Here is a 288358-nt window from a genome sequence, read left to right as displayed (position 1 = left end):
TGGGGAGCCTGATGTGGGACTTGATCCACCAGAATCCTGGGATCATGACCTGAGCCAAAGCACATGCTCAACCACTGAGGCACCCACTGCCTTGCTGATTCAATTCCTTTGCTAGTTATGGGTCTGTTCACATTTTCTATTTCTTCCTATTTCAGTTTTGCTCGTGCACATTTCTAGGGATTTGTCCATTTCTTCCCGGTCTCCCAGTTTGTTAGCATATAATCTTTCATAGTATTCCCTTATAATTGTCTTATTTTTCTGGTGTTGATTGTGATCACTCTTCTCTCTTTTGTGATTTTATTTATTTAGGTGTTTTCACTTTTCTCATTCCTAAGGCTGGATAGGTTTTGATCCATTTTATTAATTATTTTGAAGAAATAGCTCTTAGTTTCATTATTCCATTCTAATGTTTTTTTATTTCTGTATTGTTTATTTCTGCTCTCATCTTTATTTTTTCCCTTCTTCTGTAGGCTGTAGGCTTTGTTTGCTATTCCTTTTCCAGCTCCTTTAGGTGTAGGGTTAGGTTGTGTATTGGAGACTTCTTGTTTCTTGAGGTAGGTCTGTATTGCTATGTACTTTCCTCTTTGGACTGCCTTTTCTACATCCCAGAGGTTTGGAGAAACATGTTTTCATTTCCATTTGTTTTAAATTTCCTCTTTAATTTCCTGGTTGCTCCATTCATTCTCTAGTAGGATGTTCATAATCTCCACGTATTTTTGGTCTGTCCAAATTTTTTCTTACTGTTGACTTCGAGTTTCATAGCATCGTGGTCTGAAAAGGTACAGGGTGTGATATCAAACTTCTTGTACCTGTTATACCTGTTGAGGGGTGATTTGTGGCCCATGATATGATCTGTTCTGGAGAATGTCCCATGTGCACTTGAAAGGAATGTGTATTCTGCTTTAAGAAGAAATGTTCAGACTATATCTGTTGAGTCCCTGTGGTCCAGTGTGTCTAGGCTATTGTTCCCCTGTATATTTTCTGCATAGACGATCAGTCCATTGCCATTACTGGGTAGGTGTTAAAATCCCCTGTCATTGTATCATTATCAGTGAGTTTCTGTACGTTTATTGGTAATTGGGTTCCATATTTAGGTACTGACATGTTGGCAGCATAAATATTTAGTTGTTTGATCCTGATTGAGAGTCTTTTTAATTATGAAATAATGCCCTCCTTCATCTCTTCTTACAGTATTTTTTCTTTCTTTTTGAGATTTAAATATTTTATTTATTTATTCATGAGAGATACACAGAGGAGAAGAGGCAGAAACATAGGCAGAGGGAGAGACAGGCTCCCCAAAGGGAGGCTGATGTGGGACTCGATCCTGGGATCCCAGGATCACCCCCTGAGCTGAAGGCAGATGCTCAACTACTGAGTCACCAGGTGTCCCCCAGTGTTTGGTTTCAAATCTAGTTTGTCTAATATAAGTATTGGTCCTCCAGCTTTCTTTTCATAACCATTAGCGTGATAGATGATTTTCCATCCCCTGACTTTCAAACTGCTGGTGTCTATAGGTCTAATGTGAGCATCTACTAGGCAGCATACTGATGGATCTTGTTTTTTTAATAACAATTTTATTTTTGAGAACATGAGAGAGTAGAGAGAGAGAGAGAGAGAGAGGCAGAAAATTAGGCAGAGAGAGAAGCATGCTCCCCACCAGGAGCACAATATGGGACTCGATCCCAGACTCCAGGATCACACCCTGAGTCAAAGGCAGAGGCTCAACCCCTGAGCCACCCAGGCATCCTGGATACTGTTTTTTAAGCCACTCTGATACCCTATATCTTTTGATTGGAGCATTTAGTATCAGTATTCAGAGTGCTTATTCAAAGATATGAACTTGTGCCTTGTTGTTAGTGGTAGAGTTGGTGTTTCTGGTGACGTTCTCTGGTCCTTTCTAGTCTTTGTTGTTTTTGGTATCTTTTTTTCCCCCCACTAGAAGAGTCCCTCTTAAAATTCCTTACTGGACTGGTTTAGTGGTCATGAACTCCTTTATACTTTGCCTGTCAGGGAAAATCTTTCTCTCCTTCCCTCCTGAATGACACACTTCCTGAAGAAAGAATTCATACAAATTGGACTCCAATAAAAAGAAATTTAAAAACATAAAATAAATTGTTGCTCGTATGACTGACGAAAATGGCATTTAGGAGGACAACCAGAAGCTGAAAGGAAGGAGGACAGATTTCATCATCCTTAGCCTTCACAGGGACCTGGTGTCCTTTCCGAAGGCCCCCCCTCCTCCATAGGATGCTTCCTGCCCCTCTGTGCTCCTTTTTGGAACCCAGCAGGCACATCTCCGTGCCTCCAGCACCTCTGCAGTCGTGGTTTATAGCGTCTTCCATGTATCCTATTGGGGACCACGGCGTCATGTATGTAACCATCCAGATGCTGTTAGCATTGGGGTGATTCTGACTTTTGTTCGTTGGGTGTGTGTGTGTGTCTATCATATGAATCTATCACATGTAGCTATCGGATCCTCTGGCTGGGTAGCCCAAACACCAAAATGGTTGGTAGAACATCATTTCTTGTGCTGGCGCTGGGTGGCTAGCTGGGCTTTCCTGGCTGATCCGGGGCTCGCTCCTGCTGTGAATTTCAGCTGGATGTTCAGCTGAGGTGGAAGGTTGGCTCGGCCAAATTACCATGTCTGACAGTGGGTCTCGCCGAGCGCCGGCTGCTTCCATTCTCGCCGATGCCTCTCCAGCAGGTAGTCAGACCTCAGGACAACCCTGGGGAGAGCTCCTGAGGAGTCGGGTACCAGTGGCGGGGAGCCCTGGGGCTGCCTGTGTGTGGAGGTCAGGGTGGGGATGGGGCTGGGGTTCTTTGGTCCCCTGTGCTGCCTGGCTTTCAGGCCGAACCCCATGCTCACCCAGCCCCTACTCACTAGGGCAAGAAGGGTGCCCTCCACACGCTCGTGTGAGAGATCCAGCACCACAAGGTGTGCATGCTGAGTCCACCTGGTGAGCATTGCCCAGGTGGGTGAGCTGCAAGTTGGGACACAGGAAATTTAATAAAAATCCCCTACCCCTGGACAAGCAGTGCAGGACTGATTCCATTTTGTGCTACACCCACCACCTCCCCTATGACCCCCACATGACCTGCTTATGGCTTAAGGCGCTGCCCCACCCGAGTCAAACCGCTGGGCACACCCTAATTGGAAATCGGCTCATAACAATGTAACCCTGCTTTGTGCCCCCCAAAACTGTGAGCCAATTCTGACCAAAGTAATAGGCCAGCTCAAGTGGATACTATAGGGTAAGGTGTAATTCAATCAGCCACTTGAGTGTGGATGAACATGACTGTGCAAATTTCTGCATATCCCACGGTCCACTGCCCCTATAAAGCTGCTATGCCTCTTAGTCTCAGGGTCCAAGTCCCTGCTCCCCTGTGTCGGGTGCACTTAGACCCAAGCTACAGCTTGTAGAGAAACCCTCGGGAGTTTGCATCGGTGTCAGCTCATCGGTGGTTTCTCAGATTCGCAGTCTTGGGCACAACACAAGGGCCTGCTGTCCTGATATCCCTTCCACGGCCACTCTGAGCACCCCACAGGCCTTCAGTGCCCCAGGCACACTGGCATGGGGATGCAGGGAGGGGAGTACCTGCCCCGGAATTGGGCCAGCCTTGGCCCCCTGGACAGAGGGAGCACAGACCTCCCAGGTCGCTTTTCACAGACCCTGGTGACCTGAGGCTCCCTGGCTGTCACTCTGTCCCAGGCCCTCCTGGCCCATGGGGCACAGGCTGAGTCCCAGTATAGTGTGTGGGGTCCTGACGCTGGCATCTCCGCCCCTGGAAGGCACATGGGGACGTCAGCTGTGCCTAGCAGTGCCCATGCAGGGGCTGTTGGGACCTGGGTGGTGCCCCCTCCTCCTCTCAGTGGGTCTCTCCACGCCCCGTACACAGAGTTCTGGGAGACACAGAAACGGGCTGGCTGTGCATTTTCACACCACAATACTTTATTGACATTCTACAGCAAACGGGCTCAGAGCCAAGGGTGCATGCCTTCCCCTGGAAAGGGAGACCATTCTGTCCTTTAGGGGAGGGCAAGAATCACATGGGTGGGGGGGCAAGTGCTGGAGTCCCCCACCGGGGAGCATGTGTGGACTCCGGGTGGGGGCGGGTGTCCTGAGGTTTCAGAATGAGAGACGGTTGTGAGGACAGCAGAGCTGACCGTGACTTGCAGCTCATGGGTTCCTGCGCTGGGTCCCCGCAGGGCAGTTGGAGCCCAGTCGTGGGGCCCCTGTGGCCCCAGCACCTGGAGGAGCCTGCCTCCTGGTGTGGGTGCGGTAGGGTCCACTGGCCTACCTCTGCTCTCCCCAACCTTGGGTGTCCTGGGATTCCCAGGGCTGCCCTAAGTCAGCGACCTGGATCTGTGGGGTACCCCCAGGGCTCAGGAGGCCACATCCAGCTGTGAGAAGGCTCGCTCAGTGTAGAGCCAGAATCCAGGGCTGGACAGGGCCATGGGGGTCTGGATCCCATTAGTCTTTTTGTTGGGCCTGGGGCGGGGTTGCAAATCACCCCCACCTTCACAGAGCCTGGGGCCAGGCCAGCCCAGATCTCCCTGGGTTATGGGCTGGTGTCCTGTGAAGGGTGTGCCGCCCTCCAGGAGGGACAGTGCATCCTATGCACCACTCACCTGCACACACCCTGTCGGGGGCTCCTTGTCTTCACTCCTCCCTGCAACCCCTAGGTACTCTATGGGACCCCCAGGCTTCTGATGGGAGCAGGGTATTGAGAGATCCCCGGGGAGGCTGAGCATGTCCCACAGGGTGCACCTGCACCGGGTCCTTGCTGGGGGCTGATGGTGTGTGGTTGCATGGTGTGGGGGCAGGGGTATGATATTGGTGGAGTGTGGGGGATGGTGTGGGGGGGATGGTGTTGTGGTATAGAGTGGGTGGGGATTATGTGGGGCTGTGTGGGTTTGAGGGGGATGGTGTAGGTGGGATCCCATTGAGGTAGATGATGTAGGTGGATGGAGTGGCAGTGGGGAATGAGGGAGATGTCGTGGGGGGCCTGCGGACACAGGGCATCCCCTTCCTCTAAGATGCACAAGGAGACGTCTACACTTAAAGGCAACTCCAGTCTGGGGTTTGCTGTGACACCTGTCCCTGGGGCGGGGTGTGGTCAGTGCAGGACCCTGGCTGGACCAGGGGCATTATCTGGGGTTCATCATACTATGTGTGTTTTCAAATTGCAAAATGTCTCAAATTAAATGCATAGAACTTAGAAATATATAAATCACCGAGAGTGGGTGTCACTCTGACCCGTCCGACCCTCATGGGATCGATGTGTGTCCTGCTCCAGCCATGGCCATGCCGCCTGGCACCCAGGTCCAGTTCCTGCCCCCAACGTCCCCCACCCCATCCCCTGCTACTCAGAGGACTGTCCCTCTCCCCTTTGGGGTTCAGCTCCCATGGCAAGCCCTGGAGACCCCATCCTAGTGGCCTCCTCATGTCCGAGGCCCCGGGGGTGGGGGCACAGAGGTCATCCCCAACACCCTACCATGGAGCGGTGTGTTGTTGGCTTCTGTTCTGCCCCCTGACTCAGAAGCCTCGTTTTCCCTACCCAGAATCCCCTGGTCCTCCACTGGGTCCTGATCGCCCCTGGCCCCTCAACCTCACCCTACCCCGTAGTAGTCCCAAAATATGATGTGACTGCTGAACGTCCTGTTGACGTCCAGGTCCACCTGCATGATGTCCCTGGAGGAGACCAGGTCCTCCTCTTTCATTTCCTGCGAGAAAACCTGGGAGGAGGAGCTGGCATCAGGGACACAGACCCCGACCTGTCACCAGGTGCTCTCCTGGGCAGGGAGCCCTGGGGCCACCATGGGAGTGTGTCCTGCCGAAACCTCCTTCCATCCCCTGGGAGGCCAGGGACGGGGGGAGTGTCCACCGTGCCCTTGGAACTGTGTGAGGGCCTGTGCCCAGCTGTGGTGGGTGGGGAGGTGACTGAGGGTCAGCCTGGGTGGGAGGGGACAGGAGGTCAGTCCAGGTGGGGAGGGTTCATGCGGGTGTTGTGTCCAAGATTGCGAATCCGAGAAACCACTAAGGAGCCGACACTTATGCAAACACACGTGGGTTGTTTTACAAACTCAAGCAAGGGTCCAGGTATACCCCACACAGTGGACCAGGGACTTGGACCCCGAGGAGGGTTTTAGCTTAGTTTTAAGGGCTGGTTGGGGACCTCCAGAAGGGCTGGAGCAATTCCTCAAGTTCTGTTTACATTTTGATATGGGTCCTTCAAGGGCATTGAGCTCTCTTCTCATTCTAATTGGAGCTTCCAGCCCTTGGCTTAGGCTCAGTTTTTATTCTATTGTGGGGCTTTCTAAGACATTAAGCTGTCAACTTTTGTTTTATTCCAGTAACTGAAGTAATGTAAATTTCAGCTCTTCTTCACAGGAGCCTGGGATTGCTGGGCCTGTGCTAATACTGAACTTAAAGTAGAATGGCCGTAATGTTCTCGGCCTCCAGGCATCCCGTCCTGTCCTATCTAGCTCAAGCCCCCCTCCCTGGAGCTCCTAGGAGAGAAATTGCAAATGACCTCAGCCTTGCAGCCTGTGTTCAGCAACAGGCCCAGGGATTTCGGATCAGGAAGACCTGGGGCGCGGGCATCCCCACAGTGCAGCAGGATTCCATGCTGCAGAATCTTATTCCCTAAGGCTATCTTGACAACTGACTTTGTACACAGAAAAGTTCTCCTTTGTCTTTAAAAGTGCAGGAGCGAGTTAAAGCATTTTTTCTCTGCCCATCTGATTGCTCAGATTCTAATCTGAGACGTATTTCCTGTTAATAAGGATAATTTACTATCCGTAGTACTATGGTTAAAATATTCTGACACAAGTAATTCAGAGGGATGAGGCTTTCTCATCTATTTCTTCACAGCTCAGTCATTCATCAGGAAATGAATCTTTATGGATTTGGAAATAATTGAGACATTAGTACCAATGGTCCTATTATTAAGTGACGGATTCTTCCGTGAGATTCTTCCCCTGTTTCAACTGACACTGAAACACTGTGAACTCTTTGGAAGACAAATGTCAAGGAAATAAATGTTATACATTGCTAATTTTAAATGCACTTGCAATATGGTGTCTATTATAATAGAAGTATTTTTATCTGATTTTTGCTATTTATTATCCTTTCCTGCTTTTCAGGTTGAAGAGGCATTATACATGTTCATAAGTGTTTTTCTTTCCTTCTGATATAAAATTCTTACTATGTTCCCATGGAAGGAACTCCTTACGAATAAGGCAAAAGTTAATTCAACGATTCTTAAAATGTCTTCACACTGGAGCCTGATTCATTTAAGTCAATTTTCAAATTAAATCTTATTTCTTAGAAAGAAAACAAAGTTTTATAGGGAAATTGAGAAGATAGTACAGAGCATTTGCATGCACTTGCACTCAATTTCTCCAATTATTGATATCTTATATCAGTACGGTACAAATATTAGCTAGTGAATCAATATTAAAATATTCGCAATAACCAAAGACCATACTTTATTCAGATTTCCTTAGTTTTTGCTAAGTCACCATCCCTTCTATCACACTCCATTTGTCCTCATGTGCTTTTAGTCTCCTCTGGATTGTGACAGTCTTTCAGCCTTTCCTTTTGGTGAACTGGAACACTTTGAGAAGTAGAGTATTTTGTAAAATTTCCCTCAGTTGAGACATGTCTGTTGTTTATCTCATGATTGAACTGTTTTTGTGGATTATATACAGGGATATACTGCCATTTTTATTATATCATATGAAGGATAGATACTATCAACATGATTTATCATTCTTGGTATCGATCTGATCATCTTGCTGAGGTAGTGTTAGGTTTCTCTGTAGTAAAGTGATTCTTTATTGTTATTAATATTATTATTATTATATTATCATTATTAAGTTTTTCATAATATATTTTGTAGAAGGAAGTTACTATGTGTATTCCACACATAAGAGTGGGAAGCTATGCTCATGAACTTGAGTGTGGAATGTCTGCACAAATTGTTTGAAAATCTTCTACATGGGAGATTTCTCATCCCTCTGGGTTTGTTTGTTTGTTTCTTTTTCAAAGATTCTATTTATTTATTTGAGAGAGAGAGGAGTGAAAAACATGTGCTAGAGGGGCAGAGGGAGAGGGAGAAGCAGGTTCCCTGCTGAACAGGGAGCCTTCCTTGGGACCTGGATCATGATCTGACCCTAAGGCAGAAGCTTAACAGACTAGGACACCCAGGTGCCACTCTTTCTTTCTTTCTTTCTTTCTTTCTTTCTTTCTTTCTTTCTTTCTTTCTTTCTTTCTTTCTTTTTTCTTTTTCTTAATAATAAATTTACTTTTTTATTGGTGTTCAATTTGCCAATATACAGAATAACACCCAGTGCTCATCGCGTCAAGTGCCCCCCTCAGTGCCCGTCACACATTCACCCCCACCCCCGCCCTCCTCACCTTACATCACCCCTAGTTCATTTCCCAGAGTTAGGAGTCTTTATGTTCTGTCTCCCTTTCTGATATTTCCCACACATTTCTTCTCCCTTCCCTTATATTCCCTTTCACTATTATCTATATTCCCCAAGTGAATGAGAACATACAATATTTGTCCTTCTCTGATTGACTTACTTCACTCAGGATAATACCCTCCAGTTCCATCCACATTGAAGGAAATGGTAGGTATTTGTTATTTCTAATGGCTGAGCAAGGCCCACCTTTTCTCTCTCTTCATCTTCTGAGTCTCCCATGATATGAATGTTATTGTTTTAATAAGTGGCTGAGTTCCGAAGTCTTCCTTTGTGGTCCATAACCTTCCTTGTTTTTAAGGCTTCTTCTTGGGACTGCATCTCAGTTATAGCATTTTGAGTACTACCTCATGTTTTTCTATGGAGGTGAATTTCTCCATCTCATTATTTTTTCCAGAAATAGAAAGAAGGAAGAAGGAAGAAAAAGAAAAACCAAGAAAAACAATAACAACTGCCCTCCCCAAAGAAAACCCACCAGATTATTTTGGCCTGGTTGTTAAAAGATTCTAAATCCCAAAATCAGAAACACAATTAAAGTACCATGAAACTAAAAATAAGAAATATATAAGGTACATACATAAAAATTAAAATAAGGCAATTTATAAAATAGAATCAAAGAAATTAAATGAAAATAAAGCACAAAGTACAAAGGAAGCTAGACCCTACTTTCCAAGCAGAGCTGAATCTCTGCAGACTCTGTGATCCGACACCTTGGTGGCAGGAAGTGGTCTGTGCGGGGTCTGAGGATTGGCCATGGCGGTGATGTCAGGTGCACATCTGACTGCTGGGTCAGAGGCGGGTTGGGTGTCAGCCCTTCTGGCCTCCAGTGGGCAGTGCTGTGCTGCTCCCTGAGACTTGTTGCTAATGGGCGGGATGCGGGTGGGGAGGCTGTGTCCTCTGGCTCTGGGGCTGAGCATTCCACCCCCCAGTCTGCATGTCCTCCACAGAAGATTCCCCAAGCCCCCGGGTCTCCGCCGCTTCTCTCAGAACCCTGCTTTCACTCTGCCCGCATCCGAGCTCCTTTTGGTTTTGTTTTTTTATCTCAGACTGTTGTGCCCAAGATTGCGAATCTGAGAAACCACCGAGAAGCCGATTCCGATGCAAACACACGTGGGATTATTTACAAGCTGGATCTTGTGTCGAAGTATACCCAACACAGCGGAGCAGGGACTTGGTCCCCGAGGAGGGTTTTAGCTTAGTTTTAAGGGCTGGACTCGGGGACCTCCAGAAGGGCTGGAGCAATTCCTCAAGTTCTGTTTACATTTTGATATGGGGCCTTCAAGGGCATTTAGCTCTGTTCTCATTCTAATAATGGCTTCCTGCCCTTGGCCTGGGCTCAGTTTTGATTCAATTGTCTGGCTTTCTAGGACATTAAGCTGTAAACAGCAAAGGTTCCACACCTGTAAGGGGGATGTCACACTGTCCCTATATGCTGAAGACATGTACTAGAAACAGGAAACCCGAGAGCCTCCACCAAAACCTGTTAGAACTAAGGAGTGAGTTCAGTAAAGTCACGGGACACAAACTGACCCTACAGAGCAGAGTAGCCTTGCTGTGTCCCGACAATGAGCACTCAGGAAGGAAATGAAGGACGTGACTCCCTTCTCAGGAGCATCAAGGAGAATAAATAATGAGACTGAACCAAAGGAGCACAAGACTTGTGCCCTGATCCAAACCATGCTGTGGGAGGCCGTCCTGGTCTTGTAGGGTAGGACTCTCATCTTGTGAAAATGTCCACAGTTCCTGAAGCCACCCTCAGTTTCAATGTCATTCCTATCAAAATCATGGTGGCAGAACTTGAAATAGGAAAAAAAACCCCATAACCTCCATCCCCCTCAACAAATGCCCCGAACAGCAAATCAGTATTGGAGAAGCATGACAGAGTGGGACCCAGCACTTTCCTATTTCAAATGATAACACAGAGACACAGGATAAAGCAGTGTGGTTCTCGGGCCCCCGGCTGGCTCCATCGGTTAAGCATCCGACTCCTGACCTCACCTCTGGTCCTGATCTCAGGGGTCTTGAGTTCTAGCCCTGGGCTGGAACATGGACGAGGCGTGGAGCCTACTTAGACAAACCAGACCCACGGGGGGGTGGTCCCGGCATAAGCTGAATGAGCAAACAAGGATTCCAGAAGGAAATGTGCTATGATACAACTGATTTTTTTTAACTTAATTTAATTTAAACCCAATTAATTAACATATAGTGTATTATACTTTCAGAGGAAGAATTCAGGGATTCACCAGTTGGAGATAACAGCAGTACCCGTGACATCACGTGCCCTCCTTCATGCCGGTCCCCTGTTATCCCCTCCCCTCCAGGGACCCTCAGTTCCTTTCCTATCGTTAATAGACTGTATTTCCTGCATCTGTTTTCATCTTATTTTTTTTCTTTCCCTTCACAGTAGTTCATCTGCTTTGCTTCTATAATTCCATCTATGAATGACACCACACGGTCATTCTCTTTCCCGACTGACTTACTTCACTTAACATGATCCCTTTAGTTCTATCCACATCATTGCAAATGGCAAGATTTCCTTCTCTTTGATAGCTGAGTACCATTCCTCTCTCTATGACCATCATCTATCTCCCATCCTCTTTATCCATCATCTGCCCGAGGGCACTGAGGCTCCTCCCACAGTCTGGCTACTGTGGACCCGGCTGCTGTGGACATTGTGGTGCAGGTGTCCCGAGTCTCACTGCATCTGTATCTTCGGAGTGAGCTCCAGGCCGTTCACCTGCTGGTCGCAGGGCGGCTCTATTTGTAACTTCCTGAGGGGCCTCCACACTGTTTCCAGAGCGGTTGCACCAACCCGCGGTCCCGCCCACAGTGGAAGAGGGGTGAGTGAGATTTGCAGGAAGTGGTAAAAGTCTGGTCCACATTTCATTTCGCGTCCTCTGGACTCCAATTCCTGTCCTTAAGTATTTCTGGGGAACCCGGGTGTTGGGCTCCTTCTCAGTGAGATGTTTCTGAAGCTAACAGCCCCAGCTGGAGCCTGAAAGGAGGCAGGTGGGGCCCATGGAGCACCCGCTGCCTCCTGCACAGCCTCCTGCAGCGCCTGAGTGTCCCACAGGGGGCGCCCGAGACCAGGACCCTCCCAAGGGGCGCAGATGTGCAATAGGCCTCCTCTGCCTGCACTAACAGGAGCCAGCCTGTGCTGGGGAGGCCTGAGGATGACGTGGGGACGTGTCTAGGCTGATGAGCTGCAGCCTCCTCAGGACCCGCGGGGAGTCTTCAGGGGGAAATTGGGCCGCGTTCCTGCTGACAGGAGCCCCGGTCTCCTCAGGACACGTGGTGAGTCTTTTGGAAAATGTGGGCCCGCATCCACCCTGACATGAGCCCCTGGGCCGCCTCAGGACCTGCGGGGAGGCTTCAGGAAATGTGGGCTCTCATCCACGCTGACAGGAGCCCTGAGCCACCTCAGGACCTGCGTCGAGGCTTCAGGAAATTGTGGGCCCGCATCCACGCTGACAGGAGCCCCTGAGCAGCCTCAGGACCTGCAGGGAGGCTTCAGGAAGATATGGGCCCTCATCCACACTGACAGGAGCCCCTGAGCCGTCTCAGGTCCTGCGAGGAGGCTTCAGGAAGATGTGGCGCTGCGTCCACTCTGGCAGGAGCTCCCGGGCCCCTCAGGACATAAGTTGAGGCTTCTGGAAGCTGGGGGCCGCATTCATGGTTACAGGAGCCCCGGCCTCCTCAGAACCCTCGGTGACGCTTCAGGAGGACTTGGGGCCACATAGACACAACAGGACGCTGACTTCCTCAGGACCCCTAGTGTAGACTTTGGTAAATATGGAGATGCATCTATGCGGACAGAAGACCCCAGCCTTGTCAGAGCCTGTGGTGAGGCCTAAGAAAGATGGGGATGCCGAATCCACACTGACAGGATTCTCCGGCCTCCTCAGGATGCACTGTGAAGGGTTGGGATGATTTGCAGCCACGTCCATGCTGACAGGAGCCCCCAGCCTCCTCAGATCTTATGGTGAGGCTGAGAAAAATGTGGGGCCACATCAAGACTGAGAGGACCCCCGTCCTCCTCAGGACCTGCACTTTGGCTTCAGGACACATGGGGCTGCGTCTAGGCTGACAGGAACCCACAGCCTCCTCAGGACCTGCAGTGAGTTTTCAGGAGACGTGGGGCCATGTCCAGGCTGACAGGAGCCCCTGGCCTCCTGAGAACCTGCTGTGAGGCTTCCAGAGGATGTGAGGCATACTCCATGGTGACAGGAGACCCGGCATACTCAGGACCCGCTGACTATGACTCTGGAACACGTGGGGCCACGTCCGCACTCACAGGATCCCGGCTTCCTCAGGAATCCCTGGAGGACTCTGGAGGCGCCAATGGGGGCCACATCCATGTCAGAAGGGACTCCTCAGAATCATAGAGTAAGTGAATAGGTAGAATGAATGGTAGGGTCAGGGGAGGGGAGGCAGTTGGTGGTTAGGCTTAGGTTAGATGTTAGGGGTTAGTGAATATGCTTATGGTTATGGATTAGAGGTTAGGGTATGGGATAAGTGTAAGGGTCAGTGGTTAGGAGTTAGGATGGGGGTTTGGGTTAGGGACAGGAGTTAGAGTTAGGGTTAGGGTTTAGACTTTAGGATTTAGGGCAGGAGGTTAGGAGTTGGGGGTTTGGATTAGAGTTAGAGTTAGGGTTGGGCTAGGTTTGCAGTTAGGGTTAGGGGTTAGGATGTGGGTTAGAGTTAACGTTAGGGGTTAGAGTTAAAGTTAGGGCTATGTTTAGGGTTAGGGCGAGGGTTTGGTTTAGTGTTTGTTTAGGGGTTAGGGTTAGGGTCAGGTCAGGGTCAGGGTACAGTTTTGGGAAAGGGTAAGAGAGGGATAGGCAGTGGGTTAGGGATTAGTTTTAGGGTACGGGTTAGGGTACACTTTGGGGTATGAGATAGGATTAGTATTAGAGGGTTAGGGTTAGGGTAGAGGTTAGGGTTAGGAATAGGATTTGAGTACATTAAGTTAAGGTTATTGTTAGAGGTTAGCATTAGGGTTAGATTTAAGGTAAGGGTCAGGGTTAAGGGTTTAGAATAGGTTTAAGAGTTAGGGTGAGGGTTGGCAGGAATATTCAGTGAATGTGTTTTGGTCTTGGGGTTTGTGTTTGGTTTTTGATTAGTGATAGTTCTTGTTTTAGGGTTAGGTTAACATTAGGCTTAAGTGTAGGGTTAGGTATGTTTGTGTATGGTTAGAATTTGTGTCTTGTCATGTGCCTGCACTGGGACTCCTAGCATCTTGGGCAGTTTAGTTTTATGCACTCTATTTAGGTTTTGGGTTCAAAGATAGCCTGACTCCACCAAGTCAGTGGCCTCCTCAGAGAATCAGTATCCAGGCTTCTGCTGGGGTCAGAATAGGCATGGCAGGCTTCTCCTGAGCTGAGCTAAGGAGGGGATTTGTGGCTCTAAAGACTCTCTGTTTGGATTATCAGTTACATTTCTGATTTTATCTCTTCTGCGCACATGTTTCCTGTATACTAACAACTATTATTTTAAAGTTTTACTTGAATTCCTCTTTGTAAACACAGTATGATATAGTTTCAGATTTACCCCATAGTGATTCAACCCTTGAATACAACGCCTGGTACTGGTCAGAGTTGACTTCCACTATCCCCATCCCCTGATTCCCCATCCCCCCCCACTTTCCCCTGGTATTTATTAGTTTATTCTCTGTGGTTAAGAGTGTGTTTCTTGGTTTGCATCTCTCATCCCCTCCTTCGCCCCTTTGCCAGTTTGTTTGGTTTCTTAAAAATTCACATGTGAATGCAATTGTATGGTATTTGGTATCTTTCTCTGACTGAGTTCCTTGAGCATAAGTCCTTTCCACTTCACCCACGTCATTGTAAATGGCTTCATTTCATCCCTTCTGATGACCAAGTGATGTCGCAGTGTGTATATTTAGCACATTGTCTCTGCCCATTCATCTGTCTATGGATATCTGGGCTGTATACACAGTTCTGCTGTTGTTGATAATGCTGCTACCAACACTGGGCTGCGTGTTCCTCTTCCAATCTACTAAACTACTTTTGTATCCTCGGGGTAAATACCTAACTGTGCAATTTTGGAATCGTAGGGTAGCTCTATTTTTAACTTTTAATTTTTTTTTTGTGATAGTCACAGAGAGAGAGGCAGAGACACAGGCAGAGGGAGAAGCAGGCTACATGCACTGGGAGCCCGATGTGGGATTCGATCCCGGGTCTCCAGGATCACGCCCTGGGCTAAAGCCAGGCGCCAAACCGTTGTGCCACCCAGGGATCCCCTATTTTTAACTTCTTGAGGACCCTCCAGACTGTTTTACACAGTGGCTGCACCTTTTTTTATGTATTAATGAGAGACACATAGAGGCAGAGGTATAGGCAGAGGGAAAATGAGGCTCCATGCGGGGAGCCTGATGTGGGACGTTATCCCCCATGACCCCGGGATCATGACCTGAGCCAAAGAAGATGCTCAACCACTGAGGCACCCAGGTGCCTTGCTGATTCAATTTCTTTGCTCATTATGGGTCTGTTCATATTTTCTATTTCTTCCTATTTCAGTTTTGCTCATTTGCATATTTCTATGGATTTGTCCATTTATTCCAGGTCTCCAAGTTTGTTAGCGTATAATCTTGCATAGTATTCCCTTATAATTGTCTACTTTTTCTGGTGTTGATTGTGATCTCTCTTCTCTCATTTGTGATTTTATTTATTTAGGTTTTGTCTTTTCTCGTTGATAAGCCTAGCTAGGGCTTGATCCATTTTATTAATTATTATGAAGAACCAGCTCTTAGTTTGGTTATTCCATTCTACTGTTTTGTTTTTTCTGCATTCTTTATTTCTGCTCTCATCTTTATTTTTTCCCTTCTTCTTAGGCTTTAGGCTTTGATTGCTATTCCTTTTCCAGCTCCTTTAGGGGTAGGGTTCGGTTGTTTATTGGAGACTTCTTGTTTCTTGACGTAGGCCTGTACTGCTATGTACTTCCCTCTTAGGATTGCCTTTCTACATCCCAGACGTTTGGAGAAACATGTTTTCATTTTCATTTGTTTTAAGTTTCCTCTTTAATTTCCTGGTTGCTCCATTCATTCTCTAGTAGGATGTTCATAATCTCCATGTAATTTTCGTCTGTCCAATTTTCTTTCTTACTCTCGACTTCGAGTTTCATAGCGTCATTGTCCCAAAATGTACAGGGTGTGATATCAACCTTCTTGTGCCTGTTGTACCTGTTGAGAGCTGATTTGTGGCCCATGATATGATCTGTTCTGCAGAATGTCCCATGTGTACTTGAAAGGAATGTGTATTCTGCTTTAGGTTGAAATGTTCAGACTATATCTGTTGAGTCCCTGTGGTCCAGTGTGTTAAGGCTATTGTTCCCCTGTTGATCTTCTGCATAGACGATCGGTCCATTGCCATAAGTGTGTGGGTGTTAAAATCCCCTGTCATTGTATTATTATAGTGAGTTCCTGTACGTTTGTTGTTAATTGGTTTCTATATTTAGGTACTCCCATGTTGGCAGCATAAATATTTAGTTATTTGAACTTTTTTAAAAATAAATTTATTTTATTGGTATTCAATTTACCAACAAACAATAACACCCAGTGCTCATCCAGGCAAGTGCCCCCCTCAGTGCCTGTCACTCATTCACCCGCACCCCCTGCCCTCCTCCCCTTCCAGCTCCCTAGTTCCTTTCTCAGAGTTAGGAGTCTTTATATTCTGTCTTCCATTCTGATATTTCCCACACATTTCTTCTCTATTCCCTTATATTCCCTTTCACTATTATTTATATTAACCAATTGAATGAGCACATATGTTTGTCCTTCTCTGATTGACTTACTTCACTCAGCATAATAACCTCCAGTTCCATCCACGTTGAAGCAAATGGTGGGTATTTGTCGTTTCTTTTTTTTTTTTTTTTTAATTTATTTTTTATTGGTGTTCAATTTACTAACATACAGAATAACACCCAGTGCCCGTCACCCATTCACTCCCACCCCCCGCCCTCCTCCCCTTCTACCACCCCTAGCTCGTTTCCCAGAGTTAGCAGTCTTTACGTTCTGTCTCCCTTTCTGATATTTCCCACACATTTCTTCTCCCTTCCCTTATTTTCCCTTTCACTATTATTTATATTCCCGAAATGAATGAGAACATATAATGTTTGTCCTTCTCCGACTGACTTACTTCACTCAGCATAATACCCTCCAGTTCCATCCACGTTGAAGCAAATGGTGGGTATTTGTCATTTCTAATAGCTGAGTAATATTCCATTGTATACATAAACCACATCTTCTTTATCCATTCATCTTTCGTTGGACACCGAGGCTCCTTCCACAGTTTGGCTATAGTGGCCATTGCTGCTATAAACATCGGGGTGCAGGTGTCCCGGCGTTTCATTGCATTTGTATCTTTGGGGTAAATCCCCAACAGTGCAATTGCTGGGTCGTAGGGCAGGTCTATTTTTAACTCTTTGAGGAACCTCCACACAGTTTTCCAGAGTGGCTGCACCAGTTCACATTCCCTCCAACAGTGTAAGAGGGTTCCATTTTCTCCACATCCTCTCCAACATTTGTTGTTTCCTGCCTTGTTAATTTTCCCCATCCTCACCGATATGAGGTGGTATCTCATTGTAGTTTTGATTTGTATATCCCTGAGGCACGTGATGCAGAGCATTTTCTCATGTGCATGTTGGCCATGTCTGTGTCTTCGTCTGTGAGATTTCTGTTCATGTCTTTTGCCCATTTCATGATTGGATTGTTTGTTTCTTTGGTATTCAGTTTAAGAAGTTCTTTATAGATCTCGGAAACCAGCCCTTTATCTGATTCGTCTTTTGCAAATATCTTCTCCCATTCTGTAGGTTGTCTTTCAGTTTTGTTGACTGTATCCTTTGCTCTGAAAAAGCTTATTATCCTGATGAAGTCACAATAGTTCATTTTTGCTTTTGTTTCTTTTGCCTTCGTGGATGAATCTTACAAGAATTTACTGTGGCCAAGTTCAAAAAGCGTGTTGCCTGTGTTCTCCTCTAGGATTTTGATGGACTCCTGTCTCACATTTAGATCTTTCATCCATTTTGAGTTTATCTTTGTGTATGGTGAAAGAGAGTGGTCTAGTTTTATTCTTCTGCATGTGGATGTCCAATTTTCCCAGCACCATCTATTGAAGAGACTGTCTTTCTTCCAGTGGATAGTCTTTCCCCCTTTATCAAATATTAGTTGACCATAAAGTTCTGGGTCTCTATTCTGTTCCATTGATCTATGTGTCTGTTTTTAGGGATCCCTGGGTGACGCAGTGGTTTGGCGCCTAGCTTTGGCCCAGGGCGTGATCCTGGAGACCCGGTATCGAATCCCACATCGGGCTCCCGGTGCATGTAGCCTGCTTCTCCCTCTGTCTGTGTCTCTGCCTCTCTCTCTCTCTCTGTTTCTGTGACTATCATAAATAAATAAAAATTTAAAAAAATTATTATGTGTCTGTTTTTGTGCCAGTACCACACTGTCTTGATGACCACAGCTTTGTAGTACAACCTGAAATCTGGCATTGTGATGCCTCTAGATATCATTTTCTTTTTTAAAAATTCCCCTGGCTATTCGGGATCTATCCTGATTTTACACAAATCTAAAAAAATAATTTGTTCTAACTCTCTGAATAAAGTCCATGGTATTTTGATAGGGATTGCATTAAACGTGTACATTGTCCTTGGTAACATTGACATTTTCATAATATTAATTCTACCAATCCATGAGCATGGAATATTTTTCCATCTCTTTGTGTCTTCCTTAATATCTTTCAGAAGTGTTCTATAATGTTTAGGGTATAGATGCTTCACCTCTTTGGTTAGGTTTATTCCTAGGTATCTTATGCTTTTGGGTGCAATTGTAAATGGGATTGACTCCTTAATTTCTCTTTCTTCAGTCTCATTGTTAGTGTATAGAAATGCCATTGATTTATGGGCATTGATTTTGTATCCTGCAACGGTACCAAATTGCTGTATGAGTTTTAGCAATCTTGGGGTGGAGGCTTTTGGTTTTTCTAGGTAGAGTATCATGTCATCTGAGAAGAGGGAGAGTTTGACTACTTCTTTGCCAATTTGAATGCCTCTAATGTCTTTTTGTTCTCTGATTGCTGAGGCGAGGACTTCCAGTACTATGTTGAATAGCACTGGTGAGAGTGGACATCCCTGTCTTGTTCCTTATCTTAGGTGAAAGGCTCTCAGTGCTTCCCCATTGAGAATGATATTTGCTGTGGGCTTTTCATTGATGGCTTTTAAGATGACGAGGAATGTTCCCTTTATCCCTACGCTCTGAAGTATTTTGATCAGGAATGGATGCTTTATTTGTCAAATGCTTTCTCTGCATCTAATGAGAGGATCATATGGTTCTTGGTTTTTCTCTTGCTGATATGATGAATCACATTGATTGTTTTACAAGTGTTGAACCAGCCTTGTGTCCCAAGGATAAATCCTCCTTGGTCATGCTGAATAATTTTCTTAATGTATTGTTGGATCCTATTGGCTAGTATCTTGTTGAGAATTTTTGCATCCATGTTCATCAGGGCTATTGGTCTATAATTCTCCTTTTTGGTGGGGTCTTTGTCTGGTTTTGGAGTTAAGGTGATGCTGGCCTCATAGAACGAATTTGGAAATACTCCATCTCTTACTATCTTTCCAAACAGCTTTAGTAGGATAGGTATAGTTTCTTCCTTAAACGTTTGATAGAATTCCCCTGGGAAGCCATCTGGCTTTGGACTTTTGTTTCTTGGGATGTTTTGGATGACTACTTCAATTACCTCCCTGGTTATTGGCCTGTTCAGGTTTTCTATTTCTTCGTGTTCCAGTTTTGATAGTTTCTGGCTTTCCAGGAATGCGTCCAATTCTTCTAGATTGCCTAATTTACTGGCATATGGCTGTTCATAATATGTTTTAAAATCGTTTTTAATTCCTTGGTGTTGGTAGTGATCTCTCCTTTCTCATTCATGATTTTATTAATTTGAGTCTTTATTCTCTCTTTTTCTTAATAGGCTGCCTAATGGTTTATGTATCTTGTTAATTCGTTCAAAGAACAAACTCCTGGTTTTGTTTATCTGTTCCACATTTCTTCTGGTATCGATTTCCTTGAGTTCTGCTCGAATTTTAATTAATTCTCTTCTGTTGGGTGTAGGATTTATCTGCTGCTTTTTTCTAGCTCCTTTATGAGTAAGGTTAGCTTTTCTATTTGAGTTCATTCAGGTTTTTGAATGGATGCTTGTACTGTGATGTATTTCCCCCTTAGAATGCTTTTGCTGCATTCCTAAGATTTTTTATGGTAGTATCTTCATTCGTATTAGTTTCCATGAATATTTTTCTTAATAAATTAATTTTTTACTTGTGGTCAATTTACCAACATACATAATAACACCCAATGCTCATCCCGTCAAGTGCCCCCCTCATGCCCATCACCCATTCACCCCCATCCCCCTTCCTCCTCCCCTTCTACCACCCCTAGTTCGTTTCCCAAGTTAGGAGACTTTATGTTCTGTCTCCATTTCTGATATTTCCCACACAATTCTTCTCCATTCCCTTATATTCCTTTCACTATTATTTATATTCCCCAATTAATGAGAACATACACTGTTTGTCCTTCTCCGATTGACTTACTTCACTCAGCATAATACCCTCCAGTTCCATACACGTTGAAAAAAATGGTGGGTATTTGTCGTTCCTATAGGCTGAGTAATATTCCATTGTATACATAAACCACATATGCCTTATCCATTCATCTTTCAATGGACTCCAAGCCTCCTTCCACATTTTGGTTATTGTGGACATTGGTGCTATAAACATCGGGGTGCAGGTGTCCCAAAGTTTCATTGCATCTGAATCTTTGAGGTAAATCCCCAACAGTGCAATTGCTGGGTCATAGGGCAGTTCTATTTTTAACTATTTGAGGAACCTCCACACAGTTTTCCAGAGTGGCTGCACCGGATCACATTCCCACCAACAGTATAAGAGGGTTCCCTTTTCTCCGCATCCTCTCCAACATTTGTGGTTTCCTGCCTTGTTAATTTTCCCCATTCTCACTGGTGTGAGGTGGTATCTCATTGTGGTTTTGATTTGTATTTACCTGATGGCAAGTGATGCAGAGCATTTTTTCATGTTCATGTTGCCCATGTCAATGTCTTCCTCTGTGAGATTTCTCTTCATGTCTTTTGCCCAATTCATGATTGGATTGTTTGTTTCTTTGGTGTTGAGTTTAAGAAGTTCTTTATAGATCTTGGAAACTAGCCCTTTATCTGATACATCTTTTTCAAATATCTTCTCCCATTCTGTAGGTTGTCTTTCAGTTTTGTTGACTGTATCCTTTGCTGTGCAAAAGCTTCTTATCTTGATGAAGTCACAATAGTTCATTTTTGCTCTTGTTTCTTTTGCCTTCATGCATGTACCTTGCAAGAAGTTACTGTGGCTGAGCTCAAAATGGGTGTTGCCTGTGTACTCCTCTAGGATTTTGATGGACTCTTGTCTCACATTTAGATCTTTCATCCATTTTGAGTTTATCTTTGTGTATGGTGAAAGAGAGTGGTCTAGTTTCATTCTTCTGCATGTGGATGACCATTTTCCCAGCACCATCTATTGAAGAGACTGTCTTTCTTCCAATGGATAGTCTTTCCTCATTTATCGAATATTAGTTGACCATAAAGTTCAGGGTCCACTTCTGGATTCTCTATTCTGTTCCATTGATCTATGTGTCTGTTTTTGTGCCAGTACCACACTGTCTTCATGACCACAGCTTTGTAGTACACCCTGAAATCTGGCATTGTGATGCCCCCAGATATGGTTGTCTTTTTAAAAATTCCCCTGGCTATTCGGGGTCTTTTCAGATTCTACACCAATCTTAAAATAATTTGTTCTAACTCTCTGAATAAAGTCCATGGTATTTAGATAGGGTTTGCATTAAACATGTACATTGCCTGGGTACAATGACATTTTCACAATGTTGATTCTGCCAATCCATAAGCATGGAATATTTTTCCATCTCTTTGTGTCTTCCTCAATTTCTTTCAGAAGCGTTCTATTGTTTTTAGGGTATAGATCTTTTACCTTCTTGGTTAGGTTTATTCCTAGGTATCTTATGATTTGGGTGCAATTGTAAATGAAATCGACTCCTTAATTTCTCTTTCCTCAGTCTCATTGTCAGTGTATAGAAATGCCATTGATTTCTGGGCATTGAGTTTTTATCTTGCAACGCTACGAAATTGCTGTATGAGTTGTACCAATCTTGGGGTGGAGGCTTTTGGGTTTTCTAGGTAGAGTATCATGTCATCTGAGAAGAGGGAGTGTTTGACTACTTCTTTGCCAATTTGAATGCCTTTAATGTCTTTTTGCTGTCTGACTGCAAAGGCTAAGACTTCCAGACTATGTTGAATAGCAGTGGTGAGAGTGGACATCCCTGTCTTGTTCCTGATATTAGGGGAAAGGCTCCCAGTGCCTCCCCACTGAGAATGATATTTGCAGTGGGCTTTTCCTAGATTGCTTTTAAGATTACGAGAAATATTCCATCTCTCCCTATGCTCTGAAGTGTTTTGATCAGGAATGGATGCCCTATTTTGTCAAATGCTTTCTCTGCATCTAATGAGAGGATCATATGGTTCTTGGTTTGTCTCTTGCTGATATGTTGAATCACATTGATTGTTTGACGAGTGTTGAACCAGCCTTGTGTTCTGAGGATAAATCCTACTTGGTCATGCTGAATAAATTTCTTAATGTCATTTTGGATCCTATTGGCTAGTATCTTGTTGAGAATTTTTGCATCCATGTTCATCAGGGCTATTGGTCTGTAATTCTCCTTTTTGGTGGGGTCGTGTCTGGTTTTGGAGTTAAGGTGATGCCGGCCTCATAGAACGAATTTGGAAGTACACTATCTCTTTCTATCTTTCCAAACAGCTTTAGTAGGATAGGTGTGGTTTCTTCTTTAAACATTTGATAGAATTCTCCTGGGAAGCCATCTGGCCCTGGACTTTTGTGTCTTGGGAGGTTTTGGATGACTGCTTCAATTTCCTCTCTGGTTATTGGCCTGTTAAGGTTTTGTATTTCTTCCTGTTCCAGTTTTCGTAGTTTCTGGATTTCCAGGAATGCGTCCATTTCTTCTAGATTGCCCAATTTATTGGTGTATGTCTGTTCATAATATGTTTCTAAAATCTTTTGTATTTCCTTGGTGTTGGTAGTGACCTCTCCTTTCTCATTCATGATTTTATTAATTTGAATATTTTCTCTCTTCTTTTTAATAAGGTTGGCTAATGGTTTATCTATCTTATTAATTCGTTCAAAGAACCAACTCCTCGTTCCATTGATCTGTTCCAGAGTTCTTCTGGTCTCGATTTCCTTGAGTTCTGCTCGAATTTTAATTAACTCTATTCTTCTGTTTGGTGTAGGATCTATCTGCTTTTTTTTTTCTCTAGCGTCTTTTTTTTTTATGATAGGCACACAGTGAGAGAGAGAGGCAGAGACACAGGCAGAGGGAGAAGCAGGCTCCATGCACTGGGAGCCTGATGTGGGATTCGATCCCGGGTCTCCAGGATCGTTCCCTGGGCCAAAGGCAGGCGCCAAACCGCTGCGCCACCCAGGGATCCCATTCTCTAGCGTCTTTATGTGTAAGGTTAGCTTTTGTATTTGTGTAGTTTCCCTTTTTGAATAGATGCTTGTATTGTGATGTTTTTCCCCCTTAGGACTGTTTTTGCTGCATCCCAAAGATTTTGAACGGTTGTATGTTCATTCTCATTAGTTTCCATGAATCTTTTTAATACTTCCTTAATTTCCTGGTTGACCCTTTCATCTTTTAGCAGGATGATCCTTCACCTCCACGTGTTTGAGGTCCTTCCAAACTTCTTGTTGTGATTGAGTTCTAATTTCAAGGCATTATGGTCTGAGAATATGCAGGGGACGATCCCAATCTTTTGGTATCGGTTCAGACCCTAATTGTGACCCAGTATGTGGTTTATTCTGGAGAAAGTTCCATGTGCACTTGAGAAGAATGTGCATTCAGTTGAGTTTGGATGTAAAGTTCTGTAGATTTCTGTGAAATCCATCTGGTCCAGTGTATCATTTAAAGCTCTCGTTTCTTTGTAGATGTTGTGCTTAGAGACCTATCTAGGGTAGAAAGAGCTAGATTGAAGTCACCAAGTATAAGTGTATTATTATCTAAGTATTTATTTACTTTGGTTATTAATTCATTTAAATATTTGGCAGCTCCCATATTCGGGGCATATATATTGAGGATAGTTAAGTCCTCTTGTTGGATAGGTCCCTTAAGTACGATTTAGTGTCCCTCTTCATCTCTCACTACAGTCTTCGGGGTAAATTTTAGTTTATCTGATATAAGGATGGCTACCCCTGCTTTCTTTTGAGGACCATTTGAATGGTAAATGGTTCTCCAACATTTAATTTTCAGATTGTACATGTCCTTCTGTCTAAAATGAGTCTCTTGTAGACAGCAAATAGATGGGTACTGCTTTTTTATCCAGTCTGAAACCCTGCGCCTTTTGATGCGGTCATTAAGCCCGTTCATGTTCAGAGTTTCTATGGACAGATATGAGTTTAGTGTCATCATGATATCTATTTAGTCCTTGTTTTTGTGGATTGTTCCACTGAACTTCTTCTTAAAGGGGAATTTTAAGAGTCCCCCTTAAAATTTCTTGCAGAGCTGGTTTGGAGGTCACATATTCTTTCAGTTCCTGCCTGTCTTGGAAGCTCTTTATCTCTCCTTCCATTTTGTTTTTTTTTTTTTTTTTTTTTTTTTTTTAAATTTTATTATTTATGATAGTCACATAGAGAGAGAGAGAGAGGCAGAGACACAGGCAGAGGGAGAAGCAGGCTCCATGCACCGGGAGCCCGACGTGGGATTCGATCCCGGGTCTCCAGGATCGCGCCCTGGGCCAAAGGCAGGCGCCAAACCGCTGCGCCACCCAGGGATCCCTCTCCTTCCATTTTGAATGAGAGCCTTGCTGGATAAAGTATTCTTGGTTGCCGGGATCTCTGTGTGGCGCAGCGGTTTGGCGCCTGCCTTTGGCCCAGGGCGCGATCCTGGAGACCCGGGATCGATTCCCACATCGGGCTCCCGGTGCATGGAGCCTGCTTCTCCCTCTGCCTGTGTCTCTGCCTCTCTCTCTCTCTGTGACTATCATAAATAAATAAAAAAATAAAAAAATATATATTTAAAAAAAAGTATTCTTGGTTGCATGTTCTTCTCATTGAGGACCCTGAATATATCCTGCCAGCCCTTTCTGGGCTGCCAGGTCACTGTGGAGAGGTCTGCTGTTACCCTAATGCTCCTCCCCATAAAGGTCAGGGATTTCTTGTCTCTTGCTGCTTTAAGGATCTTCTCTTTATCTTTGGAATTTGCAAGCTTCACTATTAAATGTCGAGGTGTTGGATGGTTTTTACTGATTTTAGGGAGGAATCTCTCTATTTCCTGGATCTGAATGCCTGTTTCCCTTCCCAGATGAGGAAAGTTTTCAGGCATGATTTGTTCAAATACTTATTCTGTCTCTCTGTCCATTTTGGTGCCCTCAGGAACCTCAATTACATGTAGGTTTTTCTTCCTCACGTTGTCGTTTATTTCCCTTAATCTGTCTTCCTGGTCTTTTAATTGTCTGTCTCTTTTTACCTCAGTTTCTCTCTTTGCCATCAACTTGTCTTCTACATCACTCACTCATTCTTCCACCTCGTTAACCCTCATTGTTAGGACTTCTAGTTTGGATTTAATCTCATTCAATGGATTTTTAATTTCGGCCTGATTGGATCTAAATTCTGCAGTCATGAAGTCTCTTGAGTCCTTTATGCTTTTTCTAGAGCCACCAGTAGCTGTATAATAGTGCTTCTGAATTGGCTTTCTGACATTGAATTGTAAATCAGATTTTGTAACTCTGTGGGAGAGAGGACTGTTTCTGATTTTTTCTTTTGAGGTGAGGTTTTCCTTCTAGTCATTTTGCTCAGTGCAGTGTGGCCAAAAACAAATTGTATTGGGAAAAGGAGAAAAAGAGAGGAGAGAAAGAAGGAAAGAAAAGAGAAAAAGAAAAAAGAATAAAGGAAGAAAGAAGAAAAAAGGGAATAAAAAGAGAAAGAAAAAGAAAGAAACGGGGGAAAAGCGTGGGGGAAGCAATCAGGAATAAAAAAAAACATGGGGGAGTATCTTCTGATTCTGTATACTTTAAGTCCCTTGACTTCCCCCTGGAACTTGTCCGTCTAGCTGGTCTTCTAGGGGAGGGTCCTGTTGTGCCGATTCCAGGTGTTAGCACTTGGGGGAGCTGCTCTGTCCCCTGCCTGGTGCAGGGCTCAGTGGGGGTAGTTTACCCTGTAAGGCCCTAGGAGGAACAACCCCAGTGACAGTGGCCACTTTTGGAAACCTGTATTCAGCCCCCACAGTAACTCGGGAGCAGTCCATCTGCAGGTCCTGGAGGCTCTGGGGTGGGGCCGCTGATCTGCTCAGCTCTGGGCAGGAGCATCCTTGTTGTCCTGGGCCCTCTGGGCCTCTGCCTGTCCCGGGGGAGGCCAAATCCTGGGATGTGTCCTGGCGCCCTGTGCTCTGGGGCCTGCGCTGTTGGATTCGCGCTCCTGGCCGTGCAGCCGCCTCTCCCCAGAGCTGCCGCCCAGCCCCTCTGAGCTGCTCCTGGTCACGCAGCCCCCTCAGGGAGCCGCCACCTGAGCACATCTGAGTTGCTCCCGGAGCCACGCAGCCCCCACTGCACGGAGCCCCTTCCTCTGCCAGAGGCACCGCCGCCAATCTGCTCCCAGGGCATGCAACCCCTTCCACGCAGAACCCTGCCCGAGACCCTCTGAGCTGCTCCCAAGTCAGTGCATGTGCCCTGCAGCCCTTAGGGAGCTTGGTGCACTCTCCTAGGAGTGCAGGTGTATGTTAGTGTCCCAGGGAGCCCGTGCGTATCCCCGCCCTCCTGGGGTCCTGCTCTGAATCCCTGCAAGCGCCATTCCGCCCAGGAAGATTGGTTCAGATCCTGCTTCTCTGGGACAGAGCTCTCCTGACCGGGGGGCACTCGCCCTGGCCTTAGCCCGGCTCCTCGTGGGCCCCCTCCCCCTTCGATGCCTTTTGTTTCTTTATTTCTTTTCCCCCCCGTTTTCCTACCTTGATAGAAGCGCGAACTTTTCTCACTGTAGCATTCGATCTGTTCTCTGTTTAAATCTCAGGCCAAATTCCTAGATTTTCAGGATGATGTGAAGGTTATCTAGGTAATTTGGTGAGGACAGGTGACTTGGGGACCCTACTCTTTCACCATCTTGCCCCTCCTCCTGTATGTTGCCTTTTAGCTTTGGTTGTTTCCTTCACTTTGCAGAATGTTTCAATTTGATGAAGTCCCAATAGGATTTTTGCTTTGTTTCCCTCACCTCAGAGGCATATCTAGAAAGAAGATCCAATGGCCAATGTCAAAGACGTTGCTGCCTATCTTTTCTTCTTTGTATGGTTTCAGATCTCACATTTAGGTCTTTCATCCATTTTGAATTCATTTTTTATATACATGGTGTAAGAAAGTGGTCCAGTTTCATTCTACTGCATTTGGCTGCCTGGTTTTCCCAACACCATTTGTTCTTATCCTGGGTTCAGGGTTAGGGTTTGTTGAAGAGACTGTCTTTGTGCCATTGGATATTCCTTCCTGCCTTGTTGTCCATTATGGGTCATAGATACATGTTTGTATCTTGTTTTGGCTTTCCATTCTGTTCTATTGATATAAGCGTCTCCTGTTGGGAGAACCCTGATTGCTGATTCAATTTCTTTGCTGGTTAACTGTTCAAATTTCTTATTTCTTCATTTTTGCTATGTTATATATTTCTAGGAATTGATCTATTTCTTCCAGGATCTAGGTTGCTGGCATATAATTTTTCATCATATTCTCTTATAATTGTTTGTATTTCTGTAGTGTTGGTTGTTATTTCTCTTTTCTCATTTGTGATTTTATTTGGGTCCTTTCTCATCTTTTTTATCTTTTTTTCTTTTTTAAAGATTTTATTTATGTATTCATGAGAGTCACAGAGATGCATAGGTATAGGCACAGGGAAAATGAGGCTCCATGCGGGGAGCCTGATGTGGGACTTGATTCCCTAGGACCCCAGAATCATGACCTGAGCCAAAGCACATTCTAGACCACTGAGGCACACAGTTGCCTTTCTGATTCAATTCCTTTGCTAGTTATGGGTCTGTTCACATTTTCTATTTCTTATTTCAGTTTTGCTCGTTTGCACATTTCTAGGGATTTGTCCATTTCTTCCAGGTCTCCCAGTTTGTTAACATATAATCTTTCATAGTATTCCCTTATGATTGTCTTATTTTTCTGGTGTTGATTGTGATCTCTCATCTCTCTTTTGTGATTTTATTTATTTAGGTCTTTTCTCGTTTCTTGTTCATTTGGCTGGCTAGGGCTTGATCCATTTTATTAATTATTTTGAAGAAACAACTCTTAGTTTCGTTATTCCATTCTACTGTTTCTGTATTGTTTATTTCTGCTCTCATGTTTATTTTTTCCCTTCTGTAGGCTTTAGGCTTTGCTTCCTATTCCTTTTCCAGCTCCTTTAGGTGTAAGGTTAGGTTGTGTATTAGAGACTTCTTGTGTCCTGAGACACGCCTGTATTGCTATGTACTTCCCTCTTTGGACTGCCTTTGCTACATCCCAGAGGTTTGGAGAAACATGTTTTCATTTCCATTTGTTTTAAATTTCCTCTTTAATTTCCTGGTTGCTCCATTCATTCTCTCGTAGGATGTTCATAATCTCTACGTATTTTTGGTCTGTCCAAGTTTTTTCTTACTGTCGACTTCAAGTTTCATAGAGTCGTGGTCGAAAATGTACAGGGTGTGATATCAACCTTCTTGTACCTGTTGTACCTGTTGAGGGCTGATTTGTGGGCCATGATATGATCTGTTCTGGAGAATGTCCCATGTGCACTTGAAAGGAATGTGTATTCTGCTTTATGAAGAAATGTTCAGACTGTATCTGTTGAGTCCCTGTGGTCCAGTGTGTCTAGGCTATTTTTCCCCTGTATATTTTCTGCATAGATGATCAGTCCATTGCCATTACTGGGTAGGTGTTAAAATCCCCTGTCATTGTATTATTATCAGTGAGTTCCTGTATGTTTATTGGTAATTGGGTTCCATATTTAGGTACTCCCAGGTTGGCAGCATAAATATTTAGTTGTTTGATCCTGATAGAGAGTCTTTTTAACTATGAAATAATGCCCTTCTTCATCACTTCTTACAGTATTTGTTCTTTCTTTTTTGAGATTAAATATTTTATTTATTTATTCATGAGAGATACACAGAGGAGCAGAGACAGAAACATAGGCAGAGGGAGAGAGGCTCCCCAATGGGATGCCGATGTGGGACTCGATCCTGGGATCCCAAAAACACACCTTGAGCTGAAGGCAGATGTGCAAGTACTGAGCCACCAGGTGACCCCCAGGGTTTGGTTTCAAATCTTGTGTGTCTAATATAAGTATTGGTCCTCCAGCTTTCTTTTCATAACCATTTTCGTGATAGATGATATTCCATCCCCTGACTTTCAATCTGCTGTTGTCTATAGGTCTAAGGTGAGCATCTACTAGGCAGCATACTAATGGACCTTGTTTTTTTAATATCAATTTTATTTTTGAGAGCATGAGAGAGAGAGAGAGAGAGAGAGAGAGAGAGAGAGACAGAAAATTAGGCCAAGAAAGAAGCAGGCTCCCCACCAGGAGCCCAATATGGGACTCGATCCCAGACTCTAGGATCACACCCTGAGTCAAAGGCAGAGGCTCAACCCCTGAGCCACCCAGGCATCCTGGATCCTGTTTTTTAAGCCACTCTGATACCCTATATCTTTTGATTGGAGCATTTAGTCTATCAGCATTCAGAGTGCTTATTCAAAGATATGAACTTTGTGCCTTTGTGTTACCAGTAGAGTTGGTATTTCTGGTGACGTTCTCTGGTCCTTTCTAGTCTTTGTTGCTTTTGGTCTCTTTTTCCCCCCACTAGAATAGTCCCTCTTAAAATTCCTTACTGGACTGGTTTAGTGGTCATGAACTCCTTTATACTTTGTCTGTCTGGGAAAATCTTTCTCTCTATCCTGAGTGACACCCTTGCTGAAGAAAGAATTCATACAAATTGGACCTCAATAAAAAGAAAGTTTAAAACATAAAATAAATTTTTGCTATTATGATTGAGGAAAATGGCATTTAGGAGGAAAAGCAGAAGCTGAAAGAGAGGAGGACAGATTTCACCATCTGTAGCCTTCACAGGGACCTGGTGTCCTTTCCTAGGAGGCCCCCCCCCCCGTAGGATGCTTCCTGCCCCTCTGCGCTCCTTTTTGGAACACAGCAGGCCCATCTCTGTACGTCCAGCACCTCTGCAGTCATGGTTTATAGCGTCTTCCAGGTATCCTATTGGGGACCAGAGCGTCGTGTATGTAACCATTCAGCTGCTGTTTGACAACATTGGGGGGATTCTGACTTTTGTTGGTTGTGGGGTGTGTGTGTGTGTGTCTATCACATGAAGCTATCACATGCAGCTATCGGATCCTCTGGCTGGGTAACCCAAACGCCAAAATGGTTGGTACAACATCATCTCTGGTGTTGATGCTGGGTGGCTAGCTGGGCTCTCCTTGCCAACCCGGGGCTCACTCCTGTAGTGAATTTCAGCTGGAGGGTCAGCTGAGGTGGAAGGTCTGGCTTGGCCACATTCCCATGTCCGGCAGTGGGTCTTGCTGAGCGCCGGCTGCTTCTCTTCTCCCCGATGCCTCTCCAGCAGGGAGTCAGACCTCGGGGCTGCCCTGGCAGGAGCTCCTGAGGAGCCCGGTGCCCATGGCAGGGAGCCCTGAGGCTGCCTGTGTGTGGAGATTGGGGTGGGGAAGGGCTGGGGTTCCTCAGTTCCCTGTGCTGCCTGGCTTTCAGGCCGAGCCCCATGCTCACCCAGCCCCTACTCACTAGGGCGAGGAGGGTGTCTTCCACAAGCTGGTGTGATAGATCCAGCACCACAAGGTGTGCACGCTGAGTCCACCTGGTGAGCGTTGCCCAGGTGGGTGAGCTGCAAGTTGGGACACAGGTTATTTAACAAAAATCCCCTACCCCTGTACAAGCAGAGCAGGACTGATTCCATTTTGTGCTATACCCGCCACCTCCGCTATGACCCCCAAATGACCAGCTTATATCTTAAGGTGCTGTCCCACCCAAGTCAAGCTGCTGGGCACACCCTAATCGGAAATCGGCTCATAAAAATGTAACCCTGCTTTGTGTCCCCCAAAACTGTGCACCGATTCTGACCAAAGTAATAGGCCAGCTCAAGTGGATACTATAGGGTAAGGTGTAATTCAATCAGCCACCTGCGTGTGGACCGACATGACTGTGCAAATTTCTGCATATCTCACAGTCCACTGACCCTATAAAGCTGCTATGCCTCTTAGTCTCGGGGTCCAAGTCCCTGCTCCGCTGTGTCAGGTGCACTTGGACCCAAGCTCCAGCTTGTAGAGAAACCCTCGGGAGTTTGCATTGGTGTTGGCTCCTAAGTGGTTTCTCAGATTCGTAGTCTTGGGCACAACACAAGGGCCTGCTGTCCTGACATCCCTTCCAGGGCCACGCTGAGCGCCCCACAGGCTCTCTGTGCCCCAGGCACACTGGCATGGGGATGCGGGGAGGGTAGTAGGTGCCCCGGAACCGGGACAGCCCCGGCCTCCTGGACAGAGGGAGCACAGACCTCACAGGTCGCTTTGCATGGACCCTGGTGACCTGAGGTTCCCTGGCTGTCAGTCTGTCCTAGTCCATTCTGGCCCACGGGGCACAGGATGAGTCCCAGTATTGTCTGTGGGGTCCTGATCCTGGCGTCTGTCCGCCCCTGGAAGGCACATGGGGACGTCAGCAGTGTGTGCCTTGCGGTGCCCCTGCAGGGGCTGTTTGGGGCCTGGGTGATGCCCCCTCCTCCTCTCTGTGGGTCTCTCCACACCCCGTGCACAGAGTTCTGGGAGACCCAGAAAAGGGCTGACTGTGCATTTTCGCACCACAACACTTTATTGAGTTTCTACAGTAAACAGGCTCAGAGCCATGGGTGTGCGCCTTCACCTGGGGAGGGAGACCTTTCTGTCCTTTACGGGAGGAAAAGAATCACATGGGTTGGGGGTCGAGTGCTGGAGTCCCCCACCTCGGTGCATGTGTGGACTCCGGGTGGGGGCGTGTGTCCTGAGGTTTCAGCCCGAGAGATGGTTCTGAGGACAGCAGAGCTGAACTGGACCTGCAGCTCATGGGCATTTGTGCTGGGTTCCTGCAGGGCAGCTGGAACCCGGCCTCGGGCCCCCGGGGCCCCAGTATCTGGAGGAGCTTGCCTCCTGGTGTGGGTGCGGGTGGGGCCCACTGGCCTATCCCTGCTCTCCCCACCCTGGGGTGTACCAGGATCCCCAGGGCTGCCCTAGTTCCATGACCTGGATCTGTGGGTCACACCAGGGCCCAGGAGGCCACATCCAGCTGTGAGAGGGCTCGCTCAGTGTGGGGCCAGAATGCAGGGCTGCCCAGGGCCATGGGGGGCTGGAACCCATTAGTCTTTTTTTGGGCATGGGGGGGGCCCAAATCAACCCAGCTCCCACAGATCCTGGTGCCAGGGCAGCCCAGGTCCCACTGGGTTAGGGGCTGTTTTCCTGTGCAGGGTGTGTTGCCCTCCAGGAGGGAGAGTGGGCAGAGGCAGGGCACAGTGGGTCCTTTGCACCACTCACTTGCACCCACTCTGTTGGAGACTCCGTGCCTCCCTCCTCCCTGCAACCCCTGTGTGCTCTATTGAACACCTGGTCTTCTTATGGGAACAGCGTATCCAGAGAACCCCAGGGAGGCTGAGCATGTCCCACAGGGGGCACCTGCACCGGGTTTGCTGGGGGCTGATGGTGTGGGGTAGATGGTGTGGGACCAGGGGTATGATGGTGATGGAGTGTGGGGGATGGTGTAGGGGGGATGGTGTTGTGGTGTAGTGTGGGTTAGGATTGTGTGGGGCTGTGTGGCTGTGAGGGGGATGGTGTTTTGTGGAATGCCATTGGGGATTATGATGTAGGGGAATGATGTGGGGGTGGGGAATGAGCAGGATGCCAAGGTGGGCCTGTGGACACAGGGCATCCCCTTCCTCTAAGATGCACAAGGAGACATCTACAGTTAAAGGCGACCCCAGTCTGGGGTTTGCTGTGACACCTGCCCCTGTGGCACCGTGTGGTCAGTGCAGGGCCCTGGCTGGACCAGGGTCATTATCTGGGGTTCATCATACTATGTATGTTTTCAAATTGCAAATTGTCTCAAATTAAATGCATAGAATTAGAAATATATAAAGCACCGAGAGTGGGTGTCACTCTGACTCGTCCTACCCTCATGGGATTGATGTGTGTCCTGCTCCAGCCGCAGCCATGCCGCCTGGCCCCCAGGTCTGGTTCCTGCCCCCATGTCCCCCACCCCATCCCCTGCTTCTCAGGGCGCTGTACCTCTCCCCTTTGGGGTTCAGCTCCCATGGCAACCACTGGAGGCCCCATCCAATTGGCCTCCTCATCCCTGAGGCCCCAGGGTTGGGGGCATGTGGGTCATCCCCATCACCCTACCATGGAGCGGTGTGTTGTTGGTTGCTGTTGCTCCCCCCGGCTTCAGAAGCCATGTTTTCCCTACCCAGAAGCCCCCATGCCTCCCCTGGGGCTCCTAAGCCCCCTGGCCCAGCAGTCTCACCGGACCTGCTAGCAGGCCCAAAACATAGTGTGGCTGCCGAACGTCCTGTTGACGTCCAGGTCTACCTGCGTGATGTCCCTGGAGGAGACCAGGGCCTCCTCCTTCATTTCCTGTTGGAAAACCGGGTAGCAGGAGCCCACGTCAGGGACACAGACCCCAACCTGTCACGAGCTGCCATGCTGGGCAGAGAGCCCTGGGGCCATCATGGGAGTGGGTCTGCTGAAACCTCCTGCCTTTCCCTGGGAGGCCGAGGATGGCGGGAGTGCCCACCGAGCCCATGGGAACTGTGTGAGGTCCTGTCCAAGCTGTTGTGGGCGAGGAGGTGACTGAGGGTCAGCCTGGGGTGTAGGGGATGTGGGGTCAGCCCAGGTGGGGAGGGGACATGGAGGTGTTGTGCCCAAGATTGCAAATCCGAGAAACCACTGAGGAGCTGACACCGATGCAAACACACGATGGTTGATTTCCAAACTCGAGCTTGCATCCAAGTACACCCGACACAGCGGAGCATGGCTTTGGCCCCCGAAGTGGGTTTTAGCTTAGTTTTAAGGGCTGGACTCGGGGACCTCCAGAAGGGCTGGAGCAATTCCTCAAGTTCTGTTTACATTTTGATATGGGGCCTTCAAGGGCATTGAGTTCTGTTATCATTCTAATATGGGGCTTTCTGGGACTTTAAGCTGTAAGCTGTTTTTTTCTTTTTTTCCTGTAACTGAAATAATGTAAATTTTAGCTCTTATTCACAGGGGCCTGGGATGGCAGTACTTGTGCTAACAGTGAACTTAAAGTGGAACCACCTCAATTTTGTCAGCCTCTACACAGACAAGTTACTGCAGTTTAAAACTCCAAATTTTAGGGGCTGCTCTGGTGGAGACCTGTGCTCTTCCTGCCTGGGAGGGTGTCCTCCCACTCCTGGCCTTTGCTGGCCTGTCCCAGGAACGCAGCCCGGTGACTGCACAGGGGTTTGCAGCTTATGGCCACACAGAGCAGACAGCTGGCCCGAGTCCCGCTGCTCTCAGCCGCGTTCCCGCTCCTGTGCCTGGGAACAGTTGGTGCCACCATCCTTGGGACCCGTGGGGTCCTGAGCCCACCCTGTCGCTCCAGGGACTGTCCCTGACTTCTCCACCTGAACACCTTAAGGCTGGTTTGTCCCCCACTCTAGGAGACTTCTGAAAGTTCACATTTTGTGCTCTGCTGCATATAATATTGTGCGTAGAACCATCAGCTGGCTCCCTGCCCTTGTGGGATCCGGGGATATGTCTCCCCAAGATAAACTGATTGATTTTTTTAAAGATTTTATTTTTCTGTAATCTCTACAGCCAACATTGGGCTTGAACATGCTACCCCAAGAACAAGAGTCCCATGTTCTTACGAACCACACCGAGCCAGTTAGGCTCCCTTTGATTGAATGATACATGTTAATTGAAGCAGGGGTGTTGCATGTGTCAGGGCAGAAACTGAGCCCACGCTTTGAGGTGTGGTGGAGTCATTTGGACCTTGATCAATGTTAAAGAAACCATAGCTTCCCTGGGAGCCCAGGGAGCAAGGACCACATATGTGAAAATTTGATAATTTCCTTTTCTGTAGTAGTTATTTTACTGACTATTTATTTAAAGTGCTATTCAATGGTAAATGTCAATCTAGGATTGGGATACAGTGAGAACGTTCTAGGATTCGGAGGTTACTAAAGCTCCCCGTCATGGACTCAATGTTCCAGTTCGATGCAGAGATAGGCAAGGAAGCAAAGTGTTATAAAACATGGGACTGGGGTGCCTGGCTGGCCTGGTTGGGGTATCTTGAACTCAGGGTTATGAGTTTGAACACCGTATTGGGTATAGACAGGACATAAAATTAAAATATTTAACAAATAATAAATGGATGAACAAATAAAGCATGATATCAAAGGTAAGTGCTTGCTTATGTCTCACCTGAGACCTATTCTTGATCACCCCACTTGCACTACATGGCCCAGATGACGTCCTCCACAAGGGACAGTCCCGCCTGAGTGGAAGTGGGCGTCTTTCATTGTAAGACCTGTGGTTCCCCTCGTTCTGCAGGGAGAGAAGAGTCATGAAGGCACGAGTTCGGGGGATCAGCATACACCTAGATAATGATCATTTCTGAACCCGTTAACCAGAGCTCAGCCTCCTTTTAGGACCGGATATCATAAAGAAGCCTCTTTGCTCATTGGTTTGGATGGAGGGTGGAGGGTAAACTAGAATTAGGAAGAACAAAGGAGGAGGAAATCCAGAAGCTGAAAGAGAGGAGGAAAGATTTCACAATCCGTAGCCTTCACAGGGACCTGGTGTCCTTTCCTAAGAGGGGCCCCCCCATTGAAGTATGCTTCCTTCCCCTTTGCTCTCCTTGTTGGAACCCAGCAGGCACATCTCCGTGCCTCCAGCACCTCTGCAGTCGTGATTTATAGCGTCTTCTATGTATCCTATTGGGGAGCACAGCGTCGTATATGTAACCATTCGACTGCTGTTTGACAACACTGAGAGATTCCGACTTTTGTTAGTTTCAGGGTGTGTGTGTCTCTATCATATGCAGCTATCACGTGCAGCTATCGGATCCTGTGGCTGGGTCACCCAAACACCGAAATGGTTGGCACAACATCATTTCTGGTGCTGGCGCTGGGCAGCTTGCTGGACTCTCCTGGACGACCTGGGGCTGGCTCGTGCAGTGACTTTCTGCTGGAAGGTCAGCTGAGCTGGAAGGTCTGGCTCGGCCACATTCCCATGTCCAGTAGTGGTTCCCGCTGAGTGCCAGCTGCTTCTCTTCTCCCCGATGCCTCTCCAGCAGGGAGCCAGACCACAGGGCTGCCCTGGGGGGATCTCCAGAGGCGCCGGGTGCCCATTACGGGGAGCCATGGGGCAGCCTGTGTGTGGGAGTAGGGGTGGTAATGGGGCTGGGGTTCCTCGGTCCCCTATGCTGCCTGGCCTTCATGCCGAGCCCCATGCTCACTCAGCCCCTACTCACTAGGGCGAGGAGGGTACCCTCTACACGCTGGTGTGAGAGATCCAGCACCAGAAGGTGTGCACACTGAGTCCACCTGGTGAGGGTGGCCGGGTGCATGAGCTGCAAGTGTGGGACCCAGGAAATTTAACAAAAATCCCCTACCCCTGGACAAGCAGAGCAGGACTGATTCCATTTTGTGCTACACCTGCCACCTCCCCTATGACCCCCACATAACCTGCTTATGTCTTAAGGCGCTCCCCAACCCAGTCAAGCGGTTGGGCACACCCTAATCGGAAAGCGGCTCATAACAATGTAACCCTGCTTTGTGCCCGCCAAAACTGCATGCCGATTCTGACCAAAGTAATAGTCCAGGTCAAGTGGATCCTATAGGGTAAGGTGTAATTCAATCGGCCACCTGCGTGTGGACCGACACGACTGTGCAACTTTCTGTGTATCCCATGGGCCACTGGCCCCTTTAAAGCTGCTGCGCTTCTTAGACTCAGGGTCCAAATCCCTGCTCCACGGCCATGCCGCCTGGCCCCCAGGTCCGGTTCATGCCCCTCACGTCCCCTACCCCATCCCCTGCTTCTCATGGGGGCAGTCCCTCTCCCCTTTGGGGTTCAGCTCCCAGGGCAAGCCCTGGAGGCCCCATCCTAGTTGCCTCCTCATCCCCGAGGCCCCAGGGGTGTGGGCATAGAGGTCATCCCCAACACCCTACCATGGAGCGGTGTGTTGTTGGCTGCTGTTTTGCCCCCTGCCTCAGAATTTTTTCCCTACCCAGAATCCCCTGGTCCTCCCCGGGTCCTGATCCCCCCTGGCCCCTCAACCTCACCCTACCCCGTAGTAGTCCCAAAATTTGATGTGACTGCTGAGCATCCTGTTGACGTCCAGGTCGACCTGCGTGATATCCCTGGAGCAGACCAGGGCCTCCTCCTTAATTTCCTGTGGGAAAACCGGGGAGGAGGAGCTGTCGTCAGGGACACAGACCCTGACCTGTCACCAGGTGCTCTCCTGGGCAGGGAGCCCTGGGGTCACCATGGGAGTGTGTCCTGCCAAACCCTCCTTCCTTCCCCTGGGAGGCTGTGGATGGCTGGAGTGCCCACTGTGCCCGTGGAACTGTGTGAGGGCCTGTGCCCAGCTGTTGTCAGTGGAGAGGTGACTGAGGGTCAGCCTGAGTGGGAGGGGACAGGAGGTCAGTCCAGGTGGGGAGGGGTTATGGGGGTGTTTTTCCAAAGATCGCGAATCCGAGAAACCACTAAGGTGCTGACACCGATGCAAACACACGAGGGTTGATTTCAAAACTCGAGCGTGGGTCCAGGTATACCCCACACAGTGGAGCAGGGACTTGGACCCCGAGGAGGGTTTTAGCTTAGTTTTAAGGGCTTGTCTTGGGGACCTCCAGAAGGGCTGGAGCAATTCCTCAAGTTCTGTTTACATTTTGATATGGGTCCTTCAAGGGCATTGTGCTCTCTTCTCATTCTAATTGGGGCTTCCAGCCTTTGGCTTAGGCTCAGTTTTTATTCTACTGTGGGGTTTTCGAAGACATTAGCTGTCAACTTTTGTTTTATTCCAGTAACTGAAGTAATGCAAATTTCAGCTCTTCTTAACAGGGGCCTGGGATTGCTGAACCTGTGCTAATACTGAACTTAAAGTAGAATGGCCGTAATGTTCTCGGACTCCACACATCCTGTCCCGTCCTATCTAGCTCATGCCGCTCTCCCTGGAGCTCCTAAGAGAGAAATTGCAAATGACCTCAGCGTGGCAGCATGTGTTGGGGGACAGGACCAGGTATTTGGGATCAGGAAGACCTGGGGCACGGGCGTCCCGGCAGTGCAGCAGGATTCCATGCTGCAGACTCTTTTTTCCCTAAGGCTATCTTGACAACTGACTTTGTACATAGAAAAGTTCTCCTTTGTCTTTAAAAGTTGAGGAGCAAGTTAAGCATTTTTTCTCTGCCCATCTGATTGCTCAGATTCCAATCTGAGACATATTTCCTGTTAATAAGTATAATTTATTCTCTGTAGTACTTGGTTAAAATATTCTGACACAAGTAATTCAGAGGGATGAGGGTTTCTCATCTCTTTCTTCACAGTTCAGTCACTCATCAGGAAATGCATCTGTATGGATTTGGAAATAATTGAGAGACATTTGTATCAATGGTCCTATTATTATGTGAAGGATTCTTCCCTGAGATTCTTCCCCTGTTTCAACTGACACTGAAACACTGTGAACTCTTTGGAAGACAAATGTCAAGGAAATAAATGTTATACATTGCTAATTTTAAGTGCACTTGCAATATGGTGTCTATTATAATAGAAGTATTTTTATCTGATTTTTGCTATTTATTATCCTTTCCTGCTTCAGGTTGAGGAGGCATTATACATGTTCATAAGTGTTTTTCTTTCCTTCTGATATAAAATTCTTACTTTGTTCCCATCGAAGGAACTCTTTAAGAATAAGGCAAAAGTTAATTCAACGATTCTTAAAATGTCTTCACACGGGAGCCTGATTCATTTAAGTCAATTTTCAAATTAAATCTTATTTCTTTGAAAGAAAACAAAGTTTTATAAGGAAATTGAGAAGATAGTACAGAGAATTCTCATGCACTTGCACTCAATTTCTCCAATTATTGATATCTTATATCAGTAAGGTACAAATATTAGCTAATGAATCAATATTAAAATTTTTCCAATAACCAAAGACCATACTTTATTCAGATTTCCTTAGTTTTTGCTAAGTCTCCATTCCTCATATTACACTCCATTTGTCCTCATGTTTTCTTAGGCTCCTCTGGATTGTGACAGTCTTTCAGCCTTTCCTTGTTGTTGTTGCACTGGAACACTTTGAGAAGTAGAGTATTTTGTAAAATTTCCCTCAGTCAGGACATGTCTGTTATTTATCTCATGATTCAACTGTTTTTGTGGATTTTATACAGAGATATACTGCCATTTTTATTATATCATATAAAGGTTAGATACTATCAACATGATTTATCAGTCTTGGTATCGATCTGATCATCTTGCTGAGGTAGTGTTTGTCAGATTTCTCTGTATTAAAGTGATTCTTTTTTATTATTATTACTACTAATATTATTATTATATTATCATTATTATTTTAAGTTTTTCATATTATATTTTGTAGAAGGAAGTTATTATGTGTATTCCACACATAAGAGTGGGAAGCATGCTCATGAACTTGACGGTGGAATGTCTGCACAAGTTGTTTGAAAATCTTCTACATGGGAGATTTCTTTTCCCTCTGGGTTTGTTTGTTTCTTTTTCAAAGATGCTATTTATTTATTTGAGAGAGAGAGGAGTGAAAAACATGTGCTAGAGGGGCAGAGGGTGAGGGAGAAGCAGGTTCCCTGCTGAACAGGGAGCCTTCCTTGGACCTGGATCATGATCCGACCCTAAGGCAGAAGCTTAACAGACTGAGCCACCCAGGTGCCACTCTTTCTTTCTTTCTTTCTTTCTTTTTTTTTTCTTTCTTTCTTTCTTTCTTTCTTTCTTCTTTCTTTCTCTCTTTCTTTTTTTTCTTAATAATAAATTTATTTTTATTGGTGTTCAATTTGCCAACATACAGAATAACACCCAGTGCTCATCCCATCAAGTGCCCCCCTCAGTGCCCGTCACACATTCACCCCCACCACCGCCCTCCTCCCCTTCCATCACCCCTAGTTCGTTTCCCAGAGTTAGGAGTCTTTATGTTCTGTCTCCCTTTCTGATATTTCCCCCACATTTCATCTCCCTTCCCTTATATTCCCTTTCACTATTATCTATATCCCCCAAGTGAATGAGAACATATAATATTTGTTCTTCTCTGATTAACTTACTTCACTCAGCATAATACCTTCCAGTTCCATCCACTTTGAAGCATATGCTGGTTATTTGTCGTTTCTAATGGCTGAGCAAGGCCCACCTTTTCACTCTCTTCATCTTCTGAGTCTCCCATGATATGAATTCTGTTGTTTTAATAAGTGGCTGAGTTTCCAAGTCTGCGTTTGTGGTCCATAAACTTCCTTGTTTTTAAGGCTTCCACTTGGGACTGCATCTCAGTTATAGCATTTTTAACGTTGGCCTGACTAGATTTCAGTTCTTTTATTTCTACAGTAAGGGATTCTCTAGTTTTCTTCTGTGCTCTTTTTCTAGCCCAGATGCTCTCTTTATAATCATTGTTTTAAACTGTAGACATCATATATTTGTATTGATGGACTTCCTGGCTGTGAGTACTACCTCATGTTATTTTATGGAGACGAATTTCTCCATCTCATTATTTTTTCCAGAAAAGAAAGAAGGAAGAAAATGAAAAACCAAGAAAAACAATAACAACTGCCCTCCCAAAAAAACCACCAGATTATTTTTGCCTGGTTGTTAAAAGATTCTAAATCCCAAAATAAGAAACAAAATTAAAGTACCATGAAACTAAAAATAAGAAATATATAAGGTACATACATAAAAATTAAAATAAGGCAATTTATAAAATAGAATCAAAGAAAATAAATGAAAACAAAGCACAAAGTACAAAGGAAGCTAGACCATACTTTCCAGGCAGAGCTGAATCTCTGCAGCCTCTGTGGTCCGACACCTTGGTGGCAGCAAGTGGTCTGTGCGGGGTTGGGGATTGGCCATGGCGCTGATTGTCAGGTGCACATCTGCCTGGGAGATGCACCTGCGGGGTCAGAGGCGGGGTGGGCGTCAGCACTTCTGGCCTCCAGTGAGCAGTGCTGTGCTGCTCCCTGAGACTTGGCGCTGATAGGCGGGATGTGGGTACAGACGCTGGGTCATCTGGCTCTGGGGCTGAGCATTCCGCCCCCCAGTCTGCATGTCCTCCACAGAAGATTCCCCAAGCCTCCGGGTCTCTGCCGCTTCGCTCAGAACCCTGCTTTCTCTCTGCCCGCGTCTGAGCTTCTTTTGGTTTTGTTTTTTTAATCTCAGACTGTTGTGCCCAAGATTGCGAATCTGAGAAACCACCGAGAAGCTGATTCCGATGCAAACACACGAGGGACTATTTACAAACTCAATCTTTTGTCCAAGTATACCTGACACAGCGGAGCAGAGAATTGGACCCTGAGGTGGGTTTTTGCTTAGTTTTAAGGGCTGGTCTCGGGGACCTCCAGAAGGGCTGGAGCAATTCCTCAAGTTCTGTTTACATTTTGATATGGGGCCTTCAAGGGCAGTGAGATCTTTTCTAATAGGGGCTTTCTGCCGTTGGCCTGGGCTCAGTTTTTATTCTATTGTGGGGCTTGCTGTGTCCAGACAATGAGCAATCAGGAAGGAAATGACGGACGTGAATCCCTTCTCAGGAGCATCACAGAGAATAAATAATGAGACTGTACCAAAGGAGCACAAGACATGTACACTGAGTCACACTAGGCTCTGGGAGGCTGTCCTGGACTCATTGGTTTGGAGCCTCATCTTGTGAAAATATCCGCAGTTCCTGAAGCCACCCTCAATTTCAATGTCATTCCTGTCAAGTCATGTTGGCAGATCCTATACATAGGAAAAAAAAAAAAACCAAAACATCCATCCGCCCCCACAAATGACCCCGGAGAGCAAATCAGTATTGGAGAAGCAGGACAGAGCGGGACACAGTACTTTCCTATTTCAAACGATGTCACAGGGATCCCTGGGTGACGCAGCGGTTTGGCACCTGCCTTTGGCCCAGGGCGCGAACCTGGAGACCCAGGATCGAATTCCACGTTGGGCTCCCGGTGCATGGAGCTTGCTTCTTCCTCTGCCTGTGTCTCTGCCTCTCTCTCTGACTATCATAAGTAAATTAAAAAATTTAAAAAATATTAAAAAAATAATAAAACAAACGATGTCACAGAGACAAAGGATAACGCAGTTTTGTCTTCGGGACTCCGACTGGCTCTGTTGGTTAAGCATCCGACTCTTGACCTCACCTCCGGTCCTGATCTCGGGGCCATGAGTTCTAGCCCGGGGATGGTCCATGACGAGGCCTGACGCCTACTTAAACCAGACCCACGAGGGTGGTCCCAGCATAAGCTGAAGGAGCAGAACAGAGAGTCCAGAAGGAAACGTGCTCTGATACAACTGATTTTTTAACTTAATTTAATTTAAACCCAATTAATTAATGTATAGTGTATTATACTTTCAGAGGAAGAATTCAGGGATTCACCAGTTGGAGCTAACAGCAGTCCTCGTGACATCACGTGCCCTCCTTCATGCTGGTCCCCTGTTATCCCCTCCCCCGTCCCCTCCCTTGCAGCGACACTCAGTTTGTTTCCTATATATAAGAGTCTGTATTCCCTGTATCTGTTTTCATCTTATTTGTTTTTCCTTCCCTTCAAAGATGTTCATCTGCTTTGCTTCTTTAATTCCACCTATGAATGACACCACACGGACATTCTCTTTTCCGACTGACCTATTTCACTTAAGATGATCCCTCTAGTTCTATCCACGTCATTGCAAATGGCAAGATTTCCTTCTCTTTGATAGCTGAGTACCATTCCTCTCTCTATGACCCTCTTTATCCATCATCTGGCAGAGGGCACCGAGGCTCCTCCCTCAGTGTGACTACTGTGGACACGGCTGCTGTGGACATTGGGGTCCTGGTGTCCCGAGTCTCACTGCATCTGTATCTTCGGAGTGAGCTCCAGGCCGTACACTTGCTGGTTGCAGGGCGGCTCTATTTGTAACTTCCTGAGGGGCCTCCACACTGTTTCCAGGGCAGCTGCACAAGCCCGCTGTCCCACCCACAGTGGAAGAGGGTTGAGTGAGTTTTACAGGATGTGGTAAAAGTCTGGTCCACATTTCATTTCGTGTCCTTTGGGCTCCAATTCCTTCTCCTTAAGTATTTTTGAGGAAACCGGGTGTTGGGCTCCTTTTCAGTGAGATGTTTCCGAAGCTAACAGGCCCCAGCTGGAGCCTGGAAGGAGGCAGAGGTGGGCCTGGGGATGGGCACGTGCCTCCTGCACAGCCTCCTGTAGCCTCTGAGCATCCCGCAGGGGGCGCCCGAGCCCAGGCACTGCACAGGGGGGACGCATGTGCAGTAGGCCTCCTCTGCCTCCAGTAACAGGAGCCAGCCTGTGCTGGGGAGGCCTGAGGAAGACGGGGGGACACATCCACGCTGATGAGCCACAGCCTCCTCAGAGCATGTGGGGAGTCTTCAGGGGGATATTGCTCAGCGTTCACGCTGACAGGAGTCCCAGTCTCCTCACGACACACGGTGAAGCTTCAGGAAGATGTGGGTCCACATCCATCCTGACAGGAGCCCCTGGACCACTTCAGGACCTCCCGGGAGGCTTCAGGAAATAGTTGGCCCGCACCCACCCTGACAGGAGCTCCTGGCCTGCCTCAGGACCTGTGGGAAGGATTCAGTAAGATGTGGGCCCGCATCCACGCTGACAGGAGCCCCTGGGCCACCTCAGGACACGCGGGGAGGCTTCTGAAACATGTGGCGCCACGACCACTCTGGCAGGAGCTAACGGGCCCCTCAGGACATAAGTTGAGTCTTCTGGAAGCTGGGGGCTGCATCTACAGTGACAGGAGCCCCGGCCAGCTCAGAACCTGCAGTGACGCTTCGGGAGGACATGGGGCCATGTCCACACAACCGGACGCTGATGTCCTCAGGACCCCCGGTGTAGACTTCGGGAAATATTGGGATGTGTCCATGCAGACAGAAGACCCCAGCCTTGTCAGAGCCTGTGGTGAGGCCTAAGAAAAATGGGGATGCCGAATCCACACTGACAGGAGTCTCTGGCCTCCTGACACACTGTGAACAATTGGGATGATTTGGGGCTATTTCCATTCTGACAGGAGCCCCCAGCCTCCTCAGGTCTTATGGTGAGGCTGAGGAAATTCTGGGGCCACATCAAGACTGAGAGGACCCCCGTCCTCCTCAGGACCTGCACTCTGGCTTCGGGACACATGGGGCTGCGTCTAGGCTGACAGGAACCCACAGCCTCCTCAGGACTTGCGGTGAGTTTTCAGGGGACATGGCACCATGTCCAGGCTGACAGGAGACCCCGGCCTCCTGAGAACCTGCTGTGAGGCTTCCAAAGGATGTGAGGCATACTCCACAGTGACAGGAGACCTCTCGTACTCAGGACCCGCTGACTATGACTCTGGAACTCGTGGAGCCACGTCCGCACTCACAGGAGCCCGGCGTCCTCAGGACCCCCTGGAGGACACTGGAGGCGCCGTTGTGGGCCTCGTCCATGTCAGAAGGGACTCCTCAGAACCATAGGGTAAGTGAATGGGTAGAATGAATGGTACCGTCAGGGGAGGGGAGGCAGTTTGTGGTTAGGGTTAGGTTACATGTTAGGGGTTAGTTATTATGCTTATGGTTATGGATTAGAGGTTAGGATGAGGGATAAGGGTAAGAGTCAGTGGTTAGGAGTTACGATGGGGGTTTGGGTTAGGGACAGGAGTTAGGGTTAGGGTTTAGACTTTAGGGATTATGGCAGGAGGTTAGGAGTTGGGGTTTGGGTTATGGTTAGAGTTAGTGTTGGGCTAGATTTGCGTTAGGGTTACGGGTTAGGGTGTGAGTTAGGGTTAGTGTTTAGGGTTAGGGGTTAAAGTTAAAGTTAGGGCTAGGTTTAGGGTTAGGGTGAGGGTTAGGTTTAGGATAGGGGTTAGGGCTAGGGTTAGATTTAGTGTTTCTTTAGGGGTTAGGGTTAGGGTCAGGTCAGCGTCAGGGTACGGTTTTAGAAAAGGGTAAGAGAGGGTTAGGCAGTGGGTTAGGGATTAGTTTTAGGGTACAGGTTAGTGTGCAGTTTGGGGTATGAGATACTATTGGTATTATAGGGTTAGGGTTAGTGTACAGGTTAAGGTTAGGATTAGGAATTGAGTACATTAAATAAGGTTAGGGTTAGAGGTTAGGGTTAGGGTTAGATTTAAGGTAAGGGTCAGGGTTAAGGGTTTAAAATAGGTTTAAGAGTTAGGGTGAGGGCTGGCAGGAAGGTTCAGTGAATGTGTTTCGGTCTTGGGGTTTGTGTTTGGTTTTTGATTAGTGATAGTTCTTGTTAAGGATTACCTTAACATTAGGCTTAAGTGTATGGTTAGGGTTATGTCTGTGTATGGTTAGAGTTTGTGTCTTGGCATGTGCCTGCACTGGGACTCCTAGCATCTTGGGCAGTTTAGTTTTATGCCCTCTATTTAGGTTTTAGGTTCAAAGATAGCCTGACTCCACCAAGTAAGTGGCCTCCCCAGAGAATCAAAATCCAGGCTTCTGCTGGGGTGAGAATAGGCATGGCAGGCTTCTCCTGAGCTGAGCTAAGGAGGGGATTTGTGGCTCTAAAGACTGTTTGGATTTTCAGTTGCCTTTCTGATTTTATCTCTTGTGTGCACATGTTTCCTGTATACTACTAATTATTATTTTAAAGTTTTACTTGAATTCCTCTTTGTAAACACAGTATGATATAGTTTCAGGTTTACCACATAGTGATTCAATCCTTGAATACAACGCCTGTTACTGGTCAGAGGTGACCTCCACTATCCCCATCCCCTGATTCCCCATCCCCCCCACCTTCCTCTGGTATTTATTAGTTTATTCTCTGTGACTATGAGTGTGTTTTTTTTGTTTGCTTCTCTCATCCCCCCCTCTGCCCCTTTTCAGTTTGTTTGGTTTCTTAAAATTCACATGTGAATGCCATTGTATGGTATTTGGTATCTATCTTTCTCTGACTGAGTTCATTTAGCATAAGTCTCTTCCACTTCTCCCACGTCATTGTAAATGGCTTCATTTCATCGCTTCTGATGACCGAGTGATGTCTCAGTGTGTATATTTACCACATCGTCTTGGCCCATTCATCTGTCGATGGACATCTGGGCTGTATACACAGTTTTGCTGTTGTTGATAATGCTTCTACCAACACTGGGCTGCGTATTCCTCTTCAAATCTACTAAACTACTTTTGTATCCTCGGGGTAAATATCTAGCTGTGCAATTTTGGAATAGTAGGGTAGCTCTATTTTAACTATTTTTTTAAAAAAATTTTTGTGATAGTCACAGAAGGAGAGGCAGAGACACAGGCAGAGGGAGAAGCAGGCTACATGCACTGGGAGCCCGATGTGGGATTCGATCCCGGGTCTCCAGGATCACGCCCTGGGCCAAAGGCAGGTGCCAAACCGCTGCGCACCCAGGGATCCCCTATTTTTAACTTCTCGAGGACCCTCCAGACTGTTTTCCACAGTGGCTGCACCTTTATTTATGTATTCATGAGAGACACAGAGAGTCAGAGTTATAGGCAGAGGGAAAATGAGGCAGCATGGGGGGAGCCTGATGTGGGATGTGATTTCCCCAGGATCATGACATGAGCCAAAGCAGATGCTCAAACACTGAGGCACCCAGGTGACTTGTTGATTCAATTTATTTGCTAGTTATGGGTGTGTTCATATTTTCTATTTCTTCCTATTTCAGTTTTGCTCATTTGCACATTTCTAGGGATTTGTCATTTCTTCCAGGACTCCCAGTTTGTTAGTATATCATCTTTCATAGTATTCCCTTATAATTGTCTAATTTTGCTGGTGTTGATTGTGATCTCTCTTCTCTCATTTGTGATTTTATTTATTTAGGTCTTTTCTCTTTTCTCGTTGATAAGGCTGGCTAAGGCTTGATCCATTTTATTAATTATTTTGAAGAACCGGCTCTTAGTTTCTTTATTCCATTTTACTGTTTTGTTTTTTCTGCATTCTTTATTTCTTCTCTCATCTTTTTTTTTCCCTTCTTCTGTAGGCTTTAGGCTTTGTTTGCTATTCCTTTTCCAGCCTATAGGGCGTAGGGTTAGGTTTTGTATTGGAGGCTTCTTGTTTCTTGAGATAGGCCTGTATTGCTATGTACTTCCCTCTTAGGATTGCCTTTGCAACATCCCAGAGATTTGGAGAAACATTTTCTTTTTCATTTGTTTTCAATTTGATCTTTAATTTCCTGGTTGCTCCATTCATTCTCTAGTAGGATGTTCATAATCTCCACATATTTTTGGTCTGTCCAATTTTTTTTCTTACTGTCGACTTCGAGTTTCATAGAGTCATGGTCCGAAAATGTACAGGGTGTGATATCAACCTTCTTGTACCTGTTGTACCTGTTGAGGGCTGATTTGTGGGCCATGATATGATCTGTTCTGGAGAATGTCCCATGTGCACTTGAAAGTAATGTGCATTCTGCTTTAGGTTAAAATGTTCAGACTATATCTGTTGAGTCCCTGTGGTCCAGTGTGTCAAGGCTATTGTTCCCCTGTTGATTTTCTGCTAGACGATCGGTCCATTGCCATAAGTGAGTGGGTGTTAAAATCCCCTGTCATTGTATTATTATCAGTGAGTTCCTGTACATTTGTTGTTAATTGGTTTCTATATTTATGTACTTCCATGTTGGCAGCATAAATATTTAGTTGTTTGAACTATTTTTAAAATAAATTTATTTTTTATTGGTGTTCAATTTACCAACAATCAGAATAACACCCAGTGCTCATCCTGACAAGGGACCCCCTCAGTGCCCTTCACCCATTCACCTGCACCCCCTGCCCTCCTCCCCTTCCAGCATCCCTTGTTCCTTTTTCAGAGTTAGGAGTCTTTATCTTCTGTCTCCGTTTCTGATATTTCCCACACGTTTCTTCTCCATTCCCTTATATTCCCATTGACTGTTATTTATATTAACCAATTGAATGAGAACATACGTTTGTCCTTCTCCGATTGACTTACTTCACTCAGCATAATACCCTCCAGTTCCATCCACGTTGAAGCAAATGGTGGGTATTTGTCGTTTCTAATGGCTGAATAATATTCCATTGTATACAAAAACCACATCTTCTTTATCCATTCATCTTTCGATGGACACCATGGCTCCATCCACAGTTTCGGTATTGTGGACATTCTTGCTAAAAACATCGGGGTGCAGGTGTCCCGGCATTTCATAGCATCTGAATATTTGGGGTAAATTCCCAACAGTGAAATTGCTGGGTCATAGGGCAGGTCTATTTTTAACTCTTTGAGGAACCTCCACACAGTTTTCCAGAGTGGCTGCACCGGATCACATTGCCACCAACAGTGTAAGAGGGTTCCCTTTTCTCTGCATCCTCTCCAACATTTGTGGTTTCCTACCTTGTTCATTTTCCCCATGCTCACTGGTGTGAGGTGGTATCTCATTGTGGTTTTGATTTGTATTTCCCTGAGGCAAGTGATGCACAGCATTTTCTCATGTGCATGTTGGCCATGTCTATGTCTTTGTCTGTGAGATTTCCATTCATGTCTTTTGCCCATTTCATGATTGGATTGTTTGTTTCTTTGGTGTTGATTTTAAGAAGTTTTTATAGATCTAGGAAAGTAGCCCTTTATCTGATACGTCATTTGTAAATATCTTCTCCAATTCTGTAGGTTGTCTTTTAGTTTTGTTGACTATATTTTTGCTGTGCAAAAGCTTCTTATCTTGATGAAGTCACAATAGCTCATTTTTGCTTTTGTTTCTTTTGCCTTTGTGGATGAATCTTGCAAGAATTTACTGAGGCCGAGTTCAAAAAGGGTGTTGCCTGTGTTCTCCTCTAGGGTTTTGATGGACTCTTGTCTCACATTTAGATCTTTCATCCATTTTGAGTTTATCTTTGTGTATGGTGAAAGAGAGTGGTCTAGTTTCATTCTTCTGCATGTGGATGTCCAATTTTCTTACCACCATCTATTGAAGAGATTGTCTTTCTTCCAATGGATAGTCTTTCCTCTTTTATCGAATATTTTTTGACCATAAAGTTCTAGGTCCACTTCTGTGTTTTCTATTCTGTTCCATTGATCTATGAGTCTGTTTTTGTGCCAGTTCCACACTGTCTTGACGACCACAACTTTTAATACATCCTGAAATCTGCCATTGTGATGTCCCCAGATATGGTTTTCTTTTTTAAAATTCCCCTGGCTATTCGGGGTCTTCTCTAATTCCACACAAATCTTGAAATAATTTGTTCTAACTCTCTGAAAACTCCATAGTATTTTGATAGGGATTGCATTAAACGTGTACATTGCCCTGCGTAACACGACATTTTCACAATATTAATTCTGCCAATCCATGAGCATGGTATATATTTCGATCTCTTTGTGTCTTCCTCAATTTCTTTCAGAAGCGTTCTATAGTGTTTAGGGTTGAGATCCTTTACCTCCTTGGTTAGGTTTATTCCTAGGTATTTTATGCTTCTGGGTGCAATTCTAAATGAGATTGACTCCTTAATTTCTCTTTCTTCAGCCTCATTGTGTATAGAAATGCCATTGATTTCTGGGCATTGGTTGTGTATCCTGCAATGCTACCAAATTGCTGTATGTGTTCTAGCAATCTTGGCGTGGAGGCTTTTGGGTTTTCTAGGTAGAGTATCATGTCATCGGTGAAGAGGGAGAGTTTGACTACTTTTTAGCCAATTTGAATGCGTTTAATGTCTTTTTTTTTGTCTGATTGCTGAGGCTAGGACTTCCAATACTATTTTGAATAGGAGTGGTGAGAGTGGGCATCCCTGTCTTGTTCCTTATCTTAGGGGAAAGGCTCCCAGTGCTTCCCCATTGAGAATGATATTTGTTGTGGGCTTTTCGTAGATGGCTTTTAAGATGTCGAGGAATGTTCCCGCTATCCCTATGCTCTGAAGGGTTTCGATCAGCGATGAATGCTCTATTTTGTCAAATGTATTCTCTGCATCTAATGAGAAGATCATATGCTTCTTGGTTTTTCTCTTGGTGATATGATGAATCACATTGATTGTTTGACTAGTGTTGAACCAGCCTTGTGTCCCTGGGATAAATCCTACTCGTTCATGTGAATAATTTTCTTAATGTACTGTTGGATCCTATTGGCTAGTATCTTGTTGAGAATTTTTGCATCCATGCTCATCAGGGATATTGGTCTGTATTCTCCTTTTTGGTGGGGTCTTTTTCTGGTTTTGGAATTAAGGTGATGCTGGCCTCATGGAACGAATTTGGAAGTACTCCATCTCTTTCTATCTTTCCAAACAGCTTTAGTAGGATAGGTATGGTTTCTTCTTTAAACGTTTGATAGAATTCCCCTGGGAAGCCATTTGGCCCTGGTCTTTTGTGTCTTGGGAGGTTTTGGATGACTGCTTGAATTTCCTCTCTGCTTATTGGCCTGTTCAGGTTTTCTATTTCTTCCTCTTCCTGTTTTGGTAGTTTCTGGCTTTCCAGGAATGCGTCCATTCCTTTCTTCTAGATTGCCAATTTGTTGGCATATGGCTGTTCATAATATGTTTTTAAAATCATTTGTATTTCCTTGGTGTTGGTAGTGATCTCTCCTTTCTTATTCATGATATTATTAATTTGAATCTTCTCTCTCTTCTTTTTAATAAGGCTGGCTAATGGTTTATGTATCTTATTAATTCGTTCAAAGAACCAACTCCTGGTTTTGTTGATCTGTTCTACAGTTCTGGTCTCGATTTCGTTGAGTTCTGCTCGAATCTCAAATAACTCTCTTCCTCTGCTGGGTGTAGGATCTATCTGCTGTTTTTTTCCCTAGCTAGTTTATGTGTAAGGTTAGCTTTGTATTCGAGTTCTTTACAGTTTTTGAATGGAGGCTTCTATTGTGATGTATTTCCCCCTTAGGACTGCTTGTGCTGCATTCCAAAGATTTTGAACGGTTGTATCTTCATTCTCATTAGTTTCCATGAATCTTTTTATAATAAATTAATTTTTTATTTGTGTTCAATTTACCAACATACATAATAAGACCCAGTGCTCATCAGGTCAAGTGCCCCCCTCAGTGTCCATCACCATTATCCCCACCACCCACCCTCCAACCCTTCTACCACCCCTAGTTCGTTTCCCAGAGTTAGATGTCTATATGTTCTGGCTCCAATCTCATGTGGAATCGTTGTTCCTGACCTTACGTGTATCTGAGTTGAATACAGCGATTTCCAAAGACCTTCTTCAATCAGAGTGTAGCTAATTTCCAACTCGCATGTACGAGTGGGTAGCAGATATCTGCCTCCCATGAATACACACTTCTGAGAGTTGAGCTTATGGCCTGTACCTGCACATCCAGCCTGCTGGTACCCTTCGCTTCTAAAAGGCCTAGGCTCGCTGCTTGACGGAAGTGTTGGGAGAGGTAATTGGAATCTCCCGGCACACAACACTAGTACCTCCAAGCTCAATCCAGCGATTTCCTAGTAATTCCTGTGGTAGACGGGTGCTACATACGAAGTTGCATACGTGAGAAGGTAGTTGAACGCCTTGTCCAAAAGCATCTTACTTCTGAGAGTTGAGCTTACCCTCAGTCCCTCACAGTTCCACACTGCCTGCAGAGTGAGTTTCGCAGGTCTTCACCAGAGACGTTTGCCAAAGGCTTGTGAGACGCAACTTATCAATGCAGACAAGGAGGGTATCTCCAGGTGCAGTAGAGTGGTAATTTTGGAACCTCCTGACTCAGAATACTGCTACCTTCTCACTGCCATAAGAAGGCAGCTAGGTGAGAGCTGGCTTCTAGGCATGCTTCCCTGTGAGAGCTGAGGTCAGGGCAGAACCCTCCCGCATCCTGCCTGAGTGTAGACATAACTGCTAACATCCTTATGTTAGGTGCTGGGAGAGGTTGGGGGAATAGCATGTGTCAGCATTTGGCCTGAACTCACGTGTATCTGAGTTGAATACACCGTTTTCCAATGGCTTTCTTCAATCAGGGTGTAGCTAGGTACCAACTCCCATGTATTAGTGGGTAGCAGACATCTGCCTCCCATGCTTACTTCTGAGAGTTAAGCTTACGGCCTATACCTCTACATCCTGCTTGCAGATACACTTCGCTTCTAAAAGGCCTAGATCTGCTACGTGACGGAAGTGTTGGGAGAGGTAATTGGAGTCTCTAGGCACACAAGACTAGTGCCTCCAAGTTCAATCCAGCGATTTCCTAGTAATTCCTGTGGTATACTGGTGCTACATACTAAGTTCCATATGTGAGAAGGTAGCTGAATGCCTTGTCCAATAGCATCTTACTTCTGAGAGTTGAGCTTACCCTCAGTCCCTCACAGTTCCACACTGCCTGCACAGTGAGTTTCGCACGTCTTCACCAGAGACGTTTGCCAAAGGCTTGTGAGACGCAACTTATCAATGCACACAAGGAGGGTATCTCCAGGTGCAGTAGAGTGGTAATTTTGTAACCTCCTGACTCAGAATACTGCTACCTTCTCACTGCCATAAGAAGGCAGCTAGGTGAGAGCTGGCTTCTAGACATGCTTCCTGTGAGAGCTGAGGTCAGGGCAGAACCCTCCCGCATCCTGCCTGAGTGTAGACATAGCTGCTAACATCCTTATATTAGGTGCTGGGAGAGGTTGCGGGAATAGCATGTGTCAGCATTTGGCCTGAACTCACGTGTATCTGAGTTGAATACAGCATTTTCCAACGGCCTTCTTCAATCAGAGTGTAGCTAGGTTCCAACTCCCATGTACTAGTGGGTAGCAGACATCTGCCTCCCATGCTTACTTCTGAGAGGTTAGATTACGGCCTGTACCTCCACATCCTGCCTGGAGGTACACTTCGCTTCGAAAAGGCCTAAGCCTCCTGTGGGACGGAAGTGTTGGGAGAGGTAATTGGAGTCTCCAAGGCACACAAGACTAGTGCCTCCATTTAATTCCAGCGATTTCCTAGTAATTCCTGTGGTAGACTGGTGCTACATACTAAGTTCCATATGTGAGAAGGTAGTGAACGCCTTGTCCAAAAGCATCTTACTTCTGAGAGTTGAGCTCACCCTCAGTCACTCACGGTTCCACACTGCTACAGTGTGAGTTTCGCATGTCTTCACCAGTGTCGTTTGCCAAAAACTAGTGAGACGCAACTTAACAGTGCAGACCTGGACGGTATCTCCAGGTGCAGTAGAGTGGTAATCTTGGAACCTCCTGACTCAGAATACTGCTACCTTCTCACTGCCATGAGACGCAGCTAGGTGAGAGCAGGCTTCTAGGCATGCTTCCCTTTGAGATCTGAGGTCAGGGCAGATCCCTTCCGCATCCTGCCTGAGTGTAGACATAGCTGCTTACATCCTTATGTTAGGTCTGGGACAGGTTGGGGAAATAGCATGTATCAGCATTGGGCCTGAACTCACGTGTATCTGAGTTGAATACAGCATTTTCCAATGGTCTTCTTCAATCAGAGTGTAGCTAGATTCCAACTCCCATGTCCGAGAGGGTAGCAGACATCTGCCTCCCATGCATACACACTTCTGAGAGTTGAGCTTATGGCCTGTACCTCCACATCCTGCCTGCAGGTACACTTCGCTTCGAAAAGGCCTAAGCCTGCTGCATGACGGAAGTGTTGGGAGAGGTAATTGGAGTCTAAACGCACACAAGACTTGTGCCTCCAATCTCAATCCAGCGATTTCCTAGTAATTCCTGTGGGAGACTGGTGCTACATACTAAGTTCCATATGTGAGAAGGTAGCTGAACACCTTGTCCAAAAGCATCTTACTTCTGAGAGTTGAGCTCACACTTAGTCCCTCACAGTTCCACACTGGGAGCAGAGTGAGTTTCGCACGTCTTCACCAGAGACATTTGCCAAACCGTTGTGAGACACAACTGAACAATGCAGACCTGGACCATATGTCCAGGTGCAGTAGAATGGTAATCTCGGAACCTCCTGACTCACAATATTTCTACCTTCTCACTGCCATAAGAACGCAGCTAGTGGAGAGCTGGCTTCTAGGCATGCTTCTCTGTGAGAGCTGAGTTCAGTGCAGAACCCTCCCGCATCCTACATGACTATAGACGTAGCTGCTAACATCCTCATGTTAGGTGCTGGGAGAGGTTGGGGGAATAGCATGTGTAAGCATCGGGCCTGAACTCACGTGTATCTGAGTTGAATACACCGTTTTCCAACGTCCTTCCTCAATCAGAGTGTAGCTAAGTTCCGTCTCCCATGTACTAGTGGGTTGCAGACATCGGCCTCCCATGCTTACTTCTGAGAGTTGAGCTTACGGCCTGTACCTCCACATCGTGCCTGCAGCTACCCTTCGCTTCTAAAAGGCCTAGCCCTGCTGCGTGACGGAAGTGTTGGGAGAGGTAATTGGAGTCCAGGCACACAAGACTAGTGCCTCCAACCTCAATCCAGCGATTTCCTAGTAATTCCTGTGGTAGACTGGTGCTACATACTAAGTTTCATATGTGAGAAGGTAGCTGAACGCCTTGTCCAAAAGCATCTTACTTCTGAGAGTTGAGCTCACCCTCAGTCCCTCACAGTTCCACACTGCCTGCAGAGTGAGTTTCGCACGTCTTCACCAGAGAAGTTTGCTAAGGCTTGTGAGACGCAACTTAACAATGCAGACCTGGACGGTATCCCAGGTGTAGTAGAGTGGTAATCATGGAACCTCCTGACTCAGAATACTTCTACCATCTTACTGCCATGAGAACGCAGCTAGGTGAGAGCTGGCTTCAGGCATGCTTCCCTGTGAGAGCTGACGTCAGTGCAGAACCCTCCCACATCCTGCATGACTGTCGACGTAGCTGCTAACATCCTTATATTAGGTGCTGGGAGAGGTTGCGGGAATAGCATGTGTCAGCATTGGGCCTGCACTCACGTTTATCTGAGTTGAATACAGCGTTTTCCAATGGCCTTCTTCAATCTTAGTGTAGCTAGGTTCCAAATCCCATTTCCGAGTGGGTAGCAGACATCTGCCTTCCATGCATACACACTTCTGAGAGTTGAGCTTATGGGCTGTACCTCCACATCCTGCCTGCAGGTACTCTTCGCTTCTAAAAGGCCTAAGCCTCCTGCGTGACGGAAGTGTTGGGAGAGGTAAATGGAGTCTCCAAGGCACGCAAGACTAGTGCCTCTTATCTAATACCAGCGATTTCCTAGTAATTCCTGTAGTAACCGGTGCTACACACTAAGTTCCATATGTGAGAAGGTAGCTGAACGCCTTGTCCAAAAGCATCTTACTTCTGAGAGTTGAGCTCACCCTCAGTCCCTCACAGTTCCACACTGCCTGCAGAGTGAGTTTCGCACGTCTTCACCAGAGATGTTTGCCAAAGGCTTGTGAGACGCAACTTAACAAGGCAGACCTGGACGGTATCTCCAGGTGCAGTAGAGTGGTAATCTTGGAACCTCCTGAATCAGAATACTGCAACCTTCTCACTGCCATAAGAACACAGCTAGTTGAGAGCTGGCTTCTACGCATGCTTCACTGTGAGAGCTGATGTCAGGACAGAACCCTCACGCATGCTGCCTGAGTTTAGACATAGATGCTAACATCCTTAATTGAGATGCTGGGAGAGGATGGGGGAATAGCATGTGTCAGCATTGGGCCAGAACTCACGTGTATCTGAGTTGAATACATCGTTTTACAACGACCTTCTTCAATCAGAGTGTAGCTAGGTTCCAACACCCATGTATAACTTGGTTGCAAACATCTGCCTCCCATGCATACACACTTCTGAGAGTTGAGGTTACGGCCTGTACCTCCACATCCTGCCTGGAGGTACCCTTCGCTTCGAATCCTACTTCTGAGAGTTGAGCTCACCCTCAGTCCCTAACAGTTCCACACTGCCTGCAGAGTGAGTTTCGCACATCTTCACCAGAGACGTTTGCCAGAGGCTTCTGAGATGCAAGTTAACAATGCAGGCCTGGAGGGTATCTCCAGGTGCAGTAGAGTGGTATTCTTGGAACCTCCTGACTCAGAATACTGCTACCTTCGCACTGCCATAAAAATGCAGCTAGTAGAGAGCTGGCTTCTAGGCATGCTTCCCTGTGAGAGCTGAGGACAGGGCAGAACACTCCCGCATCTTGCCTGACTCTAGGCGTAACTGCTAACATCCTTAGGTTAGTGGCTGGGAGAGGTTGCGGGAAAAGCATGTGTAAGCATTGTGCCTGAACTCACGTGTATCCCAGTTGAATACAGCGATTTCCAAAGGCCTTCTTCAATCAGAGGTAAGAGGTTCAAAATCCCATGTCCGTGTGAGTAGCTGACACCTGCATCCCATGCATACACACTTCTGAGAGTTAGGCTTATGGCCTGTACCTCCATATCCAGCCTGCTGGTACCCTTCGCTTCTAAAAGGCCTAGGCTCTCTGCTTGACGGAAGTGTTGGGAGATGTAATTGGAATCTCCCGGCACACAAGATTAGTGCCTCCAAGCTCAATTCAGCGATTTCCTAGTAATTCCTGTGGTAGACTGGTGCTACATACTAAGTTCCATACGTGAGAAGGTAGCTGAACGCCTTGTCCAAAAGCATCTTACTTCTGAGAGTTGAGCTCACCCTCAGTCCCTCAAAGTTCCACACTGCCTGCAGAGTGAGTTTCGCACGTCTTCACCAGAGACGTTTGCCAGAGGCTTCTGAGACGAAAGTTAGCAATGCAGACCTGGAGGGTATCTCCAGGTGCAGTAGAGTGGTAATCTTGGAACCAACTTACTCAGAATACTGCTACCTTCTCACTGCCATAAGAACGCAGCTAGGTGAGAGCTGGCTTCTAGGCCTGCTTCCCTGTGAGAGCTGAGGTCAGGGAGAACCCTCCCGCATCCTGCCTGACTGTAGACCTAGCTGCTAACATCCTTATGTTACGTGCTGGGAGAGGTTGGAAGAATAGCATGCGTTAGCATTGGGTCAGAACTCACGTGTATCTGAGTTGAATACAGCGATTTACAAAGGCCTTCTAAGATCAGAGTGTAGCTAGGTTCCAACTTGCCTAAACGGGTGGGTAGCAGACATCTGCCTCTCATGCATACACACTTCTGAGAGTTGAGCTTTTGGCCTGTACCTCCACATCCTGCCTGCAGGTACACTTCGCTTCGAAAAGGCCTAAGCCTGCTGCGTGACGAAAGTGTTGGGAGAGGTAATTGGAGTCTCCAGGCACCCAAGACTAGTGCCTCCAATCTAAATCCAGCGATTTCCTAGTAATTTCTGTGGTTGACTGGTGCTGCATACTAAGTTCCATATGTGAGAAGGTAGCTGAAAGCCTTGTCCAAAACCATCTTACTTCTGAGAGTTGGGCTCACCCTCAGTCTCTCACAGTTCCACACTGCCTGCAGAGTGAGTTTCGCACGTCTTCACCAGAGACTTTTGCCAAAGGCTTGTGAGACGCAACTTAACAATGCAGACCTGGACGGTATCTCCAGGTGCAGTAGAGTGGTAATCTTTGAACCTCCTGACTCAGAATACTGCTACCTTCTCACTGCGATATGAACGCAGCTAGATGAGACCTGGCTTCTAAGCATGCTTCCCTGTGAGAGCTGAGTTCAGGGCAGAACCCTCCCGCATCCTGCCTGACTGTAGACGTAGCTGCTAACATCCTTATGTTAGGTGCTGCGAGAGGTTGGAGGAATACCATGTGTAACCATTGAGCCTGAACTCACGTGTATCTGAGTAGAATACAGCGTTTTCCAACGACCTTCTTCAATCAGAGTGTAGCTAGGTTCCAACTCCCATGCCCGAGAGGGTAGCAGACATATGCCTTCCATGCATACACACTTGTGAGAGTTGAGCTTATGGCCTGTATTTCCAAATCCTGACTGCAGGTAACCTTCGCTTCTAAAAGGCCTAAGCCTGCTGCGTGACGGAAGTGTTGGGAGAGGTAATTGTAGTCTCCAGGGACACAGGACTAGTGCCTCCAAGCTCAATCTAGCGATTTCCTAGTAATTCCTGTGGTAGACTGGTGCTGCATCTAAGTTCCATATGTGAAAAGGTGGCTGAACGCCTTGTCCAAAAGTATCTTACTTCTGAGAGTTGAGCTCACCCTCAGTCCCTCACAGTTCCACACTGCCTGCAGAGTGAGTTTCGCACGTCTTCACCAGAGACGTTTGCCAAAGGCTTGTGAGACGCAACTTAACAATGCATACCTGGGCGCTATCACCAGGTGCAGTAGAGTGGTAATCTTTTAACCTCCTGACTCAGAATACTGCTACCTTCTCACTGTGATAAGAACGCAGCTTGTTGAGAGCTGACTTCTAGGCCTGCTTCCCTGTGAGAGCTGAGGTGAGGGCAGAATCCTCCCGCATCCTGCCTGACTGTAGACGTAGCTCCTAACATCCTAATGTTAGGTGCTGGTAGAGGTTTGGGGAATAGCATGTGTAAGCATTGGGCTTGAACACACGTGTGTCTGAGTTGAATACAGCATTTTCAATGGCCTTCTTCAATCAGAGTGTAGCTAGGTTCCAACTCCCATGTCGATTGGGTAGCAGACATCTGCCTCCCATGCATACAACTAGTGAGAGTTGAGCTTATGGCCTGTACCTCCACATCCAGCCTGCTGGTACCCTTGGCTTCTGAAAGGCCTAGGCTCGCTGTTTGACGGAAGTGTTGGGAGAGGTAATTGGAATCACCCGGCACACAAGACTAGTGCCTCCAATCTCAGTCCAGTGATTTCCTAGTAATTCCTGTGGTAGACTGGTGCTACATACTAAGTTCCATACGTGACAGGGTAGCTGAACGCCTTGTCCAAAAGCATCTTTCTTCTGAGAGTTGAGCTCAGCCTCAGTCCCTCACAGTTCCACACTGCCTGCAGACTGAGTTTCGCACGTCTTCACCAGAGACATTTGCCAGAGGCTTCTGAGACGCAGGGTAACAATGCAGACCTGGAGGGTATCCCCAGGTGCAGTAGACTGGTAATCTTGGAACCTCCTGACTCAGAATACTGCTACCTTCCCACTGCCATAGGAATGCAGCTAGTTGACAGCTGGCTTCAAGACATGCTTCCCTGTGAGACCTGAGGACAGGGCAGAACCCTCCCGCATCCTGCCTGACTGTAGGAGTACCTGCTAACATCCTAATGTTAGTGGCTGGGAGAGGTAGCGGGAAAAGCATGTGTGAGCACTGGGCCTGAACTCCCGTGTATCTGAGTTGAATACAGCGCTTTCCAACGGCTTTCCTCAATCATAGTGTAGCTAGGTTCCAAATCCCATGTCCGAGTGGGTAGCAGATATCAGCGTCCCATGCATACACACTTCTGAGAGTTGAGCTTATGGCCTGTACCTCCACATCCAGCCTGCTGGCACCCTTGGCTTCTAAAAGGCCTAGGTTCGCTGTTTGACGGAAGCGCTGGGAGAGGTAATTGGAATCTCCCGGCACACAAGACGAGTGCCTCCAAGCTCAATTCACGATTTCCCAGTAATTCTTGTGGTAGACAGGTGCTACATACTAAGTTCCATATGTGAGAAGGTAGCTGAACGTCTTGTCCAAAGGCATCTTACTTCTGAGAGTTGAGCTCACCCTCAGTCCCTCACAGTTCCACACTGCCTGCAGAATGAGTTTCATATGTTCACCAGAGACGATTGCCAGAGGCTTCTGAGTACAAGTTAACAATGCAGACCTGGAGGGTATCTCCAGGTGCAGTAGACTGGTAATCTTGGAACCTACTGACTCAGAATACTGCTACCTTCTCACTGCCATAGGAATGCAGTTAGTTGACAGCTGGCTTCAAGACATGCTTCCCTGTGAGAGCTGAGGACAGGGCAGAACCCTCCCGCATCCTGCCTGACTGTAGGAGTAGCTGCTAACATCCTTATGTTAGTGGCTGGGAGAGGTTGCGGGAAAAGCATGTGTGAGCACTGGGCCTGAACTCCCGTGTTTCTGACTTGAATACAGCGATTTCCAACGGCTTTCTTCAATCAGAGTGTAGCCAGGTTCCAAATCCCATGTCCGAGTGGGTAGCAGACATCTGCCTCCCATGCATACACACTTCGGAGAGTTGAGTTTTTGGCCTGTACCTCCACATCCAGCCTGCTGGTACACTTGGCTTCTAAAAGGCCTAGGCTCGCTGTTTGACGGAATTGTTGGGAGAGGTAATTGGAATAAACCGGCACACAAGACTAGTGCATCCAAGCTAAGTCCAGCGATTTCCTAGTAATTCCTGTGGTACACTGGTGCTACATACTAAGTTCCAAATGTGAGTGGGTAGCTGAACGCCTTGTCCAAAAGCATCTTACTTCTGAGCGTTCAGCTCACCCTCAGTCCTTCACAGTTCCACACTGACTGCAGAGTGAGTTTCATACGTCTTCACCAGAGACTTTTGCCACAGGCTACTGAGACGCAGGGTAACAATGCAGACCTGGAGTGTATCTCCAGGTGCAGTAGACTGGTAATCTTGGAACCTCCTGACTCAGAATACTGCTACCTTCTCACTGCCATAGGAATGCAGCTAGTTGACAGCTGGCTTCAAGACATGCTTCCCTGTGAGAGCTGAGGACAGGGCAGAACCCTCCCGCATCCTGCCTGACTGTAGGAGTAGCTGCTAACATCCTTATGTTAGTGGCTAGGAGAGGTTGCGGGAAAAGCATGTGTGAGCACTGGGCCTGAACTCCCGTGTATCTGAGTTGAATACAGCGATTTCCAATGGCTTTCCTCAATCAGAGTGTAGCCAGGTTCCAACTCCCATGTCCGAGTGGGTAGCAGACAACTGCCTCCCATGCATACACACTTCTGAGAGTTGAGCTTATGGCCTGTACCTCCACATCCAGCCTGCTGGTACCCTTGGCTTCTTAAACGCCTAAGCTCAGTGTTTGACGGAAGTGCTGAGAGAGGTAATTGGAATATCGCGGCACACAAGACGAGTGCCTCCAAGCTCAATTCACGATTTCCCAGTAATTCTTGTGGTAAACTGGTGCTACATACTAAGTTCCATACGTGAGAAGGTAGCTGAACGCCTTGTCCAAAAGCATCTTACTTCTGAGAGTTGAGCTCACCCACAGTCCCTCACATTTCCACACTGTCTGCAGACTGAGTTTCACACGTCTTCACCAGAGACGATTGCGAGAGGCTTCTGAGTACAAGTTAACAATGCAGACCTGGAGGGTATCTCCAGGTGCAGTAGAGTGGTAATCTTGGAACCTCCTGACTCAGAATACTGCTACCTTCTCACTGCCATAGGAATGCAGCTAGTTGACAGCTGGCTTCAAGACATGCTTCCCTGTGAGAGCTGAGGACAGGGCAGAACCCTCCCGCATCTTGCCTGACTGGAGGAGTAGCTGCTAACATCCTTATGGTAGTGGCTTGAGAGGTTGCGTGAAAAGCATGTGTGAGCACTGGGCCTGAACTCCCGTGTTTCTGACTTGAATACAGCGATTTCCAACGGCTTTCCTCAATCAGAGTGTAGCTAGGTTCCAAATCCCATGTCCGAGTGGGTAGCAGACATCTGCCTCCCATACATACACACTTCTGAGAGTTGAGCTTATGGCCTGTACCTCCACATCCAGCCTGCTGGTACCCTTGGCTTCTAAAAGGCCTAGGCACGCTGTTTGACGGAAGTGTTGGGAGAGGTAATTGGATTCTCCCGGCACACAAGACGAGTGCCTACAAGCTCAATTCACGATTTCCCAGTAATTCTTGTGGTAGACAGATGCTACATACTAAGTTCCATATGTGAGAAGGTAGCTGAACGCCTTGTCCAAAAGCATCTTACTTCTGAGAGTTGAGCTCACCCTCAGTCCCTCACAGTTCCACACTGCCTGCAGAGTGAGTTTCACAGTCTTCACCAGAGACGATTGCCAGAGGATTCTGAGTACAAGTTAACAATGCAGACGTGGAGGGTATCTCCAGGTGCAGTAGGTGGTAATCTTGAAACCTCCTGACTCAGAATACTGCTACCTTCGCACTGACATAGGAATGAGCTAGTTGACAGCTGGCTTCAAGACATGCTTCCCTGTGAGAGCTGAGGACAGGGCAGAACCCTCCCGCATCCTGCCTGACTGTAGGAGTAGCTGCTAACATCCTTATGTTAGTGGCTAGGAGAGGTTGCGGGAAAAGCATGTGTGAGCACTGGGCATGACCTCCCGTGTATCTGAGTTGAATACAGCGATTTCCAACGGCTTTCTTCAATCAGAGTGTAGCCAGGTTCCAAATCCCATGTCCGAGTGGGTAGCAGACATCTGCCTCCCATGCATACAACTAGTGAGAGTTGAGCTTATGGCCTGTACCTCCACATCCAGCCTGCTGGTACCCTTGGCTTCTGAAAGGCCTAGGCTCGCTGTTTGACGGAAGTGTTGGGAGAGGTAATTGGAATCACCCGGCACACAAGACTAGTGCCTCCAATCTCAGTCCAGTGATTTCCTAGTAATTCCTGTGGTAGACTGGTGCTACATACTAAGTTCCATACGTGAGAGGGTAGCTGAACGCCTTGTCCAAAAGCATCTTTCTTCTGAGAGTTGAGCTCAGCCTCAGTCCCTCACAGTTCCACACTGCCTGCAGAGTGAGTTTCGCACGTCTTCACCAGAGACGTTTGCCAGAGGCTTCTGAGACGCAGGGTAACAATGCAGACCTGGAGGGTATCCCCAGGTGCAGTAGACTGGTAATCTTGGAACCTCCTGACTCAGAATACTGCTACCTTCCCACTGCCATAGGAATGCAGCTAGTTGACAGCTGGCTTCAAGACATGCTTCCCTGTGAGACCTGAGGACAGGGCAGAACCCTCCCGCATCCTGTCTGACTGTAGGAGTACCTGCTAACATCCTAATGTTAGTGGCTGGGAGAGGTAGCGGGAAAAGCATGTGTGAGCACTGGGCCTGAACTCCCGTGTATCTGAGTTGAATACAGCGCTTTCCAACGGCTTTCCTCAATCATAGTGTAGCTAGGTTCCAAATCCCATGTCCGAGTGGGTAGCAGATATCAGCGTCCCATGCATACACACTTCTGAGAGTTGAGCTTATGGCCTGTACCTCCACATCCAGCCTGCTGGCACCCTTGGCTTCTAAAAGGCCTAGGTTCGCTGTTTGACGGAAGCGCTGGGAGAGGTAATTGGAATCTCCCGGCACACAAGACGAGTGCCTCCAAGCTCAATTCACGATTTCCCAGTAATTCTTGTGGTAGACAGGTGCTACATACTAAGTTCCATATGTGAGAAGGTAGCTGAACGTCTTGTCCAAAGGCATCTTACTTCTGAGAGTTGAGCTCAGCCTCAGTCCCTCACAGTTCCACACTGCCTGCAGACTGAGTTTCGCACGTCTTCACCAGAGACGTTTGCCAGAGGCTTCTGAGTACAAGTTAACAATGCAGACCTGGAGGGTATCTCCAGGTGCAGTAGAGTGGTAATCTTGGAACCTACTGACTCAGAATACTGCTACCTTCTCACTGCCATAGGAATGCAGTTAGTTGACAGCTGGCTTCAAGACATGCTTCCCTGTGAGACCTGAGGACAGGGCAGAACCCTCCCGCATCCTGCCTGACTGTAGGAGTAGCTGCTAACATCCTTATGTTAGTGGCTGGGAGAGGTTGCGGGAAAAGCATGTGTGAGCACTGGGCCTGAACTCCCGTGTTTCTGAGTTGAATACAGCGCTTTCCAACGGCTTTCCTCAATCATAGTGTAGCTAGGTTCCAAATCCCATGTCCGAGTGGGTAGCAGATATCAGCGTCCCATGCATACACACTTCTGAGAGTTGAGCTTATGGCCTGTACCTCCACATCCAGCCTGCTGGCACCCTTGGCTTCTAAAAGGCCTAGGTTCGCTGTTTGACGGAAGCGCTGGGAGAGGTAATTGGAATCTCCCGGCACACAAGACGAGTGCCTCCAAGCTAAGTCCAGCGATTTCCTAGTAATTCTTGTGGTAGACAGGTGCTACATACTAAGTTCCATATGTGAGTGGGTAGCTGAACGTCTTGTCCAAAGGCATCTTACTTCTGAGAGTTGAGCTCACCCTCAGTCCCTCACAGTTCCACACTGCCTGCAGAGTGAGTTTCATAAGTTCACCAGAGACGATTGCCAGAGGCTTCTGAGTACAAGTTAACAATGCAGACCTGGAGGGTATCTCCAGGTGCAGTAGAGTGGAAATCTTGGAACCTACTGACTCAGAATACTGCTACCTTCTCACTGCCATAGGAATGCAGTTAGTTGACAGCTGGCTTCAAGACATGCTTCCCTGTGAGAGCTGAGGACAGGGCAGAACCCTCCCGCATCCTGCCTGACTGTAGGAGTAGCTGCTAACATCCTTATGTTAGTGGCTGGGAGAGGTTGCGGGAAAAGCATGTGTGAGCACTGGGCCTGAACTCCCGTGTTTCTGACTTGAATACAGCGATTTCCAACGGCTTTCTTCAATCAGAGTGTAGCCAGGTTCCAAATCCCATGTCCGAGTGGGTAGCAGATATCTGCCTCCCATGCATACACACTTCGGAGAGTTGAGTTTTTGGCCTGTACCTCCACATCCAGCCTGCTGGTACACTTGGCTTCTAAAAGGCCTAGGCTCGCTGTTTGATGGAATTGTTGGGAGAGGTAATTGGAATAAACCGGCACACAAGACTAGTGCATCCAAGCTAAGTCCAGCGATTTCCTAGTAATTCCTGTGGTACACTGGTGCTACATACTAAGTTCCAAATGTGAGTGGGTAGTTGAACGCCTTGTCCAAAAGCATCTTACTTCTGAGCGTTAAGCTCACCCTCAGTCCCTCACAGTTCCACACTGACTGCAGAGTGAGTTTCATACGTCTTCACCAGAGACGTTTGCCACAGGCTACTGAGACGCAGGGTAACAATGCAGACCTGGAGTGTATCTCCAGGTGCAGTAGACTGGTAATCTTGGAACCTCCTGACTCAGAATACTGCTACCTTCTCACTGCCATAGGAATGCAGCTAGTTGACAGCTGGCTTCAAGACATGCTTCCCTGTGAGAGCTGAGGACAGGGCAGAACCCTCCCGCATCCTGCCTGACTGTAGGAGTAGCTGCTAACATCCTTATGTTAGTGGCTAGGAGAGGTTGCGGGAAAAGCATGTGTGAGCACTGGGCCTGAACTCCCGTGTATCTGAGTTGAATACAGCGATTTCCAATGGCTTTCCTCAATCAGAGTGTAGCCAGGTTCCAACTCCCATGTCCGAGTGGGTAGCAGACAACTGCCTCCCATGCATACACACTTCTGAGAGTTGAGCTTATGGCCTGTACCTCCACATCCAGCCTGCTGGTACCCTTGGCTTCTTAAACGCCTAAGCTCACTGTTTGACGGAAGTGCTGAGAGAGGTAATTGGAATCTCGCGGCACACAAGACGAGTGCCTCCAAGCTCAATTCATGATTTCCCAGTAATTCTTGTGGTAGACTGGTGCTACATACTAAGTTCCATACGTGAGAAGGTAGCTGAACGCCTTGTCCAAAAGCATCTTACTTCTGAGAGTTGAGCTCACCCACAGTCCCTCACATTTCCACACTGTCTGCAGACTGAGTTTCACACGTCTTCACCAGAGACGATTGCGAGAGGCTTCTGAGTACAAGTTAACAATGCAGACCTGGAGGGTATCTCCAGGTGCAGTAGAGTGGTAATCTTGGAACCTCCTGACTCAGAATACTGCTACCTTCTCACTGCCATAGGAATGCAGCTAGTTGACAGCTGGCTTCAAGACATGCTTCCCTGTGAGAGCTGAGGACAGGGCAGAACCCTCCCGCATCTTGCCTGACTGGAGGAGTAGCTGCTAACATCCTTATGGTAGTGGCTTGAGAGGTTGCGTGAAAAGCATGTGTGAGCACTGGGCCTGAACTCCCGTGTATCTGAGTTGAATACAGCGATTTCCAACGGCTTTCCTCAATCAGAGTGTAGCTAGGTTCCAAATCCCATGTCCGAGTGGGTAGCAGACATCTGCCTCCCATACATACACACTTCTGAGAGTTGAGCTTATGGCCTGTACCTCCACATCCAGCCTGCTGGTACCCTTGGCTTCTAAAAGGCCTAGGCACGCTGTTTGACGGAAGTGTTGGGAGAGGTAATTGGATTCTCCCGGCACACAAGACGAGTGCCTACAAGCTCAATTCACGATTTCCCAGTAATTCTTGTGGTAGACAGATGCTACATACTAAGTTCCATATGTGAGAAGGTAGCTGAACGCCTTGTCCAAAAGCATCTTACTTCTGAGAGTTGAGCTCACCCTCAGTCCCTCACAGTTCCACACTGCCTGCAGAGTGAGTTTCACAGTCTTCACCAGAGACGATTGCCAGAGGATTCTGAGTACAAGTTAACAATGCAGACGTGGAGGGTATCTCCAGGTGCAGTAGAGTGGTAATCTTGGAACCTCCTGACTCAGAATACTGCTACCTTCGCACTGACATAGGAATGAGCTAGTTGACAGCTGGCTTCAAGACATGCTTCCCTGTGAGAGCTGAGGACAGGGCAGAACCCTCCCGCATCCTGCCTGACTGTAGGAGTAGCTGCTAACATCCTTATGTTAGTGGCTAGGAGAGGTTGCGGGAAAAGCATGTGTGAGCACTGGGCATGACCTCCCGTGTATCTGAGTTGAATGCAGCGATTTCCAACGGCTTTCTTCAATCAGAGTGTAGCCAGGTTCCAAATCCCATGTCCGAGTGGGTAGCAGACATCTGCCTCCCATGCATACAACTAGTGAGAGTTGAGCTTATGGCCTGTACCTCCACATCCAGCCTGCTGGTACCCTTGGCTTCTGAAAGGCCTAGGCTCGCTGTTTGACGGAAGTGTTGGGAGAGGTAATTGGAATCACCCGGCACACAAGACTAGTGCCTCCAATCTCAGTCCAGTGATTTCCTAGTAATTCCTGTGGTAGACTGGTGCTACATACTAAGTTCCATACGTGAGAGGGTAGCTGAACGCCTTGTCCAAAAGCATCTTTCTTCTGAGAGTTGAGCTCAGCCTCAGTCCCTCACAGTTCCACACTGCCTGCAGACTGAGTTTCGCACGTCTTCACCAGAGACGTTTGCCAGAGGCTTCTGAGACGCAGGGTAACAATGCAGACCTGGAGGGTATCCCCAGGTGCAGTAGACTGGTAATCTTGGAACCTCCTGACTCAGAATACTGCTACCTTCCCACTGCCATAGGAATGCAGCTAGTTGACAGCTGGCTTCAAGACATGCTTCCCTGTGAGAGCTGAGGACAGGGCAGAACCCTCCCGCATCCTGCCTGACTGTAGGAGTAGCTGCTAACATCCTTATGTTAGTGGCTGGGAGAGGTAGCGGGAAAAGCATGTGTGAGCACTGGGCCTGAACTCCCGTGTATCTGAGTTGAATACAGCGCTTTCCAACGGCTTTCCTCAATCATAGTGTAGCTAGGTTCCAAATCCCATGTCCGAGTGGGTAGCAGATATCAGCGTCCCATGCATACACACTTCTGAGAGTTGAGCTTATGGCCTGTACCTCCACATCCAGCCTGCTGGCACCCTTGGCTTCTAAAAGGCCTAGGTTCGCTGTTTGACGGAAGCGCTGGGAGAGGTAATTGGAATCTCCCGGCACACAAGACGAGTGCCTCCAAGCTCAATTCACGATTTCCCAGTAATTCTTGTGGTAGACAGGTGCTACATACTAAGTTCCATATGTGAGAAGGTAGCTGAACGTCTTGTCCAAAGGCATCTTACTTCTGAGAGTTGAGCTCACCCTCAGTCCCCCACAGTTCCACACTGCCTGCAGAGTGAGTTTCATAAGTTCACCAGAGACGATTGCCAGAGGCTTCTGAGTACAAGTTAACAATGCAGACCTGGAGGGTATCTCCAGGTGCAGTAGAGTGGTAATCTTGGAACCTACTGACTCAGAATACTGCTACCTTCTCACTGCCATAGGAATGCAGTTAGTTGACAGCTGGCTTCAAGACATGCTTCCCTGTGAGAGCTGAGGACAGGGCAGAACCCTCCCGCATCCTGCCTGACTGTAGGAGTAGCTGCTAACATCCTTATGTTAGTGGCTGGGAGAGGTTGCGGGAAAAGCATGTGTGAGCACTGGGCCTGAACTCCCGTGTTTCTGACTTGAATACAGCGATTTCCAACGGCTTTCTTCAATCAGAGTGTAGCCAGGTTCCAAATCCCATGTCCGAGTGGGTAGCAGACATCTGCCTCCCATGCATACACACTTCGGAGAGTTGAGTTTTTGGCCTGTACCTCCACATCCAGCCTGCTGGTACACTTGGCTTCTAAAAGGCCTAGGCTCGCTGTTTGACGGAATTGTTGGGAGAGGTAATTGGAATAAACCGGCACACAAGACGAGTGCCTCCAAGCTCAATCCAGCGATTTCCCAGTAATTCCTGGGGTAGACTGGTGCTACATACTAAGTTCCATATGTGAGAGGGTAGCTGAACGCCTTGTCCAAAATCATCTTACTGCTGAGAGTTGAGCTCACCCTCAGTCCCTCATAGTTCCACACTGCCTGCAGAGTGAGTTTCCCACGTCTTCACCAGAGACTTTTGCCAGAGGCTTCTGAGACGCAAGGTAACAATGCAGACCTGGACGGTATCTCCAGGTGCATTAGAGTGGTAATCTGGGAACCTCCTTACTCAGAAATCTGATACCTTCACCCTGCCATAAGAATGCAGCTAGTTGACAGATGCCTTCTAGGCATGCTTCCCTGTGAGAGCTGAGGACAGGGCAGAACCCTCCCGCATCCTGCCTGACTGTAGACGTGCCTGCTAACTCCTTATGTTAGTGGCTCGGATAGGTTGTGGGAAAAGCATGTGTAACCATTGGGCCTGAACTCCCGTGTATCTGAGCTGAATACAGCGATTTCCAACATCCTTCTTCAATAGGAGTGTAGCTAGGTTCCAACTCCCATGTCCGAGTGGGTAGCAGACATCTGCCTCCCATGCAAACACACTTCTGAGAGTTGAGCTTACGGCCTGTAACCCTACATCCTGCCTGCCGCTACCTTTCGCTTCCAAAAGGCCTAGGCTCGCTGCTTGACGCAAGTGTTGGGAGAGGTAATTGGGATCTCCCGGCACATAAGACGAGTGCCTCCAAGCTCAATCAAGCGATTTCCTAGTAATTCCTGTGGTAGACTGGTGCTACATACTAAGTTCCATACGTGAGTAGGTAGTTGAACGCCTTGTCCAAAAACATCTTACTTCTGAGAGTTGAGCTCACCCTCAGTCCCTCACAGTTCCACACTGCCTGCAGAGTGAGTTTCGCACGTCTTCACCAGAGACGTTTGCCAGAGGCTTCTGAGACGCAAGTTAACAATGCAGACCTGGAGGGTATCTCCAGGTGCAGTAGAGTGGTAATCTGGGAACCTCCTGTCTCAGAATACTGCTACCTTCACCCTGCTATAAGAATGCAGCTAGGTGACAGCTGGCTTCAAGGCATGCTTCCCTGTGAGAGCTAAGGACAGGGCACAACCCTCCGGCATCCTGCTTGACTGTAGAAGGAGCTGCTAACATCCTCATGTTAGTGGCAGGGAAAGGTTGTGAGAAAAGCATGTGGAATCGTTGTGCCTGAACTCACGTGTATCTGAGTTGAATACAGCCATTTCCAAAGACCTTCTTCATCAGAGTGCAGCTAGGTTCCAACTCGCATGTACGAGTGGGTAGGGACATCTGCCTCCCATGCATACACACTTCTGAGAGTTGAGCTTATGGCCTGTAACCCTACATCCTGCCTGCAGCTACCTTTCGCTTCCAAAAGGCCTGGGCTCGCTGCTTCACCGAAGTGTTGGGAGGTAACTGGAATCTCCTGGCACACAAGACGAGTGCCTCCAAGCTCAATCCAGCGATTTCCCAGTAATTCCAGGGGTAGACTGGTGCTACATACTAAGTTCCATATGTGAGAAGGTAGCTGAACGCCTTGTCCAAAATCATCTTACTGCTGAGAGTTGAGCTCACCCTCAGTCCCTCATAGTTCCACACTGCCTGCAGAGTGAGTTTCCCACGTCTTCACCAGAGACTTTTGCCGAGGCTTCTGAGACGCAAGTTAACACTGCAGACCTGGACGGTATCTCCAGGTGCATTAGAGTGGTAACCTGGGAACCTCCTACTCAGAAATCTGATACCTTCACCCTGCCATAAGAATGCAGCTAGTTGACAGATCCCTTCTAGGCATGCTTCCCTGTGAGAGCTGAGGACAGGGCAGAACCCTCCCGCATCCTGCCTGACTGTAGACGTGCCTGCTAACATCCTTATGTTAGTGGCTCGGATAGGTTGTGGGAAAAGCATGTGTAAGCATTGGGCCTGAACTCCCGTGTATCTGAGCTGAATACAGCGATTTCCAACATCCTTCTTCAATAGGAGTGTAGCTAGGTTCCAACTCCCATGTCCGAGTGGGTAGCAGACATCTGCCTCCCATGCAAACACACTTCTAAGAGTTGAGCTTACGGCCTGTAACCCTACATCCTGCCTGCCGCTACCTTTCGCTTCCAAAAGGCCTAGGCTCGCTGCTTGACGCAAGTGTTGGGAGAGGTAATTGGGATCTCCCGGCACACAAGACGAGTGCCTCCAAGCTCAATCAAGCGATTTCCTAGTAATTCCTGTGGTAGACTGGTGCTACATACTAAGTTCCATACGTGAGTAGGTAGTTGAACGCCTTGTCCAAAAACATCTTACTTCTGAGAGTTGAGCTCACCCTCAGTCCCTCACAGTTCCACACTGCCTGCAGAGTGAGTTTCGCAGGTCTTCACCAGAGACGTTTGCCAGAGGCTTCTGAGACGCAAGTTAACAATGCAGACCTGGAGGGTATCTCCAGGTGCAGTAGAGTGGTAATCTTGGAACCTCCAGTCTCAGAATACTGCTACCTTCACCCTGCTATAAGAATGCAGCTAGATGACAGCTGGCTTCAAGGCATGCTTCCCTGTGAGAGCTAAGGACAGGGCACAACCCTCCCGCATCCTGCTTGACTGTAGAAGGAGCTGCTAACATCCTCATGTTAGTGGCAGGGAAAGGTTGTGAGAAAAGCATGTGGAATCGTTGTGCCTGAACTCACGTGTATCTGAGTTGAATACAGCCATTTCCAAAGACCTTCTTCATCAGAGTGCAGCTAGGTTCCAACTCGCATGTACGAGTGAGTAGTAGACATCTGCCTCCCATTCATACACACTTCTGAGAGTTGAGCTTATGGCCTGTAACCCTACATCCTGCCTGCAGCTACCTTTCGCTTCCAAAAGGCCTAGGCTCGCTGCTTCACCGAAGTGTTGGGAGGTAACTGGAATCTCCGGGCACACAAGACTAGTGCCTCCAAGCTCAATCCAGCGATTTCCCAGTAATTCCTGGGGTAGACTGGTGCTACATACTAAGTTCCATATGTGAGAAGGTAGCTGAACGCCTTGTCCAAAATCATCTTACTGCTGAGAGTTAAGCTCACCCTCAGTCCCTCACAGTTCCACACTGCCTGCAGAGTGCGTTTCCCACGTCTTCACCAGAGACTTTTGCCAGAGGCTTCTGAGACGCAAGGTAACAATGCAGACCTGGACGGTATCTCCAGGTGCAGTAGAGTGGTAATCTGGGTAACTCCTTACTCAGAATACTGCTACCTTCACACTGTCATAAGAATGCAGCTAGTTGAGAGCTGGCTTCTAGGCATGCTTCCCTGTGAGAGCTGAGGACAGGGCAGAACCCTCCCGCATCCTGCCTGACTGTAGACGTACCTGCCAACATCCTTATGTTAGTGGCTGGGATAGGTTGTGGGAAAAGCATGTGTAAGCATTGGGCCTGAACTCCCGTGTATCTGAGCTGAATACAGCGATTTCCAACATCCTTCTTCAATAGGAGTGTAGCTAGGTTCCAACTCCCATGTCCGAGTGGGTAGCAGACATCTGCCTCCCATGCATACACACTTCTGAGAGTTGAGCTTACGGCCTTTAACCCTACATCCTGCCTGCCACTACCTTTCGCTTCCAAAAGGCCTAGGCTCGCTGCTTGACGCAAGTGTTGGGAGAGGTAATTGGAATCTCCCGGCACACAAGACGAGTGCCTCCAAGCTCAATCAAGCGATTTCCTAGTAATTCCTGGGGTAGACTGGTGCTACATACTAAGTTCCATACGTGAGTAGGTAGTTGAACGTCTTGTCCAAAAACATCTTATTTCTGAGAGTTAAGCTCACCCTCAGTCCCTCACAGTTCCACACTGCCTGCTTAGTGAGTTTCCCACGTCTTCACCAGAGACCATTGCCAGAGGCTTCTGAGACGCAAGGTAACAATGCAGACCTGGAGGGTATCTCCAGGTGCAGTAGAGTGGTAATCTGGGTAACTCCTTACTCAGAATACTGCTACCTTCACACTGTCATAGGAATGCAGCTAGTTGAGAGCTGGATTCTAGGCATGCTTCCCTGTGAGAGCTGAGGACAGGGCAGAACCCTCCCGCATCCTGCCTGACTGTAGACGTACCTGCCAACCTCCTTATGTTAGTGGCTGGGATAGGTTGTGGGAAAAGCATGTGTAAGCATTGGGCCTGAACTCCCGTGTATCTGAGTTGAATACAGCGATTTCCAACATGCTTCTTCAATAGGAGTGTAGCTAGGTTCCAACTACCATGACCGAGTGGGTAGCAGACATCTGCCTCCATGCATACACACTTCTGAGAGTTGAGCTTATGGCCTGTAACCCTACATCCTGCCTGCCGCTACCTTTCGCTTCCAAAAGGCCTAGGCTCGCTGCTTGACGCAAGTGTTGGGAGAGATAATTGGAATCACCCGGCACACAAGACGAGTGCCTCCAAGCTCAATCAAGCGATTTCCTAGTAATTCCTGTGGTAGACTGGTGCTACATACAAAGTTCCATACGTGAGTAGGTAGTTGAACGCCTTGTCCAGAAACATCTTACTTCTGAGAGTTGAGCTCACCCTCAGTCCCTCACAGTTCCACACTGCCTGCAGAGTGAGTTTCGCACGTCTTCACCAGAGACGTTTGCCAGAGTCTTCTGAGACGCAAGTTAACCATGCAGACCTGGAGTGTATCTCCAGGTGCAGTAGACTGGTAATCTTGGAACCTCCTGTCTCAGAATACTGCTACCTTCACACTGCTATAAGAATGCAGCTAGATGACAGCTGGCTTCAAGGCATGCTTCCCTGTGAGAGCTAAGGACAGGGCACAACCCTCCCGCATCCTGCTTGACTGTAGAAGGAGCTGCTAACATCCTCATGTTAGTGGCAGGGAAAGGTTGTGAGAAAAGCATGTGGAATCGTTGTGCCTGAACTCACGTGTATCTGAGTTGAATACAGCGATTTCCAAAGACCTTCTTCATCAGAGTGCAGCTAGGTTCCAACTCGCATGTACGAGTGGGTAGCAGACATGTGCCTCCCATGCATACACACTTCTGAGAGTTGAGCTTATGGCCTGTAACCCTACATCCTGCCTGCAGCTACCTTTCGCTTCCAAAAGGCCTGGGCTCGCTGCTTCACCGAAGTGTTGGGAGGTAACTGGAATCTGCGGGCACACAAGACTAGTGCCTCCAAGCTCAATCCAGCGATTTCCCAGTAATTCCTGGGGTAGACTGGTGCTACATACTAAGTTCCATATGTGAGAAGGTAGCTGAACGCCTTGTCCAAAATCATCTTACTGCTGAGAGTTGAGCTCACCCTCAGTCCCTCACAGTTCCACACTGCCTGCAGAGTGAGTTTCCCACGTCTTCACCAGAGACTTTTGCCAGAGGCTTCTGAGACGCAAGGTAACAATGCAGACCTGGAGGGTATCTCCAGGTGCAGTAGAGTGGTAATCTGGGTAACTCCTTACTCAGAATACTGCTACCTTCACACTGTCATAGGAATGCAGCTAGTTGAGAGCTGGATTCTAGGCATGCTTCCCTGTGAGAGCTGAGGACAGGGCAGAACCCTCCCGCATCCTGCCTGACTGTAGACGTACCTGCCAACATCCTTATGTTAGTGGCTGGGATAGGTTGTGGGAAAAGCATGTGTAAGCATTGGGCCTGAACTCCCGTGTATCTGAGTTGAATACAGCGATTTCCAACATGCTTCTTCAATAGGAGTGTAGCTAGGTTCCAACTCCCATGTCCGAGTGGGTAGCAGACATCTGCCTCCCATGCATACACACTTCTGAGAGTTGAGCTTATGGCCTGTAACCCTACATCCTGCCTGCCGCTACCTTTCGCTTCCAAAAGGCCTAGGCTCGCTGCTTGACGCAAGTGTTGGGAGAGGTAATTGGAATCTCCCGGCACACAAGACGAGTGCCTCCAAGCTCAATCAAGCGATTTCCTAGTAATTCCTGTGGTAGACTGGTGCTACATACAAAGTTCCATACGTGAGTAGGTAGTTGAACGCCTTGTCCAAAAACATCTTACTTCTGAGAGCTGAGCTCACCCTCAGTCCCTCACAGATCCACACTGCCTGCAGAGTGAGTTTCCCACGTCTTCACCAGAGACCATTGCCAGAGGCTTCTGAGACGCAAGTTAACAATGCAGACCTGGAGGGTATCTCCAGGTGCAGTAGAGTGGTAATCAGGGAACCTCCAGTCTCAGAATACTGCTCCCTTCAGTCGGCCATAAGAATGCAGCTAGATGACAGCTGGCTTCAAGGCATGCTTCCCTGTGAGAGCTAAGGACAGGGCACAACCCTCCCGCATCCTGCTTGACTGTAGAAGGAACTGCTAACATCCTCATGTTAGTGGCAGGGAAAGGTTGTGAGAAAAGCATGTGGAATCGTTGTGCCTGAACTCACGTGTATCTGAGTTGAATACAGCGATTTCCAAAGACCTTCTTCATCAGAGTGCAGCTAGGTTCCAACTCGCATGTACGAGTGGGTAGCAGACATCTGCCTCCCATGCATACACACTTCTGAGAGTTGAGCTTATGGCCTGTAACCCTACATCCTGCCTGCCGCTACCTTTCGCTTCCAAAAGGCCTAGGCTCGCTGCTTGACGCAAGTGTTGGGAGAGGTATTTGGGATCTCCCGGCACACAAGACGAGTGCCTCCAAGCTCAATCAAGCGATTTCCTAGTAATTCCTGCGGTAGACTGGTGCTACATACTAAGTTCCATACGTGAGTAGGTAGTTGAACGCCTTGTCCAAAAACATCTTACTTCTGAGAGTTGAGCTCACCCTCAGTCTCTCACAGTTCCACACTGCCTGCAGAGTGAGTTTCGCACGTCTTCACCAGAGACGTTTGCCAGAGGCTTCTGAGCCGCAAGTTAACAATGCAGACCTGGAGGGTATCTCCAGGTGCAGTAGACTGGTAATCTTGGAACCTCCTGTCTCAGAATACTGCTACCTTCACCCTGCTAAAAGATTGCAGCTAGATGACAGCTGGCTTCAAGGCATGCTTCCCTGTGAGAGCTAAGGACAGGGCACAACCCTCCCGCATCCTGCTTGACTGTAGAAGGAGCTGCTAACATCCTCATGTTAGTGGCAGGGAAAGGTTGTGAGAAAAGCATGTGGAATCGTTGTGCCTGAACTCAAGTGTATCTGAGTTGAATACAGCGATTTCCAAAGACCTTCTTCATCAGAGTGCAGCTAGGTTCCAACTCGCATGTACGAGTGGGTAGCAGACATCTGCCTCCCATGCATACACACTTCTGAGAGTTGAGCTTATGGCCTCTAACCCTACATCCTGCTTGCAGCTACCTTTCGCTTCCAAAAGGCCTAGGCTCGCTGCTTCACCGAAGTGTTGGGTGAGGTAACTGGAATCTCCGGGCACACAAGACGAGTGCCTCCAAGCTCAATCCAGCGATTTCCCAGTAATTCCTGGGGTAGACTGGTGCTACATACTAAGTTCCATATGTGAGAAGGTAGCTGAACGCCTTGTCCAAAATCATCTTACTGCTGAGAGTTGAGCTCACCCTCAGTCCCTCACAGTTCCACACTGCCTGCAGAGTGAGTTTCCCACGTCTTCACCAGAGATTTTTGCCGAGGCTTCTGAGACGAAAGTTAACAATGCAGACCTGGACGGTATCTCCAGGTGCATTAGAGTGGTAATCTGGGAACCTCCTTACTCAGAAATCTGATACCTTCACCCTGCCATAAGAATGCAGCTAGTTGACAGATGCCTTCTAGGCATGCTTCCCTGTGAGAGCTGAGGACAGGGCATAACCCTCCCGCATCCTGCCTGACTGTAGACGTGCCTGCTAACATCCTTATGTTAGTGGCTGTGATAGGTTGTGGGAAAAGCATGTGTAAGCATTGGGCCTGAACTCCCGTGTATCTGAGCTGAATACAGCGATTTCCAACATGCTTCTTCAATAGGAGTGTAGCTAGGTTCCAACTCCCATGTCCGAGTGGGTAGCAGACATCTGCCTCCCATGCATACACACTTCTGAGAGTTGAGCTTATGGCCTGTAACCCTACATCCTGCCTGCCGCTACCTTTCGCTTCCAAAAGGCCTAGGCTCGCTGCTTGACGCAAGTGTTGGGAGAGGTAATTGGAATCTCCCGGCACACAAGACGAGTGCCTCCAAGCTCAATCAAGCGATTTCCTAGTAATTCCTTTGGTAGACTGGTGCTACATACAAAGTTCCATACGTGAGTAGGTAGTTGAACGCCTTGTCCAAAATCATCTTACTTCTGAGAGTTGTGCTCACCCTCAGTCCGTCACAGTTCCACACTGCCTGCAGAGTGAGTTTCGCACGTCTTCACCAGAGACGTTTGCCAGAGGCTTCTGAGACGCAAGTTAACAATGCAGACCTGGAGGGTATCTCCAGGTGCAGTAGAGTGGTAGTCTTGGAACCACCTGTCTCAGAATACTGCTACCTTCACCCTGCCATAAGAATGCAGCTAGATGACAGCTGGCTTCAAGGCATGCTTCCCTGTGAGAGCTAAGGACAGGGCACAACCCTCCCGCATCCTGCTTGACTGTAGAAGGATCTGCTAACATCCTCATGTTAGTGGCAGGGAAAGGTTGTGAGAAAAGCATGTGGAATCGTTGTGCCTGAACTCACGTGTATCTGAGTTGAATACAGCGATTTCCAAAGACCTTCTTCATCAGAGTGCAGCTAGGTTCCAACTCGCATGTACGAGTGGGTAGCAGACATCTGCCTCCCATGCATACACACTTCTGAGAGTTGAGCTTATGGCCTCTAACCCTACATCCTGCCTGCAGCTACCTTTCGCTTCCAAAAGGCCTGGGCTCGCTGCTTCACCGAAGTGTTGGGAGGTAACTGGAATCTCCTGGCACACAAGACTAGTGCCTCCAAGCTCAATCCAGCGATTTCCCAGTAATTCCTGGGGTAGACTGGTGCTACATACTAAGTTCCATATGTGAGAAAGTAGCTGAACGCCTTGTCCAAAATCATCTTAGTGCTGAGAGTTGAGCTCACCCTCAGTCCCTCACAGTTCCACACTGCCTGCAGAGTGAGTTTCCCACGTCTTCACCAGAGACGTTTGCCAGAGGCTTCTGAGACGCAAGTTAACAATGCAGACCTGGAGGGTATCTCCAGGTGCAGTAGAGTGGTAATCTGGGAACCTCTGTCTCAGAATACTGCTACCTTCACCCTGTCATAAGAATGCAGCTAGTTGACAGCTGGCTTCAAGGCATGCTTCCCTGTGAGAGCTGAGGACAGGGCAGAACCCTCCCGCATCCTGCCTGACTGTAGACGTACCTGCTAACATCCTTATGTTAGTGGCTGGGATAGTTTGTGGGAAAAGCATGTGTAAGCATTGGGCCTGAACTCCCGTGTATCTGAGCTGAATACAGCGATTTCCAACATGCTTCTTCAATAGGAGTGTAGCTAGGTTCCAACTCCCATGTCCGAGTGGGTAGTAGACATCTGCCTCCCATGCATACACACTTCTGAGAGTTGAGCTTACGGCCTGTAACCGTACATCCTGCCTGCCGCTACCTTTCGCTTCCAAAAGTAGTAGGCTCGCTGCTTGACGCAAGTGTTGGGAGAGGTAATTGGAATCTCCCGGCACACAAGACGAATGCCTCCAAGCTCAAACAAGCGATTTCCTAGTAATTCCTGTGGTAGACTGGTGCTACATACAAAGTTCCATACGTGAGTAGGTAGTTGAACGCCTTGTCCAAAAATATCTTACTTCTGAGAGTTGAGCTCACCCTCAGTGCCTCACAGTTCCACACTGCCTGCAGAGTGAGTTTCGCACGTCTTCACCAGAGACGTTTGCCAGAGGCTTCTGAGACGCAAGTTAACAATGCAGACCTGGAGGGTATCTCCAGGTGCAGTAGAGTGGTAATCTTGGAACCTCCTGTCTCAGAATACTGCTACCTTCACCCTGCCATAAGAATGCAGCTAGATGACTGCTGGCTTCAAGGCATGCTTCCCTGTGAGAGCTAAGGACAGGGCACAACCCTCCCGCATCCTGCTTGACTGTAGAAGGAGCTGCTAACATCCTCATGTTAGTGGCAGGGAAAGGTTGTGAGAAAAGCTTGTGGAATCGTTGTGCCTGAACTCACGTGTATCTGGGTTGAATACAGCGATTTCCAAAGACCTTCTTCATCAGAGTGCAGCTAGTTTCCAACTCGCATGTACGAGTGGGTAGCAGATATCTGCCTCCCATGCATACACACTTCTGAGGATTGAGCTTATGGCCTGTAACCCTACATCCTGCCTGCAGCTAACTTTCGCTTCCAAAATGCCTAGGCTCGCTGCTTGACGCAAGTGTTGGGAGAGGTAATTGGAATCTCCCAGCACACAAGACGAGTGCATCCAAGCTCAATCCAGCGATTTCCCAGTAATTCCTGGGGTAGAGTGGTGCTACATACTAAGTTCCATATGTGAGAAGGTAGCTGAACGCCTTGTCCAAAATCATCTTACTGCTGAGAGTTTAGCTCACCCTCAGTCCCTCACAGTTCCACACTGCCTGCAGAGTGAGTTTCCCACGACTTCAACAAAGACTTTTGCCAGAGGCTTCTGAGATGCAAGTTAACAATGCAGACCTGGATGGTATCTCCAGGTGCATTAGAGTGGTAATCTGGGAACCTCCTTACTCAGAAATCTGATACCTTCACCCTGCCATAAGAATGCAGCTAGTTGACAGATGCCTTCTAGGCATGTTTCCCTGTGAGAGTTGAGGACAGGGCAGAACCCTCCCCCATCCTGCATGACTGTAGACGTACCTGCTAACATCCTTATGTTAGTGGCTGGGATAGGTTGTGGGAAAAGCATGTGTAAGCATTGGGCCTGAACTCCCGTTCATCTGAGCTGAATACAGCGATTTCCAACATCCTTCTTCAATAGGAGTGTAGCTAGGTTCCAACTCCCATGTCCGAGTGGGTAGCAGACATCTGCCTCCCATGCATACACACTTCTGAGAGTTGAGCTTACGGCCTGTAACCCTACATCCTGCCTGCCGCTACCTTTCGCTTCCAAAAGGCCTAGGCTCGCTGCTTGACGGAAGTGTTGGGAGAGGTAATTGGAATCTCCCGGCACACAAGACGAGTGCCTCCAAGCTCAATCAAGCGATTTCCTAGTAATTCCTGTGGTAGACTGGTGCTACATACAAAGTTCCATACGTGAATAGGTAGTTGAACGCCTTGTCCAAAATCATCTTACTTCTGAGAGTTGTGCTCACCCTCAGTCCGTCACAGTTCCACACTGCCTGCAGAGTGAGTTTCGCACGTCTTCACCAGAGACGTTTGCCAGAGGCTTCTGAGACGCAAGTTAACAATGCAGACCTGGAGGGTATCTCCAGGTGCAGTAGAGTGGTAGTCTTGGAACCACCTGTCTCAGAATACTGCTACCTTCACCCTGCCATAAGAATGCAGCTAGATGACAGCTGGCTTCGAGGCATGCTTCCCTGTGAGAGCTAAGGACAGGGCACAACCCTCCCGCATCCTGCTTGACTGTAGAAGGATCTGCTAACATCCTCATGTTAGTGGCAGGGAAAGGTTGTGAGAAAAGCATGTGGAATCGTTGTGCCTGAACTCACGTGTATCTGAGTTGAATACAGCGATTTCCAAAGACCTTCTTCATCAGAGTGCAGCTAGGTTCCAACTCGCATGTACGAGTGGGTAGCAGACATCTGCCTCCCATGCATACACACTTCTGAGAGTTGAGCTTATGGCCTCTAACCCTACATCCTGCCTGCAGCTACCTTTCGCTTCCAAAAGGCCTGGGCTCGCTGCTTCACCGAAGTGTTGGGAGGTAACTGGAATCTCCTGGCACACAAGACTAGTGCCTCCAAGCTCAATCCAGCGATTTCCCAGTAATTCCTGGGGTAGACTGGTGCTACATACTAAGTTCCATATGTGAGAAAGTAGCTGAACGCCTTGTCCAAAATCATCTTAGTGCTGAGAGTTGAGCTCACCCTCAGTCCCTCACAGTTCCACACTGCCTGCAGAGTGAGTTTCCCACGTCTTCACCAGAGACGTTTGCCAGAGGCTTCTGAGACGCAAGTTAACAATGCAGACCTGGAGGGTATCTCCAGGTGCAGTAGAGTGGTAATCTGGGAACCTCTGTCTCAGAATACTGCTACCTTCACCCTGTCATAAGAATGCAGCTAGTTGACAGCTGGCTTCAAGGCATGCTTCCCTGTGAGAGCTGAGGACAGGGCAGAACCCTACCGCATCCTGCCTGACTGTAGACGTACCTGCTAACATCCTTATGTTAGTGGCTGGGATAGTTTGTGGGAAAAGCATGTGTAAGCATTGGGCCTGAACTCCCGTGTATCTGAGCTGAATACAGCGATTTCCAACATGCTTCTTCAATAGGAGTGTAGCTAGGTTCCAACTCCCATGTCCGAGTGGGTAGTAGACATCTGCCTCCCATGCATACACACTTCTGAGAGTTGAGCTTACGGCCTGTAACCGTACATCCTGCCTGCCGCTACCTTTCGCTTCCAAAAGTAGTAGGCTCGCTGCTTGACGCAAGTGTTGGGAGAGGTAATTGGAATCTCCCGGCACACAAGACGAATGCCTCCAAGCTCAAACAAGCGATTTCCTAGTAATTCCTGTGGTAGACTGGTGCTACATACAAAGTTCCATACGTGAGTAGGTAGTTGAACGCCTTGTCCAAAAATATCTTACTTCTGAGAGTTGAGCTCACCCTCAGTGCCTCACAGTTCCACACTGCCTGCAGAGTGAGTTTCGCACGTCTTCACCAGAGACGTTTGCCAGAGGCTTCTGAGACGCAAGTTAACAATGCAGACCTGGAGGGTATCTCCAGGTGCAGTAGAGTGGTAATCTTGGAACCTCCTGTCTCAGAATACTGCTACCTTCACCCTGCCATAAGAATGCAGCTAGATGACTGCTGGCTTCAAGGCATGCTTCCCTGTGAGAGCTAAGGACAGGGCACAACCCTCCCGCATCCTGCTTGACTGTAGAAGGAGCTGCTAACATCCTCATGTTAGTGGCAGGGAAAGGTTGTGAGAAAAGCTTGTGGAATCGTTGTGCCTGAACTCACGTGTATCTGGGTTGAATACAGCGATTTCCAAAGACCTTCTTCATCAGAGTGCAGCTAGTTTCCAACTCGCATGTACGAGTGGGTAGCAGATATCTGCCTCCCATGCATACACACTTCTGAGGATTGAGCTTATGGCCTGTAACCCTACATCCTGCCTGCAGCTAACTTTCGCTTCCAAAATGCCTAGGCTCGCTGCTTGACGCAAGTGTTGGGAGAGGTAATTGGAATCTCCCAGCACACAAGACGAGTGCATCCAAGCTCAATCCAGCGATTTCCCAGTAATTCCTGGGGTAGAGTGGTGCTACATACTAAGTTCCATATGTGAGAAGGTAGCTGAACGCCTTGTCCAAAATCATCTTACTGCTGAGAGTTTAGCTCACCCTCAGTCCCTCACAGTTCCACACTGCCTGCAGAGTGAGTTTCCCACGACTTCAACAAAGACTTTTGCCAGAGGCTTCTGAGATGCAAGTTAACAATGCAGACCTGGATGGTATCTCCAGGTGCATTAGAGTGGTAATCTGGGAACCTCCTTACTCAGAAATCTGATACCTTCACCCTGCCATAAGAATGCAGCTAGTTGACAGATGCCTTCTAGGCATGTTTCCCTGTGAGAGTTGAGGACAGGGCAGAACCCTCCCCCATCCTGCCTGACTGTAGACGTACCTGCTAACATCCTTATGTTAGTGGCTGGGATAGGTTGTGGGAAAAGCATGTGTAAGCATTGGGCCTGAACTCCCGTTCATCTGAGCTGAATACAGCGATTTCCAACATCCTTCTTCAATAGGAGTGTAGCTAGGTTCCAACTCCCATGTCCAAGTGGGTAGCAGACATCTGCCTCCCATGCATACACACTTCTGAGAGTTGAGCTTACGGCCTGTAACCCTACATCCTGCCTGCCGCTACCTTTCGCTTCCAAAAGGCCTAGGCTCGCTGCTTGACGGAAGTGTTGGGAGAGGTAATTGGAATCTCCCGGCACACAAGACGAGTGCCTCCAAGCTCAATCAAGCGATTTCCTAGTAATTCCTGTGGTAGACTTGTGCTACATACAAAGTTCCATACGTGAGTAGGTAGTTGAACGCCTTGTCCAAAAACATCTTACTTCTGAGAGTTGAGCTCACCCTCAGTCCCTCACAGTTCCACACTGCCTGCAGAGTGAGTTTCCCACGTCTTCACCAGAGACGTTTGCCAGAGGCTTCTGAGACGCAAGTTAACAATGCAGACCTGGAGGGTATCTCCAGGTGCAGTAGAGTGGTAATCTGGGAACCTCCAGTCTCAGAATACTGCTCCCTTCAGTCTGCCATAAGAATGCAGCTAGTTGACAGCTGGTTTCAAGGCATGCTTCCCTGTGAGAGCTAAGGACATGGCACAACCATCCCACATCCTGCTTGACTGTAGAAGGAGCTGCTAACATCCTCATGTTAGTAGCAGGGAAAGGTTGTGAGAAAAGCATGTGGAATCGTTGTGCCTGAACTCACGTGTATCTGAGTTGAATACAGCGATTTCCAAAGACCTTCTTCATCAGAGTGCAGCTAGGTTCCAACTCGCATGTACGAGTGGGTAGCAGACATCTGCCTCCCATGCATACACACTTCTGAGAGTTGAGCTTATGGCCTGTAACCCTACATCCTGCCTGCCGCTACCTTTCGCTTCCAAAAGGCCTAGGCTCGCTGCTTGACGCAAGTGTTGGGAGAGGTATTTGGGATCTCCCGGCACACAAGACGAGTGCCTCCAAGCTCAATCAAGCGATTTCCTAGTAATTCCTGCGGTAGACTGGTGCTACATACTAAGTTCCATACGTGAGTAGGTAGTTGAACGCCTTGTCCAAAAACATCTTACTTCTGAGAGTTGAGCTCACCCTCAGTCTCTCACAGTTCCACACTGCCTGCAGAGTGAGTTTCGCACGTCTTCACCAGAGACGTTTGCCAGAGGCTTCTGAGCCGCAAGTTAACAATGCAGACCTGGAGGGTATCTCCAGGTGCAGTAGACTGGTAATCTTGGAACCTCCTGTCTCAGAATACTGCTACCTTCACCCTGCTAAAAGATTGCAGCTAGATGACAGCTGGCTTCAAGGCATGCTTCCCTGTGAGAGCTAAGGACAGGGCACAACCCTCCCGCATCCTGCTTGACTGTAGAAGGAGCTGCTAACATCCTCATGTTAGTGGCAGGGAAAGGTTGTGAGAAAAGCATGTGGAATCGTTGTGCCTGAACTCAAGTGTATCTGAGTTGAATACAGCGATTTCCAAAGACCTTCTTCATCAGAGTGCAGCTAGGTTCCAACTCGCATGTACGAGTGGGTAGCAGACATCTGCCTCCCATGCATACACACTTCTGAGAGTTGAGCTTATGGCCTCTAACCCTACATCCTGCTTGCAGCTACCTTTCGCTTCCAAAAGGCCTAGGCTCGCTGCTTCACCGAAGTGTTGGGTGAGGTAACTGGAATCTCCGGGCACACAAGACGAGTGCCTCCAAGCTCAATCCAGCGATTTCCCAGTAATTCCTGGGGTAGACTGGTGCTACATACTAAGTTCCATATGTGAGAAGGTAGCTGAACGCCTTGTCCAAAATCATCTTACTGCTGAGAGTTGAGCTCACCCTCAGTCCCTCACAGTTCCACACTGCCTGCAGAGTGAGTTTCCCACGTCTTCACCAGAGATTTTTGCCGAGGCTTCTGAGACGAAAGTTAACAATGCAGACCTGGACGGTATCTCCAGGTGCATTAGAGTGGTAATCTGGGAACCTCCTTACTCAGAAATCTGATACCTTCACCCTGCCATAAGAATGCAGCTAGTTGACAGATGCCTTCTAGGCATGCTTCCCTGTGAGAGCTGAGGACAGGGCATAACCCTCCCGCATCCTGCCTGACTGTAGACGTGCCTGCTAACATCCTTATGTTAGTGGCTGTGATAGGTTGTGGGAAAAGCATGTGTAAGCATTGGGCCTGAACTCCCGTGTATCTGAGCTGAATACAGCGATTTCCAACATGCTTCTTCAATAGGAGTGTAGCTAGGTTCCAACTCCCATGTCCGAGTGGGTAGCAGACATCTGCCTCCCATGCATACACACTTCTGAGAGTTGAGCTTATGGCCTGTAACCCTACATCCTGCCTGCCGCTACCTTTCGCTTCCAAAAGGCCTAGGCTCGCTGCTTGACGCAAGTGTTGGGAGAGGTAATTGGAATCTCCCGGCACACAAGACGAGTGCCTCCAAGCTCAATCAAGCGATTTCCTAGTAATTCCTTTGGTAGACTGGTGCTACATACAAAGTTCCATACGTGAGTAGGTAGTTGAACGCCTTGTCCAAAATCATCTTACTTCTGAGAGTTGTGCTCACCCTCAGTCCGTCACAGTTCCACACTGCCTGCAGAGTGAGTTTCGCACGTCTTCACCAGAGACGTTTGCCAGAGGCTTCTGAGACGCAAGTTAACAATGCAGACCTGGAGGGTATCTCCAGGTGCAGTAGAGTGGTAGTCTTGGAACCACCTGTCTCAGAATACTGCTACCTTCACCCTGCCATAAGAATGCAGCTAGATGACAGCTGGCTTCAAGGCATGCTTCCCTGTGAGAGCTAAGGACAGGGCACAACCCTCCCGCATCCTGCTTGACTGTAGAAGGATCTGCTAACATCCTCATGTTAGTGGCAGGGAAAGGTTGTGAGAAAAGCATGTGGAATCGTTGTGCCTGAACTCACGTGTATCTGAGTTGAATACAGCGATTTCCAAAGACCTTCTTCATCAGAGTGCAGCTAGGTTCCAACTCGCATGTACGAGTGGGTAGCAGACATCTGCCTCCCATGCATACACACTTCTGAGAGTTGAGCTTATGGCCTCTAACCCTACATCCTGCCTGCAGCTACCTTTCGCTTCCAAAAGGCCTGGGCTCGCTGCTTCACCGAAGTGTTGGGAGGTAACTGGAATCTCCTGGCACACAAGACTAGTGCCTCCAAGCTCAATCCAGCGATTTCCCAGTAATTCCTGGGGTAGACTGGTGCTACATACTAAGTTCCATATGTGAGAAAGTAGCTGAACGCCTTGTCCAAAATCATCTTAGTGCTGAGAGTTGAGCTCACCCTCAGTCCCTCACAGTTCCACACTGCCTGCAGAGTGAGTTTCCCACGTCTTCACCAGAGACGTTTGCCAGAGGCTTCTGAGACGCAAGTTAACAATGCAGACCTGGAGGGTATCTCCAGGTGCAGTAGAGTGGTAATCTGGGAACCTCTGTCTCAGAATACTGCTACCTTCACCCTGTCATAAGAATGCAGCTAGTTGACAGCTGGCTTCAAGGCATGCTTCCCTGTGAGAGCTGAGGACAGGGCAGAACCCTCCCGCATCCTGCCTGACTGTAGACGTACCTGCTAACATCCTTATGTTAGTGGCTGGGATAGTTTGTGGGAAAAGCATGTGTAAGCATTGGGCCTGAACTCCCGTGTATCTGAGCTGAATACAGCGATTTCCAACATGCTTCTTCAATAGGAGTGTAGCTAGGTTCCAACTCCCATGTCCGAGTGGGTAGTAGACATCTGCCTCCCATGCATACACACTTCTGAGAGTTGAGCTTACGGCCTGTAACCGTACATCCTGCCTGCCGCTACCTTTCGCTTCCAAAAGTAGTAGGCTCGCTGCTTGACGCAAGTGTTGGGAGAGGTAATTGGAATCTCCCGGCACACAAGACGAATGCCTCCAAGCTCAAACAAGCGATTTCCTAGTAATTCCTGTGGTAGACTGGTGCTACATACAAAGTTCCATACGTGAGTAGGTAGTTGAACGCCTTGTCCAAAAATATCTTACTTCTGAGAGTTGAGCTCACCCTCAGTGCCTCACAGTTCCACACTGCCTGCAGAGTGAGTTTCGCACGTCTTCACCAGAGACGTTTGCCAGAGGCTTCTGAGACGCAAGTTAACAATGCAGACCTGGAGGGTATCTCCAGGTGCAGTAGAGTGGTAATCTTGGAACCTCCTGTCTCAGAATACTGCTACCTTCACCCTGCCATAAGAATGCAGCTAGATGACTGCTGGCTTCAAGGCATGCTTCCCTGTGAGAGCTAAGGACAGGGCACAACCCTCCCGCATCCTGCTTGACTGTAGAAGGAGCTGCTAACATCCTCATGTTAGTGGCAGGGAAAGGTTGTGAGAAAAGCTTGTGGAATCGTTGTGCCTGAACTCACGTGTATCTGGGTTGAATACAGCGATTTCCAAAGACCTTCTTCATCAGAGTGCAGCTAGTTTCCAACTCGCATGTACGAGTGGGTAGCAGATATCTGCCTCCCATGCATACACACTTCTGAGGATTGAGCTTATGGCCTGTAACCCTACATCCTGCCTGCAGCTAACTTTCGCTTCCAAAATGCCTAGGCTCGCTGCTTGACGCAAGTGTTGGGAGAGGTAATTGGAATCTCCCAGCACACAAGACGAGTGCATCCAAGCTCAATCCAGCGATTTCCCAGTAATTCCTGGGGTAGAGTGGTGCTACATACTAAGTTCCATATGTGAGAAGGTAGCTGAACGCCTTGTCCAAAATCATCTTACTGCTGAGAGTTTAGCTCACCCTCAGTCCCTCACAGTTCCACACTGCCTGCAGAGTGAGTTTCCCACGACTTCAACAAAGACTTTTGCCAGAGGCTTCTGAGATGCAAGTTAACAATGCAGACCTGGATGGTATCTCCAGGTGCATTAGAGTGGTAATCTGGGAACCTCCTTACTCAGAAATCTGATACCTTCACCCTGCCATAAGAATGCAGCTAGTTGACAGATGCCTTCTAGGCATGTTTCCCTGTGAGAGTTGAGGACAGGGCAGAACCCTCCCCCATCCTGCCTGACTGTAGACGTACCTGCTAACATCCTTATGTTAGTGGCTGGGATAGGTTGTGGGAAAAGCATGTGTAAGCATTGGGCCTGAACTCCCGTTCATCTGAGCTGAATACAGCGATTTCCAACATCCTTCTTCAATAGGAGTGTAGCTAGGTTCCAACTCCCATGTCCGAGTGGGTAGCAGACATCTGCCTCCCATGCATACACACTTCTGAGAGTTGAGCTTACGGCCTGTAACCCTACATCCTGCCTGCCGCTACCTTTCGCTTCCAAAAGGCCTAGGCTCGCTGCTTGACGGATGTGTTGGGAGAGGTAATTGGAATCTCCCGGCACACAAGACGAGTGCCTCCAAGCTCAATCAAGCGATTTCCTAGTAATTCCTGTGGTAGACTGGTGCTACATACAAAGTTCCATACGTGAGTAGGTAGTTGAACGCCTTGTCCAAAATCATCTTACTTCTGAGAGTTGTGCTCACCCTCAGTCCGTCACAGTTCCACACTGCCTGCAGAGTGAGTTTCGCACGTCTTCACCAGAGACGTTTGCCAGAGGCTTCTGAGACGCAAGTTAACAATGCAGACCTGGAGGGTATCTCCAGGTGCAGTAGAGTGGTAGTCTTGGAACCACCTGTCTCAGAATACTGCTACCTTCACCCTGCCATAAGAATGCAGCTAGATGACAGCTGGCTTCAAGGCATGCTTCCCTGTGAGAGCTAAGGACAGGGCACAACCCTCCCGCATCCTGCTTGACTGTAGAAGGATCTGCTAACATCCTCATGTTAGTGGCAGGGAAAGGTTGTGAGAAAAGCATGTGGAATCGTTGTGCCTGAACTCACGTGTATCTGAGTTGAATACAGCGATTTCCAAAGACCTTCTTCATCAGAGTGCAGCTAGGTTCCAACTCGCATGTACGAGTGGGTAGCAGACATCTGCCTCCCATGCATACACACTTCTGAGAGTTGAGCTTATGGCCTCTAACCCTACATCCTGCCTGCAGCTACCTTTCGCTTCCAAAAGGCCTGGGCTCGCTGCTTCACCGAAGTGTTGGGAGGTAACTGGAATCTCCTGGCACACAAGACTAGTGCCTCCAAGCTCAATCCAGCGATTTCCCAGTAATTCCTGGGGTAGACTGGTGCTACATACTAAGTTCCATATGTGAGAAAGTAGCTGAACGCCTTGTCCAAAATCATCTTAGTGCTGAGAGTTGAGCTCACCCTCAGTCCCTCACAGTTCCACACTGCCTGCAGAGTGAGTTTCCCACGTCTTCACCAGAGACGTTTGCCAGAGGCTTCTGAGACGCAAGTTAACAATGCAGACCTGGAGGGTATCTCCAGGTGCAGTAGAGTGGTAATCTGGGAACCTCTGTCTCAGAATACTGCTACCTTCACCCTGTCATAAGAATGCAGCTAGTTGACAGCTGGCTTCAAGGCATGCTTCCCTGTGAGAGCTGAGGACAGGGCAGAACCCTCCCGCATCCTGCCTGACTGTAGACGTACCTGCTAACATCCTTATGTTAGTGGCTGGGATAGTTTGTGGGAAAAGCATGTGTAAGCATTGGGCCTGAACTCCCGTGTATCTGAGCTGAATACAGCGATTTCCAACATGCTTCTTCAATAGGAGTGTAGCTAGGTTCCAACTCCCATGTCCGAGTGGGTAGTAGACATCTGCCTCCCATGCATACACACTTCTGAGAGTTGAGCTTACGGCCTGTAACCGTACATCCTGCCTGCCGCTACCTTTCGCTTCCAAAAGTAGTAGGCTCGCTGCTTGACGCAAGTGTTGGGAGAGGTAATTGGAATCTCCCGGCACACAAGACGAATGCCTCCAAGCTCAAACAAGCGATTTCCTAGTAATTCCTGTGGTAGACTGGTGCTACATACAAAGTTCCATACGTGAGTAGGTAGTTGAACGCCTTGTCCAAAAATATCTTACTTCTGAGAGTTGAGCTCACCCTCAGTGCCTCACAGTTCCACACTGCCTGCAGAGTGAGTTTCGCACGTCTTCACCAGAGACGTTTGCCAGAGGCTTCTGAGACGCAAGTTAACAATGCAGACCTGGAGGGTATCTCCAGGTGCAGTAGAGTGGTAATCTTGGAACCTCCTGTCTCAGAATACTGCTACCTTCACCCTGCCATAAGAATGCAGCTAGATGACTGCTGGCTTCAAGGCATGCTTCCCTGTGAGAGCTAAGGACAGGGCACAACCCTCCCGCATCCTGCTTGACTGTAGAAGGAGCTGCTAACATCCTCATGTTAGTGGCAGGGAAAGGTTGTGAGAAAAGCTTGTGGAATCGTTGTGCCTGAACTCACGTGTATCTGGGTTGAATACAGCGATTTCCAAAGACCTTCTTCATCAGAGTGCAGCTAGTTTCCAACTCGCATGTACGAGTGGGTAGCAGATATCTGCCTCCCATGCATACACACTTCTGAGGATTGAGCTTATGGCCTGTAACCCTACATCCTGCCTGCAGCTAACTTTCGCTTCCAAAATGCCTAGGCTCGCTGCTTGACGCAAGTGTTGGGAGAGGTAATTGGAATCTCCCAGCACACAAGACGAGTGCATCCAAGCTCAATCCAGCGATTTCCCAGTAATTCCTGGGGTAGAGTGGTGCTACATACTAAGTTCCATATGTGAGAAGGTAGCTGAACGCCTTGTCCAAAATCATCTTACTGCTGAGAGTTTAGCTCACCCTCAGTCCCTCACAGTTCCACACTGCCTGCAGAGTGAGTTTCCCACGACTTCAACAAAGACTTTTGCCAGAGGCTTCTGAGATGCAAGTTAACAATGCAGACCTGGATGGTATCTCCAGGTGCATTAGAGTGGTAATCTGGGAACCTCCTTACTCAGAAATCTGATACCTTCACCCTGCCATAAGAATGCAGCTAGTTGACAGATGCCTTCTAGGCATGTTTCCCTGTGAGAGTTGAGGACAGGGCAGAACCCTCCCCCATCCTGCCTGACTGTAGACGTACCTGCTAACATCCTTATGTTAGTGGCTGGGATAGGTTGTGGGAAAAGCATGTGTAAGCATTGGGCCTGAACTCCCGTTCATCTGAGCTGAATACAGCGATTTCCAACATCCTTCTTCAATAGGAGTGTAGCTAGGTTCCAACTCCCATGTCCAAGTGGGTAGCAGACATCTGCCTCCCATGCATACACACTTCTGAGAGTTGAGCTTACGGCCTGTAACCCTACATCCTGCCTGCCGCTACCTTTCGCTTCCAAAAGGCCTAGGCTCGCTGCTTGACGGAAGTGTTGGGAGAGGTAATTGGAATCTCCCGGCACACAAGACGAGTGCCTCCAAGCTCAATCAAGCGATTTCCTAGTAATTCCTGTGGTAGACTGGTGCTACATACAAAGTTCCATACGTGAGTAGGTAGTTGAACGCCTTGTCCAAAAACATCTTACTTCTGAGAGTTGAGCTCACCCTCAGTCCCTCACAGTTCCACACTGCCTGCAGAGTGAGTTTCCCACGTCTTCACCAGAGACGTTTGCCAGAGGCTTCTGAGACGCAAGTTAACAATGCAGACCTGGAGGGTATCTCCAGGTGCAGTAGAGTGGTAATCTGGGAACCTCCAGTCTCAGAATACTGCTCCCTTCAGTCTGCCATAAGAATGCAGCTAGTTGACAGCTGGTTTCAAGGCATGCTTCCCTGTGAGAGCTAAGGACATGGCACAACCATCCCACATCCTGCTTGACTGTAGAAGGAGCTGCTAACATCCTCATGTTAGTAGCAGGGAAAGGTTGTGAGAAAAGCATGTGGAATCGTTGTGCCTGAACTCACGTGTATCTGAGTTGAATACAGCGATTTCCAAAGACCTTCTTCATCAGAGTGCAGCTAGGTTCCAACTCGCATGTACGAGTGGGTAGCAGACATGTGCCTCCCATGCATACACACTTCTGAGAGTTGAGCTTATGGCCTGTAACCCTACATCCTGCCTGCAGCTACCTTTCGCTTCCAAAAGGCCTAGGCTCGCTGCTTGATGCAAGTGTTGGGAGAGGTAATTGGAATCTCCCGGCACACAAGACGAGTGCCCCCAAGCTCAATCCAGCGATTTCCCAGTAATTCCTGAGGTAGACGGGTGCTACATTCTAAGTTGCATACGTGAGAAGGTAGTTGAACACCATGTCCAAATCCATCTCCCTTTTGAGAGTAGAGCTAACTCTCAGTCCCTCACAGTTCCACAGTGCCTGCAGAGTGAGTTTCGAAAGTCTTCAGAAGAGACGTTTGCCAGAGGCTTCTGAGACGCAAGTTAACAATGCAGACCTGGGCGGTATCTCCAGGTGCAGAAGAGTGGTAATCTTGAAACCTCCTTACTCAGAATACTGTTACCTTTACTCTGCCATAATAATGCAGCTAGTTGAGAGCTGGCTTCCAGGCATGCTTCCCTGTGAGAGCTTAGTTCAGGGCAGAACCCTCCCGCATCGTGCCTGACTGTAGAAGTAGCTGCTAACATCCTCATGGTAGTGGCTGGGAGAAGTTGTGAGAAAAGCATGTGGAATCGTTGTTCCTGACCTTACGTGTATCTGAGTTGAATACAGCGATTTCCAAAGACCTTCTTCAATCATAGTGTAGCTAAGTTCCAACTCACATGTACGAGTGGGTAGCAGACTTCTGCCTCCAATGAATACAAGGTTTCAAGGGTTTATTTACAAGCTGGAGCGTGGGTCTAAGTATACCTGATACAGCGGAGCAGGGACTTGGACCCTGAGACTAAGAGGCATAGCAGCTTTATAGGGGCCAGTGGCCCATGGGATACACAGAAAGTTGCTCAGACATGTCGGTCCACACGCAGGTGGCCGATTGAATTACATCTTACCCTATAGTATCCATTTGAGCTGGCCTATTACTTTGGTCAGAATTGGCGCGCAGTTTTGGCGGGCACAAAGCAGGGTTACATTGTTATGGGCCGATTTCTGAGTAGCGTGTGCCCAAAAGCTTGAGTAGGGTGGGGCAGCACCTTAAGCAATAAGCAGTTTATGTAGGGGTCATACAGGGGGTGACAGGTGTAGCACAAAATGGCATCTGTCCTCCTCTGCTAATCCCCAGGAGTAGGGGATTTTCGTTAAATTTCCTGGGTCCCAGGATCCATGGGTGGCGCAGCGGTTTAGCGCCTGCCTTTGGCCAGGGGCGTGATCCTGGAGACCCGGGATCGATCCCATGTCGGGCTCCCGGTGCATGGAGCCTGCTTCTCCCTCTGCCTATGTCTCTGCCTCTCTATATCTCTCTTGCTGTGTGACTATCATAAATAAAAAGAAATTTCCTGGGTCCCACACTGCATGTACACTGCGCTTCTAAGAGGCCTAGGTTCGTTGCATGACAGAAGTGGTGTGAGAGGCAATTGGAAGGTGCAGGTCAGGGGACAAGTGTCTTGAAGCTCAATCCAGCGACTACCAAGGAATTCCTCTCATACATTGGCACTACATACTAACTTCTATACAAAAGAAGCTAGTTGAAAGCAGTGTCCAGGGGAACTTGATTCTGAGAGGTGAGACCACACGCAGTCACTCACAGTTCCACACTGACTGCAGATACAGTTTCGAACATCCTCACTAGAGATGTATGCCAGAAGCTCATGGTACGCAGGGGGCAAGTCGAAGGCTTCAGTGGTTGTGTCTCCAGGTGCAGTAGAGCAGTATTCATTGAACCTCCTGAACTACAGCTTTGAGCCATGCTTCCTTTTGAGACCTGAGCTCAAGACAGGACCCTCCCGCATCCTGCCTGCCTGTAGATGTAGCTGCTAACCTCCTAATGTTAGGTGCTGGGAGCGGTTGTGAGAAAAGCATGTGGAAGCGACAGGCCTGTACTCACGTGTATCTGCGTTGAATACGGCGATGTCCAACGGCCTTCTTCAATCAGAGTGTAGCTAGGTTCTTTTTTTTTAATTAATTAATTTATGATAGTCACACACACACACACATACACACACACACAGAGAGAGAGAGAGAGGCAGAGACATAGGCAGAGGGAGAAGCAGGCTCCATGCACTGGGAGCCCGATGTGGGATTTGATCCCGGGTCTCCAGGATCCCACCCTGGGCCAAAGGCAGGCGCTAAACCACTGCGCCACCCAGGGATCCCTGTAGCTAGGTTCTAACTCCCATGTATGAGTGGGTAGCAGACCTCTGCCTCCCAGGCATACACACTTATGAGAGTTGGGCTTATGGCCTGTACCTCCCACATCCTGCCTGCAGGTACACTTCGCTCTTTACAAGCCTAGGCTTGATGCATGACTGAAGTGTTGTGAGAGGTTAAGTGGAAGGTGCCGGCCCACAAGACTAGTGCCTCCAAGCTCAATCCAGCGATTTCCTAGTAATTCCTGTCTTAGACTGGTGCTACATACTAAGTTCCATACGTCAGAAGCTATCTGAACCCCGTGTCCAAAGGCAACTTACTTCTGAGAGTTCAGCTCACACCCAGTCCCACAGTTCCACACTGCCTGCAGAATGAGTTTCGAACATCTTGACCAGAGACGTTTGTCAGAAGCTGGTGAGACGCAAGTGGAATAATGCAGGCCTGGAAAGTGTCTCCAGGTGCAGTAGAGTGGTATTCTTGGAACCTCCTGACTCAGAATGCTGCTATGTTCTCACTGCCATAAGAACGCAGCTAGTTGTAACCTGGCTTCTAGACATGCTTCGTTGTGAGAGCTGAGGTCAGGGCATGACCCTCCCGCATCATAACTGCCTGTAGACATAGGTCCTAGCATCCTTATGTTAGGTGCTGGCAGAGGTTGTGTGAAAAGCATGTGGAAGTGACGGGTTTGTACTCTCGTGTATCTCAGTTCAATACAGCGATTGCCAACGTCCTTGTTCAATTAGAGTGTAGCTCGGCTTCTAGCTCCCATCAATAAGTGTCTAGCAGACATCTGCCTGCAAAGCATACACACTTCTGAGAGTTGAACTCATGCCCTGTACCTCCCACATGCTGACTGCAGATACACTTCGCTCCTATCAGGCCTAGCCTAGATGTGTGACAGAAGGGTTGTGAGAGGTTAGTGGAAGGTGCCGGCCCACACGACTAGTGTCTCATATCCCAATCCAGAGATATTTGAGGAACTGCTCTCTTAGTTTGGTGCTACATACTAAGTTCCTTACATGAGAAGCTAGTTGAACGCAGTGTCCAATGGGTACTTGCTTCTGAGACTTGAGCTCACCTCCAGTCCCTACAGTTCCACACAGCCTTCAGATGGAATTTCGAACCTCCTCTCTAGACAAGTTTGTCAGAAGCTCATAGGACACAAGGGCCTAGCTCAGGCTTCAATGCTTGTGTCTCCAGGTGCAGTAGAGCGGTGTACATGGAACCTTCTGACTTACAATGCTGCTATGTTCTCATGGCCATAAAAACGCAGCTAGTAGAAAGCTGGCTTCGAGGCATGCTTCCTTTTGAGAGCTGAGCTCAGGGCAGGACCCACCCGCATCCTGCCTGCCTGTAGACTTAGCTGCTAACATCCTGATGGTAGGTGCTGGGAGAGGTTGTGAGAAAAGCATGTGGAAGCGTCAGGCCTATACTCCCGTGTATCTGAGTTGAATACAGCGATTTCCAATGGCCTTCTTCAATTAGAGTGCAGCTAGGTTCTAACTCCCATGTAGGAGTGGGTAGCAGACATCTGCCTCCCAAGACTGATAAATCATGTTGATAGTATCTATCCCCTATATGATATAATAAAAATGGCAGTATAACTCTGTATATGATTCACAATCACAGTTCAATCATGAGATAAACAGACTTGTCCCAACTGAGGGAAATTTTACAAAATACTCTACTTCTCAAAGTGTTCCAGTTCAACAACAATAAGGAAAGACTGAAAAACTGTCACAATCCAGAGGAGCCTAAGAAAACATGAGGACAAGTGTAATGTGATGTGAGGGATGGTAACTTAGCAAAAACTAAGGACATCTGAATAAAGTATGGTCTTTGGTTAATGCGAATATTTTAATATTGATTCATTAGCTAATATTTGTACCATACTAATATAAGATATTGATAATTGGAGAAACTGAGTGCGAGTCCATGAGAATTCTCTGTACTATCTTCTCAATTTCCCTATAAATCTTTGTGTTTTTTTTTTCTAATAAATAAGATTTATTTTGAAAATTGACTTAAATGAATCAGGCTCCAAGTGTGAAAACATTTTTAGAATAGTTTAATTAATTTTTGCCTTATTCTTAAAGAGTTCCTTAGATGAGAACAAAGTAAGAATTTTATATCAGAAGGAAAGAAAAACACTTATGAACACGTATAATGCCTCCTCAACCTGAAAAGCAGGAAAGGATAATAAATAGCAAAAATCAGATAAAAATACTTCTTTTATATTAGACACCATATTGCAAGTGCATTTAAAATTAGCAATGCATAACATTTATTTTCTTGACATTTGTCTTCCAAAGAGTTCACAGTGCTTCAGTGTCAGTTAAGAAATGATTCATGTGAAATTTTTATTAAACCAAATTTACTGGGAAATTACTGCCCAGATAATACTTTATTTTGATTTTATTGAGTTCCTTCCTAATCACTGAGCCTTTTAGTTAGAGCTTTCAACTATAGCAAATGCCTTAGAAGGCCAATTTTTAAGTTGCTATTATAATACCCTAATGGAATCACGTATCGTTTTCCTTCGCTCAGATATGGCACACAGTAGGCACCTGATAAAATACTGAATGAGTGAATGGATAAAATTGCTTTTTACCATTTCATTCAGCAATTTCATTCTTATCTTTGTCCATTTCATGTTCTAATGTTTATCAACATCAACTCAAGAAGGTTAGTGATCCATTAATTTATTAAGTATTTGGTGCATAGCTACTATGTGCAAGGTGCTAGGAATACCAAGTTAACCTGACACAGATGCAGTCCCTAGCTCCCTCCAGGCCATGCTGGTGGGAGAGACGGATACTAACCAAAAAGTGACCGAAAGACAACTAAACAAGATTATAGTAGCCAATATAAAGGTAAATATACAGCTTACTACAAGTACATATATAAGAAGGCTTAGTCTAACTGGGGCCTCAGAGAAGATGACTAGAAGAAGCAACATTTATATTAAGACTTAGAGAAAGGAGAAGGTAAGTGGTGGAAGGAGAATATTATGAGGAAAAGGAAGGTTTCTGCCTCTGAATTGTAGGGCTCTGGGCAAGTCCCTTGAGCTTAGGCTCTGAACCTACTTCTTTCTCTGCAAAACTGTGACAGTAATAATGCCTGTGCCATAGAGCTCTAATGAGTAAAGAGTTGGACTTTATTTGTACAATACCTAGGACGTTAGTAAGTACTTAATAAATATTTTCTGGTGGCCATAACGGCCTGGAGCCAGGCTTCCTGAGTTCGAATCCTTTAGTTGGCCCATCAAGATAACAGTATCTGCCCATAGGGTTGTTGGAGGATCCCATGAGTTCTTTTATGTGAAACATGACACAATTCTTGGCACATAATATGTGCCATATGAATGTTAACCTATATTAGCAATAAAGAAATCCTACAACAGTCTAATGAGGTGTTTAGAAATTATTCTATAGCTTTTTTTTTCCTTTTTTTTTAAAATTTTTATTTATTTATGATAGTCACAGAGAGAGAGAGAGAGAGAGAGGCAGAGACACAGACAGAGGGAGAAGCAGGCTCCATGCCCGGGAGCCCGATGTGGGATTCGATCCCGGGTCTCCAGGATCCCGGGTCTCCAGGATCGCGCCCTGGGCCAAAGGCAGGCGCTAAACCACTGCGCCACCCAGGGATCCCTATTCTATAGCTTTTAAGAGAATTGAAATTCAAAAAGAACCTAAGTGCCTGTCCGTGTTTATGTAGCTAACCAGTTCATTATCTGAAACCCAAACTCACAATTTCTGATTTTAACCTCACTCCAAGAGGCCTCCTCAAGCCCGAGGAAAAATTGTCTTCTTGGGATCTCAGGGAAGAATCCTTAATCTAATAATATGACCATTGGTAATAATGTCTCTTGGTTCTTTCCAAATCCATAAAGATGCATTTCCTGATGAGTGACTGAGCTGTGAAGAAAGAGATGAGAAACCCTCATCTCTCTGAATTACTCGTGTCAGAATATTTTAACCATATACTATGGATAGTAAATTATCCTTATTAACAGGAAATATGTCTCAGTTTGGAATCTGAGCAATCAGATGGGCAGAAAAAACTGCTTTGACTTGCTCTTCATCTTTTAAAGACAAAGGAGAGCTTTTCTATGTACGAAGTCAGTTGTCAAGATAGCCTTAGGGAATAAGAGTCTGCAGCATCTAATCTGGCTGCACAGCCTGGATGCCTGAGCTCCAGGTCTTCCTGATCCCAAATCCCTGGGCCTGTCCCCCAACACAGGCTGCCACCAGAGGTCATTTGCAATTGCTCTCTTAGGAGCTCCAGGGAAGGGGGAAGGAGCTAGATAGGAAGACGGGATGCGTGGAGGCCGAGAAAATTAAGGCCATTCCACTTTAAGACCAGTGTTAGCACACGTCCCAGCAAAGAAGAGCTGAAATTTCCATTACTTCAGTTACAGCAAAAAAACAAAAGTTTACAGCTTAATGTCTTTGAAAGCCCCACATTAGCATAAGAACTGAGCCCAGGCCTAGGGCAGGAAGCCCCTATTAGAATGAGAACAGAGCTCAATGCCCTTGAAGGCCCCATATCAAAATGTAAACAGAACTTGAGGAATTGCTCCAGCCCTTCTGGAGGTCCCTGAGACCAGCCCTTAAAACTCAGCTAAAACCCACTTCGGGGTCCAAGTCCCTGCTCCGTTGTGTCGGGTGTACTTGGACGCAAGCTTGAGCTTGTAAATAAACCCTGGTGCGTTTGCATCGGTGTCGGCTTCTCAGTGGTTTCTCGGATTCGCAATCTTGGGCACAACAGTCTGAGATAAAAAAAACAAAACCAAAAGAAGCTCGGAAGCAGGCAGAGTGAACGCAGGGTTCTGAGAGAAGCGGCAGAGACCCGGGGGCTTGGGGGCTCTTCTGTGGAGGCCCCTGCAGACTGGGGGGGCGGGATGCTCAGCCCCAGAGCCAGAGGACCCAGTGTCCCCACTCGCATCCCGCCCATCAGCGCCGAGTCTCAGGGAGCAGCACAGCGCCACCCGCTGGAGGTCAGAGGCGCTGACGCCCACCCCGCCTCTGAGCCCACAGATGTGCACCTGAGAATCAGTGCCAAGGCCCATCCCCAGACCCCGCACAGACCACTCGCTGCCACCAAGTTGTCGGACCACAGAGGCTGCAGAGCTTCAGCTCTGCCTGGAAAGTAGGGTTTAGCTTCCTTTGCACTTTGTGCTTTATTTTCATTTATTTACTTTGATTCTTTTTTATTAATTGCTTTATTTTAATTTTTATTTATGTACCTTATATATTTCTTATTTTTACTTTCATGGTACTTTAATTGTGTTTCTTATTTTGGGATTTAGAATCTTTTAACAACCAGACCAAAATAATCTGGTGTTTTTTGGGGGAGGGCAGTTGTTATTGTTTTTCTTGTTTTTTCTTTTTCTTCCTTCTTTCTTTTCTGGAAAAAATAATGAGATGGAGAAATTCACCTCCATAAAATAACATGAGGTAGTACTCACAGCCAGGAAGTTCATCAATACACATATATGATGTCTAACTACAGTTTAAAACAATGATTAGAAAGATAGCAGCTAAGGATCCCTGGGTGGCGCAGCTGTTTGGGGCCTGCCCTTGGCCTAGGGCACGATCCTGGAGACCCGGGATCGAATCCCACATCGGGCTTCCGGTGCATGGAGCCTGCTTCTCCCTCTGCCTATGTCTCTGCCTCTCTCTCTGTGACTATCATAAATAAATAAAAATTAAAAAAAAAAAAGAAAGAAAGATAGCAGCTGGGCTGGAAAAAGAGCATAGAAGAAAACTAGAGAATCCCTTACTGTAGAACTAAAAGAACTAAAATCTAGTTAGGCCAACGTTAAAAATGCTATAACTGAGATGCAGTCCCAAGTGGAAGCCTTAAAAACAAGAAAGGTTATGGACCACAGAGGCCGACTGAGGGAACTCAGCCACTTATTAAAACAATAACATTCATATCATAGGAGACTCAGAAGATGAAGAGAGAGAAAAGGGGGTAGAAGTTTTATTTGAATGAATTATGTAAACTTCTATAACCTGAGGAAGGACACAGACACTGAAATCGAGAGACAGAGAACTCCCAATAAATTCTACATAAGCTGACCATCACCCAGGCACCTCAGAGTCAAAGTCACAAAATACACAGACAAGAAAAGAATCCTGAAAGCAGTGGAGGTGGGGCTTGGGGGAGGTAGTCCTTAACCTACAAGGGAAGATGAATCAGTTTGCAGCAGATCTGTCCACAAACTTGGCAAGCCAGAAGGAAGTGGAAGGAAATATTCAATATGCTGAATGGGAAAAGTATGCAGCCAAGAATCCTTTCTTTTGTTTTCTTTTAAGAATAATCATCAAAATTTATTTAATCTCCCTAGGAAGAAATTAAAAATTTCTGAACATAAAATGCCGTTTTCCTCAATCATAATAGCAAAAATTTATTTTATGTTTTTAATTTTTTTTAAATTGGAGTTCAATTTGTAAGAATTCTTTCTCCAGCAAGGCTGTCATTCAGCATAGAAGGAGAGATAAAGAGTTTCTCAGACAGGCAAAAAATAAAGGAGTTCATGACCACTAAACCAGTCCAGTAAGGAATTTTAAGAGGGACTCTTCTAGTGGGGGAAAAAAAGAGACGAAAAGCAAAAAACTAGAAAGGACCAGAGAACATCACCAGCAACACCAACTCTACAGGTAACACAAAGGCACTAAGTTCATATCTTTCAATAATCACTCTGAATGTTGATAGACTAAATGCTCCAATCAAAAGATATAGGGTATCAGAGTGGCTTAAAAAACATGATCCGGGATGCCTGGGTGGCTCAGGGGTTGAGCCTCTGCCTTTGACTCAGGGTGTGATCCTGGAGTCTGGGATTGAGTCCCATATTGGGCTCCTGGTGGGGAGCCTGCTTCTCTCTCTGCCTAATTTTCTGCTTCTCTCTCTCTTAAATAAAATCTTTATTAAAAAAACAAGATCCATCTGTATGCTGCCTACAAGATGCTCACCTTAGACCTATAGACACCAGCAGATTGAAAGCCAGGGGATGGAAAATCATCTATCACGCTAATGGACAGCAAAAGAAAGCTGGAGGACCCGTACTTATATCAGACAAACTAGATTTGAAACCAAACCCTGGGGGACACCTGGTGGCTCAGTGGTTGAGCATCTGTCTTCGGCTCAGGGTGTGATCCTGGGATCCCAGGATCGAGTCCCACATTGCCCTCCCTTTGGGGAGCCTGCTTCTACCCCTAACCCTAACTGCAAACCTAAGCCCAACCCTAACTCTAACCATAACCCTAACCCCAACTCCTAACCTCCTGCCCTAATCCCTAAAGCCTAAACCCTAACCCTAACTCTAAATCCTGTCCTAACCCTAACCCCTTTCCCTAATCCCTAACCCTCATCCTAACTCCTAACCACTGACCCTTACCCTTATCCCTCACCCTAACCTCTAATCTGTAACCATAAGCCTAATCACTAACCCCTAACTTCTAACTTAACCCTAACCACTAACTGCCTCCCTTCCCCTGACCCTACCATTCATTCTACCCATTCACTTACCCTGTGGTTCTGAGTAGTCCCTTCTGATGTGGACGTGGCCCCCAACGGCGCCTCCAGAGTCCTCCAGGATGTCCTGAGGAAGCCGGGCTCCTGTGAGTGCGGACGCGGCCCCATGTGTTCCTGAGTCATAGTCAGCAGGTCCTGAGGACGACGGGACTCCTGTCACTGTGGACTATGCCTCACATCCTCTGGAAGCCTCACAGCAGGTCCTCAGGAGGCCGGGGGCTCCTGTCACCCTGGACATGGCCCCACGTCCCCCCGAAAACTCACTGCGGGTCCTGAGGAGGCTGTGGGCTCCTGGCAGCATAGACGCAGCCCCATATGTCCCGAAGCCAAGTGCATGTCCTGAGGAGAACGGGGGTCCTGTCAGTGTTGATGTGGCCCCACATTTTCCTCAAGCCTCACCATAAGACCTGAGGAGGTTGGGGGCTCCTGTCAGCATGGACGTGGCCCCAAAACTTCCCAAAACTTCAGAGGGGGTCCTGAAGAGGCCGGAGACCTGTCAGTGTGGATGCGGTCCCCATATCTTTCTTAGGCCTCACCACGGGCCCTGACAAGGCTGGGGTCTTCTGTCGGCATGGACACATCCCCATATTTCCCGAAGTCTACACCGGGGGTCCTGAGGAGGTCAGCGTCCTGTCAGTGTGGACGTGGCCCCACATCCTCCCGAAGCCTCACCGTGGGTTCTGAGGAGGCCGGGGCTCCTGTCAACATGGATGTGGCCCCCATCTTCCAGAAGCCTCAACTTGGGTCCTGAGGAGCCCGGGAGCTCCTGCCAGAGTGGACGCGGCGCCACATCTTCCTGAAGCCTCCCCGCGGGTCCTGAGGAGGCCCAGGGGCTCCTGTCACGTGGATGCGGGCCCACAGCTTCCTTTTTTTTTTTTTTTAATTTTTATTTATTTATGACAGTCACACACAGAGAGAGAGAGAGAGAGAGAGGCAGAGACACAGGCAGAAGGAGAAGCAGGCTCCATGCACCGGGAGCCCGACGTGGGATTCGATCCCGGGTCTCCAGGATCGCGCCCTGGGCCAAAGGCAGGCGCCAAACCGCTGTGCCACCCAGGGATCCCGGCCCACAGCTTCCTGAAGCCTCACCGCGGGTCCTGAGGAGACCGGGACTCCTGACAGCGTGAACACGGCCCAATGTCCTACTGAAGCCTCACCGCGGGTCCTGAGGAGGCTGGGGCTCATCAGCGTGGACGCGACCCCACGTCCTCCTCAGGCCTCGCAAGCACAGGCGGGTTCCTGTTAGTGCAGGCGGAGGAGGCTTACTGCGCATGCACGCTCCTTGGGCGGGGCCTGGAGTCGGGCGCCATCTGCGGGACACTTACGCACTGCAGGAGGCCATGCAGGAGGCGGCCTCCCCGTCCCTAGGGCCGCACCTGCCTCCTTCCGGGCTCCAGCTGAGGCCTGTGAGCTTCGGAAACGTCTCACTGAAATGGAGCCCAACACCCGGACAGAGTCACCAGGTCCGGGTGAGGACCAGGCAAGGACCAGAATCACCAGGTCCAAGTGAGGTCCACATGGGGACCTAAGTCACCAGGTATGGGTGAGGCTCCGGTGGGGACCAGAATCACCAGGTCCAGGTGAGGTGCAGGTGGCAACCACACTCAGCAGGTCCCAGTGAGGCCCAGGTGGGGACCAGAAGCACCAGGTACAGGGGAGGCCCTTGAAAGAACCAGAGTCAACAGTTCGAGGTGAGGCGCAGGTGGCAACCAGAGTCAGCAGGTCCAAGTCAGGCCAAAGTGGGGTTCACAGTCACCAGGTCAGCGTGAGACCCAGAGGGGAACCAGAGTCACCTGGTCCAGGTGAGGTCCAGTTGTGGAACACAGTCACCGGGTCCCAATTATGCCCAGTTGAGGACCATGGTCAACAGAGCCAGGTGAGGCCCAGATGGGGATCAGAGTCACCAGGTCCAAGTGAGGCCCAGGTGGGGACCACAGTCACCAGATCCAGGGTAGTCTCAGGTGCCGACCAGAATCACCAGGTCCAGGTGAGGCCCAGGTAAGGACCAGAGTTACCAGGTCGAGGTGAGTCCCAGGTGGGGAACACAATAACCATGTCCCAATGATATCCACCTCAGGACCAGAGTCACCAGGTCCTCTTGAGGACCAAGTGGGGACCAGATTCACCAGGTCCAGGTGAGGCCCAGGTGGAGACCAGAGTTACCAGTTAAAGGTGAGTCTAGAAGGACAGCACGGTCACCAGGTCTAGGTGTGGTCCATGTGAGAACCAGATCACCAGGTACAGGTGAGGCGCAGGTGGGAACCAGAGTCAGCAGGTCTGGGTGAGGCCAAGGTGGGGACCACAGTCACCAGGTCCAGATGAAACCAAGCTGAGGACCAGAGTCACCAAATCCAGCTGAGGCCCGGGGGGAGTGGGACTGGAGTCACCAGGTACAGGTGAGGCTAGAAGAACAGCAGAGACACCAGGTACAGGTGAGGTTCATGTGGGAAACAGAGTCACCAGGTCCAGGTGAGACCCAGGTGAGGACCAAAGTTAAATGTTCCAGAGTCTCACTTGGGAAACAGACTAAACATATCCCGATGATGCCCAGGTGGGTACAAGAGTCACCAGGTCCAGGTGGGGCGCACGTGAGGACCAGAGTCACCAGGTCCTGGTGATACCCAGGAGGGGACCAGATTCACCAGGTCCAGGTAAGACCCAGGTGGAACTCAGTCACCTGGTCTGGGTGAGGCCCAGGTGGGGACAAAAGTCATAAGACCAGTTGAGGACCAGGTGGGAACACAGTCACCAGGTCCAGGTGAGACCAAACTAAGTACCGGAGGCACCAGGTCCAGCTGAGGCCCAGTTGGGGACTGGAGTGACCAAGTATAGATTAGGTTAGAAGGACACCACAGTCATAAAAATGCAGCTAGTTGAAACCTGGCTTCTAGGGATGCTTTCTTGTGAGAGCTGAGCTCAGGGAAGGACCCTCCCGCATCCTGACTGCCTGTAGACATAGCTCCTATCATCCTTAAGTGAGGTGCTGGAAGAGGTTGCGTGAAAAGCATGTGGAAGTGTCAGGCCTGTACTCACGTGTATCTGAGTTCAATACAGGGATTTCCAACAGCCTTGTTCAATTAGAGTCATGCTACGTTTTAACTCCCATGAACGAGTGGCAAGCAGCCATCACCTGCAAGGCATACACATTTCTGAGAGTTGAGCTTATGCCCTGGACCTCCCCCATCCTAACTGCCTGTACGGTCTACTTCCACAGCATTTCGTTGTATGCGGGACAGTAGCGAAGTGAGAACCAACTGTCTGCCTTGTCAATTTCGCGCTAGGGGACAGCTGCCTCCAAGGCATGCACACTCCTTTGGATTGAGCTTATGGCTTGTACCTCCCACATGCTGAACGCCTGTACGCTTCGCTTCCAAAGGATTTCGTTCAATACGGGACGCAAGTTTTGTGAGAGGCAAGTGTCTCTTAGCTCAATCCAGCGACTTCGGAGGAATTCCTCCCTCAGAAGGGAGCTACATACTAACTTCCAAACCTGAGTACCTAGTTGAAAGCTGTCACTCTGGGGAACTTCCTTCTGCGAGGTGAGCTGACACACGGTCCTTCCCAGTTCCACACTGCCTGCACATGGAGTTATGAACAACCTCACTAGACAGGTTTGTCAGAAGCTCATGGGACGCAAGGGGCAAGCTGCAGGCTTCAATGGTTGCGTCTCCAGGTGCGGTAGAGCGGTATTGACGGAAAGTCCTGACTTACATTGCTGCTACGTTCTCACGGCCATAACAACGCAGCTAGTGGAAAGCTGGCTTCGAGGCATGCTTCCTTGTGAGAGCTGAGGTCAGGACAGGACCCTCCCGCATCCTGACTGCCTGTAGACATAGGTCCTAGCATCCTTATGTTAGGTGCTGGGAGAGGTTGTGAGAAAAGCATGTGGAAGCGTCGGACCTGAACTCACGTGTATCTGAGTTGAATACAGTGATTTTCAATGGCCTTCTTCAGAGTGTAGGTAAGTTTTAACTACCATGTACGAGTGGGTAGCAGACATCTGCCTCCCAGGCATACACACTTATGAGAGTTGGGCTTATGGCCTGTACCTCCCACATCCTGCCTGCAGGTACACTTCGCTTCTAAAAGGCCTAGGCTCGATGCGTGACTGAAGTGTTGTGAGAGGTAAGTGGAATGTCCCGGCACAGAAGAGTAGTGCCTCCAAGCTCAATCCAGCGATTTCCTAGTAATTCCTGTCTTAGACTGGTGCTACATACCAAGTTCCATAGGTGAGAAGCTAGCTGAACGCCTTGTCCAAAAGCAACTTACTTCTGAGAGTTGAGCTCACACTCAGTCCCTCACAGTTGTACACTGCATGCAGAGTGAGTTTCGAACGTCTTCACCAGAGACGTTTGTCAGAGGATTCTGAGACGCAAGTGGAATGGCGACCTGGAAGGTGTCCCCAGGTGCAGTAGAGTGGTAATCTTGGAACCTCCTGACTGAGAATACTGCTACATTCTCACTGCCATAAGAATGCAGCTAGTTGAAACCTGGCTTCTAGGCATGTTTCGTTGTGAGAGCTGAGGTCAGGGCAGGACCCTCCCGCATCATAACTGCCTGTAGACATAGGTCCAGGCATCCTTATGTTAGGTGCTGACAGAGGTTGTGTGAAAAGCACGTGGAAGTGACAGGCCTGTACTCTCGTGTATCTCAGTTCAATACAGCGATTGCCAACGTCCTTGTTCAATTAGAGTGTAGCTCGGCTTCTAGCTCCCATCAATAAGTGTCTAGCAGACATCTGCCTGCAAAGCATACACACTTCTGAGAGTTGAACTCATGCCCTGTACCTCCCACATGCTGACTGCAGATACACTTCGCTCCTATCAGGCCTAGCCTTGATGCGTGACAGAAGGGTTGTGAGAGGTTAGTGGAAGGTGCCGGCCCACACGACTAGTGTCTCATATCCCAATCCAGAGATATTTGAGGAACTGCTCTCTTAGTTTGGTGCTACATACTAAGTTCCTTACATGAGAAGCTAGTTGAACTCAGTGTCCAATGGGTACTTGCTTCTGAGACTTGAGCTCACCCCCAGTCCCTCACAGTTCCACACAGCCTTCAGATGGAATTTCGAACCTCCTCTCTAGACAAGTTTGTCAGAAGCTCATAGGACACAAGGGCCTAGCTCAGGCTTCAATGCTTGTGTCTCCAGGTGCAGTAGAGCGGTGTACATGGAACCTCCTGACTTACAATGCTGCTACGTTCTCATGGCCATTAAAACGCAGCTAGTAGAAAGCTGGCTTCGAGGCATGCTTCCTTTTGAGACCTGAGCTCAGGGCAGGACCCATCCGCATCCTGCCTGCCTGTAGACTTAGCTGCTAACATCCTGATGGTAGGTGCTGGGAGAGGTTGTGAGAAAAGCATGTGGAAGCGTCAGGCCTATACTCCCGTGTATCTGAGTTGAATACAGCGATTTCCAATGGCCTTCTTCAATTAGAGTGCAGCTAGGTTCTAACTCCCATGTAGGAGTGGGTAGCAGACATCTGCCTCCCAAGACTGATAAATCATGTTGATAGTATCTATCCCCTATATGATATAATAAAAATGGCAGTATATCTCTGTATATGATCCACAATCACAGTTCAATCATGAGATAAACAACAGACATGTCCCAACTAAGGGAAATTTTACAAAATACTCTACTTCTCAAAGTGTTCCAGTTCAACAACAAGAAGAAAAGGCTGAAAAACTGTCAAAATCCAGAGGAGCCTAAGAAAACATGATAAGTTTAATGTGATATGAGGGATGGTAACTTAGCAAAAAAAAAAAAAAGGAAATCTGAATAAAGTATGGTCTTTGGTTAATGCGAATATTTTAATATTGATTCATTCGCTAATATTTGTACCGTACTAATATAAGATATCGATAATTGGAGAAATTGAGTGCGAGTGCATGAGAATTCTCTGTACTATCTTCTCAATTTCCCTATAAATCTTTTTTTTTTCTAATCAATAAGATTTATTTTGAAAATTGACATAAATGAATCAGGCTCCAAGTGTGAAGATTTTAGAATAGTTTAATTAATTTTTGCCTTATTCTTAAAGAGTTCCTTCAATGGGAACAAAGTAAGAATTTTATATCAGAAGGAAAGAAAAACACTTATGAGCACGTATAATGCCTCCTCAACCTGAAAAGCAGGAAAGGATAATAAATAGCAAATATCAGATAAAAATACTTCTTTTATATTAGACACCATATTGCAAGTGCATTTAAAATTAGCAATGCATAACATTTATTTCCTGGACATTTGTCTTCCAAACAGTTCGCAGTGTTTCAGTGTCAGTTAAAACAGGGGAAGAATCTCAGGGAAGAATCCTTCACATAGTAATAGGACCATTGGTAATAATGTCTCTCAGTTCGTTCCAAATCCATAAAGATGCATTTCCTTATGAGTGACTCAACTGTGAAGAAAGAGATGAGAAACCCTCATCCCTCTGAACTACTTGTGTCAGAATATTTTAACCATAGTACTACGGATAGTAAATTATCCTTATTAACAGGAAATACGTCTCACATTGGAATCTGAGCAATCAGATGGGCAGAGAAAAAATGCTTTGACTGGCTCTTCATCTTTTAAAGACAAAGGAGAGGTTTTCTATGTACAAAGTCAGTTGTCAAGATAGCCTTAGGGAATAAGAGTCTGCAGCATGGAATCCCACTGCACAGCCACCCAGGAGGCCCGAGCTCCAGGTCTTCTTGATCCCAAATCCCTGGGCCTGTCCCCCAACACATGCTAGCACCAGAGGTCATTTGCAATTGCTCTCTTAGGAGCTCTGGGGAAGGGGGAAGGAGCTAGATAGGATGGGACATGTGGAGGCCAAGAAAATTAAGGCCATTCCACTTTATGTTCAGCGTTAGCACATGTCCAGCCATCCCAGGTCCCTGTGAATAAGAGCTGAAATTTACATTACTTCAGTTACTAGAAAAAAAAACAAAAGTTTACAGCTTAATGTCCTAGAAAGCCCCACATTACAATAAAAACTGAGCCCAAGCCAAGGGCAGGAAGCCCCTATTAGAATAAGAACAGAGCTCAATGCCCTCCAAAGCCCCATATCAAAATGTAAACAGAACTTGTGGAATTGCTCCAGCCCTTCTGGAGTTCCCTGAGACCAGCCCTTAAAACTAAGCTAAAAAAAACCCAAAACAACAAAAAAACAAAACTAAGCTAAAACCCACCTCGGGGTCTAAGTCTTGCTCCACCCTGTCGGGTATACTTGGACGCAAGCTCGAGTTGGTAAATCAACCCTCCTGTGTTTGAATCGGTGTTGGCTCCTTAGTGGTTTCTCGGATTCACAATCTTGAGCACAACACCCCCATGTCACCTCCCCCCCTGGGCTGACCCCCTGTCCCCTCCCACCCAGGCTGACCCTCAGTCACCTCCCAGCCTACAACAGCTGGGCACAGGCCCTCACAGAAGTCCCATGGGCATGGTGCGCACTGCCGCCATCCCCGGCCTCCCACGGGAAGGAAGGAGGTTTTGGCAGGACACACTCCCATGGTGGCCCCAGGGCTCCCTGCCCAGGACTGCAGCTGGTGACAGGTCGGGGTCTGTGTCCCTGATGCCGGCTCCTCCTCCCCGGTTTTCCCGCAGGAAATGAAGGAGGAGGCCCTGGTCTCCTCCAGGGACATCACGCAGATAGGCCTGGACGTCAACAGGACGTTCGGCTGCCACACCATGTTTTGGGCCCGCTATGGGGTCCGGTGAGGCTCCTGGGCCGGGGGGGTTCCAGGCCCCAGGGGAGGCCTGGGGGCTTCTGGGTAGGAAACACGGGGCTTCTGAGGCCAGGGGTAGCAACAGCAGCCAACAACACACCGCCGCATGGTAAGGTGCTGGGGATGACCCCCGTGCCCCCACACCCGGAGTTCGGGGATGAGGAGGCCACTAGGATGGGGCCTCCAGGGGTTGCCATGTGAGCTGAACTCCAAAGGGTTGAGGGACAGCCGCCTGAAAGGCAAGGGGCTGGGGTGGAGCCGTGGGGAGCAGTAAGGGGACCTGGGGGCCAGGCGGCATGGCCGTGGCTAGAACAGGACACACATCGATCCGATGAGGGCCGGACGGGTCAGGGTGACACCCACCCTCGATGCTTTATATATTTCTAAAGTCTATGCATTTCATTTGAGACAATTTGCAATTTGTAAACATACATAGTATGATGACCCCCAGATAATGCCCCCGGTCCAGCCAGGGCCCTGCACTGACCATACGGGGCCCCTGGGGCAGGTGTCACAGCAAACCCAAGACTGGGGTCGCCATTATCTGTAGACGTCTCCGTGTGCATCTTAGAGAAAGAGGATGCCCTGTGTCTGCAGGCACCCTGAGCCATCCTGCTCATTCCCCACCCCCACACCATCCCCTACATCATCATCCCCCATGGCATTGTCCCCATACGATCCCCCCTACACCATCCCCCTCACACCCCCACACAATCCCTGACCACACTATACCCCCACACCATCCCCCCTACACCATCCCCCACACTCCACCACCATCATACCTCTGCCCAACACCATCGGCCCCCAGCAAGCACCCAGTGCAGCTGCCCCCTGTGGGACATGCTCAGCCTCCCCGGGGTTCTCTGGACAGCCTACTCCCATCAGAAGCCCTGGTGTCCCACAGAGTACCCAGGGGTTGCAGGGAAGAGGGAAGGCCGGGAGCCCCTGACAGGGTGGGTGCAGGTGGATGGAACACAGGATGCACTGTGCCCTGCCTCCTCCCACTGTCCGTCCTGGAGGGCGGCACACCCTGCACAGGACACCAGCCCCTAACCCAGAGGGACCTGGGCTGGCCTGGCCCTGGGCTCTGTGGGGGCTGGGGTGATTTGAGCCCTCCCCAGGCCCAACACAAAGACTAATGGGATCCATTAGTCTGGCCGGGCCTGGATTCTGGCTCTAGGCTGAACGAGTCCTCCCACAGCTGGATGTGTCCTCCTGGGCCCTGGGCGTGCCCCACAGATCCGGGTCGCTGACCTAGGGCAGCCCTGGGGATCCCGGGACACCCGAGGGTGGGGAGAACAGGGGTAGGCTGGTGGGCCCCACCAACACCCACAGCAGGAGGCAGGCTCCTCCAGGTGCTGGGGCCCCAGGGGGCCCGAGGCCGGGGTCCAGCTGCCCTGAAGGGACCCAGCGCAGGAGCCCATGAGCTGCAGGTCCAGGTCAGCTCTGCTGTCCTCAGAACCGTCTCTCAGGCTGAAACCTGTGTTTGGGGGACACACGCCCCCAAACGGAGTCCACACATGCTTCCAGGTGGGGGACTCCAGCCCCCGCCCCCCCACCCCGTGTGATTCTTGCCCTCGCCTGAAGGACAGAAAGGGCTCCCTCCCCAGGGGAAGGTGGGCACCCTCGGCTCTGAGCCCGTTTGCTGTAGCAAGTCAAGAAAGTGTTGTGGTGCGAAAATGCACAGCCAGCCCATTTCTGTGTCTCCAGGAACTCTGTGCACGGGGCGTGGAGAGACCCCCAGAGAAGAGGAGGGGCACCACCCAGGCCCCAACCAGCACCTGCAGGGGCGCCGCCAGGCATACACACAGCTGACGTCCCCACGTGCCTACCAGGGGCGGCCAGACACCAGGGTCAGGACCCCACGGACTTTACTGGGACTCAGCCCGTGCCCCCGGGCCAGGAGGGGCTGGGACAGAGTGACAGTCTGGGAGCCTCAGGTCACCAGGGTCTGTGCAAAGCGACCTAGGAGGTCTGTGCTCCCTCTGTCCTGGGGGCCCGGGCTGGCCGGGTTCCGGGGCACTTCCTCCCCTCCCCGCATCCCCGTGCCTGTGTGCCTCGGGCACAGAGGGCCTGTGGGGCGGTCAGTGTGGCCCTGGAAGGGAGGTCAGGGCAGCAGGCCCTGGTCTTGTGCCCAAGATTGCAAATACGAGAAACCACCAAGGAGCTGACACCGATGCAAACACACGAGGGTTTATTTACAAGCTCCAGCATGGGTCCAAATATACCCGACACTGCGGAGCAGGGACTTGGACCCCGAGACTAAGAGGCGGCGTATCAGCTTTATAGGGGCCAGTGGCCCATGGGATTAACGAAAGGTGCACATTCATGTCGGTCCACACGCAGGTGGCCGATTGAATTACATCTTACCCTATAGTATCCATTTTAGCTGGCCTATTACTTTGGTCAGAATTGGCACGCATTTTTGGCGGGCACAAAGCAGGGTTACATTGTTCTGAGCCGATTTCCGATTAGGGTGTGCCCAGTGGCTCGACTAGGGTGGGGCAGCGCCTTAAGCAATAAGCAGGTTATGTGGGGGTCATACAGGAGTGGCAGGTGTAGCACAAAATGGAATCAGTCCTCCTCTGCTTGTCCAGGGGTAGGGGATTTTTGTTAAATTTCCTGGGTCCCACATTCCCCCCTTTTTCAGAGGATCCTATGCAGGATCCAATCAAGGGTCCAGGTTGCTCTTAGGGTGAGCCAGGTGGAATGATTAAACCAGGATTTTAACCAACCTTGTTGCTGTTCTCGCTGCCATTTATATTCCAGCGAAGAAGCAGCATTCTACGTTTAAGGCAGCACATACCCCCCACACACACCACACACACACCCTTTGTTGTAAGAAGACTAAGTCTAATCCCTTTCTATTTTGAAGGACAACCTCAGACTAGGGAGTCTTGGAGGTGTGAAATTAGTGAGAACGGTGCACTCTTAGCTTTAGGGGATTGTCCTTGTCCGGGTGGCTTTTCCATTCTGGAACAAAGTTCTTGAGAACGGTATGTGGGTCAGCTGGCTGGACGTGGGTGTAGTGGACCAGGGAGTAATCCCGTCGACCTTGAGAGCATTGGGAGTGGTCAGGATCAGGGTGTAGGTCCCTTGCAGCGAGGTTGAAGTGTCCGGTGTTGGTATCTCCACACGTACACATGTACACCCAGTCACCTGGCTGATATCGATGGGGATCCGGGGGTGGCCCAGTCTCATAGAGGGCCCTCAGCTTAGGCCACACCTGCTCATGGGTTCATGACATTTGGAGGGAGAAAAGAAGTTGGTGATCATCAAATTCAGCAAGCACCTCAAGTTTTAAAATGGGGATAACAGGTGGAGGAAGACCGAACATGATCTCGTAGGGAGTCAGTCCCATCTTATATGGGGAGTTCCTCACCCGATATAGGGCGAAGGGGAGGAGAGTCACCCAGTCCCCGCCAGTCTCCAGGGCTAATTTAGTTAAGGTCTCCTTTAATGTTCTGTTCATCCTCTCTACCTGTCCTGAGCTCTGGGGCCTATATGCACAATCTAATTTCCAATCTGCCCCAAGTACTAGTGCCACTCCCTGTGTTACCTTAGAGAAGAATCCTGGGCCCTTGTCTGACCCAATCTTAACAGGAAAGCCATACCTCGGTAAGATGTTTTCCAGTAGTTTCTTGGTCACGGTCTGTGCCGTTTCATGTTTGGTGGGAAATGCCTCTGTGCATCCTGAAAAAGTATCTACAAACACTAATAAATACCTGTATCCATATTTTCCAGGTTTTACCTCAGTGAAGTCCACTTCCCAGTAGGCTCCTGGGCGGTCCCCCCGGAGCCAGGTGCCTGGGTTAGATCCATGGGCGGTGGCATTAGTAACTGGCATGAGTGGCAGCTTGCCACGATCTGCTCGATCTTTGTTCGAGAGTCTTTAATAGTGATCTTTGCATGTCGTACGAGGTCTTCCATCTTCCTTGTTCCCGTGTGAGTACTCCGATGCGTTTTGGATAGGACTCGCCGTCCCAGTTCCTCTGGCAAGATGATGCTGGAGTCTGTGGCCCTCCACCAGCCACACAATCACTGGGTCATAGGCAAGCGTTTGATCCAGTGTAAGTCAGCATCACTATAGTTGGGGGTGTCCGGCAGGTTCCGTTCCCCTGGATCAGGTAGCGTGGTTGCTAAGACCTGGGTCACCAAAAGGGACACCTCCTTTGCTTTTAAATCGGCTAGCCGGTTTCCCCTGGCTACTGGTGTGTCTGCCTTTTGGTGCCCCGGACAGTGGATGATGGCTAGGGCCTTGGGCAGCCAGAGGGTCCTCAGGAGTTCAAGAATCTCCGTTTTGTTTTTAACAGTCTGCCTCTGCTGTCAGAAGCTCTCTCTCTCTCTGTAAAGGGCTCCGCGAATGTGAGCGGTGGCAAAGGCGTACCTGCTGTCGGTGTAGATGTTTATTCGTTTACCTTCCTCCATGGTCAGTGCCTTGGCCAGTGGGATCAGTTCTGCCCATTGAGCCAACATTTAGGCTGTCAATGGCTCCGCCCAGACGGTCTCTGTCTCCGTGGTTATGGTATGGCTGCCCCCGCAAATCGGACTCCTTCTCGGACAAAACTGCTGTCGTCCGTGTACCAGGTGGCATTGGCGTTCGGCAGTGGCTGGTCCTGGAGATCAGCTCTGATTCCGTACACCTGTGCCAAAATTTCTTGACAGTCATGCAGAGGGGGGTCCCAGTCTGGGTTAGGGAGTAGCGTTGCCAGATTCAGGGTTGTCGGTGGCTTAAATAAAATTCTGGTGGGGTTTAGCAGTAGGCTCTGATAATGGGTCAGATGGGCATTGCTGATCCAGCTGTCTGGGGGCTGTTTGAGTACCCCTTTAATAGCGTGTGGGGTGGTAACATGCAGTTCTTCCGGACTTTTTCTATTATAGACTCGTTCTGCTATTGTCACTAAGTCCTGCAAGCTCTTCTCTCCCAGTCTCTCTACTCTTTGCAATTTCTTTTTAATGTTCAGAACGGCCTGGTTAACAAAAGCTATGATAATTGCGGCCTTTGTTTCCGGGGCTTCTGGGTTCATAGGGGTGTACTGCCTAAAAGCCTCTATTGCTCCCTCTAAGAAGGCTGCTGGACTCTCATCCTTACCCTGTCTCACATCATAGACCTTGGCCAGATTGGTAGTCTTGCACGCGGCAGCCTGGAGACCTGCCATTAGAGTCTTGCGGTGGACCCGGAGTCTCTCCTTACCTTCAGGCGAGTTGTGTGCTTTGGGGAGTAAAAACGGGTTTTAGCCAAGGAGGGGAATTCTCGATCATGTCCTGACAGGCCAGGATGTTGGGCATCTGGTCAGGGTGGCCATCTGGTTTGTCCCTGAAGTTCACGGCCTTAACCTGTAAGATAATAGGTAGGTGAAAATTTCCTTCTCGGGGCCATCCCACGTCAAAGGTTGGCCATTCTGATATGCAATAAATTTGGAATCTCTCTCTCTGTATGTCTATGCTCACAATAAGAGTTCTTTCCCTAACATCCGAGAAGTGGGAGAGCATAAGAGACAAGGGTATGGTTTGCATCTGTCCCATTATGTCCCCCGTCCACACCAAGGCACAGACAGTTATGACAGTTCACAAATAACACAGTCAAACACACAGTTAACAAGAACACAGTAACACAGACCAGCACACAAACAGGTAACACAGACCAGCGTGCAAAGAGGTAAGAAGAGCACAGTAACAGACAAACGTTCTAGTGCGGCTGCGGAGACAAGACAGAAAGTAATCCGAAGGGCTGGCAGCCAGCCCTCCTTACAGATGAGGACCCCCGTCCTCCATACAGACGAGGACCCCCATCCTCCTTACGGATGAGGACCCCCTGTCCTCCTTACGGATGAGGACCCCCGTCCTCCTTACAGATGAGGACCCCCGACCTCCATACAGAGGAGGACCCCCATCCTCCTTACGGATGAGGACCCCGTCCTCCATACAGATGAGGACCCCCGTCCTCCATACAGAGGAGGACCCCCGTCCTCCTTACAGATGAGGACCCCGTCCTCCATACAGATGAGGAGCCCCGTCCTCCTTACAGATGAGGACCCCCGTCATCCATACAGATGACGACCCCATCCTACTTACATATGAGGACGCTCATCCTCCATACAGATGAGGACCTCCATCCTCCTTACAGATAGGACCTCCATCCTCCAGGCAGGGGCAAGGGACGTCTCCTCAAGACCCCCGGTTGATGGCCCACCAGCGCATCCGCCTAAGTCAATGCTGACCTAATACAGATTGGAATTCCTACAGGTTAGAGCTCTTAGAGAATATGCACGCAAAAGGTGGAAAAAGTTGAGTGCACTCACCACGCGTGAAATCCTCCGGATAAGGTCCTGGAGGTCTCTCAGATCCCGGACGAGCCCCCAAATGTTGTGGCCAAGATTGTGAATCCTAGAAACCACCGAGAAGCCGACACCGATGCAAACACAAGAGGGTTTATTCACAAGCTGGAGCGTGGGTCTAAGTATACCTGACACAGCGGAGCAGGGACTTGGACCCCAAGACTAAGGCATAGCAGCTTTATAGGGGCAGTGGCCCATGGGATACACAGAAAGTTGCACAGTCATGTCGGTCCACACGCAGGTGGCCGATTGAATTACATCTTACCCTATAGTATCCATTTGAGCTGGCCTATTACTTTGGTCAGAATTGGCGCGCAGTTTTGGCAGGCACAAAGCAGGGTTACATTGTTATGGGCCGATTTCTGAGTAGCGTGTGCCCAAAAGCTTGACTAGGGTGGGGCAGCACCTTAAGCAATAAGCAGGTTATGTAGGGGTCATACAGAGGGTGACAGCTGTAGCACAAAATGGCATCTGTCCTCCTCTGCTTGTCCAGGAGTAGGGGATTTTTGTTAAATTTCCTGGGTCTCAGGATCCGTGGGTGGCTCAGCGGTTTAGCGTCTGCCTTTGGCCAGGGGCGTGATCCTGGAGACCCGGGATCGATCCCATGTCGGGCTCCCGGTGCATGGAGCCTGCTTCTCCCTCTGCCTATGTCTCTGCCTCTCTATCTCTCTCTCGCTGTGTGACTATCATAAATAAATAAAAAGAAATTTCCTGGGTCCCACACTGACTGCATGTACACTTCGCTTCTAACAGGCCTAGGTTTGTTGCGGGACAGAAGTTGTGTGAGAGGCAATTGGAAGGTGCAGGCCAGGAGACATGTGTCTTGAAACTCAATCCAGCGACTACCGAGGAATTCCTCTCATACATTGCTACTACTTCCATACAAGAGAAGCTAGTTGAACGCAGTGTCCAGGGGAACTTGATTCTGAGAGGTGAGACCCCACGTAGTCCCTCACAGTTCCACACTGCCTGCAGATAGAGTTTTGAACATCCTCACTAGAGATGTATGCCAGAAGCTCATGGGACGCAAGGGTCAAGTTGAAGTCTTCAATGGTTGTGTCTCCAGGTGCAGTAGTGCGGTATTCATTGAACCTCCTGACTTTCGGCTTCGAGGCATGCTTCCTTTTGAGAGCTGAATTCAAGACAGGACCCTCCCGCATCCTGGCGGCCTGTAGACATAGCTGCTAACATCCTTATATTAGGTGCTGGGAGAGGTTGTGAGAAATGCATGTGGAAGCATGAGGCCTGTACTCACGTCTATCTGAGTTCAATACAATGATTGCCAACGTCCTTGTTCAATTAGAGTGTAGCTCAGGTATACCTCGCCTCGATAACTGTCTAGCAGACATCGGCCTGCAAAGCATACACACTTCTGAGAGTTGAGCTTTTGGCCTGTACTTTCCACATCCTGCCTGCAGGTACACTTCACTGCTAACAGGCCTAGGCTCGATGCGTGACTGAAGTGTTGTGAGAGGTAAGTGGAAAATCCCGGCATACAAGACTAGTGCCTCCAAGCTCAATCCAGCGATATCCTAGTAATTCCTGTAGTAGACAGGTGCTACATACTAAGTTCCATACGTGAGAAGCTAGCTGAACCTCGAGTCCAAAAGCATCTCTCTTCCGAGAGTTGAGGTCACACCCTGTCCCTCACAGTTCCACACTGCCTGTAGAATGAGTTTTGAACATCTTCACCAGAGACGTTTGTCAGAAGCTTGTGGGACACAAGTGGAATCATGCAGGCCTGGAAGGTGTCTCCAGGTGCAGTAGAGTGGTATTCTTCGAACCTCCTGAGTTAGAAGACTGCTATGGTCTCACGGCCATTAGAACGCAGCTAGTTGAAAGCTGGCTTCTAGGCATGCTCTCTTGTGAGAGCTGAGCTCAGGGCAGGACCCTCCCGCATCCTACCTGCCCATTGTCATAGCTGCTAACATCCTTAAGTGAGGTTCTGGGAGATGTTGGAGAATTGCGAGTGGAAGTGTCAGAACTGTACTCATGTGTATCTGAGTTCAATATAGCGATTATGAACGTCCTTGTTCAATTAGAGTGTAGCTCGGGTATACCTCGCCTCGATAAGTGTCTAGCAACGTCGGCCTGCAAAGCATACACACGTCTGAGATTTGAGCTTATGGCCTGTACCTCCCCCATCTGACTGCCTGTGCGTTCCGCTTCCACAGCATTTCGTTGTATGCGAGAGAGTAGCGGAGTGAGAACCAAGCGTCTGCCTTGTTAATTTGGCTCCCAGCGGACAGCTGCCTGCAAGGCATGCACACACCTTTGGATTGAGCTTAGGACTTGAACCTCCCACATGCTGACCGCCTTTACGCTTAGCTTCCAAAGGATTTTGTTCTATACGGGACGCAAGTTTTGCGAGAGGCAAATGTGTGTTAGTTCAATCCAGCAACTTCTGAGGAATTCCTCCCTCAGATGGGAGCTACATACTAACTTCCAAACCTGAGTAGCTAGCTGAAAGCTGTCTCTCTGGGGAACTTCCCTCTCAGAGTTGAGCTGAAACGTGGTCCTTCCCAGTTCCACACTGCCTGCAGATACAGTTACGAACATCCTCACTAGACATGTTTGTCAGAAGCTCATGGGACGCAAGGGGCAAGCTGCAGGCTTCAAGGTTGTGTCTCCAGGTGCAGTAAAGCGGTATTCATGGAACATCCTGAATTACAATGCTGCCACGTTCTGATGGCCATCAGAACGCAGTAAGTAGAAAGCTTGCTTCGAGGCAGGTCTCCTTTTGAAAGCTGAGCTCAGGGCAGGACCCTCCTGCATCCTGCCTGCCCATAGTCATAGCTGCTAACGTCCTTATCTTAGGTGCTGGGAGAGGTTGGAGAAATGCAAGTGGAAGTGTCAGGATGGTACTCACGTGTATCTGAGTTCAATACAATGATTGCCAACGTCCTTGTTCAATTAGAGTGTAGCTAGTTTCTAACTCCCATGTACGAGTGGGTAGCAGACATTTGCCTCCCAGTTGTACACACTTTTGAGAGTTGAGCTTATGGCCTGTACTTCCCACATCCTGCCTGCAGGTACACTTTGCTGCTAACAGGCCTAGGCTTGATGCGTGACTGAAGTGCTGTGAGAGGTAAGTGGAAAATCCCCGCATACAAGACTAGTGCCTCCAAGCTCAATCCAGCGATTTCCTAGTAATTCCTGTCTTAGACAGGTGCTACATACTAAGTTCCATACGTGAGAAGCTAGCTGAACTCTGAGTCCAAAAGCATCTCTCTCCCGAGAGTTGAGCTCACACCTAGTCCCTCACAGTTCCACACTGCCTGCAGAATGAGTTTTGAACATCTTCACCAGAGACGTTTGTCAGAAGCTTGTGAGAAGCAAGTGGAATAGTGCAGGCCTGGAAGGTGTCTCCAGGTACAGTAGAGTGGTATTCTTCAAACCTCCTGAGTTAGAAGACTGCTATGGTCTCACGGCTATTAGAACGCAGCTAGTTGAAAGCGGGCTTCTAGGCATGGTCTTTTGTGAGAGCTGAGATCAGGGCAGGACCCTCCCGCATCCTGCCTACCCATAGTCATAGCTGCTAACTTCCTTACATTAGGTGCTAAAAGAGGTTGGAGAAATGCGAGTGGAAGTGTCAGGACTGTACACGTGTATCTGAGTTCAATATAGCGATTGCCAACGTCCTTGTTCAATTAGAGTGTAGCTCGGGTATTCCTCATCTCGATAAGTGTCTAGCAGTCATCGGATGCAAAGCATACACACTTCTGAGAGTTGAGCTTATGGCCTGTACCTCCCCCATCCTGACTGCCTGTACGTTCTGCTTCCACAGCATTTCATTGTATGCGCGAGTGTGGCGGAGTGTGAACCAAGTGTCTGCCTTGTCAATTTGGCTCCCAGCGGACAGCTGCCTCCAAGGCATGCACACTCCTTTGGTTTGAGCTTAGGACTTGAACATCCCACATGCAGACCTTCTGTAAGCTTCGCTTGAAAGGATTTCGTTCGATAGGGGCGCAAGTTTTGCGAGAGGCAAATGTGTCTCCGGGCCTCCTCTCCGGGCCTCTGTGGTCTGACAACTTGGTGGCAGCGAGTGGTCTGTGTGGTGTCTGGCGATGGGATGTGGTGCTGATTGTCAGGTGCACATCTGCCTGGGAGATGCACCTGCGGGGATCAGTGACGGGGTGGGCATCAGCACCTCTGGCCTCCAGCGGGCAGTGCTGTGCTGCTCCCTGAGACTCGGGTCTGATGGGGGGGAGGCGGGTGGGGACGCTGGTCCTCTAGCTCTAGGACTGAGGATTCCGCCCCCCAGTCTGCAGGCCCACCACAGAAGAGCCGCCAAGCCCCCCGTTCCCTGCCGCTTCTCTCAGAACCCTGCTTTCACTCTGCCCGCGTCTGAGTTTCTTTTGGTTTTGTTTTTTATCTCAGACTGTTGTGCCCAAGATTGCGAATATGAGAAACCACCAAGAAGCCGATTCCGATGCAAACACACGAGGGATTATTTACAAGCTCGATCTTGTGTCCAAGTATACCCGACATTGCAGATCAGGGACTTGGACCCGAGGTAGGTTTTAGCTTAGTTTTAAGGGCTGGTCTTGGGGACCTCAAGAAGGGCTGGAGCAATTCCTCAAGTTCTGTTTACATTTTGATATGGGGCCTTCAAGGGCATTGAGCTCTGTTCTCATTCTAATAGGGGCTTCCTGCCCTTGGCCTGGGCTCAGTTTTGATTCAATTGTGGGGCTTTCTAGGACATTAAGCTGTAAACAGCAAAGGTTCCACACATGGAAGGGGGACGTCACACTGTCCCTATTTGCTGAAGACGCGGTACTAGAAACAGGAAACCCAAGAGCCTCCACCAAAACCTGTTAGAACTAAGGAGTGAGCTCAGTAAAGTAAAGGGACACAAACTGACCCTACAAAGCAGAGTAGCCTTGCTGTGTCCCGACAATGAGCACTCAGGAAGGAAAGGAAGGACGTGAAGGCCTTCTCAGGAGCATCAAGGAGAATAAATAATGAGACTGAACCAAAGGAGCACAAGTCTTGTGCACTGAGCCATACCAGGCTCTGGGAGGCCGTCCTGGGCTCGTGGGGTCGGAGCCTCATCTTGTGAAAATGTCCGCAGTTCCTGAAGCCACCCTCAGTTTCATGTCATTCCTATCAAAATCATGGTGGCAGATCTTAGAAATAGGAAAAAAAAACAAAACCCATAACATCCAACCCCCACAACAAATGACCCCGGAGGTCAAATCAGTATTGGAGAAGCATGACAGAGTGGGACGCAGCACTTTCCTATTTCAAAAGATGTCACAGAGACACAGGATAAAGCAGTGTGGTTCTCGGGCCCCCGGCTGGCTCCGTCGGTTAAGCATCCAACTCCTGACCTCACCTCCAGTCCTGATCTCAGGGGTCGTGAGTTCTAGGCCTGTGTTGGGCCATGGACGAGGCGTGGAGCCTACTTAGACAAACCAGACCCACGGGGGTGGTCCCGGCATAAGCTGAATGAGCAAAACAGAGAGTACAGAAGGAAATGTGCTCTGATAGAACTGATTTTTTTAACTTAATTTAAACCCAATTAATTAACGTATAGCGTATTACACTTTCAGAGGAAGAATTCAGGGATTCACCAGTTGCTGTTATAGTGCTCGTGACATCACGTGACCTCCTTCATGCCGGTCCCCTGTTATCCGCCCCCTCCAGCGACCCTCAGTTTGTTTCCTATCATTAAGAGTCTGTATTTCCTGCATCTGTTTTCATCTTATTTGTTTTTCCTTCCCTTTACAGTTGTTCATCTGCTTTGCTTCTTTAATTCCACCTATGAATGAAACCACACGTCATTCTCTTTTCCGAGTGAGTTACTTCACTTAACATGATCCCTTTAGTTCTATCCACATCATTGCAAATGGCAAGATTTCCTTCTCTTTGATAGCTGAGTTCCATTCCTCTCTCTATGACCATCATCTATCTCCCATCCTCTTTTTTTTTTTTTTTTTAAATCTTTTTTTTTTTAATTTTTATTTATTTATGATAGTCACAGAGAGAGAGAGAGGCAGAGACATAGGCAGAGGGAGAAGCAGGCTCCATGCACCGGGAGCCTGATGTGGGATTCGATCCCGGGTCTCCAGGATCGCGCCCTGGGCCAAAGGCAGGCGCCAAACCGCTGCGCCACCCAGGGATCCCTCTCCCATCCTCTTTATCCATCATCTGGCAGCGGACACCGAGGGTCCTCCCACAGTGTGGCTACTGTGGACCCGGCTGCTGTGGACATTGGGGTGCAGGTGTCCCAAGTCTCACTGCATCTGTATCTTCGGAGTGAGCTCCAGGCCGTTCACCTGCTGGTCGCAGGGCGGCTCTATTTGTAACTTCCTGAGGGGCCTCCACACTGTTTCCAGGGCGGCTGCACCAACCCGCAGTCCCGCCCACAGTGGAAGAGGGTTGAGTGAGTTTTGCAGGATGTGGTAAAAGTCTGGTCCACATTTCCTTTCACGTCCTGTGGGCTCCAATTCCTTGTCCTTAAGTATTTCTGGGGAAGCCGGGTATTGGGCTCCTTTTCAGTGAGATGTTTCCAAAGCTAACAGGCCCCAGATGAAGCCTGAAAGGAGGCAGGTGCAGCACAGAGAGCACCCGCTGCCTCCTGCACAGTCTCCTGTAGCGCCTGAGCATCCCGCAGGGGGCGCCTGAGCCCAGGCCCCTCCCATGGGGCATGCATGTGCAGTAGGCCTCCTCTGCCTGCACTAACAGGAGCCAGCCTGTGCTGGGGAGGCCTGCGGAAGACATGGGGACGCGTCTATGCTGATGAGCTGCAGCCTCCTCAGGACCCGCGGGGAGTCTTCAGGGGGAAATTGGGTCACATTCATGCTGACAGGAACCCCGGTCTCCTCAGGACGGGCAATGAGGCTTTAGGAATATGTGGGCCCACATCCACCCTGACAGGAGCCCTGGGCCGCCCCAGGACCCGCAGGGAGGCTTCTGGAAGATGTGGGCCCACATTCACGCTGACAGGAGCCCTGAGCACCTCAGGACCCGCAGGGAGGTATCAGGAAATTGTGGGCCCGCATCCACGCTGAGAGGCACCCCTGAGCAGCCTCACGACCCCCGGGGAGGCTTCAGGAAGATATGGGCCTGCATCCACACTGACAGGAGTCCCTGAGCTGCCTCAGGACCTGTGGGGAGGCTTCAGGAAGATGTGGCGACGCGTTCACTCTGGCAGGAGCTCCCGGGTCCCTCAGGACATAAGTTGAGGCTTCTGGAAGCTGGGGGCTGCATTCATGGTTACAGGAACCCCAGCCTCCTCAGAACCCTCGGCGACACTTCGGGAGGATTTGGGGCCACATGGACACAGCAGGACGCTGACTTCCTCAGGACCCCTGGTGTAGACTTGGGGAAATGTGTGGATGCGTCCATGGGGACAGAAGACCCCAGCTTTGTCAGGGTCTGTGGTGAGGCCTAAGAAAAATGTGGGTGCCGCATCCATAGTGACAGGAGTCTCCAGCCTCCTCAGGACCCACTGTGAAGTTTTGGGAAGATTTGGGGCCACATCCATGCTGACAGGAGCCCCAGCCTCCTCAGGTCTTATGGTGAGGCTTGAGGAAAATGTGGGGCCACGTCAATGCTGACAGGTACCCTGTCTTCCTCAGGACCTGCACTTTGGCTTCGGGACATAAGGGGCTGCGAGTATGCTGACAGGAGCCCACAGCCTCCTCAGGACCCGAGGTGAGTTTTCTGGGGGACATGGGGCCATGTCCAGGGTGACAGGAGCCCCCGGCACCCTGAGGACCTGCTGTGAGGCTTCCAGAGGATGTGAGGCATAGTCCACAGTGACAGGAGACCCAGCGTCCTCAGGACCCGCTATGACTCAGGAACACGTGGGGCCACGTCCGCACTCACAGGAGCCTGGCTTCCTCAGGACCCCTTGGAGGAATCTGGAGGAGCTGTTGGGGGCCACTTCCACATCAGAAGGGACTCCTCAGAACCACAGGGTAAGTGAAAGTGTAGAATGAATGGTAGGGTGAGGAGAGGGGAGGAAGTTGGTGGTTAGCCTTAGGTTAGATGTTAGGGGTTAGTGATTATGCTTATGATTACGAATTAGAGGTTAGGTGAAGCATAAGGGTATTTGTCAGTGTTAAGAATTAGGATGGGGGTTAGGGTAAGGGACAGGATTTAGTGTTAGGGTTAGGGTTTAGGCTCTAGGGATTAGGGCAGGAGGTTAGAGGTTGGGGTTAGGGTTATGGTTAGAGTTAGGGTTGGGCTTAGGTTTGCAGTTAGGGTTAGGGGTGAGGGTGTGAGTTATGGTTAGGGGTTAGAGTTAGGGGTTAGAGTTAAGGGTTACAGTTAAACTTAGGGCTAGGTTTAGGGTTAGAGTGAGGGTTAGGATTAGGATAGGGGTTAGGGCTAGGGTTAGGGTTAAGGTTTGGTTACAGGTTAGGGTTAGGGTCAGGTCAGGGTCAGGGTACGGTTTTGGAAAAGGGTAAGATATAGGGTTAGGGAGTGGGTTAGGGGTTGGTTTTGGGTACGGGTTAGGGTACAGTTTGGGGTATGAGATAGGATTAGTATTAGAGGGTTAGGGTTAGGGTACAGGTTAAGGTTAGGAATAGGATTTGAATACCTTATATTAAGGTTAGGGTTAGAGGTTAGGGTTCGGGTTAGATTTAAGGTAGGGGTCAGGATTAAGGAAACCTAAGTTTAGGTGAACCTACGTTTAGGAGTTAGGGTGAGGGTTGGCAGAAAGGTTCAGTGAATGTGTTTTGGTCTTGGGGTTTTTGTTTTTTGATTAGTGATGGGTCTTGTTTAAGGGCTAAGTTAACATTAGGATTAAGTGTAGGGTTAGAGTTATGTCTGTGTATGGTTAGAGTTTGGGTCTGGCATGTGCCTGCACTGGGACTCCTAGCATCTTGGGCCGCTTAGTTTTATGCACTCTATTTAGGTTTTGGGTTCAAAGATAGCCTGACTCCACCAAGTCAGTGGCCTCCCCAGAGAATCAAAATCCAGCCTTCTGATGGGGTCAGAATAGACATAGCAGGCTTCTCCCGAGCTGAGCTAAGGAGGGGATTTGTGGCTCTAAAGACTCTTTACTTGGATTTTCAGTTGCCTTTCTGATTTTATCTCTAGTGCGTACATGTTTCATCAATACTACCTATTATTATTTTAAAGTTTTACTTGGGGATCCCTGGGTGGCGCAGCGGTTTGGTGCCGCCTTTGGCCTAGGGCGCCTTCCTGGAGACCCAGGATCGATTCCCACGTCGGGATCCCGGTGCATGGAGCCTGCTTCTCTCTGCCTGTGTCTCTGCCTCTCTTTCTCTCTCTGTGACTATCATAAATAAATAAAAATTAAAAAAAAATAGTTTTACTTGAATTCCTGTTTGTATACACAGAATGATATAGTTTCAGGTTTACCACATAGTGATTCAACCCTTGAATACAACGCCTGGTACTGGCCACAGGTGCCCTCCACTATCCCCATCCCCTGATTCCCCATCCCCCTCACCTTCCTCTGGTATTTATTAGTTTATTCTCTGTGGTTAAGAAAGTGTTTTTTTGTTTGCTTCTCTCATCCCCCCTGTGTCCCTTTGCCAGTTTGTCTGGTTTCTTAAAATTCACATGTGAATGCAATTGTATGGTATTTGGTATCTTTCTCTGACTGACTGAGTTCCTTGAGCATAAGTCCTTTCCACTTCTCCCACGTCATTGTAAATGGCTTCATTTCATCGCTTCTGATGACCCGGTGATGTCGCAGTGGGTATATTTACCACATCGTCACTGCCCATTCATCACTCGATGGACATCTGGGCTGTATCCACAGTTTGGCTGTTGTTGATAACGTTGCTACAAACACTGGGCTGCGTGTCCCACTTGGAATCTACTAAACGACTTTTGTATCCTTGGGGTAAATACCTAGCTCTGCAATTTTGGAATCGTAGGGTAGCTCTATGTTTAACTTCTTTTTTTAATTTTTTTATGATAGTCACAGAGAGAGAGGCAGAGACACAGGCAGAGGGAGAAGCAGGCTCCGTGCACTGTGAGTCCGACGTGGGATTCGATCCCGGTTCACCAGGATCGCGACATGGGCCAAAGGCAGGTGCCAAACCGCTGCACCACCCAGGGATCCCCTATTTTTAACGTCTCGAGGACCCCCCACAGTGTTTTCCACAGTGGCTGCACCTGTTCGCATGTCCACCAGGAGTGTAAGGGGGCTCCCTCTTCTCTATAGCCTCAACAACACCTGTTGTTTCTTCTGTTGTTAATTTTAGCCATTCTGACGGCTGTCAGTTGACATCTTATTGTGGTTTTCATTTGCATTTCCCTGATGATGGGTGACGCTGAGTGTCTGTCCGTGTGTCTGGTGGCCATCTGGATGTCTTGTCAGAGACAAAGTCCATTCATGTCTTCTGCCCATCTGCAGTTGGATAATTTGTGTTTAGGATGCTGAGATTTATATTTGCTTTACGTATTTTGCATACTGTTTATTGGATGTGTTGTTTACAAATATCTCCTTTCATTTTGTATGTTGCCTTTTAGCGTTGGTTGTTTCTTTCACTTTGCAGAAGGTTTTGAATTTGATGAAGTCTCAATAGTATTTTTGCTTTTGTTTCCCTCACCTCAGAGGCATATCTAGAAAGAAGATCCAATGGCCAACGTCAAAGATGTTGCTGCCTATCTTTTCTTCTTTGTATGGTTTCAGGTCTCACATTTAGGTCTTTCATCCATTTTGAATTTATTTTTTATATATATGGTGTAAGAAAGTGGTCCCGTTTCATTCTTCTGCATGTGGCTGCCTGGTTTTCCCAACACTATTTGTTCTTATCCTGGGGTCAGGGTTAGGGTTTTTTGAAGAGACTGTCTTTGTGCCATTGGATATTCCTTGCTGCCTTGTTGTCGATTAATGGATCCTAGAGTTACAGGTTTGTTTCTTGTTTCGGCATTCCATTCCATTCTATTCTATTGATCTTAGCGTCTCCTGTTGGGAGATTCTTGATTGCTGATTCAATTTCGTTGCTGGTTATCTGTCTGTTCAAGTTTCTTATTTCTTCCTTTTTCATTTTTGCTATGTTATATATTTCCAGGAATTGATCTATTTCTTCTAGGTTCTAGGTTGCTGGCATATAATTTTTCATAATGTTCTCTTATAAATGTTTGTATTTCTCTAGTGTTGATTGTTATTTCTCTTTTTTTCATTTGTGATTTTATTTGGGTCCTTTCTCATCATTTATCTTTTTTCTTTTTTAAAGATTTTATTTATGTATTCATGCGAGACACAGAGAGGCAGGGGTATAGGCAGGGGGAAAATGAGGCTCCATGCAGGGAGCCTGATGTGGGACATGATTCCCCAGGACCCCGGGATCATGACCTGAGCCAAAGCAGATGCTCAACCACTGAGGCACCCAGGTTCCTTTGCTAGTTATGGGTGTGTTCACATTTTCTATTTCTTCCTATTTCAGTTTTGCTTGTTTATACATTTCTAGGGATTTGTCCATTTATTCCAGGTCTCCCAGTTTGTTAGTGTATAATCAGAATGTGTATTCTGCTTTAGGAAGAAATGTTCAGACTATATCTGTTGAGTCTCTTTGGTCCAGTGTGTCAAGGCTATTGTTTCCCTGTTGATTTTCTGCATAGACGATTGGTCCATTGCCATAAGTGGGTGTTAAAATCCCCAGTCATTGTATTATTATCAGTGTGTTCCTGTACGTTTGTTGTTAATTGGTTTCTATATTTCGGTACTCCCATGTTGGCAGCATAAATATGTAGTTGTTTGATCATTTTTTAAAAATAAATTTATTTTTTATTGGTGTTCAATTGACCAACATACAGAATAACACGCAGTGCTCATCCCGTCAAGTGTCCCCCTCAGTGCCAGTCACCCATTCACCCCCACCCCCTGCCCTCCTCCCCTTCCAGCACCCCTAGTTCTTTTCCCAGAGTTAGGAGTCTTTATGATCTCTCTCCCTTTCTGATATTTCGCAAACGTTTCTTCTCTATTCCCTTATGTTCCCTTTCACTATTATTTATATTCCCTGAAGGAATGAGAACATACACTGTTTGTCCTTCTCCGATTGACTTACTTCACTCAGCATAATGGTGGGTATTTGTCGTTTCTAATGGCTGAGTAATATTCCATTGTATACATAAACCACATCTTCTTTATCTATTCATCTTTCGATGGACACCGAGGCTCCTGCCACAGTTTGGCTATTGTGGACATTCTGCTATAAACATCGGGGTGCAGGTGTCCCGGCGTTTCATTGCATCTGAATCTTTGGTGTAAATCCCCAATAGTGCAATTGCTGAGTCGTCGGGCAGGTCTATTTTTAACTCTTTGAGGAACCTCCACACAGTTTTCCAGAGTGGCTGCACCAGTTCACATTCCCACCAGCAGTGTAAGAGGGTTCCCTTTTCTCTGCATCCTCTCCAACATTTGTGGTTTCCTGCCTTGTTAATTTCCCCCATTCTCACTGTGTGACATGGTATCTCATTGTGGTTTTGATTTGTATATCCCTAAGGGCAAGTGATGCAGAGCATGTTTTCATGTGCATGTTGGCCATGTCAATGTCTTCCTCGGTGAGATTTCTCTTCATGTCTTTTGCCCATTTCATGATTGGATTGTTTGTCTCTTTGGTGTTGATTTTAAGAAGTTCTTTATAGATCTTGGAAACTAGCCCTTTATCTGATACATCTTTTGCAAATATCTTCTCCCATTCTGTAGGTTGTCTTTTAGTTTTGTTGACTGTATCCTTTGCTGTGCAAAAGCTTCTTATCTTGATGAAGTCACAATAGTTCATTTTTGCTTTTGTTTCTTTTGCCTTCATGGATGTACCTTGCAAGAAGTTGCTGTGGCCAAGTTTAAAACGGGTGTTGCCTGTGTTCTCTATGATTTTGATAGACTTGTCTCACATTTAGATTTTTCATCCATTTTGAGTTTATCTTTGTTTATGGTGAAAGAGAGTGGTCTAGTTTCATTCTTCTGACTGTGGATGTCCAATTTTCCCAGCACCATCTATTGAAGAGACTGTCTTTCTTCCAATGGATAGTCTTTCCTCCTTTATCGAATATTAGTTGACCATAAAGTTCAAGGTCCACTTCTGGGTTCTATTCTGTTCCATTGATCTATGTGTCTGTTTTTGTGCCAGTACCACACTGTCTTGATGACCACAGCTTTGTAGTACAAGCTGAAATCTGGCAATGGTGCCCCCAGATATAGTTTTCTTTTTTAAAATTCCCCTGACTTGGGATCCCTGGGTGGCGCAGTGGTTTGGCACCTGCCTTTGGCCCAGGGCACGATCCTAGAGACCCGGGATGGAGTCCCACAGCGGGCTCCCGGTGCATGGAGCCTGCTTCTCTCTCTGCCTGTGTCTCTGCCTCTCTCTCTCTCTGTGTGTCACTATCATAAATAAATAAAAAATAAAATAAAATAAATTTCCCCTGGCTTTTCGGGGTCTTTTCTGATTCCACACAAATCTTAAAATAATTTGTTTTAACTCTCTGAAGAAAGTCCATGGTATTTTGATAGGGATTGCCATTAAACGTGTACATTGCCTGGGTTACATTGACATTTTCACAATATTAATTCTGCCAATCCATGAGCATGGAATATTTTTCCATCTCTTTGTGTGTTCCTCAATTTATTTCAGAAGTTTTCTATAGTTTTTAGGGTATAGATCATTTACCTCCTTGGTTAGGTTTATTCCTAGGTATCGTATGATTTGGGTGCAATTGTTAATGAGATTGACTCCTTAATTTCTCTTTCTTCAGTCTCATTGTTAGTGTATAGAAATGCCTTTGATTTCTGGGCATTGATTTTGTATCCTGCAACGCTACCAAATTGCTGTATGAGTTCTAGCAATCTTGCGGGGGAGGGTTTTGGGTTTTCTAGGTAGAGTATCATGTCATCAGCAAAGAGGGAGAGTTTGACTTCTTCTTTGCCAATTTGAATGCCTTTAATGTCTTTTGTTGTCTGATTGCTGAGACTAGGACTTCCAGTACTATGTTTTTTTTTTTCCAGTACTATGTTGAATAGCAGTGGTGAGAGTGGATATCCCTGTCTTATTCCTGATCTTAGGTGAAAGGTTCCCAGTGCTGTCCCATTGAGAATGATATTTGCTGTGGGCTTTTCGTAGATGGCCTTTTTTTTTTTAATTCCTAATTCTTTTTTTTTAATTTTTTAAATTTATTTATGATAGTCACAGAGAGAGAGAGAGAGGCAGAGACACAGGCAGAGGGAGAAGAAGGCTCCATGCACCGGGAGCCTGATGTGGGATTCGATCCCGGGTCTCCAGGATCGCGCCCTGGGCCAAAGGCAGGCACCAAACCGCTGCGCCACCCAGGGATACCTCGTAGATGGCTTTTAAGATGTCGAGGAATGTTCCCTCTATCCCTACGCTCTGAACTGTTTTGATCAGGTATAGATGCTCTATTTTGTCAAATACTTTCTCTGCTTCTAATGAGATGATCATATGGTTCTTGGTTTTTCTCTTGCTGATATGATGAATCACATCGATTGTTTTACGAGTGTTGAACCATCCTTGTGTCCCGGGGATAAATCCTACTTGGTTATGGTGAATAATATTCTTAATGTATTGTTGGATCCTATTGGCTAGTATCTTGTTGAGAATTTTTGCATCCATGTTCATCAAGGATATTGGTCTGTATTTTCCTCTTTGGTGGGGTCTTTGTCTGGTTTTGGAATTAAGGGGATGCTGGCTTCATAGAACGAATTTGTAAGTACTCCATCTCTTTCTATCTTTCCAAACAGCTTTAGTAGGATAGGTATGGTTTCTTTAAACGTTTGATAGATTTCCCCGGGGAAGCCATCTGGCCCTGGACTTCTGTGACTTGGGAGGTTTTGGATGACTGCTTCAATTTCCTCCCTGGTTATTGGCCTGTTTAGGTTTTCTATTTCTTCCTGTTCCAGTTTTAGTAGTTTGTGGCTCCAGAAATGCATCCATTTCTTCTAGATTGCCTAATTTATTTCCGTATAGCTGTTCATAATATGTTTTTAAAATCGTTTGTATTTCCTTGTGTTGGTAGTGATCTCTCCTTTCTCTTTCATGATTTTATTAATTTGAGTCTTCTCTCTCTTCTTTTTAATAAGACTGGCTAATGGTTTATGTATGTTATTAATTCTTTTAAAGAACCAACTCCTGGTTTTGTTGATCTGTTCCACATTTATTGTGGTCTCAATTTCCTTGAGGTCTGCTCAAATTCTAATTAAGTCTCTTATTCTTTTGGGTGTAGGATCTAGCTGCTGTTTTTTTCTCTAGCTCCTTTATGAGTAAGGTTAGCTTTTGTATTTGAGTTCTTTCCAGTTTTTGAATGGATGCTTGTATTGTGATGTATTTCCCCCTTAGGACTGCTTTTGTTGCATGCCAAAGATTTTGAACATTTGTATCTTCATTCTCATTAGATTCCATGAATCTTTTTAATTCTTCCTCAATTTCCTGGTTGTCCCTTTCATCTTTTAGCAGGATGGTCCTTAACCTCCACGTGTTTGAAGTCCTTCCAAACTTCTTGTTATGATTTAGTTCTAATTTCAAGGCATTATGGTCTGAGAATATGCCGGGGATGATCTGAATCTTTTGGTATTGGTTCAGACGCGATTTGTGATCCAGTATGTGGTCTATTCTGGAGAAAGTTCCATGTGCACTTGAGAAGAATGTTTATTTAGTTCAGTTTGGATGTAAAGTTCTGTAGATATCTGTGAAATCTATCTGCTCCAGTGTATCATTTAAAGCTCTCGTTTCGGGATCCCTGGGCGGCGTAGCGGTTTGGCGCCTGACTTTGGCCCAGGGCGCGATCCTGGAGACCCAGGATCGGATCCCACATCGGGCTCCCGGTGCATGGAGCCTGCTTCTCCCTCTGCCTGTGTCTCTGCCTCTCTGTCTCTCTCTCTGTGACTATCATAAATAAATAAATAAATAATTAAAAAAATAAATAAAGCTCTCGTTTCTTTGGAGATGTTGTGCTTAGAAGACCTATCGAGGGTAGAAAGACCTAGATTGAAGTCACCAAGTATAAGATAATTATTATCTAAGTATTTCTTCACTTTCGTTATTAATTGGTTTAAATATTTGGCAGCTCCAATATTCGGGGAATATATATTGAGGATTGTTAAGTCCTCTTGTTGGATAGATCCTTTAAGTATGATTTAGTGTCCGTCTTCATCTCTCACTATAGTCTTCGGGGTAAATTTTAGTTTATCTGATATAAGGATGGCTACCCCTGCTTTCTTTTGAGGACCATTTGAATGGTAAATGGTTCTCCAACCCATTATTTTCAGATTGTAGGTGTCCTTCTGTCTAATATGAGTCTCTTGTAGACAGCAAATAGTTGGGTCCTGCTTTTTTATCCAGTCTGAAACCCTGCGCCTTTGAAGGGGTCATTAAGCCCATTCACATTCAGAGTTACTATCCACGGATATGAGTTTAGTGTCATCATGATATCTATTCAGTCCTTGTTTTTGTGGATTGTTCCACTGAACTTCTTCTTAAAGGGGAATTTTAAGAGTCCCCCTTAAAATTTCTTGCAGAGCTGGTTTGGAGGTCACATATTCTTTCAGTTCCTGCCTGTCTTGGAAGCTCTTTATCTCTCCTTCCATTTTGAATGAGAGCCTTGCTGGATAAAGTATTCTTGGTTGCATGTTCTTCTCATGGAAGACCCTGAATATATCCTGCCAGCCCTTTCTGGCCTGCCAGGTCGCTGTGGAGAGGTCTGCTGTTACCCTAATGATCCTCCCCATAAAGGTCAGGGATTTCTTGTCTCTCGCTGCTTTAAGGATCTTCTCTTTATGTTTGGAATTTGCAAGCTTTACTATTAAATGTCGAGGTGTTGGACGGTTTTTATTGATTTTAGGGGGGGATCTCTCTATTTCCTGGATCTGAATGCCTGTTTCCCTTCCCAGATTAGGATTGTTTTCAGCTAGGATTTGTTCAAATACATATTCTGGCCCTCTGTCCCTGTCGGTGCCCTCAGGAACCCCAATTACAAGTAGGTTTTTCTTCCTCAGGCTGTTGTTTATTTCCCTTAATCTGTCTTCTTGCTCTCTTGTCTGTCTCTTTTTTCCTGAGTTTCCTTCTTTGCCATCAACTTGTCTTCTATGTCACTCACTCGTTCTTCCACCTCCTTAACCCTCGTCGTTAGGACTTCTAGTTTGGATTGCATCTCATTCAATTGATTTTTAATTTCTGCCTGATTGTATCTAAATTCTGCAGTCATGAAGTCTCTTGACCCCTTTATGCTTTTTTCTAGAGCCACCAGTAGCTGTATAATCATGCTTCTGAATTGGCTTTCTGACATTGAATTGTAATCTAGATTTTGTAACTCTAAGGAGAGAGGACTGTTTCTGATTCTTTGTTTTGAGGTGAGGTTTTCCTTCTATTCATTTTGCTCAGTGCAGAGTGGCCAAAAAAAATTGTATTGGGAAAAGGAGAAAAAGAGAGGAGAGAAAGAAGGAAAGAAAAGAGATAAAGAGAAAAGGAAGAAAAAAGAAAAAGAGAAAGAAAAAGAAAGAAAGGAATAAAGGGTGGGGGATGCAACAAATCAAAAAGAAAGAAGAAAAGAAAAGAAAAGAAAAGAAAAGAAAAGAAGAGAAGAGAAAAGAAAAGAAAAAAGAAAAGAAAAGAAAAAACCACGGGAGAGTATCTTTTGATTCTGTATACTTTAAGTCCGTTGACTTCCCCTGGAACTTGTCCGTCTAGCTTGTCTTCTGGGGGAGGGGCCTGTTGTGCTGATTTTCAGGTGTTAGCTCTTGAGGGAGCTGCTCTGCCCTCTGCCTCGTGCAGGGCTCAGTGGGGGTTGTTTAACCCGTGAGGCCCCAGGAGGAACCATCCCAGTGACGCCGGCAGCTCTGGAACCCTGGATTCAGCTCCCACAGTAACTATGGAGCTCTCCCTCTGCAGGACCTGGAGGTGCCAAGGCTGGGACGCTGACCTGCTCAGCTCTGGGCAGAAGCGTCCTAGCTGTCGTGGGCCTTCCTGGGCTCTGCCTGTCCCAGGGGGAGGCCAAATCCTGGGCTGTGTCCTGGCACCCTGTGCTCAAGTGCCTACGCTGTTGGATTCCCCCTCCCGGCCACACAGCCGCCTCCACGGCGCTGCCGCCCGAGCCCCTCTGAGTTGGTCCCAGAGCCCCGCAGCCCTCTCCGCAGAGATCCTCTTCCTCTGCTGGAGCCCTCTCCGAGCTGCTCCTGGCCTTGCAGCCCCCTCCATGCGGAGCCGCCACCCAAGCCCCTCCGAGCTGCTCTGGGTCCTGCAGCTCCGTGGGCCCTGCAGCTCCGTGGGCCCTGCAGCTCCGTGGGCCCTGCAGTCTTTTAGGGAGCTCGGCCGCGGGGTATGGTGCAGTTTCCTGGGTGCGCAGGTGTCTGTTAGTGTTCCAGGGAGCCCGAGGGCATCCCCGCCATCCTGGCGTCCTGCTCCAACTCCCTGCAGTGCCTTTCCACCCAGGAAGATTGGTGAAGCTCCTGCTTCTCCGGGACAGAGCTTTCCTGTCCTGGGGGCACTCGCCCCGGCCTTAGCCCGGCACCTCGTGGGGCCCCTCCCCTTGGATGCCTTTTGTTTCTTTATTTCTTTTCCCCCCTCTTCCTACCTTGAGAGAAGTGTGAACTCTTCTCACTGTAGCATTCCAGCTGGTCTCTCTTTAAATCTCAGGCCGAATTCATAGATTTTCAGGATGATGAAGATTATCTAGGTAATTTGGTGGGGACAGGTGATTTGGGGACACTACTCTTCTGCCATCTTGCCCCTCCCTCCACTTTCCTATTTCAAACAATGTCACAGAGACACAGGATAAAGCAGTGTGGTTCTCGGGCCCCGGCTGGCTCCGTTGGTTAAGCATCTGACTCCTGACTTCACCCTTGGTTTTGATCTCGGGGTCATGAATTCTAGCCCTGTGCTGAACTGTGGACGAGGCATGGAGCCTACTTAAACAAACCAAACCCACAGGGGTGTGGTTCTGGCATAAGCTGAAGGAGCAGAATAGAAAGCCTGGAAGAAAATGCACTCGGATACCGTCAACTGATTTTTTAAACTTAATTTAATTTAAACCCAATTAATTAAGAGTATAGTGTATTATACTTTCAGAGGTAAAATTCAGGGATTCACCAGTTGGAGATAACACCAGGGCTCATGACATCACGTGCCCTCCTTCATGCCCATCTACCAGTTACCCTGTCCCTCCACTCCCCTCCCCTCCAGCGACCCTCAGTTTGTTTCCTGTGATTGAGTCTTTTTTTCCTCCATGTCTGTTTTCATCTTATTTGTTTTTCCTTCCCTTCACAGATGCCCATCTGCTTTGCTTCTTTAATTTCACCTATGAATGCAACCATACGGTAATTTTCTTTCCTGACTGACTTATTTCACTTAACATGATCCCTCTAGTTCTATCCACATCATTGCAAATGGCAATATTTTCTTCTCTTTGATAGCTGAGTACCATTCCTATCATCTAACTATCTATCATCTATGACCATCATCTATCTTCCATCCTCTTTATCCATCATCTGCCTGAGGGCACCAAGGCTTCTCCCACAAGGTGGCTACTGTGGACCCTGCTGCTGTGGACATTGGGGTGCAGGTGTCCCCGAGTCTCATGCATCTGTATCTTCGGGCTGAGCTAAGGCCGTGCACCTGCTGGTCCCAGGGCGGCTCTATTTGTAACTTCCTGAGGAGCCTCCACACTGTTTCCAGGGCGGCTGCACCAGCCTGCGGTCCCGCCCACAGAGGAGGAGGGTTGAGTGAGTTTTGCAGGGCGTGGTTAAAGTCTGGTACACATTTCTTTTTGTGTCCTGTGGGCTCTAATCATTGTCCTTAAGTATTTCTGAGGAAGCCGGGTATTGGGTTCCGTTTCAGTGAGTCGTTTCCGAAGCTCATAGGCCTCAGCTGGAGCCTGGAAGGAGGCAGTTGTGGCCCCGTGTACGGGGACGCTGCCTCCTGCATGGCCTCCTGCAGTGCCTGAGCGTCCCGCAGGAGGCGCCCGAGCCCAGGCACTGTCCAAGGGCCGCGAGGGTCAGTAGGCCTCGTCCACCTGCACTAACAGGAGCCCACCTGAGCTGGGGAGGCCTGAGGAGGACATGGGAACGCATCCACGCTGATGAGCCCTGGTCTTCTCAGGAACCGCGGTGAGGCTTCAGGAAGATGTGGGCCCGCATCCACCCTGACAGGAACACCTGAGCTGCTTCAGGATCTGCAGGGAGGCTTCAGGAAGCTGTGGTGCCGCGTCCACTCTGGCAGGAGTTCCCGGGCCGCTCAGGACATAAGTTGAGGCTTCTGGAAGGTGGGGGCCGCATCCACGGTGTCAGGAGCCCTGGCCTCCTCAGAACCCGCAGTGACGTTATGGGAGGACGTGGGGCCACGCCCACACAACAGGACGCTGATGTCCTCCGAACCCCCGGTGTAGACTTCGGGAAATATGGGGATGCTTCCATGCAGACAGAAGACCCCAGCCTTGTCAGCGCCTGTGGTGAGGTGTAAGAAAGATGTGGGTGCCGAATCCACACTGAGAGGAGTCTCTGGCCTCCTCAGGACCTGCCCTTTGGCTTCGGGATATATGGGGCTGTGTCTATGCTTACAGGAGCCCACAGCCCCCTAAGGACCCGCGGTGAGTTTTCTGGGGGACATGGGGCCATGTCCAGGCATACAGGAGCCCTCGGCCTCCTGAGGACCTGCTGTGAGGCTTCCAGAGGATGTGAGGCATAGTCCACAGTGACAGGAGACCCAGCGTCCTCAGGACCCGCTGACTATGACTCAGGAACACGTGGGGCCACGTCCACACACACAGGATCCTGGCTTCCACAGGACCCCCTGGAGGACTCTGGAGGCGCCATTGGGGGCCACGTCCACATCAGAAGGGACTACTCAGAACCACAGGGTAAGTGAATGGGTAGAATGAATGGTAGTGTCAGGGGAGGGGAGGCAGTTGGTGGTTACGTTAGGTTAGATGTTAGGTGTTAGTGATTATGCTTATGGTTACGGATTAGAGGATAGCGTGAGGGATAAGGGTAAGGGTGAGTGGTTAGGAGTTGGATGGGGGTTAGGGATTAGGGAAAGGGGTTAGGGTTAGTGTTAGGGCAGGATTTAGAGTTAGGGTTAGGGTTTAGGCTTAGGGATTAGGGCAGGATGTTAGGAGTTGTGGTTAGCGTTATGGTTAGTGTTAGGGTTGTGATTAGGTTTGCAGTTAGGGTTAGGGGTTAGGGAGTGAGTTAGGGTTAGTTGTTAGGGTTAGGGGTTAGGGTTAAAGTTAGTGCTAGGTTTAGAGTTAGGGTGAGTGGTAGGGTTAGGATTAGGGTTAGTGTTTGGTTAGGGGTAATGGTCAGGTCAGGGTCAGGGTAGGGTCAGTGTACGGTTTTAGAAAAATGGTAAGAGATAGGGTTAGGCAGTGGGTTAGGGTTTAGTTTTAGGGTACGGGTTAGGGTACAGTTTGGGGTATGAGATAGGGTTAGTATTAGAGGGTTAGGATTAGGGTACAGGATAAGGTTAAGAATAGGATTTGAATACATTAAGGTTAGGGTTAGAGGTTAGGGTTAGAGTTAGATTTAAGGTAGGGGTCAGGGTTAAGGAAACCTAAGAATAGGTTTAGGAGTTAGGGTGAAGCTTGGCCTGTAGGTTCAGTGAATGTGTTTCGGTCTTGGGGTTTGTGTTTGGTCTTTGATTAGTGATAGGTCTTGTTTAAGGTTTAGGTTAACATTAGGCTTAAGTGTAGGGTTAGGGATATGTCTGTGTATGGTTAGAGTTTGGGTCTTGGCCTGTGCGTGCACTGGGACTCCTAGTATCTTGGGCAGTTTAGTTTTATGCACACTATTTAGGTTTTGGTTTCAAAGATAGCTTGACTCCAACAAGTCAGTGGCCTCCCCAGAGAATCAAAATCCAGGCTTCTGCTGCGGTCAGAAAAGACATGGCAGGCTTCTCCCGAGCTGAGCTAAGGAGGGGATTTGTGGCTCTAAATACTCTTTATTTGGATTTTCAGTTGCCTTTCTGATTTTATCTCTTGTGCACACATGTTTCATCAATACTAACAATTATTATTTTAAACTTTTATTGAATTCCTGTTTGTAAACACAGTATGATATAGTTTCAGGTTTACCACATACTGATTCAACCCTTGGATGCAACGCCTGGTACTGGTCACAGGTGCCCTCCACTATCCCCATCGCCTGATTCCCCATCCCCCCCACATTCCTCTGGTATCTATTAGTTTATTCTCTGTGGTTAAGAGTGAGTTTCTTGGTTTGCTTCTCTCATCCCACCCCATCGATCCCCTTGCCAGTTTGTTTGGTTTCTTAAAATTCACATGTGAATGCAATTGTATGGTATTTGGTATCTTTCTCTGACTGACTGAGTTCCTTGAGCATAAGTCCTTTCCACTTCTCCCACGTCATTGTAAATGGCTTCATTTCATCCCTTGTGATGACCGAGTGATGTCGCAGTGTGTATATTTACCACATCGTCTCTGCCCATTCATCTGTCGATGGACATCTGGGCTGTATCCACAGATTGGCTATTGTTGATAACGTCACTACAAACACTAGGCTCTGTGTCCCTCTTTGAATCTAAGAGACTACTTTTATATCCTCGGGATAAATACCTAGCTGTGCAATTTTGGAATCATAGGGTACTTCTACTTTTAACTTCTTGAGGACCCTCCACACTGTTTTCCACAGTAGCTGCACCTGTTCACATGACCACGAGGAGTGTAAGGGGGCTCCCCCTTCCCCATAGCCTCACCAACACCTGTTGTTTCTTGTGTTGTCAATTTTAGCCATTCTGTCGGCTGTCAGGTGACATCTCATTGTGGTTTTGGTTTGCATTTCCCTGATGATGGGTGACGCTGAGTGTCTGTCCGTGTGTCTGGTGGCCATCTGGATGTCTTGACAGAGACAAAGTCCATTCATGTCTTCTGCCCATCTGCAGTTGGATAATTTGTGTTTAGGATGCTGAGATTTATATTTGCTTTACGTATTTTGCATACTGTTTATTGGACGTGTTGTTTACAAATATCTCCTCTCATTTTGTATGTTGCATTTTAGCGTTGCTTGTTTCCTTCACTTTGCAGAAGCTTTTCAATTTGATGAACTCCCAATAGGATTTTTGCTTTTGTTTCGCTCACCTCAGATGCATATTTGGAAAGAAGATCCAATGGCCAATGTCAAAGATGTTGCTGCCTATCTTTTCTTCTTTGTATGGTTTCAGGTCTCACATTTAGGTCTTTCATCCATTTTGAATTTATTTTTTATATATATGGTGTAAGAAAGTGGTCCAGTTTCATTCTTCTGCATGTGGCTGCCTGGTTTTCCCAACACCATTTGTTCTTATCCTGCGGTCAGGGTTAGGGTTTGTTGAAGACACTCTCTTTGTGCCATTGGATATTCCTTCCTGTCTTGTTGTCGATTAATGGACCATAGAGTTACAGGTTTGTATCTTGTTTCGGCTTTCCATTCTATTCTATTGATATAAGCATCTCCTGTTGGGAGATTCTTGATTGCTGATTCAATTTCTCTGCTGGTTATCTGTGTGTTCAAGTTTCTCATTTCTTCATCATTTTTGCTATGTTATATATTTCCAGGAATTGATCTATTTCTTCCAGGTTTGGGGTTGCTGGCATATAATTTTTCATAATGTTCTCTTATAAACGTTTGTATTTCTAGTGTTGGTTGTTATTTCTTTTTTCTCGTTTGTGATTTTATTTGGGTCCTTTCTTATCTTTATATCTTTTTCTTTTTTAAAGATTTTATTTATGTATTCATGGGAGACGCAGAGAGGCAGAGGTATAGGCAGAGGGAAAATGGGGCTCCATGTGTGGAGCCTGATGTGGGACTTGATGCCCCGGGATCCTGGGATCGTGACCTGAGCCAAAGCAGGTGCTCAACCACTGAGGCACCCAGGTGCCTTGCTGAATCAATTCCTTTGCTACTTATGGGTCTGTTCACATTTCTATTTCTTCCTATTTCAGTTTTGATTGTTTGCACATTTCTAGGGATCTCTCCAATTCTTCCTGGTCTCCCAGTTTGTTAGCGTATAATCTTTCATAGTATTCCCTTATAATTGTCTTATTTTTCTGGTGTTGATTGCGATCTCTCTTCTCTCATTTGTGACTTTATTTATATAGGTCTTTTCTCTTTTCTCATTGATATGACCGGCTAGGGCTTTGTCTATTTTATTAATTATTTTGAAGAACCAGATCTTAGTTTCGTTATTCCATTCTACTGTTTTGTTGTTTCTGCATGTTTATTTCTGCTCTCATCTTTATTTTTTCCCTTCTTCTGTAGGCCTCAGGCTATGTTTGCTATTCCTTTTCCAGCTCATTTAGGTGTAGGGTTAGGTTGTGTATTGGAGACTTCTTGTTTCTTGAGGTAGGCCTGTATTGCTATGTACTTCCCTCTTAGGACTGCCTTTGCTACATCCCAGATGTTTTGAGAAACATGTTTTCATTTTCATTTGTTTTAAATTTCCTATTTAATTTCTTGGTTGCTCCATTCATTCTCTAGTAGGATGTTCATAATCTCCAAGTATTTTTGGTCTGTCCAATTTTTTTTTCTTACTGTCGACTTCCATTTTCATAGCGCCGTGGTCCGAAAATGTACACGGTGTGATATCAACCTTCTTGTACCTGTTGTACCTGTTGAGGGCTGATTTGTGGGCCATGATATGATCTGTTCTGTAGAATGTCCCATGTGCAGTTGAAAGGAATGTGTAGGGATCCCTGGGTGGTGCAGCAGTTTAGCGCCTGCCTTTGGCCCATGTCGCGATCCTGGAGACCCGGGATCGAATCCCACGTCGGCCTCCAGGTGAATGGAGCCTGCTTCTCCCTCTGCCAATGTCTCTGCCCCTCTCTCACTCTCTCTCTCTCTGTGACTATCATAAATAATAAAAAATGAAAGGAATGTGTATTCTGCTTTAGGATGAAATGTTCAGACTATATCTGTTGAGTCCCTGTGGTCCAGTGTATCAAGGCTATTGTTCCCTTGTTGATTTTCTGTATAGATGATCGGTCCATTGCCATAAGTGGGTGTTAAAATCCCCTGTCACTGTATTATTATCAGTGAGTTCCTGTACGTTTGCTGTTAATTGGTTTCTATATTTAGGTACTCCCATGTTGGCAGCATAAATATTTAGTTGTTTGATCTTGATAGTCTTTTTAATTATGAAATAATGCCCTTCTTCATCTCTTCTTATACTATTTGTTCTTTCTTTTTTGAAATTTAAATATTTTATTTATTTATTCATGAGAGATACACAGAGAAGTAGAGGCAAAACATAGGTAGAGGGAAAGGCAGGCTCCGCAAAGGGAGCCCGATGTGAGACTTGATCCTGGGATCCCAGGATCACACCCTGAGCCGAAGGCAGATGCTCAACCACTGAGCCAAGAGGTGTCCCCCAGGGTTAGGTTTCAAATTTCGTTTGTCTGATATAAGTATGGGTCCTCCAGCTTTCTTTTGATATCCATTAGCGTGATAGATGATTTTCCATCCCCTGACTTTCAATCTCCTGGTGTCTATAAGTCTAATGTGAGCATCTTGTAGGCAGCATACAGATGGATCTTGTTTTTTAAATAATGATTTTATTTATGAGAGAGAGAGAGAGAGGCAGAAAATTAGGCAGAGAGAGAAGCAGGCTCCCCACCAGGAGCAGAATATGGGACTTGATCCCAGACTCCAGGATCACACCCTGAGTCAAAGGCAGAGGCTCAACCCCTGAGCCACCCAGGCATCCCAGATCCTGTTTTTTAAGCCACTCTGATACTCTATATCTTTTGATTGGAGCATTTAGTCTATCAGCATTCAGAGTGATTATTCAAAGATATGAACTTTGTGCCTTTGTGTTTCTGGAAGAGTTGGTGTTTCTGGTGATGTTCTCTGGGCCTTTCTAGTCTTTGTTTCTTTTGGTCTCTTTTTCCCCCCCCACTAGAAGAGTCCCTCTTAAAATTCCTTACTGGACTGGTTAAGTGGTCATGAACTCCTTTATATGTTGCCTGTCTAGGAAAATCTTTATGTCTCCTTCTCTCCTGAATGACACCCTTGCTGAAGCAAGAATTCATACAAATTGGACTCCAATAAAAATAAATTTAAAAACATAAAATAAATTCTTTCTAATATGATTGAGATAAATGGCATGTAGGAGGAAAACCAGAAGCAGAAAGAGAAGAGGAGAGATTTTACCCTCTGTCGCCTTCACAGGGACCTGGTGTCCTTTCCTAGGAGGTGCCCCCTGTCCATAGGATGCTTCCTTCCCCTCTGTGCTCCTTGTTGGAACCCAGCAGGCACATCTCCGTGCCTCCAGCACGTCTGCAGTCATGGTTTATAGCGTCTTCCATGTATCCTATTGGGGATCACAGCGTCTTGTATGTAACCATCCGGCTGCTGTTTGACAACACTGGGGGGATTACGACTTTTGTTGGTTTTGGGGTGTGTGTGTCTCTATGACATGCAGCTATCACGTGCAGCTATTGGATCCTATGGCTGGGTAACCCAAAATCCCGAAATGATTGGCAAAACTTCATTTCTGGTGCTGGTGCTGGGTGGCTGCCAGCTGGGCTCTCCTGTCCACCCCAGGGCTGGCTCATGCAGTGACTTTCCGCTGGAGGGTCAGCTGAGCTGGAAGATCTGGCTCGGCCACAATCCCATGTCCGGCAGTGGGTCCTGCCAAGCGCTGGCTGCTTCTCTTCTCCCCAACGCCTCTCCAGCAGGGAGCCAGACATTTGGGCCACCCTTGGGGGGAGCTCCTGAGGAGCCGGCTGTCCATGGTGGGGAGCCATGGGGCTGCCTGTATGTGGGAGTCAGGGTGTGGATGGGGCTGGGATTGTTGGTCCCCTGTCCTGACTGGCCTTCAGGCCGAGCTCCATGCTCACCCACCCCCTACTCACTCGGGCAAGGAGGGTGCCCTCCACACGTTGGTGTGAGAGATCCAGCACCACAAGGTGTGCACACTGAGTCCACCTGGTGAGGGTGGCCCAGGTGCATGAGCTGTAAGTGTGGGACCCAGGAAATTTAACAAAAATCCCCTACCCCTGGACAAACAGAGCAGGACTCATTCCATTTTGTGCTACACCCGCCACCTCCCCTATGACCCCCAAATGACCTACTTATAGCTTAAGGCGCTGCCCCACCCTAGTCAGGCCGCTGGGCACACCCTAATTGGAAATCGGCTCATAACAATGTAACCCTGCTTTGTGCCCGCCAAAATCGTGCACCAATTCTGACCAAAGTAATAGACCAGCTCAAGTGGATACTATAGGGTAAGGTGTAATTCAGTCGGCCAACTACATGTGGACCGACATGACTGTGCAACTTTCTGCGTATCCCATGGTCCACTGGCCCCTATAAAGCTGCCTCACCTCTTAGTCTCGGGGTCCAAGTCCCTGCTCCAATGTGTCTGGTGCACTTGGACCCAAGCTCCAGCTTGTAAAGAGACCCTCAGAAGTTTCATCAGTGTCGGCTCCTTGGTGGTTTCTTGGATTCGCAATCTTGGGCACAACACAAGGGCCTGCTGTCCTGATATCACTTCCACGGCCACGCTGACCGCCCCGCAGGCCCTCTGTGCCCAAGGCACCCAGGCACGGGGATGCGGGGAGTGGAGGAAGTGCCCCGGAATCCTGCCAGGTCCGGCCCCCTGGACAGAGGGAGCAGTGACCTCTCAGGTCACTTTGCACAGACCCTGGTGACCTGAGGTTCCCTGACTGTCACTCTCTCCCGCCCATTCTGGCCCACAGGGCACAGGCTGAGTCCCAGTAAAGTCTGTGAGGCCTGACCCTGGCGTCCGGACACCCCTGGATGGCACGTGGGGACGTCAGCTGTGTGTGCCTAACGGCGCCCCTGCATGGGCTGGTTGGGGCCTCGGTGGTGCCCCCTCCTCCTCTCTGGGGGTCTCTCCAAGCCCCGTGCACAGTGTTCTGGGAGACACAGAAACGGGCTGGCTGTGCATTTTCGCACCACAACACTTTATTTAATTTGTACAGGAAATGGGCTCAGAGCAGAGGGTGTGCGCCATCCCCTGGGGAAGGAGACCTTTTTGTCTTTAGGGAAGGGCAAGAATCACACAGGGTGGGGGGGTGAGTGCTGGAGTCCCCACCTGGGAGCATGTGTGGACTCTGGTTGGGGGCATGTGTCCTGAGGTTTCAGCTTGAGTGACGGTTCTGAGGACAGCAGAGCTGACCTGGAACTGCAGCTCATGGGCTCCTGTGCTGGGTCCCTGCAGGGCAGCTGGACACCGGCCTCGGGACCCCTGGGGCCCCAACACCTGTAGGAGCCTGCCTCTTGGTGTGGGTGTGGGTGGGGCCCACCGGCCTACCCCTGCTCTCCCCACCCTGGGGTGTCCCATGATTCCCTGGTCGGCCCTAGGTCAGTGACCTGGATCTGTGGGGCACGCCCAGTGCCCAGGAGGCTACATTCAACTGTGAGAAGGCTTGCTCAGCCCGGGGCCAGAATCCAGGGCTGGCCAGGGCCATGGGGGGCTGGATCCCATTAGTCTTTGTGTTGGGCCTGTTGGGGGCTCAAATCAACCCAGCTCCCCAGAGCCTGGTGCCCAGTCAGCCCAGGTCCCTCTAGGTTAGGGGCTGGTGTCCTGTGCAGGGTGTGCCGTGCTCCAGGAGAGACAGTGGGCGGAGGCAGGGCACAGTGGGTCCTCTGCACCACTCACCTGCACACACCGTGTCGGGGGCTCCCTGTCTTCCCTCCTCCCTGCAACCCCTGGGTACTCTATGGGACACCCGGGCTTCTGATGGGAGCAGGGTATCCAGAGAACCCCGGGGAGGCTGAGCATGTCCCACAGGGGGCAGCTGCACCGGGTCCTTGTTCAGGGCCGATGGTGTGGTGGTGGATGGTGTGGGGGCATGGGTATGATGGTGGTGGGGTTGGGGGCTGGTGTAGGGGGGGATAGTGTTGAGGTATAGTGTGGGTGGGGATTGTGTGGGGCTTTGTGTGTGTGAGGGGGATGATGTAGGGGCAATGCCATGGGGGATGATGATGTAGGGGGATGATGTGTTTCTGGGAAATGGGGGGATGGGGTGGGGGGCTGGTAGACACACGGCAAACCCTTTCTCTAAGATGCATGGAGAGACATCTACAGATAAAGGCGACCCCAGTCTGGGGTTTGCTGTGACACCTTCCCCTGGGGCCCCGTGTGGTCAGTGCAGGGCCCTGGCTGGACTGGGGGCAATATCTCGGGTCATCATACTATGTATGTTTACAAATTGCAAATTGTCTCAAATTAAATGCATAGAATTTAGAAATATATAAAGCACTGAGAGGGAGTGTCACCCTGACCCGTCCGACCCTCATCGGATCGATGTGTGTCCTCCTCCAGTCACATCCATACACCCAGCCCCCAGGTCCCCTTACTGCCCCCCACGGCCCGCAACCCCACCCCCTGCTTTTCAGAGGGCCGTCCCTCACACCTTTGGGGTTCAGCTCACATGGCAACCCCTGGAGGCCCCATCCTAGTGGCCTCCTCATCCCTGAGACCCCGGGGGAGGGGGCACGGGGTTCATCCCCAGCACCTTACCATGCAGCTGTGTGTTGCTGGCTGCTGTTCTTCTCCCGGCCTCGGAAGCTCTGTGTTCCCGACCCAGAAGCCCCTGGTCCTCCCCCGGAGCCCGATCCCCCCTGGCCCCTCAGCCTCACCCTACCCTGTAGTAGTACCAAAACATGATGTGACTGCTGAATGTCCTGTTGACGTCCAGGTATACATGCGTGATGTCCTAGGAGGAGACCAGGGCCTCCTCCTTCATTTCCTGTGGGAAAACCGGGGAGGAGGAGCAGGCATCAGGGATACAGACCCTGACCTGTCTCAAGCTGCTGTGCTGGGCAGGGAGCCCTGGGGCAACCATGGGAGTGTGTCCTGCAGAAACCTCCTTCCTTCCTCTGGGAGGCCGTGAATGGTGGGAGTGCCCACCGTGCCCATGGAACTGTGTGAGGGCCTGTGACCAGCTGTTGTGGGCGGTGAGGTGACTGAGGGTCAGCCTGGGTGGGAGGGCATAGGGGTTCAGCCCAGGTGGGAGGGGACATGGGGTGTTGTGCCCAAGATTGCCAATCTGAGAAACCACTACGGAGTTGACACCAATGCAAACACATGAGGGTTGATTTCCAAACTCGAGCTTGCGTTCAAGTACCCCCAAACCCAACACAGCGGAGCAGGGACCTGGACCCCGAGTTGGGTTTTAGCTTAGTTTTAAGGCCTTGTCTCATGGCCCTCCAGAAGGGCTGGAACAATTCCTCAAGTTCTGTTTACATTTTGATATGGGGCCTTCATTGGCATTGAGCTCTGTTCTCATTCTAATAGGCGCTTCCAGCCCTTGGCGAGGGCTCAGTTCTTATTCTATTGTGGGGCTTTCCAGGGCAATAAGCTGTAAACTTTTGTTTTTTTCCTGTAACTGAAGTAATGTAAATTTCAACTCTTCTTCACAGGGTTCTGGGATGGCTTGACTGTTCGAACGCTGAACTTAAAGTGGAAAGGCCTTCATTTTCTCGGCCTCCTTGCATCCATTCCCATCCTATCTAGCTCCTTCCCCCTTCCCCAGAGCTCCTGAGAGAGCAATTGCAAATGACCTCAGTCTGGCATTGTGTGTTGTGGGACAGGCCCAGGGATTTGTAATCAGGAAGACCTGGCTCCTGGGCGTCCCAGCTGTGTAGTGGGATTCGATGCTGCAGACTCTTACTCCCTGAGGCTATCTTGACAACCGACTTTGTACATAGAAAAGCTGTCCTTTCTCTTTATAAGATGAAGAGCGAGTCAAAGTGTTTTTTTCTCTGCACTTCTGATTGCTCAGATTCCAATCTGAGACGTATTTCCTGTTAATAAGGATAATTTACTATCCGTAGTACTATGGTTAAAATATTCTGACACAAGTAAATCAGAGAGATGAGGGAATGTCTTCTCTTTCTTCACAGCTCAGTCACTCATCATCTTTATGGATTTGGAAAGAACTGAGAGACATTATTACCAATGGTCCTATTATTATGTGAAGGATTCTTCCCTGAGATTCTTCCCCTTTTTCAACTGACACTGAAACACTATGAACTCTTTGGAAGACAAATGTCAGGGAAATAAATGTTATGCATTGCTAATTTTAAATGCACTAGCAATATGGTGTCTATTATACTAGAATTATTTTTATCTGATTTTTGCTATTTATTATCCGTTCCTGCTTTTCAGGTTGAGGAGGCATTATACGTGTTCCTAAGTGTTTTTCTTTCCTTCTGATATAAAATTCTTACTTTGTTCCCATCGAAGGAACTCTTTAAGAATAAGGCAAAAGTTAATTCAACGATTCTTAAAATGTCTTCACACTTGGAGCCTGATTCATTTAAGTCAATTTTCAAAATAAATCTTATTTATTAGGAAAAAAACAAAGATTTATAGGGAAATTGAGAAGATAGTACAGAGCATTTGCATGCACTTGCACTCAATTTCTCCAATTATTGATATCTTATATTAGTACGGTACAAATATTAGCTAATGAACCAATATTAAAATATTCACATTCACCAAAGACCATACTTTATTCAGATTTCCTTAGTTTTTGCTAAGTTACCACCCCTCATATGACATTCTATTTGTCCTCCTGTTTTCTTAGGCTCCTCTGGATTGTGACAGTCTTTCAGCCTTTCCTTGTTTTTGTTGAACTGGAACACTCTGAGAAGTAGAGTATTTTGTAAAATTTCCCTCAGTTGGGACATGTCTGTTGTTTATCTCATGATTGAACTGTTTTTGTAGATTATATACAAAGATATACTGCCATTTTCATTATATCATATAAAGAATAGATACCATCTACATGATTTATCAGTCTTGGCATCGTTCTGATCATCTTGCTGAAGTACGGTTTGTCAGCTTTCTCCGTAGTAAACTGATTCTTTTATTATTATTATTATTATTATTATTATTATTATTATTTTATCATTATTATTTTAAGTTTCTCATAATATATTTTGTAGAAGGAAGTTACTATGTGTATTGCACACATAAGAGTGGGAAGATATGCTCATGAACTTGACGGTGGAATCTGCACAAATTGTTTGAAATTCTTCTACATGGGAGATTTCTCTTCCCTCTAGGTTTGTTTGATTGTTTTTATTCAAAGATGTTATTTATTTATTTGAGAGAGAGAGGAGAGAAAAAGCATGAGCGAGCGGGACAGAGGGAGAGGGAGAAACAGGTTCCCAGCTGAACAGAGAGCCTGCCTTGGGACCTGGATCATGATCCGAGCCTAAGACAGAAGCTTAACTGACTGAGTAACCCAGGTGCCACTCTTTGTTTCTTTCTTTTTTATAATAATAAATTTACTTTTTATTAGTGTTCTATTTGCCAGCATACAGAATAACACCCAGTTCTCATCCCGTCAAGTGGCCCCCTCAGTGCCCGTCACCCATTCACCCCCACCCACCGCCCACTTCCCCTTCAATCACCCCTAGTTCTTTTCCCAGAGTTAGGAGTCTTTATGTTCTGTCTCCCTTTCTGATATTTCCCACTCATTTCTTCTCCCTTCCCTTATATTCCCTTTCACTATTATCTATATTCCCCAAATGAATGAGAACATACAATGTTTGTCCTTCTCCAATTGACTTACATCACTCAGGATAATACCTTCCAGTTCCATCCATGTTGAAGCAAATGGTTGTTATTTGTCGTTTCTAATGGCTGAGCAAGGCCCACCTGTTCTCTCTCTTCATCTTCTGAGTCTCCTAAGATATGAATGTTATTGTTTTATTTTTTTTTTAATTTTTTTTATTTATTTATGATAGGCACACAGTGAGAGAGAGAGAGGCAGAGACACAGGCAGAGGGAGAAACAGGCTCCATGCACCGGGAGCCCGACGTGGGATTCGATCCCGGGTCTCCAGGATCGCGCCCTGGGCCAAACGCAGGCGCCAAACCGCTGCACCACCCAGGGATCCCCTGAATGTTATTGTTTTAATAAGTGGATGAGTTCCCAAAATCTGCCTCTATGGTCCATAACGTTTCTTGTTTTTAAGGCTTCCACTTGGGACTGCATCAGAGTTATAGCATTTTTAACGTTGGCCTGACTAGATTTTAGTTCTTTTATTTCTACAGTAAGGGATTCTCTAGTTTTCTTCTGTGCTCTTTTTCCAGCCCAGCTGCTATCTTTAATATCATTGTTTTAAACTGTAGTTAGACATCATATATGTGTGTTGATGAACTTCCTGGCTGTGAGTACTACCTCATGTTATTTTATGGAGGAGAATTTCTCCATCTCATTAGTTATTCCAGAAAAGAAAAAAGGAAGAAAAAGAAAAACCAAGAAAAACAGTAACAACTGTCCTCCACCCCCCCCCAAAAAAAAAAACAGATTATTTTGGCCTGCTCATTAAAAGATTCTAAATCCCAAAATATGAAACACAATTAAAGTACCATGAAAGTAAAAATAAGAAATATATAAGGTACATACATAAAAGTTAAAATAAGGCAATTAATGAAATAGAATCAAAGAAAATAAATGAAAAAAGAGCACAAACTACAAAGGAATCTAGACTCTACTTTCGAGGCAGAGCTGAAGCTCTGCAGCCTCTCTGGTTTGACAACTTGGTGCAGCGAATGGTCTGTGTGGGGTCTGGGCATGGGCCTTGGCGCTGATTGTCAGGTGCACATCTGCCTGGGAGTTGCACCTGTGGGGGTCAGAGGCGGGGTGGGCGTCAGCGCCTCTGGGCTCCAGCAGGCAGTGCTGTGCTGCTCCCTGAGACCCGGCCCTGATGGGCAGGATGCGGGTGGGGTGTCTGGGTCCTCTGGCTCTGGGGCTGAGCATCCTGCCCCCCAGTCTGCTGGGGCCTCCACAGAAGAGCTCCCAAGCCCCCGGGTCTCCGCCGCTTCTCTCAGAACCCTGTGTTCACTCTACCTGCGTCCGAGCTTCTTTTGGTTTTGTTTTTTTATCTCAGACTGTTGTGCCCAAGATTGCGAATCCGAGAAACCACCGAGAAGCTGACACTGATGCAAACACACGAGGGTTTATTTACAAGCTTGAGCTTGTGTCCATGTATACCCGACACAGTGGAGCAGGGACTTGGACCCCGAGGTGGGTTTTAGCTTCGTTTTAAGAGCTGATCTTGGGGAACTCCCGAAGGGCTGGAGCAATTCCTCAAGTTCTGTTTACATTTTGATATGGGGCCTTCAAGGGCATTGAGATCTGTTCTAATAGGGGCTTCCTGCATTTGGCCTGTGCTCAGTTTTTATTCTATTGTGGGGCTTGCTGTGTCCTGACAATGAGCACTCAGGAAGGAAATGACGGATGTGACTCCCTTCTCAGGAGCATCACAGAGAATAAATAATGAGACTGAACCAAAGGAGCACAAGTCTTGTGCACTGAGCCATACCAGGCTCTGGGAGGCCATCTTGGGCTCGTGGTTTGGGAGCCTCATCTTGTGAAAATGTCCGCAGTTCCTGAAGCCACCCTCTATTTCAATGTCATTCCTGTCAAATCATGGTGGCAGATCCTATAAATAGGAAAAAAACCCCATAACATCCATCCGCCCCCACAAATGACCCCGGAGAGCAAATCAGTATTGGAGAAGCAGGACAGAGCGGGACGCAGCACTTTCCTATTTCAAAAGATGTCACAGAGACACAGGATAAAGCAGTGTTGTCCTCGGGACCCCGCCTGCCTCCGTCGGTTAAGCATCTGACTCCTGACCTCACCATCGGTCCTGATCTCGGGTTCGTGAGTTCTAGCCCTGGGCTGGTCATGGACGAGGCCTGACGCCTACTTAAACAAACCAGACCCATGAGGGTTGGTCCCAGCCTAAGCTGAAGGAGCAGAACAGAGAGTCCAGAAGGAAACGTGCTCTAATACAACTGATTTTTTAACTTAATTTAATTTAAACCCAATTAATTAACGTATAGTGTATTATACTTTCAGAGGAAGAATTCAGAAATTCACCAGTTGGAGAAAACCGCAGTGCTCGTGACATCACGTGCCTTCCTTCATGCCGGTCCCCTGTTATCCTCTCCCCCGTCCCCTCCCCTGCAGCGACACTCAGTTTGTTTCCTATAATTAAGAGTCTGTATTTCCTGCATCTGTTTTCATCTTATTTGTTTTTCCTTCCCTTCACAGATGTTCATCTGCTTTGCTTTTTTAATTCCACCTATGAATGACACCACATGGTCATTCTCTTTTCCGACTGACCTATTTCACTTAAGATGATCCCTCTACTTCTATCCACATCATTGCAAATGGCAAGATTTCCTGCTCTTTGATAGTTGAGTACCATTCCGCTCTCTATGGCCATCATCTATCTCCCATCCTCTTTATCCATCATCTGGCAGAGGGCACCGAGGGTCCTCCCACATTGTGGCTACTGTGGACCCGGTTGCTGTGGACATTGGGGTGCAGTTGTCCCACGTCTCACTGCATCTGTATCTTCGGAGTGAGCTGCAGGCTTTACACATGCTGGTCGCAGGTCGGCTCTATTTGTAACTTCCGGAGGAGCCTCCACACTGTTTCCATGGTGTCTGCACCAGCCCGCAGTCCCGCCCACAGTGGAAGAGGGTTGAGTGAGATTACAGGACGTGGTAAAAGTCTGATCCACATTTCATTTCGCGTCCTTTGGGCTCCAATTCCTTCTCCTTAAGTATTTTTGGTGAAGCTGTGTGTTGGGCTCCTTTTCAGTCAGACGTTTCCGAAGCTAACAGGCCATAGCTGGAGCCTGGAAGGAGGCAGAGGTGGGCCCCGGGATGGGCACGGCCTCCTGCACAGCCTCCTGTAGTGCCTGAGGATCCCGCAGGGGACGCCCAAGCCCAGGCACCGCCCAAGGGGCACGCATGTGCAGTAGGCCTCATCTGCCTGCACTAACAGGAGCCAGCCTGTGCTGGGGAGGCCTGAGGAAGACATGGGGACATGTCCACGCTGAAGAGCCACAGCCTCCTCAGAACCTGCGCGGAGTCTTCAGGGGGATATTGGGCAGCGTTCACGCTGACAGGAGCCCCGGTCTCCTCAGGACACACAGTGAGGCTTCAGGAAGATGTGGGCCCACATCCACCCTGACAGGAGCCCTTGGGCCGCTTCAGGACCTGCGGGGAGGCTTCAGGAAATTGTGGGCCCGCACCCACCCTGACAGGAGCCCCTGGGCTGCCTCAGGACCCGCGGGGAGGCTTCAGTAAGATGTGGGCCCCCATCCACGCTGACAGGAGCCCCTGGTCCGCCTCAGAACATGTAGGGCGGCTTCTGAAAGATGGGGCGCCACGTCCACTCCGGCAGGAGCTAAAGGGCCCCTCAGGACATAAGTTGAGTCTTCTGGAAGCTGGGGGCCGCATCCACAGTGACAGGAGCCTCGGCCACCTCAGAACCTGCAGTGATGCTTCGGGAGGACGTGGGGCCACGTCCACACAACTGGACGCTGATGTCCTTAGGACCCCCGGTGTAGACCCGGGGCTCGCGCCTGTAGTGAATTTCAGCTGGAGGGTCAGCTGAGGTGGAAGGTCTGGCTCGGCCACATTCCCATGTCCGGCAGTGGGTCTCCCCGAGCGCCGCCTGCTTCTCCTCTCCCTGATGCCTCTCCAGCAGGGAGCCGGACCTCGGGGCTGCCCTGGGGGGATCTCCAGAGGCGCCGGGTGACTATTACAGGGAGCCATGGGGCAGCCTGTGTTTGGGAGTAGGGGTGGTGATGGGGCTGGGGTTCCTCGGTCCCCTGTGCTGCCTGGCCTTCAAGCCGAGTCCCATGCTCACCCAGCCCTTACTCACTAGGGAGAGGAGGGTGCCCTCTACACGCTGGTGTGAGAGATCCAGCACCTCAAGGTGTGCACACTGAGTCCACCTGGTGAGGGTGGCCCACGTGCGTGATCTGCAAGTGTGGGACCCAGGAAAGTTAACAAAAATCCCCTACCCTTGGACAAGCAGAGCAGGACTAATTCCATTTTGTGCTACAACCGCCACCTCCCATATGACCCCCACATGACCTACTTATGTCATAAGGTGCTGCCCCAACCCAGTCAAGCCGCTGGGCATACCCTAATCGGAAATCGGCTCATAACAATGTAACCCTGCTTTGTGCCCGCCAAAACTGCACGCCGATTCTGACCAAAGTAATAGGCCAGGTCAAGTGGATCCTATAGGGTAAGGTGTAATTCAATCGGCCACCTGCATGTGGACCGACACGACTGTGCAACTTTCTGTGTATCCCATGGGCCACTGGCCCCTATAAAGCTGCTACGCCTCTTAGTCTCAGGGTCCAAATCCCTGCTCCGCTGTGTCGGGTGCACTTGGACTCAAGCTTCAGCTTGTAAAGAAATCCTCGGGAGTTTGCATCAGTGTGGGCTCATCGGTGGTTTCTTGGATTTGCAATCCTGGGCACAACACAAGGGCCTGCTCTCCTGACATCCCTTCCAGGGTCATGCTGACAGGCCCACAGGCCCTCTGTTCCCCAAGCACACAGGCACAGAGATACGGGGAGGGGAGGAAGTACCCCAGAAACCAGCCAGCCCCAGCCCCCTTGACAGAGGGAGCACAGACATCCAAGGTCGCTTTACAGAGACCCTGGTGACCTGAGGCTCCCTGGCCATCACTCTGTCCCAGGCCCTCCTGGCCCGTGGGACACAGGCTCAGTCCCAGGATAGTTTGTGGGGTCCTGACCCTGGCATCTGGCCGCCCCTGGAAGGAATGTGGGGACGTCAGCTGTGTGTGCCTTGCAGTGCCCATGCAGGGGCTGTTTGGGGACTGGGTGGTGCCCCCTCCTCCTCTCTGTGGGTCTATCCACGCCCTGTGCACAGAGTTCTGGGAGACACAGAAACGGTCTGGCTGTGCATTTTCGCACCACAACACTTTATTAACATTCTACAGCAAACGGGCTCAGAGTGGAGGGTGTGCACCTTCCCCTGTGGAGGGAATGTCTGTCCTTTAGGGGAGGGCAAGAATCACATGGGTGGGGTGCGAGTGCTGGAGTCCCCCACCTGGGAGCACGTGTGGACCTCGGGTGGGGGCGTGTGTCCTGAGGTTTCAGCCTGAGAGACGGTTCTGAGGACAGCAGAGCTGACCTTGACCTGCAGCTCATGGGTTCCTAGCTGGGTCTCCGCAGGGCAGCTGGACCCCAGCCACGGGGCCCCTGGGGCCCCAGCACCTGGAGGAGCCTGCCTCCTGGTGTGGGTGTGGGTGGGGCCCACCGGCCCACCTCTGCTCTCCTCAACCTTGGGTGCCCCGGGATCCCCAGGGCTGCCCTAGGTCAGCGACCTGGATCTGTGGGGTATGCCCAGAGCCCAGGAGGCCACATCCAGCTGTGAGAGGGCTCGCTTAGCATGGCGCCATAATCCAGGGCTGGAGAGGGCCATGGGGGGCTGGATCCCATTAGTCTTTTTATTGGGCCTAGGGCGGTGGCTCAAATCACCCCCGCCCTCACAGAGCCCAGGGCCAGGCCAGCCCAGATCCCCCTGGGTTAGGGGCTGGTGTCCTGTGCAGTGTGTGCCGCACTCCAGGAAGGACAGTGGGCAGAGACAGGGCACAGTGCGTCCTTTGCATCACTCACCTGCACACACCCTGTTGGGGCTCCCTGTCTTCCCTCCTCCCTGCAACCCCTGAGTACTCTATGGGACACCCGGGCTTCTTCTTTTTTTTTTTTTTTATTTGCTATTGCTTTTATTTTTATTTATTTATTTTTTTTTTATGACACCCGGGCTTCTGATGGGAGCAGGTATCCAGAGAACCCCGGGGAGGCTGAGCATGTCCCACAGGGGGCACCTGTACCGCATCCTTGCTGGGGGCCGTTGGTGTGGGGGTGGATGGTGTGGGGGCAGGCGTATGATAGTGTTGGATTGTGGGGGATGGTGTAGGGGGGATGGTGTTGGGGTATAGTGTGGGTGGGGATTGTGTGAGGCTGTGTGGGTTTGAGGGGGTTGGTGTAGGTGGGATGGCATGGGGAATGATGATGTAGGGGGATGGAGTGGGTGTAGGGAATGAGTGGGATGTCGTGGTGGACCTGCGGACACAGGGCATCCCCTTCCTCTAAGATGCACTAGGAGACGTCTACACTTAAAGGTGACTCCAGGCTGAGGTTTGCTGTGACACCTGCCCCTGGGGCACGGTGTCGTCAGCGCAGGACCCTGGCTGGACCGGGGACATTATCTGAGGTTCATCATACTATGTGTGGTTGCAAATTGCAAATTGTCTCAAATTAAATGCATAGAATTTAGAAACATGTAAAGCACCGAGAGTGGGTGTCACTCTGACCCATCCAACCCTCATGGGATAGAAGTGTGGCCTGCTCCAGCCGCACCCATTCTGCCTGGCCCCCAGGTCCGGTTCCTGCCCCCCACGCCACCAACCCATCCCCTGCTTCTCAGGGGTCGTCCCTCTCCCCTTTGGGGTTCAGATCCCATGACAAGTCCTGGAGTCCCCATCCTAGTGGCCTACTCATCCCCGAGGCCCCGGGGGTGGGGGCACAGAGGTCATCCCCAACACCCTACCATGGAGCGGTGTGTTGTTGACTGCTGTTCTGCCCCCCGCCTCAGAAGCCCCGTTTTCCCTACCCAGAATCCCCCAGTCCTCTCCTGGGTCCTGATCCCCCCTGGCCTGTCAACTTCACCCTATCCTGTAGTAGTCCCAAAATATGATATGACTGCTGAACGTCCTGTTGACGTCCAGGTCCACCTGCGTGATGTCCCTGGAGGAGACCAGGGCCTCCTCCTTCATTTCCTATGGGAAAACCGGGGAGGAGGAGCTGGCGTCAGGGACACAGTCCCCGACCTGTCACCAGGTGCTGTCCTGGGCAGGGAGCCCTGGGGCCACCATGGGAGTGTGTCCTGCCGAAACCTCCTTCCTTCCCTTGGGAGGCTGGGGATGGCGGGAGTGCCCACCGTGCCCGTGGAACTGTGTGAGGGCCTGTGCCCAGTTGTTGTGGGTGGAGAGGTGAGTGAGGGTCAGTTTGGGTGGGAGGGGACAGGAGGTCAGTCCAGGTGGGGAGGGGTCATGGGGGTGTTGTGCCCAAGATGGCGAATCCGAGAAACTACTAAGGAGCCGACATGAATGCAAACACCCGAGGGTTGTTTTACAAACTCGAGCATGGGTTCAAGTATACGCCACACAGTGGAACAGGGACTTGGACCCCGAGGAGGGTTTTAGCTTACTTTTAAGGGCTGGTCTCGGGGACCTCCAGAAGGGCTGGAGCAATTCCTCAAGTTCTGTTTACATTTTGATATGGGGCCTTCAAGGACATTGAGCTCTCTTCTCATTCTAATTGGGGTTTCCAGCCCTTTGCTTAGGCTCAGTTTTTATTCTATTGTGGGGCTTTCTAAGACATTAAGCTGTAAACTTTTGTTTTTTTCCAGTAAGTGAAGTAATGCAAATTTCAGTTCTTCTTCACAGGGGCCTGGGATTGCTGGACCTGTGCTAATACTGAACTTAAGGTAGAATGGCCATAATGTTCTCAGCCTCCAAGCATCCGGTCCCATCCTATTGGCTCATGCCCCCCTCCCTGGAGCTCCTAAGAGAGAAATTGCAAATGACCTCAGCGTGGCAGCCTGTGTTGGGAGGACAGGCCCAGGGATTTGAGATCAGTAAGACCTGGGGCACGGGGTCCCGGCAGTGCAGCAGGATTCGATGCTGCAGACTCTTATTCCCTAAGGCTATCTTGACAACTGACTTTGTACACAGAAAAGTTCTCCTTTGTCTTTAAAAGTGCAGGAGCGAGTTAAAGCATTTTTTCTCTGCCCATCTGATTGCTCAGATTCTAATCTGAGATGTATTTCCTGTTTATAAGGATGATTTACTATCCATAATACTATGGTTAAAATATTCTGACACAAGTAATTCAAAGGGATGAGGGTTTCTCATCTCTTTTTCACAGCTCAGTAACTCCTCAGGAAATGCATCTTTATGGATTTGGAAATAATTGAGAGACATTAGACCCAATGGTCCTATTATTATGTGAAGGATTCTTCCCCTGTTTCAACTGACACTGAAACACTGTGAACTCTTTGGAAGACAAATGTCAAGGAAATAAATGTTATACATTGCTAATTTTAAATGCACTTGCAATATGGTGTCTATTATAATAGAAGTATTTTTATCTGATTTTTGCTATTTATAATCCTTTACTGCTTTTCAGGTTGAAGAGGCATTATACGTGTTCATAAGTGTTTTTATTTCCTTCTGATATAAAATTCTTACTTTGTTCCCATCGAAGGAACTTTTTAAGAATAAGGCAAAAGATAATTCAACGATTCTTAAAATCTTTTCACACTGGAGCCTGATTCATTTATGTCAATTTTCAAATTAAATCTTATTTCTTAGAAAGAAAACAAAGATTTATAGGGAAATTGAGAAGATAGTACAGAGAATTCTCATGCACTTGCACTCAATTTCTCCAATTATTGATATCTTATATCTGTACGGTACAAATATTAGCTAATGAGTCAATATTAAAATTTTTGCAATAACCAAAGACCATACTTTATTCAGATTTCCTTAGTTTTTGCTAAATCACCATCCCTCATATCACACTCCATTTGTCCTCATGTTTTCTTAGGCTCCTCTGGATTGTGACAGTCTTTCAGCCTTTCCTTGTTGTTGAACTGGAACACTTTGAGAAGTAGAGTATTTTGTAAAATTTCCCTCAGTTGGGACATGTCTGTTGTTTATCTCATGATTGAACTGTTTTTGTGGATTATATACAGAGATATACTGCTATTTTTATTATATCATATAAAGGATAGATACTATCAACATGATTTTTCAGTCTTGGTATCGATCTGATCATCTTGCTGAGGTAGTGTTTGTCAGGTTTCTCCGTAGTAAAGTGATTCTTTATTATTATTGTTATTTATTATCATTATTATTTTAAGTTTTTCATAATATATTTTGTAGAAGGAAGTTACTATGTGTATTGCACACCTAAGAGTGGGAGGCTATGCTCAGGAACTTGAGGGTGGAATGTCTGCACAAATTGTTTGAAAATCTTCTACATGGGAGATTTCTCTTCCCTCTGGGTTTGTTTGTTTCTTTTTCAAAGATGCTATTTATTTATTTCAGAGAGAGAGGAGTGAAAAACATGTGCTAGAGGGGTAGAGGGCGAGGGAGAAGCTGGTTCCCTGCTGAACAGGGAGCCTTCCTTGGGACCTGGATCATGATCTGACCTTAAGGCAGAAGCTTAACAGACTGAGCCACACAAGTGCCACTCTTCTTTCTCTCTTTCTTTCTTCTTTCTTTCTTTCTTTCTTTCTTTCTTTCTTTCTTTCTTTCTTTCTTTCTCTTTCTTTCTTTCCTTCCTTCCTTCCTTCCTTAATAATAAATTTACTTTTTATTGGTGTTCAATTTGCCAACATACAGAATAACAACCAGTGCTCATCGCGTCAAGTGCCCCCCTCAGTGCCCGTCACACATTCACCCCCACCCCTGCCCTCCTCCCCTTACATCACCCCTAGATCATTTCCCTGAGTTAGGAGTCTTTATGTTCTGTCTCCCTTTCTGATATTTCTCACACATTTCTTCTCCCTTCCCTTATATTCCCTTTCACTATTATCTATATTCCCCAAGTGAATGAGAACATACAATACTTGTCTTTCTCTGATTGACTTAATTCACTCAGCATAATACCTTCCAGTTCCATCCACGTTGAAGGAAATGGTGGTTATTTGTCGTTTCTAATGGCTGAGCAAGCCCACCTTTCCTCTGTCTTCATCTGAGTCTCCCATGATATGAATGTTATTGTTTTAATAAGTGGCTGAGTTCCGAAGTCTTCCTTTGTGGTCCATAACCTTCTTTGTTTTTAATGCTTCCACTTGGTACTGCATCTCAGTTATACCATTTTTTTTAGTTATACCATTTTTAACGTTGGCCTGAGTAGATTTTACTTCTTTTATTTCTACAGTAAGGGATTCTCTAGTTTTCTTCTGTGCTCTTCTCCAGCCCAGATGCTATCTTTATAATCATTTTTTTAAACTGTAGTTAGACATCATATATTTGTATTGATGGACTTCCTATCTGTGAGTACTACCTCATATTGTTTTATGGAGGTGAATTTCTCCATCTCATTATTTTTTGCCAGAAAAGAAAGAAGGAAGAAAAAGAAAAACCAAGAAAAACAATAACAACTGCCCTCCCCCCCAAAAAAACTACCAGATTATTTTTGCCTGGTTGTTAAAAGATTCTAAATCCCAAAATAAGAAAAACAATTAAAGTACCATGAAACTAAAAATGAGAAATATATAAGGTACATACATAAAAATTAAAATAAGGCAATTTATAAAATAGAATCAAAGAAAATAAATGAAAATAAAGCCCAAAGTACAAAGGAAGCTAGAGCTACTTTCCAAGCAGAGCTGAAGCTCTGCAGCCTCTGTGGTCCGACACCTTGGTGGCAGCGAGTGGTTTGTGCGGGTTCTGGGGATGGCCATGGCGCTGATTGTCAGGTGCACATCTGCCTGGGAGATGCACCTGTGGGGTCAAGGAGGGGTGGGCGGCAGCGCGTCTGGCCTCCAGCGGGTGGCGCTGTGCTGCTCCCTCACACCCGGCCCAGATGGGCGGGAATGCGGGTGGCTCTCTGGGTCCTCTGGCTCTGGGGCTGAATATCCTGCCCCCCAGTCTGCAGGGGCCTCCACAGAAGAGCCCCCAAGCCCCCGGGGCTCCGCCGCTTCTCTCAGAATCCTGCGTTCACTCTACCTGCGTCCGAGCTTCTTTGGTTTGTATTTTTATCTCAGACTGTTGTGCCCAAGATTGCGAATCTGAGAAACCTCTGAGAAGCCAACAGTGATGCAAACACACGAGGGTTTATTTACCACCTTGATCTTGTGTCCAAGTATACCCGACAGAGCGGAGCAGGGACTTGGACCCTGAGGTGGGTTTCAGCTTAGTTTTAAGGGCTGGTCTCGGGGACCTCCAGAAGGGCTGGAGCAATTCCTCAAGGTCTGTTTACATTTTGATATGGGGCCTTCAAGGGCATTGAGCTCTGTTCTCATTCTAATAGGGGCTTCCTGCCCTTGGCCTGGGCTCAGTTTTGATTCAGTTGTGGGGCTTTCTAGGACATTAAGCTGTAAACAGCAAAGTTTCCACACCTGGAAGGGGGACGTCACACTGTCCTTATATGCTAAAGATGCGGAACTAGAAACAGGAAACCCCAGAGCCTCCACCAAAACCTGTTAGAACTAAGGAGTGAGTTCAATAAAGTAACAGGACACAAACTGACCCTACAGAGCAGAGTTGCCTTGCTGTGTCCTGACAATGAGCACTCAGGAAGGAAATGAAGGACGTGACTCCTTTCTCAGGAGCATCAAGGAGAATAAATAATGAGACTGAACCAAAGGAGCACAAGACTTGTGCACTGAGCCATACCAGGCTCTGGGAGGCTGTCCTGGGCTCGTGAGGTGGGAGCCTCATCTTGTGAAACTGCCCGCAGTTCCTGAAGCCACCCTCAGTTTCAATGTCATTCCTATCAAAATCATGGTGGCAGACCTTAGAAATAGGAAAAAAGAAACCCATAATATCCATCCCCCTCCAGAAATAACCCCGGACAGCCGGTCAGTATTGGATAAGCAGGACAGAGCAGGACGCAACACTTTCCTATTTCCCCTGTTATGCCCCCACCCCTCCAGCGACCCTCAGTTCGTTTCCTATCGTTAAGAGTCTGTATTTCCTGCATCTGTTTTGATCATTTGTTTTTCCTTCCCTTCACAGTTCATCTTCTTCGCTTCTTTAATTCCACCTATGAATGACACCACACCGTCATTCTCTTTCCCGACTGACTTACTTCACTTAACATGATCCCTTTAGTTCTATTCACATCATTGCAAATGGCAAGATTTCCTTCTCTTTGTAGCTGAGTACCATTCCTCTCTCTATGACCATCATCTATCTCCCATCCTCTTTATCCATCATCTGCCACAGGGCACTGAGGCTCCTCCCACAGTGTGGCTACTGTGGAAACGGCTGCTGTGGACATTGGGGTGCAGTTGTCCCATGTCTCACTGCATTTGTATCTTCGGAGTGAGCTTCAGGCTGTTCACCTGCTGGTCGCAGGGCGGCTCTATTTGTAACTTGATGAGGGGCCTCCACACTGTTTCCAGGGCGGCTGCACCAACCCGCGGTCCCGCCCACAGTGGAAGAGGGTTGAGTGAGTTTTGCAGGACGTGGTAAAAGTCTGGTCCACATTTCATTTCGCGTCCTGTAGGCTCCAATTCCTTGTCCTTAAGTATTTCTGGGGAAGCCAGGTTTGGGCTCCTTTTCAGTGAGATGTTTCCAAAGCTAATAGGCCCCAGCTGGAGCCTGAAAGGAGGCAGGTGCAGACAATGGAGCACCCGCTGCCTCCTGCACAGCCACCTGCAGCGCCTGAGTGTCCCGCAGGGGGCGCCCGAGGCCAGGCCCTGCCCATGGGGCACGCATGCGCAGTAGGCCTCCTCTGCCTGTACTATCAGGAGCCAGCCTGTGCTGGGGAGGCCTGAGGGGGAAGTGGGGAGGCGTCTATGCTGATGAGCTGCAGCCTCCACAGGACCCGCGGGAAGTCTTCAGGGGGAAATTGGGTTGCGTTCATGCTGACAGGAGCCCCGGTCTCCTCAGGACCCGCGGTGAGGCTTTAGGAAGATGTGGGCCCGCATCCACCCTGACAGGAGCCCCTGGGCCACCTCAGGGCCCGTGGGGAGTCTTCAGGAAGATGTGGGCCCACATCCACACTGACAGGAGCCCTGAGCCACCTCAGGACCCGCGGGGAGGTTTCAGGAAATTGTGGGCCTGCATCCACGCTGACAGGAACCCCTGAGCAGCCTCAGGACCTGCGGGGAGGCTTCAGGAAATGTGGTGCCACGTCCACTCTGGCAGGAGCTCCCGGACCCCTCAGGACATAAGTTGAGGCTTCTGGAAGCTGGGGCCGCATTCATGGTTACAGGAGCCCCAGCCTCCTCAGAACCCTCTGTGACGCTTCGGGAAGACTTGGGGCCACATGGACACAGCAGGACGCTGACTTCCTCATGACCTCCGGTGTAGACTTGGGGAAATATGGGGATGCGTCCATGCGGACAGAAGACCCCAGCCTTGTCAGGGCCTGTGGTGAGGCCTAAGAAAAATGTGGGTGCCGCATCCACACTGACAGGAGTCTCCAGCCTCCTCAGAACCCACTGTGAAGGTTTGGGAAGATTATGGGCCACATCCATGCTGACAGGAGCCCCGAGCCTCCTCAGGTCTTGTGGTGAGGCTTGAGGAAAATGAGGGGCCACGTCAACCCTGACAGGAACCCCGTCCTCCTCAGGACCAGCACTTTGGCTTCAGGACATATGGGGCTGCGTCTATGCTGACAGGAGCCCACAGCCCCCTCAGGACCCGCGGTGAGTTTTCTGGGGGACGTGGGGCCATGTCCAGGCTGACAGGAGCCCCCAGCTTCCTGAGGAACTGCTGTGAGGCTTCCAGAGGATGTGAGACATAGTCCACAGTGACAGGAGACCCGGCGTCCTCAGGACCCGCTGACTATGACTCAGGAACACGTTGGGCCATGTCTACACTCACAGGAGCCCGGCTCGCTTGAACCCCCTGGAGGACTCTGGAGGAGCTGTTGGGGGCCACGTCTACATCAGAAGGGACTCCTCAGAACCACAGGGTAAGTGAAAGTGTAGAATGAATGGTAGGGTTAGGGGAGGGGAGGCAGTTGGTGGTTAGCGTCAGGTTAGATATTAGGTGTTAGTGATTATGCTTATGGTTACGGATTAGAGGTTAGTTGAGGCATAAGGGTAATGGTCAATAGTTAAGAGTTAGGATGGGGGTTAGGGTAAGGGACAGGATTTAGTGTTAGGCTTAGGGTTTAGGCTCTAGGATTAGGGCAGGAGGTTAGGAGTTGGGGTTAGGGTTATGGTTAGAGTTAGGGTTGGGCTTAGGTTTGCAGTTAGGGTTAGGGGTTAGGGTGTGAGTTAGGGTTATGGTTTAGGGTGAGGGGTTAGGTTTATAGGTAAGGCTAGCTTTAGGGTTAGGGCAAGGGTTAGAATTAGGATAGTGAGTAAGGCTAGGGTTAGGGTTATTGTTTGGTTAGGGGTTAGGGTTAGGGACAGGTCAGGGTCAGGGTACGGTTTAGAAGAGGGTAAGAGATACGTTTAGGGAGTGGGTTAGGGGTTAGTTTTAGGGTACGGGTTAGGGTATAGTTTGGGGTATGAGATGGGATTAGTATTAGAGGCTTAGGGTTAGGGTATAGGTTAAGGTTTGGAATAGGATTTGAGTACATTAAGAAAAGGTTAGGGTTAGAGGGTAGGGTTAGGGTTAGATTTAAGGTAAGGGTCAGGGTTAAGGGTTTAGAATAGGTTTAGGAGTTAGGGTGAGGGTTGGCAGGAAGGTTTAGTGCATGTGTTTCGGTCTTGGGGTTTGTGTTGGGTTTTCGATTAGTGATAGGTCTTGTTTAAGGGTTAGGTTAACATTAGGCTTAAGTGTAGGGTTAGGGTTATGTCTGTGTATGGTTAGAGTTTGGGTCTTAGCATGTGCCTGCCCTGGGACTCCTAGTATCTTGGGCAGTTTAGTTTTATGAACTCTATTTAGGTTTTGGGTTCAAAGATAGCCTGACTCCAGCAAGTCAGTGGCCTCCCCAGAGAATCAAAATCCAGGCTTCTGCTGGGGTGAGAATAGACATGGCAGGCTTCTCCGGAGCTGAGCTAAGGAGGGGATTTGTGACTCTAAAGACTCTTTATTTGGATTTTCAGTTGCCTTTCTGATTTTATCTCTAGTGCGCACATGTTTCATCAATACTACCAATTATTATTTTAAAGTTTTACTTGAATTCCTGTTTGTAAATACAGTATGATATAGTTTCAGGTTTACCACATAGTGATTCAACCCTTGGATACAACGCCTGGTACTGGTCACAGGTGCCCTCCACTATCCCCATGGCCTGGTTCCCCATCCCCCCCACCTTCCTCTGGTATTTATTAGTTTATTCTCTGTGGTTAAGAGTGTGTTTATTTATTTGCCTCTCTCATCCCCCCCTCCGCCCCTTTGCCAATTTGTTTGGTTTCTTAAAATTCACATGTGAATGCAATTATGTGGTATTTCTTATCTGTCTTTCTCTGACTGAGTTCATTTAGCACAAGTCCTTTCCACTTCTCCCATGTCATTGTAAATGGCTTCATTTTATCCCTTCTGATGAACGAGTCATGTTGCAGTGTGTATATTTACCACATCGTCTCTGCCCATTTTTCTGACAATAGACATCTGGGCTGTATCCACAGTTTGGCTCTTGTTGATAATGCTGCTACAAACACTGGGCTGCGTGTCCCTCTTCGAATCTACTAAACAACTTCTGTATCCTTGGGGTAAATACCTAGCTGTGCAATTTTGGAATCGTAGTGTAGCTCTATTTTTAACTTCTTTTTTTAAAATTTTTTTTATGATAGTCACAGAGAGAGAGGCAGAGACACAGGCAGAGGGAGAAGCAGGCTCCATGCACCGGGAGCCCAAAGTGGGATTCGATCCCGGGTCTCCAGGATCGCGCCCTGGGCCAAAGACAGGCACCAAACCACTGCAACACCCAAGGATCCCCTTTTTTTAACTTCTGGAGGACCTTCCACACTGTTTTCCACAGTGGCTACATCTGTTCGCCTGCCCACCAGGAGTGTAAGGGGGCTACCCTTTCTCCATTGCCTCACCAACACCTGTTGTTTTTGTGTTGTTAATTTTAGCCATTATGACGGCTGTCAGGTGACATATCATTGTGCTTTTGGTTTGCATTTCCCTGATGATGGGTGATGCTTTGTGTCCTTCCGTGTGTCTGGTGGCCATCTGGCTGTCTTGTCAGAGACAAAGTTCATTCATTTTTCTGCCCATCTCCAGTTGCATAATTTGTTTTTAGGATCTTGAGATTTATATTTCCTTTATGTGTTTTGCATACTAACTCTTTATTGGATGTGTTGTTTACCAATATCTCCTTTCATTTTGTATGTTGCCTTTTAGCTTTGGTTGTTTCCTTCACTTTGCGGAAGCTTTTCATTTTGATGAAGTCCCAATAGCATTTTTGCTTTTGTTCCCTCACCTCAGAGGCATATCTAGAAAGAAAATCCAGTGGCCAATGTCAAAGACGTTGCTGCATCTTTTCTTCTTTGATTGGTTTCAGGTCTCACATTTAGGTCTTTCATCCATTTTGAATTTATTTTTTATATATATGGTGTAAGAAAATGGTCCAGTTTCATTCTTCTGCATGTGGCTGCCTGGTTTTCCCAACACTATTTGTTCTTATCCTGGGGTCAGGGTTAGGGTTTGTTGAAGAGACTGTCTTTGTGCCATTGGATATTCCTTCCTGCCTTGTCGATTAATGGATCATAGAGTTACAGGTTTGTATCTTGTTTTGGCTTTCCATTCTATTCTATTGATCTAAGCGTCTCCTGTTGGGAGATTCTTGATTGCTGATTCAATTTCATTGCTGGTTATCTGTTCAAGTTTCTTATTTCTTCCTTTATCATTTTTGCTATGTTATATATTTCCAGAATTGATCTATTTCTTCCAGGTTTTAGGTTGCTGGCATATAATTTTTCATAATGTTCTCTTATAATCGTTTGTATTTCTCTAGTGTTGGTTGTTATTTCTCTTTTTTCATTTGTGATTTTATTTGGGTCCTTTCACATCTTTGTATCTGTTTTCTTTTTTAAAGATTTTATTTATGTATTCATGTGAGACGCAGAGAGGCAGAGGTATAGGCAGAGTGAAAATGAGGCTCCATGCGGGGAGCCTGATGTGGGACTTGATCCCCCAGGACCCCAGGATCATGACCTGAGCCAAAGCAGATGCTCAACCACTGAGGCACCCAGGTGCCTTAGTGATTTAATTCCTTTGCTAGTTATGGGTCTGTTCACATTTTCTATTTCTTCCTATTTCAGTTTTGCTCATTTGCACATTTCTGGGGATTTGTCCATTTCTTCCAGGTCTCCCAGTTTGTTAGCGTATAATCTTTCATAGTATTCCCTTATAATTGTCTAATGTTTCTGGTGTTGATTGTGATCTCTCTCATTTGTGATTTTATTTATTTAGGTCTTTTCTCTTTTCTCGTTGGTAAGGCTGGCTAGGGCTTGATCCATTTTATTAATTATTTTAAAGAACCAGCTCTTAGTTTTGTTATTCCATTCTACTGTTTTTTGTTTCTGTATTTTTTATTTCTGCTCTCATCTTAATTTTTTCCCTTCTTCTGTAGGCTTTAGGCTTTGTTTGCTATTCCTTTTTTAGCTGCTTCAGGTGTAGGTTTAGGTTGTGTATTGGAGACTTCTTGTTTCTTGAGGTAGGCCTGTATTGCTATGTACTTCCCTCATAGGACTGCCTTTGCTACATCCTAGAGGTTTGGAGAAACATGTCTTCATTTTCATTTGTTTTAAATTTCCTCTTTAATTTTCTGGTTGCTCCATTCATTCTCTAGTAGGATGATCATAAACTCCACGTATTTTTGGTCCAATTTTTTTCTTACTGTCGACTTCCATTTTCATAGCGCCGTGGTCCGAAAATGTACATGGTGTGATATCAACTTTCTTGTACCTGTTGTACCTGTTGAGGGCTGATTTGTGGGCCCTGATATGATCTGTTCTGGATAATGTCCCATATGCAATTGAACGGAATGTGTATTCTGCTTTTGGATCTAATATTCTAACTGTATCTGTTGAGTCCCTGTGGTCCAGTGTGTCAAGGCTATTGTTCCCTTGTTGATTTTCTGCATAGATGATCAGTCCATGGCCATAAGTGGGTGTTGAAATCCTCTGTCAGTGTATTATTATCTGTGAGTTCCTGTACGTTTGTTGTTAATTGGTTTCTATATTTCGGTACTCCCATGTTGGCAGCATAAATATTTAGTTGTTTGATCTTGATAGTCTTTTTAATTATGAAATAATGTTCTTCTTCATCTCTTCTTACAGTATTTGTTCTTTTTTTTTGAGATTTAAGTATTTTATTTATTTATTCATGAGAGATACACAGAGAAGCAGAGGCAGAAACATAGGCAGAGGGAGAGGCAGGCTCCCCAAAGGGAGGCCGATGTGGGACTCGATCCTGGGATCCCTGCTGACTGCAGATGCTCAACCACTGAGCCACCAGGTGTCCCCCAGGGTTTGGTTTCAAATCTCGTTTGTCTGATATAAGTATGCGTCCTCTAGCTTTCTTTTGATATCCATTAGTGTGGTAGATGATTTTCCCTCCCCTATCAATCTGCTGGTGTCTATAGGTCTAAGGTGAGCATCTTGTAGGCAGCGTACAGATGGATGTTGGTTTTTAATAATATTATTTAAGATAGTGAGAGAGAGAGAGAGAGGGGGGCAGAAATTTAGGCAGAGAGAGAAGCAGACTCCCCACCAGGAGCCCAATATGGGACTTCATCCCAGACTCCAGGATCACACCCTGAGTCAAAGGGAGATGCTCAACTCCTTGATACACTCAGGCATCCCGGATCCTGTGTTTTAAGCCACTCTGATACCCTTTATCTTTTGATTGGAACATTTAGTCTATCAGCATTCAGAGTGATTATATAAACATATGAACTTTGTGCCTTTGTGTTACCAGAAGAGTTGGTGTTTCTGGTGACGTTCTCTGGTCCTTTCTAGTCTTTGTTGCTTTTGGTCTCTTTTTTTCCCCCACTAGAGGAGTCCCTTTTAAAATTCCTTACTGGGGAACCCTAGGTGGTGCAGCGGTTTATAGCCTGCCTTTGGCCCAGAGCGCGATCCTGGAGACCCGGGATCGAGTCCCACATCGGGCTCCCAGTGCATGGAGCCTGCTTCTCCCTCTGCCTATGTCTCTGCCTCTCTCTCTCTCTGACTATCATAAATAAATAAAAATAAAAAAAAATAAAATTCCTTACTGGACTGGTTAAGTGGTCATGAACTCCTTTATATGTTGCCTGTCTGGAAAATCTTTCTCTCTCCTTCTCTCTTGAATGACACCCTTGATGAAGCAAGAATTCATACAAACTGGACTACAATAAAAAGAAATTTAAAAACATAAAATAAATTTTTGGTCTTATGATTGAGGAAAATGGCATTTAGGAGGAAAACCAGAAGCTAAAAGAGAGGAGGACAGATTTCACCATCCTTAGCCTTCACAGGGACATGATGTCCTTTCCACGGAGGGGCCTCCCCTCCGTAGGATGCTTCCTGCCCCTCTGTGCTCCTTGTTTGAAACCAGCAGGCACATCTCTGTGCCTCTAGCACCTCTGCAGTCATGGTTTATTGCGTCTTCCATGTATCCTATTGGGGACAACAGCGTCGTGTATGTAACCATCTGGCTGCTGTTAGACAACATTGGGGGGATTCTGACTTTTGTTGGTTTTGGGGTGTGTGTGTGTCTATCACATGTAGCTATCACGTGCAGCTATCGGATCCTCTGGCTGGGTCACCCAAATGCCCAAATGTTTGGCACAACATCATATCTGGTGCTGACACTGGGTGGCTATCTAGGCTCTCCTGGCAGACCCAGGGCTTGCTCTTGCAGTGACTTTCCGCTGGAGGGTCAGCTGAGCTGGAAGGTCCGCCTTGGCCATATTCCCATGTGGGGCAGTGGGTCCTGCCATGCGCTGGCTGCTTATCTTCTCCCCAATACCTCTCCAGCAGGGAACCAGACCTCAGGGCCACCCTGGTGGGAGCTCCTGAGGAGCCAGCTGCCCATGGGGGGGAGCCCTGGTGCTGCCTGTATTTGGGAGTCTGGGTGGGGATGGGGCTGGGGTTCCTCGGTCCCCTGTGCTGCCTGGCCTTCAGGCCGAGTCCCATGCTCACCCAGCCCCTACTCACTAGGGCGAGGAGGGTGCCCTCCGCACCCTGGTGTGAGAGATCTAGCATCACAAGGTGTGCACGCCGAGTACACTTTGTGAGGGTGGACCACGTGCGTGAGCTGAAGTGTGGGATATAGGAAATTAACAAAAATCCCTTACCCCTGAACAAGCAGAGCAGGACTGATTCCATTTTGTGCTCAACCTGCCATCTCCTCTATGACCCCACATGACTTGCTTTTGGCCTAAGGTGCTGCCCCACCCAACTCAAGCCGCTGGGCACTCACTAATCCGAAATCGGCTCATAACAATGTAACCCTGTTTTGTGCCCCACAAAACTGCGTGCTAATTCTGACCAAAGTAATAGGCCAGTTCAAGTCGATACTATAGGGTAAAGTGTAATTCAATCGGCCACCTGCGTGTAGACCGACATGACTATGCATCTTTCAACATTCCCATGGGCCATTGGCTCCTATAAAGCTGCTACGCCTCTTAGTCTTGGGGTCCAAGTCCCTATTCCTCTGTGTCGGGTGCACTTGAACCCAAGCTCCAGCTTGTAAAGAAACCCTTGGGAGTTTGTATCGGTGTGGGCTCCTTGGTGGTTTCTCAGATTTGCAACCTTGGGCACAACACAAGGTACCGCCCCGCAGGCCCTCTGTGCCCCAGGCACACAGGCACAGAGATGCAGGGAGTGGAGGAAGTGCCCCGGAACCCGGCCAGCCCCGGCTCCCTGGACAGAGGGAGCACAGACCTCCCAGGTTGCTTTCCACAGACCCTGGTGACCTGAGGCTCCCTGGCTGTCACTCTGTTCCAGCCACTCCTGGCCTGCAGAGCACAGGCTGAGTCCCAGTAAGTCTGTGGGGCCTGACCCTGGCGTCTGGCCGCCCTGGAATGCACATGTGGACGTCAGCTGGGTGTGCCTGGCAGCGCCTCTGCAGGGGCTGTTTGGGGCGTGGATGTACCCCCTCCTCCTCTCTCGGGGTCTCTCCACACCCTCTACACAGAGTTCTGGGAGACGCAGAAATGGGCTGGCTGTGCATTTTCGCACCACAACACTTTATTGACTTTCTACAGCAAACGGGCTCAGAGCCAAGGGTGCGTGCCTTCCCCTGGGGAAGGAGACCTTTCTGTCCTTTAGGGGAGGGCAAGAATCACATGTGGGGCGTGGGCTGGTGCTGGAGTCCCCCACCTGGGAGCATGTTTGGACTCAGGGTGGGGACGTGTCCTGAGGTTTCAGCATGAGAGACAGTTCTGATGACAGCAGAGCTGACCTGGACCTGCAGCTCATGGACTCCTGCGCTGGGTCCCCGCAGGGAAGCTGGACCCCGGACTTGGGCCCCCTGGGGCCCCAGAAACTGGTGGAGCCTCTCTCCTCATGTTGGTGTGGGTGGGGTCCACCAGCCTACCCCTCCACTCCCCTACCTGGGGTGTCCCGGGATCCCCAGGCCTGCCCTAGGTCAGCGACCTAGGCACGTGTTGGGCACACCCAGGAGGGCTAATACATCAGCTGTGGGAGGGCTCTCTCAGCCTGGGGCCAGAATCCAGGGCTGGCCAGGGCCATGGGGGGCTGGATCCCGTTAGTCTTTGTGTTGGGCCTGGGGGGACTCAAATCCCCCCAGTCCCCACAGAGCCCGGGGCCAAGCCAGCCCATGTCCCTCTGGGTTAGGGGCTGGTGTCCTATGCAGGGTGTGCCGCTCTCCAGGAGGGACAGTGGGTTGAGGCAGGGCACAGTGGGTCTTCTGCACCACTCACCTGCACCCACCCTGTCGGGGGCTCCCTGCCTTCCCTCCTTCCTGCAACCCCTGGGTACTCTATGGGAAACCCGGTCTTCTGATGAGAGCAGGGTATCCAGAGAACCCTGGTGAGGCTGAGTATGTCCCACAGGGCGCAGCTGCACTGGGTCCTTGCTGGGGGCAGATGGTGTGGGGGTGGATGTTGTGGGGGCAGGGGCATGATGGTGGTGGAGTGTGGGGGATGGTGTAGGGGGGGATGGTGGGTGGTATAGTGTGGGTGTGAGGGGGGTGGTATAGGTAGGATGCCATTGGGGATGATGATGAAGGGGGATGGTGTGGGGGTGGGGAATGAGGGGGATGGCGTGGGGGGCCTGCAGATACAGGGCATCCACATTCTCTCGGACGCACACGGATATGTCTACAGATAAAGGCAACCCCAGTCTGGGGTTTGCTGTGACACCTTCCCCTGGGGCCCCGTGTGGTCAGTGCAGGGGGCTGGCTGGACCGGGGGCATTATCTGGGGGTCATCATACTATGTATGTTTACAAATTGCAAATTGTCTCAAGTTAAATGCATAGAATTTAGATATATATAGAACACCAAGTGTGGGTGTCACCCTGACCTGTCTGACCCTCATCGGATCGATGTGTGTCCTGCTGCAGCCATGGCCATGACACCTGTCCCCAGGTCTGGTTACTGCCCTCCACGGGCCCCACTGCAGCCCCCTGCTTTTCAAGGGGCCATCCCTCGCCCCTTTGGAGTTCAGCTCCCATGGAAACTCCTAGAGGCACCAATGTAGTGACCTCCTCATCCCCGAAGCCCTGGGGGTTGGGGCACAGGGGTCATCCCGGCACCCTACCATACAGTGGTGTGTTGCTGGCTGCTGTTGCTTCTCCCGGCCTCTTAAGCCCTGTGTTCCCTACCCAGAAGCCCCTGGGCCTCCCCAGGGGCCCTGAAGCCCCCTGACTCAGCAGCCTCACCCCACCCCCTAGCAGTCCCAAAACATGATTTGGCTGCCGACGTCCTGTTGATGTCCAGGTCTATCTGCGTGATGGCCCTATAGGAGACGAGGCCTCCTCCTTCATTTCCTGCAGGAAAACCGAGGAGGAGGAGCCGGCATCAGGGACACAGACCATGGCCTGTCACCAGCTGCCATCCTGGACAGGGAGCCCTGGGGCCACCATGGGAGTGTGTCCTACCGAAACCTCCTTTCTTCTCCTGGGAGGCCGGGGACAGACAGAGTGCCAACCGTGGCCGTGGGACCTCTCTGAGGGCCTGTGCTGAGCTGCTGTGGGCGGGAGGTGACTGAGGGTCAGCCTGGGTTGGAGGGAACAGGGGATCAGCCCAGGTGGGGAGGGGACTTGGGGGTGTTGTGCCCAAGATTGCGAATCGGAGAAACAACTAAGGAGCTGACACCGATGCAAACACACGAGGGTTGATTTACAAACTCGAGCTTGAGTCCAAGTATACCCCACACAGCGGAGCAGGGACTTGGACCCCAAGGTGGGTTTTAGCTTAGGTTTAAGGGCTGGTCTCAGGGACCTCCAGAAGGGCTGGAGGAATTCCTCAAGTTCTGTTTACATTTTGACATGAGGCCTTCAAGGGCATTGAGCTCTATTCTCATTCTAATATGGGGCTTTCTGGGACCTTAAGCTGTAAGCTGTTTTTTTCTTTTTTTCCTGTAACTGAAGTAATGTAAATTTTAGCTCTTATTCACAGGGTCCTGGGATGGCAGTACTTGTGCTAACAGTGAACTTAAAGTGGAATGGCCTCAATTTTCTCAGCCTCCCCACAGACAAGTGACTGAATTTTAAAACTCTAAATTTTAGGGGCTGCCCTGGTGGAGCCCTGTGCTCTTCCTGCCCAGGAGGGTTTCCTCGCACTCCTGGTCTTTGCTGGCCTGTCCCAGGAACTGGGCCCCGTGACTGCACAGGGGTTTGCAGCTTATGGCCACACAGGGCAGACAGCTGGCCCGAGTCCTGCTGCTCTCAGCCAGGTTCCTGCTCCTATGCCTGGGAACAGTTGGCGCCACTGTCCTTGGGACCCCTGGGATCCTGAGCCCACCCTGTCGCTCCAGGGATTGCCCCCCACTTCTCCACCTGAACACCTTAAGGCTGGTGTGTCCCCCACTCTAGGAGACTTCTGAAAGTTCAGATTTTGTGCACTGCTGCTTATAATATTGTGCTTAGACCCGTCAGTTGGCTCTCTGCCCTTGTGGGATCCGGGGCTGTGTCTCCCCAAGATCAACTGATTGATTTTTTTTAAGATTTTATTTTTCTGTAATCTCTACAGCCAACATGGGGCTAGAACTTGTTACCCCAAGAACAAGAGTCCCATGTTCTTACGAACCACACCAAGCCAGTCAGGCTCTCTTTGATTGATTGATACATGTTAATTGAAGCAGCGGTCTTACATGTGTCAGGGCCGAAACTGAGCCCACGCTTTGAGGTGTGGTGGAGTCATTTGGACCTGATCAATGTGAAAGAAACCATAGCTTCCCTGGGAGCCCAGGGAGCAGGGCCCACACACGTGAAAAGTTGATAATTTCCTTTACTGCAGTAGTTATTTTACTATTTATTTAAAGTGCTATTCAATGGTAAATGTCAATCTAGGATTGAGATACAGTGAGAACGTTCTAGGATTCGGAGGTAACTAAAGCTTCCCGTCAAGGACTCAATGTTCCAGTTCGATGCAGAGATAGGCAAGGAAGCAAAGAGTTATGAAACATGGCACTGGGGTGCCTGGCTGGTCTGGTTGGGGGATCTTGATCTCAGGGTTGTGAGTTTGAACTCCATGTTGGGTATAGAGAGGACATGAAACGAAATTATTTAACAAATAATAAATGGATGAACAAATAAATCATGACATCAAAGGTAAGTGCTTATGTCTCACCTGCGAACTATTCTTGATCACCCCGCTTGTACTACTTGGCCCAGATGACGTCCTCCACAAGGGATAGTCCCACCCGATGGGAAGTGGGCATCTTTCATTGTAAGACCTGTGGTTCCCCTCGTTCTGTAGGGAGAGAAGAGCCACGAAGCCACAAGTTCGGGGGATCAGCATACACCTAGGCAATGACCATTTCTGAACCCGGTAGCCAGAGCTCAGCCTCCTTTTAGGACGCGATGTCATAATGAAGCCCCTTTGGTCATTGTCTTGGATGCAGGGTGGAGGCTAAACTAGAATTAGGAAGAACAAAAGAAGAGGAAAGCCAGAAGCTGAAAGAGAGGAGGACAGATTTCACCATCTGTAGCCTTCACAGGGACATGGTGTCCTTTCCTAGGAGGGGCACCCCCTCTGTAGGATGATTCCTGCCTCTCTGTGCTCCTTTTTGAAACCCAGCAGGCACATCTCCGTGCCTCCAGTACCTCTGCAGTCATGGTTTATAGCGTCTTCCATGTATCCTATTGGGGACCACAGCGTGGTGTATGTAACCATCCGGCTGCTGTTTGACAACATTGGGGGGATTCCGACTTTTGTTGGTTTTGGGCTGTGTGTGTGTCTATCACATGCAGCTATCTGATCCTCTGGCTGGGTCACCCAAACGCCGAAATGGTTGGCACAACATCATTTCTGGTGCTGGCGCTGGGCAGATAGCTGGGCTCTCCTTGCCGACTCGGGGCTCGCTCCTGCAGTGACTTTCTGCTGGAGGGTCAGCTGAGCTGGAAGTTCCCTCTCAACCAAATTCCCATGTCCGGCAGTGGATCCCGCTGAGCACCAGCTGTTTCTCTTCTCTCCGATGCCTCTGCAGCTGTGAGTCAGACCTCAGCACCACCCTGGGGGGAGAGCCTGAGGAGCTGGCTGCCCATGATGGGGAACCCTGTTGCTGCCTGTGTGTGGGAGTCGAGTTGGGGTCAGGGCTGGGGTTCTCGGTCCCCTGTGCTGCCTGGCCTTCTGGCGAGTCCCATGCTCACCCAGCCCCTACTCACTAGGGCGAGGACGGTGCCCTCCACACACTGGTATGTGAGATCCAGAACCACAAGGTGTGCACGCTGAGTCCACCTAGTGAGGGTGACCCAGGCTCGTGAGCTGTAAGTGTGGGACCCAGGAAAGTTAACAAAAATTCCCTACCCCTGGACAAGCAGAGCAGGACTGATTCCATTTTGTGCTACACCTGCCACCTCCCCTATGACCTCCACATGAGCTGCTTATTGCTTAAGGCGCTGCCCCACCCTAGTCACGCCACTGGGCACACCCTATTCGGAAATCGGCTCATAACAATGTAACCCTGCTTTGTGCCCCCCAAAACTGTGCGACAATTCTGACCAAAGTAATAGGCCAGCTCAAGTGGATACTATAGGGTAAGGTGTAATTCAATCGGCCACCTGCGTGTGGACCGACATGACTGTGCAACTTTCTGCATATCCCATGGGCCACTGGCCTCTATAAAGCTGCTATGCCTGCCTCTTAGTCTCAGGATCCACGTCCCTGCTCTGCTGTGTTGGGTGCAATTACACCCAAGCTCCAGCTTGTAAAGAAACCCTCGGGAGTTTCCATCGGTGTGGGCTCCTTGGTGGTTTCCCTGATTTACAATCTTGGGCACAACACCAGGGCGTGGTGTCCTGACATCCCTTCCAGGGGCACGCTGAACGCCCCGCAGGCCCTCTGTGCCCCAGCCACACAGGCATGGGGATGCGGGGAGGGTAATAAGTGCCCCAGAACTCGGCCATCCTCGGCCCTCAGGACAGAGGGAGCACAGACCTCCCAGGTCGCTGTGCACAGACCCTGGTGACCTGAAGCTCCCTGGCTGTCACTCTGTCCCATCCCCTCCTGGCCCGGGGGACACAGCCTGAGATCAAGTAAAGTCTGTGGGGTCCTGACCCTGGCGTCTGGCTGCCCCTGGAAGGCACGTGGGGATGTCAGCTCTGTGTACCTGGCGGCGCCCCTGCAGGGGCTGTTTGGGGCCTGGATGGTGCCCCATCCTCCTCTCTGGGTGTCTCTCCACACTCCATGCATAGAGTTCTGGGAGACACAGAAACGGGCTGGCTGTGCATTTTCGCACAACACTTTATTGACTTTCTACAGCAAAGGGGCTCAGAGCCTAATATGTGCCTTCCCCTGGGGAGGGAGACCTTTCTGTCCTTTAGGGGAGGGCAATAATCACACGGTGTGGAGGGGCGGGTGCTAGAGTCCACATCGTGGGAGCATGTGTGGACTCCGGGTGGGGGCGTGTGTCCTGAGATTTCAGCCTGAGTGACTGTTCTGAGGACAGCAGAGATGACCTGGACCTGCAGCTTATGGGCTCCTGCACTGGGCCCCCGCAGGGCAGCTGGACCCCTGCTTTGGGCCCTCTGGGGCCCCAATACCTGGAAGAGCCTGCCTCCTGGTATGGGGTCGGGTGGGGCCAACTGGCCTATCCATCCTCTCCCCACCCTGGGGTGTCCCGGGAACCCAAGGCCTGCCCTAGGTTAGCAACCTGGATCTGTGGGGCATGCCCAGGGCCCAGGAGGCCACATCCGGCTGTGAGAGGGCTTGCTCAGCTTGGGGCCAGAATCCAGGGCTGGCCAGGACCTTGGGGGCCTGGATCCCATTAGTCTTTGTGTTGGGCCTGGGAGGAGCTCAAATCAACCTAGCCCCCACAGAGCACAGAGCCAGGTCAGCCGAGGTCACTCTGCGTTAGGGCCTGGTGTCCTGTGCGGGGTGTGCCGCCCTCCAGGAGGGACAGTGGGCGGAGACAGGGTCCAATGTGTCCTCTGCACCACTCACCTACAACCAGCCTTTCGGGGATCACTGCCTTCTCTCCTCCCTGCAATCTCTGGGTTCTCTATGGGACAATCGGGCTTCTGATGGGAGCAGAGTATCCTGAGAACCCCGGGGAGGCTGAGCATGTCCCACAGGGGGCAGCTGCACTGGGTCCTTGCTGGGGGCTGATGGTGTGGGGGTGGATGTTGTGGGGTAGGGATATGATGGTGGTGGTATATTAGGAAGGTACAAATATTAGCCTTGAATCAATATTAAAATATTCGCATTAACCAAAGACCATACTTTATTCAGATTTCCTTAGTTTTTGCTAAGTTACCATCCCTCATATCACATTCCATTTGTACTCATGTTTTCTTAGGCTCCTCTGGATTGTGAAGTCTTTCAGCCTTTCCTTGTTGTCGTTGAACTGGAACACTTTGAGAAGTAGAGTATTTTGTAAAATTTACCTCAGTTGGGAAATGTCTGTTGTTTATCTCATGATTGAACTCTTTTTGTGGATTATATACAGATATATAATGCCATTTTTAGTATATCATATAAAGGATAGATATTATCAACATGATTTATCAGTCTTGGTATCGATCTGATCATCTTGCTGAGGTAGTGTTTGTCAGCTTTCTCCGTAGTAAAGTGATTCCTATTATTATTAGTATTATTAGTATTATTATTATATTATCATTTTTATATAAATATTTTCATATTATATTTTGTAGAAGGAAGTTACTATGTGTATTCCATACATAAGATTGGGAGGCTATGCTAATCAACTTGAGGGTGGAATGTCTGCACAACTTCTTTGAAATTCTTCTACATGGGAGATTTCTCTTCCTTCTGAGTTTGTTTCTTTTAAAAGATATCATTTATTTATTTGAAAGAGAGAGGAGAGATAAACCATGAGCGGGAGAGGCAGATGGAGAGGGAGAATCAGGTTCCCTGCTGAACAGGGAGCCTGCCTTGGGACCTGGATCATGATCTGACCCTAAGGCAGAAGCTTAACAGACTGAGCCTCACAGATGCCACTTTTTCTTCCTTTTTTTTTTAATAATAAATTTACTTTTTATTGGTGTTCAATTTGCCCACATACAGAATAACACCCAGTGCTCAGCCTGTCAGTACCCGTCATGGATTCACCCCACCCCCGCCCTCCTCCCCTTCCATCACCCCTAGTTCATTTCCCTGAGTTAGGAGTCTTTATGTTCTGTCTCTATTTCTGATATTTCCCACACATTTCTTCTCTGTTCCCTTATATTCCCTTTCACTCTTATTTATATTCCCCAAGTGAATGAGAACATGCAATGTTTGTTCTTCTCCGATTGACTTACTTCACTCAGCATAATACCTTCCAGTTCCATCCACTTTGAAGCAAATGGTGAGTATTTGTCGTTTCTAATGTCTGAGCAAGGCCCACCTTTTCTCTCTCTTCATCTTCTGAGTCTCCTATGATATGAATGTTATTGATTTATAAGTGGCTGACTTCCCTACGTCTGTCTCTGTGGTCCATAACCTTTCTTGTTTTGAAGGCTTCCACTTGGGACTACATCTCTGTTATAGCATTTTTAACGTTGGCCTGACTAGATTTTACTTCTTTTATTTCTACAGTAAGGGATTCTCTAGTTTTCTTCTGTGCTCTTTTTCCAGCCCAGCTGCTATCTTTATAATCATTGTTTTAAACTGTAGTTAGACATCATATATGTGTATTGATGAACTTCCTGGCTGTGAGTAGAACCTCATGTTATTTTATTGAGGTGAATTTCTCCATCTCATTATTTTTTCCAGAAAAGAAAGAAGGAAGAAAAAGAAAAAACAAGAAAAACAAGAGCAACTGCCCCCCCCAAAAAAAAACCCCACCAGATTATTTTGGCCTGTTTGTTAAAGATTATAAATCCCAAAGTAAGAAAAACAATTAAAGTACCATGAAAGTAAATATAAGAAATATATAAGTACATACATAAAAATTAAAATAAGGCAATTTATAAAATAGAATCAAAGAAAATACATGAAAATAAAGCACAAAGTACAAAGGAAGCTAGACCCTACTTTCCAGGCAGAGCTGAAGCTCTGCAGCCTCTGTGGTCCAACAACTTGGTGGCAGCGAATGGTCTGTGCAGGGTCTCGGGATGGGTCTTGGTGCTGATTCTCAGGTGCACATCTGTGTGGTAGATGCAACTGCGGGGTCAGAGGCAGGGTGGGCGTCAGCACCTCTGGCCTCCAGTGGGCGGCGCTGTGCTGCTCCCTGAGTCTCCCTGCTGATGGGCGGGATGCGGGTGGGGACACTGGGTCCTCTGGCGCTGGGGCTGAGCATCCCACCCCCCCCATCTGCAGGGGCCTGGACAGAAGAGCTGCCAACCCCCCGGGTCTCTGCTGCTTCTCTCAGAACCCTGCTTTTACTCTGCCTGCGTCCGAGCTTCTTTTGGTTTTGTTTTTTTATCTCAGACTGTTGTGCCCAAGATTGCGAATCCGAGAAACCACCGAGAAGCCAACACCAATGCAAACACACGAGGGTTTATTTACAAGCTCAAGCTAGTGTCCAAGTACACCCGACATAGCGGAGCAGGGACTTGGACCCCGACGTGGGTTTTAGCTTAGTTTTAAGAGCTCGTCTCGGGGACCTCCAGGAGGGCTGGAGCAATTCCTCAAGTTCTGTTTACATTTTGATATGGGGCCTTCTAGGGCATTGAGCTCTGTTCTCATTCTAATAGGGGCTTCCTGCCCTTGGCCTGAACTCAGTTTTGATTCTATTGTGGGGCTCTCTAGGACATTATGATGTAAACAGTAAAGGTTCCACAACTGGAAGGGGAACTCACACTGTCCCTATATGCTGAAGACGTGGTACTACAAACAGGAAACCTGAGAGCCTCCACCAAAACCTGTTAGAACTAAGGAGTGAGTTCAGTAAAGTCAGGGGACACAAACTGACCCTACAGAGCAGAGTAGCCTTGCTGTGTCCCGACAATGAGCACTCGGGAAGGAAATGAAGGACGTGACTCCCTTCTCAGGAGCATCACAGAGAATAAATAATGAGACAGAACCAAAGGAGCACAAGACTTGTCCAGTGATCATACCAGTCACTGGGAGGCCGTCCTGGGCTCGTGGGGTGGGAGTCTCATCTTGTGAAAATGTCCACAGTTCCTGAAGCGACCCTCAGTTTCAATGTCATTCGTATCAAAATCATGGTGGCAGGTCTTAGAAATAGGAAAAAAAAACCCATAACATCTATCCGCCCCCACAAATGACCCTGGACAGCAAATCAGTATTGGAGAAGCAGGACAGAGCGGGACACAGCACTTTCCTATTTCAAACGATGTCACAGAGACACAGGATATAGCAGTGTTGTTCTGGGGCCCCTGGCTGGCTCTGTTGGTTAAACATTCGACACCTGACCTCACCTCCAGTCCTGATCTCGGGGTCGTGAGTTCTAGCCCTGGGCTGGGCCATGGACGAGGTGTGGAGCCTACTTAAACAAACCAGACCCATGGGGGGGTGGTCCCGGCATAAGCTGAAGGAGCAGAACAGAGAGTCCAGAAGGAATTGTGCTCTGATACCACTGATTTTTTTTAACTTAATTTAATTTAAACCCAATAATTAACGTATAGTGTATTATACTTTCAGAGGAAGAATTCAGGGATTCACCAGTTGGAGATAACAGCAGTGCATGTGACATCACGTGCCCTTCTTCATGCCCGTCCCCTGTTATCCCCTCGCCCGTCCCCTACCCTCCAGCGACCCTCAGTTTGTTCCCTATAATTAAGAGTTGGTATTTCCTGCATCTGTTTTCATCTTATTTGTTTTTCCTTCCCTTCACAGATGTTCATCTGCTTTGCTTCTTTAATTCCACCTATGAATGACACCACATGGTCATTCTCATTCCCGACTGACTTATTTCACTTAACATGATTTCTCTAGTTCTATCCATGTCATTTCAAATGGCAAGATTTCCTTCTCTTTGATAGCTGAGTACCATTCCTCTCTCTATGACCGTCATCTATCTCCCATCCTCTTTATCCATCATCTGCCTGAGGGCACCGAGACTTCTCCCACAGTGTGGCTACTGTGGACCCGGCCATTGTGGACATTTGGGTGCTGGTGTCCCGAGTCTCACTGCATCTGTATCTTTGGAGTCAGCTCCAGGCCCTGCACCTGCTGGTCGCAGGGCGGCTCTATTTGTAACTTCCTGAGGAGCCTCCACACTGTTTCCAGGGCGGCTGCACCAGCCCGTGGTCCCGCCCACAGTGGAAGAGGGTTGAATGAGTTTTGCAGGACATGGTAAAAGTCTGGTCCACATTTCATTTTGCAGTCTGTGGGCTCCAATTCCTTGTCCTTAAGTATTTCTGGGGAAGCAGGGTGTTGGGCTCCGTTTCAGTGAGACGTTTCCGATGCTAACAGGCCACAGCTGGAGCCTGGAAGGAGGCAGGTGCTGCCCCCTGCACCAGCAAGCTGCCTCCTGCACAGCCTCCTGCAGCGCCTAGTGGCCCGAAGGGGGCGCCGGAGCCCAGGCCCCACCCAGGGGGCCTGCATGTGCAGTAGGCCTCCTCTGCCTGCACTAACAGGAGCCAGCCTGTGCTCGGAAGGCCTGAGGAGGACATGGGGACGCGTCCACCCTGATGAGCCACAGCCTCCTCAGGATGCGCAGGGAGTCTAAAGGGGGACATTGGGCCGCGTTCACGCTGACAGGAGCCCCAGTCTCCTCAGGACACGCGGTGAGGCTTCAGGAAGATGTGGGCCCGCATACACCCTGATAGGAGACCCTGGGCTGCCTCAGGACCCACGGGGATGATTCAGAATATTGTGGGCCCACATCCACGCTGACAGGAGCCCCTGGGCCACCTCAGGATCCGCGGGGAGGCATCAGGAAGATGTGGCACCGCGTCCACTCTGGTAGGAACTCCCAGGCCCGTCAGGATATAAGTTGAGGCTTCTGGAAGCTGGGGGCCGCATTCAGGGTGACAGGAGCCGCGCCCTCCTCAGAACCCTCGGTGACAATTTGGGTGTACGTGTGGTCACGTCCACACAACAGGACGCTGACTTCCTCAGGACCCCTGGTGTAGTCTTCGGGAAATATGGGGATGCGTCCATGCGGACAGAAGACCCCAGCATTGTCAGGGCCTCTGGTGAGGCTTAAGAAAGATGTGGGTGCCTCATGCACACTGACAGGAATCGCCAGCCTCCTCAGGACACACTGTGAAGGTTTGGGAAGATTTGGGGCCAGGTCCATGCTGACAGGAGACCCCAGCCTCCTCAGGTCTTATGGTGAGGCTTGAGGAAAATGTGGGGCCATGTCAACACTGACAGGACACCCGTCCTCCTCAGGATCTGCACTTTGGCTTTGGTATATATGGGGCTGCGTCTATGCTGACAGGAGCCCACAGCTTCCTCAGGACCCGCAGTGAGTTTTCTGGGGGGCGTGGGGTCATGTCCAGGCTGACAGGAGCCCCCGGCCTCCTGAGGACCTGCTGTGAGGCTTCCAGAGGATGTGAAGCATACTCCACAGTGACAGGAGACCCGGCGTCCTCAGGACCCGCTGACTATGACTCAGGAACACGTGGGGCCATGTCCGCACTCACAGAGCCCGGCTTCCTCAGGACCACCTGGAGGACTCTGGAGGTGCCGTTGGGGGCCACGTCCATATTAGAAGAGACTCCTCAGAACCACAGGGTAAGTGAATGGGTAGAATGAATGGTAGGGTCAGGGGAGTGGAGGCAGTTGGTGGTTAGCCTTAGGTTAGATGTTAGGTGTTAGTGATTATGCTTATGGTTATGGATTAGAGGTTAGAGTGAGGGATAAGAGTAAGGGTCAGTGGTTAGGAGTTAGGATGTGGGTTAGGGGTAGGGGCAGGATTTAGAGTTAGGGTTAGGGTTTAGGCTTTAGGGATTAGGGCAGGAGGTTCGGAGTTGGGGTTAGGGTTATGGTTAGAGTTAGGGTTGGGCTTAGGTTTGCAGTTAGGGTTAGGGATTAGGGTGTGAGTTAGGGTTAGGGGTTAGAGTTAAGGGTTAGAGTTAAAGTTAGGGCTAGGTTTAGGGTTAGGGTGAGGGTTAGGATTAGGATAGGGGTTAGGGCTAGGGGTAGTTTTAGTGTTTGGTTAGGGGTTAGGGTCAGGTCAGGGTCAGTGTACGGTTTTGGAAACGGGTAAGATATAGGGTTAGGGATTGGGTTAGGGGTTGGTTTTAGGGTACGGGTTAGGGTACAGTTTGTGGTATGAGATAGGATTAGTATTAGAGGGTTAGGGTTAGGGTACAGATTAAGGTTAGGAATAGGATTTGAGTACATTAAGTTAAGTTTAGGTTTAGAGGTTAGAGTTAGGGTAGATTTAAGGTAGGGGTCGGGGTTAAGGGTTTAGAATAGGTTTAGGATTTAGGGTGAGGCTTGGCAGGAAGGTTTAGTGCATGTGTTTTGGTCTTGGGTTTGTGTTTGGTTTTCGATTAGTGATAGGTCTTGTTTAAGGTTTAGGTTAACATTAGGCTGAAGTGTAGGGTTAGGCTTATGTCTGTGTATGGGTAGAGTTTGGGTCTTGGCATGTGCCTGCACTGGGACTCCTAATATCTTGGGCAGTTTAGTTTTATGAACTCTATTTATGTTTTGGGTTAAAGGTAGCCTGACTCCACCAAGTCTGTGTCCTCCCCAGAGAATCAAAATCCAGGCTTCTGCTTGGGTGAGAATAGGCATGGCAGTCTTCTCCTGAGCTGAGCTAAGGAGGGGTTTTATGGCTCTAAATGCTCTTTATTTGGATTTTCAGTTGCCTTTCTGATTTTATCTCTAGTGCGCTCATGTTTCATCAATACTACCAATTATTATTTTAAAGTTTTACTTGAATTCCTGTTTGTAAACACAGTATGATATAGTTTCAGGTTTACCACATAGTGATTCAACCCTTGGATACAACGCCTGGTAGTGGTCAGAGGTGACTTCCACTATCTCAAACCCCTGATTCCCCTTCCACCCACCTCCCTCTGGTATTGATTAGTTTATTCACTGTGGTTAAGAGTGTGTATCTTGGTTTGCTTCTCTCATCCCCCCCTCCGCCCCTTTGCCAGTTTGTTTGGTTTCTTAAAATTCACATGTGAATGCAATTGTATGGTATGTGGTATCTGTCTTTCTCTGACTGACTGAGTTCATTTAGCATAAGTCTTTACAATTCTCCCACGTCATTGTAAATGGCTTCATTTCATCCCTTCTGATGACCCAGTGATGTCGCAGTGTGTGTATTTACCACATCGTCTCTGCCCATTCATCTGTTGATGGACATTTGGGCTGTATCCACAGATTGGCTGTTGTTGATAACGCTGCTACCAACACTGGGCTGCGTGTCACTCTTTGAATTTACTAAACTACTTTTGTATCCTCAGGGTAAATACCTAGCTGTTTAATTTTTGAATCAGAGGGTAGCTCTATTTTTAACTACTTTTTTCAAATTATTTTTATATAGTCACACAGAGAGGTTGAGACACAGGCAGAGGGAGAAGCAGGCCCAATGTACCAGGCTCCCAATGTGGGATTCGATCCCGGTTTTCCAAGATCACGCCCTGGGCCAAAGGCAGGCACCAAACCGCTACGCCACCAGGGATCCCCTATTTTTAAATTTTTGAGGACCCTCCACACTGTTTTCCACAGTGGCTGCACATTTTCGCATGCCCAGCAGGAGTGTAAGGGGGCTCCCCCTTCTCCATAGCCTCACCAACACCTGTTGTTTCTTGTGTTGTTACTTTTAGCCATTATGACGGCTGTCAGGTGACATCTCATTGTGGTTTTGGTTTGCTTTTCCGTGCTGATGAGTGATGCTGATGGTCTTTCTGTGTGTCTGGTGGCCATCTGGATGTCTTGACAGAGACAAAATTCATTCATGTCTTCTGCCCATCTGCAGTTGGATAATTTGTGTTTAGGATGCTGACATTTATATTTGCTTTATGTATTTTGGATACTAAATCTTTATTGGATGTGTTGTTTACAAATATCTCCTCTCATTTTGTATGTTGCCTTTTAGGTTTGGTTGTTTCCTTCACTTTGTGGAAGCTTTTTCAATTTGATGAAGTCCCAATAGTATTTTTGCTTTTGTTTCCCTCACTTCAGAGGTATATCTAGAAAGAAGATCCAATGGCCAATGTCAAAGACGTTGCTGCCTATCTTTTCTTCTTTGTTTGGTTTCAGGTCTCACATTTAGGTCTTTCATCCATTTTGAATTCATTTTTTATATATATGGTGTAAGAAAGTGGTCCAGTTTCATTCTTCTGCATGTGGCTGCCTGGTTTTCCCAACACGATTTGTTCTTATCCTGGGGTCAGGGTTAGGGTTTGTTGAAGAGACTGTCTTTGTGCCATTGGATATTCCTTCCTGCCTTGTTGTCGATTATCGGATCATAGAGTTACAGGTTTGTATCTTGTTTCGGATTTCCATTCTGTTCTATTGATCTAAGCGTCTCCTGTTGGGAGATCCTTGATTGCTGATTCAATTTCTTTGCTGGTTATCTGTCTGTTCAAGTTTCTTATTTCTTCATCATTTTTGCTATGTTATATATTTCCAGGAATTGATCTATTTCTTCCAGGTTCTTGGTTGCTGGCATATAATTTTTCATAATGTTCTCTTATAATCCTTTGTATTTCTGTAGTGTTGGTTGTTATTTCTCTTTTCTCATTTGTGATTTTATTTGGGTCCTTTCTCATCTTTTTATCTTTTTTCTTTTTTTAAGTTTTTATTTATGTATTCATGAGAGACACACAGAGGCAGAGGTATAGGCAGAGGTTAAATGAGGCTCCATGCGGGGATCCTGATGTGGGACTTGATCCCCCAGGACCCCGGGTTCATGACCTGAGCCAAAGCAGATGCTCAACCACTGAGGCACACAGGTGCCTTGCTGATTCAATTCCTTTGCTACTTATGGGTCTGTTCACATTTTCTATTTCTTCCTATTTCAGTTTTGCTCGTTTGCACATTTCTAGGGATTTGTACATTTCCTCCAGGTCTCCCAGTATGTTAGCGTATAATCTTTCATAGTATTCCCTTATAATTGTCTTATTTTTCTGGTGTTGATTGTGATGTTTCTCATTTGTGATTTTATTTATTTAGGTTTTCTCTTTTCTCGTTGATAAGGCTGTCTAGGGCTTGATCCATTTTATTAATTATTTTGAAGAACCAGCTCTTAGTTTCGTTATTCCCTTCTACTGTTTTGTTTTTTCTGTATTGTTTATTTCTGCTCTCATCTTTATTTTTTCCCTTCTTCTGCAGGCTTTAGGCTTTGTTTGCTATTCCTTTTCCAGCCTCTTTAGGTGTAGGGTTAGGTTGTGTATGGGAGACATCTTGTTTTTGAGGTAGGCCTGTATTGTTATATACTTCCCTCATAGGACTGCCTTTGCTACATCCTAGAGGTTTGGAGAAACATTTTTTCATTTTCATTTGTTTTAAATTTCCTATTTAATTTCCTGGTTGCTGCATTCATTCTCTAGTAGGATGTTCATAATCTCCATGTATTTTTAGTCTGTCCAAATTTTTTCATACTTTTGACTTAGCGTTTCATAGCGTCGTGGTCCGAAAATGTACATGGTGTGATTTCAGTCTTCTTGTACCTCTTGTACCTGTTGAGGGGTGATTTGTGGGCCATGATATGATCTGTTCTGGTGAATGTCCCATGTGCACTTGAAAGGAATGTGTATTCTGCTTTAGGAAGAAATGTTCAGAGTATATCTGTTGAGTCCCTTTGGTCCAGTGTGTCAAGGTTATTGTTCCCCTGTAGATTTTCTGCATAGATGATTGGTTCATTGCCATAAGTGGGTGTTAAAATCCCCTGTCATTGTATTATTATCAGTGAGTTTCTGTACGTTTGTTGTTAATTGGTTTGTATATTTAGATACTCCCATATTGGCAGCATAAATATTTAGTTGTTTGATCTTGATGGAGAGTCTTTTTAATTATGAAATAATGCCCTTCTTCATCGCTTCTTAAAGTATTTGTTCTTTCTTTTTTGAAATGTAAATATTTTATTTATTATTCATGAGAGATACACAGAGAAGCAGAGGCAGAAATATATGCAAAAGGAGAGTCAGGCTCCCCAAAGGGAGGCCGATGTGGGACTCGATCCTGGGATCCCAGGATCACCCCCTGAGCCGAAGGCAGATGCTCAACCACTGAGCCACCAGGTGTCCCCCAGGGTTTCGTTTCAAATCTAGTTAGTCTGATATAAGTATGGGTCCTCCAGCTTTCGTTTGATATCCATTACATTTATAGATGGTTTTCCATCCTCTGACTTTCAATTTCCTGGTGTCTAAAGGTCTAACGTGAGCATCTTGTAGGCAGCATACAGATGGATCTTGTTTTTTTAATAATGATTTTATTTATGAGAGAGAGAGATAGAGAGGCAGAAAATTAGGCAGAGAGAGAAGCAGGCTCCCCACCAGGAGCCCAATATGGGACTTGATCCCAGACTCCAGGATCACACCCTGAGTCAAAGGCAGAGGCTCAACCCCTGAGCCACCCAGGCATCCCGGATCCTGTTTTTTAAGCTACTCTGATACCCTATATCTTTTGATTGGATCATTTAGTCTATCAGAATTCACAGTGATTATTGAAAGATATGAACTTATTGCCTTTGTGTTACCGGTAGAGTTGGTGTTTCCAGTGACGTTCTCTTGTCCTTTCTAGTCTTTGTTGCTTTTGGTCTCTTTTTTTCGCCCACTGGAACAGTCCCTCTTAAAATTCCTTACTGGACTGGTTAAGTGGTCCTGAACTCCTTTATATTTTGCCTGTCTGGGACAAGCTGTCACTCTCCTTCTATCTTGAATGACACCCCTGCTGAAGAAAGAATTCATACAAATTGAACTCCAATAAAAAGAAATTTAAAAACATAAAATAAATTTTTGCTATTATGATTGAGGAAAATGGCATTTAGGCGGAAAACTAGAAGCTGAAAGGGAGGAGGACAGATTTCACCATCCATAGGCTTCACAGGGACCTGGTATCCTTTCCTAGGAGGGCCCCCCCCCCCCGTAGGATGCTTCCTGACCCTCTGTGCTCCTTGTTGGAACCCATCAAGCACATCTCCATACCTCCGGGACCTCTGCAGTCGTGGTTTATACCGCCTTCCATGGATCTTATAGGGGACCACAGCGTCATGTATGGAATCATGTAGCTGTTTTTTGACAACAATAGGGGGATTCTGACTTTTGTTGGTTTTGGGGTGTGTGTGTATATCACATGCAGCTATCACGTGAATCTATCAGATCCTCTGGCTGGGTCACCCAAATGCCGAAATGGTTGGCACAACATCATTTCTGTTGCTGGAGCTGGGCGGCTAGCTGGGGTCTCCTGGCTGACCCGGTGCTCGCTTGTGCAGTGACTTTCTACTGGAGGGTCAGCTGAGCTGGAAGTTCCAGCTCGGCCACATTCTCATGTCTGGCAGTGGGGCCCACCATGTGTCGGCTGATTCTCTTCTCCCCGATGCCTCTCCAGTAGGGAGCCAGATATCGGGGCCACCCTGGGGAGGCCCTCAATGCCCCAGGCACACAGTCACGGGGATGATGGGTGGAGGAAGGGCCCCGGAACACAGCCAGCCCAGGCCCCCTGGACAGAGGGAGCACAGACCTCCAGGTGGCTTTGCACAGATCCTGGTGACCTGAGGCTTCCTGGCTGTCACTCTGTCCCAGCCCCTCCTGGCCTGCGGGGCACAGCCTGAGTCCCAGTAAAGTCTGTCAGGTCCTGACCCTGGCATCTGGCCACCCCTGAAGGCACATGGGGACGTCAGCTGGGTGTGCATGGTGGCGCCCCTTTCAGGGGCTGATGGGGCCTGGTTGGTGCCCCCTCCTCCTCTCTGGGGGTCTCTCCAAGCTCCGTGCACAGTGTTCTGGGAGACACAGAAATGGGCTGGCTGTGCATTTTCGCACCACAACACTTTATTGACTTTCTACAGCAAACGGGCTCAGCGCCGAGGGTGCGTGCCTTCCCATGGTGAGAGAGACCTTTCTGTCCTTTAGGGGAGAGGACAAGAATGACACAGGTTGTGGGTGTGGGTGCTGGAGTCCCCCACCTGGGAGCATGTGTGGAATCCGGGTGGGGGGCGCATGTCCTGAGGTTTCAGCCTGAGAGACCGTTCTGACTACAGCAGAGCTGACCTGGACCTGCATCTCATGGGCTCCTGTGCAGGGTCCCCGCAGAGCAGCTGGACCCCGGCCTCGGGCTCCCTGGGGCCCCAGCACCTGGAGCAGCCTGCTTCATGGTGTGGGTGCGAGTTTGGCCCACCGGCCTACCTCTGCTCTCCCCACCCTGGGGTGTCCCAGGATCCAAAGGGTGCCCTAAGTCAGCGACCTGGTTCTGTGGGGTACACTCAGGGCCAAAGAGGCCACATCCAGCTTTGAGAGGGCTCACTCAGCCCGGGGCCAGAATCCAGGGCTGGCCAGGGCCATGGGGGCCTGGATCCCATTAGTCTTTGTGTTGGGCCTGGGGGGGGGGCTCAAATCAACTCAGCCAGGTCAGCCCAGGTCCCTCTGGGTTAGGGGCTGGTGTCCTGTGCAGGATGTGCCGCCCTCCAGGAGGGGCAGTGTGTGGAGGCAGGGCACGGTGCATCCTCTGCACCACTCATCTGCACCCACCCTGTCGGGGGCTCCATGTCTTTCCTCCTCCCTGCAACCCCTGGGTACTCTATGGGACACCTGGGCTTCTGATGGGATTAGGGTATGCAAAGAAAGCAGGGGAGGCTGAGCATGTCCCACAGGGGGCACCTGCACGGGGTCCTTGCTGGGGGTAAATCGTGTGGGGGTCGATGGTGTGGAGGCAGGAGTATGATTCTGGTGGAGTGTGGGGGTTGGTGTAGGGGGGATGGTGTTGTGGTATAGTGTGGGTGGGGATTGTGTGGGGCTGTGTGGGTGTGAGGGGGATAGTGTAGGTGGGATGCCATTGGGGATGATGATGTAGGGGGATGATGTGGGAGTGGGGAATGAGGGGGGCCTGCAGACACAGGGTATCTCTTCCTCTAAGATGTACAAGGAAACATCTACAATTAAAGGCTACCCCAGTCTGGGGTTTGTTGTGACACCTGCCCCTGGGGCGCGGTGTGGTCATTGCAGGCCTTGGCTGCACTGGGGGCATTATCTGTGGGTCATCATATTATGTGTGTTTACAAATTGCAAATTGTCTCAAATTAAATGCATAGAATTTAGAAATATATAAAGCACCAAGAGTGGGTGTCACTCTGACCCGTCCGACCCACATGGGATCGATGTGTGTCCTGCTCCAGCCGCAGCCATGCCGCTTGGCCCCCAGGTCCGGTTCCTTCCCCCCACGTCCTCCACCCTGTCCCCTGCTTCTCAAGGGGCCATCCCTCTCCCCAGTGGTGTTCAGCTCCCATGGCAACCCCTGGAGGCCCCATCCTAGTGGCCTCCTCATCCCTGAGGCCCGGGGGTGTGGGCACGGGAGAGATCCCAATCACCCTACCATGGAGGGGTGTGTTGTTGGCTGCTGTTTCTCCCCCTGGCCTCAGAGTCCCCATTTTCCCTACCCAGAAGCCCCCAGGGCCCCAAAGCCCCCTGGCCCAGCAGCCTCACCCGGTCCTTAGCAGTCATAAAACATGATGTGGCTGCCGAACGTCCTGTTGACCTCCAGGTCTACCTGTGTGATGTCCTAGGAGGAGACCAGGGCCTCCTCCTTCATTTCCTGTGGGAAAACCAGGGAGGAGGAGCAGGCGTCGGGGACACAGACCCCGACCTGTCACGAGCTGCCGTGCTGGACAGGGAGCCCTGTGGTCACCATGGGAGTGTGTCCTGCCGAAACCTCCTTCCTTCCTCTGGGAGGCCAGTGACAGCGGGAGTGCTCACCGCACTCCTGGGACCTGTGTGACGGCCTGTGCCCAGCTGTTGTGTGCGGGGAGGTGATTGAGTGTCACCCTGGGTGGGAGGGGATACAGGTTCAGCCAAGGTGGGAGGGAACACGGGGGTGTTGTGACCAAGATTGCGAATCCCAGAAACCACAGAGAAGCCGACACTGATGCAAACACACGAGGGTTTATTTATAAGCTCAAGCTTGTGTCCAAGTATACCCAGCACAGCGGAACAGGGACTTGGACCCCGAGGAGGGTTTTACCTTAGTTTTAAAGGCTGGTCTCAGGGACCTCCAGAAGGGCTGGAGCAATTCCTCAAGTTCTGTTTACATTTTGATATGGGGCCTTCAAGGGCATTGAGCTCTGTTCTCATTCTAATAGGGGCTTCCTGCCCTTGACCTGGGCTCAGTTTTGATTCTATTGTGGAGCTTTCTAGGACATTAAGCTGTAAACTTTTGTTTTTTTCCTGTAACTGAAGTAATGTAAATTTCAGCTCTTCTTCACAGGGGCCTGGGATGGCTGGGCATGTGCTAATGCTGAATTTTAATTGGAATGACCTTAATTCTCTAGGCCTCCATGCATCCTGTCCCATCCTATCCTAGCTAGGCCTCTTAGCTCCTTCCCCCTTCCCCAGAGCTCCTAAGAGATCAATTGCAAATGATCTCAGCGTGGCACCCTTTGTTGGGGGACAGGCCCAGTGATTTGGAATCAGGAAACCTGGAGTGCGGGCATCCCAGCTGTGCAGCAGGATTTGTGATTCGATGCTGCAGACTTATTCACTAAGGCTATCTTGACAACTGACTTTGTACATAGAAAACCTCTCCTTTGTCTTTAAAAGATGAGGAGCGAGTCAAAGCGTTTTTTCTCTGCACATCTGATTGCTCAGATTCCAATCTGAGACGTATTTCCTGTTAATAAGGATAATTTACTACTATCCGTAGTACTATGCTTAAAATATTCTGACACAAGTAGTTCAGAGGGATGAGGGTTTCTCATCTCTTTCTTCACAGTTCAGTCACTCATCAGGAAATGCATCTGTATGGATTTGGAAAGAACTGAGAGACATTATTACCAATGGTCCAATTATTGTGTGAAGGATTCTTCCCTGAGATTCTTCCCCTGTTTCTTTTTTTTTTTTCCCCTGTTTCAACTGACACTGAAACACTGTGAACTCTTTGGAAGACAAATGTCCAGGAAATAAATGTTATGCATTGCTAATTTTAAATGCACTTGCAATATGGTGTCTATTATACTAGAATTATTTTTATCTGATTTTTGCTATTTATTATCTGTTCCTGCTTTTCAGGTTGAGAAGGCATTATACGTGTTCATAAGTGTCTTTCTTTCCTTCTGATATGAAATTCTTACTTTGTTTCCATCAAAGGAACTCTTTAAGAATAAGGCAATAGTTAATTCAACTATTCTTAAAATGTCTTCACACTTGGAGCCTGATTCATTTAAGTCAATTTTCAAAATAAATCTTATTTATTAGGAAAAAAACAAAGATTTATAGGGAAATTGAGAAGATATTACAGTGCATTCACATGCACTTGTACTCATTTTCTCCAATTATTGATATATTACTACGGTAGAAATATTAGCTAATGAATCAAATTTAAAATAGTCGCATTAACCAAAGACCATAGTTTATTCAGATTTCCTTAGTTTTTGCTAAATCACCATCCCTCATATCACATTCCATTTGTCCTCCTGTTTCCTTAGGCTCATCTGGATTATGACAGTCTTTCAGCCTTTCCTTGTTGTTGTTGAACTGGAACACTTTGAGAAGTAGAGTATTTTGTAAGCTTTCCGTCAGTTGGGACATGTCTGTCATTTATCTCATAATTGAACTGTTTTTGTGGATTATATACAGACATATACTGCCATTTTCATTATATCATATAAAGGATAGATACTATCAACATGATTTATCAGTCTTGGTATCGATCTGATCATCTTGCTGAGGTAGTGTTTGTCAGGTTTCTCCGTAGTAAACTGATTCTTTATTATTATTATTAATTTTTATTATTACTATTATATTATCAATATTATTTTAACTTTTTCATATTATATTTTGTAGAAGGAAGTTACTATGTGTATTCCACACTTAAGAGTGGGAAGCTATGCTCATGAACTTGACGGTGCAATGTCTGCACAAATTGTTTAAAATTCTTCTGCATGGGAGATTTCTCTTCCTTGTGGGTTTGTTTGTTTCTTTTTCAAAGATGTTTTTTATTTATTTGAGAGAGAGAGGAGAGAAAAACATGAGCGAGAGGGGCAGAGGGAGAGGGAGAAGCAGGTTCCCTGCTGAACAGGGAGCCTGACTTGGGACCTGGATCATGATCATGATCTGAGCCTAACGCAGAAGCTTAACTAACTGAGCCACACAGGTGCCACTCTTTCTTTCTTTCTTTCTTTCTTTCTTTCTTTCTTTCTTTCTTTCTTTCTTTCTTTCTTTTTATAATAATTTTATTTTTTTATTGGTGTTCAATTTGCCAACCTACAGAAAAACACCCAGTGCTCATCCCATCAAGTGCCCCCTTCAGTGCCCATCACACAATCACCACCACCGTCCGCCCTCCTCCCCTTACATCACCCTTAGTTTGTTTCCCTGAGTTAGGAGTCTTTATGTTCTGTCTCCATTTCTGATATTTCCCACACATTTCTTCTCCCTTACCTTATATTCCCTTTCTCTATTATCTATATTCTCCAAGTGAATGAGAACATACAATGTTTGTCCTTCTCCGATTGAGTTACTTCACTCAGCATAATACCTTCCAGTTCCATCCACGTTGAAGCAAACGGTGGGTATTTGTCGTTTCTAATGTCTGAGCAAGGCCTACCTTTTCTCTCCCTTCATATTCTGAGTCTCCTATGACATGAATGTTATTGTTTTAATAAGTGGTTGACTTCCCTACTTCTGTGTCTGTGGTCCCGAACCTTCCTTGTTTTTAAGGCTTCCACTTGGGACTGCATCTCAGTTATAGCATTTTTAACATTGGCCTGACTAGATTTTAGTTCTTTTATTTCTACAGGAAGGGATTCTCTAGTTTTCTTCTGTGCTCAGTTTTTATTCTATTGTTGGGCTTTCTGTGTCCTGACAATGAGCACTCAGGACGGAAATGATGGACGTGACTCCCTTCTCAGGAGCATCACAGAGAATAAATAATGAGACTGAGCCAAAGGAGCACAAGACTTGTGCACTGAGCCATACCAGGCTCTGGGAGGCCGTCCTGGGCTCTTGGGTGGGAGCCTCATCTTGTGAAAATGTCCGCAGTTCCTGAAGCCACCCTCTATTTCAATGTCATTCCTGTCAAATCATGGTGGCAGATCCTATAAATAGGAAAAAAAAAACCCTGTAACATCCCTCCGCCCCCACAAATGACCCCGGACAGCAAATCAGTATTGGAGAAGCAGGAGAGACCAGGATGTAGCACTTTCCTATTTCAAAAGATGTCACAGAGACACAGGATAAAGCAGTGTGGTTCTCGGGCCCCTGGCTGGCTCCGTTGGTTAAGCATCCGACTCCTGACCTCACCTCCTGTCCTGATCTAAGGGGTCGTGAGTTCTAGCCCAGGGCTGGGCCATGGACGAGGCATGGGGCCTATTTAGACAAACCACACCCACGGTGGGTGGTCTCGGTATAAGCTGAATGAGCAAAACTGAGAGAAGGAAATGTGCTCTGATACAAATGATTTTTTAACTTAATTAAATTCAATTAATTAAGTAATGTATAGTGTATTATACTTTCAGAGGAAGAATTCAGGGATTCACCAGTTGGAGATAACAGCAGTGCACGTGACATAATGTGCCCTCCTTCATGCCAGTCCCCTGTTATCCCCAACCTCCAGCGGCCCTCAGTTTGTTTCCTATCATTAAGAGTCTGTATTTCCTGCATCTGTTTTTATCATATTTGTTTTTCCTTCCCTTTACAGTTGTTATCTGCTTTGCTTCTTTAATTCCACCTATGAATGACACCACACGGTCATTCTCTTTCCCGACTGATTTATTTCACTTAACATGATCCCTCTAGTTCTATCCACGTCATTGCAAATAGCAAGATTTCCTTCTCTTTGATATCTGAATACCATTCCTCTCTCTATGACCGTCATCTATCTCCCATCCTCTTTATCCATCATCTGCCCGAGGGCACCAAGCCTCCTCCCACAGTGTGGCTACTGTGGACCCGGCTGCTGTGGAAATTGGGGGGCAGTTGTCTCGAGTCTCACTGCATCTGTATCTTCGGAGTGAGCTACAGGCTGTTCACCTGCTGGTCGCAGGGTGGCTCTATTTGTCACTTCCTGAGGAGCCTTCACACTGTCCAGGGCGGCTGCACTAGCCCGCAGTCCCACCCACAGTGGAAGAGGGTTGAGTGAGTTTTGCAGGACGTGGTAAAAGTCTGGTCCATATTTCATTTCGTGTCCTGTGGGCTCCAATTCCTTGTTCTTAAGTATTTCTGGGGAAACTGGGTGTTGGGCTCCATTTCAGTGAGATGTTTCTGAAGCTAACAGGCCACAGCTGGAGTCTGGATGAGACAGGTGTGGCCTCTGGAGCACCCGACTCCTCCTGCATGGCCTCCTACAGCACCTGAGCGTCCCGCAGGGAGCACCCGAGCCCAGGCCCCACCCAGGGGTGCGCATGCGCAGTAGGCCTCCTCTGCCTTCACTAACAGGAGCCAGCCTGTGTTGGGGAGGCCTGAGGAGGACATGGGGACGTGTGTCCACGCTGATGAATCCCAGCCTCTTCAGGACCTTGGAAGTCTCAGGGAGAAATTGGGCCGCGTTCATGCTGACAGGATCCCTTGTCTCCTCAGGACCAGAAGTGAGGTTCAGGAAGATGTGGGCCCGCATCCACACTGCCAGGAGGGCCGCCTCAGGTCCACCTCAGGTCCCGCGGGGAGGCTTCAGGAAATTGTGGGCCCGCATCTACGCTGACAGGAGCCCCTGAGCTGCCTCAGGACCTGTGGGGACATTTCAGGAAGATGTGGCACCGCTTCCACTCTGGCAGGAGCTCCCGGCCCCCTCAGGATATAAGTTGAGGCTTCTGGAAGCTGGGTGCTGCATTCACGGTGACAGGACCCCCATCCTCCTCAGAACCTGCACTTTGGCTTTGGGACGTATGGGAATGTGTCTATGCTGACAGGAGCCCACAGCCTCCTCAGGACTCGCGGTGAGTTTTCTGGGGGACGTGGGGCCATGCCCAAGCTGACAGGAGCCCCCGGCCTCCTGAGGACCTGCTGTGAGGGTTCCAGAGGATGTGAGGCATAGTCCACAGTGATAGGAGACCCGGTGTCCTCAGGACCTGCTGACTATGACTCAGGAACATGTGGGGCCACGTCCGCACTCACTGAGCCTGGATTACTCAGGACCCCGTGGAGGACTCTGGAGGTGCCATTGGGGGCCACGTCCACATCAGAAGGGACTACTCACAACCATAGGGTAAGTGAATGTGTAGAATAAATGGTAGGGTCAGGGGAGCAGAGGCAGTTGGTGGTTAGGCTTAGGTTAGATGTTAGGAGTTATGATTATGCTTATGGTTACAGATTAGAGGTTAGGTGAGGCATAAGTGTAAGGGTCAGTAGTTAAGAGTTAGGATGGGGGTTAGGGTTAGGGACAGGATTTAGAGTTAGGGTTAGGGTTTAGGCTCTAGGGATTAGGGCAGGAGGTTTGGAGTTGGGGATAGGGTTATGGTTAGAGTTAGGGTTGGGCTTAGGTTTGCATTTAGGGTTAGGGGTTAGGGTGTGAGTTAGGGTTAGGGTTAAGGGTTAGTGGTTAGAGTTGAAGAAGGGCTAGGTTTAGGGTTAGGGCAAGGGTTAGGGTTAGGATAGGGATTAGGGCTAGGGTTAGCGTTAGTGTTTGGTTAGGGGTTAGGTTTAGGATCAGGTCAGGGTACGGATTTGAAAAGGGTAAGAGATACGGTTAGGGAGTGGGTTAGAGGTTAGTTTTAGGGTACGGGTTAGGGTACAGTTTGGAGTATGGGATAGGATTCGTATTAGAGGGTTAGGGTTAGGGTACTGGTTAAGGTTAGGAATAGTATTTGAGTACATTAAGTTAAGGTTAGGGTTAGAGGGTAGGGTTAGGGTTAAATTTAAGGTAGGGGTCAGGCTTAAGGGTTTAGAATAGGTTTAGGAGTTAGGGTGAGGGTTGGCAGGAAGGTGAGGGTTGGCAGTGAATGTGTTTCGGTCTTGTGGTTTGTGTTTGGTTTTCCATTAGTGATGGATCTTGTTTAAGGTAGGTTAATATTAGGATTAAGTGTAGGGTTAGGGTTATGTCTGTGTATGGTTAGAGTTTGGGTCTTGGTATGTGCCTGCACTGGGACTCCAGCATCTTGGGCAGTTTAGTTTTATGCACTCTATTTAGGTTTTGGGTTCAAAGATAGCCTGACTCCAGCAAGTCAGTGGCCTCCCCAGAGAATCAAAATACAGGCTTCTGCTGGGGTCAGAAAAGACATGGCAGGCTTCTCCCGAGCTGAGCTAAGGAGGGGATTTGTGGCTCTAAATACTCTTTATTTGGATTTTCAGTTGCCTTTCTGATTTTATCTCTTGTGCGCACATGTTTAATCAATCCTACCAATTATCATTTTAAAGTTTTACTTGAATTCCTGTTTGTAAACACAGTATGATATAGTTTCAGGTTTACCACATAGTGATTCAGTCCTTGGATACAATGCCTGGTACTGGTCACAGGTGCCCTCCAGTATCCCCATCCCTTGATTCCCCATTCCCCCACCTTCCTCTGGTGTTGATTAGTTTATTCACTGTGGTTAAGAGTGTGTATCTTGGTTTGCTTCTCTCATCCCCCCTCTGCCCCTTTGCCAGTTTGTTTGGTTTTTTAAAATTCACATGTGAATGCCATTGTATGGTATTTGGTATCTGTCTTCTCTGACTGACTGAGTTCATTTAGCATAAGTCCTTTCCACTTCTCCCACGTCATTTTAAATGGCTTCATTTCATCTCTTCTGATGACCCAGTGATGTCACAGTGTGTATATTTACCACATTGTCTCTGCCCATTCTTCTGTCGATGGACATCTGGGCTGTATCCACAGACTGACTTTTGTTGATAACGCTGCTACAAACACTGGGCTGCGTGTCCCTCTTCCAATCTACTAAACTACTTTTGTATCCTCGTGGTAAATACCTAGCTGTGCAATTTTGGAATCATAGGTTAGCTCTATTTTTAACTTCTTTTTATTTTATTTTTTTATGATAGTCACAGAGAGAGAGGTAGAGACAGAGGCAGAGGGAGAAGCTGGCTCCATGCACCAGGAGTCCGAAGTATGATTCAAACCTGGGTCTCCAGGATTGCGCCATGGGCCAAAGGCAGGTGCCAAACCACTGCGCCACCCAGGGATCCCCTATTTTTAAAATTTCGAGGACCCTCCACACTGTTTTCCACAGTGGTTGTACATTTTCGCATGCCCACCAGGAGTGTAAGGGGGCTCCCCCTTCTCCATAGCCTCACCAACACCTGTTGTTTCTTCTGTTGTTAATTTTAGCCATTCTGATGGCTGTCAGGTGACATCTCATTGTGGTTTGCATTTCCCTGATGATGGGTGATGCTGAGTGCCTCTCCGTGTGTCTGGTGGCCATCTGGATGTCTTGTCAGAGACAAAGTCTATTCATCTCTTCTGCCCATCTGTAGTTGGATAATTTGTGTTTAGGATGCTGAGATTTATAATTGCTTTATGTATTTTGCATGCTAACTCTTTATTGGACGGGTTGTTTACAAATATCTCCTCTCATTTTGTATGTTGCCTTTTAGGTTTGGTTGTTTCCTTCACTTTGCAGAAGCTTTTAAATTTGATGAAGTCCCAATAATATTTTTGCTTTTGTTTCCCTCACCTCAGAGGCATATCTAGAAAGAAGATCCAATGGACAATGTCAAAGACTTTGCTGCCTATCTTTTCTTCTTTGTATTGTTTCAGGTCTCACATTTAGGTCTTTCATCCATTTTGAATTTATTTTTTATATATGGTGTAAGAAAGTGGTCCAGTTTGATTCTTCTGCATGGGGCTGCCTGGTTTTCCGAAAACCATTTGTTCTTATCCTGTGATCAGGGTTAGGGTTTGTTGAAGAGACTGTCTTTGTGCCATTGGATATTCCTTGCTGCCTTGTTGTCGATTAATGGATCATAGAGTTACAGGTTTGTATCTTGTTTCGGCTTTCCATTCTGTTCTGTTGATCTAAGCGTCTCCTGTTGGGAGATTCTATATTGCTGATTCAATTTCTTTGCTGGTTATCTGTCTGTTCAAGTGTTTTATTTCTTCCTTTTTCATTTTTGCTATGTTATATATTTCCAGGAATTGATCTATTTCTTCCAGGTTCTAGGTTGCTGGCATATAATTTTTCATAATGTTCTTGTATAATTATTTGTATTTCTCTAGTGTTGGTTGTTATTTCTCTTTTCCCATTTGTGATTTTATTTGGGTCCTTTCTCATTTTTTATCTTTTTTCTTTTTTAAATATTTTATTTATGTATTCATGTGAGACACAGAAAGGCAGAGGTAAAGGCAGAAGGAAAATGAGGCTCCAGTGGGCCCTGTGTTGGACATGATTCCCCAGGACCCCGGGATCATGATCTGAGCGAAAGCAGATGCTCAACCCCTGATTCACCCAGGTTCCTTGCTGATTCAATTCCTTTGATCATTATGGGTCTGTTCACATTTTCTATTTCTTCCTATTTCAGATTTGCTCGTTTGCACATTTCTAGGGATTTGTCCATTTCTTCCAGATCCCCCAGTTTGTTAGCGTATAATCTTTCATAGTATTCCCTTATAATTGTCTAATTTTGCTGGTGTTGATTGTGATCTCTCTTCTCTCATTTATGATTTTATTTATTAAGTCTTTTCTCTTTTCTCATTGATAAGGGTGGCTAGGGCTTGATCCATTTTCTTAATTATTTTGAAGAACCATCTCTTTGTTTCATTATCCCATTCTACTGCTTTGTTGTTTCTGTATTGTTTATTTCTGCTCTCACTTTTTTTCCCTTCTTCTGTAGTCTTTAGGCTTTGTTTGCTATTCCTTTTTTAGCTCCTTCAGATGTAGGTTTAGGTTGTGTATTGGAGACTTCTTGTTTCTTGAGGTAGGCCTGTATTGCTATTCTACTTCCCCCTTAGGACTGCCTTTTCTACATCCTAGAAGTTTGGAGAAACATGTTTTCATTTTCATTTGTTTTAAATTTCCTCTTTAATTTCCTGGTTGCTCCATTCATTCTCAAGTAGGATGTTCATAATCTCCACGTATTTTTGGTCTGTCCAAATTTTTTCTAACTGTCGAGTTCGAGTTTTATAGCGTTGTGGTCCGAAAATGTGCAGGGTGTGATATCAACCTTCTTGTACCTGTTGTACCTGTTGAAGGCTGATTTGTGGCCCATGGTATGATCCTTTCTGGAGAATGTCCCATGTGCACTTGAAAGGAATGTGTATTCTGCTTTAGGAAGAAATGTTCAGACTATATCTGTTGAGTCCCTGTGGTCCAGTGTGTCAAGGCTATTGTTCCCTTGTTGACTTAATGCATATATGATCGGTCCATTTCCATAAGTGGGTGTTAAAATCCCCTGTCATTGTATTATTATCAGTGAGGTCCTGTATGTTTGTTGTTAATTGGTTTGTATATTTAGATACTACCATGTTGGCAGCATAAATATTTAGTTGTTTAACTTTTTTTTTAAATAAATTTATTTTTTATTGGTGTTCAATTGACCAACATACAGAATAACACCTAGTGCTGTTCCCGTCAACTGTCCCACTCAGTGCCCGTCACCCACTCACCCTCTCTTCCTGCCCTCCTTCCCTTCCAGCACACCTTGTTCATTTCCCAGAGTTAGGAGTCTTTATGTTCTATCTCCCTTTCTGATATTTCCCACACGTTTCTTCTCCATTCCCTTATATTCCCTTTCACTATTATTTATATTCCCCAAATGAATGAGAACATACACTGTTTGTCCTTCTCCGATTGACTTACTTCACTCAGCATAATACCCTCCAGTTCCATCCACGTTGAAGCAAATAGTGGGTATTTGTCTTTTCTAATGGCTGAGTAATATTCCATCGTATACATAAACCACATCTTCTTTATCCATTCATGTTTAAATGGACACCAGGCTCCTTCCACGGTTTGGCTATTGTGGACATTCCTGCTATAAACATCGGGGTGCAGGTGACCCGGCATTTCATTGCATCTGAATCTTTGGGTAAATCCCCACCAGTGCAATTGCTGGATTGTAGGGAAGGTCTATTTTTTTTCTTTTTAAAATTTATTTATGATAGCCACACTGATATAGAGAGATAGATAGATAGAGAGGGAGGCAGAGACATAGGCAGAGGGAGAAATAGACTCCATGCACTGGGAGCCCGACATGGGATTCGATCCCGGGTCTCCAGGATCACGCCCTGGGCCAAAGACAGGCGCCAAACTGCTGTGCCACCCAGGGATACCTTTGTTTTAATTTCAAGGCATTATGGTCTGAGACTATGCAGGGGACGATCCCAATCATTTGGTATCTATTCAGACCGGATTTGTGACCCAGTATGTGGTCTATTCTGGAGAAAGTTCCATGTGCACTTGAGAAGAATGTGTATTCAGTTGAGTTTGGATGTAAAGTTCTGTAGATTTCTGTGAAATCCATCTGCTCCAGTGTATGATTTAAAGCTCTCGTTTCTTTGGAGATGTTTTGCCTAGAAAACCTATAGAGTGTAGAAAGAGCTAGATTGAAGTCACCAAGTGTAAGTGTATTATTATCTAAGTATTTCTTCACTTTGGTTATTAATTGGTTTAAATATTTGGCAACTCCCACATTCGGGGCATATATGTAGAGGATTGTTAAGTCCTCTTGTGGATAGATCCCTTAAGTATGATTTAGTGTCCCTCTTCATCTCTCAATACAGTTCGGGGTAAATTTTAGATTATCTGATATACGGATGGCTACCCCTGCTTTCTTTTGAGGACCATTTGAATGGTAAATGGTTCTCCAATATTTTATTTTCAGGTTGTAGGTGTCCTTCTGTCTAATATGAGTCTCTTGTAGACAGCAAATAGATGGGTCCTGCTTTTTTATCTAGTCCGAAACCCTGCGCCTTTTGATGGGGTCAATAAGCCCATTCACGTTCAGAGTTACTATCGACAGATATGAGTTTAGTGTCATCATGACATCTATTCAGTCCTTGCTTTTGTGGATTGTTCCACTGAACTTCTTCTTAAAGGGGAATTTTAAGAGTCCCCCTTAAAATTTCTTGCAGAGCTGGTTTGGAGGTCACATATTCTTTCAGTTCCTGCCTGTCTTGGAAGCTCTTTATCTCTCCTTCCATTTTGAATGAGAGCCTTGCTGGATAAAGTATTCTTGGTTGCATGTTCTTCTCATGGATGACCCTGAATATATCCTGCCAGCCCTTTCTGGCCTGCCATGTCACTGTGGAGAGGTCTGCTGTTACCCTAATGCTCCTCCCCATAAATGTCAGGGATTTCTTGTTTCTTGCTGCTTTAAGGATCTTCTCTTTATCTTTGGAATTCGCAAGCTTCACTATTAAATGTCGAGGTGTTGGATGGTTATTATTGATTTTAGGGGGGGATCTCTCTATTTCCTGGATCTGAATGCCTGTTTCCCTTCCCAGATTAGGATTGTTTTCAGCTATGATTTGTTCAAATACATATTCTGGCCCTCTGTCCATTTTGGCGCCCTCGGGAACCCCAATTACGCGTAGGTTTTTCTTCCTCAGGGTGTCGTTTATTTCCCTTAATCTGTCTTCCTGTTCTTTAATTGTGTGTCTCCTTTTTCCTCAGTTTCCCTCTTTTTTTTTAAATTTATTTTTTATTGGTGTTCAATTTACTAACATACAGAATAACACCCAGTGCCCGTCACCCATTCACTCCCACCCCCCGCCCTCCTCCCCTTCTACCACCCCTAGTTCGTTTCCCAGAGTTAGCAGTCTTTACGTTCTGTCTCCCTTTCTGATATTTCCCACAAATTTCTTCCCCCTTCCCTTATATTCCCTTTCACTATTATTTATATTCCCCAAATGAATGAGAACATATAATGTTTGTCCTTCTCCGACTGACTTACTTCACTCAGCATAATACCCTCCAGTTCCATCCACATTGAAGCAAATGGTGGGTATTTGTCATTTCTAATAGCTGAGTAATATTCCATGTATACATAAACCACATCTTCTTTATCCATTCATCTTTCGTTGGACACCAAGGCTCCTTCCACAGTTTGGCTATCGTGGCCATTGCTGCTATAAACATCGGGGTGCAGGTGTCCCGGCGTTTCATTGCATTTGTATCTTTGGGGTAAATCCCCAACAGTGCAATTGCTGGGTCGTAGGGCAGGTATATTTTTAACTGTTTGAGGAACCTCCACACAGTTTTCCAGAGTGGCTGCACCAGTTCACATTCCCACCAACAGTGTATGAGGGTTCCCTTTTCTCCGCATCCTCTCCAACATTTGTTGTTTCCTGCCTTGTTAATTTTCCCCATTCTCACTGGTGTGAGGTGGTATCTCATTGTAGTTTTGATTTGTATTTCCCTGATGGCAAGTGATGCAGAACATTTTCTCATATGCATGTTGGCCATGTCTATGTCTTCCTCTGTGAGATTTCTGTTCATGTCTTTTGCCCATTTCATGATTGGATTGTTTGTTTCTTTGGTGTTGAGTTTAATAAGTTCTTTATAGATCTTGGAAACTAGCCCTTTATCTGATATGTCATTTGCAAATATCTTCTCCCATTCTGTAGGTTGTCTTTGAGTTCTGTTGACTGTATCCTTTGCTGTGCAAAAGCTTCTTATCTTGATGAAGTCCCAATAGTTCATTTTTGCTTTTGTTTCTTTTGCCTTCGTGGATGTATCTTGCAAGAAGTTACTATGGCCGAGTTCAAAAAGGGTGTTGCCTGTGTTCTTCTCTAGGATTTTGATGGAATCTTGTCTCACATTTAGATTTTTCATCCATTTTGAGTTTATCTTTGTGTATGGTGAAAGAGAGTGGTCTAGTTTCATTCTTCTGCATGTGGATGTCCAATTTTCCCAGCACCATTTATTGAAGAGACTGTCTTTCTTCCAATGGATAGTCTTTCCTCATTTATCGAATATTAGTTGCCCATAAAGTTCAGGGTCCACTTCTGGATTCTCTATTCTGTTCCACTGATCTATGTGTCTGTTTTTGTGCCAGTACCACACTGTCTTGATGACCACAGCTTTGTAGTACAACCTGAAATCTGGCATTGTGATGCCCCCAGATATGGTTTTCCTTTTTAAAATTCCCCTGGCTATTCGGGGTCTTTTCTGATTCCACAGAAATCTTAAAATAATTTGTTGTAACTCTCTGAAGAAAGTCCATGGTATTTTGATAGGGATTGCATTAAACGTGTATATTGCCCTGGGTAACATTGACATTTTCACAATATTAATTCTGCCAATCCATGAGCATGGAATATTTTTCCATCTCTTTGTGTCTTCCTCAATTTCTTTCAGAAGTGTTCTATAGTTTTGAGGGTATAGATCCTTTACATCTTTGGTTAGGTTTATTCCTAGGTATCTTATGCTTTTGGGTGCAATTGTAAATGGGATTGACTCCTTAATTTCTCTTTCTTCAGTCTCATTGTTAGTGTATAGAAATGCCACTGACTTCTGGGCATTGATTTTGTATCCTGCCACGCTACCGAATTGCTGTATGAGTTCTAGCAATCTTGGGGTGGAGACTTTTGGGTTTTCTATGTAGAGTATCATATCATCGGCGAAGAGGGAGAGTTTGACTTCTTCTTTGCCAATTTGAATGCCTTTAATGTATTTTTGTTGTCTGATTGCTGAGGCTAGGACTTCCAGTACTATGTTGAACAGCAGTGGTGAGAGTGGACATACCTGTCTTGTTCCTGATCTTAGGGGAAAGGTTCCTAGTGCTTCCCCATTGAGAATGATATTTGCTGTGGGCTTTTCGTAGATGGCTTTTAAGATGTCGAGGAATGTTCCCTCTATCCCTACACTCTGAAGAGTTTTGATCAGGAATGGATGCTGTATTTTGTCAAATGCTTTCTATGCATCCAATGAGAGGATCATATGGTTCTTGGTTTTTCTCTTGCTGATATGATGAATCACATTGATTGTTTTACGGGTGTTGAACCAGCCTTGTGTCCCAGGGATAAATCCTACTTGGTCATGGTGAATAATTTTCTTAATGTACTGTTGGATCCTATTGGCCAGTATCTTGTTGAGAATTTTTGCATCCATGTTCATCAGGGATATTGGTCTGTAATTCTCCTTTTTGGTGGGGTCTTTGTCTGGCTTTGGAATTAAGGTGATGCTGGCTTCATAGAACGAATTTGGAAGTACTCCATCTCTTTCTATCTTTCCAAACAGCTTTAGGAGAATAGGTATGATTTCTTCTTTAAACGTTTGATAAAATTCCCCTGGGAAGCCATCTGGCCCTGGACTCTTGTGTCTTGGGAGGTTTTTGATGACTGCTTCAATTTCCTCCCTGGTTATTGGCCTGTTCAGGTTTTCTATTTCTTCCTGTTCCAGTTTTGGTAGTTTGTGGCTTTCCAGGAATGCGTCCATTTCTTCTAGATTGCCTAATTTATTGGCGTATAGCTGTTCATAATATGTTTTTAAAATCGTTTGTATTTCCTTGGTGTTGGTAGTGATCTCTCCTTTCTCATTCATGATTTTATTAATTTGAGTCTTCTGTCTCTTCTTTTTAATAAGGCTGGCTAATGGTTTATCTATCTTATTAATTCTTTCAAAGAACCAACTCCTGGTTTTGTTGATCTGTTCCACAGTTCTTCTGGTCTCGATTTCGTTGAGTTCTGCTCGAATCTTTATTAACTCCCTTCTTCTCTTGGGTGTAGGATCTATTTGCTGTTTTTTCTCTAGCTCCTTTATGTGTAAGGTTAGCTTTTGTATTTGAGTTCTTTCCAGTTTTTGAATGGATGCTTGTATTGCGATGTATTTCCCCCTTAGGACTGCTTTTGCTGCATCCCAAAGATTTTGAACGGTTGTATCTTCATTCTCATTAGTTTCCATGAATCTTTTTAATTCTTCCTTAATTTCCTGGTTGACCCTTTTATCTTTTAGCAGGATGGTCCTTAACCTCCACGTGTTTGAGGTCCTTCCAAACTTCTTGTTGTGATTTAGTTCTAATTTCAAGGCATTATGGTCCGAGAATATGCAGGGGACAATCCCAATCTTTTGGTATCGGTTCAGACCCGATTTGTGTCCCAATATGTGGTCTATTCTGGAGAAAATTCCATGTGCACTTGAGAAGAATGTGTATTCAGTTGAGTTTGGATGTAAAGTTCTGTAGATATCTGTGAAATCCATGTGGTCCAGTGTATCATTTAAAGCTCTCGTTTCTTTGGAGATGTTGTGCTTAGAAGACCTATCGAGTATAGAAAGAGCTAGATTGAAGTCACCAAGTATAAGTGTATTATTATCTAAGTATTTCTTCACTTTGGTTAATAATTGATTTATATATTTGGCAGCTCCCACATTCGGAGCATATATATTGAGGATTGTTAAGTCCTCTTGTTGAATAGATCCTTTAAGTATGATATAGTGTCCCTCTTCATCTCTCAGTACAGTCTTTGGGGTAAATTTTAGTTTATCTGATATAAGGATGGCTACCCCTGCTTTCTTTTGAGGACCATTCGAATGGTAAATGGTTCTCCAACCTTTTATTTTCAGGCTGTAGGTGTCCTTCTGTCTAAAATGAGTCTCTTGTAGACAGCAAATAGATGGGTCCTGCTTTTTTATCCAGTCTGAAACCCTGCGCCTTTTGATGGGGTCATTAAGCCCGTTCACATTCAGAGTTACTATTGAGAGATATGAGTTTAGTGTCATGATGATATCTATTCAGTCTTTGTTTTTGTGGACTGTTCACTGAACTTCTTCTTAAAGGGGAATTTTAAGAGTCCCCCTTAAAATTTCTTGCAGAGCTGGTTTGGAGGTCACATATTCTTTCAGTTCCTGCCTGTCTTGGAAGCTCTTTATTTCTCCTTCCATTTTGAATGAGAGCCTTGCTGGATAAAGTATTCTTGGTTGCATGTTCTTCTCATTTAGGACCCTGAATATATCCTGCCAGCCCTTTCTGGCCTGCCAGGTCTCTGTGGAGAGGTCTGCTGTTACCCTAATACTCCTCCCCATAAAAGTCAGGGATTTCTTGTCTCTTGCTGCTTTAAGGATCTTCTCCTTATCTTTGGAATTTGCAAGCTTCACAATTAAATGTCGAGGTGTTGAACGGTTTTTATTGATTTTAGGGGGGGATCTCTCTATTTCCTGGATCTGAATGCCTGTTTCCCTTCCCAGATTAGGAAAGTTTTCAGCTAGAATTTGTTCAAATACATATTCTGGCCCTCTGTCCCTTTCGGCGCCCTCGGGAACCCCAATCAAACGTAGGTTTTTCTTCCTCAGGCTGTCGTTTATTTCCCTTAATCTGTCTTCATGGTCTTTTAATTGTTTGTCTCTTTTTTCCTCAGTTTCCCTCTTTGCTATCAACTTGTCTTCTATGTCACTCACTCGTTCTTCCACCTCGTTAACCCTCGTCGTTAGGACTTCTAGTTTGGATTGCATCTCATTCAATTGATTTTTAATTTCTGCCTGATTAGCTCTAAATTCTGCAGTCATGAAGTCTCTTGAGTCCTTTATACTTTTTTCTAGAGCCACCAGTAGCTGTATAATAGTGCTTCTGAATTGGCTTTCTGACATTGAATTGTAATCCAGATTTTGTAACTCTGTGGGAGAGAGGACTGTGTCTGATTCTTTCTTTTGAGGTGAGGTTTTCCTTCTAGTCATTTTGCTCAGTGCAGAGTGGCCAAAAGCAAGTTGTATTGGGAAAAAGAGAAAAAGTGAGGAGAGAAAGAAGGAAAGAAAAGTGAAAGAGAAAAAAAAGGGAAGAGAAAAAAAAACGAAAGAAAAAAAAAGAAGAAAAAGAGAAAGAAAAAGAAAGGAGAAAAAAAGGGGGGTGGGGGAAGGAAACAAATCAAAAAGCAAAACAAAATAAAACAAAAACAAACAAACAAACAAACAAAACAACAAAACAAACAAACAAACAAAAAAAGAACCACAGGGGAGTATCTTCTGATTCTGTGTTCTTTAAGTCCCTTGGCTTCTCCTGGAAGTTGTCCGTCTAGCTGGTGTTCTGGGGGAGGGGCCTGTTGTGCTGATTTTCAGGTGTTAGCAGTTGGGGGAGCTGCTGTGCCCCTGCCTGGTGCAGGGCTCAGTGGGGGCAGCTCTCCGTCTGCAGGGCCTGGAGGCTCCGGGGCGGGGCCGCTGATCTGCTCAGCTGGGGCAGGAGCGTCCTTGCTGTCCTGAGCCCTCCCGGCCTCTGCCTGTCCCGGGGGAGGCCGGATCCTGGGCTGTGTCCCGGCGCCCTGTGCTCCGGAGCCTGAGCTGGTGGATTCGCGCTCCCGGGCCTCGCAACCCCCTCCGCGGAGCCACCGCCCGAGCCCCTCCGAGCTGCTCCTGGAACCGCGCAGGCCCCTCTGCACGGAGCCTTTTCCTCTGCCCGAGCCCGGCCGAGCTGCTCCCGGGGCCGCGCAGCCCCCTCTGCGCAGCCCCCTCCGCGGAGCCGCCGCCCGAGCCCCCCGAGCTGCTCGGGTCCCGCTGGGCGCGCTGCAGCCCTTAGGGAGCTCGGCGCACTCTCCTGGGCGCGGAGTTGCTGTTACTGTCCCGGGGAGCCCGAGGGCATCCCCTCCCTCCTGGGTCCTGCTCCAACTCCCCGCGAGCCCCTTTCCGCCCGGGAAGGTCGGTGCAGCTCCTGCTCTTCCGGGACGGGGCTCTCCTGTCCTGGGGACACTCGCCCCGGCCTCAGCCCGGCTCCTCGCGGGGCCCCTCCCCCTTGGAGGCCTTTGTTTCTTTCTTTTTCCCCGTCTTCCTACCTTGATAGAAGCGCGAACTCTTCTCACTGTTGCATTCCAGCTGGTCTCTCTTTAAATCTCAGGTCGAATTCATAGATTTTCAGGATAATTTGAAGGTTCTCTAGGTAGTTTGGTGGAGACAGGTGATTTGGAGACCCTGCTCTTCCGCCATCTTGCTCCTCCCTCAGTTTCCCTCTTTACCATCAACTTGTCTTCTATGTCACTCACTCGTTCTTCTACCTCGTTAACCCTCATCGTTAGGACTTCTAGTTTGGATTGCATCTCATTCAATTGATTTTTAATTTCGGCCTGATTGGATCAAAATTCTGCAGTCATGAAGTCTCTTGAGTCCTTTATGCTTTTTCTAGAGCTACCAGTAGCTGTATAATAGTGCTTCTGAATTTGCTTTCTGACATTAAATTGTTATCCAGATTTTGTAACTCTGTGGGAGAGACTACTGTTTCTGATTCTTTCTTTTGAGGTGAGGTTTTCCTTCTAGTCATTTTCCTGAGTGCAGAGTGGCCAAAAAGAAATTGTATTGGGAAGGGATCCCTGGATGGCGCAGCGGTTTGGCGCCTGCCTTTGGCCCAGGGCGCGATCCTGGAGACCCGGGATCGAATCCCACATCGGGCTCCCGGTGCATGGAGCCTGCTTCTCCCTCTGCCTGTGTCTCTGCCTCTCTCTCTGTGACTATCATAAATAAATAAATACCTTAAAAAAATTAAAAAAAAAAAAGAAATTGTATTGGGAAAAGGAGAAAAAGAGAGGAGAGAAAGAAGGAAAGAAAAGAGAAAAACGAAAAAGAATAAAGGAAGAAAGATGGAAATAGGGAATAAAAAGAGAAAGAAAGGGATCCCTGGATGTGCAGCGGTTTGGCGCCTGCCTTTGGTCCAGGGCGCGATCCTGGAGACGCGGGATCGAATCCCACATCGGGCTCCTGGTGCATGGAGCCTGCTTCTCCCTCTGCCTGTGTCTCTGCCTCTCTCTCTCTCTGTGACTATCATAAATAAATAAATAAATAAATAAATAAATAAATAAATACCTTAAAAAATTAAAATGAAAAAGAAAAAGAAAGAAAGGGGGGGAAAAGGGGAGGGCGAAGCAATCAGAAATAAAAAAAAAACATGGAGGAGTATCTTCTGATTCTGTATACTTTAAGTCCCTTGACTTCCCCTGGAACTTGCCTGTCTAGCCGGTCTTCTGGGGGAGGGGCCTGTTGTGCTGATTTTCAGGTGTTAGTACTTGGGGGAGCCGCTCTGTCCCCTGCCTCGTGCAGGGCTCAGTGGGATTAGTTTCCCCCATGAGGCCCCAGGAGGAACAACTCCAGTGGTAGCGGCCAGCTCTGGAAACCTGTATTCAGCCCCCGCAGTAACTCAGGAGCAGTCCTTCTGCAGGTCCTGGAGGCTCTGAGGCGGGTCCGCTGATCTGCTCAGCTCTGGACAGGAGCGTCCTTGCTGTCCTGGGCCTTGCGGGCCTCTGCTTGTCCCTGGGGAGGCCGAATCCTGGGCTGTGCCCCGGCGCCCTGTGCTCCGGGGCCTGTGCTGTTGGATTCTCGCTCCCGGCTGCATAGCCACCTCACTGCAGAGCCACCGCCTGAGCCCCTCTGAGTTGCTCCTGGAGCTCCGCATCCCCCTCTGAATGGAGCCTCTTCCTCTGCAGGAGGCGCTGCTGCCAAGCTGCTCCTAGGGCCGTGAAAACCCCTTTGTGCAGAGCTGCCACCCGATCCTGACAGAGCTGCTCCCCGGTCAATGCATGTGCCCTGCAGCCCTTAGGGAGCTCGCAGCACTCTCCCGGGAGTGCAGGTGTCTATTAGTGTCCCAGGGATCCCTAGGGCATCCCCGCCCTCCTGGGTCCTGCTCTGACTCCTTGAAGGTGCCATTCTGCCCTGGAAGATTGGTGAAGCTCCTCCTTCTCCCAGGACAGAGCTCTTCTGTCCTGTGGGCACTTCCCCGGCCTTAGCCAGGCTCCTCACAGGGCCCCTCACCCTTGGATGCCCTTTTTTTCTTTATTTCTTTTTCCCGTCTTCCTACCTTGATAGAATCACGAACTTTTCCACTGTAGCATTCGGTCTGGTCTCTGTTTAAATCTCAGGCCGAATTAATAGATTTTCAGGATGATTTGAAGGTTATCTAGGTAATTTCGTGGGGACAGGTGATTTGGGGACCCTACACTTCCGCCATCTTGCCCCTCCTCCTGTATGTTGCATTTTAGCTTTGGTTGTTTTCTTCATTTTGCGGAAGCTTTTCAATTTGATGAAGTCCCAATAGTAATTTTGGTTTTGTTTCCCTCACCTCAGAGGCATATCTAGAAAGAAGATCCAATGGACAATGTCAAAGACTTTGCTGCCTATCTTTTCTTCTTTGTATTGTTTCAGGTCTCACATTTAGGTGTTTCATCCATATTGAATTTATTTTTTATATATATGGTATAAGAAAGTGGTCCAGTTTCATTCTTCTGTATGTGGCTGCCTGGTTTTCCCAACATCATTTGTTCTTATCCTGGGGTCATGGTTAGGGTTTGTTGAAGAGACTATCTTTGTGCCTTTGGATATTCCTTGCTGCCTTGTTGTCGATTAATGGATCATAGAGTTACAGGTTTGTACCTTGTTTTGGATTTCCATTTTGTTCTATTGATCTAAGCATCTCCTGTTGGGAGGTTCTTGATTGCTGACTCAATTTCTTTGCTGGTTATCTGTCTGTTCAAGTTTCTTATTTCTTCCTTTATCATTTTTGTTATGTTATATGTTTCCAGGAATTGATCTATTTCTTCCAGGTTCTAGGTTGCTGGCATATAATTTTTCATAATGTTCTCTTATAATCATTTGTATTTCTGTAGTGTTGGTTGTTATTTCTCTTTTCTCATTTGTGATTTTATTTGGGGCCTTTCTTATCTTTTTATCTTTTTTCTTTTTTAAAGATTTTATTTATGGATTCATGCGAGACATAGGGAGAGAGAGGGATAGGCAGAGGGAAAATGAGGCTCCATGCGGGGACCTTTGATTCCCCAGGTCCCCGTGATCATGACCTGAGCCAAAGCAGATGCTCAACCACTGAGGTACCCAGGTTCCTTGCTGATTCAATTCTTTTGCTAGTTATGGGTCTGTTCACATTTTCTATTTCTTCCTATTTCAGGTTTGCTCGTTTGCACATTTCTAGGGATTTGTCCATTTCTTCCAGTTCTCCCAGTTTGTTAGCATATAATTTCATAGTATTCCCTTATAATTGTCTTATTTTTCTGGTGTTGATTGTGATCTCTCTTCTCTCATTTGTGATTTTATTTATATAGGTCTTTTCTCTTTTCTCATTGATAAAGCTGGCTATGGCTTGATCCGTTTTATTTATTATTTTGAAGATCCAGCTCTTAGTTTCGTTATTCCATTCTACTGTTTTGTTGTTTCTGTATTTTTTATCTCTGCTCTCATCTTTATTTTTTCCCTTCTTCTGTAGCCTTTAGGCTTTGTTTGCTATTTCTTTTCCAGCTCCTTTAGGTGTAGGGTTAGGTTGTGTATTGGAGACTTCTTGTTTCTTGAGGTAGGCCTGTATTGCTATGTACTTCCCTCTTAGGACTGCCTTTGCTACATCCCAGAGTTTTGGAGAAACATATTTTCATTTTCATTTGTTTTAAATTTCCTCTTTAATTTCCTGGTTGATCCATTCATTCTCTAGTAGGATGATCATAATCTCCACGTGTTTTTTGTCTGTCCAATTCTTTTTTCTTACTGTCGACTTCGAGTTTCATAGCATCGAGTTCCAAAAATGTACAGTGTGTGATATCAACCTTCTTGTAACTGTTGTACCTGTTGAGGGCTGATTTGTGGCCCATGATATGATCTGTTCTGGAGAATATCCCATGTGCACTTGAAAGGAATGTGTATTCTGCTTTAGGAAGAAATATTCAGACTATATCTGTTGAGTCCCTGTGGTCCAGTGTGTCAAGGCTATTGTTCCCCTGTTGATTTTCTGCATAGACAATCGGTCCATTGTCATAAGTGGGTGTTAAAATCCCCTGTCATTGTATTATTATCAGTGAGTTCCTGTACGTTTGTTGTTAATTCGTTTCTATATTTAGGTACTCCCATGTTGCAGCATAAATATTTAGTTGTTGGATCTTTTTTTTTAAATAAATTTATTTTGTATTGGTGTTGAATTGACCAACATTCCGAATAACACCCAGTGCTCATCCCATCAAGTTCCCTCTCAGTGCCCATCACCCATTCACACACACTTCTGCCCTCCTCCCCTCCCAGCACCCCTAGTTCATTTCGCAGAGTTAGGAGTCTTTATGTTCTGTCTCCCTTTCTGATATTTCCTATACAATTCTTCTCCATTCCCTTATATTCTCTTTCAGTATTATTTATATTCCACAAATGAATGAGAACATACACTGTTTGTCCTTCTCCGTTTGACTTACTTCACTCAGCATAATACCTTCCAGTTCCATTCACGTTGAAGCAAATGGTGGGTATCTGTCATTTTTAATGACTGAGTAATATTCCATTGTATATATAAACCACATCTTCTTTATCCATTCAACTTTGATGGACAGGGAGGCTCCTTCCACAGTTTGGCTATTGTGGACATTCCTAATATAAACCTCAGGGTGCAGGTGTCCCGGCGTTTCATTGCATCTGAATCTTTGAGGTTAATCCCCAACAGTGCAATTTCTGGGTCGTTGTACAGGTCTATTTTTATCTCATTGTGGAACCTCCACAGAGTTTTCCAGAGTGGCTGCACCAGTTCACATTCCCACCAACAGTGGTTTCTATATTTAGGTACTCCCATGTTGGCAGCATAAATATTTAGTTGTTTGATCTTGATAGAGAGTCTTTTTAATTATGAAATATTGCCCTTCTTCATTTCTTCTTACAGTATTTGTTCTTTCTTTTTGAAATTTTAATTACTTATTTATATATTCATGAGAGATACACAGAGAAGCAGAAGAAGGAACATAGCAGAGTGAGAGGCAGGCTCCCCAAAGGGAGGCTGATGTGGGACTCGATCCTGGGATCGCAGGATCACACCCTGAGCCGAAGGCAGATGCTCAACCACTGAGCCACCATGTGTCCCCCAGGGTTTGGTTTCAAATCTCGTTTGTCTGATATAAGTATGGGTCCTCCAGCTTTCTTTTGATATCCATTAGCGTGATATATGATTTTCCATCCCCTGACTTTCAATCTGTTGGTGTCTATAGGTCTAAGGTGAGCATCCTTTAGGCAGCGTACAGATGGATGTTGTTTTTTAATAATAATATTATTTATGATAGTGAGAGTGAGAGAGAGAGAGAGAGAGAGGCAGAAAATTAGGCAGAGAGAGAAACAGGCTCCCCACCAGGAGCCCAATATGGGACTCGATCCCAGACTCCAGGATCACACCCTGAGTCAAAGGCAGAGGCTCAACCCCTGAGTCACCCAGGCATCCCGGATACTGCTTTTTAAGCCACTCTGATACCCTATATGTTTTGATTGAAGCATTTAGTCTATCAGCATTCAGAGTGATTATTCAAAGATATGAACTTTGTGCATTTGTGTTACCGGAAGAGTTGGTTTTTCTGGTGACGTTCTCTGGGCCTTTCTAGTCTTTGTTGCTTTTGATCTCTTTTTTTCCCCCACTAGAAGAGTCCCTCTTAAAATTCCTTACTGGACTGGTTAAGTGGTCATGAACTCCTTTATATGTTGCCTGTCTGGGAAAATCTTTATCTCTCTTTCTCTCCTGAATGACACACTTGCTGAAGAAAGAATTCATACAAATTGGACTCCAATAAAAAGAAATTTAAAAACAAAAAATAAATTCTTGCTAAAATGATTGAGGAAAATGGCATTTAGGAGGAAAACCAGAAGCAGAAAGATAGGAGGATAGATTTCACTCTCCGTAGCCTTCACAGGGACCTGGTATCCTTTCCTAGGAGGGCCCCCCTTCGAAGGATGCTTCCTGCCCCTCTGCCCTCTTTGTTGGAACACAGCAGGCACATCTCCATGCCTCCAGCACCTCTGCAGTCATGGCTTATAGCGTTTTCCATGTATCCTATTGGGGACCACAGCGTAGTGTATGTAACCATCTGGCTGCTGTTTGACAACATTGGGGGGATTCTGTCTTTTGTTGGTTTTGAGGTGCGTGTGTGTCTATCACATGCAGCTATCCCGTGCAGCTGTCGGATCCTCTGGCTGGGTCATCCAAAACCCCAAAATCGTTGGCAGAATATCATTTCTGGTGCTGGCTCTGGGCGGCTAGCTGGGCTCTCCTGGCTACGCCGGGGCTCACTCGTGCAGGACTTTCAGCTGGAGGGTCAGCTGAGCTGGAAGTTCCGGCTTGGCCACATTCCCATATCCAGCAGTGGGTTCGGCCTCCCCTGGAAGGCACGTGGGGACGTCAGCTGTGTTTGCCTGGCGGCGCCCCTGCAGGGGCTGGTTGGGGCCTTGGTGGTGCCCACTCCTCCTGTCTGGGGGTCTCTCCATGCCCCATGCAAAGAGTTCTGGGAGACACAGAAATGGGCTGGCTGTGCATTTTCCCACCACATCACTTTATTGACTTTCTACAGCAATCGGGCCCAGAGCCGTGGGTGCGTGCCTTCCCCTGGGGAAGGAGACCTTCCTGTCCTTTAAGTGGGGGCAAGAATCAAACGGGGTGGGTGGGCTGGTGCTGGAGTTCCCCACCTGGGAGCATGTGTGGACTCCGGGTGGGGGCGTGTGTCCTGAGGTTTCAGCCTGAGTGACGATTCTGAGGACAGCAGAGCTGACCTGGACCTGCAGCTCATGGGCTCCTGTGCTGGGTCCCCGCAGGGCAGCTGGACCCCGGCCTCGGGCCCTCTGGAGCCCCAGCACCTGGAGGAGCCTGACTTATCGTGTGGGTGTGGGTGTGGCCCACCAGCTTACCCCTCCACTCCCCACACTGGTGTGACCCCGGATCCCCAGGGCTGCCCTAGATAAGCGACCTGTATCTGTGGGGCATGCCCAGGGCCCAGGAGGCCACATCCAGCTTTGAGAGGGCTCACTCAGCCTGGGGCCAGAATCCAGGGTTGGCCAGGGCTATGGGGGCCTGATTCCATTAGTCTTTGAGCTGGGACTGGTGGGGCCTCAAATCAACCCAGCCCCCACAGAGCATGGGCCCAAGTCAGCCCAGGTCCCTCTGGGTTAGGGGCTGCTGTACTGTGCAGGGTGTCCCACCCTCCAGGAGGGACCGTGGATGGAGGCAGGGCACAGTGTGTGCTCTGCACCACTCTCCTGTACACAAACTGTCTGGGGCTCCCTGCCTTCCCTCCTCCCTGCAACCCCTGGGTACTCAATGGGACACCCGGGCTTCTGATGGGAGCAGGGTATCCAGAGAACCCCAGGGAGTTTGAGCATGTCCCACAGGGTGCAGCTGCACTGGGTCCTTGTTAGGGGCCAATGGTGTGGGGGTGGATGGTGTGTGGGCATGGGTATGACGGTGGTGGGGTGTGGGGGATGGTGTAAGGGGGATGGTGTTGGGGTATAGTGTGGGTGGGGATTGTGTGAGGCTGTGTGTGTAAGGAAGATTGTGTAGGGGCTATGCCACGGGGGATGATGATGTTAGGGGATGGTGTGGGTCTGGGGGATGGGAGGATGGTGTGGGGGGCTGGTGAACACAGGGCATCCCCTTTCTCTAAGATGCACACGGAGACATCTACAGATAAAGGCGACCCCAGTCTGGGGTATGCTGTGTCACCTTCCCCTGGGGCCCCGTGTGGTGAGTGCAGGGCCCTGGCTGGACCAGGGGCATTATCTGGGGGTCATCATACTATGTATGTTTACAAATTGCAAATTGTCTCAAATTGAATGCATAGAATTTAGAAATATATAAAGTGCTGATGGTGGATATCACCCTGACCCTTCCGACCCTCATCAGATCGATGTGTGTCCTCCTCCAGTCACGGCCATGCACCCTGCCCCCAGGTCCCCTTACTTGCCCCATGGCCTCCACCCCAGCCCCCTGCTTTTCAGGGGCTGTCCCTCACCCCTTTGGGGTTCAGCTCACATGGCAATCCCTGGAGGCCCCGTCCTAGTGGCCTCCTCATCCGTGAGACCCCGAGGGTGGGGGCACGGTGTTCATCCCAAACAACCTACAATGCAGCTGTGTGTTGTTGGCTGCTGTTCTTCCCCCGGGCTCTGAAGCCCGGTGTTCCCTACCCAGAAACCCCCGGTCCTCCTGGGTCCCGATCCCCCTGGCCCCTCAGCCTCACCCTACCCCATAGTAGTCCCAAAACATGACGTGACTGCTGAACATCCTGTTGACATCCAGGTCCCCCAGCGTGATGTCCCTAGAGGAGACCAGGGCTTCCTCCTTCATTTCCTGTGGGAAAACCGGGGAGGAGGAGCTGACGTCAGGGACACAGACCCCAACCTGTCTGTCCTGGGCAGGGAGCCCTGGGGCCACCATGGGAGTGTGTACTGCCAAAACCTCCTTCCTTCCTCTGGGAGGCCAGGGATGGCAGGAGTGCCCACCATGCCCATGGGACCTGTGTGACGGCCTGTGCCCAGGTGTTGTAGGCAGGGAGGTGACTGTCACCCTGGGTGGCAGGGGATAGAGGTTCAGCCAAGGTGGGAGGGGACATGGGGGTGTTGTGCTCAAGATTGCGAATCTGAGAAACCACTAAGGAGCTGACACCAATGCAAACACACAAGGGTTGATTTCCAAACTTGAGCTTGCGTCCAAGTACACCCAACACAGCGGAGTAGGGACTTGGACCCCGAGGTGGGTTTTAGCTTAGTTTTAAGGGCTTGTCTCAGGGTCCTCCAGAAGGGGTGGAGCAATTCCTCAAGTTCTGTTTACATTTTGATATGGGGCCTTCAAGGGTATTGAGCTCTGCTCTCATTCTAATAGGCGCTTCCAGCCGTTGGCATGGGCTCAGTTTCATTCTATTGTGGGGAATTCTAGGACATTAAGCTGTAAACTTTTGTTTTTTTTTTTCCTGTAACTGAAGTAATGTAAATTTCAGGTCTTCTTCACAGGGGCCTGGGATGGCTGGACTTGTTCGAACACTGAACTTAAAGTAGAAAGGCCTTCATTTTCTCGGCCTCCTTGCGTCCAGTACCATCCTATCTAGCTCTTTCCCCTTCCCTGGAGCTCCTAAGAGAGCAATTGCAAATGACCTCAGCTTGGCAGCATGTGTTGGGAGAAAGGCCCAGGGATTTGGGATCAGGAAGACCTGGGTTGTGGGCGTCCCAGCTGTGCAGCAGGATTCCATGCTGCAGACTCTTATTCCGTAAGGCTATCTTGACAACTGACTTTGTACATAGAAAAGCTCTCCTTTATCTTTAAAAGATGAGGAGCGAGTCAAAGTTTTTTTTTCTCTGCCCATCTAATTGCTCAGATTCCAATCTGAGACATATTTCCTGTTAATAAGGATAATTTACTATCCGTAGTACTATGGTTAAAATATTCTGACACAAGTAATTCAGAGGGATGAGGGTTTCTCATCTCTTTCTTCACAGCTCAGTCACTCATCAGGAAATGCATCTTTATGGATTTGGAAAGAACTGAGAGATATTATTACAATGGTCCTATTATTATGTGAAGGATTCTTCCCTGAGATTCTTCCCCTATTTCAACTGACACTTAAACACTGTGAACTCTTTGGAAGACAAATGTCAAGGAAATAAATGTTATGCATTGCTAATTTTAAATGCACTTGCAATATGGTGTCTATTATAATAGAATTATTTTTATCTGATTTTTGCTATTTATTATCCGTTCCTGCTTTTCAGGTTGAGGAGGCATTATACGTTCATAAGTGTTGTTCTTTCCTTCTGATATAAAATTATTTCTTTGTTCACACCGAAGGAACTCTATAAGAATAAGGGAAAAGTTAATTCAACAATTCTTAAAATGTCTTCACACTTGGAGCCTGATTCATTTAAGTCAATTTTCAAAATAAATCTTATTTATTAGGAAAAAAACAAAGATTTAGAGGGAAATTGAAAAGATAGTACAGAGCATTCGCATGCACTGGCACTCAATTTCTCCAATTATTGATATCTTATATTAGTACGGTACAAATAGGAGCTAATGAATCAATATTAAAATATTCGCATTAACCAAAGTCCATACTTTTTTTTTTATATTTTATTTTTTTATTTTTTATTTTTTTTGTTATTTATTTGTTTTATTGGTGTTCAATTTACTAACATACAGAATAACACCCAGTGCCCGTCACCCATTCACTCCCACCCCCCGCCCTCCTCCCCTTCTACCACCCCTAGTTCGTTTCCCAGAGTTAGCAGTCTTTACTTTATTCAGATTTCCTTAGCTTTTGCTAAGTTACCATCCCTCATATCACATTCCATTTGTGCTCCTGTTTTCTTAGCCTCCTCTGGATTGTAACAGTCTTTCAGCCTTTCCTTGTTGTTGTTGAATGGAACACTTTGAGAAGTAGAGTATTTTGTAAAATTTCCCTCAGTTGGGACATGTCTGTTGTTTATCTCATGATTGAACTGTTTTTGTGGATTATATACAGAGATATACTGCTATTTTTATTATATCATATAAAGGATAGATACTATCAACATGATTTTTCAGTCTTGGTATCGATCTGATCATCTTGCTGAGGTAGTGTTTGTCAGCTTTCTCCGTAGTAAAGTGATTTATTATTATTATTATTATTATTATTATATTATCATTCTTATTTTAGGTTTTTCATAATATATTTTGCAGAAGGAAGTTACTATGTGTATTGCACACATAAAAGTGTGAAGATGTGCTCATGAACTTGAGTGTGGTATGTCTGCACGAATTGTTTGAAATTCTTCTACATGGGAGATTTCTCTTTCTTGTGGGTTTCTTTGTTTGTTTCTTTTTCAAAGATGTTATTTATTTATATGAGAGAGAGAGAGGAGAAAAAGCATGAGCGAGAGGGGCAGAGGGAGAGGGAGAAGCAGGTTCCCTGCTAAACAGGGAGTCTGCCTTGGGACCTGGATCATGATCTGAGCCTAAGGCAGAAGCTTAACTGACTGAGCCAACCAGGTGCCAATCTATCTTTTTTTCTTTCTTTTTTTCTTTCTTTCTTTCTTTCTTTCTTTCTTTCTTTCTTTCTTTCTTTCTTTTTTTTTTTTTTCTTTTTTTATTTTTTTTTTTATTTTTTTATTTTTTTTTTTTAATTTATTTTTTTATTGGTGTTCAATTTACTAACATACAGAATAACACCCAGTGCCCGTCACCCATTCACTCCCACCCCCCGCCCTCCTCCCCTTCTACCACCCCTAGTTTGTTTCCCAGAGTTAGCAGTCTTTATGTTCTGTCTCCCTTTCTGATATTTCCCACACATTTCTTCTCCCTTCCCTTATTTTCCCTTTCACTATTATTTATATTCCCCAAATGAATGAGAACATATAATGTTTGTCCTTCTCTGACTGACTTACTTCACTCAGCATAATACCCTCCAGTTCCATCCACGTTGAAGCAAATGGTGGGTATTTGTCATTTCTAATAGCTGAGTAATATTCCATTGTATACATAAACCACATCTTCTTTATCCATTCATCTTTCGTTGGACACCGAGGCTCCTTCCACAGTTTGGCTATCGTGACCATTGCTGCTAGAAACGTCGGGGTGCATGTGTCCCGGCGTTTCATTGCATTTGTATCTTTGGGGTAAATCCCCAACAGTGCAATTGCTGGGTCGTAGGGCAGGTATATTTTTAACTCTTTGAGGAACCTCCACACAGTTTTCCAGAGTGGCTGCACCAGTTCACATTCCCACCAACAGTGTAAGAGGGTTCCCTTTTCTCCGCATCCTCTCCAACATTTGTTGTTTCCTGCCTTGTTAATTTTCCCCATTCTCACTGGTGTGAGGTGGTATCTCATTGTAGTTTTCATTTGTATTTCCCTGATGGCAAGTGATGCAGAGCATTTTCTCATATGCATGTTGGCCATGTCTATGTCTTCCTCTGTGAGATTTCTGTTCATGTCTTTTGCCCATTTCATGATTGGATTGTTTGTTTCTTTGGTGTTGAGTTTAATAAGTTCTTTATAGATCTTGGAAACTAGCCCTTTATCTGATATGTCATTTGCAAATATATTCTCCCATTCTGTAGGTTGTCTTTGAGTTTTGTTGACTGTATCCTTTGCTGTGCAAAAGCTTCTTATCTTGATGAAGTCCCAATAGTTCATTTTTGCTTTTGTTTCTTTTGCCTTCGTGGATGTATCTTGCAAGAAGTTACTATGGCCGAGTTCAAAAAGGGTGTTGCCTGTGTTCTTCTCTAGGATTTTGATGGAATCTTGTCTCACATTTAGATCTTTCATCCATTTTGAGTTTATCTTTGTGTATGGTGAAAGAGAGTGGTCTAGTTTCATTCTTCTCCATGTGGATGTCCAATTTTCCCAGCACCATTTATTGAAGAGACTGTCTTTCTTCCAATGGATAGTCTTTCCTCCTTTATCGAATATTAGTTGCCCATAAAGTTCAGGGTCCACTTCTGGATTCTCTATTCTGTTCCACTGATCTATGTGTCTGTTTTTGTGCCAGTACCACACTGTCTTGATGACCACAGCTTTGTAGTACAACTTGAAATCTGGCATTGTGATGCCCCCAGATATGGTTTTCTTTTTTAAAATTCCCCTGGCTATTCGGGGTCTTTTCTGATTCCACACAAATCTTAAAATAATTTGTTCTAACTCTCTGAAGAAAGTCCATGGTATTTTGATAGGGATTGCATTAAACGTGTATATTGCCCTGGGTAACATTGACATTTTCACAATATTAATTCTGCCAATCCATGAGCATGGAATATTTTTCCATCTTTTTGTGTCTTCCTCAATTTCTTTCAGAAGTGTTCTATAGTTTTGAGGGTATAGATCCTTTACATCTTTGGTGAGGTTTATTCCTAGGTATCTTATGCTTTTGGGTGCAATTGTAAATGGGATTGACTCCTTAATTTCTCTTTCTTCAGTCTCATTGTTAGTGTATAGAAATGCCACTGACTTCTGGGCATTGATTTTGTATCCTGCCACGCTACCAAATTGCTGTATGAGTTCTAGCAATCTTGGGGTGGAGACTTTTGGGTTTTCTATGTAGAGTATCATGTCATCGGCGAAGAGGGAGAGTTTGACTTCTTCTTTGCCAATTTGAATGCCTTTAATGTCTTTTTGTTGTCTGATTGCTGAGGCTAGGACTTCCAGTACTATGTTGAATAGCAGTGGTGAGAGTGGACATCCCTGTCTTGTTCCTGATCTTAGGGGAAAGGCTCCCAGTGCTTCCCCATTGAGAATGATATTTGCTGTGGGCTTTTCGTAGATGGCTTTTAAGATGTCGAGGAATGTTCCCTCTATCCCTACACTCTGAAGAGTTTTGATCAGGAATGGATGCTGTATTTTGTCAAATGCTTTCTCTGCATCCAATGAGAGGATCATATGGTTCTTGGTTTTTCTCTTGCTGATATGATGAATCACATTGATTGTTTTACGGGTGTTGAACCAGCCTTGTGTCCCAGGGATAAATCCTACTTGGTCATGGTGAATAATTTTCTTAATGTACTGTTGGATCCTATTGGCCAGTATCTTGTTGAGAATTTTTGCATCCATGTTCATCAGGGATATTGGTCTGTAATTCTCCTTTTTGGCGGGGTCTTTGTCTGGCTTTGGAATTAAGGTGATGCTGGCTTCATAGAACGAATTTGGAAGTACTCCATCTCTTTCTATCTTTCCAAACAGCTTTAGGAGAATAGGTATGATTTCTTCTTTAAACGTTTGATAAAATTCTCCTGGGAAGCCATCTGGCCCTGGACTCTTGTGTCTTGGGAGGTTTTTGATGACTGCTTCAATTTCCTCCCTGGTTATTGGCCTGTTCAGGTTTTCTATTTCTTCCTGTTCCAGTTTTGGTAGTTTGTGGCTTTCCAGGAATGCGTCCATTTCTTCTAGATTGCTTAATTTATTGGCGTATAGCTGTTCATAATATGTTTTTAAAATCGTTTGTATTTCCTTGGTGTTGGTAGTGATCTCTCCTTTCTCATTCATGATTTTATTAATTTGAGTCTTCTCTCTCTTCTTTTTAATAAGGCTGGCTAATGGTTTATCTATCTTATTAATTCTTTCAAAGAACCAACTCCTGGTTCTGTTGATCTGTTCCACAGTTCTTCTGGTCTCGATTTCGTTGAGTTCTGCTCGAATCTTTATTAACTCCCTTCTTCTCTTGGGTGTAGGATCTATTTGCTGTTTTTTCTCTAGCTCCTTTATGTGTAAGGTTAGCTTTTGTATTTGAGTTCTTTCCAGTTTTTGAATGGATGCTTGTATTGCGATGTATTTCCCCCTTAGGACTGCTTTTGCTGCATCCCAAAGATTTTGAACGGTTGTATCTTCATTCTCATTAGTTTCCATGAATCTTTTTATTTCTTCCTTAATTTCCTGGTTGACCCTTTTATCTTTTAGCAGGATGGTCCTTAACCTCCATGTGTTTGAGGTCCTTCCAAACTTCTTGTTGTGATTTAGTTCTAATTTCAAGGCATTATGGTCCGAGAATATGCAGGGGACAATCCCAATCTTTTGGTATCGGTTCAGACCCGATTTGTGACCCAATATGTGGTCTATTCTGGAGAAAGTTCCATGTGCGCTTGAGAAGAATGTGTATTCGGTTGAGTTTGGATGTAAAGTTCTGTAGATATCTGTGAAATCCATCTGGTCCAGTGTATCATTTAAAGCTCTCGTTTCTTTGGAGATGTTTTGCTTAGAAGACCTATCGAGTATAGAAAGAGCTAGATTGAAGTCACCAAGTATAAGTGTATTATTATCTAAGTATTTCTTCACTTTGGTTAATAATTGATTTATATATTTGGCAGCTCCCACATTCGGAGCATATATATTGAGGATTGTTAAGTCCTCTTGTTGAATAGATCCTTTAAGTATGATATAGTGTCCCTCTTCATCTCTCACTACAGTCTTTGGGGTAAATTTTAGTTTATCTGATATAAGGATGGCTACTCCTGCTTTCTTTTGAGGACCATTCGAATGGTAAATGGTTCTCCAACCTTTTATTTTCAGGCTGTAGGTGTCCTTCTGTCTAAAATGAGTCTCTTGTAGACAGCAAATAGATGGGTCCTGCTTTTTTATCCAGTCTGAAACCCTGCGCCTTTTGATGGGGTCATTAAGCCCATTCACATTCAGAGTTACTATTGAGAGATATGAGTTTAGTGTCATCATGATATCTATTCAGTCTTTGTTTTTGTGGACTGTTCCACTGGACTTCTTCTTAAAGGGGAATTTTAAGAGTCCCCCTTAAAATTTCTTGCAGAGCTGGTTTGGAGGTCACATATTCTTTTAGTTGCTGCCTGTCTTGGAAGCTCTTTATCTCTCCTTCCATTTTGAATGAGAGCCTTGCTGGATAAAGTATTCTTGGTTGCATGTTCTTCTCATTTAGGACCCTGAATATATCCTGCCAGCCCTTTCTGGCCTGCCAGGTCTCTGTGGAGAGGTCTGCTGTTACCCTAATACTCCTCCCCATAAAAGTCAGGGATTTCTTGTCTCTTGCTGCTTTAAGGATCTTCTCCTTATCTTTGGAATTTGCAAGCTTCACAATTAAATGTCGAGGTGTTGAACGGTTTTTATTGATTTTAGGGGGGGATCTCTCTATTTCCTGGATCTGAATGCCTGTTTCCCTTCCCAGATTAGGAAAGTTTTCAGCTAGAATTTGTTCAAATACATATTCTGGCCCTCTGTCCCTTTCGGCGCCCTCGGGAACCCCAATTAAACGTAGGTTTTTCTTCCTCAGGCTGTCGTTTATTTCCCTTAATCTATCTTCATGGTCTTTTAATTGTTTGTCTCTTTTTTCCTCAGTTTCCCTCTTTGCTATCAACTTGTCTTCTAGGTCACTCACTCGTTCTTCCACCTCGTTAACCCTCGTCGTTAGGACTTCTAGTTTGGATTGCATCTCATTCAATTGATTTTTAATTTCTGCCTGATTAGCTCTAAATTCTGCAGTCATGAAGTCTCTTGAGTCCTTTATACTTTTTTCTAGAGCCACCAGTAGCTGTATAATAGTGCTTCTGAATTGGCTTTCTGACATTGAATTGTAATCCAGATTTTGTAACTCTGTGGGAGAGAGGACTGTTTCTGATTCTTTCTTTTGAGGTGAGGTTTTCCTTCTAGTCATTTTGCTCAGTGCAGAGTGGCCAAAAGCAAATTGTATTGGGAAAAAGAGAAAAAGAGAGGAGAGAAAGAAGGAAAGAAAAGAGAAAGAGAAAAAAAAAGGGGAAGAAAAGAAAAAAAAACGAGAAAAAAAAAGAAGAAGAAAAAGAGAAAGAAAAAGAAAGGAGAAAAAAAGGGGGTGGGGGAAGGAAACAAATCAAAAAGCAAAACAAAACAAAAACAAAAAAAAAAAAAAAAAAAAAAAAAGAACCACAGGGGAGTATCTTCTGATTCTGTGTTCTTTAAGTCCCTTGGCTTCTCCTGGAAGTTGTCCGTCTAGCTGATCTTCTGGGGGAGGGGCCTGTTGTGCTGATTTTCAGGTGTTAGCAGTTGGGGGAGCTGCTGTGCCCCTGCCTGGTGCAGGGCTCAGTGGGGGTTGTTTACCCCGTGAGGCCGCAGGAGGAACAGCCCCAGTGGCGGGGCAGCTCTGGAAACCTGGATTCAGCTCCGGAGCTCTCCGTCTGCAGGGCCTGGAGGCTCCGGGGCGGGGCCGCTGATCTGCTCAGCTGGGGCAGGAACGTCCTTGCTGTCCTGGGCCCTCCCGGTCTCTGCCTGTCCCGGAGGAGGCGGGATCCTGGGCTGTGTCCCGGCGCCCTGTGCTCCGGAGCCTGCGCTGGTGGATTCGCGCTCCCGGGCCGCGCAGCCCCCTCCGCGGAGCCGCCGCCCGAGCCCCTCCGAGCTGCTCCTGGAACCGCGCAGCCCCCTCCGCACGGAGCCTCTTCCTCTGCCCGAGCCCCTCCGAGCTGCTCCCGGGGCCGCGCAGCCCCCTCCGCGGAGCCGCCCCCGAGCCCCTCCGAGCTGCTCCGGTCCCGCCGTGCGCGCTGCAGCCCTTAGGGAGCTCGGCGCACTCTCCTGGGCGCGCAGTTGCTCTGTTACTGTCCCCGGGAGCCCGAGCGCATCCCCGCCCTCCTGGGTCCTGCTCCAACTCCCCGAGAGCCCCTTTCCACCCGGGAAGGTTGGTGCAGCTCCTGCTCCTCCGGGACGGGGCTCTCCTGTCCTGGGGACACTCGCCCCGGCCTCAGCCCGGCTCCTCGCGGGGCCCCTCCCCCTTGGAGGCCTTTGTTCCTTTATTTCTTTTTCCCCGTCTTCCTACCTTGATAGAAGCGCGAACTCTTCTCACTGTTGCATTCCAGCTGGTCTCTCTTTAAATCTCAGGCCGAATTCATAGATTTTCAGGATAATTTGAAGGTTTTCTAGGTAGTTTGGTGGAGACAGGTGATTTGGGGACCCTACTCTTCCGCCATCTTGCTCCTCCCCTCTCTTTCTTTCTTTCTTTCTTTCTTTCTTTCTTTTTCTTTCATTTCTTTCTTTTTTTTAATGTTTGTTTATTTTTTTAAATTTTTATTTATTTATGATAGTCACAGAGAGAGAGAGAGAGGCAGAGACACAGGCAGAGGGAGAAGCAGGCTCCATGCACTGGGAGCCTGACGTGGGATTCTATCCCGGGTCTCCAGGATCGCACCCTGGGCCAAAGGCAGGCGCTAAACCATTGCGCCACCCAGGGATCCCTCTTTCTTTCTTTTATTTTAATAATAATTTTATTTTTTATTGGTGTTCAATTTGCCAGCATACAGAATAACACCCAGTGCTCATCCCGGCAAGTGCCCCCCTCAGTGCCCATCACCCATTCACCCCCACCGTCCGCCCTCCTCCCCATCCATCACCCCTAGTTCATTTCCCTGAGTTAGGAGTCTTTATATTCTGTCTCCCTTTCTGATATTTCCCACATATTTCTTCTCCGTTCCCTTATATTCCCTTTCACTATTATCTATATTCCCCAAATGAATGAGAACATACAATGTTTGTCCTTCTCCGATTGAGTTACTTCACTCAGCATAATACCTTCCAGTTCCATTCACATTGAAGCAAATGGTGGGTATTTGTCGTTTCTAATGGCTGAGCAAGGCCCACCTGTTCTCTCTCTTCATCTTCTGAGTCTCCTAAAATATGAATGTTATTGATTTATAAGTGGCTGACTTCCCTACGTCTGTCTCTGTGGTCCATAACCTTTCTTGTTTTTATGGCTTCTACGTGGGACTGCATCTCAGTTATAGCATTTTTAACGTTGGCCTGACTAGATTTTAGTTCTTTTATTTCTACTGTAAGGGATTCTCTAGTTTTCTTCTGTGCTCTTTTTCCAGCCCAGCTGCTATCTTTATAATAATTGTTTTAAACTGTAGTTAGACATCATATATGTGTATTGATGGACTTCCTGGCTGTGAGTACTACCTCATATTATTTTATGGAGGTGAATTTCTCCATCTCATTACCTTTTCCAGAAAAGAAAGAGGGAAGAAAAAGAAAAACCATGGAAAACAATAACAACTGCCCTCCAAAAAAAAAAAAAACAAAAACACACCAGATTATTTTGGCCTGCATTTTCAAAGACTCTAAATCCCAAAATATGAAACACAATTAAAGTACCATGAAAATAAAAATAAGAAATATATAAGGTACATACATAAAAATTAAAATAAGGCAATTAATAAAAAAATAAAATAAATAAATGAAAATAAAGCACAAAGTACAAAGGAAGCTAGATCCTACTTTCCAGGCAGAGCTGAATCTCTGCATCTTCTGTGGTCCGACAACTTGGTGGCAGTGAGTGGTCTGTGCAGGGTCTGGGGATGGGCTCTGGCGCTGATTATCAGGTGCACATCTGCTTGGTAGATGCAACTGCGGGATCAGAGGCAGGGTGGGCATCAGCACCTCTGGCCTCCAGTGGGCGGTGCAGTGCTGCTCCCTGAGACCCCCCCTGGTGGGCAGGATGCGGGTGGGGTCTCTGGTTCCTCTGGATCTGGGACTGAGCATCCTTCCCCCCCAGTCTGCATGGGCTTCCACAGAAGAGCTCCCAAGTCCCCGGGTCTCCGCCGATTCTCTCAGAACCCTGCGTTTACTCTACCTGTGTCCGAGCTTCTTTTGGTTTTGTTTTTTTATCTCAGAGAAGCTGACACTGATGCAAACACAGGAGGGTTTATTTACAAGCTCGAGCTTGTGTCCAAGTATACCCAACAGAGTGAAGCAGGGACTTGGAGATGGGTTTTAGCTTACTTTTAAGGGCTGGTCTTGGGGACCTCCAGAAGGGCTGGAGCAATTCCTCAAGTTCTGTTTACATTTTGATATGGGACATTCAAGGGCATTGAGCTCTGTTTTCATTCTAATAGAGGCTTCCTGTCCTTGGCCTGGGCTCAGTTTTGATTCTATTGTGGGGCTTTCTAGGTCATTAAGCTGTAAACTTTTGTTTTTTTTCCTGTAACTGAAGTAATGTAAATTTCAGCTCTTCTTCACAGGGACCTGGGATGGGTGGACTTGTGCTAAAGCTGAATTTAAATTGGAATGGCCTTAATTTTCTTGGCCTCCACGCTTCCCATCCCATCCTATCTAGCTCCTTCCGCCTTCCCCAGAGCTCCTAAGAGAGCAATTGCAAATGACCTCAGCTTGGCAGCCTTTGTTGGGGGACAGGTCCAGGGATTTGGGATCAGGAAGACCTGGGGCATGGGCTTCCCAGCTGTGCAGCAGGATTCCATGCTGCAGACTCTTATTCCATAAGGCTATCTTGACAACTGACTTTGTACATAGAAAAGCTCTCCTTTATCTTTAAAAGATGAGGAGCGAGTCAAAGCTTTTTTTCTCTGCGCATCTAATTGCTCAGATTCCAATCTGAGACATATTTCCTGTTAATAAGGATAATTTACTATCCGTGGTACTATGGTTAAAATATTCTGACACAAGTAATTCAGAGGGATGAGGGCTTCTCATCTCTTTCTTCACAGCTCAGTCACTCATCAGGAAATGCATCTTTATGGATTTAGAAAGAACTGAGAGACATTATTACCAATGGTCCTATTATTTATGTGAAGGATCCTTCCCTGAGATTCTTCCCCTGTTTCAACTGACACTGAAACACTTTGAACTCTTTGGAAGACAAATGTCAAGGAAATAAATGTTATGCATTGCTAATTTTAAATGCACTTGCAATATCGTGTCTATTATACTAGAATTATTTTTATCTGATTTTTGCTATTTATTATCCGTTCCTGCTTTTCAGGTTGAGGAGGCATTATGCATGTTCATAAGTGTTTTTCTTTCCTTCTGATCTAAAATTCTTACTTTGTTTCCATCAAAGGAACTCTTTAAGAATAAGGCAAAAGTTAATTCAACTATTCTTAAAATGTCTTCACACTTGGAGCCTGATTCATTTAAGTCAATTTTCAAAATAAATCTTATTTATTAGGAAAAAAACAAAGATTTATGGGGAAATTGAGAAGATAGTACAGAGCATTCGCATGCACTCGCACTCAATTTCTCCAATTATTGATACCTTATATTAGTACGGTACAAATATTAGCTAATGAATCAATATTAAAAACTTTGCATCCAAAAAAGACCAAAAAAAGACCCGGGATCGAATCCCACCTCGGGCTCCCGGTGCATGGAGCCTGCTTCTCCCTCTGCCTGTGTCTCTGCCTCTCTCTCTCTCTGTGACTATCACAAATAAATAAATAAATACCTTAAAAAAAATTTCAAAAAAGACCAAAAAAAAAAAAAAAAGAAAAACAAAGGCCATAGTTTATTCAGATTTCCTTAGTTTTTGCTAAGTTACAATCCCTCATATCACATTCCATTTGTCCTCCTCTTTCCTTAGGCTCAACTGGATTGTGACAGTCTTTCTGCCTTTCCTTGTTGTTGTTGAACTGGAACACTTTGAGAAGTAGAGTATTTTGTAAAATTTCCCTCAGTTGGGACATGTCTGTTGTTTATCTCATGACTGAACTGTTTTTGTGGATTATATACAGAGACATACTGCCATTTTCATTATATCATATAAAGGATAGATACTATCAACATGATTTATCAGTCTTGGTATCGATCTGATCATCTTGCTGAGGTAGTGTTTGTCAGCTTTCTCAGTAGTAAACTCATTCTTTATTATTATTAATTATTATTATTATATTATCAATATTATTTTAAGTTTTTCATATTATATTTTGTAGAGGAAGTTACTATGTGTATTCCACACAGAAGAGTGGGAAGCTATGCTCACCAACTTGAGGGTGGAATGTCTTCACAAATTGTTTGAAATTCTTCTACATGGGCGATTTCTCTTCCTTGTGGGTTTGCTTGTTTGCTTCTTTTTCAAAGATGTTTTTTATTTATTTGAGAAAGTGAGGAGAGATAAAGCATGAGCGAGAGAGGCAGAGGGAGAGGGAGAAGCAGGTTCCCTGCTGAACAGGGAGCCTGCCTTGGGACCTGGATCATGATCTGAGCCTAAGGTAGAAGCTTAACTGACAGAGCCACACAGGTGCCACTCTTTCTTTCTTTCTTTCTTTCTTTCTTTCTTTCTTTCTTTCTTTCTTTCTTTCTTTCTTTCTTTCTTTCTTTTTTCTTTCTTTCTTTTTTCTTTCTTTCTTTCTTTTTTCTTTCTTTCTTTCTTTCTTTCTTTCTTTCTTTCTTTCTTCCTTCCTTCCTTCCTTCCTTCCTTCCTTCCTTCCTTCCTTCCTTTTTTCTTTCTTTCTTTCTTTCTTTCTTTCTTTCTTTCTTTCTTTCTTTCTTTCTCTTTCTTTCTTTCTTTCTTTCTTTCTTTCTTTCTTTCTTTCTTTCTTTCTTTCTTTCTTTCTTTCTTTCTTTCTTCTTTCTTCTCAAGCCAGCAACTTCTTAGGAATTCCTCCCTCAGATGGGAGCTACATACTAACATCCAAACCAGAGTACCTAGCTGAAAGCTCTCTCTCTGGGGAAATTCTCTTTCAGAGATGAGCTGAAACGTGGTCCTGCCATGTTCCACACTGCCTGCAGATACAGTTATGAGCATCCTAAATAGACATGTTTGTCAGAAGCTCATGGGACGCAAGGGGCAAGCTGCAGGCTTCAACATTGTGTCTCCAGGTGTAGTAAAGCGGTATTCATGGAACATCCTGAATTACAATGCTGCCACATTCTCATGGCCATTAGAATGCAGTTAGTAGAAAGCTGGCTTCAGGCATGCCTCCTTTTGAAAGTTGAGCTCAGGGCAGAACCCTCCCGCATCCTGCCTGCCCATAGTCCTAGCTGCTAACATCCTTATGTTAGGTGTTGAGAGAGGTTGGAGAAAAGCAAGTGGAAGTGTCAGGACTGTCCTCACGTGTATCTGAGATCAATACAGCGATTGCCAACGTCCTTATTCAATTAGAGTGTAGCTCCGGTATACCTCGCCTCGATAAGTGTCTAGCAGACATCGGCCTGCAAAGCATACACACTTCTGAGAGTTCAGCTTATGTCCTCTAACTTCTCCATCCTGACTGGCTGTATGTTCCACTTCCACAGCATTTCATTGTATGCAGGACAGTAGCGGAGTGAAAACCAAGTGTCTGACTTGTCAATTTCGCGCCTAACGTACAGCTGCCTGCAAGGCATGCACACTCCTTTGGATTGAGCTTATGGCTTATGCCTCCCACATGCTGACCATCCGCACACTTCAGTTCCAAAGGATTTCTTTCAATATGGGACGCAAGTTTTGCGAGAGGCAAATGTGTCTTAGTTCAATCCTGCGACTTCTGAGGAATTCCTCCCTCAGATGGGAGCTACATACTAACTTCCAATCCTGAGTACCTAGCTGAAACCTCTCTCTCTGGGGAATTTCCTTCTGCGAGATGAGCTGACACGCGGTCCTTCCCAGTTCCACACTGCCTGCAGATGCTGTTATGAACATCCTCACTAGACATGTTTGTCAGAAGCTCTTGGGATGCAAGGGCCAGCTGTAGGCTTCAATGGTTGTGCCTCCAGGTGCAGTAGAGCAGTATTCATGGAAGGTAGCGCTTTACAATTCTGCTACATTCTCACGGCCATCAGAACGAGCTAGTAGAAAGCTGGCTTCTAGGCATGCTTTCTTTTGAGAGCTGAGCTCAGTGCCGGACCCTCACATATCCTTCCCGCCCGTAGACATAACTGCTAATATCCTTATATTAGGTGCTGGGTGAGGGCGGCGAAATGCATGTGGAAGTGTCAGGCCTGTACTCACGATTATCTGAGTTGAATACAGCGATTTGAAACGGCCTTCTTCAAAGAGTGTAGCTAGTTTCTAACTCCCATGTATGAGTGGGTAGCAGACATCTGCCTTCCAGGCATACACACTTTTGAGAGTTGAGCTTATGGCCTGTGCTTCCCACATCCTGCCTGCAGGTACATTTTGCAGCTAACAGGCATAGGCTCGATGCGTGACTGAAGTGTTGTGAGGGGTAAGTGGAAAGTCCCGGCACACAAGACTAGTGCCTCCAAGCTCAATCCAGCGATTTCCTAGTAATTCCTGTCTTAGACACATGCTACATACTAAGTTCCATACGTGAGAATCTAGCTGAACCCCGAGTCCAAAAGCATCTCTCTTCTGAGATTTGAGCTCCCACCCAGTCCCTCACAGTTCCACACTGCCCGCAGAATGAGTTTTGAACATCTTCACCAGAGACGTTTTTCAGAAGCTTGTGAGATGCAAGTGGAATAATGCAGGCCTGGAAGGTGTCTCCAGGTGCAGTAGAGTGGTATTCTTCAAACCTCCTGAGGTAGAAGACTGCTATGGTCTCACGGCCATTAGAACGCAGCTATTTGAATGCTGGCTTCTAGGCATGCTCTCTTGTGAGAGCTGAGCTCAGGGCAGGACCCTCCCACATCTTGCCTGCCCATTGTCATAGCTGCTAACATCCTTACGTGAAGTGCTGGAAGAGATTGGAGAAATGCGAGTGGAAGTGTCAGGACTGTACTCATGTGTACCTGAGTTCAATACAGCGATTGCCAACGTCCTTAATCAATTAGAGTGTTGCTCGTGTATACCTCACCTCGATGAGTGTCTAGCAGACATCGGCCTGCAAATCATACAGACTTCTGAGAGCTGAGCTTATGGCCTGTACCTCCGCATCATGACTGCCTGTACGTTCCTCTTCCACAGCATTTTGATGTATGCGGGAGAGTAGCCGAGTGAAAACCAAGTGTCTGCCTTGTCAATTTCGGACCTAGCAGACAGGTGCCTCCCAGGCATGCACACTCCTTTGGATTGAGCTTATGGCTTGTACCTCCCACATGATTACCGCCTGTATATTTCACTTTCAAAGGATTTCCTTCGATATGGGTCGCAAGTTTTGCGAGAGGCAAGTGTCGCTTAGTTCAATCCAGCGACTTCTGGGGAATTCCTCCCTCAGGTGGGAGCTACATACTAACTTCCAAACCTGAGTTACTAGCTGAAAGCTCTCTCTCTGGGGAACTTCCCTCTCGGAGATGAGCTGAATTGTGGTCCTTCCCAGTTCCACGCTGCCTGCAGGTGCAGTTACGAACATCCTCACTAGACATGTTTGTCAGAAGCTCATAGGACGCAAGGGCCAGCTGCAGGCTTCAATGGTTGTGTCTCCAGGTGCAGTAGAGCGGTATTCATGGAATGTCCCATCTTATAATGCTGTTACGTTCTCACGGCCATCAGAAAGAGCTAGTAGAATACTGGCTTCTAGGCATGCCTCCTTTTGAGAGCTGAGCTCAGGGCAGGACCGTCCCGCATCCTGGCTGCCTGTAGTCGTAGCTACTAACATCCTTATGTTAGGTGTTGGCAGAGGTTGGAGAAATGCAAGTGGAAGTGTCAGGACTCTACTCACGTGTATCTGAGTTCAATACAGGATTGCCAACGTCCTTGTTCAATTAGAGTGTAGCTCGGGTATACCTCTCCTCGATAAGTGTCTAGCAGACATCGGCCTTCAAAGCATACACACTTTTGAGAGTTGAGCTTCTGGTCTGTACCTCCCCCCTCCTGACTGCCTGTACGTTCCACTTCCACAGCATTTCATTGTATGCGGGATAGTAGCAGAGTGAAAACCATATCTGCCTTGTCAAATTCGTGCCTAGTGGACAGCTGCCTGCAAGGCATGCACACTCCTTTGGCTTGAGCTTATGGCTTGTACCTCCCATATGCTGACCGCCTGTACGCTTCACTTCCAAAGGATTTCGTTCGATATGGGATGCAAGTTTTGCGAGAGGCAAGTGTCTCTTAGTTCAATCCAGTGACTTCTGAGGAATTCCTCCCTCAGATGGGAGCTACATACTTACTTCCAAACCTGAGTGCCTAGCTGAAAGCTCTCTCTCTGGGGAATTTCCTTCTGCGAGATGAGCTGACACGCAGTTCTTTCCTGTTCCACACTGCATGCAGATGCAGTTACGAACATCCTCACTAGACATGTTTGTCAGAAGCTTATGGGGTGCAAGGGCCAGCTTCAGGCTTCAATGGTTGTGTCTCCAGGTGCAGTAGAGTGGTATTCATTGTATTCGTACCGCCTACAATTCTGCTACATTCTCACGGCCATCAGAACGAGCTAGTATAAAGCTGGCTTCTAGGCATGCTCTGTTGTGAGAGCTGAGCTCAGGGCAGGACCCTCCCACATCTTGCCTGCCCATAGTCATAGCTGCTAACATCTTTACGTGGAGTGCTAGGAGATGTTAGAGAAATGCGACTGGAAGTGTCAGGACTATACTCACGTGTATCTGAGTTCGATACATCGATTGCCAACATCCTTGTTCAATTAGAGTGTAGCTCGGGTATGCCTCACCTCGATAAGTGTCTAGCAGACATCGGCTTGCAAAGCATACACACTTCGGAGATTTGAGCTTATAGCCTGTACCTCCCCCATCCTGACTGCCTGTACGTTCTGCTTCCACAGCATTTCGTTGTATGCGTGAGAGTAGCGGAGTGAGAACCAAGTGTCTGCCTTGTCAATTTCGCGCCTAGCGGACAGCTGCCTCCAAGGCATGCACACTCCTTTGGATTGATCTTAGGACTTGAACCTCCCACATGCTGACCGCATGTACGCTTCGCTTCCAAATGATTTCATTTGATACGGGACAAAAGTTTTGAGAAATAAATGTTTCTTAGTTCAATCCAGCAACTTCTGAGGAATTCCTCCCTTAGATGGGAGCTACATACTAACTTCCAAACCTGAGTTACTAGCTGAAAGCTCTCTCTCTGGGGAACTTCCCTCTCGGAGATGAGTTGAAACGTGGTCTTTCCCAGTTCCACACTGCCTGCAGATACAGTTACAAACATACTCACTAGACATGTTTGTCAGAAGCTCATGGGATGCAAAGGGCAAGCTGCAGACTTCAAGGTTGTGTCTCCAGGTGCAGTAAAGCGGTATTCATGGAACATCCTGAATATCAATGCTGCCACGTTCTCATGGCCAACAGAACGCAGTTAGTAGAAAGCTGGCTTCGAGGCATGCCTCCTTTTGAAAGCTGAGCTCAGGGCAGGACCCTCCCGCATCCTGACCTCCCATAGTCATAGCTGCTAACATCCTTATTTTAGGTGTTGGGAGAGGTTGGAGAAATGCAAGTGGAAGTGTCAGGACTGTACTCACGTGTATCTCAGTTCAGTACAGTGATTACCAGCATCCTTGTTTAATTAGAGTGTAGCTTGGGTATACCTTGCCTCGATAAGTGTCTAGCAGACATCGGCCTGCAAAGCATACACACTTCTGAGAGTTGAATTTATGCCTTGTACCTCGCACATGCTGACTGCAGGTACACTTCACTCCTATAAGGCCTAGGCTCGATGCGTGACAGAAGTTTTGTCAGAGGTTAGTGGAAGGTGCTGGCCCACACAATTAGTCTCCAAGCCCAATCCAGAGATATGTGAGGAACTGCTCTCTAGGATTGGTGCTACACACTAAGTTCCATACATGAGAATCTAGTTGAACACAGTGTCCAAAGGGTACTTGCTTCTGAGACTTGAGCTCACCTCCAGTCCCTCACAGTTCCACACGGCCTTCAGATGAAATTTTGAACATCCTCACTAGACGTGTTGGTCAGAAGCTCATAGGACAAAAGGAGCTAGCTGCAGGCTTCAATGCTTGTGTCTCTAGGTGCAATAGAGCGGTATACATGGAAACTCCTGACTTACAAATTAGCTACATTCTCATGGCCATAAGAACGCAGCTAGTGGAAAGGTGCATTCGAGGCATGCTGCTGAGGATCAGAGTCACCAGTTCCAGGTGAGGGACAGGTGGGGCCAGAGTCACTGGTACAGAAGAGGCCAAAGTGAGGACCAGAGTTACCAGGTCCAGGTGAGTCCCGGTGTGGAATAGAGGAACCATGTCCCGATGATGCCCAGGTAGGGACCAGAGTCACCAGGTCCAGATGAGGCCCAGGTGGGGAGCATATTCACTAGGTTCAGGTGAGGCCCAGTTGAGGACCACAGTCACCAGGTCTCGTTGAGGCCTAGAGGGGTACCAGAATCACCTGGTCCAGGTGACATCCAGATGGGGACCAGAGTCACCAGGTCAGGGTGAGGCCCAGAGGGGTTCAAGAGTCATCATGTCAAGGCGAGGCTCAGGTGTGGAACAGAGTAACCAGGTCCCAATGATGCCAAGGTGAGGACCAGAGTCACCAGATCTGGGTGACGCCTAGATAGGATCAGAGTCACAAGTTCCAGGTGAGGTCAAGAAGGAGTCCACAGCAATCAGGTCCAGGTGGGGAACAAGGTCACCAGGAGTGGGTGAGGCCCAGATGGGGACTAGATTCACCAGGTCCAGGTGAGGCCCAGGTGGTGACCAGAGTCACCGGGTCCGGGTGAGGGCCAGGTAAGGACCAGATTCACCAGGTCCAAGAGGCCCACGTGGGGACCTGAATCACCAGGTATGGGTGAGGCCCAGGTGGCAACCCCACTCACCAGGTCCAGGTGAAGCCAACCTGCAGGCCATAGTCACCAGATCCAGGTGAGGCCCTGGTGGGGACCAGAGTCCCCAGCTAAATGTGAGGCTAGAAGGACACCACAGTCACCAGGTCCAGGTGTGGTTCATGTGGGAACGAGAGTCACCAGGTCCAGGTGAAACCCAGGTGGGGACCACAGTCACCAGGTCCAGATTGAGGCCTAGGTGGGGGGCCCAGAGTCATCAGGGCCAGGTGAGGCCAAAGTGTGGAGCAAAGTTATCAGGTCCAGGTGAGTCCCAGGTGGGAACCAGTCACCTCGTCCAGGTGAGGCCCACAAGTGTAGTGCCTCCAAGCTCAATCCCTCGATTTCCTAGTAGTTCCTGTCTTAGACTGGTACTACATACTAAGTTCCATACTAGCTAATAGAACCCTGCATCCAACGGCAACTTACATTCGAGAGTTGGGCTCACACGCAGTCCCTCACAGTTCCACACTGCCTGCAGAATGTCTTTCCAACGTCTTCACCGGAGGTGCTTGTCAAAAGCTTGTGAGACGCAAGTGGAATAATGCAGGCCTGGAAGGTGTTTCCAGGTGGAGTAGAGTGGTATTCTTGGAACCTCCTGAGTTAGAATACTGCTGCGTTCTCAGGGCCAGAAGAATGCAGCTAGTTGAAAGCTGGCTTCTAGACATGCTTCCTTGTGAGAGTTGAGGTGAGGGCGGGCCCCTCCCGCAACCTGACTGCCTGTAGACATAGGTCCTAACATCCTTATGTTAGGTGCTGGAAAAGGTTGTGAAAAGCATGTAGACGTTTCAGGCTTGTAGTCACGTGTAACTGAGTTCAATACAGCGATTTCCAACAGCCTTGTTCAATTAAAGTGTAGCTAGGTTCTAACTCCCATAAAAGAGTGGCTAGCAGACATCTGCCTGCAAAGCATACACGCTTCTGAGAGTTGAGCTTATGGGCTGTACCTCCCACAATCTGACGGCCTGTACGGATCGCTTCCACAGCATTCCCTTCTATGCGGGACAGTAGCGGAGTGAGAACCAAGTGTCTGCATTGTCAATTTCGCGACTACCGGACACCTGCCTCCAAGTGCTGCACACTCCTTTGAATGAGCTTATGGCTTGTTCCTCCCACGTGCTGACCGCCTGTACCTTTCACTTCTAAAGGACGTCGTTCGATACGGGACACAAGTTTTGTGAGAGGCAAGTGTCTCCCAGCCCAATCCAACGACTTCTGAGTAATTCCTCCCTCAGAAGGTAGCTACATACTAACTTCCAAACCTGAGTACCTAGTTGAAAGCTGTCTCTCTGGGGAACTTCCTTCTGCAAGGTGAGCTGACACGCGGTCCTTCCCAGTTCCACACTACCTACAGATGGAGTTACGAACATCCTCACTAGACATGTTTGTCAGAAGCTCATGGGACGCTAGGGGCAAGCTGCAGGCTTCAACGGTTGTGTCTCCAGGTGCAGTAGAGTTTTATTCATGGAACGACCTGACTTCCAATGATGTAAAGTGTGGGTTAGGTTACGGGTTAGGGTTAGGGTTAGGGTCCTGTTTAAGCTTAGGGTTAGGGTTAGGGTTCAGGTTAGGTTAGGGGTAGGTTCAGGGTTAGGGGTAGGCTACGGGTTAGGGTTAGAGTTAGGTTATGGGTTAGGTTATGGGTTAGGGTACGGGTTAGGTTATGGATTAGGGTATGGGTTAGTGTTAGGGTTAGGGTTAGGGTACGGGTTAGGGTTAGGTTTAGGGTACGGCTTAGGGTTCGGTTTAGGTTTATGGTTAGGGTTAGGGTACAGGTTAGGGTTAAAGTTAGGTTACTGTTTAGGGTTAGGGTTAGGTTACGGGTTAGGGTTAGGGATAGGGTAAGGGTTAAGGTTAGGATTAGGTTAGGGTTAGGGTTAGGGTTAGGATTAGGGATTGGGTTTCGTTAAGTTTAGGGTTGGGGTAAGGTTAGGGTTAGGGTACGGGTTAGAGTTTGGGTTAGGGTACGGGTGAGGGTTAGGGTAAGCGTTAGGGTAAGCGTTAGGGCACGGGTTAGGATTAGGGTACGGTTTAAGGTTAGGTTTAGGGTTAGGTTTAGGGTTAGGGTATGGGATAGGGTTAGGTTTAGGGTACTGTTTAGTGTTAGGGTTAGGGTTAGGGTTAGGTTACAGGTTAGGGTTACGGTTAGGGTTAGAGTACGGGTTAGGGTTAGAGTTAGAGTTCGGGTTATATTTAGGGTTAGGGTTAGGCTACGTGTTAGGGTTAGTGTTAGGTTTATGATTAGGGTTCGGTTTAGGCTTAGGTTTAGGATACAGATTAGGGTTAGAGTACAGGTTAGGGTTAGGGTTTGGGTACGGTTTAGAGTTATGGTATGGATTATGGTATGGGTTAAGGTATGGGTTAGGGTACTGTTAACAGTTAGGGTTTGGGTTAGGTTTAGGGTACGGGTTAGGGTTAGGGTTAGGGTTAGGGTACAGGATAGGGTTAGGTTTAGGGTTAGTGTTAGGGTTTGGGTTAGGGTACGGGTTAGGGTTAGGTTTAGGGTACTGTTTAGGGTTAGGGTTAGGGTTAGGTTATGGTTTAGGGTTAGTGTAGGTTATGGGTTAGGGTTAGTGTTAGGGTTAGGTTTCTGTTAGGGTTAGGGGTAGGGTTAGGGTTTAGGGTTAGGGTTAGGGTACTGTTTAGGGTTAGGTATAGTGTTAGGTTTAGTTTACGGGTTAGGGTTAGGGTTAGGTTATGGGTTAGGGTTCGGGTTAGGATATGGGATACGTTTAGGGGTAGGGTTAGGGAATGGGTTAGGGTTAGGGTTGGGGTTAGGCTTAGGTTATGGGTTCAGGTTAGGGTTAGGGGTGGTGTATGGGTTTGTTTATGGGTTAGGGTACGGGTACGGTTATGGGTTAGTGTACAGGTTAGTGTTAGGGTTTGGGTTAGGGAACAGGATAGGTTTAGGGTTTGGGTATGGGTTAGGGTACAGGTTAGGTTACAGTTTAGGGTTAGGGTACGGGTTAGAGTTAGGGTTCAGGTTAGGGTTGGGGTTAGGGTTAGGTTTAGGGTAGGGTTAGGTTTAGGGTTACGGTACGGGTTAGCGTACGCATTAGGGTTAGGGTTAGGGTACGGGTTAGGATTAGGGTACGGGAGAGTTAGTGTTAGAGTTAGGGTACGGGTTTGGGTTAGAGTTAGGGTTAGGGTACGGCTTAGGGTTAGGTTTAGTGTTAGGGTTAGGTTAAGGTACACGTTAGGGTTAGGGTTAGGGTACTGTTTAGGGTTAGGTTTAGTTTACGGGTTAGGGTTAGGGTTAAGGTTAGTTTACGTGTTAGGGATAGGGTTTGGGTGAGGTTTAGGGTTAGGTTAGGGTTAGGGTTAGGTTTAGAGATAGGGTTAGGGTTATGATTAGTGCTAGGGTTAGGTTAGGGGTAGTTTTAGTGTGAGGGTACGGGTTATGGTTAGGGTTAGGGTAGGGTACGGTTTAGGGTTAGGGTACGGGTTAGGGTTAGTGTACGGGTTAGGGTTAGTGTTAGGGTTAGAGGTTAGGGTTAGGGTTATAGTTATGGTTAAGGATTAGGGTTTAGGATTAGGGTTAGGGGTTAGGGGTTCGGGTTAGGGTTAAGGGTTAGGGGTTAGGGTTAGGGGTTAGGGTTATGGTTAGGGTTAGGAGTTAGGGTTAGGTTTTGGGTTAGGGTTAGGGTTATGGTTATGGTACGGCTTAGGGTTAGGTTTAGCGTTAGTGTTAGGGTTAAGGTACACGTTTGGGTTAGGGTTAGGGTACTTTTTAGGGTTAGGGTTAGGTTTAGTTTATGGGTTAGTGTTAGGATCAGGGTTAGGTTTAGTTTACGTGTCAGGGATACGGTTAGGGTGAGGGTTAGGGTTAGGTTAGGGTTAGGGTTAGGGTTTGGTTTAGAGATAGGGTTAGGGTTATGATTAGAGTTAGGGTTAGGTTTAGGGGTAGTTTTAGTGTTAGGGTACGGGTTATGGTTAGGGTTAGGGTAGGGTACGGTATAGGGTTAGGGTACAGGTTAGGGTTAGTTTTAGGGTTAGTATTAGGGTACGGGTTAGGGTTAGTGTTAGGGTACCATTTAGGGTTAGTGTACGGGTTAGCGTTAGGGTTGGGGTTAGCGTAAGGGTTAGGGCACGGGTTAGGATTAGGGTTAGGGTATTGTTTGGGTTAGGTTCAGGGTTAGATTTAGGTTATGTGTTAGGGTACGGGTTAGGGTTAGGATACGGGTTAGGGTTAATGTACGGGTTAGGGTTGGGGTTAAGGTATGGTTTAGGGTTAGGGTACGGGTTAGGGTTAGAGTACGGGTTACGGTTAGGGTTAGGTTACGGGTTAGGGTAAGGGTTAGGGTTAGGTTTAGGGTTAAGTGTTGAGGTTAAGGGTTACGGATAGCGTTAGGGGTCATGGTTAGGGGTTAGGGTTAGGGTACTGGTTACGGTACGGGTTAGGGTTAGGGTTAGGTTACGGGTTAGTGTATGGGTTAGGTTTCAGGTTAGGTTTAGGGTTAAGGTTAGGGTTAGTGTTAGGGTTAGGTTTAGGGTTAAGGTTAGGGTGAGGGGTTAGGGTTAGTGTTAGGGTTAGGGGTTAGGGTTAGGGTACGGGTTACGGTTAGAGTACGGGTTACGGTTAGGGTTAGGGTACGGGTTAGGGTTAGGGTATGGTTTAGGATTAGGGTACTGTTTAGGGTACGGGTTAGGGTTAGGGTACAGGTTATGATTAGTGTAAGGGTTAGGGGTAGGATTACTGTACAGGATAGGGTTAGGGTACGGGTTAGGGTTAGGTTTAGGGTACGGGTTAGAGTTAGGGTATAGGTTAGGGTTAGGTTTAGGTTACGGGTGAGTGTTAGGGTTAGGGTATGGGTTAGTGTATGGGTTAGGTTTCAGGTTAGGTTTAGGGTTAGTTTTAGAGTTAGGGGTTAGGGTTAGTGTTAGGTTTAGGGTTAGGGTTAGGGTTAAGTGTTAGGTTTAAGGGTTAGGGATAGTGTTAGGGTTAGGGTTAGGGGTTAGGGGTAGGGTTAGGGTTAAGGGTAGTGTTAAGGGTTAGGGTTAGGGGTTAGGGTTAGTGTTAGTGTTAGGGTTAAGGTTAGGGCTTAATGTTAGGGTTAGGGTTAGGGTTTGGGTTAGTGTTAGGATTAGGGTTAGAGTTAGGGTTTAGGGTTAGGGTTAAGGCTTAGGGTTAGGTTTAGGGTTAGTGGTTAGGGGTTCAGTTTAGGGGTAGGGGTAGGGGTTAAGGTTTGGGTTAGGGGTTAGGGTTAGGTTTTGGTTTGGGGTTAGGGTTAGGTTTTGTTTTAGGGTTAGGTTTATGGGTTAGGGTTAGGGTTAGGTGTTAGGGTTAGGGTTAGAGGTTAGAGGTTAGGGTTATGGTTATGGTTAGGTATGTGTTAGGGTTAGGGTTAGGATATGGCTTAGGGTACAGGTTAGGTTATGGGTTACTGTTAGAGTACTGGTTAGGGTTAGGGTTAGGGGACAGGTTAGTGTACGGGTTAGGGTAAGTGTTAGGGTACGGGTTAGGGTTGGGGTACAGTTTAATGTTAGGGTACCTGTTAGGGTTAGGGTACTGATTAGGGTTACGGTACAGCTTAAGTTAGGGTTAGTGTTCGGGTTAGGGTTAGGGTTTAGGGTTTAGGGTTAGGGTTAGTATTACGATTAGGGTTAAGGGTTAGGGTTAAGGGTTAGGGTTAGGATAGGTTTAGTGTTAGGGGTTAGGGGTTAGGGTTAGGGATTTGATTCGAATCAATTCTTTTTTTTTATTTTTTTAAATATTTTTTTATTTATTTATGATAGACATAGAGAGAGGCAGAGACACAGGAGGAAGGAGAAGCAGGCTCCATGCAGAAGCCCGATGTGGGACTCGATCCCAGGTCTCCAGGATCATGCCCCGGGCTGCAGGCAGCGCTAAACCGCTGCGCCACCGGGGCTGCCCTCGATTCTTTTTGATTCGATTCGATTGGATTCATTTCTTTTCAATTCGATTCTTTTCGATTCGATTATTTTAGATTCGATTCGATTATTTTCGATTAAATTCGATTATATTCGATTCAAATCGATTAGATTATTTTCGATTCGATTGGATTATTTTAGATTTGATTAGATTATTTTTGATTCAATTCGATTGGATTATTTTTTATTCGATTTGATGCAAATCGATTCTTTTCGATTTGATGCAATTAATTTCGATTCGATTTGATTATTTTCGATTCGATTCGATTTGATTCGATTCAAATAATGTTTATTAATTTTTATTTATGATTTATGATAGTCACAGAGAGAGAGAGAGAGGCGCAGAGACACAGGCAGAGGGAGAGGCAGGCTCCATGCACCGGGAGCCCGATGTGGGATTTGATCCCGGGTCTCCAGGATCGCGCCCTGGGCCAAAGGCAGGCGCCAAACCGCTGTGCCACCCAGGGATCCCCGATTCGAATAATTTCAATTCGATTCAATAATTTTTGATTCATTTCAATTCAATTTGATTATTTTCGATTCAATTTGATTGGATTCGTTTTGATTATTTTCGATTCGATCCAATTATTTTTGATTCGATCAATTCTTTTCGATTCGATTCGATTATTTTCGATTCAATTCGATTCGCTTATTTTCGATTCAATTCGATCGATTCGGTTTGATTATTTTCAACTCAATTCAATCAATTCGGCTCAATTATTTTCGATTTGATTCGATTATTTTTGATTCGATAAGATTACTTTTGATTCGATTATTTTCGATTCGATTTCATTATTTTCAATTCAATTCAATTAGATTATTTTCGATTCGATTCAATGCGAATCGATTATTTTCGATTAGTTTCGATTCAATTATTTTCGATTTGATTTGATTCGATTATTTTCAATTCGATTCAATTTGATTATTTTCATTTTGATTCGGTTCAATTCAATTCTATTATTTTCGATTCGATTCGTTTCGTATTGATTCGAATCGTTTTGATTCAATTTGATTATTTTCGATTTGAATCGATTCTTTTCGATGCGATTCTTTTCGATTCGGTTTGATATTTTCGATTCGAATCAACTCGATTCTTTTTGATTCGAGTACGTAAGATTCGATTCGATTCTTTTCGATTCGATTCGATATGATTCTTTTCGGTTCTATTCGATTCGATTCTTTTCGATTCAATTCGATATGATTCGATTCTTTTCGATTCCATTCGATACGATTCGATTTTATTCTTTTCATTTTGATTCGATTCATTTCGATGCTATTCAATTCGATTCGTTTCGAATCGATTCGATTCTTTTCGATTCAATTCGATACTTTTCGATTCGATTTGATTCGTTTTGATTCGATTCGATTCTTTTCGATTCAATTCGATTAGATTCTTTTCGATTCGATTTGATTCGTTTTGATTCGATATGATTTGATTTGATTCTTTTCGATTTGATTCGATTCAATTCGATTCTTTTCAATTCGATACGATTCTTTTCGTTTCGATTCGATTCTTTTCGATTTGATTAGATTCTTTTCAATTTGATTCAATTTGATTCTTTTCGATTTGATTCTTTTCGCTTCGATTTGATTCTACTCGATTCATTTCGAATCGATTCGATTCTTTTTGATTCGATCTATTTGATTCTTTTCGATTCAGTTCGATTCGATTCGATTCTTTTCGATTTGATTCAATTCTTTTCCACTCTGATTCGATTCGTTTTGATTTTTTTCGATTCGTTTCAATTCGAATCTATTCGATTCTTTTCGATTCAATTCGATTCAATTCGATTCTTTTAGATTCAATTCGATTCGATTCAATTCCATTCAATTCAATTCTTTTCAATGCGAATCAATTCGATTCGATTCTATTTGATTCGATCTATTCGATTATTTTCGATTCGGTTAGATTCGATTCAATTCTTTTCGATTCGATTCGATTCTTTTCCATTCGATCTGATTAGATTCGTTTTGAATTTTTTCGATTCGATTTGATTCGAATCTATTCGATTCTTTTCGATTCAATTAAATTCTTTTTGATTCAATTCAATTTGATTCAATTGCATTCGATTCGATTCTTTTTGGTTCGATTCGATTCTTTTCAATTCAATTCTTTTCGATTCGATTCTTTTCGATGCTATTCGATTCTATTCTTTTCGATACGATTCGATTCTTTTCGATTCGATTCGATTCGATTTGATTTGATTCTTTTCAATTCAATTAGATATGATTTGATTCTTTTCAATTCAATTCAATACCATTCGATTCTTTTCGATTCAATTCAATTTGATTCTTTTCTATTCGATTCGATTTGATTGTTTACGATTTGATTCGATACAATTGGATTCTTTTCGTTTCGATTTGATTCTTTTCGATTCGATTCTTTTCGATTTGATTCGATTCTTTGGATTCGATTCGATACTGTTCGATTCGATTCAATTCTTTTGGATTCTATTTGATTCATTTCGATTCTTGATGCGATTCGAATCTTTTCACTTTGCTTCAATTCGATTCTACTCTATTCATTTCAAATCGATTCGATTCTTTTTGATTCGATCTATTCAATTATTTTCTATTCGGTTCGATTCAATTCTTTTTGATTTGATTCGATTCTTTTCCATTCGATCTTATTAGATTCGTTTCGAAATTTTTCAATTCAATTCAATTTGAATCTATTTGATTCTTTTCGATTCAATTCGATTCAAATTCCTTTCTTTTCAAATTGATTTGATTCGATTCGATTCTTTTTGATTCCATTCGAATCGATTTTTTCGATTCAATTCTTTTAGATTCGACTCTTTTCGATTCAATTCATTTGGATTCGATTCTTTTCGATTCAATTAGATTCTTTTCGATTCGATTCAGTTCTTTTCGATTCAATTTGATTCGATTCGATTCTTTTCGATTCAATTTGAGTCGATTCTTTTCGATTCGAATCGATACTTTTCTACTCTTTTCGATTTGATACGATTCGATTATTTTCGATTCGATACCATTTGATTCGTTCTTTTTTTGAATCAATTCGATTCTTTTCGATTCGACTCTTTTCTATTCGATTCATTTGGATTCGATTCTTTTCGATTTGATTCAATTAGATTCTTTTCGATTCGATTCTTCTTGATTCGATTCGATTAGATTTTTTTCGTTTCGATTCGATAGTTTTCTATTCCTTTCTTTTCTATTCGATTCGATTAGATTCTTTTCGATTTGATTCAATTCGATTCGAATCTTTCTATTCGAGTCTTTTTGATTTGAATTCCTTTCTTTTCGAATCGATTCAATTCGATTCAATTCTTTTTTATTTGATTCGATTTGATTCGATTATTTTCACTTCGATTCGATTCTTTTGATTCGGTGCGATTCAATTCGATTTTTTTCGATTCAATTCGATTAGATTCTTTTCGATTTGAGTCTTTTCGATTCGAATTTCTTTCTTTTCAAATCGATTTAATTCGATTCTTTTTGATTCGATTCGATTCTTTTTGATTTGATTCTTTTCAGGTCGATTCGATTCGGTTTTTTTTCAATCAATTCGATTCTTTTCGATTCTACTCTTCGATTCAATTCTTTTGGATTCATACTTTTGGATTCGATTCGATTCTTTTCGATTCGATTCTTTCCGATTAGATTTGATTCTTTTCGATTCAATTCGATTCGATTCTTTACAATTCGATTCGATTCTTTTCAATTCGATTCGATTCGATTATTTTCAATTCGATTCGATTCAATTCGATTCGTTTTTTTCTAAACGATTCGATTCTTTTTGATTCCATTCCTTTCAACTCGATTCATTTGGATTCGATTCTTTTCGATTCAATTCGATTCGATTCTTTTTGATTCGATTCGATTCTTTTTGATTCGTCTCTTTTCGATTCTATTCGAATCTTTTCGATTCGATTAGATTCTTTTTGATTCAATTTGATTCGATCCGAAACTCTTCAATTCTTTTCAATTCAATTCGATTGTTTTTGATTCGAATTGATTCAATTCTTTTCGATTCGATTCGATTGTTTTCGATTCGATTCGATTTTTTTCTATTCGATTCTTTTTTATTTGATTTGTTTCGATTATTTTCGATTCGATTTGATTCTTTTTGATTCGTTTTGGATCGATTCGATCCTTTTTGATTCGATTCGATTCGATACGATTCTTTTCGTTTTGATATGATAGTTTTCGATTCGTTTCTTTTTGATTCTATTCGATTCGATTCTTTTTGTTTTGATTCGATTTGATTCGAATCTTTTGATTCGAGTCTTTTCGATTCGAATTCCTTTCTTTTAGAATCGATTCGATTCAATTCTTTTCGATTCGATTGAATTCGATTCGATTCTTTTCACTTCCTTTCGATTTGATTCTTTTGATTCGGTGCGATTCGAGTCGATTCTTTTTGATTCGATTTGATTCGATTCTTTTTTATTCGATTCGATTCCTTTCAATTTGATTCGATTCTTTTTATTCTTTTCAATACAATTTGATTCGTTTTTTTCAAATTGATTGTTTTTGATCGACTCTTTTCGATTCGATTCATTTGGATTCGATTTGTTTCGTTTGGATTCGATTCGATTCCTTTCGATTCGATTCTTTTCGATTTGATTCGATTCTTTTAAAATCGATTCAATTCAATTCGATTCTTTTCGATTCGATTTTTTTCGATTCGTCAATTCGATCCTTTTCGATTCGATTCTTTTCGATCCAATTCCATTCTTTTCGATTCAATTCGATTCTTTTCGATTTGATTCTTTTCGACTCAATTCGATTATTTTCTTTCGATTCGATTCAATTCGAATCTATTCGATTCAATTCTTTTCGATTCGATTATTTTCGATTCGATTCGATTATTTTTTATTCATTTTGAATTGATTCGATCCTTTTTGTTTCGATTCGATTTGATTTTTTTCATTCGATACGATTTTTTTCGTTTCGATATGATAGTTTTCAATTCGTTTCTTTTCGATTCTATTCGATTCGATTCTTTTTGTTTCGATTCAATTTGATTCGAATCTTTCGATTCGAGCCTTTTCGATTCAAATTCCTTTCTTTTAGAATCGATTCGATTCAATTCTTTTCAGTTCCATTCCATTCTTTTTTTTGAAACAATTTGATTCTTTTTGATGCCACTCTTTTCGATTAGATTCATTTGGATTCGATTCTTTTCGATTCGATTAGATTTGATTCTTTTCGATTCAACTCGAGTCAATTCTTTTTGATTCCATTCGAATCTTTTCGGTTCGATTAGATTCTTTTTGATTTAATTCGATTCGATTCGAAACTCTTCGATTGAATTCTTCTCGATTCGATTCTTTTTGATTCGATTCTTTTCGATTCGATTCATTTCTTTTCAATTTCATTTTTTTCTATTCGATTCTTTTTTATTTGATTTAATTATTTTCGATTCGATTCGATTTTTTTGGTTTCAAAACGATAGTTTTCGAATCGTTCTTTTCGATTCTATTCAATGCGATTCTTTTTGTTTCGATTCGATTTGATTCAAATCTTTCAATTCGAGTCTTTTCGATTCAATTTCCTTTCTTTTTGTATCGATTCGATTCGATTCGATTCTTTTCGATTCAATTCGACTTGATTCGATTCGATTCTTTTCACTTCCATTCAATTCGATTCTTTGGATTCGGTGTGATTCGATTCGATTTTTTTGGATCTGATTCGATTCGATTCGATTCAATTCGATTCTTTTCGATTCGATTCGATTCAGTTCGATTCTTTTCGATTCGATTTGATTCTTTTCGATTCAATTCAATTCGTTTCTTTAGATTTGATTTGATTTGATTTTTTTCGATTCGATTCAATTCTTTTCGATTCTATTCTATTCTTTCGATTTGATTCTTTTCGATTCGAATAGATTCTTTTCAATTCGATTTGATTCGATTCGATTCAATTCTTTTTGATTCGATTCAGTTTGATTTGAATCTATTCTATTCGATTATTTTCAATTCGATTCTTTTCGATTTGGTTCGATTCAGTTCTTTTCGATTCATTTTGATTTGATTATTTTTGATTCGATTCTTTTCGATTCGATTTGAATCTATTCTATTCGATTCTTTTCAATTCGATTCTTTTCGATTTGATTCGATTCAGTTCTCTTCGATTTGATTCGATTTGACTCTTCGATTCGATTCGATTCTTTCTGATTCAATTCGATTCTTTTTGATTCAATTCGATTTGATTCTTTTCGATTCAATTCAAATCGATTCGATTCATTTGGATTCAATTATTTTCGATTCGATTTGATTTCTTTTCGATTCAATTCGATTCGATTCTTTTCGATTCGATTCATTTCTATTCAATTTGATTCGATTCGATCCTTTTCGATTCGATTCAATTCTTTTCGATTCGATTCTTTTCCATTCAATTCTTTCCGATTCGATTCTTTTCCATTCGATTCGATATTTTCGATTCGATTCAATTCTTTTTTATTAGATTTTTTACGATTCTTTTCGATTCGATTCAATTCTTTTCGATTTGATTTGATTCTTTCCATTCGATATGATTCGATTCGATCCTTTTCGATTTGATTCGATTCTTTTCGATTCAATTCGATTTGATCTTTTCCGATTCGATTCGATTCTCTTCGATTTGATTCGATTCGATTCAATTATTTTCGATTCAATTCAATTCAATTCCATTATTTTCGATTGTAGTCTATTCGAATCGATTATTTTCAATTAGATTCGATTATTTTCTATTCGATTCGTTTCGATTCGAATATTTTTGATTCGATTCGTTTCGATTCGATTCGATTATATTCGAGTTGATTCGATTCGATTATTTTTGGTTCTATTCGTTTCGATTCGAATCGTTTCAATTCGATTCGACTCGATTATTTTTTATTCGATTCGAGTCTATTATTTTCGATTCGACTCGTTTCGATTCGTTTATTTTCGATTTGATTCGTATCGATTCGATTCGATTCGAGTATTTTCGATTAAATTCGTTTCGATTTGAATCGATTCAATTATTTTTGATTCGATTCATTTCGATTCGTTTTGATTCGATTATTTTCGATTCGATTCGTTTCAATTCGATTCGATTCGATTATTTTCAATTCGAATCGATTATTTTCGATTTGATTCGATTCGATTTTTTTTTTAAAGATATATGTTTTTTTTAATTTATTTATGATAGTCACAGAGAGAGAGAGAGAGAGGCAGAGACATAGGCAGAGGGAGAAGCAGGCTCCATGCATCAGGAGCCCGATGTGGGACTCAATCCGGGTCTCCAGGATCGCGCCCTGGGCCAAAGGCAGGCGTCAAACCGCTGCGCCACCCAGGGATCCCTGATTCGATTATTTTTGATTCGATCATTTCGATTCTATTCGTTTTGATTCAATTCAATTCGATTATTTTAGATTTCTTTTGATTCGATTCGATTTGATTTTTTATTCATTTCGATTCGATTATTTTCTATTCGAATCATTTCGATTCGATTCGATTATTTTTTATTCGTTTCGATTCCATTCCATTATTTTTTATTCAAATTGTTTCGATTCTATTCAATTCGATTATTTTCGATTCAATTCCTTTCGATTTGGTTATTTTCGATTCGATTCGATTCCATTCGATTACTTTTGATTCAATTCGTTTCGAGTCGATTCGATTATTTTCCGTTCTATTCATTTCGATTAGATTCGATTAGATTATTTTCGATTCAATTCGTTTCGATTCGGTTCCATTCGTTTCAATTCGATTATTTTTGATTCGATTCGATTCGATTATTTTCTATTCGATTCGTTTCGATTCGATTATTTTTGATTCGATTCGTTTTGATTCGATTTGATTCGATTATTTTCGAGTTGATTCGATTCGATTATTTTCAGTTCTATTCGTTTCGATTAGATTCGATTCGATTATTTTCGATTCAATTCATTTCGATTCGTTTATTTTCGATTCGAATTGTTTCGATGTGATTCGATTCGAGTATTTTCGATTCAATTCGTTTCGATTCAATTTGATTCAATTATTTTTGATTCGATTCATTTCGATTCGATTCAATTTTTTTCGATTCGATTCTGTTCGATTTGATTAGATTCTTTTCGATCGACACGTTTTGATTCATTTCGATCGATTCATTTCGATTGATTCGATTCGATCCTTTTCGATTCGATCCTTTTCAATCCGATGCTTTTCGATTCGATTCGATTCTTTTCGATTCGATTCTTTTCCATTCAATTCGATTATTTTCAATTCGATTGGATTTGATTCTTTTCAATATGATTCGATTTTTTCGATTCGATTCTTCTTTATTTGATTTGTATCGATTCTTTTCGAATAGATTTGATTCGATTCTTTTCGATTCGATTCGATTCTTTTCAATTCGATTCAATTCGATTCGATCTTTTCTGATTCAATTCGATTCTTTTCGATTCGATTCGATTCTTTTTTTATTCGATTCGATTCGATTCTTTTCGAGTCGATTCGAGTCGATTCGAATCAATTCGGTTTTTTTTCGAATCGATTCGATTCTTTCGATTCGACTCTTCAATTCGATTATTTTGGATTCAATTCTTTTTGATTCGATCCTTTTTGATTCGATTCGATTCTTTTTGATTCGATTCGATTCCATTTTTTTGTTTCAATTCGTCTTTTTTGATTCGTTTCTTTTTGATTCGATTCAATTCGATTTTTTTCGAATCGGTACGATTTTTTCGTTTTGATATGATAGTTTTCAATTCGTTTCTTTTCGATTCTATTCAATTCGATTATTTTTGTTTCAATTCGATTTGATGTGAATCTTTCAATTCGAGTCTTTTCGATTCGAGTTCCTTTCTTTTAGAATCGATACTTTTCTATTCTTTTCAATTCGATTCGATTATGTTTGATTCGATTCCATTTGATTCGTTCGTTTTTCGAATCTATTCTTTTTGATTCGACTCTTTTTGATTCGATTCATTTGGATTCAATTCTTTTCAATTCGATTCGATTCTTTTTTTTCGAATCGATTCGATTTTTTCGATTTGACTCTTTTTTTAATTTTTTTTAATTTTTATTTATTTATGATAGTCACAGAGAGAGAGAGAGGCACAGAGACACAGGCAGAGGGAGAAGCAGGCTCCATGCACCGGGAGCCCGATGTGGGATTCGATCCCGGGTCTCCAGGATTGCGCCCTGGGCCAAAGGCAGGCGCCAAACCGCTGCGCCACCCAGGGATCCCCTGACTCTTTTCGATTCGATTCATTTGGATTGGATTATTTTCGATTCGATCCTTTTCGATTTGATTCGATTCTTTTTTTTAAATTTTTTTTAATTTTATTTATTTATGATATGCACACAGTGAGAGAGAGAGAGAGGCAGAGACATAGGCAGAGGGAGAAGCAGGCTCCATGCACCTGGAGCCTGACGTGGGATTTGATCCCTGGTCTCCAGAATCGCGCCCTGAGCCAAAGGCAGGCACTAAACCGCTGCGCCACCCAGGGATCCCAATTCGATTTGATTCTTTTCGATTCAATTCGATTCAATTCTTTTCGATTCGATCCGATTCTTTTCTATTCAATTTGATTCGATTCGATCCTTTTCGATTCGATTCGATTCTTTTCGATTTGATTTGATTTTTTCCTATTCAATACAATTCGATTCGATCCTTTTCGATTCGATTCGATTCTTTTCAATTCGATTCGATTCGATTCTTTTTTTTAATTTTTTTATTCGATTCTTACATTCAATTTGATTAGATCTTTTTGATTCGATTTGATTCTCTTTGATTCGATTCGATTTGATTTTTTTCGTTTCCATTCGATAGTTTTCTATTCATTTCTTTTCTATTCGATTCGATTTGATTTGATTCTTTTCGATTCAATTCGATTCGATTCGAATCTTTCTATTCGAGTGTTTTTTATTTGAATTCCTTTCTTTTCGAATCGATTCAATTCGATTCTTTTGATTCGATTCAATTATTTTCACTTCCATTCGATTAGATTCTTTTGATTCGGTGCGATTCGATTCGATTTTTTTCGATTCAATTCGATTCTTTTCGATTCAAGTCTCTTCGATTCGAATTTCTTTCTTTTTGAATCAATTTGATTCTATTCTTTTCGATTTGATTTGATTCGATTCTTTTTGATTCGATTCGATTATTTTCGATTTGATCTGATTCTTTTCAATTCAATTCGATTCGATTCTTTTCAATTCCAGTCTCTTCGATTCGAATTTCTTTCTTTTCGAATCGATTTGATTCCATTCTTTTCAATTTGATTCGATTCAATTTGATTCTTTTCGATTCGATTCGATTCTTTTTGAGTCGATTCGATTCGAATCAATTCGGTTTTTTTCAAATCGATTCGATTTTTTCGATTTGACTCTTCGATTCGATTCTTTTCGATTTGATTCAATTCTTTTGATTCGATCCTTTTCGATTCAATTCGATACTTTTTGGTTCGATTCGATTCTTTTCTATTCTTTTCAATTCAATTCGATTCGATTATTTTCGATTCGATTCAGTTCGATTCGTTTTTTTGAATCGATTCATTCTTTTTGATTCCACTCCTTTCGACTCGATTTGATTCGATTCTTTTTGATTCGATTAGATTCTATTCTTTTCGATTCAATTCAATTCTTTTTGATTCATTTCTTTTCGATTCTATTCAAATCTTTTCGATTCGATTAGATTCTTTTCGATTCAATTCGATTCGATTCAAAACTCTTCGATTCAATTTTTTTGATTCGATTCGATTCGATTGTTTTCAATTCGATTCAATTCAATTCTTTTCAATTCGATTCAATTCTTTTCGATTCCTTTTGTTTTTTTCAATTCGATTTTTTATTTGATTTGTTTCGATTCTTTTCTATTCGATTCGATTCTTTTCAATTCGATTCGATTCGATTTGATTCATTTCGAATCGATTCGATCCTTTTCGATTCTATTCGATTCGAATCGATTTTTTTCGATTCGATTCGATTTTTTTCATTTCGATATGATAGTTTTCGATTCGTTTCTTTTCGATTCTATTCGATCCGATTCTTTTTGTTTCGGTTCGATTTGATTCGAATCTTTGGATTCGAGTCTTTTCAATTCGAATTCCTTTCTTTTAGAATTGATTCGATTCGATTCTTTTCGATTTGATTTGATTCGATTCGATTCTTTTCACGTCCATTTGATTTAATTCTTTAGATTCGGTGCGTTTTGACTCTATTTTTTTGATTCGATTCGATTCTTTTCGATTAGATTCGATTCAGTTTTTTCGATTCGATTTGATTCTTTTCGATTCGATTCGATTCTTTCCGATTCGATTCTTTTCAATTCAATTTGATTCGATTCTTTTCGTTTCAATTTGATTTGATACGATTCTTTTCGAATCGATTCTTTTCAATTCTTTTCTCTTCCATTCAATTCGATTCTTTGGATTCGGTGTGATTCGATTCAATTTTTTTCTTTTTTTAAAAAATATTTATTTATTTATTTATTTATTTATTTATTTATTTATTATGATAGTCACAGAGAGAGAGAGAGAGGCAGAGACACAGGCAGAAGGAGAAGCAGGCCCCACGCACCGGGAGCCCGATGTGGGATTCGATCCCGAGTCTCCAGGATCACGCCCTGGGCCAAAGGCAGGCGCCAAACCACTGCGCCACCCAGGGATCCCCGATTCAATTTTTTTCGATTCGATTCGATTCTTTTCGATTCGAGTCTTTTCGATTCGAATTGCTTTCTTTTCGAATCGATTTGATTCGATTCTATTCTTTTTGATTCCATTCGAATCAATTTTTATCAATTCAATTCTTTTAGATTCTTTTCAATTCGATTTTTTCGATTTGATTCGATTCTTTTTGATTTGATTCGATTCTTTTTATTCATTTCGAATCGATTCGATCCTTTTCGATTCGATTTGATACGATCGTTTTCGTTTCGATGGTAGTTTTCGATTCCTTTCTTTTCGTTTCTATTCGATTCGATTCTTTTTGTATCGATTCAATTCTTTACACTTCCTGTTGATTCGATTCTTTTGATTTGGTGCGATTCGATTTTTTCGATTACAGTCGATTCGATTCTTTTTGATTCAAGGTTCTTCGATTCGAATTTCTTTCTTTTCGAATCGATTTGTTTCGATTCGATTCTTTTCGATTCGATTCGATTCTTTTCGATTTGATTTGATTCTTTTCGATTCAATTCGATTCGATTCTTTTCGATTCGATTCAATTCTTTTCGATTTTATTTGATTCTTTTCTATTCGATACAATTCGATTAGATCCTTTTTGATTGGATTCGATTCTTTTCGATTCGATTCGATTCTTATATTCGATTTGATTCGATCTTTTTCAATTCGATTCGATTCTCTTCGATTTTATTCGATTCAATTTTTTTCATTTCCATTCGATAGTTTTCTATTCGTTTCTTCTCTATTCGATTCTATTCTTTTTGATTCGATTCAATTCGATTCGAATCTTTCTATTCGAATGTTTTTTATTTGAATTCCTTTCTTTTCGAATCGATTCGATTTGATTCTTTTTGATTCGATTCGATTCGATTCTTTTTGATTCGATTCGATTTGATTTGATTATTTTCACTTCCATTCGATTAGATTCTTTTGATTCGGTGCAATTCGATTCGATTTTTATCGATTCGATTCGATTCGAGTCTTTTCTATTCGAATGTCTTTTCAAATCGATTCGATTCGATTCTTTTCGATTCTTTTTGATTCAATTCGATTATTTTCGAGTCTCTTCGATTCGGTTTTTTCGAATCGATTCGATTCTTTTTGATTAGACTCTTCGATTCGGTTATTTTGGATTCGATTCTTTTCGATTCGATTCGATTCTATTCGCTTTAATTCGATCCGATTCTTTTCGATTCGATTTGATTCTTTACGATTCGATTCGATTCGGTTCTTTTCTATTCTTTTCTATTATTTTCTATTCGATTCGATTATTTTCTATTCGATTCGATTCAATTCGATTCGTTTTTTTCTAAATGATTTGGTTCTTTTCGATTCCACTCCTTTCGACTTGATTCATTTGGATTCGATTCTTTTCGATTTGATTAGATTCGATTCTTTTTTATTTGATTTGATTTGATTCTTTTTAATTCGTTAATTTTTTATTCCATTCAAATCTTTTCGGTTCGATCAGATTCTTTTCGATTCAATTTGATTCGATTTGAAACTCTTCGATTCAATTCTTTTTGATTCGATTCGATTGGATTCGATTTGATTGTTTTAGATTTGATTCGATTCAATTCTTTTCGATTCGATTCGATTCTTTTCAATTCGATTTTTTTCTATTCGATATGTTTCAATTATTTTCAATTTGATTCGATTCGATTCTTTTCGATTCGATTCTATTCTTTTTGATTCATTTCGAATTGATTCGATCCATTTCGATTCGATTCGTTCGATTTTTTTGATTCGATACGATTTTTTTCTTTTCGATATGATATTTTTCGATTACTTTCTTTTCGATTCTATTTGATTCGATTCTTTTTTTTCAATACGATTTTATTCGAATCTTTCGATTCGAGTCATTTCGATTTGAATTCCTTTCTTTTAGAATCGATTCAATTCTTTTTGATTCGATTCAATTCGATTCGTTTTTTCGAAAAAATTCGATTCTTTTCGATTCCACTCTATTCGATTAGATTCATTTGGATCCGATTCTTTTCGATTCGATTAGATTCGACTCTTTTCGATTCAATTAGATTCAATTCTTTTTGATTTGTTTCTTTTTGATTCCATTCGAATCTTTTCGGTTCAATTAGATTCTTTTCGATTCAATTCGATTCGATTCGAAACCCTTTGATTGAATTCTTTTCGATTCGATTCTTTTTGATTCAATTCGATTCGATTAGATTCTTTTCGATTCGATTCGATTCATTTCTTTTCGATTCGATTGTTTTCTATTGGATTCCTTTTTATTTGATTTGATTCAATTATTTTCGATTCGATTCGATTCTATTCGATTCTTTTCAATTCGATGTGATTCGATACATTTCGATTCGATTTGATTTGATTTTTTTCTTTTCGATACAATAGTTTCGGTTTTGTTCCTTTCGATTCTATTCGATGCGATTATTTTGTTTCGATTCGATTTGCATGTGGAAGTGTCAGGCCTGTACTCACGATTATCTGAGTTGAATACAGCGATTTCAAATGGCCTTCTTCAAAGAGTGTAGCTAGTTTCTAACTCCCATGTACGAGTGGGTAGCAGACATCTGCCTCCCATGCATACACACTTTTGAGACTTGAGCTTATGGCCTGTACTTCCCACATCCTGCCTGCAGGTACACTTCGCTGCTAACAGGCCTAGGCTCGATGCATGACGGAAGTGTTGTGAGAGGTATGTGGAAAGTCCCGGCATGCAAGACTAGTGCCTCCAAGCTCAATCCAGCGATTTCCTAGTAATTTCTGTCTTAGACAGGTGCTACATACTAAGTTCCATACGTGAGAAGCTAGCTGAAACCCATGTCCAAAAGCATCTCTCTTCCGAGAGTTGAGCTCACACCCAGTCCCTCACAGTTCCACACTGCCTGCAGAATGAGTTTTGAACATCTTCACCAGAGACGTTTGTCAGAAGCTTGTGAGACGCAAGTGGAATAATGCAGGCCTGGAAGGTGTCTCCAGGTGCAGTAGAGTAGTATTCTTCGAACCTCCTGAGTTAGAAAACTGCTATGTTCTGATGGCCATTAGAACGCAGCTAGTTGAAAGCTGGCTTCTAGGCATGCTCTCTTGTGAGAGCTGAGCTCAGGGCAGGACCCTCCCGCATCCTGCCTGCCCATCGGCATAGCTGCTAACATCCTTACGTGAAGTGCTGGAAGAGATTGGATAAATGCGAGTGGAAGTGTCACGACTGTACTCACGTGTATCTGAGTTCAATACAGCGATTGCCAACGTCCTTGTTCAATTAGAGTGTAGCTCGTGTATATCTCGCCTCGATAAGTGTCTAGCAGACATCGGCTTGCAAAGCATACACACTTCTGAGAGTTGGGCTTATGGCCTGTACCTCCCCCATCCTGACTGCGTGTACGAACAGCTTCCACAGCATTTCGTTGTATGGGGGAGAGTAGCGGAGTGAGAAACAAGTGTCTGCCTTGTCAATTCCGTGACTAGCAGACAGCTGCCTCCAAGGCATGCACTCTCCTTTGGATTGATTTTAGGACTTGAACCTCCCACATGCTGACCACCTGTACGCTTCACTTCCAAAGGATATCGTTCGATGCGGGACGGAAGTTTTGCAAGGGGCAAATGTGTCTTAGTTCAATCCAGCAACTTCTGAGGAATTCCTCCCTCAGATGGGAGCTACATACTAACTTCCAAACCTGAGTACCTAGCTGAAAGCTCTCTCTCTGGGGAACTTCCCTCTCGGAGATGAGTTGAAACGTGGTCCTTCCCAGTTCCACACTGCCTACAGATACAGTTACAAACATCTTCACTAGACATGTTTGTCAGAAGCTAATGGGATGCAAAGGGAAGCTGCAGATTTCAAGGTTGTGACTCCAGGTACAGTAAAGCGGTATTCATGGAACATCCTGAATTCAATGCTGCCACGTTCTCATGGCCATCAGAACGCAGTTAGTAGAAAGCTGGCTTCGAGGCATGCCTCCTTTTGAAAGCTGAGCTCAGGGCAGGACCCTCCCGCATTCTGACTGCCTGTAGTTGAAGCTGCTAACATTCTTATTTTAGGTTGGGAGAGGTTGGAGAAATGCAAGTGGAAGTGTCAGGACTGTACTCACGTGTATCTGAGTTCAATACAGTGATTGCCAATGTCCTTGTATAATTAGAGTGTAGCTCGGGTATACCTCGCCTCGAAAAGTGTCTAGCAGACATCGGCCTGCAAAGCATACACACTTCTGAGAGTTGAATTTATGCCTTGTACCTCGCACATGCTGACTGCAGGTACACTTTGCTCCTATCAGGCCTAGATTAGATTCATGACAGAAGTTTGTCAGAGGTTAGTGGAAGGTGCCGCCCACACAACTAGTGTCTCCAAGCCCAATCCAGAGATATGTGAGGAACTGCTCTCTTAGATTGGTGCTACTTACTAAGTTCCATACATGAGAAGCTAGTTGAACACAGTGTCCAAAGGGTACTCTCTTCTGAGACTTGAGCTCACCTCCAATCCCTTACAGTTCCACTCGGCCTTCAGATGGAATTTCGAACATCCTCACTAGACATGTTTGTCAGAAGCTCATAGAACACAAGGAGCTATCTGCAGGCTTCAATGCTTGTCTCTCAAGGTGAAGTAGAGCGGTATACATGGAACATCCTGACTTACAGTGGTGCTACGTTCTCAAGGCCATAACAATGCAGCTAGTAGAAAGCTGGCTTCGAGGCATGCTTCCTTTTGAGAGCTGAGCTCAGGGAAGGACCCTCCCTCATCCTGCCTGACTGTAGACGTAGCTGCTAACATCCTTGTGTTAGGTGCTGGGAGAGGTTGTGACAAAAGCATGTGGAAGCGTCAGGCCTGAACTCACGTGTATCTGAGTTGAATATAGCAATATCCAACGGTCTTCTTCGATCAGAGTATAGCTATGTTCTAAATCCCATGTATGAGGGGTTAGCAGAAATCTGCCTCCCAGGCATACACACTACTGAGAGTTGAGCTTATGATCTGTACCTCGACATCCTGCCTTCAGGTACACTTCACTTCTAAAAGGCCTAGTCTCGATGCGTGATGGAAGTGTTGTGAGAGGTAAGTGGAATGTCCCAGCACACTAGACTAGTGACACCAAGGTCAATCCAGGGATTTCGTAGTAATTCCTGTGTTAGACTGGTGCTACATGCTATGTTCCATAGGTGAGAAGGTAGCTGAACGCCTTGTCCAAAAGGAAATTAGTTTTGAGAGTTGAGCTCACCCTCCTTCCTTCACGGTCTGATACTGCCTGCAGAATGAGTATCAAACATCTTCACCATAGACTTTTGTCAGAAGGTTGTGAGACGCAAGTGGAACAATGCAGACCTGGAAGTTTTCTCCAGGTGCAGTAAAGTGGTAATCTTGGAACCTCCTGAATTAGAATACTGCTACATTCTCACTGCCATAAGAATGCAGCTAGTTGAAAGCTGTCTTCTAGGCATGCTTCCTTGTAAGAGCTGAGGTCAGGGCAGGACCGTCCCGCATCCTGACTGCATGTAGACATAGGTCCTAGCATCTTTATGTTAGGTGCTGGAAGAGGTTGTGTGACAAGCATGTGGAAGTGACAGGCCTGTACTCACGTGTATCTGAGTTCAATACAGCGATTTCCAACGTCCTTGTTCAAGTAGAGTATACCTCGGTTCAAGCTCCCATCAATAAGTGTCTAACAGACATCTGCCTGTAAAGCATACACACTTCTGAGAGTTGAACTTATGCCCTGTACCTCCCACATGCTGACTGCAGGTACACTTCGCTCCTATCAGACCTAGGCTTGAATCGTGACTGAAGGATTGTGAGAGGTTAGTGGAAGGCGCCGGCCCACACGACTAGTGTCTCCAAGCCCCATCCAGAGATATGTGAGGAACTGCTCTCTAGGGTTGGTGCTACACACTAATTCCATACATGAGAAGCTAGTGGAATGCAGTGTCCAAAGGGTACTTTCTTCTGAGACATGAGCTCACCCCCAGTCCCTCACAGTTCCACACGGCCTTCAGATGAAATTTCGAACATCCTCACTAGATGTGTTGTTCAGAAGCTCATAGGACAAAAGGAGCTAGCTGCAGGCTTCAATGCTTGTGTCTCTAGGTGCAGTAGAGCGGTATACATGGAACGTCCTGACTTACAATGTAGCTACATTCTCACAGCCATAAGAACGCAGCTAGTGGAAAGGTGCATTCGAGGCATGCTGCTCAGGATCAGAGCCACCCGTTCCAATTGAGGCCCAGTGGGGAATAGAGGAGCCATGTCCCGATGATGTCCAGGTAGGGACCAGAGTCACCAGGTCCAGATGAGGCCCAGGTGGGGAGCATATTCACTAGGTCCATGTGAGGCCCAGTTGAGGACCAGAGTCACCAGGTCTCGTTGAGGCCTAGAGGGGTACCAGAATCACCTGGTCCAGGTGACATCCAGATGGGGACCAGAGTCACCAGGTCAAGGTGAGGCCCAGAGGGATTCCAGAGTCATCATGTCCAGGTGAGGCTCAGGTGTGGAACAGAGTAACCGGGTACCAATGATGCCGAGGTGAGGACCAGAGTCACCAGATCTCGGAGAGGCCCAGATAGAATCAGAGTCACCAGTTCCAGGTGAGGCCAAGAAGGAGTCCACAGCAATCAGGTCCAGGTGGGGAACAAAGTCACCAGGATAGGGTGAGGCCCAGTTGGGGACCACATTCACCAGGTCCAGGTGAGGCTCAGGTGGTGACCAGAGTCACCGGGTCCGGGTGAGGACCAGGTAAGGACCAGATTCACCAGGTCCAAGAGGCCCACGTGGGGACCTGACTCACCAGGTATGGGTGAGGCCCAGGTGGCAACTCCACTCACCAGGACCAGGTGAGGCCAACCTGCAGGCCATAGTCACCAGATCCAGGTGAGGCCCTGGTGGGGACTGGAGTCACCAGGTAAATATGAGGCTAGAAGGACACCACAGTCACCAGGTCCAGGTGTGGTTCATGTGGGAATGAGAGTCACCAGGTCCAGGTGAGACCCAGGTGGGGACCACAGTCACCAGGTCCAGATTGAGACCTAGGTGGGGGGCCCAAAGTCATCAGTGCCAGGTGAGGCCAATGTGTGGAGCAAAGTTATCAGCTCCAGGTGAGTCCCTGGTGGGGAACAGAGTAACCATGTCCCATTGATGCCCAGGTGGGACCAGAGTCACAAGCTCCAGACGAGGCCTAAGTGAGGAGTAGATCACCAGGTCCTGTTGAGGCCCACTTGAGGACCAGAGTACCCAGCTCCTGGTGAGGCCCAGCGGAGGACCAGAGGAGGACCAGAGTCACCCGGTCCCGGTGATATCCAGGTGGGGACCAGAGTCACCACGTCAGGGTGAGGCCAAGAGGGGGACGAGAGTCACTAGGTCCAGATGAGGCCCCGATGTGGAACTGAGTAACCAGGTCCTATGATGCCCATGTGAGGAGCAGATTCACCAGGTCCAGGTGAGTTCCCTGTGGGAACCAGTCACCTCTTCCAGGTGAGGCCCCTGTGGGACCACAGTCACCAGGTCAGGGTGAGGTCCAGATGGTGACCAGAGTCACCAGGTCCACGGGAGGCCCAGGGATAGAAGAGAGTAACCAGGTCCCAATGATGCCCAGGTAAGGACCAGAGTCACCAGGTACAGGTGAGGCCCAAATATGGATCAGGGTCGTGTTGTTCCAGGTGAGGCCAAAGGAGACCACAGGAACGAGGTCCTGGAGAGCCCCATATGTGAACCAGAACCACCAGATCCAGGTGAGGCCCAGGTGGCAACAAGATTCACCAAGTCCAGGTGAGACCCAGGTCGTGACCTGAGTCACCAGGTCCAGGTGAGGTCCAGGTAAGGACCAGATTCACCAGGTACAAGTGAAGCCCAGGGGGAGACCAGAGTCACCAAGAAAGGGTGATGTCCAGAGGGGGAACCCGAGTAACCAGTTAAGTTTGAGGCCCAGAGTTGGACCAGAGTTCCCCGGTCAAAGTGAGGCCCAGGTGTGGAATAGAGTATCCAGGTCCCAATAATGCCTAGGTGAGGACCAGAGTCACTAGGCCCATGCAGGGCCCAGATGTGGATCAGAATCACCAGGTCCTGGTGAAGCATAGAAGGAGACCACAGTCACCAGTATCAGGTGGGCCCCATGTGGGAACCAGAGCCACTCTATCCAGCTGAGTCCCAGGTCCATGTGAGGCCCACGTGAGGACCAGATTCATCAGGTCGAATTGAGGCATAACTGGGGACAAGGGTCACCAGGTCTGGGTGAGGCCTAGGTGGGGAAAGATTCACCAGGTGTGAGTTAGGTCACAGTGGGGACGAGAGTCACCAGGTCCAGGTGAGGCCAAACTGAGGACCCGAGTTACCAGATCCAGGTGAGGTCCATGTTGGAAAGAGAGACACCAGGTCCAGGAGAGGTCCAGGTGGGGACCAGAGTCACCAGATAGAGATGAGGGCCTGGTGAGGACCAGATCTACCAGGTATATGTGAGGCCCAGGTGGGGATCAGAGGCAACAGGTCCATGTGAGACCGGCTGGGGAACATGGTCAACAGGTGTACGTGAGGCCCAGGTGTGGAACACAGTAACCAGGTCCAGGTGAGTCCCAGGTGGTGACAACAGTCACCACGTCCAGGTGAGGCCCAGGTGGGGACCAGGATCACCAGGTACAGGGGAGGCCCTTGAAAGAACCAGAGTCAACAGTTCGAGGTGAGGCGCAGGTGGCAACCAGAGTCAGCAGGTCCAAGTCAGGCCAAAGTGGGGTTCACAGTCACCAGGTCAGGGTGAGACCCAGAGGGGGACCAGAGTCACCCGGTCCAGGTGAGGTCCAGTTGTAGAACACAGTAACCGGGTCCCAATTATGCCCAGTGGAGGATCATGGTCAACAGGGCCAGGTGAGGCCCAGATGGGGACCAGAGTCACCAGGTCCAAGTGAGGCCCAGGTGGGGACCACAGTCACCAGATCCAGGGTAGTCTCAGGTGCAGAGCAGAATCACCAGGTCCAGATGAGGTGCAGGTGGCAACCACACTCACCATGTTCCTGTGAGGCCCTGGTGGGGACCAGAGTCACCAGGGACATTAGAAGCTAGAAACACTGCAGCCACCTGGTCCACATGAGGTCCATGTGGTAATGAGAGTCACCAGTTACAGGTGAGGCCGAGGTGGGGATCAGACTCACCCGGTCCAGGTGAGACCCAGGTGGGAACCAGAGTCACCATCCAGGTGTGGCCCAGGTGAAGACCAGAGTTAACAGGTCCAGGTGGGTCCCTGTAGGGAACAGTGTAACCATGTCCTGATGCTACCCAGGTGGGTACCAGAGACACCAGGTCCAGATGAGGCCCAGGTGGGGACCAGTGACATGAGGTCCAGGTGAGGTCCCGGTGGGAACCACAGTCACCATGTCAGGTGAAGCCATGCTGAGGATCAGAATCACCAGTTCCAGGTGAGGCCTAGGTGGGGCCAGAGTCACCTGGTACAGAAGAGGCCAAAGTGAGGACCAGAGTTACCAGGTCCAGGTGAGTCCCAGTGGGGAATAGAGTAACCTTGTCCTGATGATTCCCAGGTAGTGACCAGAGTCACCAGGTCGAGATGAGGCCCAGGTGCGGAGCATATTCACTAGGTCCAGGTGAGGCCCAGTTGAGGACCAGAGTCACCAGGTCTGGTTTAGCCCTAGAGGGGTACCAGAATCACCTGGTCCAGGTGACATCCAGATGGGGACCAGAGTCATCAGGTCAGGGTGAGGCCCATAGGGGTTCCAGTCATCATGTCCAGGTGAGGCTCAGGTGTGGAACAGAGTAACCAGGTCCCAATGATGCCCAGGTGAGGACCAGAGTCACCAGATCTGGGTGAGGCGCAGATAGGATCAGAGTCACCAGTTTCAGGTGAGGCCAAGAAGGAGTCCACAGCAATCAGGTCCAGGTGGGGAACAAAGTCACTAGGACTGGGTGAGGCCCAGATGGGAACCAGATTCACCAGGTCCAGGTGAGGCCCATGTGGGGACCTGAGTCACCAGGTATGGGTGAGGCACAGGTGTCAACCCTACTCACCAGGTCCAGGTGAGGCCAACCTGCAGGCCATAGTCACCAGATCCAGGTGAGGCCCTGGTGGGGACCTGAGTCACCAGGTAAATATGAGGCTAGAAGGACACCACAGTCACCAGGTCCAGGTGTGGTTCATGTGGGAACGAGAGTCACCAGGTCCAGTTGAGATCCAGGTGGGGACCACAGTCACCAGGTCCTGATTGAGGCCTATGTGGGGGGCACAGTGTCATCAGGGCCAGGTGAGGCCAATGTGTGGATCAAAGTTATCGGGTCCAGGTGAGTCCCTGGTGGGGAACAGAGTAACCATGTCCCATTGATGCCCAGGTGGGAATAGAGTCACAAAGTCTAGATGAGGCCTAAGTGAGGAGTAGATTCACCAGGTCCTGTTGAGGCCCAGTTGAGGACCAGAGTCCCCAGCTCCTGGTGAGTTCCAGAGGGGGACCAGAGTCACCCGGTCCAGGTGATATCCAGGTGGGGACCAGAGTCACCACGTCAGGGTGAGGCCCAGAGGGGGACAAGAGTCACTAGATCCAGGTGAGGCCCTGATGTGGAACTGAGTAACCAGGTCCCATGATGCCCATGTGAGGACCAGATTCACCAGGTCCAGGTGAAGTCCCTGTGGGAACCAGTCATCTCATCGAGGTGAGGCCCAGGTGGGACCACAGTCACCGGGTCAGGGTGAGTTCCAGAGAGTAACCAGAGTCACCAGGTCCAGGTGAGGCCCCGGTATAGAAGAGAGTAACCAGGTCCCAATGATGCCCAGGTTAGGACCAGAGTCACCAGGTCCAGGTAAGGCCCAGGTATAGAAGAGAGTAACCAGGTCCCAGTGATGCCCAGGTAAGGACCAGAGTCACTAGGTCCAGGTGAGGCCCAAATATGGATCAAAGTCGTTTTGTTCCAGGTGAGGCCAGAAGGCGACCACAGGAACCAGGTCCAGGAGAGCCCCATATGGGAACCAGAGTCTCCAGATCCACGTGAGGTCCAGGTGGGGACCACAGTCACAAGGTCCATGTGAGGCCCAGGTAGCAACAATATTCACCAAGTCTGAGGAGGGGCAAGATGGCTGAAGAGTAGGGTCCCCAAATCACCTGTCTCCACCAAATTACCTAGAAAACCTTCAAATCATCATGAAAATCTACGAATTCGGCCTGAGATTTAAAGAGAGACCAGCTGGAACGCTACAGTGAGAAGAGTTCATGCTTCTATCAAGGTAGGAAGACGGGGAAAAAGAAATAAAGAAACAAAAGGCCTCTGAGGGGGAGGGGCCGCGAGGAGCCGGGCTGAGGCCGGGCGAGTGTCCCCAGGACAGGAGAGCCCCGTCCCGGAGGAGCAGGAGCTGCACCAACCTTCCTGGTTAGAAAGGCGCCCGCAGGGAGTTAGAGCAGGACCCCAGGAGGTCGGGGATGCCCTCGGGCTCCCTGGGACATTAACAGACACCTGCCCCCACAGGAGAGTGTGCCAAGCTCCCTAAGGGCTGCAGTGCACACAGCGGGACCCGGAGCAGCTCGGAGGGGCTCAGGCAGCGGACACAGCCCAGGATCCAGCCTCCCCGGGACAGGCAGAGTCCGGGAGGGCCCTGGACAGGAAGGACGCTCCTGCCCCGAGCTGAGCAGCTCTCCAGGCCCTGCAGGCGGAGTGCTTCAGAGTTCCTGTGGGGGCTGAATCCAGGTTTCCAGAACTGGCCTCGCCACTGGGGTTGTTACTCCAGGGGCCTCACGGGGTAAACAACCCCCACTGAGCCCTGCACCAGGCAGGGGGCAGAGCAGCTCCCCCAAGTGCTAACACCTGAAAATCACAACAGGCCCCTTCCCCAGAAGTACTGCTAGAAGGACAAGTTCCAGGGGAAGTCAAGGGCCTTAAAGTATACAGAATCAGAAGATACTCCTCCATGTTTTTTTTATTTCTGATTGCTTCGCCCTCCCCTATTCCCCCCTTTCTTTTTCTTTCTCTTTTTTTAAAAAATTTTTTATTTATCTATGATAGTCACACACACACAGAGAGAGAGAGAGGCAGAGACACAGGCAGAGGGAGAAGCAGGCTCCATGCACCAGAAGCCCAACGTGGGATTCGATCCAGGGTCTCCAGAATCGCGTCCTGGGCCAAAGGCAGGCGCTAAACCACTGCGCCACCCAGGGATCCCTCTTTCTTTCTCTTTTTATTCTCTATTTCCTTCTTTCTTCCTCTATTCTTTTTCATTTTTCTCTTTTCTTTCCTTCTTTCTCTCCTCTCTTTTTCTCCTTTTCCCAATACAATTTCTTTTTGGCCACTCTGCACTCAGAAAAATGACTAGAAGGAAAACCTCACCTCAAAAGAAAGAATCAGAAACAGTCGTCTCTCCCACAGAGTTACAAAATCTGGATAACAATTTAATGTCAGAAAGCAAATTCAGAAGCACTATTATACAGCTACTGGTGGCTCTAGAAAAAAGCATAAAGGACTCAAGAGACTTCATGACTGCAGAATTTTGATCCAATCAGGCCGAAATTAAAAATCAATTGAATGAGATTAAATCCAAACTAGAAGTCCTAATGATGAGGGTTAACGAGGTAGAAGAATGAGTGAGTGACATACAAGACAAGTTGATGGTAAAGAGGGAAACTGAGGAAAAAGGAGACACACAATTAAAAGACCAGGAAGACAGATTAAGGGAAATAAACGACAGCCTGAGGAAGAAAAACCTACGTGTAATTGGGGTTCTCGAGGGCGCCAAAATGGACAGAGGGCCAGAATATGTATTTGAACAAATCATAGCTGAAAACTTTCCTAATCTGGAAAGGGAAACAGGCATTCAGATCCAGAAAATAGAGAGATCCCCCCCCTAAAATCAATAAAAACCGTTCAACACCTCGACATGTAATAGTGAAGATTGCGAATGCCAAAGATAAAGAGAAGATCCTTAAAGCAGCAAGAGACAAGAAATCCCTGACTTTTATGGGGAGGAGTATTAGGGTAACAGCAGACCTCTCCACAGAGACCTGGCAGGCCAGAAAGGGCTGGCAGGATATATTTAGGGTCCTCAATGAGAAGAACATGCAACCAAGAATACTTTATCCAGCAAGGCTCTCATTCAAAATAGAAGGAGAGATAAAGAGCTTCCAAGACAGGCAGGAACTGAAAGAATATGTGACCTCCAAACCAGCTCTGCAAGAAATTTTAAGGGGGACTCTTAAAATTCCCCTTTAAGAAGAAATTCAGTGGAACAATCCACAAAAACAAGGGCTGAATAGATATCATGATGACACTAAACTCATATCTGTGGATAGTAACTCTGAACGTGAATGGACTTAATGACCCCATCAAAAGGCGCAGGTTCAGACTGGATAAAAAATCAGGACCCATCTATTTGCTGTCTACAAGAGACTCATTTTAGACAGAAGGACACCTACAGCCTGAAAATAAAAGGTTGGAGAACCATTTACCATTCAAATGGTCCTCAAAAGAAAGCAGGGGTAGCCATCCTTATATCAGATAAACTAAAATTTACCCCGAAGACTGTAGTGAGAGATGAAAAGGGACACTATCTCATACTTAAAGTATCTATCCAACAAGAAGACTTAACAATCCTGAATATACATGCCCCTAATGTGGGAGCTGCCAAATATTTAAACCAATTAATAACCAAAGTGAAGAAATACTTAGATAATAATACACTCATACTTGGTGACTTCAATCTAGCTCTATCTACCCTCGATAGGTCTTCTAAGCACAACATCTCCAAAGAAACAAGAGCTTTAAATGATACACTGGACCAGATGGATTTCACAGATATCTACAGAACTTTACATCCAAACTCAACTGAATACACATTCTTCTCAAGTGCACATGGAACTTTCTCCAAAATAGACCACATACTGGGTCACAAATCGGGTCTGAATCAATACCAAAAGATTGGGATCGTCCCCTGCATATTCTCAGAACATAATGCCTTGAAATTAGAACTAAATCACAAGAAGTATGGAAAGACCTCAAACATGTGGAGGTTAAGGACCATCCTGCTAAAAGATGAAAGGGTCAACCAGAAAATTAAGGAAGAATTAAAAAGATTCATGGAAACTAATGAGAATGAAGATACAACCATCCAAAATCTTTGGGATGCAGCAAAAGCAGTCCTAAGGGGGAAATACATTGCAATACAAGCATCCATTCAAAAACTGGAAAGAACTCAAGTACAAAAGCTAACCTTACACATAAAGGAGCTAGAGAAAAAACAGCAAATATATCCTACACCCAAGAGAAGAAGGGAGTTAATAAAGATTTGAGCAGAACTCAAGGAAATCGAGACCAGAAGAACTGTGGAATAGATCAACAGAAGTAGGAGTTGGTTCTTTGAAAGAATTAATAAGATAGATAAACCATTAGCCAACCTTATTAAATAGAAGAGAAAGAAGACTCAAATTAATAAAATCATAAGTGAGAAAGGAGAGATCACTACCAACACCAAGGAAATACAAACGATTTTAAAAACATATTATGAACAGCTATATGCCAATAAATTAGGCAATCTAGAAGAAATGGACGCATTCCTGGAAAGCCACAAACTACCAAAACTGGAACAGGAAGCAATAGAAAACCTGAACAGGCCAATAACCACGGAGGAAATTGAAGCAGTCATCAAAAACCTCCCAAGACACAGGAGTCCAGGGCCAGATGGCTTCCCAGGGGGAATTCTATCAAACATTTAAAGAAGAAATCATACCTATTCTACTAAAGATGTTTGGAAAGATAGAAAGAGATGGAGTACTTCCAAATTCGTTTTATGATACCAGCATCACCTAAATTCCAAAACCAGACAAAGACCCCACCAAAAAGGAGAATTACAGACCAATATCCCTGATGAACATGGATGCAAAAATTCTCAACAAGATACTAGCCAATAGTATCCAACAGCACATTAAGAAAATTATTCACCACGACCAAGTAGGATTTATCCCCGGGACACAAGGCTGGTTCAACCCTCATAAAACAATCAATGTGATTCATCATATCAGCAAGAGAAAAACCAAGAACCATATGATCCTTTCATTAGATGCAGAGAAAGCATTTGACAAAATAGAGCATCCATTCCTGATCAAAACTCTTCAGAGTGTAGGGATAGAGGGAACTTTCCTTGACATCTTAAAAGCCATCTACGAAAAGCCCACAGCAAATATCATTCTCAATGGGGAAGCACTGGGAGCCTTTCCCCTAAGATCAGGAACAAGACAGGGATATCCACTCTCACCACTGTTATTCAACATAGTATTGTAAGTCCTAGCCTCAGCAATCAGACAACAGAAAGACATTAAAGGCATTCAAATTGGCAAAGAAGAAGTCAAACTCTCCCTCTTCGCCGATGACATGATACTCTACATAGAACCCCCCCCCAAAAAAAAGAAAACCCAAAAGCCTCCACCCCAAGATTGCTAGAACTCATACAGCAATTTGGTAGCATGACAGGATACAAAATCAATGCCCAGAAATCAATGGCATTTCTATACACTAACAATGAGGCTGAAGAAAGAGAAATTAAGGAGTCAATCCCATTTACAATTGCACCCAAAAGCATAAGATACCTAGGAATAAATCTCACCAAAGAGGTAAAAGATCTATACCCTAAAAACTATAGAACACTTCTGAAAGAAATTGAGGAAGACACAAAGAGATGGAAAAATATTCTATGCTCATGGATTGGCAGAATTAATATTGTGAAAATGTCAATGTTACCCAGGGCAATATACACGTTTAATGCAATCCCTATCAAAATACCATGGACTTTCTTCAGAGAGTTACAACAAATTATTTTAAGATTTGTGTGGAATCAGAAAAGACCCCGAATAGCCAGGGGAATTTTAAAAAAGAAAACCATATCTGGGGGCATCACAATGCCAGATTTCAGCTTGTACTACAAAGCTGTGGTCATCAAGACAGTGTGGTACTGGCACAAAAACACACATAGATCAATGGAACAGAATAGAGAACCCAGAAGTGGACCCTGAACTTTATGGTCAACTAATATTCGATAAAGGAGGAAAGACTATCCTTTGGAAGAAAGACAGTCTCTTCAATAAATGGCGCTGGGAAAATTGGACATCCATATGCATAAGATTGAAACTAGACCACTCTCTTTCACCATACACAAAGATAAACTCAAAATGGATGAAAGATCTAAATGTGAGACAAGAGTCCATCAAAATCCTAGACGAGAACACAGGCAACACCCTTTATGAACTTGGCCACAGTAACTTCTTGCAAGATACATCCACGAAGGCAAAAGAAACAAAAGGAAAAATGAACTATTGGGACTTCATCAAGATAAGAAGCTATTGCACAGCAAAGGATACAGTCAAAAAACTAAAAGACAACCTACAGAATGGGAGAAGATATTTGCAAATGACGTATTAGATAAAGGGCTAGTTTCCAAGATATATAAAGAACTTCTTAAACTCAACACCAAAGAAACAAACAATCCAATCATGAAATGGGCAAAAGACATGAACAGAAATCTCACAGAGGAAGACATAGACATGGCCAACATGCACATGAGAAAATGTTCTGCATCACTTGCCATCAGCGAAATACAAATCAAAACCACAATGAGATACCACCTCACACCAGTGAGAATGGGGAAAATTAACAAGGAAGGAAACCACAAGTGTTGGAGAGGCTGCGGAGAAAAGGGAACCCTCTTACACTGTTGGTGGGAATGTGAACTGGTGCAGCCACTCTGGAAAACGGTGTGGAGGTTCCTCAAAGAGTTAAAAATAGTCCTGCCCTACGACCCAGTAATTGCACTTTTGGAGATTTACCCCAACGATTCAGATGCAATGAACATGGGACACCTGCACCCCACTGTTTATAGCAGCAATGTCCACAATAGCCAAACTGTGGAAGGAGCCTCGGTGTCCATTGAAAGATGAATGGATAAAGAAGATGTGGTTTATATATACAATGGAATATTACTCAGCCATTAGAAACGACAAATACCCACCATTTGCTTCAACGTGGATGGAACTGGAGGGTATTATGCTGAGTGAAGTAAGTCAATCGGAGAAGGACAAACAGTGTATGTTCTCACTCATTTGGGGAATATAAATAAAAGTGAAAGGGAATATAAGGGAAGGGAGAAGAAATGTGTGGGAAATATCAGAAAGGGAGACAGAACATAAAGACTCTTAATCCGGGGAAACAAACGAGGGGTGGTGGAAGGGGAGGAGGGCGGGGGGTGTGGGTGAGTGGGTGACGGGCACTGAGGGGGATACTTGACGGGATGAGAACTGGGTGTTATTCTATATGTTGGTAAATTGAACACCAATAAAAATTATTTTATTAAAAAAAAAAGATTCAACATGTCCAAGTGAGACCCAGGTGGTGACCAGAGTCACCAGGTCCAGGTGAGGTCCAGGTAATGACCAGATTCACCAGGTCCAAGTGAAACATAGGGAGGGACCAGAGTCACCAGGTAAGGGTGAGGCCCGGAAGGGGACGAGAGTCACTAGGTCCAGGTGAGGCCCCGAAGTGGAAGTGAGTAACCAGGTCCCATGATGCCCATGTGTGGACCAGATTCACCAGGTCCAGGTGAGGTCCCTGTGGGAACCAGTCACCTTGCTGAGGTGAGGCCCAGGTGGGAGCACAGTCACCAGGTCAGGGTGAGGTCCAGAGGGTGACCAGAGTCACCAGGTCCAGGTGAGGCCCAGGTATAGAAGACAGTAACCAGGTCCCAATGACACCCAGGTAAGTATCAGAGTCACCAGGTCCAGGTGAGGCCCAAATATGGATCAGAGTCGTTTTGTTCCAGGTGAGGCCAGAAGGAGACCACAGGAACCAGGTCCTAGAGAGCCCATATGGGAACCAGAGCCACCAGATCCATGTGAGGTCCCGGGGGGGGGACCACAGTCACAAGGTTCAGGTGAGGCCCAGGTGGCAACAAGATTCACCAAGTCCAGTTGAGACCCAGGTGGTGACCAGAGTCACCAGGTCCAGGTGAGGACCAGGTAAGGACCAGATTCACCAGGTCCAAGTGAAGCCCTCGGGGGGACCAGAGTCACCAGGTAAGGGTGAGGCCCAGAGGGGGAACCAGAGTAACCAGTTTAGTTTGAGGCCCAGAGTGGGACCAGAGGTCCCCGGTCAAAGTGAGGCCCAGGTGTGGAATAGAGTATCCAGGTCCCAATGATGCCTAGGTGGGGACCAGAGTCACTAGGGCCATGCAAGGCCCAGATGGGGATCAGAATCACCACGTCCAAAAAAAAAAAAAAAAAAGAATCACCACGTCCTGGTAAGGCCTAGAAGGAGACCACGTCACCAGTATCAGCTTAGCCCCATTGGGAACCAGAGCAAGTGTATCCAGCTGAGTCCCAGGTCCATGTGAGGCCCACGTGACGACCAGATTCATCAGGTCGAATTGAGGCATAGCTGGGGACAAGAGTCACCAGGTCTGGGTGAAGCCTAGGTGGGGACAAGATTCACCAGGTCTGAGTTAGGTCAAAGTGGGGATGAGAGTCACCAGGTCCAGGTGAGGTCCAAGTTGGAAAGAGTGTCACCAGGTCCAGGAGAGGTCCAGGTGGGGACCAGAGTCACCATATCCAGGTGAAGCCCAGGTGGGGACCAGAGTCACCAGGTCCAGATGAGGCCCAGGTGAGGACCAGAGTTACCAGGTACACATAAGGCCCAGGTGGGGACCAGAGGCAACAGGTCCATGTGAGGCCAGCTGGGGACCATGGTCAACAGGTGTACATGAGGCGCAGGTGTGGAACACAGTAACCAGGTCCAGGTGAATCCCAGGTGGTGACAACAGTCACCACATCCAGGTGAGGCCCAGGTGGGGACCAGGATCACCAGGTACAGGGGAGGCCCTTGAAAGAACCAGAGTCAACAGTTCGAGGTGAGGCGCAGGTGGCAACCAGAGTCAGGAGGACCACGTCAGGCCAAAGTGGGGTTCACAGTCACCAGGTCAGGGTGAGACCCAGAGGGGGACCAGAGTCACCTGGTCCAGGTGAGGTCCAGTTGTGGAACACAGTAACCGGGTCCCAATTATGCCCAGTGGAGGACCATGGTCAACAGGGCCAGGTGAGGCCCAGATGGGGATCAGAGTCACCAGGTCCAAGTGAGGCCCAGGTGGGGACCACAGTCACCAGATCCAGGGTAGTCTCAGGTGCAGACCAGAATCACCAGGTCCAGGTGAGTCCCAGTGGGGAATAGAGTAACCATGTCCTGATGATGCCCAGGTAGGGACCAGAGTCATTAGGTCCAGATAAGGCCCAGTTGGGGAGAATATTCACTAGTTCCAGCGGAGGCCCAGTTGAGGACCAGAGTCACCAGGTCTGGTTGAGGCCTAGAGGGGTACCAGAATCACCTGGTCCAGGTGACAACCAGATGGGGACCAGAGTCACCAGGTCAGGGTGAGGCCCAGGTTCAAGAGTCATCATGTCCAGGTGAGGCTTAGGTGTGGACAGAGTAACCAGGTCCCAATGATGCCCAGGTGAGGACCAGAGTCACCAGATCTGGGTGAGGCCCAGGTAGGATCAGAGTCACCAGTTGCAGGTGAGGCCAAGAAGGAGTCCACAGCAATTAGGTCCAGGTGGGGAACAAAGTCACCAGGACTGGGTGAGGCCCAGATGGGGACCAGATTCACCAGGTCCGAGAGGCCTATGTGGTGACTAGAGTACCAGGTCTGGGTGAGGACCAGGTAAGGACCAGATTCACCAGGTCCAAGTGAGTCCCACGTGGGGACCTGAGTCACCAGGTATGGGTGAGGCGCAGGTGGCAACCCCACTCACCAGGTCCAGGTGAGGCCAACCTGCAGGCCAGGGCACCAGATCCAGGTGAGGCCCTGGTGGGGACCGGAGTCACCAGGTAAATAGGAGGCTAGAAGGACACCACAGACACCAGGTCCAGGTGTGGTTCATGTGGGAACGAGAGTCACCAGGTCCAGGTGAGACCCAGGTGGGGACCACAGTCACCAGGTCCAGATTGAGGCCTAAGTGGGGGGCCCAGAGTCATCAGGGCCAGGTGAGGCCAAAGTGTGGAGCAAAGTTATTGGGTCCAGGTGAGTCCCAGGTGGGGAACAGAGTAACCATGTCCCATTGATGCCCAGGTGGGACCAGAGTCACAAGGTCCAGACGAGGCCTAAGTGAGGAGTAGATTCACCAGGTCCTTTTGAGGCCCAGTTGAGGACCAGAGTCCCCAGCTCCGGGTGAGGCCCAGATGGGGACCAGACTCTCTCCGTCCATGTGATATACAGGTGGGAACCAGGGTCACCACGTCAGGATGAGGCCCAGAGCGGTACGAGAGTCACCAGGTCCAGGTGAGGCCCAGGTATAGAAGAGAGAAACCAGGTCCCAGTGATGCCCAGGTAAGGACGAGTGTCACCAGGTCCAGGTGAGGCCCAAATATGGATCATAGTCATATTATTAAAGGTGAGGCCAGAAGGAGACCACAGGAACCAGGTCCAGGAGAGCCCCATATGGGAACCAAGGCCACCAAATCCAGGTGAGGTCCAGGTGGGGACCACAGTCACAAGGTCCAGGTGAGGCCCAGGTGGCAACAAGATTCACCAAGTCCAGGTGAGACCCAGGTGGTGACCAGAGTCACCAGGTCCAGGTGAGGACCAGGTAAGCACCAGATTCACCAGGTCCAAGTGAAGCCCATGGGGGGACCAGAGTCACCAGGTAAGGGTGAGGCCCAGAGGGGGAACCAGAGTAACCAGTTTAGATTGAGGCCCAGAGTGGGACCAGAGGTCCCCGGTCAAAGTGAGGCCCAGGTGTGGAATAGAGTATCCATGTCGCAATGATGCTTAGGTGGGGACCAGAGTCACTAGGGCCAAGCAAGGCCCAGAGGGGATCAGAATCACCAGGTCCTGGTGAGGCATAGAAGGAGACCACAGTCACCAGAATCAGGTGAGCCCCATGTGGGAACCAGAGCCACTCTATCCAGCTGAGTCCCAGGTCCATGTGAGGCCCACGTGAGGACCAGATTCATCAGGTCGAATTGAGGCATAGCGGGGGACAAGAGTCACCAGGTCTGGGTGAGGCCTAGGTGGGGACAAGATTCACCAGGTCTGAGTTAGGTCAAAGTGGGGACGATAGTCACCAAGTCCAGTGAGGCCAATCTGAGGACCAGTTACCAGATCCAGGTGAGGTCCATGTTGGAAAGAGAGTCACCAGGTCCAGGAGAGGTCCAGGTGAGTGCCAGAGTCACCAGATCCAGGTGGAGCCCAGGTGGGGACGAGAGTCACCAGGTCCAGATGAGGCCCAGGTGTGGACCAGAGTTACCAGGTACACGTGAGGTCCAGGTGGGGAACAGAGGCAACAGGTCCATGTGAGGCCTGCTGGGGACCATGGTCAACAGTTCTATGTAAGGCCCAGTTGTGGAACACAGTAACCAGGTCCAGGTGAGTCCCAGGTGGTGACAACAGTCACCAGCTCCAGGTGAGACCCAGATGGGATCCAGGATCACCAGGTACAGGGGAGGCCCTTGAAAGAACCAGAGTCAACAGTTCGAGGTGAGGCACAATGGCAACCAGAGTCAGCAGGTCCAAGTCAGGCCAAAGTGGGGTTCACAGTCACTAGGGAAGGGTGAGACCCAGAGGGGGACCAGAGTCACCTGGTCCAGGTGAGGTCCAGTTGTGGAACACAGTAACCGGGTCCCAATTATGCCCAGTGGAGGACCATGGTCAACAGGGCCAGGTGAGGCCCAGATGGGGATCAGAATAACCAGATCCAAGTGAAGCCCAGGTGGGGACCACACTCACCGGATCCAGAGTAGACTCAGGTGTAGACCAGAATCACCAGGTCCATATGAGTCCCAGGTGGGAAGCATGATCACTACATCCAGGTGAGGCCCAGTTGAGTACCAGAGTTTCCAGGACTGGTTGAGGCCTAGGGGGGTACCAGAATCACCTGGTTAGGTGACATCCACATGGGGACCAGAGTCATCAGGTCAGGGTGAGACCCAGAGAGGTTCCAGATCATCATGTCCAGGTGAGGCTCAGGTGTGGAACAGAGTAACCAGGTCCCAATGATGCCCAGGTGAGGACCAGAGTCACCAGATCTGGGTGAGGCCCAGATACGATCAGAGTCACCACTTCCAGGTGAGGCCAAGAAGGAGTCCACAGCAATCATGTACAGGTGGAGAACAAAGTCACCAGGACTGGGTGAGGCCAAGATGGGGACCAGATTCACCAGGTTCAGGTGAGGCCCAGGTGGTGACCAAAATCACCAGGTCCGGGCGAGGACCAGGTAAGGACCAGATTCACCAGGTGCATGTGAGGCCCATGTGGGGACTTGAGTCACCAGGCATGGGTGAGGGGCAGGTGGCAACCCCACTCACCAGGTCCAGGTGAGGCCAACCTTCAGGCCAGAGTCACCAGATCCAGGGGAGGCCCTGGTGGGGACCGGAGTCCCCAGGTAAATATGAGGCTAGAAGGACACCACAGTCACCAGGTCCAGGTGTGGTTCATGTGGGAACGAGAGTCACCAGGTCCAGGTGAGATCCAGGTGGGGACCACAGTCACCAGGTCCAGATTGAGGCCTAGGTGGGGGGCCCAGAGTCATCAGGCCCAGGTGAGGCCAAAATGTGGAGCAAAGTTATCAGGTCCAGGTGAGTCCCAGGTGGGAACCAGTCACCTCGTCCAGGTGAGGCCCACAAGTGTAGTGCCTCCAAGCTCAATCCCTCGATTTCCTAGTAGTTCCTGTCTTAGACTGGTGCTACTTAATAAGTTCCATACTAGCTAATAGAACCCTGCATCCAACAGCAACTTACATTAGAGAGTTGGGCTCACACCCAGTCCTTCACAGTTCCACACTGCCTGCAGAATGTCCTTCCAACGTCTTCACCAGAGATGCTTGTCAGAAGCTTGTGAGACGCAAGTGGAATAATGCAGGCCTGGAAGGTGTCTTCAGGTGGAATAGAGTGGTATTCTTGGAACCTCCTGAGTTAGAATACTGCTGCGTTCTCAGGGCCAGAAGAATGCAGCTAGTTGAAAGCTGGCTTCTAGACATGCTTCCTTGTGAGAGTTGAGGTGAGGGCAGGACCCTCCCGCAACCCGACTGCCTGTAGACATAAGTCCTAACATCTTTATGTTAGGTGCTGGAAGAGGTTGTGAAAAGCATGTAGACGTTTCAGGCTTGTAGTCACGTGTAACTGAGTTTAATCCAGCGATTTCCAACAGCTTTGTTCAATTAAAGTGTAGCTAGGTTCTAACTCCCATAAAAGAGTGGCTAGCAGACAGCTGCCTGCAAAGCATACACGCTTCTGAGAGTTGAGCTTATGGCCTGTACCTCCCACATGCTGACCGGCTGTATGCTTCACTTCCAAAGGATTTCATTCGATACGGGATGCAAGTTTTGCGAGAGGCAAGTGTCTCTTAGTTCAATCCAGTGACTTCCTAGGAATTCCTCCCTCAGATGGGAGCTACATACTAACTTCCAAACCTGAGTACCTAGCTGATATCTCTCTCTCTGGGGAATTTCCTTCTGTGAGATGAGCTGACACGTGGTCCTTCCCAGTTCAACACTGCCTGCAGATGCAGTTACGAACGTACTCACTAGACATGTTTTCGGAAGCTCATGGGTCGCAAGGGCCAGCTGCAGGCTTCAATGGTTGTGTCTCCAGGTGCATTAGAGCGGTATTCATTGTAAGTGTACAGCCTTACAATGCTGCTACGTTCACAAGGCCATAAGAACGAGCTAGTAGATAGGTGGCTTCTAGGCATGCTTCCTTTTGAGAGCTAAGCTCAGGGCAGGACCCTCCCTCATCCTGCCTGCCCGTAGACGTAACTGCTAATATGCTTATGTTAGGTGCTGGGAGAGGGTGGCCAAATGCATGTGGAAGTCTCAGGCCTGTACTCACGATCATCTGAGTTGAATACAGCGATTTCAAACGGCCTTCTTCAAAGAGTGTAGCTAGTTTCTAATATGTACGAGTGGGTAGCAGACATCTGCCTCCCAGGCGTACACACTTTTGAGAGTTGAACTTATGGCCTGTACTTCTCACATCCTACATTTCGCTGCTAACAGGCCTAGGCTCAAGGCATGACTGAAGGGATGTGAGAAGTAAGTGGAAAGTCCCGGCACACAAGACTAGTGCCTCCAAGCTCAATCCATAGATTTCCTAGTAATTCCTGTCTTAGAAAGGTGCTACCTACTTAGTTACATACATGAGAAGCTAGCTGAACACCGAGTCCAAAAGCATCTCTCTTCCGAGAGTTGAGCTCACACCCAGTCCCTCACAGTTCCACACTGCCTGCAGAATGAGTTTTGAACATCTTCACCAGAGACGTTTGTCAGAAGCTTGTCAGACAAAAATGGAATAATGCAGGCCCAGGAGGTGTCTCTAGGTGCAGTAGAGTGGTGTTCTTCGAACCTCCTGAGTTAGAAGACTGCTTTGGTCTCACGGCCATTAGAACGCAGCTAGTTGAAAGCTGGCTTCTAGGCATGCTCTCTTGTGAGAGCTGAGCTCAGGGCAGGACCCTCCCACATCCTGCCTGCCCATAGTCATAGCTACTAACATCCTTAAGTGAGGTGCTGGGAGAGGTTGGAGAAATGAAAATGAAAGTGTCAGGACTGTACTCACGTGTTCTGAGTTCAATACAGGGATTGCCAACGTCCTTGTTCAATTAGAGTGCAACTCGGGTATACCTCGCCTCCATAAGTGTCTGGCAGACATCGACCTGCAAAGCATACACTTCTGAGAGTTGAGCTTATGGCCTGTACCTCCTCCATCCTGACTGCCTGTACGTTTCGCTTCTACAGCATTTCGTTGTATGAGGTAGAGTAGTGGAGTGAGAACCAAGTGTCTGCCTTGTCAATTTCGTGCCTAGAGGACAGCTGCCTCCAAGGCATGAACACTCCCATGGATTGAGCTTAGGACTTGAACCTCCAAATGCTGACCGCCTGTACGCTTTGCTTCCAAACGATTTCTTTCAATACGGGACGCAAGTTTTGTGAGAGTCAAATGTGTCTTAGTTGAATCCACAACTTCTGAGGAATTCCTCCCTCAGATGAGAGCTACATACTAATTTCCAAACCCGATTACCTAGCTGAAAGTTCTCTCTCTGGGGAACTTCCCTCTCGGAGGTGAGCTGAAACGAGGTCCTTCCAGTTCCTCAATGCCTGTAGATACAGTTACGAACATCCTCACTAAACATGTTTGTCAGAAGCTCATGGGACACAAGGGGCAAGCTGCAGGCTTCAAGGTTGTGTCTCCAGGTGCAGTAAAGTGGTATTCATGGAACATCCAGAATTACAATGATGCCACTTTCCCATGGCATCAGAACGCAGTTAGTAGAAAGCTGGCTTCGAGGCATGCCTCGTTTTGAAAGCTGAGCTCAGAGCAGGACCCTCCCGCATCCTGCCTGCTCGTAGTCGTAGCTGCTAACATCCTTATGTTAGGTGCTGGGAGAGGTTGGAGAAATGCAAGTGGAAGTGTCAGGACTATACTCACGTGCATCTGACTTCAATACAGCGATTGCCACGTCCTTGTTCAATTAGAGTGTAGCTCAGGTATACCTCGCCTCGATAAGTGTCTAGCAGACATCGGCCTGCAAAGCATACACACTTCTGAGAGTTGAGCTTATGGCCTGTACCTCCCCCATCCTGACTGCCTGTATGTTCCGCTTCCACAGCATTTCGTTGTATGCGGGAGAGTAGCAGAGTGAGAACCAAGTGTCTGCCTTGTCAATTTTGCACCTAGTGGACAGCTGCCTCCAAGGCATGCACACTCCTTTGGATTGAGCTTAGGACTTGAACCCTCCACATGCTGACCGCCTGTATGCTTCGCTTCCAAATGATTTCGTTCGATACGGGACGCAAGTTTTGAGAGGCAAATGTGTCTTAGTTCAATCCAGCAACCTCTGAGGAAGTCCTCCCTCAGATGGGAGCTCCATACTAACTTCCAAACCTGAGTACCTAGCTGAAAGCTCTCTCTGGGGAACTTTCCTCTCGGAGATGAGCTGAAACGTGGTCCTTCCCAGTTCCACACTGCCTGCAGATACAGTTACGAACATCCTCACTAGACATGTTTTTCGAAGCTCGTGGGATGCAAGAGGCAACCTGCAGGCTTCAAGGTTATGTCTCCAGGTGCAGTAAAGCGGTATTCATGGAACATCCTGAATTACAATGCTGCTACGTTCTCATGGCCATCAGAATGCAGTTAGTAGAAAGCTGGCTACGAATCATGCCTCCTTTGAAAAGCTGAGCTCAGGGCAGGAACCTCCCACATCCTGCTTGCCCGTAGTCATAGCTGCTAATATCCTTATGTTAGGTGCTGGGAGACAGCGGCGAAATGCATGAGGAAGTGTCAGGCCTGTACTCACGATTATCTGAGTTGAATACAGCGACTTCAAATGGCCTTCTTCAAAGAGTGTAGCTAGTTTCTAACTCCCATGTACGAGTGGGTAGCAGACATTTGCCTCCCAGGCGTACACACTTTTGAGACTTGAGCTTATGGCCTGTACTTCCCACATCCTGCCTGCAGGTACACTTCGCTGCTAACAGGCAGGCTCGAGGCGAGACTGAAGGGAAGTGAGAAGTAACTGGAAAGTCCCAGCACATAAGACTAGTGTCTCCAAGCTCAATCCAGCGATTTCCTAGTAATTCCTGTCTTAGACAGGTGCTACCTACTTAGTTCCATACGTGAGAAGCTAGCTGTACCCTGGGTGCAAAAGCATCTCTCTTCCGAGAGTTGAGCTCATACCCAGTCCCTCACCGTTCCACACTGCCTGCAGAATGAGTTTTGAACAACTTCACCAGAGACGTTTGTCAGAAGCTTGTGAGACGCAAGTGGAATAATGCAGGCCTGGAAGGTGTCTCCAGGTGCAGTAGAGTGGTATTCTTCGAACCTCCTGAGTTAGAAGACTGCTATTGTCTCACAGCCATTAGAACGTAGCTAGTTGAAAGCTGGCTTCTAGGCATGCTCTCTTGTGAGAGCTGAGCTCAGGGCAGGACCCTCCCACATCCTGCCTGCCCATAGTCATAGCTGCTAACATCCTTAAGTGAAGTGGTGGGAGAGGTTGGAGAAATGCAAATGGAAGTGTCAGGACTGTACTCACGTGTATTAAGTTCAATACAGGGATTGCTAACGTCCTTGTTCAATTAGAGTGTAGCTCGGGTATACCTCGCCTCGATAAGTGTCTAGCAGACATCGGACTGCAAAGTAAACACACTTCTGAGAGTTGAGCTTATGGCCTGTACCTCCCCCATCCTGACTGCCTGTACGTTTCGCTTCCACAGCATTTCGTTGTATGCCGAAGAGTAGGGGCGAGAAAAGCAAGTATCTGCCTTGTCAATTTCGGGCCTAGCGGACAGCTGCCTCCAAGTCATGCACACTCCTTTTGATTGAGCTTAGGACTTGAACATCCCACATGCAGACCGCCTGTACGCTTCGCTTGAAAAGGATTTCGTTCGATACGGGACGCGTTTTGCGAGAGGCAAATGTGTCTCCGGGCCTCGTCTCCGGGCCTCTGTGGTCTGACAACTTGGTGGCAGCGAGTGGTCTTTGTAAGGTCTGGGAATGGCATGTGGCACTCATTGTCAGGTGCACATCTGCCTGGTAGGTGCACCTGCGCGGATCAGAGACGGGGTGGGCATCAGCACCTCTGGCCTCCAGCGGGCAGTGCTGTGCTGCTCCCTAAGACTGGGGCTGATGGGGGGAGCCCGGTGGGGACGCTGGGTCCTCTGGCTCTGGTGCTGAGGATTCCACCCCGTAGTCTGCACGCTCATCACAGAAGAGCCGCCAAGCCCCCGGGTCTCTGCCGCTTCTCTCAGAACCCTGCTTTCACTCTGCCCGTGTCCAAGTTTCTTTTGGTTTTGTTTTTATCTCAGACTGTTGTGCCCATGATTGTGAATATGAGAAACCACCAAGAAGCCGATTCCAATGCAAACACACGAGGGATTATTTACAAGCTTGATCTTGTGTCCAAGTATACCCAATACAGCAGAGCAGGGACTTGGACCCCGAGGTGGTTTTTAGCTTAGTTTTAAGGGCTGGTCTGGGGACCTCCAGAAGGGCTGGAGCAATTCCTCTATTCTGTTTACATTTTGATATGGGGCCTTCATGGGCATTGATCCCTGTTCTCATTCTAATAGGGGCTTCCTGCCCTTGGCCTGGGCTCAGTTTTGATTCAATTGTGGAGCTTTCTAGGACATTAAGCTGTTAACAGCAAAGGTTCCACACCTGGAAGGGGGACGTCACACTGTCCCTATTTGCTGAAGACGCAGTACTAGAAACAGGGAACTGGGGAACTTCCCTCTCAGAGATGAGCTCAAACGTGGTCCTCCCCAGTTCCACACTGCCTGCAGATACGGTTATAACATCCTCACTAGACATGTTGTCAGAAGCTCATGGGACGCAAGGGGCCAGCTGCAGGCTGCAAGGTTGTGTCTCCAGGTGCAGTAAAGCGGTGTTCATGAACATCCTGAATTACAATGCTGCCACGTTCTCATAGCCATCAGAACGCAGTTAGTAGAAAGCTGGCTTCGAAGCATGCCTCCTTTTGAAAGCTGAGCTCAGGGCAGGACCCTCCCGCATCCTGCCTGCCCGTAGTCGTTGCTGCTAACTTCCTTATGTTAGGTGCTGACAGAGGTTTGAGAAATGCAAGTGGAAGTGTCAGGACTGTACTGACGTGTATCTGAGTTCAATTCAGCGATTGCCAACATACTGAACAATACGTTCCACCAAAATCTGTTAGAACTAAGGAGTGAGTTCAGTAAAGTCACGGGACACAAACTGACCCTACAGATCAGAATAGCCTTGGTGTGTCCTGACAATGAGCACTCAGGAAGGAAAAGAAGGACATGACGCCATTCTCAGGAGCATCAAGGACAATAAATAATGAGACTGAACCAAAGGAGCACAAGACTTGTGCACTGAGCCATACCAGGCTCTGGGAGGCCGGCCTGGGCTCGTGGGGTGGGAGCCTCATCTTGTGAAAATGTGCGCAGTTCCTGTAGCCACCCTCAGTTTCAATGTCATTCCTATCAAAATCATGGTGGCAGATCTTAGAAATAGGAAAAAAAAATTGCATAACATCCAACCCCCACAACAAATGACCCCGGACAGCAAATCAGTATTGGAGAAGCATGACAGAGTGGGACCCAGCACTTTCCTATTTCAAAAGATGTCACAGAGACACAGGATAAAGCAGTGTGGTTCTCGGGCCCCCGGCTGGCTCCGTCGGTTAAGCATCTGACTTCTGACCTCACCTCCGGTCCTGATCTCAGGGGTCGTGAGTTCTAGCCCTGTGCTGGGCCATGGACGAGGCGTGGAGCCTACTTAGACAAGCCAGACCCATGGGGGGGGGGGTCCCGGCATAAGCTGAATGAGCAAAACAGAGAGTCCAGAAGGAAATGTGCTCTGATACAACTGATTTTTTTAACTTAATTTAAACCCAATTAATTAACGTATAGTGTATTATACTTTCAGAGGAAGAATTAAGGGATTCACCAGTTGGAGATAACAGTTGTGCTCGTGACATCACATGACCTCCTTCATGCCGGTCCCCTGTTATCCGCCCCCTCCAGCTACCCTCAGTTTGTTTCCTATCATTAAGAATCTGTATTTCCTGTATCTGTTTTCATCTTTTTTGTTTTTACTTCCCTTCACAGTTGTTCAACTGCTTACTTCTTTAATTCCACCTATGAATGAAACCACACGGTCATTCTCTTTCCCGAGTGACTTACTTCACTTAACATGATCCCTTTAGTTCTATCCACATCATTGCAAATGGCAAGATTTCCTTCTCTTTGATAGCTGAGTTCCATTCCTCTCTCTATGACCATTATCTATCTCCCATCCTCTTTATCCATCATCTGGCAGAGGGCAACGAGGCTCCTCCCACAGTGTGGCTACTGTGGACCCGGCTGCTGTGGACATTGGGGTGCAGGTGTCCCAAGTCTCTTTGCATCTGTATCTTCGGAGTGAGCTCCAGGCCGTTCACCTGCTGGTCGCAAGTTGGCTCTATTTGTAACTTCCTGAGGGGCCTCCACACTGTTTCCAGGGCGGCTGCACCAACCCACGGTCCCGCCCACAGTGGAAGAGGGTTGAGTGAGTTTTGCAGGATGTGGTAAAAGTCTGGTCCACATTTCCTTTCACGTCCTGTGGGCTCCAATCCCTTGTCCTTAAGTATTTCTGGGGAAGCCGGGTGTTGGGCTCCTTCTCAGTGAGATGTTTCCAAAGCTAACAGGCCCCAGCTGGAGCCTGAAAGGAGGCAGGTGCGGCCCCTAGAGCACCTGCTGCCTCCTGCACAGTCTCCTGTAGCGCCTGAGCATCCCGCAGGGGGCGCCCGAGCCCAGGCCCCGCCCATGGCACGCGCATGTGCAGTAGGCCTCCTCTGCCTGCACTAACAGGAGCCAGCCTGTACTGGGGAGGCCTGTGGAAGACATGGGAACGCGTCTATGCTGATGAGCTGCAGGCTCTTCAGGACCCGCGGGGAGGCTTCAGGAAGAAGTGGGCCCACATTCATGCTGACAGGAACCCTGAGCACCTCAGGACCCGCGGGGAGGTTTCAGGAAATTGTGGGCCCGCATCCATGCTGACAGGCGCCCCTGAGCAGCCTCACGACCCGCAGGGAAACTTCAGGAAGATATGGGCCCCCACCCACGCTGACAGGAGCCTCTGAGCTGCCTCAGGACCTGTGGGGAGGCTTCAGTAAGATGTGGCGATGCGTTCACTCTGGCAGGAGCCCCCGGGCCCCTCAGGACATAAGTTGAGGCTTCTGGAAGCTGGGGGCCGCATTCATGGTTACAGGAACCCTGGCCTCCTAAGAACCCTCGGCAACGCTTTGGGAGGACTTGGGGCCACATGGACACAACAGGACGCTGACTTCCTCAGGACCCCTGGTGTAGACTTGGGGAAATATGTGGATGCGTCCATGTGGACAGAAGACCCCAGCCTTGTCAGAGCCTGTGGTGAGGTTAAGAAAAATATGGGTGCCGCATCCACAGTGACAGGAGTCTCCAGCCTCCTCAGGACCCACTGTGAAGTTTTGGGAAGATTTGGGGCCACATCCATGCTGACAGGAGCCCCCAGCCTCCTCAGGTCTTATGGTGAGGCTTGAGGAAAATGTGGGGCCACGTCAATGCTGACAGGAACCCTGTCTTCCTCAGGACCTGCACTTTGGCTTCGGGACATAAGGGGCTGCGTGTATGCTGACAGGAGCCCACAGCCTCCTCAGGACCCGCGGTGAGTTTTCTGGGGGACGTGGGGTCATGTCCAGGGTGACAGGAGCCCCCGGCCTCCTGAGGACCTGCTGTGAGGCTTCCAGAGGATGTGAGGCATAGTCAACAGTGACAGGAGACCCAGCGTCCTCAGGACCCGCTGACTATGCCTCAGGAACACGTGGGGCCACGTCCGCACTCACAGGAGCCTGGCTTCCTCAGGACCCCTTGGAGGAATCTGGAGGAGCCTTTGGGGGCCACGTCCACATCAGAAAGGACTCCTCAGAACCACAGGGTAAGTGAAAGGGCAGAATGAATGGTAGGGTTAGGGGAGGGGAGGAAGTTGGTGGTCAGCCTTAGGTTAGATGTTAGGGGTTAGTGATTATGCTATGGTTTCAAATTGAGGTTAGGTGAGGCATAAGGGTATTGGTCAGTGTTAAGAGTTAGGATGGGGGTTAGGGTAAGGGACAGGATTTAGTGTTAGGGTTAGGGTTTAGGCTCTAGGGATTAGGGCAGGAGGTTAGGAGTTGGGGTTAGGGTTATGGTTAGAGTTAGGGTTGGGCTTAGGTTTGCAATTAGGGTTAGGTGTTAGGGTGTGAGTTATGGTTAGGGGTTAGAGTTAGGGGTTAGAGTTAAGGGTTAGAGTTAAAGTTAGGGCTAGGTTTAGGGTTAGAGTGAGGGTTAGGATTAGGATGGGGTTAGGGCTAGGGTTAGGGTAGTGTTTGGTTAGGGGTTAGGGTTAGGGTCAGGTCAGGGTCAGGGTATGGTTTTGGAAAAGGGTAAGATATAGGGTTAGGGAGTGGGTTAGGGGTTGGTTTTAGGGTACGGGTTAGGGTACAGTTTGTGGTATGAGATAGGATTAGTATTAGAGGGTTATGGTTAGGGTACAGGTTAAGGTTAGGAATAGGATTTGAATAACTTATTTTAAGGTTAGGGTTAGAGGTTAGGGTTTGGGTTAGATTGAAGGTAGGGGTCAGGGTTAAGGAAACCTAAGTTTAGGTGAACCTACGTTTAGGAGTTAGGGTGAGGGTTGGCAGAAAGATTCAATGAATGTGTTTTGGCCTTGGGGTTTGTGTTTGGTTTTCGATTAGTGATGGGTCTCGTTTAATGGTTAGGTTAACATTAGGATTAAGTGTAGGTTTAGGGTTATGTCTGTGTATGGTTAGAGTTTGGGTCTTGGCATGTGCCTGCACTGGGACTCCTAGCATCTTGGGCCATTTAGTTTTATGCACTCTGTTTAGGTTTTGGATTCAAAGATAGCCTGACTCCAGCAAGTCAGTGGCCTCCCCAGAGAATCAAAATCCAGGCTTCTGCTGGGGTGAGAATAGACATGGCAGGCTTCTCCCGAGCTGAGCTAAGGAAGGGATTTATGGCTCTAAAGACTCTTTATTTGGATTTTCAGTTGCCTTTCTGATTTTTTCTCTAGTGCGTACCTGTTTCATCAATACTACCTATTATTATTTTAAAGTTTTATTTGAATTCCTCTTTGTATACACAGAATGATATAGTTTCAGGTTTACCACATAGTGATTCAACTCTTGGATACAACGCCTGGTACTGGTCACAGGTGCCCTCCACTATCCCCATCGCCTGATTCCCCATCCCCCTCACCTTCCTCTGGTATTTATTAGTTGATTCTCTGTGTTTAAGAGTGTGTTTTTTTGTTTGCTTCTCTCATCCCCCCCTCTGCCCCTTTGCCAATTTGTCTGGTTTCTTAAAATTCACATGTGAATGCAATTGTATGGTATTTGGTATCTTCTTTCTCTGACTGACTGAGTTCATTGAGCATAAGTCCTTTCCACTTCTCCCACGTCATTGTAAATGGCTTCATTTCATCGCTTCTGATGACCGAGTGATGTCGCAGTGGGTATATTTACCACATCGTCTCTGCCCATTCATCAGTCGATGGACATCTGGGCTGTATCCACAGTTTGGCTGTTGTTGATAACGCTGCTAGAAACACTGGGCTGCGTGTCCCACTTGGAATCTACTAAACGACTTTTGTATCTTCAGGGTAAATACCTAGCTCTAGAATTTTGGAATCGTAGGTTAGCTCTATTTTTAACTTCTTTTTTTAAATTTTTTTTATGATAGTCACAGAGAGAGAGGCAGAGACACAGGCAGAGGGAGAAGCAGGCTCCGTGCACTGTGAGTCCGACGTGGGTTTCGATCCCGGGTCACCAGGATCGCGACATGGGCCAAAGGCAGGTGCCAAACCGCTGCACCACCCAGGGATCCCCTATTTTTAACGTCTCGAGGACCCCCCACAGTGTTTTCCACAGTGGCTGCACCTGTTCGCATGCCCACCAGGAGTGTAAGGGGGCTCCCTCTTCTCTATAGCCTCAACAACACCTGTTGTTTCTTCTGTTGTTAATTTTAGCCATTCTGACGGCTGTCAGGTGACGTCTTATTCTGGTTTTCATTTGCATTTCCCTGATGATGGGTGACGCTGAGTGTCTTTCGGTGTCTGGTTGCCATCTGGATGTCTTGACAGAGACAAAGTCCATTCATCTCTTCTGCCCATCTGCAGTTGGATAATTTGTGTTTAGGATGCTGAGATTTATATTTGCTTTACGTATTTTGCATACTGTTTATTGGATGTGTTGTTTACAAATATCTCCTCTCATTTTGTATGTTGCCTTTTAGCGTTGGTTGTTTCTTTCACTTTGCAGAAGCTTTTGAATTTGATGAAGTCCCAATAATATTTTTGCTTTTGTTTCCCTCAACTCAGAGGCATATCTAGAAAGAAGATCCAATGGCCAACGTCAAAGACGTTGCTGCCTATCTGTTCTTCTTTGTATATGGTTTCAGGTCTCACATTTAGGTCTTTCATCCATTTTGAATTTATTTTTTATATATATGGTGTAAGACAGTGGTCCAGTTTCATTCTTCTGCATGTGGCTGCCTGGTTTTCCCAACACCATTTGTTCTTATCCTGGGGTCAGGGTTAGGGTTTTTTGAAGAGACTGTCTATGTGCCATTGGATATTCCTTGCTGCCTTGTTGTCGATTAATGGATCATAGAGTTACAAGTTTGTATCTTGTTTCGGCATTCCATTCCATTCTATTCTATTGATCGAAGCATCTACTGTTGGGAGATTCTTGATTGCTGATTCAATTTCGTTGCTGGTTTTCTGTCTGTTCAAGTTTCTTATTTCTTCCTTTTTCATTTTTGCTATGTTATATATTTCCAGGAATTGATCTATTTCTTCCAGGTTCTAGGTTGCTGGCATATAATTTTTCATAATGTTCTCTTATAAACGTTTCTATTTCTCTAGTGTTGGTTGTTATTTCTCTTTTCTCATTTGTGATTTTATTTGGGGCCTTTCTCATCTTTTTATCTTTTTTCTTTTTTAAAGATTTTATTTATGGATTCATGCGAGACACAGAGAGGCAGGGGTATAGGCAAGGGGAAAATGAGGCTCCATGCAGGGAGCCTGATGTGGGACATGATTCCCCAGGACCTCAGGATCATGACGTGAGCCAAAGCAGATGCTCAACCACTGAGGCACCCAGATTCCTTGCTGATTCAATTCCTTTGCTAGTTATGGGTCTATTCACATTTTCTATTTCTTCCTCTTTCAGTTTTGCTCGTTCGCACATTTCTAGGGATCTCTCCAATTCTTCCTGGTCTCCCAGTTTGTTAGCGTATAATCTTTCATAGTATTCCCTTATAATTGTCTTATTTTCTGGTGTTGATTGTGATCTCTCTTCTCTCTTTTGTGATTTTATTTATTTAGTTCTTTTCTGTTTTCTTGTTGATAAGGCTCGCTAGGGCTTGATCCATTTCCTTAGTTATTTTGAAGCACCAGTACTTAGTTTCATTATTCCATTCTATTGTTTTGTTGTTTCTGTATTGTTTATTTCTGCTCTCATCTTTATTTTTCCCTTCTTCTGTAGGCTTTAGGCTTTGTTTCCTATTCCTTTTCCAGCTCCTTTAGGTGTAGTGTTGGGTTGTGTATTGGAGACTTCTTGTTTCTTGAGGTAGGCCTGCATTGCTATCTACTTCCCTCTAAGGACAGTCTTTGCTACATCCTAGAGGTTTGAGAAACATGTTTTCATTTTAATTTTTTTAAATTTCCTAATTTCCTGGTTGCTCCATTCCTTCTCTAGTAGGATGATCATAATCTCCCCGAATTTTTGGTCTGTACAAATTTTTTCTTACTGTCGTCTTTGAGTTTCATAGCGTTGTGGTCCGAAAATGTACATGGTGTGATACCATCCTTCTTGTACCTGTTGTACCTTTTGAGGGCTGATTTGTGGCCCATGATATGATCTGTTCTGGAGAATGTACCATGTGCACTTGAAAGGAATGTGTATTCTGCTTTAGGAAGAAATGTTCAGACTATATCTATTGAGTCCCTTTGATCCAGTGTGTCAAGGCTATTGTTCCCCTGTTCATTTCTTCATAGACGATCGGTCCATTGTCATAATTGGGTGTTAAAATCCCCTGTCATTGTTTTATTATCAGTGTGTTGCTGTACGTTTGTTGTTAATTGGTTTCTATATTTCGGTACTCCCATGTTGGCAGCATAAATATGTAGTTATTTGATCTTTTTTTTAAAACAAATTTATTTTTTATTGGTGTTCAATTGACCAACATACAGAATAACACGCAATGCTCATCCTGTCAAGTGTCCCCCTCAGTGCCGTCACCCATTCAGCCCCATCCCCCATTCTCCTCCCCTTCCAGCTCCCCTATTTCTTTTCCCAGAGTTAGGAGTTTTATGATCTCTCTCCCTTTCTGATATTTCCCAAACGTTTCTTCTCCATTCCCTTATATTCCCTTTCACTGTTATTTATATTCCCCTAAGGAATGAGAACATACACTGTTTGTCCTTCTCCGATTGACTTACTTCACTCAGCATAATACCCTCCAGTTCCATCCACATTGAAGCAAATGATGGGTATTTGTCGTTTCTAATGGCTGAGTAATATTCCATTGTATACATAAACAATATCTTTATCCATTCATCTTTCAATGGACACCGATGCTCCTTCCACAGTTTGGCTATTGTGGACATTCTGCTATAAACCTTGGGGTGCAGGTGTCCCGGCGTTTCATTGCATCTGAATCTTTGGGGGAAAACCCCAATAGTGCAATTGCTGAGTCGTTGGGCAGGTCTATTTTTAACTCTGAGGAACCTCCACACAGTTTTCCAGAGTGACTGCACCAGTTCACATTCCCACCAGCAGTGTAAGAGGGTTCCCTTTTCTCCGCATCCTCTCCAACATTTGTGGTTTCCTGCCTTGTTAATTTTCCCCATTCTCACTGGTGTGAGGTGGTAACTCATTGTGGTTTGGATTTGTATATCCCTAAGGGCAAGTGATGCAGAGCATTTTTTCATGTTCATGTTGGCCATGTCAATGTCTTCCTCTGTGAGATTTCTCTTCATGTCTTTTGCCCATTTCATGATTGGATTGTTTGTCTCTTTGGTGTTGATTTTAAGAAGTTCTTTATAGATCTTGGAAACTAGCCCTTTATCTGAAACGTCTTTTGCATATATCTTCTCCCACGCTGTAGTTGTCTTTTAGTTTTGTTTACTGTATCCTTTGCTGTGCAAAAGCTTCTTATCTTGATGAAGTCACAATAGTTCATTTTTGCTTTTGTTTCTTTTGCCTTCATGCATGTACCTTGCAAGAAGTTGCTGTGGCCAAGTTTAAAACGGGTGTTGCCTGTGTTCTCCTCTAGGATTTTGATGGACTCTTGTCTCACATTTAGATCTTTCATCCATTTTGAGTTTATCTTTGTTCATGGTGAAAGAGAGTGGTCTAGTTTCATTCTTTTGAAGGTGGATATCCAATTTTCCCAGCACCATCTATTGAAGAGACTGTCTTTCTTCCAATGGATAGTCTTTCCTCCTTTATCGAGTATTAGTTGACCGTAAATTTCAAGGTCCACTTCTGGGTTCTCTATTCTGTTCCATTGATCTATGTGTGTGTTTTTGTGCCAGTACCACACTGTCTTCATGACCACAGTTTTGTAGTACAAGCTGAAATCTGGCATTGTGATGCC

This window comes from Canis lupus, chromosome 16 (genome assembly GCF_048164855.1).
Source record: "Canis lupus baileyi chromosome 16, mCanLup2.hap1, whole genome shotgun sequence".
Taxonomy (NCBI): Eukaryota; Metazoa; Chordata; class Mammalia; order Carnivora; family Canidae; genus Canis; species Canis lupus.
Note: the sequence above shows the minus strand (reverse complement) of the source record.